Consider the following 216,778-nt stretch of genomic DNA (forward strand, 5'->3'; position numbering starts at 1 on the left):
ACTCTTATGCTGCCAATATCAATCGATTTTCCCAAATCTTAGAATTCTTTCCTTTGTAAAAAAAAAGAAGAAGAAAAAGAAAGAAAGAAAGAAAGAAAGAAAGAAAGAAAGAAAGAAAGAAAGAAAGAAAAGAAAGAAAAGAAAAGAAAGAAAAAAGAAAAGAAAAGAAAGAAAAAGAAAAGAAAAAAGAAAAGAAAAGAAAAGAAAAGAAAGAAAAGAAATACACTTTCCTTTAGGTCAGAACCAGCAAAGTTTGTTTTTAATGAAATGAAATCTTGAAAGTCACTCTGCCTTCATTTTTCTACCCCTTTCCAACCAGCTACTTTTTCCATTGACGTTGACGTGTACATGGAATTCTGCTCCCTCGGAAATTATATTTCTCTTGCTGGTTCTGAAGCGTAAAAGGTGTCTGGTGAGCTGGCAGGAGGTAGTGAGGTTTTAACAACTTTTGACTTTTCCTCAAATTCATCCAAGACTCAAACCAAATCGGTAACAGTCGATTCCCTGCTATTTATGATAAAGATCCATTAAAGCAAACGTAGAGAGTTTTCAATTCTGCTAAAACACCCAAGTGGTAGGCCAGGAATAACAGTTTGTGACTGATTCCCTTTCAACCCTCAGAAACACACAGAAACCCAGTATAATCCACTGGCCACTGGGCAGACACCTAATATGGAAACTTTTGTGGGTTGAATGGTAACTCCCAAAATATATGTCCAATTGTTCACCCCAGAACCTTTCAAAGTGATCTTATTTGGAAAAAAAAAAAGATTATTTGTGTATTGATTTATTTTTTTACAAATGGAAAGAAGTGAAGAATCTGAGATGAGGTCATCGTGGATCAGGGTGGCCTTAGATCCAGTGAGGTCCTTGTAAGAGACAGAAGAGAAGATGCACACACAGAGGCCCTAAATCCAAGAGTTGCTTGTAAGACGCAGAAGAGGAGATGCACACGCAGAGGAGAAGCCACGTGAAGAGATGCAGGCAGAGATGAGAGGAATGTGGCCACCAACCCAGGGACACCTAGAGCCCCAGAAGCTGGAGGAGGCAGGAAGGACCCTCCCCTGAAGCTTCTGCCGTGGATATAAGTTTTTAGCAACACCCATTTCCTTGGTGTTTTTGTGCAAGAATCACGCCTGGACTAAAGAAGACAGGGCACCTGTTTGGAAATGTGGCTGTGAGTGTCCGGCCTCTCAAAGGTGTGTGGGCGTCCAACTGAGTCTTGGTTTCCTGGCATTAGAAGATCGTTCCTCATAGCTGTTTCCATCTCTGCCGCATCCTGTCTGTCTTGCCATCTCTGGCTGCAGGGAAAGCCATGGAATCGCACACAGCCAGGAATGGAGATGAAACATCGCTTTCCACCTGCCAGAGATGCGTCTGTACGCAATTAAAGAGCCAGGCTACACAGAACGTCTTCCTTTTACCAGAAAGAAGGAAACAGACCCATAAGTAAAGGTGGATTCAGAGGTAGTCAGTACTACTTGTTCAATATAAGAGCTTTTCCCAAGAGTGCATTGAGCATGTGAACTTAAAGATTCAAACCACTGCCATCATGACCAGGGAAAGACTGGCCTTCGATCCGGGGCCAAGTATGACTTTGAGATGATTTCGTTAACACCAGCAGACTCTTTCTTTTGTTCCTGCTCTTGGTGGGCAACATGGGCAAGCCGTTCTGCAAATCCAAGTTTGGGAGGGACCCCCACGTGTTCTCTCCTGGGCTCACATACAAAGCAGACGAGTCTATGCCACGTAGGATGGGAACACGTCTCTCTCTTTCTTTGCTCTTGGCTGTATGAGGGGTCCAGAGAGATGTGGCCCAAACCCATGTTTTTTTTTCTTGGTTCTTGGTTCTACAAGATGAGCGGAGAAACATGCCCAAACCCAACGGCCCTTGGATATGATGAAGAAACAGCTCCTTTGTCTCTCCTTATACTTTTATTCTTCCCCATAAAGACAACACATGGATAGACCCAAACATTGAGTAGCCATAAGACCCCATGTACCGGGGGATTCCTGGGTGGCTCAGTGGTTCAGCGCCTGCCTTTGGCCTAGGGCATGATCCTGGGGTCCCGGGATCGAGCCCCGTGTTGGGCTCCCGGCATGGAGCCTGCTTCTCCCTCTGCCTGTGTGTCTGCCTCTCTCTCTCTCTATCATGAATAAATAAATAAAATCTCAAAAAAAAAGTGTACTGAACATCTTCAAAATGTAGCTTTGGGGTTGTTCAAATGACTAACGTGCAGGTTGGAGGTATAAAAATCGACACGACTTTCAGGACCGCATCAGTTTCTGGTAGACTTCTATTCAATTTCTGGTCAAGTGTGGATGCCTACTTTCAAGGATGAGTCTGGTTGGGAGACGGTAAAGTGGGCGGCAAAGGAAAGAGGTGGTGAACATCAACGTGGAGAAAGAACCCAAGTGAGTGGTTATGCGTAGCTGAAAAGTGAAGTCCAGGCATGTGACCGGGTCATGGCTTTCACCTGCAAGGCACTAAAAGGTCACCTTAGTGTTGACCTTAGTGTTGCTCCTCTCCATAGACATTAAAGGCTGCAATGAGAGGAACATGAATTATATTAGAAGCACACAACATCCTATGGAGGCACATGGGTGATCTCTTCCATCAAAAGAGATGAGGGAGCTCTTCCCAACCTACATTTCCATCAAGCTGCCTCAAGGCACGAAACCAGCTACAGACACCATCCTCCAGAGCCCAGTCAGCCATGCATTACAGGAACCAACAGCAGTCCCCGACTTCATTTTTGGAAACGAAATATGGTCCGAATTACACAAACTATCAGTCTGAAATGCATTCTGTGTAAACCCCCAAGTCCTAGGACCAATTCCTTCTTTATTCCTCCATTAGAACATAAGATGAAGACAAGGATGATGTCCGCATCCGTAACAGAACTCATACCTGGATTGTCCGCTCATGACGTGCTTGCCAGATGAAATAGAAAGCATTAAAAATTCTGCTTCAAAGCAGATTTTAACTCAAGAGGTAAAATAACTATGTTGAAAGCAATATGGGTGGCTCTTGATTTTCCTCGGTTACACGTCATCCCCTTGTAGGTAATAATTCATCAGCACAGACAACATGACATTGAACTCTTCTGTTCTTAAAAGGAGTGTCTGTTGGCATTCTTGGAGCATCAGATAAGAAGCAAAGAGCAAAATTTGTTGGTACCATGCTCTTGGGGGGCAGGAACTCATTCAAAGCAGCAGGAAATACATGATTTATGTGATAAGGAAATCATCAGCTTAGATGGAGCTGGTGTCCTCTAAGTGCCTCTTTCTCATTCCTGCACCAATGGTGCCTCTCATCCAGTCCTCACCATTTCCCACCTCTTTAGTATTCCCACCTGGACATTTGGCATCCCCATCTCAAACTCAGGGTTTTCCACCTGTGGATTCCTCACTGTAGCCGCCATCTTTGCAAATGGTGGCAGCATCCCCCCAGTGGCTTAAACAAAGCAGCAGGAAGTCATCTGCAATAAGCATCCTTTCTCTCCTTTGCATCCCTTCCCCACAACCAACTAGCAGCAAGTCCAGTTCCTTCTACCGGTGGATGCATGTTGGAAGTCCAGGTGTTCTTTGCCATTTCTAATGCTGTTCTTGTGAACATTGTAAGCCACACAGCTGGATGCCACCATCTCCTCTCCTTTCCCTGTATCCTTTGTATTACTTCCTACCAGTCATTGCTCGACCCCTATAGCAGCTGGAGTGATGGCCAAAAAAGACACACCGTCCTTAACACCCACCGATACCTTTCCTGACCATTAGGTACATCTTATAAGCTCCTGTGCAAGACCCCAACCACCCTTCCCCATTTCACACAGGCCAGCAGGGAGCTGCGAGAAGCCACTCAGTGTTGGTCATAAAGCTTAGTTTTATGCCTTTCCTCCAGCCCTGGATCCTTGCAGTGTCAGCTCCTTCTCACCCTTCAGTGTCAGCCTAAAGATAGCTCTTATCTTAACCATCAGGAGCCTAGGTACAGGTTTATGCGCATCCAGTCCCACCTAAAATTTCAGAGATGCTTCTGATAAGGACTGAAGGTCTTCCAAGAATGCCAGCACCTGTCCTGGAAGAGACTCATGGGGGAATCACCTGCAAGCAGGGCCAGCTTCCTGATGTGAACCCTGGAGTGTCACACAGAAGCTTCTCTTCCAAGCGACGGCCACACCTGGCTAAATGCTCTGCTGTCCTCATCCCCACATCCTTAAGGATTTCGAAAGAAAGAGCCCAGGGTTTTCATTCTGCACTGTAGCCCCTCAAATTACACAGCCCATCCTGACCACGGAAGAGGAGGACCCCAGACTGAACTTGGTCTGTGGTTATTGCTCAGACGGAGAACACACAACGGTGGGATTAGAAGCACAAAGCCTGTCTTTGCAAATATGTGAATTGTGCACATTCCTTACAATTACGTTTTTCGAACGGTTCATCAAGCAGAGACCTCAGTTTGGCTTTAGGGGTGACAGGGCATCTGCATCACTGATTAAAATCCTGCTGAAAAGTAACAGGGATTTCTTTAGAGTGAAGGAAGGATACAAGTGAGGGAGGTATGAGGGGATGTTTGCATTTTCCTAGTGGAAGTTTTGCTTGCCTTTTATCTCAACGTAATAGAAAATTGAATAGAACATCCCTGGGGAGGCAGCAACAAGCTTTCTGAGTCAGAAACCCATATTTTCCATCCCGATGCCCATCCTACAAAATGCCACCGGAAAACATCCATTGTTCCATTGCCACCATCCAGAGGTGGCTGGACAACTGCCCTTCACCCCAAATCCTCCTCCCCAAGGAATCCAGACAACCTACGCCCATTGCCCTTCTTGAATACTTGGGCTGTTTCTGGAAAACCCACTGTGCTCTGGACGTTCACTCTGGCCAGAGGCTGGGTTTCAATACCAGAGGTCACGTAACACTAGCCCTTGCGGGTCTTTCCCATCTATCAATCCATCCAAGTTGGGATCTCCTTATGAAACCCACTGGCATCTAGAGTCACATTTCATGAGAGATTTGGATTTTAAAATGTCATTCCAGGTAGATGCACTCCTTAGACACGTTACATCCAGGTAGGAAGAGTAGCTGCTAAGGGCAACAAAACACTCTGAAACTACTTGTGTTGCATATCCCACCTGGAGTTACCATAGTTTCCCCAACCCCTTGAACAAGACGGTCTCAAGACAGGAGAAACGGTGGGTCTTTGCTCCACGTTTGCCTGGATTCTTCTAGGTGTCCGATTAATGCTTCACCATAGTCATGATGGATGAGCAAAACACATCACAAATACTACGTGTAATCAATATATTATTGGTTAGAAAAATCCAGATGGTAAATTATGCACGTTGGGTATTTTCTCTCTGTGTCTCTTTAGTTTTTGCTCTCTGCTATTCCTACCAGAAAATATAGGTCATATTCCACTCCCCACCCTGCGCCAATCCCATCAATTGGAGGGATGTGTGTGACATAATTACCCCATAAGACACAGAAAGCAAATGGGGGCAAATTTCTTGATCCAGTTGGAGCAGATTCATTGAAAAGGGTGTGAGTCCCTTGCAAATTTGTTTTTCAGGAATGGAGTTTAAACTTATGCTACCTTTACAAAAGAGAGAGAGAGAAAATGGATGGATGAAAGAAAGAAAGAAAGAAAGAAAGAAAGAAAGAAAGAAAGAAAGGAAGAAAGAAAGAAAGAATATACATTTAGAAAGTTGTTTCTTAGGGATTTGGAGTCAGGGATGCACACAGCTATATTCGTGTGCCCTCTAGTGGTAAAATGAATCTAGTGATTAAAACAATAAAAGATTATTAGCTATCGAGGATGGTGGAAAAGAAAAAAAATAATATATAAAATTTTATTTAGGAGTGTCTGGATGGTTCAGTTGGTTGAGCGTCTGCTTTCAGCTCAGGTCATGTTCTCGGGGTCCTGGGATCGAGCCCCATGTTGGGTTCCCCGTTCAATGGGGAGCCTTCCTCTCCCTCTGCTACTCCCCCTGCTTCTGCTCTCTTGGTCTCTCCCTCTGTCAACTAAATACATAGAATTTTTTTTTTAATTTAGACCATTTTAGGTTCACAGCAATATTGAAAAGAAGGTATGGTCTCCACAAACCAACTTGGAAAAAAGACACTTTTAAGTCCCTAAAAAAATCTAGAATTTTGTTTTATTTTATTTTTTTAAAGATTTATTTATTTATTTATTTATTTGAGAGAGGGAGAGGAAGAGAATCTCTAGTAGACTCCCTGCTGAGCAGGGGGCCCAACCTGGGGATTGATCTCAGGACCCCAGGATCATGACCTCAGCCAAAACCAAGAATCAGATGCTGAATTGACAAAGTCACCCAAGCATCCCTGTAGAGAGAATTTTATGATTGATAACTCCATTTTGGGACAATGGTTAATCCATGGCCCTTTGGACTAATGGCCAAGGCGTGTGCCATTTTGATCTATGACATACCTCACGTTTTAAATATTTTATTTATTTATTTGAGAGAGAGCTCAAGCATGAGCAGCAGGAAGGGCAGAAGGAGAGAGAGAAGCAGGCTCCCCATTAAGCAGGGAACCCAACACGGGACTCGATCCCAGGATCCTGAGATCCTGACCTGAGCCAAAGGCAGATGCTTAACCAACTGAGCCACCCAGGTGCCCCAGACATGGCTTATATTTTAACTTAAAAGTTTAAAGGTATCTTCAAAACAGCTCACAGAAAAGCAAATATTGATCTAGCACTGTGCATGGGGCCATGTGCTAAGTCTTTTATAGGAATTATCTCCATGAATCTTCACAAAAGTCCTGTGGTGTAGGTACAGTCGTTATTGGCATTCTGCAAATGGAACCACTCAGCAGGAAGTGGCCCAAGGACACGTGGCTGGGGAGGAGCACAGTTGGCTCTACAGATACCACTGGGTAGAATGGAAAGTGTGTCCTTTGCTGTACACGGCTTCCTTCCTCCTACAGCCTTCAGTTCACAATGTATGACTTGGAACATAGAAGGGACGGAGCTGGGATGAGAGAGGACTTCTGAATCAGGGGTTACCAACCTGTGGTGTAGAGTGGACCATCCTTGGTCGGTCCCCTTAATCATTGCACACGCTGTCTCCTTCCCCCACAAAATAAGGGGATTTAGTGAGAAGGTCTTGGAAGATCTCTCTCAGGCTGCTTTCAGCTCAGGTCATGTTCTCGGGGTCCTGGGATCAAGCCCTGCGTTGGGTTCCCCGTTCAATGGGGAGCCTTCCTCTCCCTCTGCTACTCCCCCTGCTTCTGCTCTCTTGGTCTCTCCCTCTGTCAACTAAATATATAGAATTTTTTTTTTAATTTAGACCATTTTAGGTTCACAGCAATATTGAAAAGAAGGTATGGTCTCCACAAACCAACTTGGAAAAAAGACACTTTTAAGTCCCTAAAAAAATCTAGAATTTTGTTTTATTTTATTTTTTTTAAGATTTATTTATTTATTTATTTATTTATTTATTTGAGAGAGGGAGAGGAAGAGAATCTCTAGTCAGACTCAGATCATCTTCTGTGACATCCTAAATTCAAAATGAAACTTCTCACAAGATGTCTCATAAAATAAGGATGTGCTGGGAACTGTAGGAAAAGGAGTAGTGGAGACATGAAACAGCCTTTGTCAATAATCCCTTTATGGACACATAAGGTCCGACATGATTGCCCAGGATCACTTAGAAAAATGAAAACTTTGTTCAATATCCGGTATGAATATGGTTATTTGTGTTTGATAATTATATGTGGGGACTTGGACTTAGCACGGCCAGGAATCTAGTATTAGTCCAACAACACAAGCCATGTTCTCCTGAGCAAGTTACACAACAATTTCCAAGACCCTTATACTTTATTGTATACATAGGAGTGTAGTGGATTGAATGGTCTTCCCCAAAAAACATATGTTGGCATCCTAAACCCTGGTACCTGTGCATGTTTCCTATTCAGAAATAGGATCTTTGCAGATGTTGGGATGATGTCCTACAAATCCAACGATGGGTGTCCTTCTAAGGAGATTGAAATTTGGAGGTGGGCCCACAGAGAGGGAAGAAGGTCACAAGAAGATGGACAGAGGGACTGGAGTGGTTGGTGTGTCTACAAGCCAACAGACACCAAGCATAGCCAGCCACCAGCTGGGACACACCCATGCAGTGCAGGTTTCTACCCAGAGCTTCAGAGGGATGCTTTGATTTTGGACTCCCGGCTTCCAGCACTGAGAGAGAATGAATCTCTGTGTTTGAAGCCACCACGCTGGCGGCGACCTGTTAGGGCAGCCCTCCCAAACTCATGTAAGGAGTCGTACCCAAATCACGGCGGTCCAGTACGAAGAAGAGCCTCCATCAAAGTTCTGGCACAACCTCAGGGCAAAATCAACACAGGGGTCCCTCCCAAGTTTTTGATGGACTACTCTCAACTCGGTTTCATCTGTGGATGAGAATCAATCCTTTCTGTCGGCTTAACGGCTACTTTAGGCTACTTCCTTTCACTGCGTCATGATTTAATCCATTATTATTTTGTCAACTATTCAGTTACCCAGATGGCAATTATTCAATTCACGTTCAATCGTAATTTCAATTATGATGCTTTAATAGTGGCTATTTTTCCGTTCCCCATCAGCCAGTTAGATGCACACAGGACCTTATAGGGAGAGTTTGCTTTGGAGAGCAACAGAGACAATGGCACAAATGGATGCCATCGCGTGTTTTCTAGCACCGAAAGACAGGTTTAGATACACACCTATCACCAAAAGCAGAGAAGAAGTTAACGATAGCGTCACAACCAATGGGCATTTAGTCATCCTGCAATGGTAGATGAACCCACTGGCTCTCCAGTTCCTTCCCGAAATTTTGCAGGTGCCATATTGGCCAACATTGACTGCTCAATCTCAATCATTGCTTCCCCTTATGCCCGCACAGTGGAGGTGCCTCCCTCCGTGTCACACAGGCAAAATGGGAACACTCCACAGCAGGGCTTCAGCCACGGGCTGTCATAATTCAATTCGGACAACTGCTGCTGGACGGGAAGGATGCTTTTCCTGTGTTCCTTCACGGCGTTGGCCACTGTCTGGATCACGACATCGTACAAGGGCTCTGTGTCCTGTGTCAGAGGTGTGGACTCAGAGGGATCCCTGGTGAGGTCAAAGAGCAGAGGAGGGTCGTGGTAGGTGACCAGTTTGCCGGAACATCGGCAAAAGAGGGTCTCAAAGCAGGCGTGAGCTCCTGGCGGCTGGAACACAGGTGTCACGTAGTGAACCTTCCACACTGCATCACCTGGACAAGAAGAGCCACGTCAGAGACAGCCAACCCACATGCCAACCGACCTTGTGTTCTTCCACCGTCTCAAGCATGTGTCCTGGTCTTTCTCTTGGCCCACAGGTTAATGCTAAATATCATTCAGTCCTTACAATTCAGTACTAAGAAATCAGAATCCCCTAGTAGAACTTTCTGTACGCTTGGAAGCAGCCGTTCATTATGCTTCTCAAAATAGATCATTTCTTCAAGATATCCCCCCCTGTCTAAAGAGTGTGGCTCTTGGAAAGTTTTCCAAGACGGTATTTTCAGTGGTCACCCCAGAATCCAAGGACTGGTCTGGAGGTGGGGGAGGGGGAGAAAGGAACAAAGTTTTGAGAACGGACTTGAGTGACATCAATCTTGGCATCCGCAAGGAGCAGGGGCTGGTGTACTCACTGTCCTTGGGGTGCCAGCGCACGGCGTGAAGGAACGCGCCACAGTAGTGGTAAAGGAACTCATGCTCTGACCGCTGGACTTCACCCTGAAGTAGGGGCATGAGGTTCCGGCCGTCAATCACCCTGCAGACACACACAAAGGACATCAGGCAAAGGAAGTTGGCCAAGTGGCTGTTGGGAGGATGGTCAGTGCATTCCATGACATTTCCCGGGCCCGGAGAGCACCATGCTGACTTTTCTGGAAATCTGTGCACAGTGTCATGGACGCTATATTGTTATGGGAAATCCAGAAAAAAAAAAAACCTCAGCTTTTACAGTGAAAAATCAAGAAAGAGGGACACGTGGGTGGCTCAGCAGTAGAGCATCTTCCCTTTGACTCAGGGCATGATCCTGGAGTCCTGGGATCGAGTCCCACATCAGGCTCCCTGCATGGAGTCTGCTTCTCCCTCTGCCTGTGTCTCTGCCTCTCTCTCCATTGCCTCTCATGGATAAATGAAGTCTTTAAAAAAAAAAAGAAAAAGAAAAATCAAGACAGAGGAGTGTGTCAATGCATGTCCATCTAAAGAGCACTGCAGCTCTCAAAAGCTCAGTTTTCTGGAAGACTTTACAAACCAAAATTTCATCCGCAATTGCCTTGCTCCCCTGAAAGGGGGTCTTACAGAACTTCTAAGGGGTGCCCGGTGGCTCAGTCGGTTAAGCGTCCGACTCTCAATTTCAGCTTAGGTCATGATCTCAGGGCTGTGAGATCGAGCTCCACATCGGGGTCAATCTCTGCTTGAGATTCTCTCTCCTTCTTCCTCTGCCCTCCCCTGACTGGTGCACACCCTCTCTAAATAAATAAATAACATATTTTTAAAAAAGAACCTTGGGATGCCTGGGTGGCTCAGCGGGTTGAGCATCTGCCTTTGGCTCAGGACATGATCCCAGATTCCTGGGATCGAGTCCCACATCGGGTTCCTTGCATGAAGCCTGCTTCTCCTCCCTCTGCCTGTGTCTCTGCCCCTCTCTCTGTGTGTCTCTCATGAATAAATAAATAAAATCTTTAAAACAAACAAACAAACAAAATAAAATAAAATAAAAAAAGAACCTCTAAAAAATCTTATGCTTTCTCAGTTGTATTAGAAAATAGACCTTCTATCATATCAGAAAAAATCAAACCGACATTGTAATAAAAAATACAGTAAGTGTCACATGATCCTAAAAATGATGGTAAAAGAAATGGCACTGTGTTTATTCTCAGATACAATGCTTGCCTGTGTTGGTAATCCCTTAGAAAGCTGGTGGAACTAAGTTAGGCAAGGTCACTGGTATAGAATTTTTTTTGGTTAGAATTTTATTTCTAAAAAAAAAAAAAGAATTTTATTTCTATATTTCAGCAATGAACAATTGGGAGTTCCATTTTTTAAAAGACCATTTACTACAGCATCATAAGACATGGGATATGGAGAGATATCTTTAAAAAAAAAAAAGATTTTATTTATTTGAGAGAGAGAGTACCAGTGCAGGCAGGGCCAGAGGGAGAAGCTTAGTCGCTGAGCAATGAGCCCAACTCGATACTGGGACTGCAAGATCATGACCTGAGCCAAAGGCAGGCGCTTAACTGACTGAGCCACCCAGGCTGGGCACCTAGGATATCTTTTTTTTTTTTTTAATACCAAAATTTTGTGAGCTGCAACTACAAAACACGTGATAACAGAACTCAAAGGAGAGATAAACAATGTTCATAGATTGAAAGACTCAAAATTGTTCAGATCTTGATTTTTAACAAACCAATCTATAGATTTAATGCAATCTCGACCAAGATCCCAGAACGGTCTTGTAGAAAGTGAGAAACGTTTTTTTTTTTTCTATAGTAGACAACATCGTTAGTCACGAGGGAAACACAAATTTCCACCACCATGAGATTCGACTACACAGTTATTATAATGGTTACCATGGAAAAGAATGACCATACCAAATACGGTGGGAATGCCAAATGGGGCAGCCATTTTGAAAGTCAATAGGACAAGTTTCTCATAAACATATATCAACCCATATTGATAATAGACCAGATTCCCCACTCTTTGGGCATTTACCGGAGAGAAATACAACATTGATGTCTACACAAAGACCTCTATGCAAATATGCAATGCAACGTTCATCGTAAGAGCCGAGTTTGCTTTTAGAATCTCACAGAGTCCTTCACCTCGGTTTTCCATTAAAGACTAAAAAAGTGCCGGTAGTAATGATAGGGCATTTTTAGAGCTAATTCTGAAAAAAAAAAAAAAAAAAAAAAAAAAAAAAAAAAAAAAAACCAGATTGATTATATGAAGGAAAACCTTAGTCAGAGCTCAGAGGACATTATTTCTTGAGACTGTAATTCTGCACGACCTTTTATGAGTCTAATACACAGACTATAGCAACATCCCAAAGTCCATAGACTCTACTGAGATCAAGGAAAGCTACTTTTATGACTATGATTGGCTTGGTTGAAAAAAACTACATTTCTGCTAACATAACTATTTTTAAAAAATGGATCATCAGCCAAAATTGATAAATATACTTCTTAGCATAGGGGACTTGTGTTTTGTTATTATTTCATATAAATTCTCAATAAATCCTATTATTGGCTAAAACAAAGGTTAAAAAAAAAGAGGAGATCTTTCTTTGCTGCTGTTTCTAATTTGCTTTGGGCTCCATTCTATTTTGCTTCAGAAAGACTTCAGAAAGGTCCATTGCATGAAGAAGGAAACATTAGAATCAGTCTTTGGGCTTACAAGGGGCAAGTGGCGTTGGGTTGGAGCCACTGCAATAAACTATCAGAAAGTCACCCGCAAGCCTGCCTTGGTTGGTTGTTCCCAGGGACTGGGACTGTGCCATATGAAGGCTGTCCTCCTGCCGGAATTCAAAATAGTCACAACAGAATTACAAGTAGCCCTGGAATGCCTTACTTTCCTGTCAGCCTTCCCGACCTTGCACAGTCCAGTCCAAGGAATCGTTATTCTCTTACATGGATGAGCATTTTACCAGCCACATCCTCATCCCCAAACCTTCCTGTGTCCACTTTTCTCCCCAGTGAAAGCCATAGAGTATCTAGAATGTGCCACGTAGTCATATAGGACCAATAATGCTCAATACACAAAGCTATACTTCCTGTTAATCTAGAGTTTTGTGGCTTTTGTCCCAAATGCTCTGAGAACAAAGATGATGTGAACAGGGGTTATGATTATCACCTGTCCTGAGGGACCGAGCTTCCTGATACAGCTGCTAGCGTGGGGAAAATATCCATTAAACTGGTAGGTTCCTCAATCACTTTCCCAGCTGGCAATCTTCCCGACCAGCGGATGAGTCCCGGAACACGGATTCCACCTTCCCAGCCGGCCATGCCTTTCCCACCTACGAGGTGAGGCAACAGAGGGCCAGTTAGAATCATCGCGGTGGCAAGACTGCTTAAAAAAACAAAAACAAAAACAAAAACGTACAGTAGCATCAATACAGACAACATGTTCAGGGTCAACCCCATACAGAGTCCTGATGGGGTCAGCAGTACACGTCCATGGAATTACTATTTCTTGGGCTGCTGATGGGTGTTTAACCGAATAACTCATTGTATTTGAGATGGCGCATGTGCACTGGCTACACTGTCTGCCCCCAGTGCTGTTATCCTGCATATACAGCTGCTTCATCCCCCAACCACATTCACACCATTTGCTCCAAAGTTCTCCGTCAGCCTTTAAAATGAAAGCCGTGCCCTAGAACGTTTTCTGCTCCCTTTCTCTCTCTTTTGGAGATTTACTATCTTCTAATGTATCATAGAATTGACCTACTCTTCTGTTTTTCTTGCTGTGCCTCCCTCCACTAAAATGTAAGTTCCACGAAGGCAGTGATTCTTTAGTTTTGTTCACTGCTGAGTCCAGCGCCCTGAAAATAAACTTAATGGAATCGTGTGGTTCTACACGAACTGATGACCGCAAACCAGGCCATTACAGAGCATGAACCCAGGAGGCAACCATGACCTCAGGACAACAGGCATAGGCCAGGGTCCCCTTGAGTGAAGCAGGAGGAATGGCCATCCTACAGGCTTAATGGAGACTTATTACTTCATTAGATTGCTCCAACTGGAGTGTCAATCACACCAGATGGAGATTCTTTTTTTTTTTTTTTTTGGAATGTCCTCATAGGTAAAAATAGAGTTTCAATAATAACGCTTTCCTTTATGGCACATACTTGCTCTCCTAAGCATGCACTTTACTTGTGCCAGCCCTAAGAGAGCAGACACCCACACTCTGCCTCCAGAATGAGGCAAAGATGATCCCATTCATACAAAAATCATTATTCCCTGCTGAATCCATACTATCATTCATGCAAATACAGGCTCAGTTGTTTCGCATTCAGTGGGAAAGCACAAATACTATATTTTCCTCTGGAAGGAAACTTTGAAATCTCTTTCGGTAGATATGACAACATGCACTGAACACTTTCCAGATGATTTTCTTATCTGGAAACACGTCAAGATACACGTCATGGGTCGGGCCAATGCGGTGGCTAACGGGACATGTTTTCATGGACTAAATGTTGCACCAGGATACGGGGCTGGTATCTGTGCATTCAATTATGAAACCAAAGACAGGGTTGCTACTTTGTGTGCTAAGTCATATCTTGACAAGAGAGCACCAACACTTCCTTAGTCACCAAGGAGCCTCTGGTTTTTGACGTCTTGGCTCTGGCTACCACATCAGATCATCTACCAACAGCCTTGTACATATGTAATCAATGACTTGGTACATATCCAATTCATTGGCAGAGTACCATAAAGGCATGTGGTTTCATTAATGCTTTATCATCTCATGGGGTTGCCAGGGAGGCTAGCCTCTCATAATGTTGGCAGATTTATGCCCATTTCATTGGGTATCAGCCCCTCGCTTTATTTCACCCAGACTCAAGTCAAATGCACTTTTTCACCTTTTCCTGCGTTAATCTGTTCATTTCATGGATTCCCATTATCGTGAGCCCAGGAGAGCTGACTTACAACCAGACCCCACCCACGAGTGGATCCCCACTCCTCACCTCTGTATATTCCGTTCCACCCGCCACGCTGGGAGTGGCCCACCCGTGACTCCAAATGCCCTCCGTGGTCTGATGTAAAGTAGACAAGCGTGCGGTTCTTCAGATGAAAATTGTCGATAGCATCAAGAATTTTGCCTGAAATAGTAAAAAAAAAAAAAAAAAAAGGAGGGGGGGACACATGTAACGAAAGTCATTATGAGCTTTGGGCTATGACGCTAGTCCAACTTGCAGCACGTTTGTACGGGAGTCACTGCAGGACTGTTTCTCATCGACGATGCACCTGCTGACGGTGGGTGGTGTGTGAGCTCAAGAAGAGCGACGTTTTCCGAATTCCTCAAGAGCATCTTGTGTTGGACAGATGATTATGTTAAACTAGGAGTGGAAATGGATTTATCCTTTACTATTTTACTATTATCCCTTGTTACATCATTATTGCATAATAATATTTATTTTTATTATTTTATGATGCAGACACCAACATTCACACTTTTAACTTATAAGTTATGTTTAGCTCTTGTTGGTTTTTCTTTGGGGGCTTCGCTGTTTCTGTTCTTGGTTTATACAGACTCCTGTATTAAGGTATGAAAACATGTCACATCGTTGGCAATAGTTCCTCCTTTGGCAAGGAGCGTGCCTCGTCTTTTGCAATCACATTTGTCCCATGGCGTTAGGACCCACCCTAAGACCTCACCATAACTCGATTTCATCGGCAAAGGCTCTATTTCCAAATACCGACACATTCAGAGATTCCAGAAGTTAGTACATGGACCTTTCTTTTGGAGGATACAAAGCCACGCCCAACACTGACTTTACCCAATATATTCCATCCTTGCCACTCTGACTTGGTTTCCCTCCTTGTATCTTCTCACTGGACCATCTCCATGGTCATCTATTTCTGCTTCCCTGATCTAACATCAAAACTTCTGCGTGTAGTTCAGTGTCGTAAGTTTTATTTTTGATAGCACTTTCTTTGCAACCATAAAAGTGTGTCTGGATCCTTTCTCTTAACTGGCCTCCCATCAGACATCCTTGGGCAATTTAGTTTCTTATCACTTTCTTTCCCCATGTGTACTTCATCATCATCCTACTAAGGAGCACTCCCCAAGTGAGAGTAATTAATATTTTCATTAGAATCACCTTAAGCCTCGATATTAATTTTGGAATCATGAGTATTTCATGAGTCACCATTCTCATCCAGAACCTGGTATATTTCCACTTACTAAGGTTTTCTCTTATGAGTTACTTGGATTCAACAAGATCCTTACTTTTTGAACATATTTCTATATATTGGTTGTTGATATTGGACCTGCTACGAATGATACCTATCACCTACTGTATCTTAAAATGGGTTATTTTTAATATAGAGGAAAAGTCTTTTGGTGCATATTTCTAACAGAGAAATATTTTAACATGGACATGTATGTACATAGATATTAGAGTATACACAAGTATAATTATATTATGCTTATTCTAAACTAGGGGTATACTTAATAATTATCACAATAACTTATATATTATCTCAATGCCTATATTATTATTTATATTATTACTATACTATGTATTAAGATAGTATACTAGCAACAATATCATATGCTGATATATGCACATGTTATATAGAACATGATATACTATTACTAAAGACATATGTATACATTATAGTATATTATTATAGTTTACATTATATATTATATATGTGAAGTATATATTTAGGTTGATGCTGGCAAGCATGTAAGTATTGTCATGGTTAGTACCTGATTAATAATTTTTTAAAAGATTTTATTTATTTATTCATGAGAGACACACAGAGAGAGAGAGGCAGAGACACAGGCAGAGGGAGCAGCAGGCTCCATGCAGGGAGCCCGACGTGGGACTCGATCCCAGGACTCCAGGATCAAGCCCTGGGCTGAAGGCGGCGCTAAACTGCTGAGCCATCCGGGCTGTCCTAATTAATAACTGTTTTAAAAATCTCTCAAAACATTGAAAAGAGAGCCAGTTAAAAGCATTGATCAATATCATGCTTAAAGGTACAATATAAAAACTATTTCATTAGTATAAGTTATAAAAGAAGACTTTTTCTGTCATTATTATTATTATTACTCATTTTTAAGATTTATTTGATTAATGAAATTAACAGAAAACCTAAATACATGTGTACTTAGAATAAGACCTAAGAATAAGACCTGAATAAGACCTGAAGTTGATACTGTTAATGGACATAATTGTCAAAAAAAAAAAAAATGGACATAATTGTCTATCTTGAGAAACCTAGAAAGTGTAATAAAACTATTATTATATGTATATACTATGTAATGTGCCTTATTAATTATAATACTGTATATAATCTATAATTACATAACACAATATATGAAAATATACTAATAGTTATATATTGATAATATATTAATAATATAATACATTACCAATAATGTAACTATATTATATATTATACATAATATAATTATAACATGCAATATGTACACAAATATTTGTTTTATTAGACTACAGTTTTCAGCATAGATAATCATATATTTTATTGTTACGAAGTTAGTTTCAGATGTTTCTATTCTTAGTATTTCAAGAGATTTAAAAAAATAATTACATAGTGGTCATGGAAATGCATAACACCTTTATATAAAAATGAATTTATGTTATAAATGTAATATGTTTCTTTCTAGCAGCAACTGAAAAAGATCATATAAAAATGTATAGATATGAATGTATTTATACAGTCATTGGATTTGTATCATACAAATTTACATTATATATTTATTATATGGTATATATATTATATATTATCATGTTTATTATATTATATATTATAGATATTATATAAGACAAATATACACAAATATTATAGATACTGTATAGTACAAATATATATGTACACTTTTCAGTTGCTGCTAGACAGGTGCTAATAATTTCCATGGGTACTACCTAATATTTTTTTAAAGATTTTATTTATTTATTCATAAAAGACAGAGAAAGAGAGAGGCAGAGACACAGGCAGAGGGAGAAGCAGGCTCCATGCAGGGAGCCCGATGTGGGACTCGATCCCGGGACTCCAGGATCACGCCCTGGGCTGAAGGTGGTGCTAAACGGCTGAGCCACCCAGGCTTCCCATTACCTAATTATTTTTTAAACTTCTCTCAAAGTTACTTGACATTTGTAAAGAATAGAACTATGTTGGAAACCCTAGAGATTTCTGTGATGCTGGAAATAGATGTATCATATTTAACATTTTATATATGCATTTCACACACGTGTCTTGGTATTTGCGTGTACAGGTAACTCTCAGACAGTTTGGCAGTCTCCTGGGCTCCTGCAGCCCTGTCCGGGGAGCCGCCGAGTGCACCTGCACAACCTCGCACACAAACAGCCCAGAATCCAAATCCTAGACATCATCACTTTTGTGCAAACAGGTCCAGCCAAGCCTCTCCTCCTGCTGCCATGGCTTATCTGTCTGCCTCACCTTGGACACTCACCCTCTCCTCCCAATCTGGAGGAACCTGCTCTGAGCTACTGAATTCACCAAGACTCCTGTTGGACGCATGACTAATTAGGCCCCAGAGGATTTCCCCTGGGTCAGGTAGGGAATGTCATTTGCATTGGAAGCCTCCATCTGGGTTTGAGGAAGCAGGAAGCCAGGTGGAGGGTGGGTAGGTGGGAGTTTCCGAAGCTTTCCCAACACCTGTGAAATGACAGCCTGTAGGAGTCTGAGGGGTTATGGAATGCTTCAGAAGAACCTAGCCATGTTTCCTCATTTCTGTCCATCTCTGTCAGACCCTCCACCAGCACCACTGAGCTAGCGAATAGGAGTGAGTGGGTTCTGATTCTGGCTCCTCGGGGCATGACCTATAACCTGGAGCCAGCCCACAATATCTCATGCTTTTGTTTCCTCATCTTCCAAGGGGAATAACAAGGATGAGTATGATCCCCATCTCCTAGAATGTTTATGGGGATCAATCCAGAACACACCGGAGCAGTGCATGTCATATGAGTCAAGCCGTTTATTCGATCAATAGATCCCCCTGTTTAACCATTAAGAGTGCACTTTAACAAATGTATTAGTATGATATCCCAACCAGGACCCAATAAGTGATTTTTATTCTTAGTATTTCTGAAATCACATGTCGAAACAGATGATTATTTGTCCTGAAAGCTCAGCTCTGCCTGGACAGACAAACATACCCAACGCATGGGTCCCAATGGCTTATGAATTTCAGGCACATTCTTTGAAAATGTGGCTTTCAAATACCCGGCATGTCTGCAAAGCTTCAGCGCACCCATGGGGAGGTGTGTCATCACCTGAGGACCACGGAAAAAAATCCCATGGGGATCAAACCCCAGCTGGAATACCTTATTTGCTGCATTAATGCCACATCATTTGTTATATTAACTTAGTTTGCTAACTTTGTCTTGATTTAAAATTTTAAAGCAAATAGGATTCTTTTGTGGTCTTTGTCTGTTTTTAGTGATGACATCCTGACTTGGAGTTCTTTACATACTTCACACACCCAGACACACACACACGTGCTTACATAAACATAGACATATGTGCCTATGTTTAGTCAAATAGTATTTATATTTTAAATAATTTTTAGGAACACCTGGATGGCTCAGGTGGTAAAGCATCTGCCGTCGGCTTAGGTCATGGTCCCGGGATCCTGGGATGGAGCCCCACATCAGGCTCCCTGCTCAGTAGGGGTATCTGCTTCTCCTTCCCCCGGCTCTTCTTTTCTCTCTCCCTCAGTCTCAAAGAAATAACTAAAATCCTTTTTAAAATTTTTAAAAAATAATTTTTAAATGTTTTCTATATTTTTAAGACTGTGAATTGACAATATTGTTTGGCTTCCCTTTGCTCAGGCTTGAATTCTCTCTTTCTAAAAAGATCCTATTTATTTGTTCAAGAGACAGAGTGAGGGAGCAGAGGGAGGAGCAGAGGGAGAGGGAGAAGCAGACTCTTGTGCTGAGCACAGAGCTCAAGACAGGGTTCAATCCCAGGATCCAGAGATCACGACCAGAGCTGAAACCAAGAGTCAGGTGCTCAACCGACTGAATCAGCCAGGTGCCTCGGTCAGTCTTATTTCTCTGATTACTAAAATCTATTTCATGCCAACGTCCCACATTTGGAGGTTGTTATAACCAAAAGCCTGCCAACACACGAGGCCAGCCCCATGAGCTTTTCAGCCATCCTGTCGCAAAACTGGAACCTGATTTGCTCAGTAATATACGTACCATAGAAACACTGAGAGCTCCATGGAGAGGGCAAGCATTGAGTGTACTTTTGTGCTGACTTTGCTTAGGACTTCCACTTGCGACATCGTTGGGGCAGCCCTGGGGGCCGTGTCTGGGTGTCCTGAACTATCAAAACATAGAGTTCCCATCTCTGTAGGTCCTGCCACTTACCCACCATGGAGTCCATCTCCTGCACGTTGTCCCCGTATAAGCCATGCTTGCTGGTGCCAATGAACTCGGTTGTCGTGGGGAGAGGCACATGTACATGCAGAAAGGTAAAAACAAGGAGGAAAGGTCCTTCACGGTTCCTGGAGGGACATCAATCACTTAGCATATTGAGTTTGCAAAGTGTGGGGAAGTAGATCACATCATTTTTTTGTCACACCCTGTGTCCGTCTGTCCCCAATGCACCCCAAGAGAGCAGATGCACACATGAGGCAGAAACCATCCAGGATCCCCTAGCATTTGGACTGCTCCCCAAGGACACATGTGGGACAGCTAGATTCCTGAGTAGCCCCACCTGGCACGACGGAGTCATAAGCCCATCCAGCTCTTTGGCACACCTTCCCATGGCTAATAAAGTCTCTCAGGCCACAGTAACACCTGACAGACCCAAAGGGATGGTGGCTCGGGAGTGGTTTCTTAGATATGCCAACTCTTTCACAACCCCCAAGCAAGCATGGACAGAAACATCTTGGCAACATGTCTCCACACCTTCAGATATCCTGTGAGGACATAGGAAATGAGGTTGGCCCACTTTGAGCTGTGATGATCCACAGGGAATGTAGGTCAGCAGCTAACCAGAGCAGCACACGGCACAAATGACTGTCTTTGGGAAATTTCTACTCTGAGGACATATCATGGTGTAAAGAACGATGGAAAAAATGAAAAAAGAAAGTTGCGCTGTGGAGAGCTGGGTTGAATGGCATCTTTCCACAACTGATGTCCACCAGAAAGCTCAGAAAATTTCTGCTGTGTTAAGCCTCTCGGTTTTTGGCACTTTTTAATGGCATCACTATGAAGCTGACGCACATCGTACTGAGGATTGAGATGATACCTATGTTGCTTTATGTAGCAAAAGGTAATCTGCAGATGGGATTAGGTTCAGGATCTTGAGATGGGGAGATAAGTCCAAATTCTCTGAATCACAAAGGTCCTTGAAAGCGGGACCCCAATATGGTCAAAATCGGACAAAAATAGTGTGGATAAGTGATAACCGAAGTAGAGATGCAACCAATCAGCTATACGCCAAGGAAATAATGCAGCTTCTCCAATCTGGGATGAGAAACAGACTTCCCCTGAACCTCCAGAATGGGCTAGTCCTGCCAATGCCTCGATTTTAACCGTGTAATGTGAGATTCAGATTCTTGACCTCCAGTACCATAAAGTAATACATTTGTGTTGCTTTAAGCCACTCTCATTTGCAGAAACCTGTTCCAGCAACCATAGGAGACTCACACACTCAGAATCCAGATAAAAGCAATTTATAGCATCTGTGAACCTACGCCACATGCTCATGGCCACATTATTAATCAGTGGAGTGAGCTTCTGAATCCTCATAGTCCCCATTTCTTTTCAGTATGGTACCACTGTGGATCACAAAGAGCTTCTGAAAGTCAATGCAAGTTTTGGTGATGGAAGTACATTTTTCACACCCCAGTATTTGTTCATGATGTACTAATGTAAACAGTAAGCAACGCCCTGTGCGGGTGTCTTCAGACTTAAAGGGGCTCACAGAATGGAATAGAATCTCTCATCTTGAGCTCTTGGTGTAACAAATGCCACCTCACAACATGCTAATGTGTCCCTTTGCAAAACATCTGTGCTTCTGTGCATATGGAAAGTAGCAGGGAATAAAGAGCTTGCCGTGAATGAAACCAGCCATTCCATTGCATCTACAATGCAAAGATGGTTTAATCTCTCACAGACTCTAAATTTGTATTGTGCCCACCTTGGCTATAAGGTAAGGACCAAGCTAGATACAAGTTGCCCAAGAGCCTTTACACCACCAAACAGTGCTATGTGCCAAACACACCAGCTTACAGATCCCTACCCCAGGATGATCTCAGCCTCAATGATGACACCTCCAAAGACCTTATTCCCAAGATCACCTGCTGAGTTTCTAGGTATACATGAATTCTGGAGGGATGCCATTTAAACCAGATCATCATGATACAACTTTTTTAAAATTCATTTTCCCCTTTCTTGACATTGTGATATTTATCAGAGCACAAATTTTTCAGAGTGGCATTTGCATTATGTGCTGCCCTCATTAGCTGAGGGCCTATCTTCCTTGTGCTTGAGCTTCATGCAGTAATGCCTGGCCACTTCTTCATTTCATCCTTGTTCACCTTTGAAGATTCAGTCAACATATCTTCTCAAGTATGGCTTTCCTGATATCTTGGAAAATCCCTACAGTTTGGACTGATACCACCCTGGATTTATGCCCACTAGCTTATTTCTTATCATGGGCTTGTACATATGTGATCATCAATGATATCAACTTGTCCCTGACATTCAGACCCCAGGATAGCGATCGATAAAGATAAAGCTTCAGTCAATGTTGCAATGGCCAATAGAAAATGTGTTCACATTCTCTCTCTCTTTTTTTTTTAAGATTCATAAAGTGAAGGCCCATAAATGTGGCTCCTTTGGAAAGTTTCCAGCGACTTTGTTCTGCATGCATTGGGCTTTATAATGATCACCACTGACCTCAGCTGAATAATACCCTTTACATATCTCATGCTCAATGATAAGCCCTCTGATTTTAACTTCTCAAAGAGATTTTTTGCCTAACAGGAAAACAGCACAGTGACCAACTTACTCTGCTATCTAGTTTCCTGGTAAATGCATTTCCCACTGTGCATTAACATGCAGACAATATAATTATTAATTATTAATATTATTAACCATAAATTAATAAGCCAGATTTCTAAGTGTGAGTCTACCTGCTTTGGTCTGACCAAATATGAATTTCAAGGCCAATGGAGAAATTGTGATTTTAATAACAAAAGCTCAAACGAGATGGCCCCCCTTAGGTACTACCTAAAGAGTCCAACTGGCGTCCAAAATATACAGTATTGTATTGTCTAGTCCTAACTAGTAATATTCCATTTCTTTTCTCAGTATTGTGCAAAGCATGACCTCTTATTTTTAAAAAATACTAGTTCTGTTAACTCTGTCTTAAACCCCTTAAAATACATGGACTTCTAAAATTATCTTTACCTTTCCATAAATGAAATCGCCTCCTTCACCATGATGGAGCCAGCTCGCTCTGCCTTCATGGGTTGTTCGGTGATATCGTGCTCCCGCATGAGAAGGCAATCCCAGTACAGAGGAGATTTGTAACTGGAGAACCAAAAGTAGCCCAGCAGAAAAATAAAAAGAATCATACAGAAGATGAGGGACCAGGGAAGAGAGACCAAGCGACTCAGTTTCCCCAGGGCGAAAGTGAGCGCAGCAACAGCGACCAGCTGCACACAAAGCCATATTTTGCTCCTGATGGCTAATTCTGTGTCACGAGAGGGGTCTGGCCAGCAGGGGTCAATCAGAGTGAATGGCATGCCATAGTAGTAATCAAACCCATAATGATACGGATGATGGCACTGGTCATATCGGGACTGGCAGTTTAAGCCTTGATGCCATTTGCCTGAAATTACAAACAGACATATTAAGCATAGTATGCTCACACACCATGAAGAACACATGAGCACTCTTCATTCAAAACAGACGACTCGTGCACAAAAATGGAGCAGCAAATAGTTCTCTTTTGCTTAAAAATGTGATTTCAGGACCTGATTCACTTTTTGCTCTCTTTTGCTTCACAGAAATTTGTGTTAAGAACTCATGGTGAGTGACAAGATAGGATGAAAAATAAAGGGAGGGAAATACAGTTGTGAGTTTGTAGCAAGGATGTGAACTGGGCAGTTTCTCCTCAACAGAAAGAAAAAAAGTCATAGGCACAAAGATGAATACATGACAGGGACAGGATAGATTATAGCTGGTGGATAAACTGGTTAGTAGGTAGGTAGATAATCGATAGATAATGAGATAGATATGATATAAGATTGATGGGCAATAGGGAAGATGGATAGATAGATGATGATAGATGATAGATAGATGATAGATAGATAGATAGATAGATAGATAGATAGATAGATAGATAGATAGAAGATGGATGGATAGATGTAAATTATACCTACAAAGATAGATAAATCTTAGAGATAAGATAAAAGACACATGATGAATAGATAATGAATGGGTGGAGATGATAGATGATAGATGATAGATAGATGATAGATGATAGATAGATAGATAGATAGATAGATAGATAGATAGATAGATATGATGGAAGATAGATGGGGCATGTGTACACATATGCATAGGTGGATAGATTGATAGATGAGGATGGATAGATGGGTACACTGATAACATATGGATATAGATAGATAATAGATAGATAGATAGATAGATAGATAGATAGATAGATAGATATAGATGAATGATGGAGGATGGATCAAGCATGGATAATGGATGGTTGGATAGCTCACTGGATGGAAACCCCAGGTCTACCACTAAAGTTCACTGAACTTTATTTGATAAAACTTGCCAAGCTTTGAATGGTAACAAAAAGATCCATGGGCATCCTATTGGGATGTGGACTCGAAGAGAGTATGGGCAGGTATAGCCACTAAAATGTTAATAGTTCTCTGCATGGAGTAAGGGCCACATGGAAGATGGACATACTCACATCTCTGAACACCTGAGAGGGTAAGCAGATGAGAGGCAAGGCTAGAGTCGAGGTTTTTCTGTCCTGACCTCCATTAAGACTGTCTTCTCTTATCAATGTCAAATTGGTTACAAAAATTGATTAAAAATAGCATGTTATTTTCATGCCAGTTGAAACCCAGGCTCTCAAATAGGGACAGTAGGTTTAGCTTCAAATTAGTCATCATCGGTTGAAGTCTATCATCTTTGGCAGTGAGAAAAAAGACATCCGTACAACATCGATGGTTCCATTTTAATGATAATGGGGTGAGCAAGAGAACTTATACTGAGAAAATATACACGCACAGACAGGCTGACAAATTTGATCGTATTGTGCAACATTTGCATCAAAACATCTCCTGTGTCTCTCATCCTTGGGAAGAAGCAATTACCTTATCTTTGAAGTTAGGGGGGATGGGTTATTCTCAGACATCCCTTCTGCCTGTAAGTTATCAATGATTCTGTCAATATGCAATGCAATTAACTAGAGATCATGATTCTTACCATCCCACTGCAGTGCAATTAGGAGACTAACTGGGGATTCAATCATTGCCAAAAGAGAGCAGCATTATCGTCTCCTCTACATTGACTCTCTCAAGCTGTAGGAGTGGTGCAAGGGGGAGCTAACCCAGGGGGACAGACTGGAAGGAGCCAGTGGAAACTTTCTGGGACAACCTAAATGCCCCTTATCTTGATTTGGGTGACAGATACAGGGTGTACATGTTTTTTAAAACATGTATATTTTTTCTATTTGGGTGATGGGTGTAGGATGTAGACATTTCTATGGAGTCAAAAGTTGACACTTCATAAGAAATGCATAAGGCTGTTTGTGTGTTCTTGACAGGGCTCATCACAGTTCTTAAATCATACATGGTGAATGAGATGAAGGATTTCAGAGCCTGCAGAGAATAATATAGAAAGACCACCAGAGTATAGTGTGGTCTGTGCAAAGACGAAGAACACAGGGTGATAGAGAAATATGTAGGATGGCCACCTGGAAAGGCCTGGGGGTGAGGTGGGAAGGAGTTTTCTTTTGTCTGAATTATGTCTGAAAAGGACAAACAGGTGCCTTTGGAAGGAATGTGTGTGTGTGTGTGTGTGTGTGTGTGTGTGTGTGTGTGTTGGATGGGGGGAGGTTCATTATGATAGAAGGTCCCAGATGAGCAAAACACAGCAATGAAAGAAAGTTCTGGAGGACATGGGGGACACAGTGACTTGAGAAAGACATTAATATGACATATTAAGCAGATTAATGTTGAAAGGTAAGGATAAAGGTCAGAGGTGGCCAATGAAATGGCAGATGTAGAACCTACATCACACAGAGGGTCTTCTCTGCCATAGCCAAGATGCATGATGCTTCTGAAATAAAGGGTTTCCAAGAAAACCATGTCAAGAATAGAACACAGGGGTCCCTGGATGGCGCAGTTGGCTGTCAGATTTGGTTTGGGTTCAGGTCATGATCTCAGGGTGGTGAGATGGAGCCCCGCATTGGGCTTCGTGCTCAGTGCAGAGTCTGCTTCAGATTCTCTCTCCCTTTTCCTCCGCCCCTCCCACTCATGCTCTCACTCTCTCTCTCTCTCTCTCAAATAAATCAATCTGTAAAAAAGAATAGAACAACACATATTATTTCTTTATAGTAAATACGTCACGCCTGTGGCTGCTTCTTACCTATCAGTGCCGTGCTATACCCTTGCTTCTTCAGTAAGGCTGCAAACGTCGTCTCATTATGAGGGAGTCCCGCGGGGGCTCCAAGTGTGATGATGACACGATCCACTGCGTTAGAAACCATTCCTGAGTGGGATGAAAAAACAAAACCAAAAAACAACAGATCACACACACACAGTGAGTAGGTGCCTGTCAGCTAAGGAGGAAGTGAGTCACGGATGGTTCAGGAGCTGACATTGGGGTATCTGAGAAGACCTGACGCATAGTTTTTGAATCTCTGCATTCCTTCCCCAAAATAGAGCAATAAGCGAAGAAAACTGCTCACCCATGGACATCACTAATGACAAAACTAGGTGACAGGTACATGGGGACAGGTCAACCATAAGCCCAAGACCTACATTTTACAGGAGAGGAAGGCAAACCAGTTTCTAAAGGACCCAGTAACCAAAGAACCAACCAGAATAGCCAACAGGTGTTCCCTGGAGAGGACTGGAAACAGAGGGACATTTCCCAGCCCCACTGCTAGAGTTCCAAGGGCGCTGGGTGTATTGAAAATGTTGCAGCGATCCAGCTTGAGGAACTCCCTAAACCAACCCATCCTGGCTTCCTTCCAAAATGGCAGCCCAACCCTGAAGCAATATCTGGGAGCAGACGGAAAATTGAATAAGACAAAACAAAGTACGTGAAAAGGAAGAGAAATTCCAGATAAAATCAGGAGAGACAAGTCAGGTGGAGACTTCCCGAGAGGGACCTCCCTCCATATACAAGGAGCTGAGAGAAAGGTCTTCCAAGTTAGATTTGCTGACCATGCCCTCTACAGGAAACCATCTTCTTCTGAATAGTTTTACATAACGTGTGCAGCGCGGAGCAAAAGAAAAGAGTCAAATCGCCTATAAGTTTACCGTAAGAAAAGAAAAAAGGATAAAGAACTTATCGGTTATTGGACCCAGCTCACCTTAGCACCAGCTAAGCAAGATATCGTCAAACTCATGGGATCCGCAAGGTTATGTGACACCCTTGGGAGCTGGACAAGGGGCATTTCTGTCTTGACGGAGAATGGGACACAGATCCTGACCTGTGAATTCTATGCTCTGCTTCCTCTTAACTACAGAATCTGTGCCCGTAAAACATGACCAGTCTCATCACCTTTGAAAATATAACCATACGGCCCAGCCATTCCACCCCTTGGTGTGTATCCAAAGGAATTAAAAATACGTGTTGAGTCAAAAACATGTATGCGCAGGTACAGAGCAGAATAATTCACAGGAGCCTAAAGCCAGAAACAACCCAATGGCTGGTCAATTGAGGGATGGAGAAACAAAAGGGCTAAAATGTGCGATAAACGATTGAGACCTTCTGGTAAGTCCGCCTCATGACACCCGATTAGTGGAGACACGTCCAGTCAATTAGTTCCTTCCAAGACAGCTTCTCATTCTTGCCCTGGGATGGCAAGTCCTGCCTAAGCCAGCTCGCAGGATGCACAGGGTGAGTGGACATAGCCACGCACGGCGGGCTCGAGTCAAGTGGAGGAACCGTGGTTTCCACGCGGGCGTCGATAGCTGTGTATGCAACCGTGTGTGTACGCGTGTGCGTGTTTGAACTATTTTGGAGCAAACTTTTCAAAATGGACTAGCTACGTATCATTTCATTGAATCCTAGTGTCTCTACAGAGACTTCCCCGTCTACACACCTGATCGGATGGGGTATCTCCCCGTGAGGAAGGCAGCCCGGCTTGGGGTGCACATGGAGGCTGCGGCGATGTGATGGTTTAGCTGCACCCCTTCCCTGGCTAGGCGGTCGATGTTAGGCGTCCTGGATTGAGAGACAGAAAGGGAATTGCAGAGAGGATGGGGGGAGACACAGACAGAGGCGGAAACCAACATCTCCGTTTACGATGATTCCCCAAGCTCAGAACGGGAGAAAAAAGTAACTGCACACGGCGCCCTATTTCCTTTTTCTCCCCACATCGTGGAAAAAATACGGCTGAGGCTTTAGGCAGTCGTTGTCTATTGCAGGGTTGATATAACTTGGTTCTGCAATATGGTGTCTACTGAGTATACGGCCCTGCCTTCTAAAATATATATATAAATACGCGTCTGTGGACTGATTAATTAAGGCTAATGACTTACAGATCTTGGTTATGCCTAGCTACTTACGGACACGAGGACGCGTTCAATGCACGTGTTCTACAGACTCACGTCCCTGCTCTAGATAAAAGTTGCAACTGCTGCCTTGTCATTCCCTATAAAGATCCCTGCAGGTTGGAGACCATCAGAGAGACTTCCACAGAAGAGAAATAGTCACTGGCTGGATGCAAATAAATTGTAATGAGCTTCCTTAATGAGAGATATGATAGAACAAAGTGGAATTTTGTCCTGCCAAGACATGCTCCCAAGCTGTGATGTTTTCAAGACTTCCATAAATGGCTTCTGTTGAGCCTACCACAAAGCTCAGGCTTGGTTTCATGGATGTTCTTTTCTTCTTTCAGAGTGCCCATTCTTAAAATAGAAGGCTATCACCTTAAAAGGGTTCCAAAATTAGGAAGCATAAAGTGACCAAGTTCCATCGCGTAAAAAGTATGCATAAAAATCATCGCTCCTCAGGGGCGCCTGGGTGGCTCAGCGTTTTGAGTGAGTGGCTCTTGAGTTCAGCTCAGGTCATGATCTTGGGGTCATGGGATCAAGCCCCGAGTTGGGTTCCATGATCAAAGGGGAGTCTGCTTGAGATTCTCTCTCTGTCCTTCCCCCATTCTCTCTCTCCCAATAAATTCATGCATCTTTGAAAAAAATCATCAGTCATCATAATATTGCATATCCCAGAGGGCTCACCATGTGGCAGGTAACTATTCTAAAGGCTTTGCACATACGAACGCACACCTGTATACCCCCCACCTGTGTGCTCAGCCAACAAGAAGGATAAGCAAGGCACACAGAAGTAACTTGCTCAAGATTTCACCGCCAGTAAGTGCAGACTCAAGATTCAAATCCAAACTGTCCTCATTTTATATTCTTTTCTTCTTTTATTTTTTTTAAGATTGTATTTATTTATTCATGAGAGACACAGAGAGAGAGAGAGAGAATGAGGCAGAGACACAGGCAGAGGGAGAAGCAGGCTCCCCGCGGAGAGCCCGATGCGAAACTCAATCCTAGGACCCCAGAATCACTCCCTGAGCCCAAGATAGATGCTCAACTGCTGAGCCACCCAGGCGTCCCTTATTTTCTTCTTTTAAAGACAAATTCCAACCCATGGATTTGGTTTTCCACATGATGTAGCCATAAAACTTTATCAAGCCCCCAAGCCCAGACAACAGATGAAATAGCGCAACTGAACTCGAAGCCATACCTGATTGTGTCATTGCCGAAGCAGCCCAAGTCACCGATCCCAAGGTCATCCACCATCATCAGGACTATATTAGGCTTATCATCATGTACCTCTTGGGACTGGCATGGGTTTAAGAGTACACACATCCAAGACAGAGCAACGAAGAGGCTCCTGAAAAGCAAGCACAGATGTTGCACAGATGATTTAAGGAGCTACGTCCCATTGCACTGTCCCCTTCTCATGAAAGCAACAGGACTCATGAGAGACCAGGCACATCTCCCTTGAGGAACAAGTGAGCCTCTCGGATTTCTCTCCCTGAGCATTGGCTGCTGCTGTGGAATGGGGCCCATGATGCTCAAAGGGAGCCTCTCCTGGGTCTCCAGCTCACATACACCAAACGCTCTTCCAGAAGGTGAAATCTGAAATTGTTTGCTTAGAGACAAAGCGTTTCTTAGGCCAGAGGCAATAAGACTCCTGAGGTCACGTCCTTGGGAGATGGGGCCAGCTGACTTTCCTTCACGGCAAACAGAATTCAAACGCGGGTGGGCATAGAGCTTTGCCAAAGGGACATTTGGTTGAAGGGAATGAAAACAGCCAGAAAAAAAAAAAAAAACAAGGAAAAAGTAATCCCAGGGTAAAGGGGAATGGAGAATGTTGGCGAAGAACTAAATTCTGAAAAAGGAGCAGCCCGGACTCTGAAGACCAGTCTAATCTCCTTCACAATGCTGTTCAATCCCAGTAAAAGTCCCATTTTCTCAAAGAAATATATGATTCCCTTCCCACTGGATCCCTCTTTGATTATTAGGTAACGAATATTGGACACTTGAACTATTAGTTGCATCTCCATCTTGTCTTTATCCATATTTCAAAACCCACCTCAAATATTTCCTCTGGGGGGGGACAGTAGTGGTCGCTGACCCTCCTCTGTGCTCCCAGAACCCTTCGTAAATGCTCAGAAGCAATGCTGACCGCGTGAGTTGCAACATTTTGCTTTTACCCAAACCTATTCCCCAAGACTGGGACCTGTGTGCCCAGGACTTTTCCCGTTGTCAGATCATAATAATAGTCAACATGCGTGTTTTCATCTACCCAACGTGGGTTGAATTGCTTTTCTCACGTCCTGGTCTTACAAAATTTCATTTATTGTTATTTTTATCGTTGAAGTGTAGTGAGAGCACGGTGTCACGTTCATTTCTGGTGCACAGCGCCGTGATTTGATAGTTGGACTAGTCTATATGTTATGCTATGCTCACCACACCCAGAGCCCTGCAACACCTGTCACCATGCAATGCTAGTAAAACATCTGCAGTATCTTAAAATAATACGACTGTGTTGGAAATCCGCAGTTCACATGTATCAGTTGCCAAAATATCTCCTATTTCATTATGGACTTACCGACGTCAGAATATCACTGTACGTGTTTACACCCAACCATATCTAGGAAACATAACATCGAATGCCAGTTATCTGTAAAGCTGAATTCACGGGTGTTCCCAGATTGTCTGTTATAGTCAATGCATTTGCAAAATAGCTCATGACTTCCCTCACCTGAGCTTCATCACAAGGCGCTGAGTGCCTTCTTATTTTCCTTGGCCAGAGATAAAAACGTGCTGAAAAACACAAACATGTGTTATCTTCGTGTTAATTACATTAGTCTCCATTGTGAAATCCTCAGAAGATCACAAAGCCGTATTTCCACTTCCAACGTTTAAAACTGGTTTTTGCAAAATCTGTCAGGACACGAACCTTCCACCATCAAGGACTCCGCTGCTCTCGCTTTGCTTTCAAGGAGCTCGGGTTGTACCGGGTCTGGGGTCCACCTGCTTCTTTGTGTCTCTTGAGTTAACAGACTCAGTCCCCAAACCTACCCTAATATAAGTCTGCATGACAGCATAGTCTTGAGGAGCTGCTGAACCTGACAGCTTCTACTCAGAACGTCTACATGGGATGAATTTAGGTCACCTTAAAAGGCGTAGTTGCTTAAATGTATCTACTGCTTTGGTTTTGCGTTAGCGCAAATCCACACCACTCTGTGGTGATTTTAGGATAGCTCATCGTCGTATCCCATGAGGGGGGACAAGGATGGGCACAGTGTATTACAGTGAAATTCATTTCCACGAAAGACAACAAGCATTCATCTTCCACCTGCAAGCTGTTACTCATATTTATAATTAAAATAATATTGGGAACATAATACGAACCACCTCCTTCATCAGTCTGTCTTACCCAAAGCAAGATGCCACAGACCACAAGAGAAGAAGCTACTGGCTAAGATATGGAAACGAAGGAAGGAGAGAGAAGGAGAGAAGCTTATTCAAACAAACATTGGTTTGTAATCAACCTCTCAATGCCTAAGCTGATCCACTGGGTTCTAGAAAATAGTCAGCCGGGACGCCTGGGTACCTCAGCAGTTGAGCATCTCCCTTTGGCTCAGGGTGTGATCCTGGGGTCTGGGATCAAGTCCCACATTGGGCTCTCCGTAGGGAGCCTGCTTCTCCCTCTGCCTGTGTCTCTGCCTCTCTCTCTCTCTCTGTGTCTGTCATGATTAAATAAACGTTTTACAAAAAGAAAAGAAAAAGAAAGGAAATAGTTAGCCAAGGAGTCTTCCGAAATCCCAAGTCTGCCCATGACAACAGAAACTAATCAAGAAGCAAGAAGAATCAAGAAGCTCCATCCTAATAAGGATGCCTCAACTCACCTGTCAAGTGATATGGTCTACCTGATGTCCAGGAGAAAAGAAGGGAGTCTTGAGCTCTTGCTCCTCCTCAACAGCCACCTGGACTCGTTAGCCAAGTGTCACCCTGCTGGTACCACCTCCCTCTGCAACGAGGAGGCTGGTCCACCCTCTGCCCACCCAGATGCTTCACATTTGTGAGACACAAGTGAGGCATCCTGATTTGCCTCCCTGATTTGCATCTCCTTGTACAAGCCCAGGGTGTGTGGCGGTGGGGGGGGGAATCCTAGTCAGCAAAAGCCTTGCAACCTTCCCTGCAGTAACTGAGACTTTTTATCTGTGACTACCACCAAAATGATTCATCAAGCCCAAGAAGGCTGGCTCTCCTACAGCCAGCCTACAGGGGAATGATCGCTTGATCCTGTTCACTGGATTCTGATGACTTCAGGAACTCCAGCGTTGCCTCGGGGCAACCTGTGTACCCAACTAGAGGAAGGAAAATACAATCTCTCCCCAACTCCCAGCATTATTTCTCCATTCTGTTCAGGAAGATGAACTATGAGGAATAATTTGGGGGCTCATGGACATACTATTTCTCAACACAATGCCCCAAGTGGATTACCATCAAGCAGCAAGTGAAGCATAGCGAGACAGAGACAATCTCCCATATGATGAAAGGATCTGGGCGTAGAAGAACCAAGGCATTGTTATCCTACACATGAAGAAAAGCTCATGAACACCCAGTTAAACAAACCAGAGCAGTTTGGGGATTAGCTGAACAGATTCTCATTAAAAAGCCCTCTTCCTCCAGAACATAGTTCTCTATATTTGTCTCTTTCTCTCTCTCTCCCTCTTTTTTTTTTTTTTTTTTTTGAGGGGGGAGATAGGATGTCTCATTGCAGGTGCCACTATCTGGTTCTACCATAGAAACCAGATCCTGGACCATCGGACCCAATATACAGATTATCCCCAGGCCATCTTTGTTGCCCGGGGAACTCTGCATGGGAATGGTATAAAAACACCAAAAAAAGCATGCATTAAGACGTTCTGAACCCATTCTGTGGAATGAGCACCACAAAGGGTATACCAAGTTTTCATCCTGAACAATAAAAAAAAGGCATAAAAGTGTTTCCAGATACAGATTCCCATGGCAGCTCCATAATCAGCGAGTTTAAAGTCTCATCGAGGGGTCCCTGGGTGGCGCAGCTGTTTAGCGCCTGCCTTTGGCCCAGGGCACGATCCTGGAGACCCGGGATCGAATCCCACGTCGGGCTTCCGGTGCATGGAGCCTGCTTCTCCCTCCTCCTGTGTCTCTGCCTCTTTCTCTCTCTCTATGTCTATCATGAATAAATAAATAAATCTTTAAAAAAAAAAATAAAGTCTCGTCGGTATGTTCATTCAACGGCCCTTCTCCTTCCACGTTCTGGGGGCTGTTATTATGCATCCCGTTTTTCTTTGTGTTGTGGGGTGAGATTCTCAGGGAGTTGCACGGGGCCCTTAGCTATCGTAGCATAAAAGGTTTTCCACACATGCACACTTGCACTCCGCGTCAGTAATTTGTTTTGATAGGATTTGCACATCTTGATATGTTCGGCACTTGCTGGCTGCCCCTTTATGTTAATAAATGCGACTAAGTGGCCATTACCTGTCCCGTTTCAAGTGTTGATTAATGCTACTTAATCAGCCATCCTTATATAATGCGATGCCACTATTATAAGCAACCATCTTAAAAGTCCAGAAACAAAATCATTAGAAGACAAGATGCAAGACGTCGGCCAGACTGGGCTCATGTTTCTTGAGTTGTATTCATCAGATACGATCCTATTAATGACGATGATTTGAAATCAACCCCATCCCTAGATTGAGTGCTTTATGGGAATGAGTTGGAAAACCCTGATTTTACCTAAATAGGTATGATTTGACACCTGGCTAGTCTCCTTGAAAGAAATGCATGAATCTTAAGAGGTAAACCTTAACAGATGCTTGAACAGGACTTTGAGGACGTGCAAACATTTGTGATCATGTTTTGGGCATGGTGTCCCTGGTCACCGTCTTCCAAGAAAAATTGATAAGATGCCTGCTTTGTCGAGGTTTGCAGGTTTCTGAGAGTGTAGACTCTGCCAGTGGAACAGGGCGTTGCCTCCAACAGGAGGTGGAGTTAGATCGTAAACACGCGCCTGTTTACCACGGATGGTGGAGAACTTCGTTAAGCTCCTTAGACTCTCTTAGTTCACGTTCCTAAAGGATGGAATCATGGTTGCACTATGAACCCCGCTCAAGGACCGTCCGTGGCTGCAGCCACTGATAATTTGAGGTGCCCCCTGGAAAGGGAGTCATCATCCTCATCCTTCACAATGATGAGATGCTGAGGATTGGATAGACCATACCAAGTGACACGGAATCAGATTCTTTCTGACGTAAAAACGTTGCCTGCCAATAATCCAGTGTCGGGGAGGCAGCAACACATAACTCATTTTTGCAATGAGTAACACACTGAGAATATCCTTTATGGAAAAGTGGCCAAGGGCGCTTGAGTGCCTCAGTCCATTAAGCATCTGCCCTGGGCTCAGGTCACGACCTCAGAGTCCTGGGATGGAGCCTGGCGCCGGGCTTCCTGCTCAGCCGGGCGTCTGCTTCTCCCTCCGTTCCTCCACCCACCTCGCGTTCTATCGCTTACCCTCTCTCAAATAAAGGAGATTTTTTAAAAAAGAAAATGAGCAGAGTCCCGCCCGACGTTGGAGAACTAACTCTTCCGCCTCCAAGCAAAATCGCATTCGTTCATTGCGACGCCGGGGAAGCGTTCGGTATCTGCGGTAGACATCACAGCCATAAGGCTGAGGCAGAATGGCTTGTTGCTCAACACACAGTCTTCAATTCCAGGACAGGAAGAAATGTGGAAATAACCAAGTGGAATAAAAGGCCACAGAGGAACAGCTGCACGCGTGCATCCTCGGTCGAAACAAGGGCGCAGATGAGAAGGTGGGAAAAAATTCTACTCGCGGGGCTCACAGGGGGATCTTGGCAAAGAGAACTCTTGGACTTGTCAAGTCCTGCCAAGGTGCATTTAGGGCAGGTCAAGAAGGTGAGGGTTTGCCGAGCGAAATCCACATAACACGGGAGCAAATAAATCTTGAGATGCTGGGAACTTTGACTTCACCACCTGGAATGGATTGTAGTTGACAGCAGCGGAGAGCTATTCAATGATTTATGACGGATTGTTGAAGTTGCAATGAGTTTGAGGAAAAGGAAAGCATCGATGGCAAAGAAAATGTGATGATTGGATGTCATGGCTCCCTCAAGGCTATAGGGTAGGACACCATGCGCATGTGTCATGGTCCTGGACAAGTGTGTGATTCCTCCTCAAAGGCACAAGATGCCTCCGGGACAGGCTGAACCACGCGGGGCTGAGTCCTGGTCCCAAACACGGGAGCTGGGGCCAGGACGTCTGTGATCCCCAGATACTGCCCCGCCTCCTGTTGCCGTACCCCCGCTCCAGCTTCCTGACACACCTGTCTTACAAGAGCACACGGAGGTGTGTCTCCTGCAGCCATCACGCTCCAGGTCAGCCCCTTCCACGCAGGCTCTACAGGGCCACCAAAGAGATGGCTCCCTAGCCCACGAGCTGAATCCCACTCTCGCGGGGCTGTCAGATGGAGCAGATAAATGCCCTCCGGCTCACTCTGAATTTCAGTGACACGAGCCACGTTCGTTTTAGGGCAAGCATGTTCCCACGTACTACACGGGGGCCTCACACAGGGGACAAGCCCTTGTTGCTTCTCAGAATCCAAGTCTAACTGGGCTGTTTGCTGTCGAGCCTGGCCTCCCCCCAGCCCGCGAGCTGCGGCCCTGCACACAGAACAGTTTGCAGGATTGACGACGCTGGTTAATGTAACCCCTAACCTCACCAGGAGCAAATACACAGTCAGCAGAGGCATCCTCCTCCAAATCAAGGCAGGGATGCAGCATCCACCTCTGTCTCCACTAATACTAAACTCTAGCATCGGAAGCTCTGCCAGTGAACATAAGAATCACAACAAAGAAAGGATGGGGTCATGCTATTATTTAAAAAAAGAAATCTTCAGCCCGGAAAACCAACAGTCCATGAAAATCGGATAAAACTAATCAACCAAAAGCCTGTAGATCCCTAAATCTACACCAAAGTGATGAGGCGCAGAGTCATAGCCAAGTACATGGCGTGAAGCAGAGGAGGGATGGTCCCCAGTTCCGAGGGACGAGGATGGACAAAGTGGGGGCGCAGAGCTGCCTGGGATGTTGGATCATCACAGCAAAAAGGAAACAAAAAGCACCTTGGGTGCCATAAAACATGGATGCCACAGTCATGGGTTGGGATGGTGAGTTCCGCCTTAGCCCGTGTGCCACTCGCCGATGGGACCTGTCTACGTCTACAGGGAGGAGGATGCGAGGCAGGCGGCGGGGGGGTGGGGGGACCACATGCTCAGGTGACATCCAAGCCACTCTGGGGAACAGCCCAGGGTCCCCGCTCTCCAGGAACCCAACCTGTCAGCACCTCCTTCAGGATGGACCCAATTTACTCCAACACACCCAGGCAATTAGGGTTTCAGCATGTGGTTTAGGGGTGGGAGACCCCACTCAACCCACAACACGCCCTCAAACCTGACCTGTTGCCCACTCCCCAGACATAGACACAGGCTGTTCACTTACCTCCTCTCCGACGCTGTACGGGAGGCCATCCCTCCTTGACCACCCCTCCTGGATCCCTGCCTGCAAACCCCATCCCTGGGAGCTTCTCCTGATGACCGCTTGTGCCCCATTCGGATGTCAGCTGCATGAGGCTAAGGACAGGCTTTGCCGCCCCCCATCTGCATTCCCAGCCCACAGTAGACCTCCCTAAACAAACCCAGGCTCCCAGCTTGGAACTTCAAGACGGAACCACGAAGCCAGGTCCCAATCTATGACCTCTCGCCGCGACTCAGCTGACTCCCCTTTTGTACTTAAAAGAAAACCAACGAAGACCCTAAAATGTTGCAGTTCATTTGAGCAAAAGGGTCTGTCTACAGCGGGCACCTGCACACCTCACATCGTCCTGAGCACGGTAGGGACAGGAGCTCGGGAAAGGGTTTTATAGGACGCTCACAGCTGGACGGCTGTTTGTGCTTGGTCCTTCCCCAAATTTCATTTCCTTGGGGACGAGTGCATTTGCTGGTTTTGGTTTGCTGTGTTCGTTATCGATGTATCAGGGCCACCTCATTCCAGCGCGCTTCTTGTTTAATTTATTACAGGATAACACGATCTTGTGGCCTCTTGACACGTCTGCTGTGGTCACACATTTTGACGTCACGATGAGGACCTCCATCCACCTCTGTGTGGGTCACCTGGAGCAAGTGCAGCCATGTCTCAGCCAGTGGCCTCGTTTTACCCGTTGCCCACTGCATTCTCCTTTCTGCGTCTTCCTTATGTATTTTCAGGTGACAGGTGTCAAGTACCCCGACATACCCTTGTTGGGAGACGTTTCAAATACAACCAAATGACCTTCATGCAGGTACATAAAGCCTAAAGAGCAAATGACGGACACTTAATAAATTATCAACGTGCCATGGATTGACGTCCAAGGGTGATCCCACCAGAACAGCATCCCTCGGAGTCTGTGCAAGCATTCCTTCAGCTTCGGATCTACTCCTGTTGAGAAATACTGAGCTAGAGACCGAAGGTGGAAAGTCTTTGCAGGGAATAAAATGGGATGATCGGTTGGAGACGTGATGTACGCAGAGCACCTGTGGGCTCCAGAACAGGAAAGACGGGCAGGCCCCGGGATAGGTAGCCGCGAGAGTGCTCTTCCTTGTGCCCGCAGCTGGGAAGGTCACAGTTCTCACAGCCGGGGTGTGAGCGTCAACATGCCTAAGGTTTAGGACAGCTGGGGTCATCACAGAAGGCAGCTGTACCGTCTTCACATCTAACGTCACGCACCCAAATCCGTGATTAAGTGCTAGTATCGAGTATTCAGGAGCACTGAACGTTCATTCTGTTGCGCAACCAGCAACGCAATAGGTTTCCATGCTGACAGGTCAAAAGCTCTCCTCAAATGAGAGGTCCGTGCGAAGTGCACCACCCAGGGCGACTCAGAGAAGCCGCCGCAGCCTCTCCCAGGATGGAGCTCAGGACACTGAGCTACTCATGATGAGTGTCGGGATGCCACACGCTGCTGGCTGGCCATGGTGCCTGGGAAAGCAGCTTCCTCCAGCTGCCTCACCCCTGGGCGAGCACTTGAGGGCTCCAGGCAGGCACCTACTCAGCGGGGCAGCCGGCTTCCGGCCTTTCTTGCTCCACAAGTCCCCTTTGCGTTTCCTTCTGGTGTCCTTTCAACCGAGGAGCACTTTCATCTCATCAGGTGTCAACAAACAGTTCGCAATTAGGACAGTGAAGTGATGCTAGCGCCATGAGCTTCGGAGACGGGGACTCCGGAAAATGTCCTGGGAGCCGCTCTTAGGCTTAACACAAAGAACGATCGTTCGAAATTATATTTAGGATATTTAGGATATATTTAGGTGAGAAAGAAAAGCAGGGTTACGGGAAACAAAGACGTTGTCACTCGGGAGCTATGTTCCCTCACTTTGCACTTTTCCGGCAACGAACTATTTTGGTTTTACTTCTTAGAAGGTATTTCCACAGTAGGGTGTAAGTTGGAGCTGTTTTCTTTGAATGGCTGGATTGTAAACCTCTATAAGCCTGTGTCGACAATGGAGGAAAACTGTGCTGGAGTCTTAAGTGGAGCATTTAGGGCTCTATTTTAAGAATATACACATTATGTATAACACCTATGTTGTGTTTATTATATATAATATATAAAAAATATGATAATAAATATATAGTAACATTTATTATGTATATAATACAAGATAGCATAGATATGTTATATTATAATAGGTAATATAGTATAATAATATACTATTAATATATATTTAGTAACATTATACTAATATATAATAAATATATGTAATATATGTAATATGTAATAAATTATATTTATTGTGTATATATTGTATATATTGTAGTAAGATGTAAAATATATGATAGTAATATATGAAAAATGTATATATTATAGTAATATGCAATCAACATATATTATAGTGATACATAATAAATATACATTATTGTAATACATAATAAATATATGAGTAATATATAATATATATTGTGGTAATATAATTATATATTGTATGTACTATTATATAATATATAGTACATATACATATAATATATATTACATATTATAGTACATATATAGTACCATATACACTCAGTATATATATACTATATACATATTATAGTACATATAATATGTATTATAATAATATATAATAAATATATATCATAGTAATTAGATTTATATTTGAATAGTACATAATAAACACATATAGTAATATATTATAGTAATATAGAGTATATATTATAGTAACATACATAACAGTATATTACAGCAATATATAATAAATATATATTTATTGTCTATATTATAGTAACATACATAATAGTATATTATAGCAATATATAATAAATTATATTACAGCAATATATAATAAATATATATTACAGTAATACACAACAAATATATTTAGTAATCTATATGATATATATTATAGTGATAGATCATAAATACATACATATTAAAATATGTTTTTAAATTTTTTTTTTTTTAATTTTTATTTATTTATGATAGTCACAGAGAGAGAGAGAGAGGCAGAGACACAGGCAGAGGGAGAAGCAGGCTCCATGCACCGGGAGCCCGATGTGGGATTCGATCCCGGGTCTCCAGGATCGCGCCCTGGGCCAAAGGCAGGCGCCAAACCGCTGCGCCACCCAGGGATCCCCTAAAATATGTTTTTAATGATCAGTAGGCAAAGTCAGCCAGCAGAGCAGGACTAAGAAGGAGGTGATGGAAAGGAAGTCGTCCCCAACGGATCCAATGTGGGTGAAGACGTCGCGTTGCTGAAGACTAGAGTGAGCACCTACATACCTCTAGACGTAGAAGCTGCCGGAGACGGTGGGTAATTTTGACAGGTGGGCCTCCGTCTCCAGTCAGGAGAAGCTCGGTGTGCGGCAGCAAGCATGGTGGACGGGAAGGCTTGGCTTTCCCACAACACCGGCAGTGAGACATCTCCCAAAGAACTTTCCAGGAGAGTAGTAAGTGGTTATGACCTAATCAGTCCCAACAGAATGTTAAGGGTGATGACACAACACAGGGCGTCTTGGGATCTTGGATAGAGACAGAAAGGAACTGGTAAGCAGGCCACCTTTTCCCAGCAGAAATACACATGGTGATGATGAGACTCTGGGAAGTTGAGACCCACTGGGTGGCAGTGCCCACGTCCTGCCTAGGAGAAGTCACAGGGACCGAGGACAGCTTTGGGGACGGCCACACGAAGCCACATCTGTGTCACATCCATGGGCCTCAAGACAGGCCATCAGCTCTCTCTCCACTAGGAAGTAAGTCTCCGTCCCTAGACAGGCTCCTCTCTACCAGCATCTGCTTCCATGTCTGCAAAACACGTGCAGCGTTGTAGCCATGTCACTGGTGGGTGACATGGGTGGGTGAGAGATGGAACAGGATGTGCGGCACAGCACGCGCTACATTTTAGGTTTTTAATTTAATTCATGTATTTTATTTAATTAATTTATTTACCTTATTTTATTTATTTTACATTACTTACATTATTAATGAATGCATTTTATTAATCTTGTTATTTTATTTACTCAATTTAATTCGTTTTATTTTATTAATTTATTTTATTTTATTTAGGTTACTTACGTTATTTAATTAATTTACTATATTTAATTAATTTAATTTTATCTTTTATTTACTTGTTATGTATTTAATTTACTTAATTTCATTTATTTTACTTTTTTATTTATTTACCTTATGTTAATTAATTAATTTATTTTTATTTTTATTTTTTAAATAATAAATTTATTTTTTATTCTGTCCAATTTGCCAATATACAGAATAACAGCCAGTGCTCATCCCGTCAAGTGCCCCCCTCAGCGCCCATCACCCATTCACCCCCACCCCTGCCCTCCTCCCCTTCCACCACTCCTAGCTCGTTTCCCAGAGTTAGGAGTCTTTATTTAGGTTACTTACATTATTTAATTAATTTACTATATTTAATTAATTTAATTTTATCTATTTTTTACTTGTTATGTATTTAATTGACTTAATTTCATTTATTCTTTATTTCATTTATTTACCCTATGTTAATTAATTAATTAATTTTTAAAATTTAATTCATTGATTTGAGAAATCTTGACATCCTGGGATTGAGTCTCTGTTCAGCCCCAAGTCAGGCTCCTTGCTCAGCAGGGAATCTGCTTCGCACTCTTCTCCTGCCCCTCCCCCTACTCTTCCTCTCTCTCTTTCTCAGTAAATAAATAAAACTTTAAAAAATTCTTTGCTTAAATTAATCAATCAATTTAATTTTATCGAAGGACAATTAAGACATAGCTTTATATTTCAAATATCTTTATCTATCTCTTGAAGAATTCCATCTTCCTGGCAGAAAAATCCAGTGGTTGTTTCATCTTTTTCTTGGCCTTCATAGATTTTAGGAGCCTTAGGGCCTCTGAGTGGCTCAGTTAAGCATCTACCTTGGGCTCAAGTCATGACCTTAGGGTCCTGGGATTGAGTCCCACCCACATCAGGCTCCCTGCTCAGCAGGGGGTCTGCTTCTCCCTCTCCCTCTGCCTGCCACTCACTCCCCCTGCTTGTGCTCTCTTTCTCTCTGTCAAATACATAAATAAAATCTTTTTAAGGAATGAATTTATGGGCAGGGAGTGTGAAGATCCTGAGGGCTGGGCTCTTAGCTTCACCACTTACAGCTGGGTGATTGGGGAAATTTAGCTATATAGACAACAAGGATGGTAACCACTCCTACCTCACAGGGTTCCTCTAATTCAAGAATAAAGGGAAATATGCTTATAAAGCCCTCAAGACCAGCACCTCGTGTCTGGAAATATGCTTATAAAGCCCTCAAGACCAGCACCTCGTGTCTATATATGGTATATATATATATGTGTATATATATGTCTGTGTGTGTGTCCCATATATATACATAAATGTTTATACATATTTAGACCATATACATTGGTAACATTTATATATGAGATATATACACCACATATATACTCCATACATATATACATGCCATATACATTATATACACACAGCACACACACACATATATATACATACACCATATATGTGCTCCACATATATACACACCATATACAGATACCATATATATACCCCATATATATGTACACACCATATATATTATATACACACAACATATACATATATATACACCATATATATATACACACCACATATAGATACCATAAATATACTCCAGACATATGCATACACTGTATATATTATACACACAGCACGTATACACGCCATATACATATATAAACACACTCACCATATATATATATACCATATATTTATTTTCTATATACATATATACACATACCATATATATAAGCACACACCATATATACAGAGTACATGTCTATATATGGTAACTATATGTAAACACTGTATACACCTGCCATATATATAGTATCTATAAGTCCATATTAAAATACATATTTATATATTATGTGTATGTATATACATTGTACATATTACAAATACATGAACCTCATTTCAGGTCTTAAACGCTTATTCCCTGAAATCTCTGGCGTCGGCCAAATCCCTTATTCCATAGCTCATCTCCCAAACATTCTGATTTACCTGTTGCTAAGATATCTGCTTTCAATTATATATAAATATATATATAAGGAAATGGCTCTTTTTTGGTGGAGGATAAGTCAGCTTCAGAGAGCTTCCTTTAACTTGCCTGAGTACAGATCTCCAGTACTGCAAATTCCGGTCCGTGAGGCAAGTGCACACGTCCCTTAGCCATAAGCAGGACAGGAAGAAACAGGCAAACATTCGTCTCTACAGATTGAAAGGCCACCACCTGCGCCCCCCCCCCATGAGAACACCCCATTGTAAAACAGGGAATCAAATAGCAGCCAGCAGATGAACCACCAAGGAGCTGTTTATTCATGCATTCTTTGAAATAACTATTGGCACTAACTTGTAGATTTGTAAATGAGAGGTCCAAATTAACATATTATTCAAGGATATTCACTGGTTACTGGGAAAAAGCCCCATAGCCTGGAGCCCCAGCTGGTTATTAAGCTTACCACTGCAACTAATGGCCACAGATCCATTGTCTCCTATTTTTTTTTAAGATTTTACTTATTTATTCACGAGAGAGAGAGGGAGACAGAGACACAGGCAGAGGGAGAAGCAGGCTCCATGCAGGAAGCCTGACGTGAGACTCAATCCCGGGTCTCCAGGATCACACCCTGGGCCATACACAGGCGCTAAACCGCTGAGCCACCCAGGCATCCCCATTGTCTCCTATTTTTAGAGGTCAAAATTCTCCAGTAGCTACCATTTGGCCAAAACCAAGCTCTGAAAAGGGCTGTGCTCCCTCTGGCCAATCTAGGGGAAGCTCCTGCCTTTGAGAAAAATAAATAAAATAAAATAAAATAAAATAAAATAAAATAAAATAAAATAAAAGAATAGAATAGAATAGAATAGAATAGAATAGAATAGAATAGAATAATAAAATAAAACAAAATAAAATAAAATAAAATAAAATAAAATAAAAAGATAAAAATATGTACCTAACGGACTCCAAGTCAAAACCAAAACTGAAAATCATACATGATGTGTTCATCTCAGTCAGTGACTTCTTCAAAAAAGGCAATGCATAGGCATTAAGGAGTGCACACGATGAGATGAGCACGAAGAATAAATAAAGAGAAACTGGCGCTGGTGTGGGCCTCGGGTAAGGAAAGGCTCCTTCGGGAAAGGGCGCTGTGCAAATTTGTACTTCCTGGTTTTCTTTTGCCGACAGGCCAGTGGGCTGTACATCATCAAAATGCCAAACTCTTCTTTTCTGACCCAGAATCAGGGTCAGACTGACTTCTGATTCTCACCTTACCATCTTTTAGCTGCTGGAATGTTTAAATGTGAGATAGGATCATATTTTATTATTTAACTAGTGGTATGTTTAAAACATCACGCAATTTTTAAAATTAAAATAGCTTATAAAAAAATAAATAAAATAAAATAAAATAGCTTATAAAAAATACTGTCAAAATGTAATTTTTTTTAAAGAGAGAGAGAGCATTCTCATGCAAACCAGGGTGAGGGTAGGGCCAGAGGGAGAGAGAGAAACCCAAGCAGACCCCATGCCCAGCTTGGAGCCCAACCCAGGACTCGATCTCCACAACCTGAGTTGAAAGCAAGAATCAGATGCTCGACTAAGTGCAAGCAACCCCAAAATGTAGCTTTAAAGCAGAAAAAGAGTAAATGTATAAAAGACCCCTTTAAACCTATGGAATGCTATAATTTTACATATGTAAAATACATTTATATATATTTATATATAAAATATATAAAGTGAATTTTTAATTTTATATATAAATTCACATACATTTATTTAAATTTTTTTTTTATGATAGAGAGAGAGAGAGAGAGGCAGAGACACAGGCAGAGGGAGAAGCAGGCTCCATGCACCGGGAGCCCGACATGGGATTCGATCCCTGGTCTCCAGGATCGCGCACTGGGCCAAAGGCAGGCGCTAAACCGCTGCGCCACCCAGGGATCCCCATTTATTTAAAATATATGAATTTAATGTTTATACTTGTATAGATTTACACATATTTACATACAGAATATGCAAAAATATATAATATTGTTTTATTTTATATGCATTAATTATTTATTGTATTTTTTTATTCTCTATATACTCAAATTGAATCTCATAACTCGGACCTCAAAACACATGGACGTTTGAGGAGTCTAAGAATTGAGTTCACATGTTTCTTCTTTTTCTTTTTTCTTTTTTTTTTTTTTACATGTTTATTTTTCTATGAATTAAATGTCCAAAACATGACATGTTGCCTTTGGGGGCAACATGCATTTTCATGACAAGAGCATGTCATTTAAGTCATCGCTTAATTTTAAACAAGTATGAAGCGACCTGTGCTATTATTTATATGATTTTAGTGTCAGTAAACAAGTACGAACTGACCTACGGCATTATTTATATCACTATTAGTATAAAAAAAAGTCATGTCAACACGTATCGAGGCTTATAATCCTTTCGTCTTTCTTTTCTTTTTAGGAACTGAGTGCAAGCTATCCCCACTGTGTGATTTCAGACACGGATGCATCTTTTCAAGGAACTTAGTTTCAGTTGGGAAGCGCCAAGGATGTCAAAGCCGGGGGAGCCTCTGGGTTTACATGCACCGGCGGGTGAGGTGGCAGCCAGAGTCAGAACGTAGGACAGCCAGTTTCTACTGGAACTAGCAGGCCACCAGGGTCACCTCCGTGGCAGGTGGAATGGATCCGGGAGGCCAGGCAGGACATGGACATTCTGCACGTCCTTGCCGGCAAAAACACGAACTTGGAAACTGAGCCAAACCACAAATCCTCCAGGGATTCAGCCCACACCCCTGCAACCTGCTACAGGAAGATACTTTGCTTTAGTGAAAACCTTAGTAAGCAGTCAGGTTCAGCCAAGGTTCGTTTTCTGCCACCACCACCAGTTCCTTATAAAACAGCACACACAAGCATTCTCTGTCATCTCTAAAAACCCCTGACTTTTGTTCCCTGGGGAGGAGAACCGCGTTTGCAGCCAATATCTCTGTCCCAGCATGGCAATTCTGAGACCCCAAATAAACACTAGGGTCATTCCAATGTTGAAAATCTATTATTGGGACACCTGGGTGGCTCCGTGGTTGAGCGTCTGCCTTCGGCTCAGGTCATGATCCCTGGGTTCTGGGATCAAGTTCTGCATCGGGTTCCCTGCATGGAGCCTGCTTCTCCCTCTACCTGTCTCTCTCTCTCTCTCTCTCTCTCTCTCTCTCTCTCTGTGTCTCATGAATAAATAAAATCTTAAAAAAGGAAAGAAGTAAAAGAAAATCTATTCTTATAAAAGAATGTTAAAAGAGAAGACGGTCACTTCTATAGACAGTGTAAAGACATCTGGGAAATGTCCATTCATATTTTTGAATCCTCTTAGTGAAAGAGAAATGCTGTATTACTCCCTTGGTACAGTAGCACACACACCTAGACACACACATGCACGCACACGAACTGACACTCTGTCGAAGCAAATGTGTGGCTTATAGCGTGATTCTACATCTTCCCCTCAAGGTCACAGAATAACACACAGGAGCTCAGTCATGAGGGAGTAAGATTGTGAACGTCAAACTTACCATCTTTTTTTTTTTTTTTTAATTTTATTTATTTATTTGTGATAGTCACAGAGAGAGAGAGGCAGAGACACAGGCAGAGGGAGAAGCAGGCTCCATGCACCGGGAGCCCGACGTGGGATTCGATCCCGGGTCTCCAGGATCGCGCCCTGGGCCAAAGGCAGGCGCCAAACCGCTGCGCCACCCAGGGATCCCAAACTTACCATCTTTTATGTAATCAAATAAAACATAGAAAGTGTAATGAAAAAATAGCTCCATGTGGTTATGCTTTCTTGAGAATACATGTTGTAAAATCTAAACATGGATCAAGTATGTCTTTTCTATTTTTATTTATTTTTTTAAGATTTTATTTTTTTTATTCATGAGACACACAGAGAGAGGCAGAGATACAGGCAGAGGGAGAAAGAGGCTCCTCGCAGGAGCCCAATTGGGATGGAGGCTCAATCCCAGACCCGGGATCATGCCCTGAGCCGAAGGCAGACGCTCAACCGCTAAGCCACCCAGGCATCCTCGGATCAAGTATTTCTGATGAAAACTTAGTGTCTGCATTGACATGGCTGTAGGCAACAAATACTCATCAGATTGTGAAGACAACGTGTTAAAAAGAATGTAAAATAGCTCGTTGATTACTTCCTACACCAATTATGTGTTGACACGGTAAGATTTTGAATATATTGAGTAAAGCAAAACACACTATAAAAATGAAAAAAATATCCAATAAACAACATGGCTCCAGATAACTATGGCAACAAATGTAAAATACATAAGAATGATACAAATCTGCATTAAAGAAACGAATGGACAAAAACCTATAATTCGACAAAGGTTTTTTTTTTTTTTTTAAGTTTTAAGAAAAGAAAAATACACACCTTTCCTTTAATGGGAAAATTTAGTACTCTAGAGATACAACTCCTCCCTACGTGACTCGTGTTTTTAAAGGAATCCTTTCAAAAACTCAAATTGTTTTTGTAACTGGACAAATTGACCTTGAATGCCACCTAGAAAAACAAACAAAGCACAAAATACTTCTGCAAAAGAAATTATACCACCCGTTGACCCGACAGTCAACTGTCTTATAAAACTACAGCGAGGTAATGAATTCAGGGTTTAAGAAAGAAAGCGGAATGAGTATGTAAGGTGTGTACGTTACTTCACGCCAGCTGTGCGATTAGAGAAACACACCCACGATCTATCTATACTTGGGGCGAATGCCACGAGCTAGAAACCGCAGAGTTCTACACACAGGGGTGCTGGATAAAAGCCATCCTTTCCCTCGGTGATTTGATGGGGGTGACTAAGGCCATCCATGGACCTTTTTTTTTTTTTAATAATAAATTTATTTTTTATTGGTGTTCACTTTGCCAACATACAGAATAACACCCAGTGCTCATCCCATCCATGGACCTTGAGACCAACAAGTGGATTAATCCAAATGTCTACATACACAGAGTATCCGTTCAATGCCCCCCTCCTGAGCGCAAGGCAGGACCCTCCACGAGCAGCCGACTCAGGTGGGTCCTAGAGTCTCGTACTGAGCGATGAGATCAGTATTGTTTCACGTTGTCCACATGGTAGTTGAATTAATTTGTTGTTGGCAGCAAATATGTCTGCACTGCTGCCGTAATAATATGTAATACATTGGTAATAATCATTATGTAATAATATGTATCTACTAGGTACATCACATGCCTGTTCCAAAAATTTGGCACAGCCTTGCAAACATGGCTTTCCATACGTCTACAATCTCTCTGATATGCAGCAAAGCACAACTACTTTGCAACAGGATATTACAATACCATGCATGCACATACTTTTGTAAAAAAAAAAAGGTTTTTTTTTAAGATTTTATTTATTTATTCATGAGAGATACAAAGAGAGAGAGAGAGGCAGAGACACAGGCAGAGGGAGAAGCAGGCTCCATGCAGGGAACCCAACATGGGACTTGATCCTGGACCTCCAGGATCACGCCCTGGGCCGAAGGCAGCGTTAAACCGCTGGGCCACCTGGGGTGCCCAAAAAAAAAGGTATTTTTTAATAGATGTAATAGAATTTAAGATTTAGTAGATTTGATGAGATCTATTCTCATAGATTTCATCCTTTTAAAGGATTTAATGGTGTTATTTCCGGGTGCTAAGAATATAGACGCTTGTTCTATTGGTTTTAGCGTTCTTTTTTCACATTTCCAATATTAGAAATTCAATCTGATTTTAAGACACAGGACAAACAAAGTCTGTCCAGAAACGAACCTTGGCGTGTCTTATTCCTTCTGAGCCAATTATTCTCTGACCTTATGTTGGTTTTCCTGGTTACCTTTATCTTTTCTGGAGCCAGAACAGATGGTCAACCAGAAGGCTGGATCCGACAGCCGACGGCTCCCATGTCAACAGACAAACTTGTCTCTGGATTCTTGACTTACAAGAGACCCTCCCCACTCCATAAATATAAAAACCAAACAAACAAAAACACCCCTTATCGTCATCCTGCCATGGACGTTAAGAGCCTTTGCAGGTGCGAAAAGGAGACACAGAGCTTGCAATGTTTCTGAGAGGTGGTGCTCAGGGCCCTTCATGGTTAAAAAAAAACCAAAAACATGGTGGGGTTTTAAAGAAAGTGTCCACTTATTTCATCTTGTAGTCTGATAGAAAGGCTAGTGTCCCCGTTTCTCCGATGCTCAAAGCATGGGAAGCATGTCCCAAGTGCCAGAAAAAGTGAAGACGCTTCTCTGGCACTTTGCTTTACACATTGTGCTTCTCATTCAAACCACAATTATTCTGCGATTCTCAATCAGGCACCCCGGTAATACTTCAGGAAATGTCCTAAAGAAACCATCCGCTCCAAGGATAATCAGCTCGGTAGGATCGTTCCCATATCCTATTGCAGTTTTGGTGAGTTTGGGGTTGTTTTCAGTGAAACGGAAGCAGGCGATCTTGACTCCTGTGAGAGCTGAACTGGGAACATTTTTGGTGACAGCTCAGTGCCTACCTTCTTGGGTCACTTTATACCTTGGTCGGAGATGGCAGCCCCTAGTTTGGAACAGGTGCCATCAGCAAGCATCTCATCCCCATGGGACCTCCTCACTCTGGCCCCCCACCGGCTGGCTTTACTCCGACGGGACTGCAGGGAAACCATGGCACGCTCACGGGGCTACAGCCTATGCCCCTGCACCCCGACCTCCAGGGCGACCCGGCCTCTCTCCCAGCTGCCCAACATGGTTCTGTCCAGCTCTTCGGGAGTCTGCTGCCTGCCTGTCCCGCTGGCTTCCCTCCCTCCCTGTTCCAATCTGCAGAACCCTCAGTCTTGCTCCTTTAGACCTTTTAGATCCGAAGATACCTGCCCTGCAGCTCTGAAGGGCCATTATATGATCTACGCCTCCTGCAACCCTATCCGTTTCTTCTTCTTATTTTTATGTTTCCTTAAAAGATTTTTTAAAAAAAATGAAAATGAGGAAGAAAAGGGATACTGTATACCATCACCTCTGGCATCAGATAATATTCACACACAGATACAGGAATTAGCTGAATTAAAATCCAGCTCCGTGTCGTTCATGGATATGCTTCTTTTTTTAAAAAAAAGATTTTATTTATTTATTAGAGAGAGAGAGCACGAGCAGTGGGAGCAGAAGAGGGAGAGGGGGAAGCAGAGCTCCAATGAGCAGGGAGCCAGGGTAGGGCTCGATCCCAGGACTCTTACATCATGACCTGAGCTGAAGCAGATGCTTTATTGACTGAGCCCCCCAGGCGCCCCCATGGATATGCTTCTAGCAAAATATCAGCTTTCGTTCATGCTCATTCTAGAAATAGGCAATGTGTGGATCTGCATTCCGATGCTTACAGCCCATTAACCGTTGTACTAATCACCCCATTAGGCGGAAACGGTTTTTAACGTCTATAATCACAGGAAGCAGAAACAATGAGATTTTTAAGAATTTTTTAATTAAATGATTTAAAATTAATTGAGACTTAAAGCTGGACATCATTTGTAACTATTCTGTACAGGAGAGGAGCAGGATAGAGTGACCACGGGAAGCACGTCAAGGTAAGAAGAGCTGGGAAAGCAATGCCGCGGAGGTGCTGAACTGGTAAAAACGGAACAGAATTTCACAGAGAAGAGGCTATTGAAACTTTCTGAGTAGTCAAGAGAAGCATTTCCATGTTCGTATCTTTTTTTCTTTTTTAAGCAACCGAGAGGTTAGCTCTCCCACGATCAACTGATCGGGTGCAGTTGAAACTATTTAAAACACAAGAGTAACCATGTTATCCTGAAACCTCAGCATCTACAAGGTGGTAAGGAGGCCACGAAGGCTCCCACAGAAACACAGCCAAGAAAAGACGAGGAAAACACGCACACTGCCTCGCCCCCTGACCCCCTTCAGGCAGCAGTGTGCTCCAGCAGCACATCCGTGTCAGCCCGGCTAATGACCTAAATGCTCTAAAATGCATTTTCCCCGTGGGAAAGCGACAGTCATTATACGTGCCTCATGGGAGTTGTCAGGTTGTCAGGTGTGTTACACAAAAAACTAAAAACACATTTATCCACACTGTAGGAGTGGAGCCCTCCCGGTGGGCGGCTTCCCTCCTGGTTTGGGGAACGCCTGTCCCCTTTGTTCCGAGCAACCAGAAACCTAGAAGAGCCCTCCAAGCTCTCCTTGACAGCTCTAAGTTTCTTCTTACCCCTTGAGGATTATTATTATTATTATTATTTTTGCTTGAGGATTATTTTGATGTCACTGCCCTCTGCAAGTTTTTTTAATAGAAAATGCGTAGATAAATATATAAGAACAGAACGTTGTCCTGGCAAAAGGCTCCTTTTATGTAATTTTGTCATTGAAATATACATAGAGGAAGAAGTACAGATTGCACGTGTGCCGCTTGATACGTTGCCAGCAAGTGAGCGTGAGAGCCACCAGCTTCCAGAGCATCTCACTTACCAAGGATATTGGATCGGTTTTCCCCTTTTCCTTCTTGTATTTTTAGGATTTTGAGTTTTGCAATCCTCGTTTGTTACATGGTCAAGGATGAGTGTCAAAACCTCACTTATTATTATCAAGACTGAATCAAATGCATTTTCAAGATGCATCAGTTTTATTTTTGGATAGCAATGTTTACAAACAGCCAGGTCTGCCACCGTGTGAGCTTGCAATGAAAAATGGATAGGTCAATGCGGAAATATTTTAGAACTTTATCAACTAATAATTAACATACGTTAAAAAACATGTGTGTTAAGTGTCGAGACCAACGACGTTTGACAAAGAAAAAAAGTTTCCTAAATGTTATACTGATGCAATCACCGTGAAAACCTCTCTGCCTACACCAGATCCACGTCCTGGACAACCAAAGCTTTGGTTTCTCCTAATCAAGATTCTATTGTCCTTTTCTAAAGGTTCATATAAATAGAATAATACTATAATACTTTATGTGCTCTTTAGGTGCCTTATTTCTCAATTTCAAGATGGTGGATTTGAAATTCCTCTATGGCTGTTGTATACGTTGTAGTCTCTTCTTGTTCGCTGTTGAGTAGTACTTCATCCTGTGCAACCTGTTTATGTGTTATTCTATCAACGAAAGATAGACTTTGTGTTATTCTGTCAACGGATGGGAACTAATCAATGGCTATTAGAAATGCAATGTTTATAGGAAAGCCCAAGAACCAAAGTTTAGGAGAAAGAAAAAATCTGATAAAAATATGGCAAAGACTCAGTTCCCTAATAAGACAAACAAACCAGTGGTTGATGGTTTGGAAACCAACATGTCCTAGAAACATCCTTGTACGGGGATGTTCATGACCATGTGTCTCATTCCTCTTGGGTCAATACCCTTGGAAGGCATAACTTCATAAGTATATTTTCACTAGTATCTTTCCACGATGCCATCCACTCAGTACATCCACAGGGACCTCATGGTGGATTATTTCACACAGTGATAGGTTAGACATTGACTCTTCACATTCTGTCCCGATACTCTTGAGCTTTTAGGGAGGCGTTAAACTGAAGAGAGATTGTGCAGGAAGCCAGAACACAACTAACATTTGCCTCAAAGGAGCTGAAACAAAGCAGGAGATGGCCATTGGCAGGTGGTGTGAACCCTATGAACGCAACGAGTCTCACAAACTCTGTACAGCCTTCCGAATGGAGAAAACAGTCTTCTTTTCTACAAGGCGCAAGTTCATGAGTATAAATTCAGTATCCGTTTTATACAAGTGAATCTTCCAGTCAAACACCCTCCCATCTGAAAAAATTAAAACCACCCAAAAATATATGCGATATCTGGACACAAGCTTCTTCATATCTAAGTGGAGAAACTATAAACCCAGTAAGGCATGTCATATGACCAGTACTGTGACTTGCAAATTGTAGGTTTTATAGGACATAATAAGAGGGCACAATTTTGCAATTATTTGATGAGGTGATATGGTTTTGATCTGTCACTCACTCATCAGCCAAAAGTTTTTTTCTTTAACTTTTTTTTTAAAAGATTTTATTTGTTTATCCATGAGAGACAGAGAGAGAGGCAGAGACATAGGCTCCCCACAGGGAGCTTGATGTAGGACTCAATCCTGGGACTCCGGGATCATGCCCTGAGTCGAAGGCAGACACTCAGCCACTGAGCCACCCAGGTGTTCCTCTTTACCTTTTTTTAAGCTCTGTGACCATTAATAGTTTCCACGTCCCCCCTCTTACCTATCCTTTCAGTCCTATATCCTACTTTCCTTAAGAGGGATGCAAATCTGGGATTCCTTTCCAGGAGCCCTCCAAGGATGCCAGGAGTAGCAAGGACATCCAATTTTGGACCAATTTTATTCAGGGCCATACCTATAATTGACAACATGCCATCTAGCAATGAGGGTCATTATAAAACGTGCACACAGCTCTTGGACTTACGTTCCACCTTGAAGAATGCAAGGTTATTTTCATTCAAGTTATTGTGAGTTGGTTGGAGACCACAAATCACTGAAGAAAATGTTAACTTCCTCATCAAGAATAGGGTCTAAGTCCCAACAGCATGAGCACAGCATCCAGTGATGCTGGGGTCAGTGTGTGTGTAATTCTGTTCTTATCCTGCACCATGATCTGTCTCCATCTGGCTGGCTAAAAATGTTGCCCCGAATGCCAGCCCCTGTTGCAAAAATGTCTACTGCTCTTGAGTATAACAAACAAAAGCAGTGAGGAATCCAGTGACTTCAAAACTTTAGGGCATGTGGTTTACAATAAGCACAAAGCTATGTTGCTCTTTAGATTCCAGACAGGTCTCATTTTCACGGATGTGACCATGACACGCATGCATTATATACATTTTAGGCATGTGTGGTGGTATTTACAAGATAGTTCAGATGTTTAGCCCTTCATTCATCTTAGTTTTAGTCTTGAAACTTCCTTTATTTATTTTTTTCTACTGTGGTAACAATACTTCACATAGATTTTACCCTCTTAAATTTTTAAGTGCATAATATAATATTGTTAACTGTAGACACGGTGTTTTAGAGCTTATTCATCTTGCATAACTGAATTAAAATTTTTTTAAATTCTGTTTATTCATGGGACGCCTGGGTGGCTCAGCAGTTGAGCATCTATCTGCCTTCGGCTCAGAATGCAATCCTGGGATCCCAGGATCAGGTCCCACATTGGGCTCCCTGCATTATTTATTTAATAATAAAATAAAAGATTTTATTATTATTTATGTACTAATGAGAGACACAGAGAGAGAGATAGACAGAGACACAGGCAGAGAGAGAAGCAGGCTCCCTGTGGGAGCCTGATGCAGGACTCGATTCCAGGACTCCAGGATCACAACCTGAGCCAAAAGCAGATGCTCAACCACTGAGCCACCCAGGTGCTCAGTGAACAACTCTCTGTGACCCTTCTCCTGTAGCCTCTGACAACCACAAGTCTACTCCATATTTCTACAAGTTTAATGATTTTTGACGCCTCATGGGAATGGAATCTTGCAGGATTTGAATCTACAGTGTATTTATGTACCTAATATGTGCCTGGCCCCACAAAATCACCATGAGGGTTACAGAAGAAAAAGATATCACTCTAATTACTGAGTACATTGAGATAAATCCCTGATAAACATATGTATTTTTCCTAAAACACAGTAATAATTAAAAGTAATCCTGTGAGACCAATGAGTAAATTTCCATACTTAATGAATGGGAAATTCTTGTGGTCACTATATGGGTGATAATAGTTGTGTGGGGTTTACATCATAAATAAATTCATGATGTCTATCATTAACCTTTAATGAGGAGGGATGACTATCTACATTTCCCAGATGAGATATTACAGGGTTATCAAGAGGTGACACTCCTTAGAGATGGCATGAGTTTGGCCGTGGGGCTTAGTCTACTTAGTAAAGTTGGCTGACTTATCTCTCTTAAGCAAGAAATAAGCCTGTTGCTCCACTTGAACAAAGATCCTTAGAAGTTAGAACATACATACTCCTATCAGTTCACAGACACTTAATTCCCATAACTCATCCATGAAACTGAATCACAAAAAATGTAATAGTGTCACTGAGGATGGTTGAACTGAATTATTGCAATGTCTGATCCCCAAAACCATTCACTAATAATAATTCCTCTGATTTCTATTTCAAGAATGGATGAGCAAGCTCCTGACAGACCTGTCTCCCCAGAGATCACAGCTGTAATCTCTACACAAAATACAAAAATGAAGTGGTGAAAGCTCTGGAGAGTGGAGCAAAAAAGGCAGATTCTGGAGAAGAGTCAACATTTGGAAGAAGGGACCATCAAAAGGTGAATTTGTCTGGTTTTTAAGGCTCTTAATCTGAGAGTAGCCTACAGATGATGCAAGGGGCAGCTAAAGCTCACATAGGATTCGAGGGTAGAGTCCAAAACACCAAAAATACATGTAAAGGAAGGTGAACATCGCAGAAAGAAAAGAAAGAGCCCGAGCGAGACATTTGTAAACACTGCATGTAAGCTCTGCCCAGATCTATGTCTGGAGCGAGAACTGCACAAATGCGGGGCAAACACAAAATGACCAGTTAAAGATAAAAGATCAGAACAGGAATCTGAGCTGTTATCTAGTAGCCAGAGCCTGCTTCCTTTCTTTCTTTTTAAAAGGATTTTATTTATTTATTCACAAGAGACACAGAGAGAGAGGCAGAGACATAGGCAGAGGGAGAAGCAGGGAGCCCGATCTGGGACTCAATCCCAGGACCCCGGGATCATGCCCTGAGCCAAAGGCAGACACTCAACCACTGAGCCATCCAGGCACCCCTAACCAGAGCTTTCAATTTGAGTCCAACCAAGTTAATTCCCTGATCAAACAAAAACATCAACAGTCTTTTGATGAATATCACAGAAACCAGAATCCCCATGCATAATGGTCAAAACGTCCAGGATAGAGTCCAAAATTATGCAGTGTACGTAGAGTCAGGATAATATGACCCACTCTCAAGAATAAAACAAACAAACAAAATAGCAACAGGGACCAACCCAAAGATGACCTAGACAAGGACTTTAAATCAACTGTTATCTTTATACTCAATGAGATGAAGAAAAATATGTTCATCACAAAAACAAGATGGTAAAATCTCAGCAAAGACATAGTAACAATCAAATATGAATTAAATGTAAATTTTGGAATCAAAATGTAGAACTCAAATAAAAATTTGCTGTAAATGCCTAAAAACTAGAGCACAAAGGGGAAGAGTCAATACATACATATGTATGTGTATATAACAAATCAGTAACTGGTATAAAGAAAAAGAAAAAAGAAAAAAAAGAAAACAGATCAGCAGAAATTATCCAATTTTCAGATCAGGATGAAAAAAATTTAAATGAAGCTATAAAACAATATCAAAAAGTCTAAAGTCCAGTCACAGAGGAGAAGGGAGAGAGAATAGAACAGTAACATTATTTGAATAAATACAAAATTTCCAAACTTTTCTGAAATACATAAATTTACGGATTCAGTAGGCTCAGGAAAACCCAAGTAGGATAAGTATGAAGAAAACCATATCTAGGCACATTGTCCACAAAATGCAAATGTTTATCTTTAGTCTGAAAGGTAATGATGACTGATGAAAACACAAATCCCAGATACAAAGAACATGAGAAAAAGTCAATGCTGAGCTAAACATAAAAGACTATTTTTTTCTCTCCATTTCTTTAAAATGTACACCTTGTTGAAAGCAAAATAATCACACAATCTGGCAGCTACATAACACGTGTAGTTGCAATCCATGTAACAACTAGAGCATAAAGAATGATGGAGTACTGACAAATATGTAGAGTAGCAAAGCTTCCCATTTTATGGGAACTGATAGGATATTAACTCTAATTAGACCATAGTAAGCTAAACATATATATTATATTTTCTAGATCCAGCACTAGCAAAGAGGAATAGCAAAAAGATAAAAGATAAAATTATATTCTAAAAGAAAAAAATAACCAAAGAACCCAAAGAAGCCAGAAACGCAATACGGTTGGTGCAAACAGAGTTGGAAGACCCATATCCAACCATATCAATAATTACACTAAATGTTAATGGAAAAAAACATTGCAATTAATACCCGAGGTGATCAGAATAGATAAAAAAGCAAGACCCAATGATATGAGGTCCAGAGAAGAAGCACTTTATTATTTTTTTAATTAATCTATTTTTTATTTGAGAGTAGTTGACACACAATGAGAAGGACTTTATTTTTTTTTTAAGATTTTATTTATTTATTCATGATAGTCACAGAGAGAGAGAGAGAGAGAGGCAGAGACACAGGCAGAGGGAGAAGCAGGCTCCATGCACCGGGAGCCCGACGTGGGATTCGATCCCGGGCCTCCAGGATCGCGCCCTGGGCCAAAGGCAGGCGCCAAACCGCTGCGCCACCCAGGGATCCCGAGAAGGACTTTAAATACAAAGCCACACATCTGTTCAAGGGATGAGGAAAGGCACACCATTTAAATACTAAGCAATTTTCAATTTAATTAAATTATTTTTTTTAGATTTTATTTATTTATTCATGAGAGACCCAGAGAGAGGCAGAGACACAGGCAGAGAGAGGAGCAGGCTCCATGCAGGGAGCCAAATGTGGGACTTGATCCCGGGACCCCGGGGTCACTCCCTGAGCCAAAGGCAGACGCCCAACCACTGAGCCACTCAGGTGTCCCAATTTAATTAAATTTTAACACTATGGCTATGATCATTTCAGCTTAACTGGACTTCCAGATAAAGAGCATTACCAGATACAAAGAGATAAATTGCATAATGATTAAAGACTTGATTCATCAGGAAAATAATTGTTTAAAAAGCTTCTAATACCAGAGAGCTTCACAATACAGGAAAGGAGATGAAACAGAGGGATAAAAATTCTAAAGTAATAACTGTCTATGTTTTTAAATTTTTTACCATCATTATAACATAAGCAGTACCTGGGTTGACAATTTTCTCTTAGTAGTTTAAGGAGATTATTCCCTTGTCTTATGGCTTCCCTTGGAGCCATTAGCAAACCCACTTTTCTCTTAATACTTTTTATTTCATAGGAAATCTGATGTTTCCCTGTGATCGATTTAAAGATATTTTGTTGGTCTTGCACCCGGCTGTTTTCCCAAGATTGCTCAAGGTATAGATTTATTTTTTTTTACTTTTATTTTTTAAATTTATTTTTGTTTATACTGCTTAGAATTGTTTCCTAAGTGTGCTTCCTGAATGCCTTTCTTCAAGTAAAAGCTTTTTTCATCCATTTTTATTTTAAATATTATTTTATTTTAAATATTGCCTCTTCTCTATGCTTCCTACTGTGAACTTAACAGGAAATGATGAATTACAATGGACAACAATGACAACATTCGTAACAATGACATTGACTGAGTGCTTCCTGGATATAGGGGGTTTTCAGCATGTAGTGCTCACAGCTACTCTACGCAAGAGACATTGGTTTCCTCCATTTTACACACGAAAATACCAAGACACAACAAGTCCTTCCCATTCAAAGGTCAGCAAAACAGGACAAAGACGTGTCGGCAGGCCTTTTTTAAGACAGGAAGAGGAGGAAAGAAGAAAAGACAGGAAATGAAGGAGTAGAAATGAGAGTGGCATCACCTCCAGTAATATGTACACCGTCTGCTTCAGGATGAAACAAAATACTTAATCATTACTGATCACAAAGATAAGACGTCTCGGTTTAGGATCCGCAAGGAGAAGTTTCTATCAGAACTATGTAAACACAATGCCTTCGACCTATTGCTTCGAATCACCTTCTAAGAACCACAGATCCATAAGAATCTGCAGAAGGTCACCTTGGCCTGTCTTTTTGCTTGAACAATGACTCGATTATCTAAAAACATGGCACAACTCTAGGTACACTGGTGTCCAGATCCACTTTCACTTCATTGAGCTCCTGGACATGACTTGAAGAAAGAACTGAAATCTGAGGGTGGAGGGAAGAATTATTTATCCCCCGTGGACTGAACGAACCAGTGGCCCCTTTCCGCTCACCAAGCAGTGGATAGGATGTCATCTTCTTTATCACACCCACAAAAGGGGAAAGTCCCACAGCAGGGCTGCAGCCATGGTTTCCAAAGGGTGTTGAACACTGAGAACTGCTGTGGGACAGGTGTGAGTGTCCTGCGATGCTCTTTTATGGCCGCCTCGATTTTCTTGACCACTGAGTCAAATAATGCTTCGTTGTCAGGGTTTAGGGGTCGGGTCTCAGAAGGGTCTCTTGAGACGTCAAAGAGCAGCGGAGGGTCGTGGTAGGTGACATCTCCAGAACACGGACATATTCCGCTTCCATAGCAGGCGCCAGCTCCATCGGGGGAGAATTTGGGAGTCACGTAATGGGCCTTCCACACGGTTGCACCTAGAAAACAAAGCTCGATTACAGTGCCATATTTCGTATCATTTTAGGACTCTTTCCATTGAAAATACATTTCTTAAATGCTTTTGCCAACAACTGATAATCTAGTGCACAGAATTACATGGCAACTGTAGCGTTTCCTCAACCATAGGCACAACTCCCAATTTTGCTGCAAATTTCAAGACTTTTCTTTTGACTTTATCATGAGGGCATTCGGAGATAATAGCTACCACTTGGATGGCTGCTATAATCCTTGAAATTCTGACTCCAATCACTATTTCAACCTGACGTGGCATAGGCAAAATGGAAAATTTTCTTTTTTTCTTTTCTTTTTTTTTTAATGGAAAATTTTCTAAGACTAAATACCTCTTTCCAGTCTGAAATGGACAAAGCTCCTTTGGCAAAGTCCATCATTCCTCATTCTTTTCTACCTCCTTCTGGCCCTCTTTCTCTCTTTTTTCCTTCCTTGTTTCCTTTTTTTCTTCCCATATAAATGGTTAGTGGTTCTCTTCCCAGAGATCAATTTTAACTGGAAAACATTGTAAGTGTTCTCCAGCCTGTGGTCAATGAGGCTTTTTCAGAAGGCTGTGGGTGGGGTTTTGCAGAAACACTAGGCTTTTCTAATAAAATTAGGCTAAATCACATGACTCGGTCCTTCACACCCTTTGCTCTTCCCTCTCCTTCCTGCATGGGGTGCAGAGGTGATGGTTGGAGAAACAGCAGCCACTTTGCAACCACAGCATTAGAAGGAGCATGAGAATGAAAACCAGCGTGCCAGAGAGGGCCGAGTGGAGATAGTAGAGAAAGAACCCAGATCCCGGTCATGGCGTTGAGCACTGTCCCAGCTCAGTGTTTCCAACTTCTGAAAACCTTATTATGAAAATATAAGTAGAATTCTATTTGTTTAACCCTCGGTAGTTAAATCTGGGAAGATTTGGTTGTTGAGGGGAGCTATTTTCTTGTTCCTTACCATTGAACATCCCCCTAACTGATACAGAATCTAGAAGGAAGAGGTTTTTGTGGGTTTGTTCTTGTTTTATGTGGGACATTCATCCACAGAGACCTGAAGAATGGATCACATCACAAGTGATGCATCACATGGGAGAAAATCCATATCTTTTCTGAAAATTAAGTTATCTCCCATCAAACAAGAATTCTGGAACTTTATCCAAATGTCTGTGATAGAGCTTTCTCTACAGATGTAAGGAAATGAGTATTTCCTGTTAATTTATATTCATTTGTATGAATCCTATAGCACGAAGGTGAGGCAGAGATGATTAATTGGAAGGAGACAGTAACTGCTGTGCAGGTTACATGCAGACTTTACTCCTTCCTGCTAATTATCCCAGTGTCCTTAGTTGTGGAATCTCTCTCTGTCTCTCTGTCTTTGTCTCTCTCTCTCTCTCTCTCTCTCTGATGTATTCATGCACACGAGCTTGCACACACCTCTAGAAGCTACCATAGAGCAATGGCTGCGTAACTAACTTCCCTAAGGAGAAAGAACTATTGTGGCTGGATGCTGTTTGTCCATGGCACAACTTCTCCCAGGAGGAAAAGCAAACAGGGCTGTGTCTCTATCATGTTCCCACAGAACTGCCATCTTCATACTCACAGTCCTTCTGATGCCACCTGGCTGTATGAAGGTAGACCCCACAGTAGTGGAAGAGGAACTCATGGTCCGAGTGGGACACTCTGCCTTCCAGCAGGGGCATTAGGTTCCGGCCATCGATGACTCTGGGGAGAGAGGAAGAGATGCAGAAAGTGGTGAGAGAGGCATGGTTTGGTCACACATATTATGACAGCAGGAAGGGGGGAGTTAGTTAAGCAGACAAGGAGGAGGAAGAGAGGGAGGTGGAGGGAAGGAGAGAAAAGGAAGAGGACTTTAAAAAACAGTACACCTCTTCACTCATTTTATAACAAAGAGAATACAAAAAAAAAACAGAAAAAGAGGTAAAACTCATAATTTTTAAGATAGTAGAAGAGGTGAGCGGCTAGAGATGTTATTCCACTACCTTGTAGGATGCTATGAATGAGCATCATGGATTAGAAAATTGAGCTCTCGACATATATTGGATTCAAAAAAACCCCACTGCAGATGAACAGATACTAGTCCTCACACATGGAATTAAACCATTAGAGCACAGGATGTATTTATGCATCTTGGGAGCCCATAGAGAAATAAAGCATAATTCATCACACATACATTGATATATAATTACTTTTGGGAAGACTTTATTAATTTATTCATGAAAGACACAGAGAGCGAGACAGAGACACAGGCGGAAGGAGAAGCAGACTCCCCACCGAGCAGGAGCCTGATGCGAGACTCGGCAGGACCCCGGGATCACGTCCTGACACTCAGCCACTGAGCCACCCAGGTGCCCTGACCCATATTTACTTTTATTCAGTAATTTACCTAATAAATATTTGCTTAATCGTCTGGGTGCTTTGTGGGAATATACAACTGAAAGGCTCAATCCCAAGCCTGTGTCTGAGGACATGAGGACAACCAAGCCTGTGTCTGCGTAACTATGACAAAGTAGAATATTTTCCAATAGGGAAACAGAGAAGTTCTCCCACCATCCACTAGGTAGAGAAAGATGTTGTCTGCCTATCTTAGCAGAATATTGAAAAATGAAGTAATCACCACGTAGACCCATAGAACATTCACTGATGCGTCCAAGTGCACGTCAGCTATATCCCCCTAGGTTAGGAGCCAGCGCGGTGTCCATACCTGTCCTGGGGCAACATCCCTCCGCCTATGTAAGACAGTGTCGGGTAAATGTCCATTAGGCTCGTGGGTTCGTTAATCACTTTCCCAGCCTGCAGGACTGTCGGCCACCGGAATATTCCTGGGACACGAATGCCGCCTTCCCATCCGCCCATCCCTTGCCCACCTGAAACCAAAGATGAAAGCCAAATATGAATTCGAGTCAACTGCATTTGTCCACTTAGTCGGAAATCACATGTAGATGGAGTTTTTCCTGTCACTTCCAAATTCATGCCAGTGTGCTATATTCTCACACATACACACACACACACACACAAACACATGCAGAGATACAGACAACCTGAGATATATTTCTTGCTTTCACAAAGTTGGAATGCAACTTCTGAACATCTGGCCCTCAATCGACAAACCCAGGTATGATAGATAAAAGCAAGTGTTGTCCTAATACAGAGCATTTTTTTGTGCCGAGTGCCAACGCAGTTCCACTATTACGAGATAAGAACATTCTGGCAAATCTTCAGTCTTTATTGGAATCACGCGGGGCTCTAAAAGATGGATACGTAAATGAAGCTCCAAGAAAGACCAGAGAAACAGGTTCTACCTAGGTCATGCTGAATCTTGAGAGACGATAAGGAATTTGGTTTTTATTCAGTGATCCCCCCCATATGGATGGAGACGGAGGGGTCATAGTCACATGAATGGGGTGCAGAGAACGATAAACTGTTCAAGATTGCATCTCAGACTATGGTCATTCCGGGTGTTCCTGAGCACAAAATAGAAGAAGCCCATGCTTTAGGACCTATCCTGAGGTCAAGACATTCATGCAGAATAGAGATACGGTCCTAAGCCAAGTGACATGGTCAAGATCATATAGTGTCTTTATGGGAAAACAATCAGATTCTCTGGGTGGGGTAAGAGGAAACTCTTCCAAAGTAGAACAAACATGAAATGCTCATGCAATGCCCTTCACATGCCATCACTCTGGTAGCATGAATTACAAAGAAAAGAAAAAGACAAGGTCTCTCTGTGAAAGTGGAGAGACGCTAAATGGTAAAACATTAAGGGACAAAGACACCGGTCTAGCCAGCGTCCAAAGCCATCCCAGCTCATGAGCACCATTCTTTCTGGAAAGCTTAACAAGCTGCCTGCACTGAATTTGTGTTTGTTTTGTATGCCAATGAGCAACGGACAAAAAAGCAAACATAAACCCACCTTGACACTTCCACGGTCATGTTTAATGGCCAGCGACTGTGGTAGGCACCTACAACAAAACCAATCATCTACCCAGACACGGTGTCTGTCCTCCTGGTGAGCTGGAGGCCAGCTCCAAAGTTAAAAACTGCTCATGGGGATCCCTGGGTGGCGCAGGGGTTTGGCGCCTGCCTTTGGCCCAGGGCGCGATCCTGGAGACCCGGGATCGAATCCCACATCGGGCTCCCGGTGCATGGAGCCTGCTTCTCCCTCTGCCTGTGTCTCTGCCTCTCTCTCTCTCTCTCTGTGACTATCATAAATAAATAAAAATTAAAAAAAACTGCTCATGACAATTTTGCCATGTGTCTTTGAGAGACATATGAAGGAGCTTTTTAGAGTGATGGTTTTATGCACAAACAACCCCCCACCACACACACACACACACACGCACACACACACAAGCAATATCACTATTAATATAATCACAGCTTATTTGATGGTATATATAGAGTGACTTAATTTTATCACACACCGTTTCTACTAGGCTTGGCACCAACTTAGTCCATGCTACCTGACATGACCCACCAGAAAAGGTGAATACATTTAGGAGTTCACTTGCTGTCAGTCACTACATATAACGTATCTATCATGTCTATCTTTCTACTACTTATCTATCTAGTTATCATCTATCTGTCATTGATCCATCTATCAATCATCTACCTATCATGTATTATCTATGTATGGATCAATCAATATATCTATCATCCATTTACCAATTATCTGCCTGTCTATCTTGTCTTTCCACCCGTCCATCCAGCCATCCAGCCATCCATTTAGCCATCCATCCATCCATTGATTTATCACCTACCTATCTTCTATCTATATATGATTTCTATCTATCTATCTATCTATGTATCTATGGATTGATCAATCTATCATCTCTCTACCTATCCAGCTACCTATCTATCATGTCTTTGCAACTATTCATCCATTCATCTATCTATCTATCTATCTATCTATCTATCTATCTATCTATCTATCATTGATCTATTCTATCCACCAATCCATCCTTCCATCCATCCATTCATCCATCCATCCATCCATCCATCCATCCATCCATCATCTATCTACCTATCCAGCTACCTATCATGTCTTTGCAATCATCCATCCATTCTATCTATCTATCTATCTATCTATCTATCTATCTATCTATCTATCTATCTATCCTCGATCTATTCTATCCATCCATCCATCCATCTATTCATCCATCCATCATCTATCTACCAATCTATCCTAAATTGTTCCATAAAGTACAAGGAACTACTAAAGTTCTGATTTTTGTAATGATGACAATTTTGACACCCTTTTGTTTTTGTTTTTGTTTGATTGGGATTGGGGATAGAAGGAGGGATGTAGCAAGCACCAAATTCATTTTTAAAATATTTGTTTTCATCCGTTTTTCTGATCCATAAGGGCAGACTCACTGGAGCTACTGAATATTCCAGCATGGAGTGCATCCAAGAAAGTCAGAAGAGTCCACTTGCAATGAGGAGGAAGGCACCCACTCCAAGTGAATACCTCCTTTCCTGATGATCATTTCACAGTGTTTGAAGCACAGTGGTAACATAAATTGGTTTTATTCCATGAAAAACCTGAATTTGATTATTCAAGTGAGTATTATTTTAGAGCAAGTGGCTCTCAACTAGAGAGAACTTTGGCCCTGGGGGGATACTGGGGAATGTCTTGAGACAGTTTTGGTTGTCACTATTATGTTGGGGAGGGGAGTAGGAGGTGCTCCTGGCAACTGGAAGGTGAAGATCAGAGACTCTGCTCAACACCCTACAGTTCCCAGAGTGCCCCACATCAGAGAGCCATCCACCCCCAAATGCCCAGAGTACAAGGGCTGAGAGACCTGCCATAGGTGGTCATTGAGACCTTACACATTGACACTCAAGAAGCTTTCATTACATCAGGCATTTTCGTCTTACATTCTCAGAAATTGCCCCAGAACTTGCAACTTTTCCCATCTAGTTTCATAAGAGAATATAACTCCCACAATAATCTGCAAACCGAGTTTGTGAATGAATGTGCACGCACACAAAACGGAGTAGACAGCACTGAAGTATTATTATTATTATTATTATTATTATTATTATAACTAAACCACATGGGTACTGTGCACATCACCTTTGTAGATGCCGTTGGAGCCACCCAGCTGGACCTCGCCTTCTTGCACCTCCAGGCGACCCCCGTTGTCTGAGGTAAAGTACACCAGTGTGTGATTGGTCAGGCGCTCCTGGTCCAGGGTCTCCAGGATCCTACCTGCAGGTGGAAACAAGAGACTCTCACCTTTCACCAGGGACCACAGTTTTCACAGTGTTTTTATTATTAGGCGTTTGTTAGCACAACAGAATAATTAAGGGTTATTTTATTGTATAGGCTATCATAACATATGGTAAATCGCTATTACACACTCTAATACACATGTAGCATATATAAGTAGACTATACAGTAGACATATAAATATATACTACATGCCATAGAATATACTAGATAGTATACAATATAAAATTGAGCTTTATATATTTGTAATTATTTATTATATATTTTATATTTTGTAATATCTTATATATGTATATAAAAGAATATATTCAATATAAATTCATAATAAATAGTAAACATACAAATAATTTATAGCTAATAATATAACAATAAATATTATTATATTTCAAAATATAAAAATGTTCCTATGTTCTAGATGATATTAAATTGTAGTACATAATATATGATAAATTGTTCCTGTATGTTTTAGATGATATTAAATTGTAATAGATAATATATGATAAATATATTATTTGTGTGTAAATATATAAAATATAATTTACATATTATAATCCTGTGTACTTTTTATACTATGAGTATTATATACTAATATGTAATATATGATATGCAAATATGCAATATATGATATGTAGGTATAGTGAAATATTTATAAGCATAATTGATAATATGTTAAAATATTATATTAAATATATAATATATAGTATATAATCTATTATATAGTATAATCTATTAAAATATTGTATAATGTTTAATTATTATATATTATATCATAGCATTATATAATATTTACTTATTTTATAATACTAATGGATATTTTATCGTGTAATGTGTAATTTTATTATATGACATTTGATCCATCATTTCAGTATGTAATAAATGATTTTCTTGGGGATCCCTGGGTGGCTCAGCAGTTTAGCGCCTGCCTCTGGCCCAGGGCACGATCCTGGAGTCCGGGGATCGAGACCCACTTCGGGCTTCCAGCGTGGAGCCTGCTTCTCCCTCCTCCTGTGTCTCTGCCTCTCTCTCTCTCTGTCTATCATGAATAAATAAATAAATCTTTTTTAAAAAATAGTGAATAAATAAAATAAATAAAAATGGGAACATCCCATCTTTAAAATAAATAAATAAATAATAAATAAATAAATTATTTTCTTCTCTAATATTTAAGTGCTCGCTTTGGCAGCACATACATTATGTAATGTTTTTAAAATATAATATGTAATATACATAAAATAAGACAATATATGATACACACAAGAAACATTATATATAATATGTAAGAAAATATATTTTACAACTCATGTAATAATATACACATATTAGATACACCCACTACATATACACATACACTATATTAGAAAGTCTGAACTAGTATGTAGTATACAGTATCGTCATCACTCAAAATACAAGTAACCATTAAATACTAGGTCTGGCCGTTAAAAGAAACTTACGAACGCTAATAAGACAGGAGACGGTTTGAAACCAGACACGTCCAGGAGTAAATTAGCAGAGCCCTAGCCTTGCTGCAGAGAGCATGGGCCCCACCCTGCAAAGGATGAACTGTCCCCTCACCTCTCTCATCTGACCGGCCGGCTAGTCTTGTTGCTTAGCTCGTAGCTAAGCATCGGACCATAATTAGTACATCCGCTAGACTCAGCAGGCATTGCACTGCCGTGTAGACACTCTCTTTAGGGGACAAAAGGTTTTCGAAAAAAAACTAGTAGAAAGCTGATGTCGCCACATCCCAAACTATGCTGATTTAATTTCTGATTCCAGCTGGACGTTCGCCCTGGGTTTCTCGTGTCGCACTGTGGTCCTACCGTCCAGCATGACACCCCCCACCCGCCACAACCTTGTCCCATTCAGACATGCAAAGACAACGTGACCAGCTTCAAAGAAAAGTGATTTAAGCATAAACTCATTATCCTTGCTTCCTTGTCTAAAAGTGATTTGCTTTGTAAGGTACGTTGACCATTTTTTAGGAATGTTGCAGCTAAAAAAAAAAAAAAAAGGAATGTTGCAGCTAGAAATTAAAATATTTTATAAAAAATAATAATAAAATAAAATATCTTACAACCCAGATTTTGTAAAATAAACAAAATTATGGCTTCTTGGTAAGAAAATAATTACATGTAAATTATCAGTTCTTATCAGAGCTGGCTATCATATTTAGCACCATGGTGATTTATGCTATTTATACTAAGTAAATAAAATACATGCGAATCATTTTATTTTTTGGAAATCCGTATCTGTAACCTTCTGTGCACTTGATGCATAAAACCTATAGGAGTGTGTGTGCATATGTATGTGCGTTTTGCAGAAGAATAATCATAAAACTTCTTACACAAAAATGCAAGGAAAGGAGACAAAAATAAAAAGCCGCTAAAATATATATTTTTTAAATATGAGTTCCCTTGAACAGAGAATTTAAAATATTGCTGAATGCTTGGGGCATTTGGAAGATTCACTCTGTGTGTCATTCTGAGTCTAGCATTGGGACAGCTTCTTCTTGAGAAAGTTATTAGGAAATGGTCTTAAGCTTTATCATCATATCGCCAAGTAGAAAAAAAAACATGCACACAAAAGACACCTGTCTGATTTTCAACCTGCCTCTGGTTTTGATAAGATTGTCATCAGCCACGAAGTGGGGAAAAGCATCGTATTTGGAAGATGTCGTGCAGAGAAATACCTACTTTTCATTTCTCTCATGTGAACAGTATCAGCCCAGGAATGCAATTAATAGTATTACTAAACGCAATTAGTAGTAGTCACCGCACATCCCCATCATGTATTTACATAGACAACAGAATAAAAACATAATTAGCAAAAATAAATAAATAAAAATTTAAAAAAATAAAAAATAAAAATAAAAGCGTCATTAGCTGTTCATGGCAAACTCTACATATAAACATGAGCAGAAAGTCCTTTTGCATAAAAGTGTTCTTGGCCTCGAGATAGAAATGCAGCAAAATGCCTTGTTTCCAAAGCAGATTGTCCTGGGGGAGGATAAACGTCAAGGTAAGAAATCATAATCTTTTACAGTTACACTGACGTTATAATGTTAGAGCTGTTTTTACTGCAGCAGGTGTCACTAGGTTTCAATGTTTGTGTGTATCTGCCAGTAAAATTTTTTAAAAAGTATTTATTATGCATATAAAGACATATAAACAGTGCATGTACACATATATGAATATTAATATTTAACTTGCATGGATATATCTAAAATATCAATTTAAATTAATTCCTTGCTTCATTGACTTCATATTAATAGAGATTAAATGCATGTTTATATGTATTCAGTATATCCAAAAGTAACATTTTGATCTTTAAGAAACTTAAAAAAATGTAAAATTCTGTGAATATTACTTTAGGTGGTTCTGCACAGAACACTTTTCAGAGGCCACTAGTAGAACGAAACAAACAAACAAAAAAAAAAGTCCCGTGTTTCAAAAGTAAAATACTATTTTGAGCCGAAGAAATCCTACATCACGTCCAGATGAGGAAAGAGGCTATTTGGAAAACACGATTGGTTGTTTATTGATATGCACGTTTATTTATGACCCTTTGTGTTAATCTCCGTATTGACGCTTTATGACTTCTAAACGCAGGGCTTCGGTTTTGGTAAATTCTGTCCTGCTTTTCTAAGCATTTCTCGTAACAGTGAGCTCATGAGAATGAGGCATTTGCACTTACATGCATCCAAACGATGGGGAGGGGCCGTATCCTTCACGAGGCACCTTCATCGATTTTGAACAACGGGTCTCGACCTTAAGGACGGGGGAGCCCGTAATACGGGGAAACCCGTATTTCTAAGTGTGGCTGGTCTCGCTGCACAGTTGTTCATGGGAACAACTACTCAGCAACCGGCCGACCCACCCGAGGGGCTGTCCGTTGTTTGAGGGAACCGGTGCGGATTCGCTTTCTCACGCCTCACACAGTTAAGATGATTTCCCTCGATACTTACCCACCATCCAATCCATTTCTTCGACGTTATCCCCGTAGAGACCGTACTTGCTGTGCCCCACAAACTTGTCTTTGGTGATCAGCGGAGTGTGGACGTGCAGGAAAGACACAAAGAGCAGGAAGGGGCCTCGTTTGTACCTAAGTCGGAGGGGGCGGGACACAAGAAGTGAGTTATCATCGCAAACCGAGGTGTTTTCTCCACTCAGATATGATTCTATATCAGTTGAAAGATCCCGAAATGGTTGATAGTGGTTGTCTATGTCCTTACGTCACCCTTACCACTCACAACGAGTAGCAACTAATGCAGTATCAGAAGGACGTGAGTGGAAAGGCCATGAGTGGGAACAAAGAATATCAGAACGTTCGCAGCAGCGACAAAGCAGTGAGTGCAATCTGTCTTCATTCCTTCCTCCTCCTCTTCCTTCTCAGTACTGCCTGAAACATAAAAGCGATGGCTGGAGCTTTGGCATGAACTTTGGACCATGAGGCTGCTTGCACAGAATCCCGGGAAGCAACATAGAAAGAGCTAAGGTGCTAATACGCCTTATTTGTTGTGTGTCATGCATTTTAATGTCATATGGAGCCATTTAAGATTTCTCCTTCACACCTTTACAACCGGGTGTGATAAAGGGGGAAGGGCATAGAGCCTGGGTGTGTTCTGTCAAAGAGGGCGCATGGGAGTGGCAAGCAGAGCTGAGTGACCGCATTCTGACCGCTGTGTTACATGCAGCAAAGAATCAAAGCATAAGAGTGGATGAAATTCCACTGTCGGACTCATTAATTCAACAAAATTATCATTTTCCTCTTCCATCTACTCCCCAATAACACAGACAGAGCCGATGAATGAGCATCCACATCTACAACTCAATCTGCTTCTAGTTGGTAACCTAGAAGGGAGCTGGCGTGCAGAAGACAGGAGACCTTCACCTTCTACTGAACGCATAAAAGTTCAAATTACGTATTTACGCCTAGAATCACTCCCTCATCATTCACGGTTAGAGAAGTATTTTCGGGCAGCTTCTAAGACAAACCAAAATCAAGATCGATCCCTAAGATTGATTCAGTTCAGATCCCAATCCACACTGAAGTGATATAGATCAAAGTCATAGGCATTCCAGTTTTTATAAAAAAAAAGAGTGAACAAAATGTATTTCTTTTTTTTTTAAAGAAGATTGTTTGAAAAGATTTTATTTATTTATTCGAGAGAGAGACACACACACGCAGAGGGAGAAACAGGCTCCCTGTGGGACTCGATCCCAGGACCCAGGGGTCATGACTGGAGCCAAAGTTCAACCACTGAGCCACCCAGAGGTCCCAAAATGTATTTCTTTACCATTTTAGTGTTTTGCAGGAAATTTCATGTTCAATTTTATTGTAAGGGGAGATTCTAGTATATGGCAAATATCACACACACACACGTGCACACACAAGGAGGCCCATACGCCCAAGACGAACCCGACTTCTCCGAAACACAAGCAAAACTCCCGTGCAAGGAATCGGGCTGGAAATGACCCCATACCTGTCGATAAAGGCAAGGGCCTCCTTCAGCATGAGTGAAGCCACTCTTTCCTCCCGCATTGGCTGCTGGATGATTTCATGGTTTCTCATAAGAATGCAGTTCCAACGCCGAGTAAACCCATAACTGGAGTACCAGGAAATGAAAAACAGAAAGGCGAGGAGAGCGAAGGTGAGGATGACCTTCCACGGAACCACGAACCAGCGGGCGTACTTGGGGATGAGGAGCAGCAGGGGGACGAGACTGAGCACGGCCGTGGAGATCCAAAGTTTGATCCGGAGCCAGCGGTGGAGCTCCGGTGTCCTGGAGGCCTGGCAATCGCTTAGGAGGCCAAAGGGCAGCCCGTAGAAATAGTCGAACCCATGGTTGAGGGGGTGGTAGCAGTGATCATTCCGAGAGGCACAGCTCAAACCCTGGTGCCATTTGCCTGCGGGAGAAACAAAATGGCACCAGGGGAGCAGATACATCCACCAGTTTCCGGAACGTGGGCTTCGCTTAGAAAAGTTAAATATGACTTGCACTCGCTCGCCATGAGGGTGTCGCCTTGGTACTCCAACCACCTCCCTGGGAGATGCTAAGAAGGTCCCCATATTTGTCACCAACACCGCTTTCCCTACACCCCGCATCTGTTATCCAGCAGTGCCTTCGGACTCTTTTATTCCATCCCACTGAAAAGGAACCAAAATTCTACCAATGGAGCGGCTCCAAGGGTCCGAAGTAACGGCAAAAGAGTAGCCATAAGCAAAAGGCTTCAGGTGATGCTCACTATTCGTTTTATTGAGCTCTTACTAATCCACTTCCACACACTATTGGACTTAATCCACTCCAGGCCCTCCCTCGATTGCCAAAGAGAAATTCACCCTGTAGATGGATTAATAACCCTGAGGTCATGTTAACTAATAATGGCAGAGCTGAATTTCAACCTGGTTTTGGCCGTGCTCTGGACTATTCCAGAGACACAGTGTATGAGGTCTCCGTCCACACCGTGCTGCTTGCAGTTCAATAGGGACAAACACCATAGTGGTCACGTGGGGGGGGCGGGTACAAAGTCATTCTTTTGTTAATTTATTCCTTTAAGGGAGGACATCTCAAAACATTTAAGAGTCTGACATTCCACGTGGAGAATCCTAAAAACCATGCACATAGTAAACAGGTGGCATTTCTGAAAGTTATTTGCTCACAGCACCTCACTCATTGGATTGGAATTCCACAGAACGAATGTGGTGGGATGCTGTCAAAATGTCATGCCTCCCCCAAAAAGGGCGTAAGATATCAGGTGACCCGCCTAAGTAGACTACAGCTGGCCGTCACACATCACAGGTCTGAACTCTGTGGGTTTACTTACACGGGGATTATTTTTGATAAATGCAGTACAGTCCTGTGAATGTATCTTTCTCCCCCGGGGATTTCGTTGGATCAGTGTCTTTTCTCCAGCTCACTTTGTTGTAAGAACATGGCATATAACCCGTAGGATTTACAAATATGCGTCAATCAGTTGTTTATGTTATTGGCAAGGCTCCTGGTCAACAGCAGGCTGTTGGCGGTTGATTTGGGGGGGACTCAGAATCTGTACGTGGATTTTCCACTGTGCAGGGTGGGCGGGGGGTGGGTGTCAGCGTCCATAGTTCCCTCATTAGTCAAGGGTCTAATGTAGTAATCGCCTCATCTTGATCATTATTCATGCTTTTGATTCTCCAGCTCAAGAGGAGCTGTTTAAAAACACATTTCCAGGCAGCCTGGGTGGCTCAGCGTTTGAGCACCTGCCTTCAGCCCAGGGTGTGATCCTGGAGACCCGGGATCGAGTCCCACATCGGGCTCCCTGCATGGAGCCTGCTTCTCCCTCTGCCTGTGTCTCTGCCTCTCTCTCTCTCAGTCTCTCTCCCCTTCTCTCTCTGGCTTTCTCATGAATAAATAAACGAAATCTTTAAAAAATAAAAAAAATAAAAAATAAAAACACACTCCCAGGGCACCTGGGTGGCTCCATCAATTAAGCATCTGACTCTTGGTTTTGGCTCGGGCCATGATCTGAGCGTTGTACGATCAAGCCCTGCATGGGGCTCTACCGTCAATATGGCATCTACTTGAGATTCTCTCTCCCTCTGCTCCCTACACACACTCACACACTCTCTCTCTAAATTAAGTCAGTCAATCGTTAAAACCATAAAATTTTAAAAATTAAAAAAATCAAAACGCATTCACGTCTCTGCTAGTAATGATGTCATCAAAGTATGTATTCCTCTCCCCTCCTCCGCCCCGAACCCCCTACAGAATATTCCATTTTGGTTATAACAATGGATGAGCACATTTGCGATTCGTTCCCACGATTCTTCCAACACCCTGCTCTAGGTACCAAAGGTCCTGAACAATCGTGCATTAAATCCTTTCTGCTCACATCTCCTCTCAACAAGTAGTCAGCTGGCGTGAGTCCAGCTGATGTCCCCAGGGAAGGCAGAGCCCCAGTGAGACGGGATGTGCACGACCCCGCTTCCCAGTCAGAGTTCAGCGGGCCATACCTATGAGGCCCGTGCGGTAGCCGTAGTGCTGCAGCAGCTTGGCAAAGGTCGTTTCATTGGTGGGCAGACCGCCCGAGCCTCCAAGCCAGGTGAGCCCGCGGTTCAGGTTGTAGGGAGACGCCATTCCTAAGGTCACAGAAGGGGGCACCAAATGAGTATCGTAGTCCCTCATTCATGACACTCATGACTAACTCTAGGAATCTTCTTCCTCTCCTCGAAGTGTGTGCTAGTGCACCTCCACCACTCTGTTCTTTCCTGACCTTTCCCTTGCTTTTTCGTCTCTACTGAGCTCGTCCTCCCATTTGTCAAATGCAGGTATCCTGTTGGGATCAGGATCACCAGCTCCATACACGATATCTGGTCACACTAGAATTTCATAATAATAACAAATGATTTTTTTTTAGTGCAGGCATGCCCCAAACGCTGCACAGGGCATACTTGTACTAAAGACCTATTCATTGATTATTCAAAATTCAAATGTAATTGTGCATGTTACTCTGGACCGTATCCTTGGACCTCAGTTCTGAGCCTTGATCCCATCTTTCTACATGGTGAGAAACCCACGTCTCCTCCAGACCCTCTGAAGTTGAGGTCCTATCTAGACGTCTCTATACTTAGGAACCCTGATCTCAACGTGAGCAACACAGAGTCAGTCGATGGTCATCGTACTTCAATCCTGCCTCAACAAAGGACACCAGAATCCCCTCCCCAGCCACTCAATGCACAAATGCCTTTGGAATCCTCCGTCTCACTCAGTCTTGCCTCTTCCGTCCAATCCCATGTCAAGTCCTGATAACTCTACCCTGGTAAACGATTCAGATATTTATCTCTGATGCCATAGCTTTGGGGTAGAGCTTAAGTTGGGTTGTGCTGTGATGTCCACCAGCTCCTCTTGAGCTGGAGAATCAAAAGCATGAATAATGATCAAGATGAGGTGATCTCCATCCACCATCTCAGGTACCTTCTGAAGCACTTTCCAACCCATGTCCCTCCTCTGGTCAAACCTCATTACCATCTGTCCATCTAAATCTAAATCTGGGGTATAGCTTACACAGTATTTGATAACAACTGATTCGAGATGGTTTGAGACAGTTTGAGACGACTGATTATTGATGTGGCTGCCTTATTCTCCTAGTGCACTCACGTGGGACTGCATTATCTGTGCATGCCACTACCTCTACTAGCACATCCTCACTTCTCACTCCTCACATTTCAAGGAACATCATCCAGGAGGATTCTCCTGGGATGCTTCATGGGCTCCTATGGGTTTCCAATGCTCATTGAACGACCACTGGGATAGTTGCACTTTGAAGTGCATATATCCTACTTAAATTACAACTACCAAGAATAAACCTATAATGAAAGGTATTACACCAACATACATAATCAATTTTAAAAAAACCCAGAATATGTTAAAATAGCAGTGATCCAATCTGCCTCTTGCTTTTCCTTTCTCAACAGAAACAGGTACATTAAAAAGGGTGCCTTTTGCCAAATCCTAAAAGATGGAAGCCTACCTGTCATTGTCAAGAAAAGTGGTTACATCTTTTAATTAATTATAAATATATGTACAGATGTTAGTGTGTGTATGAAAATTGGATGAAGGGGCAGCCCGGGTGGCTCAGCGGTTTAGCGCCGCCTTCAGCCCAGGGTGTGATCCTGGAGTCCCAGGATCGAGTCCCATGTCGGACTCTCTGCATGGAGCCTGCTTCTCCCTCTGCCTGTGTCTCTGCCTCTCTCTCTGGGTGTCTCTCATGAATAAAGAAATAAAATCTTTTTTTAAAAAAAAAAGAAAATCTGATGAAGCAGAACTTCGATCCCATCTTTCTATATGGTGAGAAACCCATGTCTCCTCCAGGCCCTCCTCTCAAGTGGAGGTCCTATCGAGACACCTCTATACTTAGGTAGAAATGTGGAAATTTAGGGATCGGGAATATCGGTAACTTCTTCATCATAAAAGGTTTGATATGTTGTAGCTGAGTATAAATATTGATATTTGTAATGTTGATTCTACAACATTATGTTGTGTGTGTGTGTGAGAGAGAGAGAAAATGTATGACTCATTCTTTTCCACGTCCTCCCCAAGAGCTCCTTCTGGTTCCAATCACATCCCCAGGCACTGCACAGATCCACTTTTCTTGTAACTATTACATGCTCTCTGCTAGCTTGAGGACAAGAGGAACACTTTGAAGGCTCTGACTACACGTACCTGCAAATCCTAGAAGCAGCTGGGAAATTGCTCACCAGAGCCTGAAACCCTTTGCTGTATGCACACAGGTGAGCAGGCTTAGTGGCACCTGGCAAGAGACCCACCTATTTAATCTGTGCAGGTAGAGCAATACCATCCCCATTTGTATTTAGATCCTTAATACTGTAAGCGACCTTTGGAGAGTCTTTATGAAGAGTAGCAAGAAATAAATAAGAAGAAAGCACGACATATAGACAACATTGGCCTTGCATTGCCCTGACTCACCTGATCTGATGGGGTACCTCCCTGTCAGGAAGGCAGCTCGACTCGGGGTGCATACAGAGGCAGCTGCCAGGTGCTGGGTGAGCCTCACGCCTTCGCTTGCCAGGCGGTCGATATTGGGTGTGCTATAGACAGAAGGAGGGTTCATCACGTGGGTTTCTAATTCTCAACAAAATAAAGAAGATTCAAAGCCATCCCGTTTTTTGAGTCCAATGACTCTGTTTTCTGTAAACCTAAAATACATGCTTTTAAAGCTTCAACCCTCACGGTTTAAATGCATCATCCACGGTCACAAGGAAATGGAAAGCACATTTTAAAACAATATATCTTCAGGCAAAACAATTGCAGACTAATACAGGTCCGCGGGTATAATTAAACTATAACCAGTGTGAGCTCATAGGCATTTCAATGCAAACGTTAGTCCATTTGTTCATATTATATTCCCCGAAATGAAGGGGTGACTTGGATTACATAAAATTGTACCATATTTCTTGTAGTAAAATGTATCCTTTTTTAAAAATAAAGGAATGGTAGCATTTTGGAGTTTCACTTACTGCCCACTTTGCTCATCTGGTATTTTACGATCTCCAAAGATTTTTGGGGGCATCTATAGGATATAGGCTCACACAGGTGCTTTTAGCAAATCCCATAAGCTAAGGTATCCACAATCTTAATAACACACAAATGACAACCCCACAGCAATGTGAGGGGGGGAGAGAGCCCCATATTCCCAAACACTCTCAGCATCTGCATAGGGGAGAGTCCATCTGTGCAGACCGGTATTTTGTGCAAGTAGAGTCAGCATCTGGCTGAGAGTGACAGTACTAGATTCCCAGGCAACGTCTCCTGCCTTACCCGTTACTTCCTTGCAGGAGTTTAAATGGGAAACAGATGTGCTCATGCAGACCTTAAACGCCTTTAAGAAGACCAGCTCCTTTCAAAGTACAAAAATTTGCTTAAAATATAGGACTAGTGCGTGAGACACATTCCAAGGAGAACCGGTGGTATTTAAATTCACGCTAGGAGGCACCGTGTATTTGCACACGAATAAGATTTGTTTGGTGCTGAGGAGCAAGGATCATGGTCACCAAAAGCTTCAGAAATAAATCAGGGAAGATCCTGAAAAATCTCTAAGGGGTCGTTCATCTGGGCCGTGGAATGTTACTTCCTTACAGACAGGACGGAATGACACTTGCTACCGCGTTGTTGAAAACATGATGCTCCGTGAAAGAAACCAGACACAAAAGGGCACGTGATGTGTGTCACGGGCTGAACGGTGGTCTCCCCAAATTCGTAAGTAGGAGCCCTAACCCTCAGGACCTCAGAATGGGAGTGTTTCTGGAGCATGGGGAGGTGGGGTCTTTTTTTTCTTTTCTTTTCTTTTCTTTTTTGGAGGTGGGGTCTTTAAAGAGGAGATTAAGTTAAAGTCAGTGGTGGGTCAGTGGTGGGTCCCAACAGGAGCAGGGTGTTCTTAGAAGAGGAGATGAGGACACACACAGACGGATGACCGTGTGAGGGCATAGGAAGAAGACGGGTCTACACACCGAAGACAGAGCCTCAGAAGGAACCAGAGGACCCGAGGCACCCCCTCCACAGCGGGGTGGCTTCTTTACCTCACTGTGTTATTACCGTAGCAGCACAGATCCCCTACCCCCAGGTCGTCCGCCATCAGCAGCACAATGTTGGGCCTGGAGTTTCTGGTCATGAAGCCTGCGCTCAGGTCCCCCAACCAATAGCACAGCCACAGCGACAGCCGGCAGGTCCTGAAAGCATGTGGGGACGTGACAAACACAACACACGCCGTCAATCCGTGTTTGAAAGCCTGAAGTCATGCTATTCCTTACCAATTCCCACTACACAGTGCACCTGACCTGCCTTATTCAGAAACCAGAATTTTTTTTAAAGTTTTGTTTTATGTTAACATCGTATAACATACACGTTAATTTTCTATGCCTTGTGATATTCAAATTCTTATAACTTTTCAAACTGTTTCATGATACGAGATTCCTAAAAGAAGACCTAATAGTGGTGAAACTTCCTTGGAAGTCCTAATAATTTGATTTAATTAATGTTAATTTTCTATGCCTTGTGATATTTAAATTCTTATAACTTTTCTTTTTTTTCTTTTCTTTTTCTTTTTTTTCTTATAACTTTTCAAACTGTTTCATGATATGAGATTCCTAAAAGAAGACCTAATAGTGGTGAAACTTCCTTGGAAGTCCTAATAATTTGATTTAATTTATGTTAATTTTCTATGCCTTGTGATATTTAAATTCTTATAACTTTTTTTTTCTTTTTTTCTTTTTTTTCTTTTTCTTTTTTTTCTTATAACTTTTCAAACTGTTTCATGATATGAGATTCCTAAAAGAAGACCTAATAGTGGTGAAACTTCCTTGGAAGTCCTAATAATTTGATTTATGTGAATAAAAATGTAAGCAAAATAGAAAATAGGAGGCTAATTGCCTGCTAGTCCAGCTTCTTTCTTTTTTTCTTTTTTTTTTTTTTTTGGACATTCAGTTGTACTTTTTAATACATTAAAATGCATATTTAAAATAACATTGGGAATTCTTTTAACATCTGAAAAAGGAAAATTAACATATTTATATAGTCTACTAAGTGTTAGGCTGTACACTCACGCAATCCTTACTGCTAATGGCTATCATATGCTCAAAAACGCACAATAGCCTTTGATCAAAATTGCTCCAAGTTGAGGACCATTGTCTTATGCAGGAAATGGGTTCCCCAACCCCAAATTCCATCTGATCCATTATAAGTTGTTAGCTCTACCTCAGAAAATGCATCTTAAACCCATTTGCATCCATCCATCATGGCAGGCCAAGTAACTCACGGTGTCTCTCACTTGGGTTTCTCAAAACTCTCCTAAGTGGCCTGACTGGTCCCATTTTGGTCACTTGGGCACCCTCCAAAATGTAGCCAAGGTGGACAACCCTATCAATGTACCAATCTGGTTGCAATGCTCCCTAACCAAGTCCAGTGGCTTCCCATTCCCCCATGATTGGCGAGACTCACAAAATGGCACTCTTGGCTCTTTCATCATGCTTTCCTCTCATTACACAACCGCCAGCTTAGGCTCATCCATGGGCGTCCTTACAATCCCTTCAATGATCCGTGATTTTGGCCTTTGTGCAGCCCTCACCTTTGCAACATCCTGCCTTTTGCCCTATAAATTCGCACACACGCTGGCATTCTTAAGGTAAGTATTGCCTCCTCAAAACAGCCACCCTGTGGGATGCCCCCAGCACACCCCTCATTATCCTTAGGAGGTGTCACACAGATTAGGTAGGCCAAACATCAGCGGGGGTGAGGAACCCGGGGACAGAGAACCCTTCTGTCTGGCATACAGAGAAAAAGGAAGGTTTAGGAAGTCGCCTACTTACCAGTTATAGAACAGCTGCTTCATGTTTGCGTATTTGGCTCCCCTAGGGAAGAAAAGAAAAACCCGAAGTACTGCACAGCCAACATGTCTCTCATAGCCAGGAACTCGATCCAAAGTATTAGAGAACGTGTTAATGTGGTCATCCTCTCAATTCTTCACAGCTAATTGCAAACAAGTCATGTTCCTCCAGAGTCAATCTGACCAAGAACATACACGACCCAGTCCATTCTGGAGAGATATCACGGCTGATTCCCAACACATTACGTGGATCTGACAACAAAAACTCTTTATTGCAAAGTCAGTGAAATAAATAAGCCATCCACGACTACGCATGCATTCCATAACTATTTGTATCAGGCACCCGGTACGTACGTACTCTGCTGCAAAGAACATTTTTCTGCCCAAGGTGGATAAATAAAAAACCCAGTGATGAACACCATGGACCTATGGTCTTGTTGCCCAAACTCATTGAGCACAATGAGTTTAGCAGCATGTTTAGGAGCTGTAATTATGATCCTTTTATAAGAGTCCAAAGAGTGGTAGAGTCTTGTGTTCCCCCCACCCCACCCCCACGGAAGACCCTCAAACAGCTCCAAGTAGGTGATGCTTTGTAAGCTGAGGAGCCATCCCACAAGACAAGTTCTATGTAATAATGATTAATGACACCACCACAGAGTTTATTGGGCTTTCTCATTCCCAAGGCATCTCTACACACGTTCCCATTGGATCCTCAAAATATCTCACCCAGCTTGCCTCGAAGGCTTAATGACACCTCTTTTGTTTTATGGGAGAGGGAGCTGGGGTCATAGGGTTCAGAACACTTTCACAAAGGACGGTAAATTGGAGATGTGGCATTCGGGAGGTCTCTGTAATCAGGTATGTGTGTCCCATACCCAGGGCTACCTCACCATCTTAGACCTCCGGTAAGGCTCTCAAATGGGGCATTGCCAGAGGCCAACTCTCGAGGGGGCATTTGATGAAACCTACACTCCCACTGTGTCTGCCCCACGAACCCCGGAGCAATACTTGTGCATTCGACTTGGTTCCATGGTGACCTTTGAACATCTCCTTGAAGGCAGCTGGAAAATAAAACCAATTTGGAAAGCCACATTCATATGTGATGCCAGCCTCATGCATTTCTACACCTCCAGGAGCCCAGGTACGCCTCAGCAGTTTGCCCACCTTTTCTAAAATCCTATGTTAAATTTTGGGAGTAGGGAAAGGAAGTGGAGAATGGGATCATGCAGAATGGGGTAGAGATAGAGGAGCTACCTGGGTGGACATGGTCTTCTTGATACCCCTTAAAATCCAGATCTGATATGTATAATTCTTTGAGACTCTAGGAGCTCTTACACCAGGAAGTTAACTTTTATTTCCATTTATTTTGCAAATAGCTTTTTATTCCTTGCCAGTTAGGAAGAACTTTGCACAGGTGACCAAGACCATCCACTGTGACTCTTACCAATCTTGGGTTGGAGAGATACATTCTTATGAAATGACACGGCTACAATTGGTAAATTTTTAAAAAGCACCATTCTTGCTTTTTTTCACCCAACACTGAGGAAATGCTTGATGTCTCCGGGGAGCATGTACCGGAAATGCATTCTGGGAATTACTGGAAATATACAGGAATGCCATGTAATGGGTTAGGCAGTGGGGTTGGAGAGGGGGAACATAAGATTATGGTTTTTCAGGCCTTTGAGGAGATGTTCAAAGTTACGGACCTAATCAAGAAGCACCACTCGAAAAACTACCCTATAAGATCACGTTGTCAATAACTTGCATCTAAGAAAAAGTAGGAAACACATTAGCCAACACGAGAATTACATCCTCAAATGGGTGAAAATGCACGTGCACATATGCGTGGACTGTGTTGAGAGTAAGAGTCAAAACAAACCAAAACCAAACCAAACCAGTGCCCTTGGATGGTGGTGTGGCCCTTCTAAAATATTGGGGGGGGGAAATGCAACTATGTGAGGTGATTCATGTGCTCTCTAACCTATTTTTGGTAATCACTCTGCAATATATACAGACAGCAAATCATCACATCATACACCTTAAACTTACACCATGCTCTATGTCGATTCCATCTCAATAAAGCTGGAGAAAAGTCTTTAAAATTCCAGATTTTCATGTTTTCGGCTTTAGAGGTTAACTCCCAATGACTAAGAAATAGCAAAACATATCAGTCATAGACAGCTTAGTGAGTGAGAGGTTATCAGCTGCTTACATGGAAGAACCTGTGGGTAGGGCTTTATATGGAAATAAGGTCTTTCCAAATGTGATTAAGTGAAGGATCTGGAGTTGACACCGTTGTGGATGAGGGTGGCCCTAAATCCAATGACAGGTGTCCTCATAAGAGACAGAGAGGAGATAGAGACACAGAAGAGAAGTCATGTGAGGACAGAAGCAGAGATGGGGGGGGGGGGTCATGGCTACCAGCCCAGGGACTCCTGGAGCTCCTGAAGCTGGAAAAGGCAGGAAGGACCCTCTCCTAGAGCATCAGGAGGGAGCACAGCCCTGCCTCACCTGGATCTCAGATTTCTGGTCTCCAGAACTGCAGTAAGATATATCTCTGTTGATGTAAGCCTTTGGTTTGTGGTCATTTATTACAGCAACACCAAGAAACAAATATAAGTAACTGGGGCGGGGGGCAATTTCTGCACACCAGGAGACACCATCCACAAAGCAAAAATGCCATGTTTGGAGAAGGAGAATATATCTGCAATATTTTCTATAAATAGTTTGAAAGAGGGAATAAAAATATAATAGAAAAACTAGACATCTGGTGTCTACCGGCCACTCATGGAAGACACACACGTGGCCAATAAGCTCATGACTATATGCTTAGTCTCTTCAGCAACTAGAAAAAGTAAATTTTAAGGATCATCAGGTTGCATATCTATCAAAACCCCAGTAATTTCTTCAAGTTTGATAGCATGCACTTCCAAGCAAGATTCCATGAAGGTTACCTGCACACTGTCAGTGGAAGCTTTTGTTGCCACTAAATATTAATTTTTTAAAAAAATCGTAAGCCATGACACCATGGCTTCTCACCCCGGAGAAACTCTCAGCCAACAAGCAAAAGGCGGGAGAAAGGGTGTTCATTGCATCATCACTTTTAAACAGAATCAGGCTGAAGCCAACTGAAATCATGTTGACGAAGAATAGCTGGATAAATGGGAATTTATTCATAGTGCAGAAGTCTATGCTATCTCCTTGAAAAGAAGGAGGATGCCCTCATTGACCTTTTGGGTTTCTTTGATGGTAAAGCTGTATAATCCTGTGAGGCATTCCTCAAGCACGGCGGCAATCAAAACAGTAATTACTTTCATGGGACCTTTCATCCAAGGACATAGTGATGCTACCTGGATGTTATGTCCTTAAGCTTTGGAGGAAGGACGGTAATGATAGGATTACTCCCACTCTTCTGTGGATACAGGGGGCCCCAGGGGTGAGGGTATAGCTTTAGGGCCAACTAGTAAAGTCAAATGCACCCTCTCCACTAATTAAAACATTCTCTCTATTAATATTCACTAATAAAAATCTTCTAGCCACTGAACCTAGTCTCAGAACTACCTGTATGTTCTTCCAAAAAAACGGAAGCTCCTTCTTTCCCCTACACGCCTGGAAAATCATGCAATTATATAACCAAAGCCACAGCCGACTTTCAGTGCTGGTGGCCTGATGTCCGGTGGAGGCCCACCTTGTTACTACGGCGGGCGGCAGTAGTACGTGTGTAGGAGAGCGAGTCAGAGACATAGTTGCAACCCAGGGGGAGCCGGGCAAAACTCAGCAGGTCATACTCAAAGTGGAGCAAACAACTGATGATAATTTTCACTTGAGCATCTCCTTCCTTCCTTCCTTTGCCACATGCTCAGGACCAACGTCTACAGCGAGGCCGGTCAATGCAGCTAAAGCAGAGGAGATGCTCAAAGACGTAAATTCCCACCCGTGTCCCTAAAAAGAGCTTGAGAGGCAGACAAGGGAAACGGGTCAGACGTACCAGATGGCCGTCTCTCCATCTCAGCACTGAGGGCATCTGGAGCTGGATGGTTCTCTGGGGTGGGGCATCCTGTGCACTGTGGGGTGATGAGCAGCATCCTTGGTCTCCACCCACCACATGCCAGGAGCACCCCCTCCCCAGATATGACAACCACAATTATTCCCACATATTGCCCAGTGCCCCTGGGGCATGAAATCACCATCTCCGTGGTGAGCTCCATTGAACCAGACTGTTCAGAAATCACCCTTGGATGATTTCAAATGCTGTTCATTCATGAAGCAAGATTCTGGTTTCTCATCCAGAGCTGTTGATTTAGAGTAGACCGGCTGTGATTCTATTCCCCCGCCCCCTCATTTAAATATATTAAATATAATTGAATAATATATTAAATATTTTTAATGTTAAATAATTGAAAGTAGCAATTTTCTCATTGCTTTATTTTACTAATTCCTGCTGGAGAGCGTTTAATAGGTTGAACGGCATTTTGTGGTTCCTCAGTTAAACAAGACACTTCTGAAAAGATTCACATAAAGCCCCAAACTTCCTCTAAATTGACTGATATTCAATGACTCTTGCAACATCATTATTATAAAGTGAAAAAGAGAATACTCAACAGCATGAAACGTCTTAAATACATCTGCCATTAAAAGCCGACTCTCTTCCCCACCCCCAACAATTCCTATAAAGCCACATTTTCTGCCTGATGAGATTAACCCACCCCTCCATTATTTGCTTTCCACTAAGAAAAGGTCCAATAGTCAAACATTAAATGACAACCACCGTGAAGTAAATTCAGAGACCAGACCAGAAGCCAGGTTTCTGAATAGGCAAAACTGTTACGCTATGTGTGAACCTACGATTTTCAATATTTTGCTGTTCATTCATTCACTGCAATGGTACGAGCTGCATTGTCCCATTCAAGGATTATAACAGCATCTACAAAGAAGAAAAGGAAGGAAGGAAAGAACAAAAGAAGGACGGAAAGAAGAAAGGAAGGAAGGAAGGAAGGAAGGAAGGAAGGAAGGAAGGAAGGAAGGAAGGAAACAAATTTTAAAGTTTGCAAGCTTACTTATAGAGACTTTTATCATTTTACTACCGAGCAAAGGTCACTCGCCTCCACGACCTTTGATTAGCCCACTTACTTGTCTTCCTGGGAATAACAAAAACACTCTTGAACACATAGCATGCACTCCAGAAAATAGAATTTTACACACCGAGTGCCCACTAACAGGTGGATGGATAAGTCCCCAATCCAAGGGAATCCCCCCAGCAACCACAAGCCGTGCGCTATTGATAATACAGGCGACAACCATGAGGATCTCCACATGAGTATGCCGAGTGAAAGAAGCCACACGAAAGAGTATCTAATACCTTCTGCTCCCATTTATCTAAAATCTTAGGAAAAGCAAAAGAGAGAGAGAATGATGATTTGATACAACTAATCCTCAACCCTTCACTCTCCACCTTGCTGACCATTAAAAATTTAAGCAGGCCAAGCTGGAATTACATGAACTTCACATATTATCTATTGAATCATATGAGCTTAACATATTTTACTTACTGGAAACAAGTTGTTTCTCCAGCTCCTACATTTGTGGGTACTGATCCTGTGTGTCCAGGCTCCTGCCACAGTTCCAAGTGACTGCACTCATTATTATAATTAAACGTTTATTAAGTACCGAGGTTGGGCACTACTCAAGTCTGTCAATTATCTTTATATGTAGGCATAACCTACCACGGCAGCCCCGATACATAGTTATTTAGCAAAAGGATCTTTCATCTCAGCTTTCAAGGGCCACCAAACATACATATATAATTAAGGGGACTTAATTAAGTCAAATATGTTTTCCGCCGGGATAATTCTTTTAAAATCTCCACCAACGACTGCAGGTAGGTTTTTCAAAAGAGCAAAGAGAGAGTAGATGTACAAGGGGAGTTTCAGCATCTTAAAATCTTTTGCAAACTCTCAAGAGTAGCTTCCGTCTCACCATCTAAATGTGTCTTATCAGCATTGCATCTTTAAGCCTCAACGCACACCTCTCCGGAAGGTGAGCATCATTAGCTGCACGTATAGGTGGATATAGCATCGCACTGACACAGCCTGGATGCAAGATTCAGTTACACACTCCTAGAAAAATAGGTGATCGAAGAAATGCTTAGAAGATAGATGATAGATAGATAGATACATGGATGGATGTATGGATGAAAAGGTGGATAGATATAGATGGCAGATAAGACAGGTGGATGAATGGATTGATGGATAGATAGATGATTATTGGATGCATGCGTGATACATAGATGATGGATAAATCAGTGGATAGATGATGGATTGTTGATAGATAGATAGTAGATATTCTCGATAGTTGGATGGATCAATAGATGATAGATGATGGATGGATGGTTAGATGATGAATGGACAGATGGATGGATGGATAGATGATAGGTGATGGATGAATAGGTAGATGATGGATGGATAGATGATGGACAGATGGATAGATGATGGATGGATGGATAGATAGTAGATATTCTCGATAGTTGGATGGACCAATAGATGATAGATATGATGGATGGATAAATAGATGATGGATGGATAGATGGATGGATGGACAAATAGATGATAGGTGGTTGGATAGATAGAAGAATGGCTTCTATCACAACACATTTTCTCATTTAATCACCCTTTATTGCGGTCCTATCATGTGTCTGAAATGGGGATATGTGTGCAACGACATGGAGACACGTGTGTTGAGGTGAGAAATACCACGAAAAAGGCAGGCATGTCATCGGCCAAGCACACAGCTTCAGCCAGAGCTCCATCATTTCTGGAGATAGAAGCAAGGAGCCAGCCTTGCAAGGAGGTCACACCTCAAGGATACTCTAATCCTGGAATCCTGGAAGCCGTCATCCTATTATGCAATCTCTGCAAACAGACCTGCTCCCCAGGGAGCCTGGTTTGCTTCTAAGGCCAATCTACCATCTCCCTGTGATGTCTGGGCTGCTGCTGGAGACTCCACGGCCACCCGCCGGGACGCACAAAAGCAAATACAGTAGAAGCTGGATGGGGAGGGGGTGTGGTGCGAATTAGAGCCCATCCTGGCAGGAAGTGATGCCAGCCACATAGACACAGCGTTACATGTCATCTTAGAGCCACAAATGACTCAAAACCAAAACGCACAATGATCCCATTTCAGGGCAGCAGAAAAACAGGTGTCTCAAGAGGTGCTACGTGTGGGGTACGTACAGTGAAAAGTCTCCAAGGGCTTGTTCCTGGGATTTCTCAGCTACCAAGAGGATCCAGAGGCTCCCGGTCGCTGTAAGTCTGGGCCCAGAGCCTCAGTGTACCCGTTAGTGCCTTACCCCCCAGCATCATTCACCGGCCTCACCACAAGCACCAGCTGCTCCTTCGGAAAGGCGCTCACCTCCTTTTTGCTATGATTTGTTCAATTCATGACGGATTCTTGAAGCCGCAAAGTCATAAGATGGTTATGGGCCACGCGTGAGCCTCACATCAGGCCTCCCCCGAGCTCACAGAGAGCAAAAATGCACGAGGGGGGCTACAAGTTCGGGCGTTTGCATGTGATTCCCCCTCGGGAAGTGTGCAGAGAGCTCTCATCCAGAGAAGCCTTTGAAAGGGATCACGTATGCCTGGAATCTGCATCCTGCCCCCCACCGGAGGAAGGAAGACAGGTGGCTGCCAGTGAATAGAAAACACACAAATAGGAATGGGCTTTGGGCGTGGAAGGAGCTCACGGGCACGGTGGAAGGGTTAGGGAGGTGCAAACCTGCCGGCGGTGATGATGCTCGGTGCTGTGAGCACAGCTGTCCTCGGCTCTTTTCCTCTTCTTTTGGTAATCTGGTCATTTCTGAGGCAGATGCGGGGGCTGGGGCAGGGGCAGGGGCAGGGGCAGGGGGAGGGGGAGCCACAAAATGCCAGGCCTGCTCTAGAGGCATTCGTCAAGGCCGGGGCTTCCCCTGTCTGGAAGGGAGCGCAGCAGGCGAGCTCCCCCGGGGGTTAACACAGTCCGGAGGGGGAATGAATGAGTCACTGTGCTCAGCCCGAGGGGCCGCCCCGCTGCGGTAAGGCTCCTGCGGAAGAACAGCGGGTCCCCGGTGCGACCCGGCCACTGTGCCCTGCAGGGCGGGGGCGGGACGGGGCGGGTGGGCGGGGGGGGGGGGGGGGGCGCCGCTCCCTGCGCAACCGAACTTGCTTCCCGCCAGCTCCTTGCCTGCGCTCTGAGGCCCGAGTCCGCTGCGCACATGCGTGCAGCGGCCCGCAGGCCCCGGACTCGCAGCCTCCGCTCCCCGCGGGGCCGGCGCCCACCCCCCACCCCCAGCGCCCCAGCGCCCCAGCGCCCAGCGCCCGCCCCCGCCTCGCTCCCGGAGCGCAGCCCCTCAGGTAAGACGCCCTCCCCGCGGGGCCCGAGCGCCGGGATGCTGCGCAGCTGTCCGGAGCAGCACCCACACCCGCCCTGCAGGGCACCCCCCCAGCCGCCCCAACCTGCAGGGTACCCTCCCACCGCCCCCCACCCTGCAGAGCACCCTTCCCCCGTCCCCCCCACCCCACCCCGCAGGGCACCCCCCCAGACCTCCCCGCCCTGCAGGGCACCCTCCACCCCCACCGTCCCCATTACCCCCCCCCCGACCTAGAAGGCACCCCCCCCCGCACTGCAGGGCACCCCCCCAGCCGCCCCAACCTGCAGGGTTACCTCACCACCGCCCCCCCACCCTGCAGAACACCCTTCCCCCATCCGCACCACCCCACCCTGCAGGGCACCCTTCCCCCATCCCTCCCACCCCACCCTGCAGGGCACCCTTCCCCCGCCCCCTCTTGCCCGCAGGGCGCCCTCCCCCCCCCGCCTCCCCCCAGGGCACCCCCCCAGCCGCCCCAACCTGCAGGGTACCCTCCCCACCGCCCCCCACCCTGCAGAGCACCCTTCCCCCGTCCCCACCACCCCACCCTGCAGGGCACCCTTCCCCCGCCCCCTCTTGCCCTACAGGGCGCCCTCCCCCCTGCCCCCCCCACCCTGCAGGGCACCCCCTAGCACTCCCCACGCTGGGGCACCGCCCCGCCCCCCGTCGCTCTGCAGGACACCCCCCCCAGCCGCCCCCAACCCGCAGGGCACCCTCACCCCGTCCCCCCACCCTGCACGGCCCCCCCACCCCGCCCCCCCACCCTGCACGGCACCCCCAACACTCCCCACCCTACAGGGTACCCTCCCCACCCCCCCCACCCTACAGGGTACCCTCCCCACCCCCCCCACCCTGCAGAGCACCCTTCCCGCGTCCCCCCACCCGACCCTGCAGGACACCCTCCCCCGCCGCCCCCCCCCCAGGGCACCCTCCCCCCTGCCCCCCCCCCACTGCAGGGCACCCTACCCCCGCCCCGCACGGGACTCTCCCCTAGCCCCCCTCCGCTCTGCAGGGCACCCTCCCTCCCCACCTCGCCCTGTAGGGCACCCTCCCCCGTCTTCCCCACCCTGCAGGGTACCCTACCCCTGTGCCCCCTCGCCCTGCAGGGCACCCTCCCCCGCCCCCCTGCCCTATGGGCACCCCCCACCCCCCCTGCAAGGCACCCGCTCCCCCCACCCTGCTAGGGACCCTCCCCCCGTCCCCCCCCTCCACCCTACAGGGCACCCTCCCCCTGTCCCCCCCTCCGCCCTATAGGGCACCCTCCCCCTGCACCCCCGGCCCCCCCAACTCCCCTGCAAGGCACCCGCTCACCCCGCCCTGCTGGGGACCCTCCCCCATCCCCCTCCTCCATCCCCCTCCTCCGCCCTACAGGGCCCCCTCCCCCCTACAGGGCACCCTCCCCCTGCCCCCCCCTCGCCCCGCCCCCCCATCCTCGGAGGCAGTCTCTGGCAATCCTCTAGAAGGGATTTTGCAGAAACATCAGTGGGAGATCTCAGTGGTTGCCCGGGGTTGGTGCAGGGAGGGATGAATAGGTGCAGCACAGGGGATTTTAGGGCAGTGAAACCACTCTGTAGGATGCTGCAATGGTGGATCCATGTCATTATACGTTTGTCCAAACCCACAGAATGGACACCACCAACAGTGAGCCCCGATGTAAACTGAACGTCTTGGATGATAGGAACAGCACATAGGTATAATCACAAGACACCATACATCCTCCAGAAGGGAAAACAACAACAAAAAAAGTCCATGGAGCTGGGTGGCTCACACCTCACTAAAATCCTTCCTGGAAATGAATAAAGCAAATCAACAGCCATGGTTTGGTGCTAGACTTTGCCCGGTGATGGAACCCGTCAGCCTTTATCGCATCTGAAAACTTCCCTACCACCCTACGTGCGGTGTCCACGTACAGCCCACAAATGAACTTATTCCGTGGGGTCTTTCTCTACACATGCTTGGCCCTGTCCTCTCCGCGCATTACGGGCATCTGGTTGACCACAGGCTCATTACCCTGCCCTTCTGCTGAGGTGAAACAAGTGTGCAACGGTGTGAGAAATCACCTGAGATGGCCAAGGAGCTTGGGAAAAACCCCTACCACCTTGTGGCCAAGGACTGATGTTCACAGAACATGAAGGGCACGGAAAGGTCAGGCTGGATTGGAAGGACGAGGAGCCCATCTGGCCCTCCTCGGGGTGGGGGGTGGCACTCATAGGAGGGCTGGGTGCCCTCTGGGCTCAGAAGCCCCCCAACTATGGAAGCCAAGATCTCTTCAAATAACTCATGAGTAGGACTTCAGGTCACTGCAAAGGCCATGCCAGGTCAAGGTCCCTGACCCACAGAACCCCAACTTGGCTTTCCCTTCATGTCTGAGCCAGGAGCTGGGGAATTCGACGAAGAATTCATATTTAATGGGGACAGAGTTTCACTCTGGATGGATGAGAAATTTCTGGACGTGGGTGGTGGCGATGGTTGTACAACTGTGTGAATATGCTCAAGGCCCCTGAGCTCCGTGCTTAACGATGGCTAAGACGGTACATTTCGTTCTATGCATGTATGACAATTTTTTTTAAAAGATGGATATTGGAGATTATTTCAAGTCAATAATCTTATCACTTAATTTTGCATTTTCTCTCCTTTCTACATTCGATATCAAAGTTCACAAATCTGCGGTTCACGGGGGCAAACATCACCTGATTTGCAAATAATGTTGCAGCGGAAGCCAGCAACCCCAGTCACGTGTGTATTGTCCATGACAGCTGCCGTGTTACAGCCACAGAATGGACCATCGGGGCAGGAAAGCCCCAAATATTTTTAATTTTTTTTTTAATTTTTATTTACTTATGATAGAGAGAGAGAGAGAGAGAGGCAGAGACACAGGCAGAGGGAGAAGCAGGCTCCATGCACCGGGATCCTGATGTGGGATTCGATCCCGGGTCTCCAGGATCGTGCCCTGGGCCAAAGGCAGGCGCCAAACCGCTGCACCACCCAGGGATCCCCCCCAAATATTTTAAATGCTTACCACCTGGCCCTCAATAGACACGCGTCCTATATTCTTTACGCAGCATTCAGCATCTTAAGTCTCTCCGATAAGGAAGATCATTCTTTTCATGAGTTTTCAGTCATTGTTTTAAGGTTTTATTGAGAGCATCAGAGAGAAAGTCGCCCTTTTGCTCCGTACTTACTATTTTACATATGGAATTGGTGCAAATCTGCTGCCTTTGTTATAATACACCTCTTTATTTCCTACAGGGAATAAAAGGCAGAAGACAATATGCTGCATCTGGAGCATTCCTGGTAAGACGGGATTACGGGTGATCGTTAATCTTCTGTTTCTGCTTCTACATTTCTGTACGTCCCTTTGCCAGGATGCGTCGACACAGTAGGCTTGCTCACCTAGCGCTGATTGTGCATCGGGGGGACTGGTCCTGGGACTCAGGATTCATATCAGTGACTCACACTCCCCGCATCCGGGAGCTTCTGAAGGAATCTTTTCATGTTTTCCATGGAGCCCATATGGCCAATCTTCTTCAGAGACTCAGATCCCATCTGTATTTCATGGCACTGGGGATTGGAACACTCTTGTCCTGCTCTGTGTGGACGTGGCCAAAGTGGCTCCACGGACGCCACAGTTATGGGAGTGATGAAGGTGAAACAGCCACCAGCCTTTGTGGCAATTCTTCCTTCTGATATGCCAGCACGAGGGAGTCTCTACCCTGGGCTGGAACCTCCATCACCCCAACAGACCCACTTCCCATCAGGTATCAGTGAGCGAAAAAGGTCGGTCACATTCGTGCTGGACTATACGGAGACTTTGAATGGACTCAGAATCACCAGGTGGAGGGCACCTGGGTGTCTCAGTGGTTTGAGCATATGCCTTTGGCTCAGGACGTTACTCACGGTCCTGGGATCGAGTCCCGCAGGGAGCCTGCTTCTCCCTCTCCTATATCTCTGCCTCTCTCTGTGTGTCTGTCATGAATAAATAAATAAAATCTTTAATAATTTTTTTTAAAAAAAGAATCACCAGATGGTATCGGTAAACCCTTGCCCTGACTTTTCCCCTCTGCCTTACTCTGGTCAGTAGGTCCACTCCCACAAAGTGCCAAAGATAACCCAGTTCAGCACCGTTCACTTATTTAAGGAAAAATAAACAAGAGGCAAAGGGGAAGGAGCTATAGACGTTCCTTGGACCTGATCCATGCATAATAAGAAACCAAATTAGGGCTTTTTCTTAATCATGGGTATGATGATCTAACAACAGGGCTTCAAAAAAAATTTACAGTGGAAATAAAACCATCAAGAGCATGAATTGTCTTCAGCTAAAAAAAAAATTAAATGCCTAAGAATGGACTCAAACTCTTCTGCAGTGGGATGCTAATATCAAAGTCCCCTAAAATGGTGACACCCCTAAAAAAATCCCATTTACAGAAGTCACGTAAATGAAATGGGAAGCAGGGTGAGGCGTTCATCGGCACCTTGTCTTTCAGGAGCTGGCTGGCTGTGATGGTCGGTGTGCTTCTGGGTGCGAGGCCCTCGGCTTGCAGGGATTTATCCGGTTCGCGTCCAAACATCCTTCTTCTGATGGCGGACGATTTTGGCATCGGCGATATCGGCTGCTATGGCAACAACAGCATCAGGCAAGGATCCGAGAATCGCTCATCGGGCATCCCGACGAAGGCACCAGTGACAATGGATCTCGCTCTTCATACGTGCGATCCAGACTTCGACAGGGTTCTGTGCATGTTTCCTTGATCACCCTCTCACCCTTCCTTCTTCCCACCCCAGCACTAACCCCAGCTCGAATTCATCCTGCCTGTGACTCATCACTTCACTTTGAGACATGGTTTCCATCAGCACGGCCTGTGATAGACAGTGTTTGAAAAAACATTTGTGTTGCATCTGAGGCAAAGGCCCGAGCTTATACATGACTTCAGCGCTTCCTGCTGAAAAGCTCTGCTTCAGACAGCCGAATCCATGTCACCACCACGACATGCTTATCTGTCAGTGCTGGTCCATCTCTCTGAGAATGAGCTCACTGCATCGCCTTAGTCACATTCCCATTACCCTCGAGGGCCCGGCTCAGGCCACAGCACGAAGCTACATCTGAATCCCACCCTCCCGTACCAACTACCATATGTTGGTGCCAGGAGGTCAAATTTCCCAATCAAAACTGTGAATCCCACGTGAAAGGGCCCTGCAGACTCTCAATTCTGAGTTTCCCCTAATGCCCATCTCAGTACGAGTTGCAAAAACTTAGCAAACAATATCAAATTGAGTTTCTGTTTCTTTGATGGTTTGGATGACATTTGAAGATCTTGCCTTTTGGTCATTCCCAAGAACACCTTGATGTGTTACATGATGATGGCCTGGTTTTCTATTGACTATGTAGGTGTGCCTGTGGAAAAGCCTGTTGAGTTTGTTTGTTAAGGAATAAAACTGTTCCTGTTTCCCTCTGCAGGACTCCAAATATTGACCGCCTCGCAGAGGACGGGGTGATGCTCACCCAGCACATCGCGGCTGCTTCAGTGTGCACCCCAAGCAGGGCTGCCTTCCTAACGGGCAGATACCCTCTGAGATCAGGTTTGTCCTCCCTCATGTCCAACCATGGTTCTGGAGAAGAAAAAGCTCCCGGTGGGATCCCTGGGTGGCGCAGCGGTTTGGCGCCTGCCTTTGGCCCAGGGCGCGATCCTGGAGACCCGGGATCGAATCCCACGTCGGGCTCCTGGTGCATGGAGCCTGCTTCTCCCTCTGCCTGTGTCTCTGCCTCTCTCTCTCTCTCTGTGACTATCATAAATTAAAAAAAAAAAAAAAAAAAAAAGCTCCCGGTATTAGAGGAATTAAAGGGTGGGGGAGATTATTCTCCCTGTGGGTAGACAATAATCTAATCCCTCCATGTTTTTACCATCAGATTAGGTCAGTAAGAGCCATAGAGCCCCACAGATAGTGAGGTCACACAGGCAGGGGGATTGAGCAGGAAGTAGACGAAAAGTTCAAAAAGTCTGTGTGATGTCCTTAGAGTGCTTCTGCTCTTTGACCCTAAAGATAAGAAACCTCCACATCAAGGGCTATCTCCTTTGGTTAAAGCCAACTGATTGCAATTGTTAACCATATCTTGAAAGACCTTCACAGAAACTCCTCAACTAGTGGACTTGTGTTTGAAAAACTAAACTAGAGACCAATTGGCTGTGGGACACATCAAACGGACTCTAGACCCTCACATGTGTGGGTCCCTGGCACCCTGTCATGCCCCAGGGAAGAAGGAGTCCCACCCAACGTAAGCAGAAACACGCCGGCTGTCTTTGTTATGGCCAAGAACCATGTATGTCTCACTAGTCTTCCCCTGAACCAGACGCATGCTCAAAGGTTTAGAAAAATCTCAGAAAGAATTCTCCAACTTCCTAAATAATGATTGATGAGGTAGATTCACTCTTGGAACCAGGTAGATCTCTAGCAAGACGGAGCTGCATTTATCAAAATGATCTAGGAGGCACAGAGCATCTTCCGAATCGGTGGTTTTCCACTGCATATTGCAGAACTTTAGAAAAATGCTTAATTTACCTTTTTTTAAACACTGGAGTAGATGCCCTGGATATATCAGAGTCCGTGTGATTTTTATCCGCGGCGTCCTACTTTGTTAGCACATACGAATTGTCTGCGGTATCCTGCAACCGTTCCAAATCTGCACTTCCACCCCCAAACCAACTAAAACCACAGTCTCTAGTGGGGAGCGGAAGCAGATGGATGGCTCAGTTGCCTAAGCATCCAACTCGTGGTTTTGGCTCAGGTCATGATTTCAGGGTCATGAGCCTCAGCCCCACATTAGGCTCCACATTCAGCCTGGAGTCTGCTTGAGATTCTCTTCCTCTCCCTGCTCACTCCCTCTGTCTCTTTCCCTAAAATAAATAAATAAATAAATACATAAATAAATAAATAAATAAATAAAATATTAAAATAAATAAAATAAAATATAAAATAAAACTTTATGGATTGACAACCAGGTTTCAGAATATTTTGGAGCTTCCCAAATGATTCCAAAGTACAGGTGAGTTTGAGAATCCCTGCATTATATAAAGACTTTGGTGAAATGATAAAACCATTTTTAAGTCTTTTTCCTTTTTTTACTTAAGTCTCTTTGTGTTTATAACCTTCACGTAAAAGGACACTAAGCCTTCTTGCTAAGTTTTCAACTAATTTTTCACCACAGGGGATCCCTGGGTGGTGCAGTGGTTTAGCGCCTGCCTTTGGCCCAGGGCACGATCCTGGAGACCCGGGATCGAATCCCACATCGGGTTCCCGGTGCATGGAGCCTGCTTCTCCCTCTGCCTATGTCTCTGCCTCTCTCTCTTTCTCTCTCTGTGTGACTATCATAAATAAATAAAAATTAAAAAAAATTTTTTCACCACATATTTTAAGTGAAAAATTAATAATAGTGATAAAATCTGTCAATTAATAATAATGATAGAATCTGTCAATGTGCGATGGTAACGTTTCTTTGAAAATGGTTCCCCAAAGGTATGGTTTCCAGTAATGGTTATCGTGTTCTTCAATGGACCGGAGTATCTGGAGGGCTTCCGACCAATGAGACAACTTTTGCAAAAATATTAAAAGACAGAGGATACGCCACTGGACTAATAGGTATGTACATTTTTAGTATTAAGCACCTTTCTTTTCTATGGAGAGTATATTCAACCAAAAAGGTTGGAAAGGCAGTGGTTTTGAGGCAGTGGGATTGTCCTCCAGACAGAAAGCTCCATGAATGCAGGGATGACCTCACTACAAAGAGTGCTTAGTGTTGGGGGCAGCCCGGGTGGCTCAGCGGTTTAGCGCCTGCCTTCGGCCCAGGGAGTGATCCTGGAGACCCGGGATTGAGTCCTGGTCGGGCTCCCTGCATGGAGCCTGCTTCTCCCTCTGCCTCTCTCTCTCTTTCTCTGTGTCTATCATGAATAAATAAATTAAATCTTTAAAAAAAAAAAAAAAAGAGTGCTTACTGCAAAGTAGTTGCTCAAGAAATATCAGCTTAATGAAACACCTGGCATTTCTTGGTATTTGTTGATGCACCTTGATTTTTTTAAAAAAAGGAAATTTTTTTCCTAAAGTCACCAAATTACCATCAACTTCCATAATGCTGTTTTCCCTGAATTCTGCACAAAAATGCGACTGCAAGGCTTAATTACTTCCCTCTCTGCTTCCATAAATAGCATACTTATGTTTCTAGATGTCAACAAACCATGTCATATATAGAATGAAGTACGATGAAGGATAATCGTTTCTTGATAGGGGCCCAAGCTGTCACTACCATTATCATGTTATAGTAATAATTTTTTATTAACAGTGCCATCTATTGATCATGAAGAGCAACACTAGCTGATACACTGAATATCAAATGCAATAGGCTTATTATCATTTTTCAAGAGAGAAATCTATTTTTGTGGAACGTTCCTTGGAAAATTGGAAAATTGCATGAGGCTTTCTGGATGAGAGATGCCATTTGGGGTGGTGGGAAGGCACATAGGTCTCTATCAACACTCTAGGAGTGACCATAGAGAAGCATGTGCCATTGATTGTACTTGAAACCTGTGCCATGTAGAACCTATGGCCTACCATGACTCTGACCACCATTACAGTGGTTTAACAAATACAGGGAAAGAAAGATAATTCCAAAGTTGGGAAATCTTTTACACCCACTGATTATAGCAGATTGAGTTTTCTAGAGCAATCAGACCGCTCCGTGCCTTCCTTATTGCTCAGTCACAGACCTTTGCAAATTCAGGTACAGTAGACTGAATCATGGTCACCAAAGATATCGTGTCCTACTTTCTGGAAGCTAAAAAAAAAAAATATTAACTTATATGGAAAAGGGGTCTTTGCTAATGGGACTAATTCAAGGATCCTGAGATGTGGAGATTATCCTGGATTACCCAGGTGGACCTTATATGTGAGGGCAAGGGTCCTGTTAAGAGCGATGTAGAGGGATATTTGACACGGAGGAGGAGAAGTTCGTGTCGCCACAGAGGCAGAGATGGGAGGGATATGACCGCAAGTCAAGGAATGCATGAGTCCCCAGAAGCTAGAAGAGGCAGGAAGGATCCTTCCCAGGAACCTACAGGGGGAACATGGCCCTGTCACAGCTTGATTCTGGACTCGTGGCCTTAGAACTGGGTGAGCATGAATTGCTATTATTTTAAGCAACCGCGTTTTTGGAAATTTGTTTCAGCAGCTCAGGAAACCATGTATCGTGTAACGTCGCCACGCAGGGTCCTCATTCCCCTGTAACAGTGAAGCCAGGTTGTGATGGAACTCTACCCGTGCACCTCAACTTCCCTGCCCTATTCCTGAACCCAGCAGAGCACCTGGAATGCAGCAAGCACACAATACCTACCAGCCAGCGATCAACTAGTTGTCATGCGGGTGTACTTTTTGCCTTTCAGGAAAATGGCATCTGGGCCTCAACTGTGAATCTTCCAATGATCACTGCCACCACCCACTCAACCATGGATTCGACCATTTCTACGGAATGCCCTTTTCCATGATGGGAGATTGCATCCACTGGGAGCTGTCAGAGAAGCGTGCTGGCATGGAGCACAAACTCAATGTCTGCTTCCAAATCATGGCCTTCGCTGCCCTCACGCTCACTGCTGGGAAACTCACCCACCTGACGTCAGGCTCGTGGACTCCGGTCGTCTGGTCAACCATAGCTGCCACCTTGCTCTTCGTGACCTCATATTCTATAGGTGTCCTGATTGTTCACGCAGACTGCTTTCTGATGAGAAACCACACCATCACTGAGCAGCCCATGCACTTTCAAAGGACGACATCTCTTATTCTCAAAGAGGTCTCCTCCTTTGTCCAAAGGTGAGCATCAAAGAGTCAGCTCCATCCTAGCGCTCTGGTCCATGCTCAAAATGCATTTGAAAAAATCTTTTGAGTTCCTTTCTGTAATGGAGATATGAATGGGGAAATCGCCCTGGCCCAGAAAGATATTTTTGGTAAATTGGGCCAGAGATGTTGTTCAGTTGAGTCCAGCTTGATCGCGCCCATTGAAACAAGTGACAGGTCAGTTGAAACTTGCTGCTGGCCCCTCCTACTTGGAGCCAGTCCTCTTATGTAAGCACTGACTGATCACCTCAGGCCATATTTAACTAACAAAACAAACTGAATCACTGAAGATTTACAACAAATTCTAAATATTTTTAAAGCTCTATCATCAGAACTGTTGCTAACTTGACCCTAAATGTAAATTTGAATCACAAAGGGACTCAGTATGTCAGAGCCAAGAGGGGCCTGGTAAAAAGCTACACCAGGGTCAGTTCCATGCTCCCCAAGTGTGTCCCAGTAAAGTGGGGGACACCGTGGAAACCCAATTCACCTGGTGGTGATGAGGTTGCGATCATGTTCCAGAACGTTCTTCTCATGGAATTGCCTAACATGGGTCAGAAATGATGCTGATAATTACAGTTGACCCTTGAGCAACATGGGGTCCCTGGGGTATCAAAAGCTGACACCATGTGTTGTTGAAAATCACATATACCTTTGACTCCCCCAAAACTTAACTGTTAATAGCCTATTGTTGACTGGAAGTCTTACTGAGAACATAAGTAGTCGGTCAACCCATAGGTTGTATGAGTTCTTACAATAAAGTGAGCTAGAGAAAAGAAAATGTTATTAAGGAAATCATAAGGAAAATACATTTATAGTACTGTACTGTATTTATATCTTTAAAAAAAACCCACATATAAGTGGATCTGCAACACAATGAACCTGTGTTGTTCAAGGGTCAACCGTAGCTTGCAAACGGCAGCAGGTGAGCCTGAGGTGCCCCAAGTAAGTCTAAGACGTTCGCTTTTGTTTCTGTACTTTAATGACACACAGTGGGTCATAGAGATCAGATGGAGAGAGGGACAGGTGAGGCATCGCCTCGGTGGGGGGACGGTCAAACGGAAATCAATAACCTAATAATCATCATTTTAAAAGTGTGTTTTTCAACAATCATGTCAGAGCCTAAACTTTGTTGCTTGAGAGCAATTAAACAGAAAACCATATACGCAATGTCATTTTGTTCTACACGCTAATGTTCGGGACGGGAACATATCCCGAAATAATTGAATGGAATAATTGTCAGATCAGACAGTTGCCTGGCCTTCTTCTGTCTTACCTTCGCTTGCCAGAAGTATGTAGGGTTATAAGTTGATAAATTCAGGGAAAGAATGCACAATATCAGTGCAAATTTTGCAACAGGCTTTATAGAAGGGTCAAGTCATCCCATTAAAGAGTAGCAGATACACTCGTTTGGACGTGATCATCTCCGTCTGTATTTTGCATCCCCGGGACCCGAATCTCTGCTTTATGTAAAAGTGGCTCCAGTCGCTGTTATTTATTTTCAGAAACAAGCACAGACCTTTCCTCCTCTTTGTCTCCTTTCTACACGTGCACACCCCTCTGATCACTACCGAGAAGTTCCGCGGGAAGAGCGCGCACGGGCTGTACGGGGATAACACGGAAGAGATGGACTGGATGGTGGGTAAGTGCCTTTTCCCCGGTGAAAACGGAACTGGTGCTCCTCCCGGAACAGCAGGAGGAAAGGACATGCGGGATGAGATGACATTAATCCAGGCGACAGCTGGGAGAGGCAGTGTGAGTAGTGCCATCTCCTCAAACGTGAAGGGTGTACGCGATTATAGCCTTTTCCTCACTGTGTTTGCTTTGTTTCTGCTCATCACTGTCTTAGGTGGGGTGATTTTCGATTCTCTCCCAAGAGAACATAGATTAAAATCCCCATGGGTAGGATGGTCTTGCTCTGTTTTCCTCCTGCATCCCCTGGGCTTGGAATCGTATCTGGCACGACAGACAGCACACATTTCTTCAATGGTACATGGATATGGACACAGCCATTTTTCTGAGTCTCACCCAAGGACTTGGGTGCCCCTGAGTTGATGTAGTGGCAGACAGAGAGGGCCAGGAGCTACAGCAGCATGGGAATCAGAGATTTCAGGAGAAAACATACTTTTAAAAATCTGTTGAAAACGTCACCTTGGAGGAAAATGCATTATTTGAGTGAATTGTTGGGGGAAATGCTGGACGTTGGGAGACACGTAGGCAAAGAGCAATGTCACATCACATCCCTAGTGGGGCTTCAGGACAAACTCACTCAGTACTGCACTATGGTCCTGGTGTGGAAGAGATTAAGAATCGCTGGAAAATACAGGCTGTTTTACGTGATACCAAATATTAAGCGTTTAAAACACAATTCACCATGACGCAAGTTGAGGGAAACACTTTTTCTGTGAATATAGGTGAGGATGTAGGTAATAGAACACGTACTGGATGATAAAGTCTGAAATTCTCCAGTACAGAGTTAAAAAAACAAAACAAACAAACAAAAAAAAACCTTAAGTCCCTCAAGATAAGGAACTCTGAAGCCGTATTTCAAGAATCTTCTCTATGGCTTCTGTGCCTCTGTGTTCCAGTTTCAAACTCAAGCCACAGTATGATCATTTTTTAAATGAAAACCGTTGTCCTGGTGCAGGTAGGTGAAGGAGAAGGGATTTTTAGGACAGAGAATCTATTTTGTCTGATACTATAATGCTGGATGCATAGCATTATGCATTGGTCAAAACCCTTAAAATGTACAACACCAAGAGTGAACTACCACAGAAACTAGACTTTGGTTAATAGTAATGTGTCACTATTGGCTCACTGATGACACGAAGACTCGGCTTACCCGTAAAACCCAAAGCTGTTCTAAAAAGATTATAATAAATAAATAAATAAATAAATAAATAAATAAATAATAAAAATATTATTAATTTAAGGAGGGGGATTTAGTAGAACCGCAAATTCACAAATCTGTGTCCAGAACAAAGCACCTGAAAACAAAGAAATGGCTGAACCGTGGATGAGACCAAGAAAGAGCAAAAATAATGACACGGTTAATTTAAAGTTAAGTGAATGGACAATTAATTGTCTTAATTGCGCTCAGTCGAACCAATAAAATGCAGGATCATCAGACCGTATCAAAAAGCAAGACCGGAACCCCAAAGACATGCTGTTTAGATCTAACGGCACAGATTAGGTGACAGGAAAAGCTATCCAAAAACAGGATCTATTTGAGACCATACTCAACTTTCACGGTGTCCGGTCCTCATGACGGGGCAGATTAAAAGCCTGGCCCATTGTTAGAAATAAAATAATATGATTCTTCTCGTCCAGTTAAAAAAAAAAAAATCTCATGGACATGGCAAATTGCATCAACCATAAGCTTTCCCTTTGAGGTGACTATAAGACACCTGGAGCCAGAGGTGTAAACTATTCTTCATCAATGGACACATGTCGCCAATGCCATTGTCAGCCTTCTTCCTAGAGCCCCTCCATCTCCTTCTTTTTTTTTTCTCCCCCTTTCCTTTTTTTTAAATTGAAGTATGATTGACTCTATAATCTTCTTCTACCTCCTTTTTAAGACTTTGCTATGTTGTCCTATGTAGTGTATGCCCTACAGCTTGCCTTAAACTTTTTGGAAACAGGATGGGGTGTATCTAAGGGCATATATGAATCTTGGGTCAGCATGATTCTACTGCTGCTCACCCCCATTAGATGTTAACGCTAAAGCCTCCTTCTCACGGAAAGATCCAGAATGCTGAAGCACACGCTGAATACTTTGGTTTCAGACCCTCTTCCATTTTGACCGGCTCAAATGCATGTATCCTCTGCAGGGCAGATCCTTGATACTTTGGATATGGAAGGGTTGACCAACAGCACGCTTGTTTATTTTACGTCGGATCACGGGGGATCTTTAGAGGCCCAACTCGGAAAGGAGCAATATGGCGGCTGGAATGGAATCTACAAAGGTAGAGAGATGACCAGATCCTTGTGTATGGTCTTTATCCCCATCCTACAGTTCCCAACCCTTCCCATGGAATGGGGCCACCCACCTCAAGAGAATCACCAGCGACTTTGCTTTGCAATTCAGGGTGGAAATGACAATTTGTCATGGTCAAATCAGTTGTGTGTGTGTGTGTGTGTGTTTTTCCTTTTGCACAATGCCATGGGTTTTGGTATATTCACGGAATTGTGCAACCGTCCCCACCGCTGAATTGCAGAACATGGTCACCTACTCAAAAAGAGACTCAGTACCCATTTGCAATCATTCCCCGGTTCCTCCTTCGCCCAGCCCCGGGCAAGCACCAACTTATTTCAGTCTCAGTGTGTTTCCCCATCGTAACCATGTCATGTAAATGGAGCCATGCAGTATATGCGGTCCTTGGCTACCGGCTTCCTTCACCGTTTTCCAGGTTCATCCACATTTTTACAAGTGTCACTGCTTCATTCCTTTTCATGGTTGAATAACCTTCCGTTGTATGGATGCACCACATTTTGATTATCCCTCCATCAAGTGATGGACTCAGGAATTAGGCAATGCATCCAAGCAGAGTGGGTACCACGGCAGCCACATCATATTCAAACTGGAATCCTATCAACTACAGACACATCATCCTTGGATGTACCCTCCCCCCCGCCCAAAGATCGTAAAACACGCTGCCAAAAAAAACATGGGACAATCACATTCTTTTCTGTTCATGTTTACACACAGGTGGCAAAGGGATGGGGGGCTGGGAAGGTGGAATCCGCGTCCCAGGGATCTTCCGGTGGCCTGGGGTGCTGCAGGCCGGCCGCGTCATCCACGAGCCCACCAGCCTGATGGATGTTTTCCCCACCGTGGTCCAGCTGGGGGGCGGTGAGGTGCCCCAGGACAGGTACAGTCAGCCCAGGGAACCCTAGCAACTCAATTTTGCACAGAAACATGTCTGTGAAATGTCATTGTCCTTCTTGTATTGCATGACACATCCATGAAATGAGTATCTGGGACAACACTCTAGGCTCCCTGTTATTAGCGACAGGGGTCAGCTGTCTGCTTCATTTTATACGTACGAATCCACTTCTCCTCTCCCGATTCTTAAGTGGAGGCATTTTATTATGGCGGTCATTGAAAAAGGTAACAGTTCATCACAGGAAGCTCCTTTTCACGTAGTGTGGTAGAGATTTTGCATAGATTCCAATTTTCCTTTGTCTTAAAAATTACAGAAAATTTAGGGTGGGGGAGTAGAAAATAAAATTATGTCATAATTGATAATTATGTATACAATCATATAATTATTACGCAATCACATGATAAACGATCCTCATACAATTACAAATTTACGATATATATCATGTATCTAGATCTACATCTAGATCTATCTAGATATGCAGATTTAGATATATCTTTTAGATAGATTTTCCATAGTTTATATGTATTTATGTAAATATATATAGAGATTTAGAGGTCCTTGTGCCTCTAAATAAATATTTAATAATTAATATTTAATTAATAAATAAAGAATTTAATGCCTTCGTGGTATTTTCTTTCAACCATCCCCTTATAGTTGGACACTAGCCTTGCCGTAAAAAAACAAACAACAACAACAAAAATAACCACTATCTTGTCATGTTACTGCCTGTCATAATTACTTCCTTAGTAAGAATCCTTTAGAACGTAAATTCCTGAGTCAAAGGATATGGCCATTTATAGGTAAATCTCTTGATATGTTTTGTCAAATCGTTCCTTGGGGATCACCACCAGCCATAAGGGAGATGTCTATTTTAAAACATAATAGAACTAAAATAAATATAAATTCCTGTATAGGTTCCTCATATGTGTGTATACAAACATACATATATGTGTGTATTGTAATTTTCACTGTTTTATCACTAGAGAGGTTGACTGTTTCACCTTAACATTCTGTTTTTTCTTGCACTGAATATCATATGTTTTTTTAATATTTTTCCCCTAATTGGATGCTAATTTTTATTTTAATTTATTTTAAAGATTTTATTTATTTATTCATGAGAGACACAGAGAGAGAGAGAGACAGAGACACAGGCAGAGGGAGAAGCAGGCTCCATGCAGTGAGCCCGACTCGGGACTCGATTCTGGGTCTCCAGGATCACACCCTGGGCTGAAGGCAGGCGCTGAACCGCTGGGCCACCCAGGGCTGCCCGGATGCTTATTTTTAAATTAAGTTATAATGTATCATTTGCTTTAAAAATACAAATTTACGTGACATGTATATTGCGAATGTGTTGTTGCACTAGAAGGTAAAATAAATACAGCCATATAGTGTGTGCATATATATGTGCTTGTGCGTATATGAATACATATATTTGAAGGTGTAATTATATATATGTATACACATGTATGCACGCACATCCATGTTCTTGATAGATTCTTTTATTTCATTTTTCATGATAAATTAGAGTTACTTAGTAACTCTAAGTAAAGTCGACTTGGGGTTCTGAATTCTCTACCTTGATAAAGAACATGGGTCAAATTACAGAGAAAGATCCCTTTTTAGATTAGAGTTTTTAGATTAGATTTTTAAGATTAGATTAGATTTTTTAGATCTAAAGATCCCTTTAGATTTTAGACTTTTACATCTGTAAAAATCTATCCTCAGTATTGATGATTTACTTTTGATCCTGAAAACTGACCAGGTCACTGGGACAGAAAATGCTCAGGGCCATCCCTGCAAATCACAAGTGGTGGATTTGGGCTTTCTCCTAAGAAGGGTGGAGAAAAGTGCAAGTGGGATCCCAAGAAACCTCCACCCATCCTGAATGGGACTGGAGCTGGATCTTGGAAACTGAAGAAGACGAGGAAGTTGGAAAGGGGGGGGAAGACAAGGCAGGCAGGCGTTGGGGAGGGGCTTCGGAGGCAGACAAGGAAATGGTACCCGGTGTTGATGAAGAACGCACCATATCCCTTAATGGCTTAGAGCCCAATAGAGTGTAAGACCAAAAAGGCATTTCACCGAATCCTCAGCTTTTTCTTGCATTCATAATAAGGTTGGGCAGGTGACAACAAGCCGAGCATGTCGGATCCTCGGGGCTCTTTTAGCCAAAGCTGAGGTCTGTAGACGAGTCATGGGAGTGGTTGTTTCAATGCTTCCCCAAGCTCGCTAAGGCTCGCGCGTGCCTTGTGTGCGCACTTGCAGCATCCGTGAGTCTCCGTGCTCCTGTCTAGGGTGACTGATGGCCGGGACCTGCTGCCCTTGCTGCTGGGGACAGCGCAACACTCTGACCACGAGTTCCTGCTGCACTACTGCGAGAATTTCCTGCACGCAGCCCGCTGGCGCCAACGGGACGGTGAGTGCTCTGGGTGACTGAGTCGCATCTTGGCCTCTGCTCCCGTGGCTCTGCTTCACACCAGCCCTTTTCTCTGTTTCTTGGCACTGATCTTTCCTGACATCAGCAACATCCTTGCTAACGCAAGCCGCCAATCACCTTAGCACCCCATTACCGGCGCTTATGGGATTTTCATATGGCTTTCCTGCGAACGAGTGCTCCAGTCGGCCTCTCCCGCTTCGAAGCCTCTGCCCTTAACAACGCTGGTTTCCACCCGTCTCAACCGCCTCAACTCAATGACTCCATTACCTCCTTGTTGTAATAATCATAACTTTGTGATATAAGCAGCAACGTCCGTGCGGAATAATCTTTGTACTTAGAAATTCCCTGGGCTGTTTTGGCCCAACTGGGCTTTTAAAATAACTGTAAAATCATTTTTTTTTTAATTTACAGCTAGATTATTTAAAATCCTATGGAAATATGAATTAATTGGCTTTGCATCCCATGTGTAAATTCTACTCAGGGAGAAGACTGGTTATCTTCATATCAGATTTTCCCAACTGAAACATGTTATGTCCCTCCACTTATTCTTCTTATTTCAAAAGTATTCATTTCATCAAGCACAGTTTCTCCTGTCCCAAGTAATCTCATTGTATTTCATTTGCCTCCACGTTTATATGGATCTGTTCTCCATCTTCAGCTAACTGGCATATCCAGAGGTTTTCTGTTTTTAGGCGTCATTTTTCTTTCGAAAATCCAGTTCTTAACATCTGCTCAAAAACTGTTATTTTTAAATTTTATACGCAGCTGATTTCCACCGCTACCTTTGCCTTCTGATAACAGAGTTTCACCTAATTGAGTGACTTTTCTTCATTTCTAGTTCCCTATTATTTTGCCACGTGCTGATATTTTCTCCTCTCTTTTGGATTTGCCCTACGATTGATTGGATGTGTGACTTTGTGATTGCGTAGGTTTTATGATTCTTTTCTTCCTCTGGTGTTTGGGAAGAGCCGTATTCTCCTTGTGATTTATCTCTTACCTTTCCATTCCTCAAAACCATCCTCTTAGAAGCCTCCAGCGGTGTGAATCAAGAGCGAAGGCATACCTCTTGGGATTTCCCTTATTTAAGAGACATCTTTTTTTTCTTTTTCTTTGAATGTCCCTCCTTTTCATCCATTCTTTTCGATATCATTGTAATCTGGTATGACTTTTATTGCTACATTTTTGGTTCTTCAAAATCACTTATTACACATCTCCTTCCCTTTTTGAGGGTTTTCTAAAAACCGTCATTCCATTGTACAGCCCAGTCTACAACCATGCATGCCTAGCAGCACAGATAACCGGGTCCAGTGTTCAAATCTGTTCTTTTACACTGTGGCTACCCCATCACTGACCCGTCATCTCTGTTATTGGGCGAATATTTCTATATTTTTTTAACGGTAATAGAGTGTATTCCCACGGCCCAAGCCTCTTCAATGGTACCCCTAAGTGGCCTCCAGAGGTCTCCTGTTCATCCTACATGCATGATCCACTTAACCCCCTGCTGAAAATCATCCCAAGACCACCCATTGCACACACATCAGGATAAATTCGTCCTTGTACTATGAGCGAGGCCCTCCCCATCTCAGAACACTCATAGGGCGACTGGATCTCCATGTGACTGGCTCATTCTTGATGGTCAAATGCAAAATTACCTTCCCAGCAAGGCTTTCTTGACCCAAACGAGTCCCCCTACACCCATGCACCCCACACACTCACACCTACCTCCACCATCACCTCCTGCCACCTGGACCAGTTGCATTTTTTCCCCAGGCATTTTGCACTTCACCGTTTCCTTATTGTGTATGTTTACCACTATCTGGTCTGAGACTTTATCTCTCTTCTCTTTGTTCTTAACACATTTGCTGGATTATGGAAGTAGTGAGTGACCTTTATTGAGCAGGTGACAGAAGGTATTCCATTTCACCCCGGAGACAATGGTAGATGACAAAGGCTATGCCCATGACTCAGGTGAGCAAACTGGGAGTTGCTAGGTCACCCTAAGTGCTCAGAGGTGGACAGAGGACAGAGACGTTAATCACAGGGTGCAGGTCTGTAAACACCAAAGCACAGGGGCACCAGCCCCAGGAAGCAGGACTTGGGCAGGGCGTAAGAAGGAGGGGGCATGCCCTCCTGCTTGCACACACTTGCTAGGGAGGGGCCTAGGGCCGTGCTTCCTGGCCTCCTTCTCCTGATCCCAGGAGCAGCTGTGACCCATATCTGTCCCTGCTTCCTGGTCTTTCTGCCCCTGGAGGAGGCAGGGCCACTAGAGTCCTCTCTACCCTCCAGTGACACACATGGCTTCCCCAGACTCACTGGTGCCATTTTAAGCCTCTGAGCATCCTGCCTGGGACAACCTATGACAGGAGGAGCTCACTCCTTTGCCAACAGCTTTCCCGAGTTGTGATTCCGTCTTAGCTCGGGACAGACTGGTGGCTTCCAGACAACAGACATCTGCTGGGTGGTAGATGGCCACCTTCTTGCTATGTCCCCACATGGTGGAGAGACACAAGGGAAGCAAAACTCTGTCCTGACTCTTGTCAGAGCTCATCCCATTCCTGAGGGCTCTGTCCTCCTGACCTGTTAACTTCCCAACGACCACCTCCTGGTTCCATCCTGTTGGGGGTCAGGGCTGCGATATATGAATTTTGGAGGCACGCAAATTCGGTGTGTAACATTCACATACTGTAAGAGTCAGTCTTTTAAAATGTACAGCTTGGGAGCATTTAGCACATTCAACATGTTGTGCAGACATCATCTGTGCCTAGTTCCAGAACATCCCATTCCTCCAGAGACCCGGTCCCCTTTAGCTCTCACTCCCCATTCTCCCACCCAGGCACTGGTATCCACCCTTTTACTTTCTGGGTCTATGGATTTGCCTGTTGTGGATGCCTCATACAACTGGGATCGCACACTCTGTGGCCTCGTGTGTCTGGCTTCTCTCACCGTTTTTGAGGTTTATGTCAGAGCTCCATTTATCTTTATGGCAGAATGCCATCCCCTTGCAGGGCTGGGCCACATTGGCTTATCTGCTTATCCATTCCTTGCTTCAAGGACACATGGGCCTGTCTCCAGCAACACATTCTATGTCTCCACGTGAGCCCCCTGACATCCTTGTCCTTCCCTCAGGAGGAAGACTGTGGAAGGTGCACTACATGACCCCACTGTTCCACCCAGAGGGAGCCGGTGCCTGCTACGGGAGAGGGGTCTGTCCCTGCTCTGGGGACCAGGTAGCCCATCACGACCCGCCTTTGCTCTTCGACCTGTCCAGAGACCCTTCTGAAGCCCACGCCCTCACTCCGGACACGGAGCCCTCATTCTATCACGTGATGGACACAGTGGCTCGGGCCGTGGAGGAGCATCGCCGGACCCTCATCCCAGTTCCGCTGCAGCTGGATACGCTGGGCAACATCTGGAGGCCCTGGCTGCAGCCGTGCTGTGGCCAGTTCCCCCTCTGCTGGTGTGACCGGGAAGGCGACCCACGATAACTGCCCGGCGGGATAGCCGGGTCACCCCCAACCCCTGCCCTTCGTTGCCGGTGGAAATTAAACACCCCTGTGAAGTTAAGTCGTGCATTTCCATGAGTGGAACAGTTGTGCCCTTCAAAACGCAGAGGTATAAGGAAGAGGCAGGGGCGTGCGCTCATCGCGGCAACACGAGCCAGGAGGGGTCGTTCAGGCCCGGCAACAAGGGAGTGGGGAGCAAAGCCCGTCCTGCTATGGGCATTTCCACCAGCGGACCCCAGCCCCATCTGTTTGGTGGGACCCCACCAAGAGTGCACAGTCCCAGTGGAAGCTATTCCTGTGTCATACGGAGTAGGGGTTCGCGTGCGCAGAGACGTCCTTGGCTGTGGGGCCTGGGGGAAGATCCCCATCCTGTTGGAGGCCCGTCCTGGGCGCGTCCAGTGCGACGAGCCGGGTCCTCATGCAGTGACCTCCCAGACAGAGCAGGACACCGAGTACCCAGGACGGCCCCCCAATTCTGGGCTTCCCTAAGTCACCAGGGCATGTGTTCACCAAGAATCACTTGAAGAGGCCCCGTTTGAAGTGACTTTTTCCTCCTCGACGCTGAAAATAATAAACCGACACTCTGAGTTGGCCCCCGGGTCTCCCCTTCTTTTTTTTAAATATTTATTTATTTGTTTATTTATTTATGATAGAGAGAGAGAGAGAGGCAGAGACACAGGAGGAGGGAGAAGCAGGCTCCATGCAGGGAGCCCAACGCGGGACCCAATCCCAGGACCCCAGGATCCCGCCCTGGGCCAAACCGCTGAGTCACCCAGGGATCTCCTGGGGTCTCCCCTTCTCAGGGTGGGTTGTTACACTGGGTCCCAGGTAGCCTGTGTGCCGAGGCCACCACCCCAGAGAACCAGCAGGGTGGCAGCTTAGGCCTCGCCCTCATCCTTTCCAAGCTCTGGAGGCTGGAAGCCTGGACCAAGGTGCGGGCAGCAGGGTGGGTTCCTGCCCAGAGGCCTCGCAGGAGTCGGGAGCTCACTAAGTCTGCCCATTCCAAGGCGCACAGGTCTTTTCTCCAAACACATCCTTCGCAGAGTTTTCAAGAAACAGCCTCCAGGGCACTTAGGGCAGCCCCCGCCCCGGCCCCTCCAACACACACACACTTTGGGAAAGCTGAATTCCCAAGCATTGTGTCCCCAACGCGCAGATGGGAGTTGGGCAGGGAAACGGAGAAGTCTGGGCGGGTCATGGGGGGCAGGTCATGGGGGGCAGGGCGGGGATGCGGGCACCAGGAAGGTCCCCGAGGGAGAGTCCCCGGGGAGGGTCCGACCCACGGCCCCAGGGCACGCGCGCTGCAGCGCTTGCTGCAAGGAAGGGGCTCGTCGGCCGAGATTCCCCTCGGGCGCCTGCACCCTAGTGTCCCGGGGGTGCGCCAGGGCCCCGCGGAAACAGGTCTGCAGGATCGGTTCCCGGAAGCCCCGGGGCGGCAGGAGGTGCGGCGGCGTGGGCGGGACGGGCGCCGAGGGCCAAGGTCCTGCGCGTCCCGTGCGCTCGCGGCCATGGCTCCCGGGGCTCCCGGGGCTCCCGGGGGACGCAGCGCGCCCGCTGCCAGGTGCGCGGGGCCCGGGGAAGGGGGCGGGGTGCACACGCGGGAGCGCGGCCCCCGGGGCGGCAGGGCGGGCGGGGCGAGCCCCGGGAGTCGCCAAATCGCGGGGAGAGTCCGTGTCGCAGTCGCAGGGACGCGGGGCTGGAGAGCTGGCGCTGGAGGGTCGGGGGCACAGAGAGGGCACCCTCGGGCAGAGCGCGGCCGGGTCCCCACCGCCCCCACGCGCTCCCTTGGCCCCCAGTGTCCCCTCACCCCACGACCCTGCACGGCCCGGTCCCCACCGCCTGGGCCACGCTCCCTTGGCCCCAGTGTCCCTCCCTCCACGACCTTGCCCCCCCTGGCGAGGCCGGGTCCCCACCGCCCCCACGCGCTCCCTTGGCCCCCAGTGTCCCCTCCGTCCACGACCATGTCCCCCCACTGTTTGTCGGGTCTCCACCGCCCGGACACGCTCCCTTGGCCCCCAGTGTCCCCTCCCTCCATGACCCTGTCTCCCCACTCTCTGTCCCCCACCCCCGGAGAGGCCGGGTCCCCACCCTCCTCCACCGCCCGGACACGCTCCCTTGGCCCCAGTGTCCCCTCCCTCCACGACCTTGCCCCCCCGGGCGAGGCTGGGTCCCCACCGCCCCCACGCGCTCCCTTGGCCCCCAATGTCCCCCCCCACTCTCTGCCCCCCACTCTCCGAGGCAGGTAGCTCCCCCCGCCGGTTCCCTCTGCACCCCCACCCCGCTCCCTCCCTCCCTCCCTCCGTGCGCGCCCCCGCCGGGTTCCGCTCCCCGCCCCCGCCCCTCCCCGACTCGGCGGCACGTCCGGTCCCACCCCCAGGTCCCCGCCCCGCCGCGCGCCGCTTCCTTCCTCCTCGCGGCTCGCTCCCGCCCCGGCCCCGCCCGACCCCTGCCCTGGCGCGGCGCTGGCCTCGCACCGCCACCCTGGGGCCCGCGCAGCCCCCGCGACCCCCGGGCGGAGCGCAGCCGTGCCCCGTGCCCCGTGCCCCGTGCCCCCGCCCGCCGGCGCCCCCCACCCTCCCCGACGCGCCGGGCCCCCCTCCCGGCTTGCGGCCGCCCCCGAACGCTGCGCCCACGGCCTGTCCCGCCGCGGCCACCCCAGACCCCGGGCCCCAGTCTCCGGGCGCAACGGGGGGACCCCGCCGGGGACCGCGGGCACGCTCGAGCCGCCAGCTTGGAGCCAGGAACGGGGACCAGGGCGCCCCGGGCCCCCCCACATTCCTCCTTAGAAAGTGCGTGTCCGCCCTTGCGGCGACCTCTGGGCCGGCCTGCGTCCCGGGGGTCGCCCCGGGAGGGACGGGGACGCCTGGGCAGCCGGGAGGCAGGACGGCGCGACCCGGGGAGGCGACCCTACCCTTTAGCGAGGGCACCTCCCAGAAGGAGCGGGGTTACCAAGGGCTTCCTTCTGCGCAAGACACTTCACTGGGGCACACGGGCCCTGCGGGGAGTCCTGCGGGGGTCCTGGGGAGGGTCCTGCGGGGGGTCCTGCGGGGGTCCTGGGGAGAGTCCTAAGGTGGGTCCTGTGGGGGGTCCTGCGGTGGTCCTGGGGAGGGTCCTAAGGTGGGTCCTGTGGGGGGTCCTCCGGGGGTCCTGGGGAGGGTCCTCTGGGGGGTCCTGCGGTGGTCCTGGGGAGGGTCCTGTGGGGGGTCCTGCGGTGGTCCTGGGGAGGGTCCTGTGGGGGGTCCTTCGGTGGGTCCTGCAGTGGGTCTGGCCGGGGGGATCCTGGGGAGAGTCCTGTGGGGAGATCCTGCGGAGAGTTCCTTCGGTGGGTCCTACAGTGGGCCCGGCGGGGGGGTCCTGCAGGGGTCCTGATGTGAGCTACTGCGGGGAGTCTTGCGGGGAATCCTGTGGAGGGTCCTGCGTTGGATCCTGCAGACGGTCCTGCTGGGGTCCTCCCGGGGGGGGGGGGGTGTCAGTATGGGAGCAATCAGAGCAAAAGGAGGCAGAACGCACAGGAGACGGCTCCCTCAGTAAATCCGAACCCAGCACCCAGCGGGCACCACCTGCCTTCCCAGCAAGCTGCCTCGAAAGGCCGACTTAACATTGCAAGTAAACCCGAGACCTTACTTTTGGCCGCTGGCTTGTCTCTGCAGGCACTCCTGGTGGCCTCTCCTCCTTCTGTGTTTGCTCCCGGGGACATGCCAGTTAAAAGCAGCAAATGCGTTCAAACCCAATATTCTACTGATAATGGCAGATGATCTTGGCATTGGGGATCTTGGTTGCTATGGGAACAGCACCCTCAGGTACAGTATGCTGGTGGTCCTGGGTGTGCCCTAGCATAGGGGGGTACACGGCGCTGAATGATGCGCTTAAAATCTGCAAGTAGTGGGAAACTCCTTAGTGCCTCAGAGTGAAGGCCGAAGAAGTGATTTTTTGACAGGGAAGCAGGGTGCCAAACTGAAATTTTCAGAGAGGGCACTCCGGTGGGTGGTGTATTTGATTCATTCGGAGGGCTGCCCTAACACAGGGCCCCACATGGAGTAACTGTAGACAAGAGGAATTTATTCTGTCTCAGTCCTGGAAACCAGATGTCTGAGATCGAGGCCCAGTAGGGGAGACACGCTCCCCCAAGAGGCTCCAGGGAGGGTCTCTCCCATCTCTGCCGGTGGCTGGGGCCCCAGGCGCCCCCGGGCTGGTGACCAAGTCCCTCCAGTCTCGGCCTCCATCTCCTCACGGGGCTCCTCCTCTGCATCTGTGTCTCCTCGTCTGTCTTTTATGAGGACCCCTGTCATTGCCTGTAGGGCTCATCCTCATCCCGGAGGAGCTCATCACTAAATCCTTACCTAATTACACCTGTAAAGACCCCATTTCCAATTAAGGCCCCCCCCACCCTAGTGGATTAGGCCGGGCGGATCTGCTCTGGGGGCTGCTATTCACCCACCGTGGGCGGGCGCTGATTGCATATTCACAGTATGCAGGCTCCTAGGCCATCCCTGCAGGCAAACAAGTGGCCGGTGATGTTTGCAGGCTGATGCAGCAAGAGGAGAAAAGGTAGGAAAGCACCTCATTCCATTTCTTTTAGGAAGACCACCACCCCAACGTCACACAACCTGCCTTGGAATAGCTGCCCACCTTGGGACTGGCCTGCAGAGGCCCACCCCACCCCCCTTTGGTCACAGCCCCTCTAACATCAGCAGAAATCTGGCCTGTGTGTCCAGGGACCTTCCTTCCCCACGCTGACCCTGCCCACTTACATCTGCCAGAACAGATCCCTCACCCAGTGGAAGTGGACAGTTCACTGGCTTCTGGCATTTTCAGAGATGTGCATCCATCACCACGATGCATTTTAGAATATTTTCACACCCCCAAAGAACGCCTTGCACTCTCTGAGCCATCATGCCCTGTTATGGACTGAAGGGTGTCCCCAGAATTCATATATGATGAATTCCTAACCCCTCAGGACCTTCTGTGGGCTGCTGGTTTGGGTTCAGCAAACATAAGCCATTAATTAAGAAATCAAGAAACTGGGGCTGCATTCCCATTACCACCCCTAGGGGGGCAGCACCCATGATTTTTATGTCTAGTGTTTCTCCTTCCAGCTAAAATACTGGCAGTGCAAGGACGGTCTTTGGGGACATCCTAAAGCCAGCAAAGATGTTCTCTTAATTTAACTCATTGGCTCGTTGATGAAGACATTGGGCCAATCAGCGACAGGAGTTGCAGCATGCCACTTAGGGATGTGGGGCCGTGCCCCTCACGATGCACCTGTAAGAAACGTGGCCATTCTACCCAAACCTATTACACTTCGCTGGTCTTCAAAATGTTGTCTACACTGCACGTCCACCCACCCCAACACGGGCAGGCCACACCCCCCTTTAAAAATCCTGCCAAAGTAAGCTATCAAGGCTGACAGGTGAAGACTTAACGTGTGTAAGGACCACCTGCCTGAGGGAAACTGTCTTTGGCTCCACGTCCCATAAGCCATCTTTCCCTTCGTCCTTCAGTGATTTGCTATGAAATCATTCTGACTTCTGTAGCACATCACATAAGCCGCTCTTCACTAGTAAATCCGTCCCCTCGAATTATTTCCAGCAACCACAGTATTCGCTGTGCGTGCCTAAATACCCTGTAAGACGGTTGTGCTCGAAATCAGAGCTCACACATCCTCGTTGTCAATCCCTCCGGTCGCTCGTGTAGGCCACACCAGCTCTGTTTCGTATCTTGCCTCGTAAGAAAGGGGCCTCGAGAGCACATGAGGTGTGTAATGCACATGTAGCTGCGGAGGGTCAGAGGAATAGAAGTTCAGGACAAAAAAGGGAGCCCGGGAACTGGCTCTGTGGCCCTCTCAACCTGCTTCTGAATAGCTGTGCCATCAGTCACATGTCCAGCCTCAGTTTCCCTTCTTGATGTAAGGCCATTGGATGATCTCCATGTTTCTTTCTGGGCCCATAATGCAAAACACGGAAGTGACCCCTAATGCTCTAACAGCAAATCCACACCAGGCATGTGTTAACGATATAGCCAAGTCTGTAAATAACGTGGAAACTGCCCGTTTTATTACCATCATAGGAAGAAAAGATATCTCTTCTCCCGGGAAAGTCGCATTTATGCCCTACCCCTCCATTCCTTTGCTGAGAGTCACTGGGCTATTCCTCAGCATATTAATATCATTCTCAGAACTCTTTCTGGGTTTTTTTCCCTCTGTTTTTTTTTTTTTAATATCTGATCCCACATGCCAGAGAGTTATTTTAAACAAAAAGAATACATAAAAAATGAAAGGCAGTTGAGTGTAGTATTTCAGGATTATATTTGCCCATCAACTTCGTTAGGGAAACAGGGAGATGACATACATTGACTGAGAAGCAGAGAATTTAAAATCACTAGCAGCATCTTTCCTGTTTTAAGGTGTGTTTTAACAAGTAGAGGAATGAGATTCTGCAGGAAAGATTTCAATGCTGAGGTTGAAACCTGTGATGTTTTTCATTCTGTTCCACAGCGTAGATAATCATGAAGACATCTGTAAGAGATAAATACTTGGTAGAAGAGAGATAGATACTAGACAGATAAATGATTGACGGATGGTGAAATGAACTGATGGATGAATGGGTGAAGGATGGATGGATGGAAGTATTGATGGATTTCCATCAATATGGATGGATGATTGGATGGATGGGTGAAGACATGGATGGGTAGAACGTTGGATGGATGGATGAGGGTGGGTGGAAAGATTGATGGGTGGAAGGTTGGATGAGTGGACAAATGATGGATGAATGGAAAGATGGGTGGGTGAATGGATAGATGGATAGAAAGATGGATGGTTGGTTTAATGGATGGATGAAGGATGGATGGATGGATGCATTGGTGGTTGAAGGATGGATGGAAAGATGGATGGATGGAAGGTTGGATGGATGGAAGGTTGGATGAATGGACAAATGATGGATGAATGGAAAGATGGGTGGGTGAATGGATACATGGGTAGAAAGATGGATGATTGGTTTAATGGATGGATGAAGGATGCATGGATGCATTGGTGGATGAAGGATGGATGGAAAGATCGATGGATGGAAGGAAAGATGGATGGGTGGATTATGGATGGAAAGACTGATGAGTGAAAGGATGAATGAATGGAAAGATGAGTGGACGGATGGGTGAATGGATGGACGGATGGATAGATACATGATACATAGATCGGTAGGTAATAGATGGACGACCATTGGATATCAAACTAGAGATAGAACTTTTGTAAACTGAGACATAGGTCAGAACTAACATAATTATACTTCGCTGCTAGAATCCTATAAGCCCTTGCAATTCATATTCAGAGCTTAGTAAAAAAAAAAAAGTAAATTTTAATAGTTGGGTTATTGAAAACACCCAACATGAATACCGAAATGGGTGATTTTTAATAACAGCATTTATATTTCAGTTGCTCACAATTTTAAAAAGAGTCAAAGGGGACAAAAGCAGCCAGAGCAATCTTAACTGACAGCTGTTCTTTGAAAACAGAGGTGTGGCCAGGCCCCCGCAGCTGCCCAGGGGAGCAGGTGTCGAGTACCAGCATCAGCTGTGGCTTCTGGGCCGGCGAGGGGCCAGGAAGCCACAGCCGAGGGACTACGGAGAACAGCTTGCACACAACAGGGCGAGGGGCGCTGTGTCTTTAGGAACGGAGTCGTCAGGAAAGAAGCTGCAGGGGTCACAGAGTGGGTGGGTGGGTGGAACCCCCACAGGCAGCTACCTGTAAAACCCTAAGGAAATACTGGTGTGCTCCGCGCCCTGCTTCTCGGTGCAGGGGTCCTGGTCAGCACGTCCCCCGCCTGACAGGGATGTTTGTGTGTGGTTTGCTCAGGACACCCAATATCGACTGGCTTGCAGAGGAAGGCGTGAGGCTCACCCAGCACCTGGCGGCCGCCCCCCTCTGCACCCCCAGCAGATCTTCCTTCCTCACAGGGAGGCACTCCTTCAGATCAGGTCAGTGTGGTGGGGACGACCGAGACGGGGGCACGTCTGCGTCCACTCGTGTCTTGTCCGTGGTATTATTAGCGATGCTTGAGATGCAGGGAAAATGGTGCAGCTACCATCTGCGGTGCCATCACCCTGAAATTATGTAAAAAGAATACTGTGTTTTAGGTAAGTCACGCGATGATTGGGTTGATTGGGAATTCAGAGGCCGAAGCTGTCCAACGGTAGCTGGTTTGGGTTGACATCACTCTTATTAATTTAAATATTTTAGTTTAGAGGAATATTTCCTTATATGGCCAAGGGGACTTCGAAGAGGCGATTAAGTGGAGGGTCTTGAGATGGGAACATTATTCTAGATTATCCAGGTGGCCCCGTGTCCTCACAAAGGTCCTTATGAGAGAGAAGCAGGAGTCAGAGGACAAGGAGGACGTTGGTGTGGTGCAGTTCAGGTATGGCTTGTCATTGTCTGCTGAAGCTGAATGCACGCACGTGCCGTGACCCAGCAATGCCTAAGTACGTGCCCACCATGTACACATGTGCATGTTCTGCAGAAGATGGAATGGGAATGTTCACAGCACCACAGTCTGTAAGGTGCTGACATAGATATAGTTCATCAGTGGAAGACTGCGTTAATAAACTGGCGTATCCACGTATTGGAATATTGTTGTATTCTCTGAGCAGCCAAACGGAGTACCACAGATGGGGCAGCCTAAACAGACATGAATCTTCTCACCATCTTGGAGGCTGGGAGGCTGGGATCCAGGTGTGGGCAGGACTGGCTCCCTGTGAGGCCTCTCTCCTGGGCATGTAGACGCCGTGTTCTCCCCGTGTCCTCACGTGGTGGCCCCTCTGTGCATGTCTGCGTCCTCACCTCCTCTTCTTATAAGGACCCTGGTCCTATAGGATCAGAGCCCACCCCAGTGAGCTCATTTATACCTCTTTAAAGTATCTTCAAATACAGTTGCATTCTGAGGTGCTGGGGGTCAGGTCTCTATGCACAAGATGCTAGTAGCAGCCACTCTCCCCACCAACTTGTGACAACCAAAAATGCCTCCAGGCATTGCCAAGGATTCCCTGCGGGGCAGAATTACCTTTGGTTGGGAGCCACTGCCACAGACAGATCATGGAGAGACAATAGAGATAGGTAGGTAGGCAGATAGATAAATAGATAATAGATTGATAGGTGATATTAATAGATTGATAGCTGGGGAGATACATAGATAAATTATAGATACATGGATGGATGGATGGATGGATGGATGGATGGATAATAGATGCATTGATAGATTAATATAGATGGATAGATGGATAGAAAGATGAATGGATGTGTGGGTAGATGGATAGATGGAGGGATGAATATCGCTTCTCGGCCTTTTGGCTAAGATCAAGTGTAGTGGAGGGATGAATAGATTAGATAGATAGAAAGATAGATAGATAGATAGAGGAATCAATGGATGGATAGGTAGGTGGATGGATGGATAAATGGATGGATGGATGGATGGATAGATAGGTAGATAGATAATAGATAGATAGATAGATAGATAGATAGATAGATAATAGATAGGTAGGTAGATAGATAATAGAATTGATGGATGGATGGATACATATATATAGAATTGATGGATGGATAGATAGATATATAGATAATAGAATCAATGGATGGATGGATGGATAAATAGATAATAGAATCGATGGATGGATGGATAGATAGATAATAGAATTGATGGATGGATAGATAATAGAATCGATGGATGGATAGATAGATAGATAGATAGATAGATAGATAGATAATAGAATCGATGGATGGATGGATTGATGGATGGATGGATGGATGGATAGATCATAGAATCAATGGATGGATAGATAGATAGATAGATAGATAGATAGATAGATAGATAGATATAGAATCAATGGATAGATAGATAGATTAGATAGATAATAGAATCGATAGATGGATAGATAGGTAGATGGATGGATCGATCGATCATCGATAGATGAGAGGATGGATAGTTGGATGATGAAGAGAGAGAGAAAGATAAAGACACAATCTCTCCTGCTAAGACAGGGTTTCTCAACCTCAGCAGTGCTGACATCTGGGCTGGATGATTCTCTGTGGTGTGGACATCCTGGGCACGCTAGGGTGTCCCCACCCACCACATGCCAGTAGCATCCCTCCCTCAACTGCGATCACCCAAACCAATCCCGAGCAGAGTGAAGAGTCCACTGGCGTGGGCCAGGCCCCTCCCCAGGTGAGAACCCGTGCTGTAGCCGTGGGAGAGTGAGTGCGTGCTCTCTGCTCTGCTCCACAGGCATGGAAGCCCATGATGGGTACCGCGCCCTCCAGTGGAACGGGGCATCGGGCGGACTCCCGGAGAACGAAACCACATTTGCGAGAATCCTGCAGCAGCAAGGTTATGCAACCGGCCTCATAGGTACTCCTATTGTTCAGGGAGCAGGACGGTCAACCATCAAAAGAACTTGTTTCCCTGCAGGGCCAAAAAGTCACGCGTCCGAACCCAAATCAGGGGCTGGCCCCATGTGACCTCTCTTGGACCAGTCATACTGTTGGATCGTCTGTCATTCTGTAGGGAATGATGGGAATCCTCTGGAGAGCCGGTTCTCAGACATCATTAGTTCAAGGGCCAACCCTGTAAGACCACCTGTCTGAGAAGGGCACTCTGACACCTGCTAGGTTACTTCTTTGCAGATGGGCACTCCCCCGTCATGGGCCAGACGCTTGACCCTTTTCATTCCTTGCTCAGCCTGTGTGCTTAGAAGTCGTATCCCGTCTTACAGGAATCAGAGGCTGGATGACGACGGCGTCTTCCCTGACCCCCCGGTCAAGGGAGGGCTGGGTCAGATCCGTGTGCAAGGGGGTCCCATTCGAGTCTTCATCAGCTTTTCCACACTCAGAGTCCCCGTTGAGTTTAGAGGGGACCGTGACACCCCCACTTTGTCAGGACGAGGGAGGGGTAATCACCCTTCCCCCCTTTTAAAATTTCCTACTACTTTAGAAATAGAGATTATGTAGATTTACTACCCACAGTTCCAGAGGCTGAGGAGTCCAAGATCCCGGGGCTGACAGATTCCGTGTCTGGTGAGGACCCTCATCCTGCTTCACAGATGACCGTCTTCTCTCCATGTGTCACTCGTGAGAAGAAGGAGTGACCGTCTCTCTGGGGCGCTAATTCCATTCGTGGAGGCTCCAGCCTTAGGACTTGATCTCCTCCTCCCCCAAGGTCCTGCCTCCAAATACCATCAGCCTCAGGGTCAGGTCTCAACGTAGGAATTTTGGGGAAACATAGATACTCAAGACACAGCTTATCGCTTCTTCAGGGACATTTTCAAGGACTTTGTACGCATCTACTCTACTGCCTGTATTTCTCTTTTCAATCTTAAGACGTAGAGCAAAGCTTCTTAGTTACTAGAACTTTCCATTACCAGCTCACTGCCATTGGGTCAATGTCCTTCACCCCCACAACCACCCATGTATCTTCTACTCCATGGGTGGAATTGTTTTTAACACTAGATAAGTAGATTTATTTAGTGTTTACTGGAACTACGGACCAGGGTATCGGTTCCTTCTGTGAATCTTTATTCTTCTGGTCCACACACCTCATCTACATTTAGACAAGGCTGTTCTTCACGTCCCAAATGGTAGAAAGCAGACGAGAAGGAGACTCTCCTCTATACTTTTCTTCTCCACCCGTTTCAACCCATTCCGGCATTTTCGTTTCCTTAAATGTAAGCGGGGGTACAAAGGGATGTCCTTGGGCTTGGAACTAGAACCAATGCTCTGTAATGGGAGGGAAGAACAGGGTGGAGACCTGGTTTAACCTCTGCACTTGGAAATTATGGCAAATAGTATGTTGAACCCTTTTCTGTCCTATTTTGTAGCTAGATTTAAGCTGGCTGAGTGTCTGGAGCACATAAAATAGGAAGAACCCAATTCTTGTATATCCTGCTAGAATTAGACATATGGGTCTCCTCATGTTCCATCTCAGTGATTTTATAAAAGTTACTGCCTTTGGAAAAAAGTCTATTACAAGCATTTGTTGCTCACTAGTTAGTGGAGTGAGCCAGTCCTTCTATTCTGTTGTAAGATTATTCTAGAGCCAACCCCTTTATTGAGTGGTTGTCTTTTAAGTAAGAAATATCAGTAAATGATATTTTCTGAGTTATTTAATAGCAGGATAGTCTAAGCTTGCAAACTTATAATTCCTAACAGTCCAGAAAATCTTAAACTTTCAATCTCTTGATAACGATCATGACTCCATACGTTCGTTTAGTAGTGCCATGCGCTTTATATCAAACAAATTCATTTTATTCCTTTCTATTTTGAATTTCTATTATGTCCCTTTTTTTAATGATTTTATTTATTTATTCATGAGAGACCCAGAGAGAGAGGCAGAGACACAGACAGAGGGAGACGCAGGCTTCCTGCAGGGAGCCCGACGCGGGACTCGATCCCGGGACCCCGGGGTCACGACCTGAGCCAAAGGCAGATGCTCAACTGCTGAGCCACCCAGGAGTCCCTATTATGTTCCTTTCCTATTTCAGATTTTGCTGTTTGCATAGCATCCTTTTGATTGGAGCACGGCAGTTACTGAGAAGGTGATCGGTAGCACGCAGAATTCCTTCAAGAGTACTTTCAATGTGTGTTCTTTACCCCTCTGCTCTTATTTTCAGGAAAATGGCACCAGGGTGTAAACTGTGAATCCCGAACCGACCACTGCCACCACCCATTGAACCATGGATTTGACTATTTTTATGGCATGCCTTTCACGCTGGTGAATGACTGTCACCCAGACAGGCCCCCGGAAGTAGATGCCACCACCAGAGCAAAGCTGTGGCTTTCCACCCAGATGGCGGCCCTGGCGGTACTGACCATTGCTGTTGGCAAGGTTTGCGGGTTAATCTCCGTGTCCTGGAAGGTAGTTCTGGGTGCGGCCAGCCTCGTCTTCCTCTTCTTTGTCTCCTGGTACGCCAGCTTTGGGTTCGTGCGCCGTTGGAACTGTATCTTGATGAGAAACCATGACGTCACAGAGCAGCCCATGGATTTGGAAAGAACGACGAGTCACATGCTACGGGAGGCCGTTTCGTATATCGAAAGGTAATAAAACCCTCCCATTTTTAAAGAGGAGGTGAGTTCTCAGAGCACCTGAGTGGGTCTCTTTGCCATCTTTGGGATTTCTTAAACCAGCCCCAATGGTGAGATGGGTTTCAAGGACTCAGATGGATCAAATAGTGTTGAAACAGGTGCCATTGTATCTGAAGGATGTTTTTCTTCTTTCAGAAATAAGCACCAACCATTTCTTCTCTTCTTGTCCTTGCTGCATGTACACATTCCCCTGGTAACCACAAAACAGTTTCTCGGGAAAAGCCAGCACGGCTTATATGGCGACAACGTGGAAGAGATGGATTGGCTTGTAGGTAAGTCAAGGTGCGGCCGTCCCTCATTCACCCTTGGCCTCACCACACAACTTTGGTAACAGATGGGTCTCCCGACTATGAACTGGGTTGCAATAAAGAATAAGAAAAGGCAAGGATAGGGGGAGACTTCCCCATATCATTCACATGCTCCTTCAGCACTTCCGGTTCCTCAATCTATTCCTGCACCAAATCATCCTTCCACAGAATGCATTATTTAAAGCTGTCATGTGACATTACAGAAAGGGAACCAAGAACACTGTTGTTCAGGGCAACGGACCAACATTGCTGGTCCCCCCAATGACCTTGAGAAAGCCTGGAGAGATCCAGTGAGTGACCTTGTAGATTCTGTTTGCTTTCACAAAGAAGTATAGTTGATACACAAGGTTACCACATTTCAAGTGTATATAGATTCTTAAAAGAACGTAGACATCTAAATTCTTGCAGGACCTGATGACTTGTCCTGGGAGAAGCATGATGATTATAGTCGACCAGTAAAGAGGCAAACAACCTCAAAACATGAGGGTGGGTTACATAATGCTTTAAAAACATGCATTTCCACTGTGCACCTGCCCACGTGGTTTGAAATCTCTACTTTCAGTGCTTTAGATGTGCATTTGGTCTCCGTAGAGAAAGCAAGGGCTGGGCTTATAGATGGCTCTGCTCTCCTGAGCCTTGGCCCGCATGTGCCAACACCACTAATTGATGCTCACGGCTCTGGCTTCCTCCTATCTCAATAGGGGTCTCCCATGAAATCCTTTCTCAGCACGTTCCCACCCCCATGCACTCTTTACAGACACACATATTCATCCCAGCAGTGCATGTTCAGAGCACGCCATCCCTGGCATACTGCCTCTAGGCGTTTATTCTGTTTTCCATATTTGTGATACCTTTGTAAACAAGATTCTGAATCTTGTGGTATCAGAAAAATCAAGATAGGGGCTCACACTTTGTGATCACATTCATAATGATGGTGTCTTGGCGACTGCCGAGTCCCCTTATGAGACTTTCTAGCAAGAAAGGACAAATTGGGGTTGCATTCGCTGATGCTATTTCACTGGCTCTGTCGTGAAATGTTCCAATTCTCTCAAAGGTGAAGTCCTTAATGCCATTGAAGAAAACGGTTTGAAAAACACGACATTCACCTATTTTACCTCTGATCATGGAGGACATTTGGAGGCAAGAGACGAACGTGGCCAGCTGGGGGGATGGAATGGAATATTCAGAGGTGAGACCAATGGATATCAGGGGTTAAAAGGCAGATAAAGGACCCACCAAATGACTCCCAGAAATACAGGTTGGAAAACAACCAGAAGGGGGAAAAGTGTGCATTTTCAAAGGTGGATTTCTTGAGCAGCTGCCATACACCAAATTCTATCCAGATGTTAAGAGAGAGAAAATAAGACATACGCCCTTCCCTTCAAGGGTTTACATTGTAGTGGAAGAGAGAGATATACAAATAAATAAGATAAAATTAAAATAAATGCCACCCTAAATCAAAGGTAAGGCAGTAACCATAAGCTTAGTTACATATGTCCCTGTATTCCACTATGTCATGTGAGATTTGGGGCATTATACCTTTGTTTTTCCATTTTTAAAAATATTTTATTCATTTATTTGAGAGAGAGATAGAGATAGAGATAGCATGAGCAGGGGGCGAGAGGGAGAAGCAGGCTCTCTGCTGAGCTGGGAGCCTGACAGAGGGGTTGGTCCCAGGACCCCGAGATCATGACCTGAGCCCAAGGTAGATGCCTAGCCAGCTGAGCCACCCAGGCGCCCCTATATTGCCATTAAAAAAAATCTGATACAGTCACTCTGCATGATTCGTGGATTCCATATTTACGAATTCACCTACTTGCTAAAATTTATCTGTAACCCCAAAATCAGTACTTGCAATGTCTTTGCGCTCATGTGAACAGCAGTGAAAACATTCATTGCCCGACACACACGTTCTCAGCTAAGGTCAGATGAGGCGACCCTGTTGCCTACATTTCATCTCTCAGACTATACACACGTGTCCTTTTTGTGGTGTCTTTAGTGGCCATGTTTTTGTGATTTTGTTTGGGTTTTGTTGATGACTCTGCTGCTTCAAGTGGCTCCAACTGTACTGCCAAAGGGCTGTGCTCTGTTCCCAAGGGCAAGAAGCTTGCCATGGGCCGTATGGAGAAAATAAGTACGTTAGATTAGCTTCATCCAGACTCGAGTTCCCGCACTGTTGGCCGTGAGGTCAATGCAAACGAATTGCAGTATCTACCCAAGAAGGGGTCTTTAACCAAAACATATGAAAATAGACCAATTGGCTGTTGCAAATACAGGGACCAGAGTCTCCCTGGTACTGAGCCCTGGATTAAATCTGGAAGTCGGGGTTCAGTATTTGCTAACTGGGTGTTTGTGGCGACTTTGTAGAACATCACTCTGGGGAGTAATGAGGGTCGACTGTGTATGTTCCTACAACTTGGAAGTGGATGTTTTCTCCCGTCTTCCGTGTACATCCTGAAGCTGTAATAGGTTCATGATTCTCATCATTTCCAGTAGTATATTCTACAAACCCCCGACACCTTGATTTCCGACTGTGAGACCCAGAGCAGAGTAGCCGCAAAGCCACATCCGACTCCCAACGTACAGAACCGAGACCTAATACACAGGAGTGAAGCTGCTGGTTTACAGTAACTTATTATGCAACAGCAGCAGCGCAAAATGAAAGCAGGCGAGGCGAGTGCAGTTATTACAGTTTCCAAACTGCAACAAAGCTGCATTTATTTAGCAAGACTCCGAACACATGTACCCTTCTTGTTTACAAGTCTCCTTTTGTAACATAGGATGGCTTTAACTCCCATACCCAGAGTTCCTAGGGAGTATAAGCATGTTGTCTAATGCTCAGTACCTATACGCCTTTCCCCAAGAGCCAATCTGGGCCCAAACCCATTGCCAGGGGTCCCAGAAATGAAAAATAACCAGGAAAAGCAGTAAAGGAACAGGTGGGTGGTATGGCAAGCAGGTGGGAGAGGAAGAGAAGCAGGGGAAGAGATCCCAGACCCAATTTCTAGTCCTTCCAGAAAGAAAAAGGATAGAGGAAGGATCATGCACACTGTGAAATCCAAATGCATTACACCTCTGAAGCCACGCATCGCACGCCCCGTGTGTTCCAATGGTCATAAAGACTCATCGAATGTCAAGAGGAGAGCATATGGACTCCACCTGCCAGTGGGGGTATGGCGAGGTTCTGGAATTATTGCAGCAAATATTTTGGGAGGTGCAGGTTGCTAAAGTGTGCATTTGTGAGCAGGGGTGCCCAGGTCCATAGACAGAGACAGACAGGTGTATCCAGGTGTGTGTGTGTGGATGGGACCATCTCCTGGAGAATTCTAATGGCACTTACTTACTTACAGGTGGCAAAGGGATGGGGGGCTGGGAAGGCGGCATCCGCGTCCCGGGGATCTTCCGGTGGCCTGGGGTGCTGCCGGCTGGCCGAGTGATCCACGAGCCCACCAGCCTGATGGATGTCTTCCCCACCGTGGTCCAGCTGGGGGGCGGCGAGGTGCCCCAGGACAGGTACACATGCAGTGAGACCCCTTCATGCCCCAATTCCTGACAGCTATCCTTTACTATTTCACATGTAATGAGAAAACCTACCACGAGATTAAAGTTCTCACATCCTCGCATGGAGGGGACAGCCTAATGCAAAATAATCACACTCGGCAAAGAGTGATGATATAAAATATTGGGTCCTTCTCGTTTTGCTGTTTTGGTAAAATTTTATAACTCCGCACAGCAATGAGGGGATTGAAAGCATTAGATGTCGATCCGTTGAAACTCATCTCCCTATGATTTCCTGAAATGGACTTTTGCCCATATTTTAGTGAGGCTCTCACAGCATGCTTTAAAAAATGATTTATTACCTCAATATTAGCACATGACCAAAGTCTCTTGCTAACACAAGATAAAAACAAAGCAGTAAATATTTTGGTCATGATTGGATTTTACTCCATTTAGAGGGGCAAATAAATACTCCCGTATGAGAGAGATGGAACCAGTGCAGGTACATGTCTGTGCTTATAAAATAAGACATTTATCTTAAGGGATTGGCTCATGCAATTGTGGAGGCTGGCAAACTGAAATCCTTACGTCAGGCCATCAGGCTGCAAACTCAGGTAGGATTGCTGTGTTGCAATCTTGAGGCAAAATCCCATCTTCCCTGGAAAACCCGTCTTTGCTCTTGGTGGCTGTCAACGGATTTGGTGAGGCCCACCCTCATTATGAATGGGCTCTGTTTTGCACAGAGCCCACTGACTGTGGATGTCAACCATTTCTGAAAAAACAAGTGCCCTCACAGCAACCCTTAGACTGGCGTTTTACCAAATCACTGAAGACTGTAACCCAGCCACGTAGACACAGAAAACAGAACTGTCATCATTAGGGTATAATTAAAATAAAGGTGCTTTACAACCGTAAGGAAAAACACTATGTTTGCACATTAAATTCAGATCAAGGATTTTTTTTAAATATCAGTTGTTGTAAGGAAGACTCTCCAGGTCATGTGGCCATCACTGGCTGTCTTCATCGCTTCCTGCAGACGGATGGCATCTTTTGGAATCTGTTATGTCTTAAAATGTTGCCTGTAGTGCTGTGTAACAAATGACCCCACAACTTAGTGACTTTGTGTCTAAAAACAATGACATGCATCTTGCTCAGCAGCTTGCAATCTGCATAGTATCAGAGAGACAGCTCATCTGTGCTGTTGTTGCTCTTAGTTGGGGGGCCCTTACAAGGTTAGAGTTTCATTTCCAGGTGCAACACAGACTGAATGGTCTTGGTCTGATCCCTTCCTATGTCTGTTCATGGAATCAGGGTGATTGATGGCCGTAGCCTGGTGCCCTTGCTTCGAGGGGCTGCTGAGCACTCAGCACATGAGTTCCTGTTTCATTACTGTGGAAAGTATCTCCACGCGGCACGCTGGCACGAGAAGGACAGTAAGTACATACCTTCCCCCCGGTGCAAGGGGTGGCTTGCATGAGTCAGGGTTCCCCCAAGAAACAGAACCCACCGTGTGTGGGATGGATGGATAGATGGAGGGAAGGGAGGGATGAGGGGTGGATGGATGGATGGATAGATAGAGATGCATTGAGGAAAAATGGAGAGATGGATGAATGGGTTGGACAGATGAATGAACAGAGAGAGACAGATGGACAGATGGATAGATGGGTGGGTGGATGGATGGATAGATGGATGGATGGGTGGAGACATACATGGGTGGACAGGTAGATGGATGTATGGATGCATGAATAGATGCATGGTCAGATAGAGATGGATAGACGGATAGATGGATGGGTAGATAGATGGATGGGCAGGTGTATGGACAGATGGACAAATGGATAGATGGATGGGTGGATGGATGGATGAGTGGAGAGATGGATGGATGAGTGGAGAGATGGGTGGATGGATAGATAAATGGATGGGTGGATGATGGATGGATGGATGGATGGATGGATGGGCTGTTTCAGAGATGAGTGGATGGATGCATGGATGGACAAATGAACAGATGGACAGACAGATGAATGGACAGATGCATGCTTGGGTGGATGGTAGATGGTGGACTGGTAATAGGATAAATTAACATGTAATGAGATAGATGACAAGTAGATAATAGATGGATGAATGACAGAGATAGAAGATAAGGAGATGTAGACAAATGGATGGATAGAAACACACACAGAGGTTTGAAAGACATGTCTCATGTGGCTGTAGGGCCTGGCAAGTCTGAAATGTTCAGGGCCAGCCCTCAGTCTGGCCGGCGTGGATGCTGCCACCTGGATTCTAAAGCCTAGAAACTCAGGCATGATTTCTAGATCGTACTCCGCAGTCATTCTTTCCTCTTTAGGGACCTTCAGTCTCCTTTGTCTCACACGTTCAATTGATTGGGTGAGACCCATCAGTATGGAGGGCAGCCTACCAATATAAATGTTCATCTCATTGGGTGCCCTGACCACGTCTCCATTTGCCTTTAGGTGGAAGACTCTGGAAGGTCCACTACATGACGCCACGATTCCACCCCAAGGGCGCAGGGGCCTGCTACGGCCGGGGTGTGTGCCCCTGCTCGGGGGACGGTGTGACCCAGCACAGCCCGCCCCTGCTCTTTGAGCTCTCCAGGGACCCTTCTGAGGCACGGCCCCTGTCCCCTGACTCTGAACCTCTGTACAACATGGTAGTAGCACAGGTGGGTGAGGCTGTGGAGCAGCACAGAAAGACCCTGAGCCCTGTGCCCACCCAGTTTTCCCTGAGCAACATCATCTGGAAGCCGTGGCTGCAGCCTTGCTGTGGGACCTTCCCCTTCTGCGCGTGTGGGCAGGATGAAGATCACAGTGAGACATGACCTCACACTTGGCAGGATGCCCGTCATCAGACAGACAGACGGGGTGAAACGAGTTGGCGGGAGTGTGGCAAACAGTGGAACCCTCATGCCCTGTGGGTGGGTATGCGAACTGGAGCAGCCACTCTGGAGGCTCCTCAAAAAATTCAAAATAGAGCTTCCTATGACCCAGTGATTCCACTGCTGGGTATTTACCCCAAAGGAAATGGTAATAGGATCTCAAACAAATCTGCACCCCCATGTGCACAGCAGCATGATTCATGGCAGCCAAGACCTGGAAGGAACCCAACTTCTCATCGATGGATGGATGGATGGATGGATCAATGGATGGATGGATGGATGGATCGATGGATGGATGGATAAAGAACAGGTGGTCCATCCACACGATGCAACATGACTCAGCCACGAGAAGGAAGGAGATCCTGCCATTTATGGATGACGTGGGGTGGACCTCAAGGACATTGTGCAAAGTGCAATAAGTCAGACACACCTAGGGAAAAAAAAGCATGAGCTCACCGATACATGCAATCTTAAAAATAAAAAGAAATTCGAACTTGTAGAAAGAGAGGATACAATAGTGATGGCTGCTAGGAGTTTGGGGGGAGATGGCTAGAGGATGCTCAGAGGACACGAACTTTCAGTTATGAGAGGATCACATCCTGGAGATGCCTGGGCCAGCACGGCGGTGGGGGGGAGGGGCTAGTTTCTGATCCTGTATCCTGTCCTTGAAATCTGCTGAGAGACTAGCCGTGCGGTGTCGTCGCCGTGCACACCCTACGTGATCATTAGCGAAGGTGATGGGTGTGTTAATTCACTTCACCGGGGTGGTCATTTCACGCGGTGTACGGGTATCGCATCATCGTGCTGTACACCATAAATACATACAGTTTTGCCAGTTCTGCCCCCGTGAATCTGCGAAATAAATATTGAATGTTTAAATTAAATACTTAAAAGGGAGAAGCACATCTCGCCCACAAACCAGGACGATGGAAGGGGACACACACCATAAGGTCTAGCTTGGGTTTCCCTGTCTTGAGTACCGTGTCCTGGGCACAGAGTGGGCAGTGGACACCCAGTAATGCCCCCAGTCCTGCTCCTCTCCTAAAGCTCGGGAGTGATCATGATGCCAGGATCCAATTTTTGTACACATTGATTTTAAAGCATCCATCCTTGGGGTTTCGCTGTGTCTGCGGACAGCCTTACACAAGGGGAGGCTGATGTTTCCGAGCCTCGTCTTTCTGGCTAACAGAGAAACCAGCTCCGTGTCTGGTGTTGAGGATTGGATGATCTCCTAAGCGGCTGATGTAACCGCACACATTACATTCACTGCCCCTCTGTCCTCATCTTACGAGTTAGAAATTACTTTGGGGCTGCTAGTAACAGACATCGGGAATAAATGCCATAAGCGAGAGAAGGATGTGTGCTCTCGGAGGGGAGCAACCGCGGGCTGGCAGCCTCATTGCAAATGCACGCTCTACTCTCCTCTGCCTCATGGTCTCAGGATGGCTGCAGCAGCTCCAGCCATGACGTGGACATTCCGGGCTGCAGGAAGAAGGGCATTCCTCCCAGTCGAGTCAGCCCCGGCGAAGGGGATTTTGCAGAAGTCCTAACCCCGGACCCCTGCCTCCATCCATAGATAGAACTGGGAATTGAGAGATGCACTCTTGCAAGTGGGCACATATCAGCCCCGGTGTTAGAATCAGGGTTCGTCTCAGCCTGAAGGTGAAACAGCCTTTTTTTTTTTTTTTTGACTTGACTTGACTTGACCAAGGTCTTTGATACATCATTTCATTGCTAAATTAAGTGACTTCTTAAGCATATTTAGCCCTTGCTGTTCATTTATAAACGTCAGGAATTTCTGCAAGAAATCTCCAGGGATTTTTTTTTTCCGTCCTTTATGACTTTATCTTCTTGTGAGTCAGTCTTTTCCAGTGAAATGTCTTTCTGCTCACAGAACACTATCAGTATCCAGCTCTACATCACTGTGTTTCTTTTTTTAATGCAAAACTGACTGGGTGATGGGCACCGAGGGGGACACTTGACGGGATGAGCACTGGGTGTTATGCTGTATGTTGGCAAATCAAACTCCAATGAAAAAATATACACACAAAAAAATGCAAAACCGAGGCAGAAGATGGGATGCCCAGCAGGGGGTGGGGGCGTGGAGGGGATGGGGGAAACCCCCCCCCCCCCCGCCACCACAAGGCACAGGGAGCTGTGTGCAGACCCTCTGGGGTAAGCGGGATTCACAGCAGGGCTCGGGCACTCAGAGCTCATTCACAACCTGACCGGACAAGCCCCAGCTCAGTCTCCAGGGCTCTGGACTCACAGTGAAACATTGGCAAGGAGCCTCACCGGTTAGACCGGCTGTGGCTTAACTAAGGGGCAGGACAGACCCCTCCCCTCCGCTGTCCGCTCTGAGCCAGCTTGAGAGGAGTTTCCTCCCACACAGCAAATGGGGAGCTTTGCACGTGGTGTCGGATGTTGCTGAATCCCCACGGCTGCCTGCCTTCCCCTCCCACACCCTTGTACCCAGCTCTGCCTGAGTGTGAGCACACCCAGAGGGGTCCCGGGGGTGCACTCCAACATCCAAACTGGGGAAAATTTGCAGATGTGCTCAGCTTTGGGTGGCCCCAAAGATCAGCTGGTTAAACATCCAGTGGGGTGCTCACCAGCACGTGCAAAAAACCCCACATATTTGGACACTCTACCTCTCACAGTGTCCCCAAGAGTGAATGCCAAACCCACCAGGGACCTAAACATTATGAGAAGAATCTGCAAAACATTCAAAAAAAAAAAAAAAAAACTCAGGACAAAATCTTTATTTTTGGGGGATTGGGAAAAGATTTTTGTTTTTAAGGATACCCAAAGCCTGATCTACTATTCAAAACTTGATAAATGAGAGTTTATCAAAAGTCAAAGCTTGAGTGCTTCAAAGAGCACCGTGAAGAAAAGGAGAAGATAAGCTCGGGACCGTGGAGAAAAATATTTCCAAATGAATACAAATCCATAATAAGGAGACAAACCATCCGGTAAATGAGCAAAGACATGCAGTCGTTTTACTAAAGATACGAATGACTAATAAGCATGTAAAATGATAATTGGTCTGTGTTTCCTAATTCAGGAGTGGTGGCCCCAAAGAACCCCTGTTCTGCTTCAACTTGTCTCCAGTCCAACGCCAAAACCCATCAGCACTCGGGCTGCTCGCGTGCATTCAGGTAGCACTCAATGGTTTCAGCAGGATACGACCAACTGAGGACACTATACTTTGTTCCTCTATATCTACGCACTGTCACCCACCCTACAACGTCAGTATATCTACAAGTGCTTCTCCCACATGCCATTGCCTCCTGCCCCCAAATAATAATTGAAAAATATTACTAGGAAAATGCAATGTAAAAAAAAAAAACCCACACAACCCTCTTTTAATGCACCAAAATATTAGTTATAGTACAGGTCAAATCTCTTGCGGATTCAACTTCTACAACCGTGTAGTCCTGACTTTACGTAGAATAGATTCTGGCGTTGGCATTATTCAAAGAACAACACCATATTACACCTCTTACAAATATGTTATTTAGAAACCTCAGAATGAACTATTCATTTATTGAATATGTCATGATATGACATATGAACATGTCACAATGTCTGCCATACAGAGAACTCAATAACTATGGGATGGATGGGTGGATGGATGGATGGATTGATGGATGGGTGGATGGATGGATGGATATATGAGTGGATGGTTGGATGGATAGGTGAGTGACTGGATGGAAGGATGGGTGGAGGGATAGATGGATGGATGGATGGATGGATGGATGGATGGATGGATGGATGGAAGGTTAGGTGGATGGACTGATGGGTAGATGGATGAAAGGATGAGTGGATAGGTGGATGGAAGGATGGATGCAAGGATGGGTGGAAGGATGGATGCAAGGATGGGTGGGTGGATGGATGGATGGATTGATGACTGGAGGATGGAAGGATGCATGAATGTGTGGATGGGTGAGTGGATGGATGGATATATGAATGGATGGGTGGCTGGCTGAATAGGAATATGATGGCTGGATGAAAGGATAATGGATGGATGAAAGGATAGATGGATAGGTGTATGGATGGATATACCAGTAGATGGATGGATGAAAAGAGGTATGATGGGTGGATAAATGGATGATGGATGGATGAAAAGAGGTATAATGGGTGGATAAATGGATGATGGATGGATGAAAGGATGGATGAATGACTGGATACATGGATGGGTGGTTGGATGGATGGATAGACTGAGTGAATGAATGAATGAATGAATGAATTCACAACACTGAAAAACAGTGTTAGGAAATGGGCAGCTTCCCTAGAGAGAGACCTTAGGGAATTTCACAAACTGAGAAGTAAATAGCTCTACACATTTTACTGCAATTAGGAATTCTGGAAAAAAAAATGTTGGTGACTTAAATTTAGTGTAGGACAAAGACACCCACATCCCTTCCCTCTGTTACATATAATATATCATTCTGATGGCTCAGGACGCACGCAAACACACACCAGAAGGGACACCATGTCGCTGTTTTAAAATTTTAATTGAAGTGCATTAACATCCATTCACATCAGAAGATAGAGACCAGAATGCAGAACAGAAGTCCGTGTTGAACGGACACCTTAAAGCAAGGAACTTGTGTCCAGAAACAGGAGTTCTCTTCCCCACAGAAGCTGAACCAGATTCAAATATCCATCATCTGGACTCTTTCCTCCTTCTCAGTATGTCAGACCCAGGCTTCTGATTTCCATAACCCAACACCACAGCACACAGCACCCACGGTCTTTCCCCAGAATAAATATAGTGTCATTCTAATGGCTGATGACCGTCCCAGCTCAATCCCTATAAGGCTATATCCATATGGCTATCTTCACTTAGCTCTGGAAGCATCCTAGGTGTGATGCCAACCAAGACTGCAGACCATTAGCCACCCAGACGTAAAGGAAACAACCCCTGCATAACTCACATCTTGCGGAAGCTCACATCACAACTCATGTCATGCACTCCCCCAGATTCCCCTACCCAAGGGCTCACCTGCTCGACATGATGTAAAATGTGGCCAAACACACCCACCCAGCTATAGCAGGGCCAACACCACTTGGTCCAAACCTATCTGTACGAAACCTTTTGATGTTCCACACCATGTGCATGATAATGCATTCTAACTTCAAAAAAAAAAAAAAAAAACCCACACACATTTCCCTCTCTTTAGGACAGTGATGCCTGTTTCTAATTATGATTGTGGTGGCCATGAGCAGTGACCCTGTGAGCTGTTCCAACACACTGCATGAATTCACAAAATTGGGGTACTTCGGAAGATGAGGATTTCTCCTACAGCATCCAGTCTCATAAAAGTGAGATGCAAACAGGTGCATTGAAATGGTCTGGAGAACACAGTGACTTGACTCACTACTTGGGACTGAGGTAGTGATATCCAGCATAGAGCAGTGAAGTGCACGGGACGGCAAACGGATCTGCCTCTAAACCAAGAGCCTCCCCAGATCCTGTTAGTGTGAACGAGGTGTCATTAGAACCAGCTGGAGTAAACCCTTGGTTCTCCCAAACCAAGACGACGCTCTATGTCCCAAGCCAGCTAGAGTCTCCCTTCCACGTTACCTCCAGCGTTTCCCCAGTTGGGCATCTGTTAATGGCACCTGGCAGTCCCACTGGGTTTTGCAGAAGAGAAATAGCAGCTGTAGTGTCTCCATGAGAATTACCCTCGTCTGAACGTCTCCCTAGTCCTCAAGGAAAAGACTTTCCATCGTTGAGGCTTCCTGAGGTCCTGAATACATACACTGGTGTCATTAGCTCAGGGACAGAAGAGAATCTGCAGGGACGTCTAACCCTACATAGGATAGGTCATGGTAGCACCTGCCCAAGGCAGCATCCCAGAGCTCTTTGGAGCAGGACCAGAGAGCACAAAGAAGGGTCTACCAGAAGTTTATTCCTGCTCCCACTTGCTGAAAAGAACTGGCAGCTCAGGGAAGCCAAGAAGGCATGGGTAGCTTGGATCGGCAGGGCGGGAGCGGGGAGGTAGGGGGCTTTAAGCTGAGTTTTTGGCGGTCTACATAATTTTTGTGAGGCACTCAAGTTGGTCAGCCACAAATAGAGGCACATAGTTGAACACCTGTTCCCTCTGAAGGGCGTGGAGGAGATGTCCGCGTTCACGGGATCATGCAACAGAACACTGTCTAACCACACACGGCGTAACAGGACCGCTCGGGTTACTGCAGAAACCGGTCCAACTTCTCCTGGATGCGCGCGAATGCATCCTTCCCCATGTAATCGATGCGTCCCTCCTCCCACTTCCTCCTTTCTTCCTCGGGACTCAGCTCCTTGACCTTCTCTTCAATGGAAATCTCGAAAACCGACACGGCCAGGTCAACCTAGGGACGACAGACAGACAGGAGACAGTTTTTGAGGCCATCGCTGGGGTGACATAACGTCCGCTTTAGCCACTGGTTCTACAAATGAAGCTCAGTTCTTCTGAACAAAATACGTGCTGAGCTGAATATCACACTCTTTGAAGACGATGCTTTTCCTGGCCACGTTTTGTGAAGTCTTACAAAATACCATTCTACATGTGTTCACTTTTGCGTTACAAGTGTTTTAATTTCTGGCCACTAAACTGATTTACGCACACACTCGCACCTATTTAATGCTTCCACGCACCCGAAACCTCAATGTCTTGCATCACCGCATATAATGAAACTACGTGAAATCAAGAGAATGGTTGCCATATATGAATAAAGCCCATAGTAGTTTGGACCACCCGGCAAAGCCATTTCAGCAATGACCCCAGTGGTTTTCTGCTTGCAGATGGTGCGGTTTTTATCTTCCTAAAGCCAAAATATGAGAGAATATATAAACACACACATGTGCAAACACACTCACCTTTTCTTTGGCACCCAATGAGCCAACAAAAGTAGTAAATACGTTTGTTCTAAAAATTTCTTACCAAGGATTAGGAAAAGACGTCTAGAAATATGCACGTGGTGATAACATACACACCCACAGATGCTACAGGGGACACCCAGGTACTCCCCAGACGCCGTGTGCATTGGTGGGATAATACCAGATGGTTCAATTTGATTTTCGATGCCACTGGGCATATGGTACGTACTCTCTACTCTAACTTTTTGCAGGTGTCTTTGAAGAGTTTGTATGGATAACTTTCCGTGTCCTACCCTTGTTTCCATACGTCATGTTCAAACATAGCCATCCTATTGGTCAAGGAAATAATAGCAATAGTTAAATTTTTTTTTTCTTTTCCAGCATACCTTAGCCCTTCTCTCCTCTAAGAGCACTTGGATTCAGGCTCAGTGCATGTCTGGGAAGTTAAACTTTCTAGAATGAACAGGACGCATAGCACACATGCTACAGTACTGCTCAACACAAAACAGTGTGGTGATCGCATCATCCATGATACCAAGAAGAGGTACATATCTAGGAAAACCACAAACTCCCTTGATTTTATGACACACGGTATTATACAAAACAGTGAGGGTCGTCCACAGGACAGTGGAGACACACATAGGAGGAGAAAGTGAACACGCCCCAGTTAAGCAGACAAGTAGTGGAGCGCCTGTTTCCTGGGTGCTCACAACACCCCCTCATTGGGATGCATCAGGTGCATGCAGGTGCATCGCCCCAGAAGGTGCGAGTGTTCCTGGTGCCATCCGCTGGGAACAGCCAGGCTAAAGCCCTGGTGGTAGGGGTGGCGCTGATCCTTATGAGCAAGGCACTGTCATGGATTCTTCTAAATCACTCCTGGGTCTAATCCCCACCCCCATCTCCCACTTTCTCAGGTGGGCACCCCTGTCTCCACTTCATGGATCAGAGAAGGTAATGAACTCACCAACGGTCCCAAACCCACCACACCACACGGCTGGGCTGTCACATGAGGTCTGCTCAGCAGCACCCCCATACCGTGTTACCCCCTAACTGCTATTTATCTGAATCAGAGAGCCTCAGAGCCATAGTGCAGGAGCTGAATATGCTCATGTTCCACATGCCGGACAGCACAGGTTGAGAAGAAACCCTGTCACTGACACTTCTGGAAATAAGTTCGAAATACTGCATTTGGCATTTAACACACTGACAAAGAGCGTACATGTTTTCTCCAGCAGTAAATTCTAGTAGAGGCATTGTACAAACTAAAATATGTATTACATAATAGGCCATATTGTGACTATTGCTATAAACTAAATATTTGTGCTCCCCCAAAATTCATGCCAATCCTCAATAGGATGGTATGAGGAGGGGGGCCTTTGAGAGGTGGTCTGGTCATGATGGTGGAACCCCCATGAATGGAATCAGTGTCCTTATAAAAGGGACCCCTGGGAGCTTCCTCATCCCTTGCTCTGCATGAAGACGCAGCAAGAAGATGGAGGTCTATGAACTAGGAAGCGCGTCTCACCTTGACCTTGGACTTCCAGCCCTCAGAATTGTGAGAAATAAATGTACCATGTGCATAAGCCCCCCTGTCTATAGTATGCTGCTATAGCCTCTCAAATGGACACATGTTCAATATTAACTTTCATTGGAGACCCAATACCCGACTCTGGAGTCATATTAACTTTACTTAAAAACCAAAAGGTGTCATTCAATCACTGTTAGAAAAAGAAAATTGTTTTGCAATTGCTTTGATTAAACATATCCACAGAAAGAAGAACATTTAAGACAAGAACACAGAAGAGGAAGGAAAGGCACCACTAGCGCCATTTTAGCTCAAAACATTCATCCCCAGATTTTTCTCGCTTTCATCCTCTTCATTTGAGACAATGGCTTGCTGGGTGATTGTACCCATGCTCGCCGTACAGAACAGCAAAGCCCTGAATGTCAATTCAGTTTTGCAGAACAGTGTGCAAAGAGAGAAAGGCCACAGTGATTAAGGATGGGAAATAAAGTGACCAAGCACCCCACGCAAATGCCAGGAAGGAGGAAGACAAATCAGAAGTACCAAGAGATGCAGGCAGAGTCTTATTTCAAACCAAATCAAGCTGGAAATTGAGGTAGCAGTTGCCGCACGAGTGCTGCCGGCCCCAGAGATGGTGGATAGCTAGCGTCCACCAGGAATGCCAGACAAGACAGTTAGGGTACCACCTCCAAAGCATCCTGAGGACTGGGGTCCCCGGTGACATCCACAGGGGGCTCCTGGCTTGGTTCCAAAATTTCCAGAGATGGGTCACCTTCTGCTTTATCCGTGGGCTGCTAGAAACATAACCATTGCATTGTTAGTCTGCAGATGGCCTCGGGCAACTAGTCTTAACCACAAGGACAGAGAACTCTTTGCCAGGGGAAAATATGATCAAATGAATCTCGTGCCAAATGGCCCCTTCTGCAAAGACTTGAAAAGGCAGGCCTGTCCGCTCCCACCATCCACCCCCGACACCCACTATTTCCCACACAAGATGAGATGCTGGAAGTTTCTATGGGATGCACCAAAGGTAATTTTTCACACAGGGATTCAATTACAGTTCAGCCCTGAACGACGTGGCATTAGGGTCATTGACTGACACACAGTCGAAAATCCACATATATAAAAAAAAAAAAAAAAAAGAGAAAATCCACATATAACGATTGACGCCCCGGAAACATAACTACCAATAGCCCACTGTTGATCGAAAGCCTTACCAGTAACATGAAAAGTCGATCAACATGTATTTTGCACGTTCTACATATTATAGAGTGTATTCTTATAATAAAACGAGATGGAGAAAATAAAATGTGATTAAGACAATCACAAGATGTGAAAATACATTTATATAGTGCTATCATGCATTTTTTGGGAAGAAATCCATGTGTATAAGTGCACTCGTGCAAGTCAACCCTGTGTTGTTGAAGGGTTGACTATAGCTTATACCAAGTGCCCATGAAAGTATCTTACTAAGCTCGTGTCTCAATGAGCATAGCAGACTCTGAGTTCTGTCTTCTGATGATGCATGGTAACAGAAGCTCAGATTCATGAGGGCACATTTAGCAAAAACAAGGGTATGACCCATAATCCCTTAATACTGATATTAAAGATGGATCCAAAATCCTACCAAAAAAACTTTTTAAAAGGGGGAATATGTGTTATGGTGATGTTACACCTTTGTCATTTCTAATGCTTCCTAAAGGGAAATGGACTGACCAAATGACCAACAGAAGTCTGAACAGACACTTGGGTCCTTTATGGACTAATCGCAACACGTATTCGAGGTTGGGAAAACCATTCGGCAAGATCACAGGATGAAGAATAAAAGCATGGGGCATCTTCTCTGCTGTTCGACGGACACAGACACACCAAGAAAACAACACTAGGAGACACAGATGTGCAGGAGGAGTATAAATGAGGTGTACCGAGGTGCTCTGGGTCCCTGAGGAGTCTGCACATTGGGGGGAGGGTGGTGACAATGGGTCACACCTCACTCCAGCGGATGTCTCAAGTTCAGGCCACCCTATCGTCTGTCATAAAGAGAGAAAGAAAAGTACATTAGAATAACCCTCCTGCAAATATCTGAAAACACGCAAATATCTAGGTTGTTGGATTCCATGATACAAAGGCAGCACGACAAGGATCAGGTGTGGGGCAGACACGGCCAGGGTCACCAACTCCTGCAGCTGCTCCACTGTGTTGGGTTCACACTGTGTTGGGCTCCCGTCTTCTTTGTACGTAAGTGGAGACGCACGGCGACTTCTCACCCATGCCACTGAGATGCACTGTGACTCACCTCCACTGAGGTGGGATATGCTTTTCTCACTCTCGCTCTTCACATGTCACATGAGGAACAAGATCCCTCCAACCTATTTCAACTGAGGTTCCACAAGAAACAACCCCCCACAGAGAGCAACTCGAGCGATTATTTTCTCCATGCTTCCAAGGATGGTCCATAGCTACGGTCATTCCATGTGCACAGGAGAAAATACAGGGCACTGTGTGCAATGGCTGGCTTCAGCGGGGAGGGCTAATTCTGTCTCAGGGAGCCACAGTGGACATGGAATGTCCTAGAAGAAGCTGGAGCAGAACAACAGGAAGATTTTGGATCCCACGATGACTGCATGGAGCCCAGCATGCCTCTGCCACCAAAGCTGACTGGGACACAGACATAGATTTTTACCTATTTGGGGCTGTTAATACCCCGCGCCTAATCAATTCATGGTCAGGAAGCAAGTTTGTGCCCACAGGCTGGGGTCTGTAAATGATCCAAAGGCTTCCACAAGATTAACCTAATCACGTCTGCCAGAGGCTAGAGAACGCTGACACATTGCCCCAATTCTCCCTGCAAACACACGCAGAAGTCATGTGGGCAGGCTGGGCTGCGCCCGTAATATCAATATCATAAGTGCATCCGGCATCTTATTTCCCCTTTAGGCAAGCAAGAGGCTGTAGACAAGAGTTTAAGCAGACATTTCAGAGGTGCTATGAGGCCGAGGAACTCATAAATGATGAGGTGTTCAGGAGGGACCCGCTGTACACCGCAGGCTTTCATGAGGGACTCCACTAAAAAGAGGGGCAGAAATAGAGCGCTCTTACAAACACAGAAGCCCAATTTCACACCAGCTCAACCTCCCACGGGGTGTGGGCAAATCACCTCTATGAAAATTTCCTTCCTGGGGGGCGGGGGGGAAGCAATGCCCACTGGATGTTGATGATTCAAAACTCCCAATGATCCCTGCAGTTTCTCCATAAGCAATGTGTCGTGTGGTATCAATAATCACCTAGCACAGAGCAAGACAAGACCACATGAATGAAGAGCAAGAGGAAAAACAAAATCAAACCACAAGAACCACAAGATCCACACGAAATCCCAGATATAGGATTTATCAGACGTGGACTGTAATCAAGTGTAAGAGATACTTTAAATGAAATAAAGGGACAAGTTGGAGAATTTCAATGAAATATGGAAGCTGTGCTATTAACATTTTATGTTAATTGGGGTTAAAAATAGCTGAAATGGACTGTTGAGACCATGGGTTTCACAACTGATGAAACGCAATGAAAGAGAAGATCGATCAATTGGAAAATAGGCCAGTGGAATGAAGCATGGAAGGAGAAATGGGAGGAAAGATGTAGAGAAGGGAGTCATAGATGCGGCAAACATGGTAACAAGTCCTAATGAGATGTCATCAGAGTCCTAAAAGGAAAGAAGAGTGGGGAGAGGGAGGGGGAGACAGAGACATACAGAGACACAGAATGCGCAGAAGGAATACAGGCTCAAGCTACAGCCTGCAAGTAGGACAAATAGGGAAAATAATAAAGCCAGAGCTGTTGATTATAAAACAGATAATTAAAGCCCAGGAGAAAAATCTTCAGGGCAGCCAGAGAGAAGAGATAAATCGCCCTCAAGTGCCTAAACACGAATCTAGGAGATGAATCTGCAGAGCGATGATGGGCGTCAGGAGATGCAGGAACAACATCGTCAAAGTGCCTCGTAAGAGGAACTGACAAGTGAGCATTGTGCATCCCGGAAAACCTGGCCGCAAAATGAAGGTTAAGTAAAGGAATTTTCAGATATACAAGTGGAGAGAATTTTTCAGCATGAAGCCTGAATTAAAATGAATAATAATAAAATAATAATAATAAATAAAATAATAAAATGGATAATAACGGAAGTTCTTTGAGGGGAGAAGACAGCTGTTATTGATAGAAAGAAACACGGAATGAAAATAAGATGACATAGGTAAGTGGACTTGGACGGCAGGAAGTGGTTACAGAATTAAAACAGACAACAACAGCACAAAATGCCGGGGGGAAGAGAACAATCTGAAACCCTTCTGGGTTCTTCTACCTCCCAGAAGTCTCTAAGTCGTAAATACATTACGTGACATCAAAGTCAGGAATGACAATTGGAAAATCTCCAAGTAACCACTTAAAAAACGATCAAAATAATGCCACAGTGACATGGAAGGAGAGGCTAAAATGAAATAACTAAAAATACATTCGTGTATCCAAAGAAAGATTAAAAAGAGAGAAAAATATCTTTCAAATCGGTAATAAAATAAATAAATAAACCAACCATAGGAGAGATTTAAACATAAATATCCCAGTAATTGTATCAAATGTCAACAATCTACCCCAGTTAAAAGGCAAAAAAAAAAAAGGAAATGGATAAAAAGAAAACAGAACCCCATTCCGAATTTTTTAGATAGTTCCAGCCTCGACGTTAAGAACACGGAAAGATTGACAGGAAAAAGGCAGAGCGAAACATACCACGTAAGTACTAAGCAAAACGAAGCTTTAAGGCAATAAACTTTGGTAGAAATTATTTCATAACAAGACGAAGATGTGCCAAGACCATATAGTAACTTCACGCGTCTTGCTTCGTTAACAGCTTTACTGAAGTACCGTTTCCATACTATAAATTGGGACTAACCTGTACAAATGGGCAAATTTTGACACAGTCAAGAGAGCAAATACGTGTCATCGCCAAAAGTTTTCCGCAGTAATCTCTCCCTCCTTCCTCCACCATCCCCAGGGGCCCTCTCTCATCTTTTATCTGACACTGTAGATTATTTCACCTCTTCTAGTATTTTAGAGAAATGGAACCACTTGGTACATATCCTTTTTTTTTTTTTTTTTTTTTTTTTTTTTGGTCCGGCTTCTTTGACTCGGTATGATTACGTTTTGCACATCGGTTGCCTGTCTCCGGAGTGCATTCCCTTTCATTGCCGAGTAGCATTCCAGTGTATGGACGGGCCGCAATGTGTTCACACTTTGACGTGTTGATGGACACACACTTGAGTCGTCTCCGGTTCTGAGCTATTACACATCAAATCTGCTGTCTTCGTATGAACGTATGCTTTCATTTATCTTGAGTAAATACCGTAGGAGTGGAATGGACAGGTGACACGGTCGATGTATGATTGACATCTTAGCAAACTACGGGACTGTTTTTTCCTTGCAGGTGATGTAATGAGGTATGCAGAATAACCAAAAGGATCCAGGCAAAAATCGTAGGTTTTACAATAACACTATTTATAATGGCCTCAAAAACTAGGAATAAGTCCAGTAAAATGTATGCAAGATCTTTACTAGGAAAATGACCATATTGAAGGAAATTAAAGAAGATCTGTGGGTGGCTCAGTAGTCAAGCATCTGCCTTCTGCTCGGGTCGTGATCTCGGGGTCCTGGGATCGAGTTCCGCGTTGGGCTCCCTCCAGAGAGCCTGCTTCTCCCTCTGCCTGTGTCTCTGCCTTTCTCTCTGTGTCTCTCATAAATAAATAAAATCCTTTAAAAAATCTAAAAATAGGAAGTCCATAGAGCAGAAGACTCAAACTTTGGTGATATTAGTTCTTCTAAAACCCATCTATGGAATCAATGCAATCCTACCCAAAATTCCAGATGATTTCTTTTTTTTTTTTTTGTATTCCAAGAAACTGTGAAGCTGATCCTAATATTCATATGGAAATTTAAAGGAAATTTTCAAGAGGCAAGGAAAGAAGAAAAAAGTTGAAGTACTTGCAGGACCGGTAATGAGACTTTTAAGGCCACGGTAACCAGGGCAGTAATTATCGGTGCAAGAAAGGGAGAAATAAAGCAAAAAACTCGCGTCTGGAAATAGATTCATCCACATATGGGCACTAAACTGACGGCAAAGGAAACATGACTAAGCAGGCGGGGAGCAATGGTGTGGTCCATAACCCGTGCCGTGAATTAATGACAGACACCCAAGTCACACTAGTGAATGTTGACCCCAAACGCATTCGTTACCTAATATCCATCCCAAGTAGATGATGCGCTTCTGTGTAAAAAGTGGAAACAATAAAAATTCTGTAAGACAACGAAGATGATTATCTTCATGACCCTAGTTTACGGACAGATACCCTAAAGAATAAACAAGACATACTACTCCTAAAGGAAATACTAAAACGTGGCTAAACTATAAACTTCTCTTCGTAGAAAGATGCCGTTTAGGGACTGAAAAGGCAACAGAGTAGGAAAAAAATATTAATACGTACTCTACTACCGAAAAAGAACTTGTATCTCGAATATACACGTCGTCCAGATGCTAACTTAAAGAAAAAAAGGAAACTCTGGAGAAAAATGTTCAAAGTATTTGAACAAGCATTTCCAAAAGAGTCAAAGCTTGATAAGCACCTAAGAACTGGCTCGAGTTAACTGAACATCATCTCAACCGTGCAAATTAAAACCACAAGGATGAGCGCTGGGTGTTGGCAAATTGAACACCAATAAAAAAATAAATGTATAAAAAATGCAATAAAAAATAAAACCACAAGGAGATGCCCCACGTGCTCACCGGCACCTTGGAAGGTTGCGGAATGAAGATGTGGCGTCATCCAGAGCTCCCAAACCCCGCTAGGGCTGCAGCCGCTTGCAAAATCCTGGGCGGAATCTACTAACACGTGATGCCCTTTGATGTAACGACCGCACCGTTGTTAGGTATAACGTCTCCAAAAACGCTTAGCAAGGGCAACAACATGCATGAATAGGCTTGCTGGTAGCAGGGTGATACCCGTGTTACCCAAAACGGCAGCGCGCCCATCAATGCCGGAATTAATCGATTCTTCGGGTCTTGCTACGATTTGATAATACGCAGCCCATGAGAATAAATGAACTACCGACCCACTCAGCAGGACGAATCGATCTCGTACAGATGTCAACTGAAAGAGACCAGACCCAAAAGTACATACTGTGGGGCCCCCCCTTAGAAGGCGCTCGAAAGCACCCGCAAGGAAGTGGTGTGGGTCAAGGTCGGGAGAGCATTTCCTAGTGGCTGCGAGGGTGCGAGAGGTCCCTTGGGGTGAGTTTCTGGACCTGGATTGCGGCGATTTAGGACGCTTTTCACTCTGAAAATGCATCAACCTGTATACTTATCATGTGTGGCCGTTTTGTTTTGTTTTGTTTTTGTTTTTGTTTTTGTTTTTGTTTTTCCTTTTTTTTTTACATGTGTGTTATCCCTCCACGAAAGCTTTTACGAAAACAAAATGGGATGTTCTACGAAGTCACAATAAAAACAACCAATAACTCTAAAAAAACAAAGGGCATTCCTCACTTTCCATTTAAGTACATTTCCCCACCCAAGACACTGGAGGACAAAACACTTGGCTGTGAAGACAGTACATGGCGAATACATTAACTCATACGGGAAGAAAATGAGACATTTAGCTTTATTTTGGAAAACCGAGACCTTGTCAATACTGTTGCCATCATTATATATAGAAAGGCTGCTATCTTCAATAAGGATCCCAATTTCAGGACCCAGCTCTTGTACACTTTCAGGAATTTATGAAAATGATCTTCTATTTTTTATTTATTTACTTATTTACTTGTTTACTTATTTATTTATTTATTTATTTATTTATTTATTTATTTTATTTTTTTGAATTTATTTTTAGACAGGGTTCCAGCTCCGCAAACTAAAGACCCGGGGTCAATGATTCAATACATGGCCGGTAGGTGGCAGTGATGATGCATAATTAATTCCCAAATAAGGAACCATACCCCAGATACCGTGGAAGCTTCCCTTCCTTTTTAATTCTTGTTTCAAATTTTTATTTAAATTCTACTGAGGGCAGCCCGGGTGGCTCAGCAGTTTAAAGCCTGCCTTTGGCCCAGGGCGTGACCCTGGAGACCCGGGATCGAGTCCCACGTCGGGCTCCCCGGTGCATGGAGCCTGCTTCTCCCTCTGCCTGTGTCTCTCTGCCTCTCTCTCTCTGTCTTGAATAAATAAATAAAATCTTAAAAAAAATAAATTCTAGTGAGTTAACATACAGCGTGATTCTAGTGAGTTAATATAGTATAATATCGGCTTCAGGAGTAGAATTTAGTGATGCATCCCTTTTATTTATTTATTTATTTATTTATTTTTTCAGCCCTTCCTTTTAATTTTTTTATTATTTTTTTAAATAAATTTATTTTTTATCGGTGTTCAATTTGTCAACATACAGAATAACACCCAGTGTTCATCCCGTCAAGTGCCTCCCTCGGTGGCGGGCACTGAGGTGGGCATCCCTTCCTTTTAAAAGCGTGAGGATTTCATCGCTTCTGGAGACACGTGCTCATCAGCAATCAGGCAGGCCACCCAGATTTCTTCAACCGTCAATCACTGCAACGCAGAATTCACAGACGGCAGGATGGAAGGGTGGGTTAGAGCAGGAGAGAAGAGTGAAGCAGACACCCCGAAACACCACGTTAGTACGGATCAAAGTCACACCTCCAGGTGGACTGTTCTGTATTCCTTCCCCCGGCCGCTTCCTCTCGCCATCTGTAGACACGGGTCATTGACCGCAGCGACCCACCGTCTGGAGAGGTTCTCCAAGCCCGGGGCGTGGGGGTACGTACGGAGGTGAGCGGGAGCAGGGACGGCAGCCAAGACTAGAGTTGGGAGTCCCACAATTACTTGTGAGGACTAGTGAACTGTCCTGAACGGGCCACACTCAACCCACCTGGGGAGTCGCCTCCTGTCTACCGATCCCTTGGGCCTCGGGCTCAGACTCCACGGAGCCCAGGAAGATGGCAGCCCCAGGCCCCATCTATAGACCCCACGGCCCGCAGGGTCACACGTTCAATGACGTTCAGTGACGTTCCTCCTTCCACACAGGGACTTGTTCTGAACCCACTTTTCTCCAATCTTGGGCTCTCTCCCACCATCTTCCTTCCCCCAGTCCTGCCCCTTGAGGATGGGGTAGGGTTCGCGGCCAGAGCAAACTTGCCCAAATGGCACCACAATCTTTCACCACGGATGGACCCGGCTGTCCCTGCGTCTGCTCCATTTGTTTGCGTTGACGTGAAATCACAACTCAAAGACTATTACGGCGTGAAGCTGCCCAGACGAGGTAATTTACTCCACATTATAATAAAGCGTAGAGTCCCTCCCACAGACACGTTTCCTAAAATTTAAACGCTGGCTGTTCCCAATCTATGACAGTTCCACCAACCCTGGGTGAAGCACACAGAAAAATACAACAGCCCTTGAACCTACCACCCCCGAGAGCCATCTCCGGCTACAAATTCCTAATAATCTCGGTGAGGAATTAAGGGAATAAAACCGGCTTTCAACATGAGGATTCAAATTCAGAAATCTTTAAACACTGGACATTATTCCAACGTACTCACTCAGCGATCGGGGAGGGAGAAAGAACGGCCTCGTTTGGTGTTATCCCTTCTGCAAATAAGACCCGGTATTAGTTTTCTTCTCCGAGGAGGAGCACTCAGCAGACCCAGACTCAGGAGAAACGAGCACACGGGTCAGCACGGATCTGCAAGTCATAGTCTCATCGAGGGGCTGGCGAAAGCTCTCCGGCTGCAGAACTGCGTGGCCTGGCAGCTGGGCTCCAGGGAGATGCAGGCGACACCTCTTGAACTTGAATGTTTGGGGACCCCACAATATCAGGATGAGACCCGACACCTGTTCTCAGGGTATTAGCTTCTTGTGGCCGCTGGGACAAATGCTCACTCTTGCTTCCCCTTTGGGGTGGCCCCAAACGATGCAGACTGACCATCTTGCGGTTCTGGAGCTCAGAACTCCGACACGGGTGTCCCTGGGCTGAAGCCAAGATGTGGGCCCAGTGGAGTTCCTTCTGGCGGCTCCCCCAGATGCTCCATCTCCTGGCCTCTTCCTGCGTCCTGAGGGCCCTCCAACCCTGCTGTGGCCACGCGCCCCTGACGCCAGCAGCACGCAGCTCTTCCCGTCTCTATGTGGCCTCTTCCATCACCTCACGTTCTATCAGCAAATCTCCCTCTGCCTCCCCCGTCTGAGGACCCTGGTGACGACACAGGCCCACCCGGAAAACCTAGAGTCATCCTCTCGAGGTCTTCAACCTAACCACAGCTGCCTAGACCCCGTTTCCAGATAAGGTAGCGGTTTCAGGTTCCCAGGATTGGGACGCACACCTGTGAGAGCACTACGCCACATACGCCATGTGAAACGGTGCGACGATCCACACGAACGCAGGAGCCCCTCGAAGCCGGAGCACCCCGCAGACGGGGCCACGCCCTCTCCCTCCCCGGGAGCCCCAGGAGCTCCGGGAGCAGGCTCGGAGCTCTGTCTCCTCCGGGAGCCAGCGTCTGACTCTCCCGGCACACCTGTGTGGAGGGCGGGTACTTACGTCTTCCGCATGGCATCCCTTGGGTGAGGGTGGGGTGTCATCCGAGACCACGGTCTGCTCCACAGGGCCCTGAGCAGGCCAAGGCTGGCTGGACCCCACTGCTGATATTGCACCCAACTCCTCGACAGCAGCCTGCACAAAGAGGGATGCATCCGGTAAGTCCTCCTTACATCTTTTTAACTCTCTGGCTGCCCTGGGGACCCCAGGACCCGTCCCGTCCTCTATGAGGCCAGCGCTCCCCAACCGTATCAATCATCTGCACTCAATAAACATAAGCTCACCCAAGGAATGCACACAGACTTATGAAACCAGGCCCTGAGAACCTATCAACAACCTATAAATCTTCTAGGGCCAGGGTCTGACACTGTGGAAACAAAAGCAAGCACTGCCGTGCCGCAGGACCGACACAGAGACCCCCAGGGCCGTAGGGCTCGTGGCCATGGGACAACTCACAAAGGTAAGTTCTAATAAAACAGGTGACAGGTGGTCCTCCAGGAAGTTGCCACCATTCTGGCAAGAACCACCACATGGGTCACGTCTCCTAGACTTATTCCTCAGAACCACCTGACTTCCACATCTTTTCTTCCTCCCCGTAAACTGTGACACCTTGCAAACCACCTGGCAGGAAATAAGTGGCAACACAAACACAAATAAACTCCTATTCCCTCGTGTGACATGATCAGAGAAACTCAGTCCTTCCAAAGAGAAGCAGCCCCTAGTTCCACCAAACAAAAACTGTGGCAGAGGTTATTTTCAATTTGTATGGATTCTTTTCAATCAGGCCGCTTGGTACTAACACACGCGCTGGTAAATAACGATCAGGTAATAACCTTTCCTGGGACCGAATTTCAAGAAGCCTTCTGCGCGGCAGGTGTATCCGTACTAAACTGGCTGCACAAACGGGACTATTGAGTGCATGAAGGGTTACCATTACATTTTTTTAAAAATCAAATTGGTCTCAATCAACGGTTTCAAAAATCCTCTTGAGCAACGTCCTCCAAAAGCCACTTGCATTGATGATGTAAATTGGCAAGTATCTCCTAGAACAACATGGTAATCAATCACCCGCAGCCACTTAGCTGCAAGTGGCTCTTTCCCTGATGAAGGCGGCCAACTGAAATAATCTATTTATGCACGAACCCTCTAGATCACACCAACATTTTGGCTCATTAAACATTCATGATTTAGAGCCAGAAAAAAAAAAAACCAAACCAGGGTGTCTGTATCTTCGGCGTCCTCTATGAAATACGGCATGTTCAAACAGAAGGGAGCGTTCCGAGTAAGTACACCGGGTATCGATCGCGCAGAGCCTATGCCCGTCCTCAACTCTTGCTTTTAGAGGGTGTCGCTGGCTTACGGTGTGTCCCGGAGATGCGTGATCTTCTTCATCCCGGAAGCTTTCGTAAAGGGGCAGGATGCTGTGCTGGTAGATTTTCCACCAGAGGTTAAGGAAGGATGTCTGGTGCTGGTTGGCCAACCCGGAGCCCTCCTCCAAAACCGAGCCAGTCTGGGGGTTGTACTTGTAGTTCCAGGGCTTCGTGGGCCCCAAAAAGTGGACGACCTTCACACTCGAGCCAAATCTGAGGAAGAAACACAAAACGATCTACTTTGCACGTGGAAGTGATCACATGCATGCAGGAGGCACCCCACAACCACCACACACATCAAAGAAAGCAGTACATGGACACTTGTCTCAACGCTACTAGGTGGACCGGGTGGTAATTTTCCTTAATTTTTTTTTTAAACAATGAACATTTGGAGTATTTTGTTTTCTATCTACCAAGAAACTTCACTATAACCTATTGGGAATCCTCAAACCCATTTGAGGGAATCCTCAAACCAGAAGACTAAATCAAGAGTCTTATAAAGATAAACATTATCGTAGATAGCCCAAAACATCATCTTAAAACCACAAGGACCCTCCCAAAAATCGCTTTTACGGTAGACAACACTAGCTACAAACAAGAAAACTGGGTTCTCTTACAAGATTGTGAATTTTCTCCTCTCAACGTTTTTAAACATTTTTTCCCCATAATCATCTTCCCATGAAATTTGCACTGTATATCCGCATTCTGTATGTACATCTCTGCTTTATACATCAGAAAAAATAGGATGTTTTCACTCCCCAAGGACCCATTTCTGCTCCTTGGAGGCAATATGTTCGCTGTTAAAAATACATGCTTCTAGAATTATTCTTTCCCTAGATTCTGCTCAAACTTTCCACTTTTGTTTATAACAGCATCACCGACAGCAGCGAATCTCAAATGTTTTGGTCCTAACACTTCTTGACATTCTTTTTTTTTTTTTTAATTTTTTTTTTCTTCTTGACATTCTTAAAACACACCGAGGACCGAGAGTTGAGCTTTGTTCACGTGGATCCTATCTGTATGCATTTACCGTCACGGACAACAAAGCCGAGAAATCTGAAGACAGATTTAACCAATTTGTTAGAAATCAATCCACTCACGAGATGTTGACGCTCATTTCATACTTTTTCGTGAAAAATAATTGTATTTTCGAAAAGCAATTCTCAAAGGAATGATGCTGACCATCCCAAGAGGAGACAGGTGCTTTCTCTTATCTGCATCTGCATTTAGTGCGTGGTTCTATTTTTTTTTTTTAATTTTTAGTGTGTTATTTTACCACGTCATGGAATTCCTATAAAATCCCCCTGTATACTTACAAAAAACGAAAAATGATAAGAGAAGAAAAAAATAACATCTTAGAATAACTTTTTTAAGTCATCTAGACTCTGCAGACATTTGAAAGAATTGTGGAGAACCCGTCGGGGGTTCCTTAGGCCATACTTTGGGAACCACAACCATTAAGCCTCACCGCCTTGACTACCTATAATTTAAAGCAAGAGGCAACGAGAGGGATGATCTAATTTGTTTTTGTCCCACATGCCAAAGGCTGATAAGGATTCTAGAGACAGGGTTGCTGGAAGGCACCAGGCATGGAAGGATCTAGAAAGTGGAGAACTTACCGCTTGAAAGCGGGGCTGTAGGTGTACGCCGTGTTACTGCTCAAGTTATAGATGAACGGTAAGTGCTTGTGGATGTCTGCTGTCGACCAGCTACTGAAGAAGCTATTCAATAAGCCTTGATCTGCCCCTAAATGGTGAACGTACACCCAAGGAGGTTAATCACGCGTGGTCCAGCCCTTCCACGTGTTTGAAGGGCTTAAAATACACAGTCGCACGTGCGGTCCCATTGTACTTCTTTTCTCTAAGCCCATTACAATATGATCGTTTGTCTCAAAAAGAATGGATCACCCATATCACTAATTTTAACAGTGCGTATTCTCTCCAAAATTCTCCACTCGTAACCCATACCTTTGATAATTATACCCTCACATTGTCTCCAAAATTCTCCATTCCTCCCGTAATGAATTTTATCTTGTAGCCACACTCTTTCCCCAACCGTGTTTGCCTGGTGGGCAACTCCTCGCCCTTACGCAGAGACGATTCTTGGTCGGTGTACGGTTTTCTTTTTGTGACAACAATTCTAGCATTTTCCGCATCTACTAACGCGCAATCAAACCAAATATCGGCTTCTCGTGGCTCGCTTGACTTTATGCTACCTCAGGGGCTGGTCAAAGGAGGCTGGCATCCGTTTTTGTTAATAAGGTTTTACAGGAACGCAGCCATGCTCATTGAAGCCTTGTCGGTGGCTGCTTTCGCTCTACAACTACAGAACCCTATCTGCCCCAGAGATCGGATGGCTTGTGATGCTGAAAAAAAACTCTATTACCGGGTCTTTAGAGAAAGGTTCGCCTACTTATTTCTGTATGGTCAGGTTTGGGGAATCGTTCTTCTTACTCACTGAGGATATTTTCCTCAATGGGTTTGTCGCGTACTTAGTTACTGACTTCACTTATCCCTCCCACCCCGACCGTCCTCATGCTCCCACCCCCTGTTTAACTGATTAGTGCCACTCCCATATCCAGGGGGAGTGAGGATGAGGCAGGGGTATGGGCGCTGGAAACGGCCCCCTCCCCTCCCACCGACCTCCAGCATCCCGTCGCTCACCATCAAAGCTGCCGTGGTCGGTGGCGTGCTGCAGCAAGAGGCCATGCGTCTCGAGAGACGGTTGGAAGACAAACACCCCGCTATTGAAGCAATCCGGCCATCCGGGGTCGGGGGCTGCAGAAAACTCTGTCCTATCAAACAGCTCGTCGATGTTGGATAGCACCTGGCCGAGCAGAGCATGGGGAACCCGTAGCGTCACGTCTCTTACCTCCGGGATGCAGGTGACAAATGCAGCAGGAACCCGAGGGTGGCCAACGTGTAGTGATTGGAAACCTGTGCCCATTTTTTGAGCTGACGCTTTCTCTAAGGCTTGCTTTAGGAGGAGGAGAGACCCTAAGATTGCCCTCCGGTTTATTTCGAGTGATGGAACTAACACCATCTCTGAAACTATTTTCTCAAGGTTCTTAAAATCCTCTAGCGAGCTCGCCTGGCTGTGTATCCTCTTTAACCTAGCAAACGTGACCAACAAACCTCTGAAAATGCACACGTGAAGAGGCCTGCAAGTCGGTATGATGTAATCTGTTGCCTTCTAGAACTTGACTGACGCCAGACCCCCTCCAACACCCGCCGCCTTGCTAAATTGTGCTCCGTTTGGAACAAAGAAAACGTGCCTCCAACTGCGTTACTGGCCTCACTTTCCTCTGAACCTCTCCATCTTCCTAGAGACCCGCTTTGACACAACCAAGACAATCTAGAACGGATGCCAACACCCCAGCGTCATTTCCCATTTCAACTTTCCAATGGCCGTTTTTCAGAGTCGTCGTCATTGGTTCCTACACCGTAGGCCACTACCCCAAATGACGCACGGAGGACGCCACAGCCTAAGAAGCCAGGTGCACCAGTCCAATCAGAACTATGTAACTCAATATGCAACCAAGGCAAAATATTTTTTCTAATTATTCTATTTTGTGTAGATGACATCACGTGATTATTAACCCCTCCTAGGAAAGGAGCCTCAGGGGCAGGGTTACAGCAGTGCTAGTGCTATGTCATATCTAATTTTGGCCAATGCTGGTGATACAGATGCATGTTACCTGGTGGGAATCCACCTGTAGGAATCAGCAGCCCCCTTAAAAAGGGGAAGGCAATGTCCTTGAAGGGTTCCTCACCAAGTGGAGTATCAGGTCCTCATTATCCCTCTGTACTCACCAAAGTATCTGCATCCAGGAAGACACACTTGCTGTAATGGGTGAGAGTCCAACAGTGAAGCTTGGTGAGGGTGACCCCAAGCTCAGGCCTCTTCAGAAAGGCCAGGTGGATGTAGTCTGCACTGTCTATCAGGTTTACCTCGATTACTTCATCAAACACCTTGGAGAGGATAACCCTGGAAAAGACATAGCACCAAGTACTAGGAGACCAAGGGAACATTCAACACACAGGACGTGCTGTCCCCTTTGCTTCATACAAACGTGAAGCATGCATCCAAGATCCCATCAAACTCAGCGCAATCTTCCCATGGAGCTTTGCATCCGTTCTGCTCATCCTTAAATCTTATGCAAACTTGAAGATCTTGACCCCTATACCTAACTGTGTTAGGTAGGCTGATTCCAGTCATCCCGCAGAAAGGTATTTCTCTTTCAAAAATGCACGGGCCTTGGGATGAATGCTGAGCCAGGAGAAACTGACAGATGTCCACTACGATCTCCATCAGCTTTTATTTTATGTATTCAAAACCTACATTGTTAGTAGCATACAAGTTCAGGACTCAAATTTTGAAAGACTGTACCTTTTCTCAAAATGAAATTTTCCTGTGTTCCATTATATATATATTTTTTTCTTCAATTCTACTCTATCATAGGCTGGAATATCTTGTGATGACAAAAAAAAAAATTGAGGAAAAGCAGAAAAAAGATGCAGGCACATCAAAAGGATACAGGGTGACGATCAGGATTTGAACAAGGAAACAAATAGGAAACCCAAAGTATAAAATGAATATTCAAGGAATATTTTTTTAAGATTTTATTTATTCATTCATGAGAGAGACAAAGAGAGAGGCAGAGACACAGGCAGAGGGAGAAGCAGGCTCCATGCAGGGAGCCCGACGTGGGACTCGATCCCAGACCCCATCCCTGACCCCGGGATCTCGCCCTGAGCTGAAGGCAGATGCTCAACCACTGAACCACCCAGGCGTCCCCATACATATGTAATAGTAATCTAATCTAAAACTAACCTAACATCCATACTAATACTTATTAATTGAATAAGTAAGTAAATGGGGAAGAAGGAACAGCAATTCCTTACAGAAGGATTCCAAACTCTAAACACATTAGGAATGAGGGAAATAGAAAATCATCACTGGGTTGACGGGATGAGCACTGAATGTTACACAAATTGAACTTAAATAAAATATTTCTTAAAATCACCCTTTGGCTAACACCACAGTAATAACTATAGCCGACACTGTTCACTGGTGGATGCTAAAATCAAGGGTAAAGGTTTTAAGAAGAAACAGCACGTTTTCATAGGATGAAAGCAACTCCCCCAAGATAACTATCAGTTACAAAAATCATAACCGCACAGATAGTACCTCATCCATGTTTTCAAGGTTAATATCACCAGGGACAAGACACAGCAACATCACATACTCCTCAAAAGGATGCCCCAGGGGATCCCTGGGTGGCGTAGCGGTTTGGCGCCTGCCTTTGGCCCAGGGCGCAATCCTGGAGACCCGGGATCAAGTCCCACATCGGGCTCCCGGCATGGAGCCTGCTTCTCCCTCTGCATGTGTCTCTGCCTCTCTCTCTCTCTCTCTCTCTCTCTCTCACTCTCTCTCTGTGACTATAATAAATGAAAAAAAAAAAAAAGGATACCCTGAAAAAGGTACACCACTCCTGTGGACTTTTTTTTTTTTTTTTTTGCCAAAAATTTATAACCTCGGTCTGCTAACGAGAAAATATGGGACCAACACAAGCCGAAAGAATTCCATGAAACAAATGACTAGTACCGTTCGAAAATGTCCAGATCACGACACGTAAGGAAAGAAGGAGGAAATGTTACATAGATGGTGGATGGGAAGCCACAGGGCAGACATGCTAACTAACGCGATGTGGGGCCCTGCATGGGAACCGAGTCATATAATCACATCGAACACATCTTTTACTTTCAACATTTTGTGTGGTGGTCGAAGGTGCCTCCTGCACACGTCCAGGGAAGGGCTGGCCTTTTCCGCTTATTTTGCTACGACAAACATCTCTCTCTCCCTTACAAGGGTTTTAATGCCTTTACCTTTAGTATGATCATTGATCTACTCAAATGGAATCCTACAGTTTTTTTTTCCTTATTTTTTTAAACAGTTATCATACTTTCTCTGTCTTCATAATTCTTTTTCACCTTCCATTGCATGGATTAGAATTTTTTTTTCTTTTCTTTTCTTTTTTTTTTTTTTTTTTTTTTTTTTGCTTCCATTCAACACATTTGCCACTAATGCTTGGGAAGTTGTACACGTCCTTTCTAGTGTTCTGGTGGTTTCCACCCTCAAGCTGGCAGCACACGAATCTAAACTTATATTTTTGATCGAATATAAAGACAGCCTGTGTATCTTCACCCCTCTGCTGCCACTGATCACCTCGGTGTGGAGTGCAAATCCCAGATCATTTCCACAATTATGCCTCAATCCTTTTACAATTAACTCTGAGTTTCACTCACTTACTCGCTTAGAGCTGCATCTTTGTTACAGGATCTTCCTTGGATTCACATTTCACTTTGCTGGACTACATCCTCAAGTCATTTTGTTTGTTTGTTTGTTTGTTTGTTTTATTTTTATTTATTTTATTTATTTATTTATGATAGTCACAGAGAGAGAGAGAGAGAGAGAGAGAGGCAGAGACACAGGCAGAGGGAGAAGCAGGCTCCATGCACCGGGAGCCCGATGTGGGATTCGATCCTCGGTCTCCAGGATCGCGCCCTGGGCCAAAGGCAGGTGCTAAACCGCTGCGCCACCCAGGGATCCCCCTCAAGTCATTTTGTTCCCGAACATCTTTGAGGGGTAACATTTTCAAGCTCTTACGGATTTGGAACATCTTTAATTTGCTTTCGAATTGTACTAATTTGGCTGAACACAGAGATCTCATTCCAAAACTACTTTGTGCGCTGCCCGCCCCCCTCCCGAACCACCTTGCCCCGGAAGGGTGGTGGGGAAACGGGTGAAATAGGTGACAGGGATCAAGAGGTACAAGCTTGTCGTTAAAAAAGTGAATAAGTCACAGAGATGACGAGTACAGCACAGGGAACATAGTCAATCATACTGTCAGAATTCTGTACGGTGACCGTACTTGGTGTGGTGAACGTTTTGTAGCACACAGAATATTGAATCACCGCGTCGAACACTCGAAACTACCGTGATACTGCCCATCAACTATAACTTTCCTAGACACACACATGAAATTATTTTGCTCCAGAAAATTTGAGACATCGGCCGGCTCGACTCGACTGATGCTGAAGTGCTTTTAGCACCTTTCTCGGGTTTTGGGGCTCCGGAATGCCACCCCTCGGTATCAACGCCTGCCTTCACTCATTCCGCTCGACGCTCACGGGGCATTCTCACAGCCGAAACAGGAGGGGAGTTATTTCCCACAGTCCGTTCTCTCTTTTGCTCTTTTTTGAAACTTCATTGTTAGGCAGGTGTTGGGGCTTCCGGGGCCTGTCCGCTGTAGCCCGGACTGGCTTGTAGGCTTGTGCCTTACGTTTTTCTGTGCTTTTTCATCGAACGGTATTGAAAGTACCTACATCTCTGAGAAAGTACTATTTCATCTCCAAGTTTTCCCCTTATTTTTAACCCGATTATTTATGGAATTTATGGCATCCTTAGGGTTGTATCAAGATCCGGGAGCGGGGGTGTGGCGGGCCAAACAAATCCCACTCCGTGCTGCTACAAATAGACTGTGACGTTGGGCCTTAAATCCCTTTGTTCAACGCTGCCTGTCTTCTCAAAATAAGCGCCTGGACTTGGAATTCAGTTTCAAGACCACAATCTGTTTGTAGCTCTGAGCATATGCTCCTGGCTTTGTTTCTTTGCAGGAGAGATTACCCCACTCTGCACTTGGACCACACAGCCCACAGCCCGGAAGAGCACAGTGGTGGTCGGCATCCACACCCACAGCCTTGCTCACTTACGGTCACCTGTCACTGTTTGTCACTGGACCACAGGGCACTGTTCCTCAGCCTTCCCAACGGTTGCAAAGCCTATAATGGGTCCTAGAAAACCGAACTGGTTCTGCAACACTGAACCTTCTCAGGATTCCTCGATGTTACAGTTCATCGTGAGTGGACCAGAAGATTGAAGAAAGTGAGTGCGGACAGCTTTTACTGACCCTGATGAGACAGGAACGGAGGAGGGAATCATGTGCTCTTCTGGGATCCTTTTGGTTTTATCAGGACAGTTCTACCAAAAATATATATATATATATGACTGCCCCCAATCACCAGGGGGACTGATGGGACAACAGGCAACCAAGAAAGACCTCGTGTTTCCCGTCTTGGTCCCAAGCGAGACACATAAGGATGTGTGTCCACCTCAGGGTCAGCTTTCCCGGCTCTGTGTCTGCTGGAACCTCTGGTCTGACTCTGAAGGTCAAGGCTCTAGACGCAGGTGGATGTCACTGCGGCTCAATGTGTTTCTCTCTGGGGCCCGAAGAGCTCATCTTTGGCAAGAGGAAATGCATTTTATGCATCAATTAAGTTAAAATGCTTCTTGAGGGGATGGGTTATAGCCAAGTTGCCTCTGGTCTGATGATGTCACTTGATGTCAAAGGCAAAGGTCTGTCCCCTAAAATACCAACATTAACAAACACCACTGCCAACCTAGCTGGTTGTAAAGATCCCCCAAAGACGTACCGTCCGGCATGGTTACGTCCATCCGTCCATTTGTGAGGCCTGATTGTAAGAATTATTTGAATAGTGTGTAGACAACAAGCCTCTTCTCCATTGTGCACTTTGTAAATATGTTCCTTAGTTTATTCGTTTGATTTTTTACTCTTTTTACTTTTACACATGGTAATTTCTGGCCTATCACGGTCCTGATGTCCACCTTTGCTTTAATTTAAGATGGTTTTCTCCACTTTCAGATGAATGAAACATCCATCCATGTCAGTGCCTGGAGACAGTCTTTCCTATCACAACGGCAAGGAGGGCTGTAGGTGGTGATCCTACTGGCATATGGTGGGTAGAGACCAGGAACACTGGTCAATGCCCTACAGTGCCCAGGATGCCCCACATGTCAATAGTGTCCAGGCTGAGACACCTTCATCTACTGACTTCTAAGATTTCTCTTTGCCTTAAAAATGTCTAGGACACCTGGACCCCGATGTTTATAGCAACAATGTCCACAATAGCCCAACTGTGGAAGGAGCCTCGGTGTCCATGGAAAGATGAATGGATAAAGAAGATGTGGTTTATGTATACAATGGGATATTCCTCAGCCATTAGAAACAACAAATACCCACCATTTGCTTCGACGCGGATGGAACTGGAGGGTATTATGCTGAGTGAAGTAAGTCAGTCGGAGAAGGACAAACATTATATGGTCTCATTCATTTGGGGAATATAAAAAATAGTGAAAGGGAATAAAGGGGAAAGGAGAAAAAAAAATTAAGTGGGACATATCAGAAAGGGAGACAACATGAGAGACTCGTAACTCTGGGAAACGAACAAGGGGTGGTTGAAAGGAAGGTGGGTGTGGAGTTGGGGGTGACTGGGTGACGGGCACTGAGGGGGGCACTTGATGGGATGAGCACTGGGTGTTATGCTATATGTTGGCAAATTAAACTCCAATAAAAAATAAATAATAAAAAATAAAAATAAATTAAAAAACAGATTATTATAAAACCTAAAAAAAAAAGAAATGTCCCGTCTATACTCATAATTTACCTGAATTTATCTTGGTACATTAGCTCTACATTAAAAGGACCATATCGTTGCCTTTCTCTGATATGTGGACGAATTACACTGCGCTCATGAGCTGTCTTCCTTCGGGCACCATTCATTTCTCTACGACACATATGGAGCGGTCTGGTTGGTGGTGTGTATTTGGTGGCTCTTTTTTTTTTTTTTTTTTTTTTTTTTTTTTTTGGTCTATAAGTAAAACACAACCAAACCTGTAAATCACGTTTGGGTATCAAGATTAGGGCAGCTTCTTTAAATAAATGAACACACTCATTTTTCTCCGAAGCTCTGAGATAGCTCCTATCACATGGAAATTCATCCATAGTGGCCCATGTAACAGAACGTCCTTTATAAACCACCGGGGCTCAGAACCCTCTACCAGATAAGCCTTTGATACGATTCTCTATTTCCCGCCCTGGGCTACTCGCTAGCAGTGTATCCTATGCCTTCTAGTCTCAGCGTGGGGTCATGCGAGTTTCCCTAGAAGGATCAAGCATTTTGTCAACGTTACCGGCAAAGTGCTCTGTGTCCCATTTGCTTTTAAAATTCAAATTGCATGCAAATAACTACTTTTTCATTTTAGTTTTGGGTATTTATGTTTTCTGTAGTCTTAATTTACTTTCTAAATAATCCAGAAGTTAGATTTGTTTCCTGTTCCCAGTTTTCAGTTTTTAATGAATCTCTCCCTTCTTGCCTTACGGATTTTTTGTTTGTTTTATTAAAAAAATTTTTTTTCCTATCAGAAAGGGAAACAACATGAGAGACTCCTAACTCTGGGAAACAGAGCTGGGGGGCTGGAAGGGGAGGTGGGTGGGGGATGGGGGTGACTGGGTGACGGGCACTGAGGGGGGCACTTGATGGGATGAGCACTGGGTGTTATGCTATATGTTGGCAAATTGAACACCAATAAAAAATAAATTTATATAAAAAATAAAATAAAATAAATAAATAAAAATATTTTTTTCCAACTGGATAATTTCTTTGCCGATTTCAATTTTTGTATTGTCTGCCTAATGTATTTTTTATTTGTTTGTTTTAATTTAAAAGCTTTTCGAACTGGATAATTTCTTCACTGCTTTTTTGTATTGTTTGCCTTTCATATTTTTTTGTTTGTTTTAATTTAAAAATTATTTGAACTCGGTATTTGATTTCTTCGCTGATTTTAGTGTTTCTCTCTGGAGTGATTCCAGCTTTCCCCTTTGGTTTGTATAGGTAGCATTCATATTGCTCATAATTTTTAAGCACCATAGAATTCAAGCTTTGATTTGTCAAGCCATGAAGTGTTTAGGAGAGAATTTCTGATTTAAAATGTCCGAGGGTAATGCAGTTTTTAAATTTGTTTTGCTCTTAATGCCTACGTTTATTACATTATAGTCAGAGATCATAACATTCAATTCCTGCTCCAACCGACACATTAAATGCTTCCTTGTACCATGAGTATAAAATCAGTTTTTCTAAGTGGTCCATACTGATGAGAACAAAGATCACTGTTTACATAATGCATAGCATTTAAGAGATACCTCATGCATTATTCATTACACCAATTTACTCACGTGTCTGCCTTTTGATTTAAACTTAGGAAAACTATATAAAAAAGACTCTCCCTCTACCATTTTTTTGCATTTGCCTGTGTATCAAATAGGTTTTGGTTTTTTTTGTTTTACATGCTGTATATGGTGATCATTGGTGCATAAGGGATCTTGAGCACATATCCTATTCCTATTGAGCACACATTCATTGGTGCATAAGGGATCTTGAGCACATATCCTATTCCTTGAAATAGGAATTCTCCAGTTTATTATCAGAGTGTCTCTCGCCTGGATCCTTACACTCGGGAAACCATACGATCATTTCTGCCTTTCCTTTCTCCTACATGTGAGATGCAGTGACTCTGTCCATCGTTTCCTAAACAAATATGTCAGGTAGGGGAGGTGGGCGAATGGATGGGTTAAGCAGGTGATGGGGATGAAGATGAGCACTGGGCGACGTAAGCAAGTGTTGAATCACGACGCTGTATGCCTGAAAGTACTATTACCCTGTATGTCAACTAACTGGAATTTAAATAAAAACTTAAAAAAAATAAAAATAAAAAATATATTAGTAAGTCAGGAAATGACAGATGTTGGTGAGGATGCAGAGAAAGGGGAACCCTCTTAGGCTCTTGGTGGGAATGCAAACTGGTGCAGCCGCTCCGGAGAACAGGATGGGGGGGTTCCTCAAAAAGTTAAAAATAGAAATACTCTAGGACCCAGCAATTGTGCTACTGGGTATTTATCCAAAGGATACAAACATAGTGATTTGAATGGGGACCTGGACCCCAATGTTCACAGCATCCATGTCCACACTAGCCAAAATGTTGAAAGAGCCCTAATGTCCATCAACAGACGATAGATAAAGAAGATCTGGTGTAAAAACTAAAACTAAAACTAAAAATAAAAATAAAAATAAAAAAAGAAGATGTGATGTATAGACAATGAAATAGTACTCAGCCATTAGAAAGAATGAAATCCAGAAATTTGCAAAGACGTGGACGGAACTGGAGAGTGTTGTGCTGAGTGAAATAATCAATCAGAGAAAGACAATTATATGATCTCACTCATGTGGAATTTAAGAAACAAAACAGAGGGGCATGGGGAAGAGAGGGAAAGAAAACAAGATGCAATCAGAGAGGGAGACAAACCATAAGAGACTCTTAATCATTGGAAACAAACTGAGGGTGGGTGGAGGGGAGACGGGTGGGGAGCTGGGGTAACTGGGTGATGGGCATGAAGGAGGCACGTGATGTGATGAGCACTGTGTGTTATGTGCAACTGATGAGTCACTGACCTCTACCTCTGAAACTAATAATACATTCTATATCAATTAATTGAATTTAAATACATTTTTAAAAATAAAAAAATTCATAAATCAGATAACCCGGGTCCCTTTTCACTGTGCCCAGTTTCATAAATATACTTACAACAGTGATTCACCCTCCGTACTAGGCTTTTCCTCGCCTCGTTGTCCTGCCAGAAAGAACTTTCTCGTTAAGTTCTGTGTTTTGATGTAACGTTCGGCCGGCAGACGCCAATTTTTTTTTCAGTAGCAAAGCCCCTGAGCACCTACATGCTTCACAATCACTTCCAACCATGGTGCCAATGACCGATAAACTTGGCCACGTGGGTTCTTGGGTGTATCCAGAAACCTCTATCACTGCAGCAGTAATGAGTAAGTCCTCGATATGTAGATATCTACAGGTGGGGTCTTCATTTGCTTCCCTCACGCCTTGGCGGATAACCATTTTCTCTGATATTTCTTCACCTTGGGAAGTTTTCTTCAAGTATATCGTTGTTGACGGAGTTGATTTCACTTGCTCTCAGCTCTGCAGCAGGGCCAGGTCTCCTTTAAAGCTTCCTACTCTACTAACTTCTGCTCACACGCTGGGAAGTCTTTGACGTCTTCCACAACAAGGAGTCTACACAAGTCTGCAGGGCCGACTGCACGTAACAGGGTCTCTAAGAAGTTGAACTATATTTTTTTACTAACTTTTCTTGACTGCAAACATTTCCTCAGCTCACAGCCACACTACTTTCAGTTCACTCTGGGTTCTCCTCCTCCCCTCACACTACCTAGTCCTGATCACAGCTGGCCTCTCAGATCTCAGCCCCGAGAGCTAACCCGACATCACTCCTGCAAACTACGAGCCTCCCCGTGTCCTTAGGTGCTGGTCAGCCAGAGCTTGACTCTCGCCTGCCAAACCCTGGCTCCAAGAAGGCCTCCTCTGACCTCCCACGAGGAGGAAAGGCCACGACCCCTCCAGGCTCTCTCTGCCCATGAGCGCCATGGCCCTGTCCACCATGCGCACAGGCGAGGACAAACTGGAAGACCCTCATGCCCACGCTGCTATCACAACCTCTCCTACCAATGCTTGCATTTCCTTGTGGCAAACTGCACACCTTCCAAAGTGCAGGCCTCTGGACCAGCCTCCAGAAGCTGCAAATTCATGAATTCTCCATGCACAAGGTTTCACCATGGTGACATCACTCACCTGGGAGCATGTGGAAGGAACAAACGGTCTCCCCAGTAACTCACGCCATTCATGATATTGTGGGGACACCACCATGTGTGTCTACAGATGGGAACGTCCCCACACTCAGGCTGGAATGCACAACCCGCTCAACAGAACCAGGATGCCGAGGTGCTCAGGTGTCTGCATTTGCGAGCACGCACACGTGAACCTGCAGGCATCCTTATCCAACTAAGTCTGGAATCATCGTTGACCTCCCATCTCAAGCACTGCATGGCAATGTCAAGTCAAGTGCACGCAGCTCCCGGACACTGGGAACCACCTGACTTCAGATCAGTCCACGGGAGCCCGGCCATTTGCATGAGACATGTCATGGCCCCATCATGGTAGGAACCTGCCCTTGCATCCCTGTCCCTGCCTCCGAAGCTTCCTTCTACAGACACCGTGTCAACTGAGTGGCACCAACAACACACAAGCCCAGAGAAAAGGTGAGATTCACACGAATGAGGCTGTGTCCGAAGCTCACGGCAATGCCGCTACCATGCACACAGCTCTCAAGTGTCCCATGTGTTCCAGACCTCAGGAGCTGGGAATCGGCTTGGTCGGCTGGACAGCTGTGCTCTTTGATGCTCATCTATCACCGACCACATGCACGGCCGCGTCCTGCATCCCGCATCCCACCTGCTGGTTACGTTTCTACGCGTGGGCGAGCCACCTGTATCCAGCCTCTGTGCTCTAGAGCAATCCAGAGAAGCCCAGAGCTGTGCTTTGCTCCTAGACACACAGTCATCACCACAGCAGAACAGCCACGCACAAGGCACAGCCCCCCCCCCCCCCCCCGCCCCGGACGTACCTCCACTCATCTTCCCTGGGAAGCGGCCAACAAGGGGACAGACTAGAAACCTGTTCTGGGCCATGCAGGATGCTGCAGGAGCACATGTGACCTGCTATGACTTCCAACGTGCGATCTCTCCCTTCCTCTACGAGACCTGCTTGCTTTGATAAGAGCTTGAGCGCACAAGCGTGTCGGCGACGCTCCAGAGTCACGACACTTCCCGTGACGTCGGCGAGCGTGGGGGTCTTCCCGACTTACCTGAGCAGGTTGGACACCTGTGGGGTGATGAGCACCACCAGCCTCCTGGTCGCCCTCTGGTTCCTCAGGGACTGGCCCAGGACCAGCGCGCCCTGGCAGTAGATGTCGTTGGTGGCCAGCGTCACGAACGCCTGGTCAGACACTGTGGATGTGGACAAAGACACCAGAGTCACAGCCCCGGGGGGTTTCAGCAGGTGGCGGGCTTGGCGGTCACCGCTCTCTGTCTGAACCAAGTAGCTGTTTCATATCTTATAAACATTCACTAGGAACATTTCATCTACATCCTTTCTTTTGTTGTTTTGTTTTTTTCTTTTTTGTTTTTAAGTAATCTTTCTGCCCAACATGGGGCTCGAACTCATGACCCCAAGATCAAGAGTCACACAGTGCATGACTGAGCCACCTAGGCACCCCCTGCATCTTTTCCTTTTAAAACACACACACAGAGCACTTTCTAACCCAATACATGAGGCAAAGCCAAGCAGAATATGGTTAAAATGTCCTGATACTGCAAATATATTGCCTGGATGGATACCCAAGACTCTTTACTTTGCTCTACATTCAAGTCTGAAAAACTCACCCCAAATATCTGAATCTGAGACACAAACACATCAAAACGTGTGGGCAACCGCCCGACTAGCTGAGCCAGGATGCAGATGTCCACTCAACTCAAAACAAAAACAAAAACAACCAAAAAACAAAACAAAAAAAAAACCCAACTATAAAAACAAAAAACAAAACAAAAAAACCCCAACTATGACCAGTTTCACAGTGTCCCGCTAGGAGGGGAAGAAATGCTCATGGCAGATTCAATTGACGGTGATTTCCAGTCTAAGTGCGTCCTCGTGGTGGTGGCGTTTACGGGGACTTCCAAACAACTCTAATTCCTGCTCCCCCAAGAGCGTGTTGCCAGGAGAGACACAACAGTTGAAAGAAATCCTGCGCAGACTCCCGTGCTGTCTGCAGAAATTAAAATGCGCAGCACGCAGCAGCTTGGGGCCAGAACACACAGACCTCACTTCTCAAAGACCAGAGCGTCCTCCCCTCCCCGGGCCAGTGGCTCCCACTGCAGGGTCCTAGAAGGGCTCCTGTTCACGCTAAATATAACGTGGCAGACGCAGGCTTCTGAGGCCTGTTTCCCCCGAGGGCCGCCTCCTTGACCTTTACATTCCATGGGGGTAAATTCCAAAATGTGCCTGTTACAACACGCTCCTGTCTGCACGTTCTTCTGCTGCTGCTGCTGACTTGCTGGATTAAGAGGGGTCTGCACACTCCCGCTGTCTCCACTGTGACTTGTGGGTTATACTCAGAAAGTAGACTTCAAAACTCAACTTTGCAGCCCCCCAAAGTATCTGTCTATCCATCCATGCATCCATCCATCCATCATATCTATCGTCCATCCTTCCATCATATCTATCATCCATCCATCCATCCAATCATATCTATGCATCCTCTATGTATCCATCACTTCTACTATCCATCCATCCATCCATAACCATCTAGATCTATCGTCTCTCCATCCATTCATCCTTCCAATCGGCAATCTATCATCCACATATCCATCCATCATATCTATCTATCCATCCATAATCATGTAGATCTAGCATCTATTCATCCATCCATCAATCATACCTACCGTCTATGCAACCATCCATCCATATCTATCTCTCCATGCATCCATAGTCATCTTGATTGATCTATCATCTGTCATCTTTCAATCCATCATCCATCCACTACATCTATCCTTCTTACCCTCTATCCATCCACTCTATCTACCTTGTGTGTATCTATCATGTATCTACCAATATCTAAGAAACGCCTAGGGGCAGCAGACACCCCTGTCTGTGGACATTTCTGAGACATGGGAACAAAGACTGGATTCCTCCAAGAGAGTTCAAGGTGATGAGAGATTCCCATATCCAAAATGGACCACCCTGCAATGGGATAGCCATCCAGACAAGAGGAAGGTGCAGTTGCATTTGCCCGAGGGAATGTACAGGGTGGAACATAATACAAACAGCAAAGTCATCAAAATTGGCAACTGCATACACTGGTTTCGCAGCATTTTTGTAAGGACGTAGATGTAACTGCTGTAATCAGCGGGTATTGTGAGCTGAAATACGTTCCTCCTGCCAAACTCGTAGGAAGTTCTCTCTCTGGGCCTCAGGATGCAGATATATTTGGAGGTGGGGTCTTTAAAGATGGGGATTAAGGTAAAACGAGGTCACTGGGGTGAGCCATGATCCAGTAAGACCGGAGTCCTTACAGGAAGAGGGGAGGAGGACATAGACAGGCACAGAGGGACAACCAAGTAAGGACACAGGGAGAACATGGTGTCTACACACGCAAGAGAGAGGCCTCAGGAGGAACCAGCCTCGGTCCCTCTTGGACCTCGGACTCCCCACCTCCAGGATGGGGAGAAATAAGTGTATGTCCTTTAAGGCACCCCATCTGTGGGTTACGGCAACCCTAGAACCCTAATAAATTGGAGCATTAAACTCAGGAAGCAGAGCCAGGAATGCCACCCACCCTGGGGAAAAGAAGCTCAGCAATCACCTGGTGACCCTTTCAGGTTTAAGTTTATATGCATCTGCCCTTTTCAGGCTGAGATACTACCTTTTTCCACTAAGCTGCATTTGCATCATCGTCACTGGCTGCATATTTCCTATTTAAACAATTTAAACGGGATCCTCCTCAAAGAGAAAAAGCAAATTCGCAAAGCAGCTTGGTTGGCCTTTCCAAAAAAAAAAAAAACAGAAAATAAATAAATTTCTCTCTAAATGGAAGGTAAAACAAAGACATGAAAAAGACCCAACCAGATTATTCCTACTCATTTATCCTCTCAATGATCACTAAGGAAACTGTTCTCCAAGTCGCGAGGCCTGTTTGGAGTCCGCACGGGTGATAAGCGCGGGCCGCCTTCCCCGGAGAGCCATCGAGCCAGACGCCAGAACAGTTGGATTTCCAGCCGTCTCACGTTTCAGACCTACTTCGTTTGGACACATCAGCTGCTTCCACGTGACACACGGTCGCACGTGAGGCAGGGGGAAGGGGAGAGCTTCCATGGTCCGTGGAGGGAAGCATGTCACCTGGGAGGGCTCTGGGGACCCCAAATGATACACTGAGGACAGGTCACTTCTCCAGAAGCTTCCTGATTCGCGGGATGGACAAAGACACGGCTGGGTCTCTGGGGACTATGTCACCCAGCTCCTAGGCTCTGCCCCCGCTCGGGATGGAGGGATTCGTGGTCATATCAACAGGATGACAGCTCGGCACCCCCGGACAGCAGAGGCCCTCTCTCCAGCGACCCCGACACGCAAACTCACGCTCTTGCGGTGCAAGATCCCCCATGGGTAAGAGCACCATCAGAGGCCCAAAGACAGGCCAGTGGTTTTTAAGGCAAAAAAGAATGAAAATTCATTAACGGGCCTTCAGATGCCACACGGCCTTGCTTTTAAGAAGCCACCAATGACCAATGACCGAGATTCGAATTGATAGCAATGTCCAAGGACACCGCATTCAGAGTCCGCTGCAGCCCCACAAGGCACCAGGGTGGGGACTTTCGTCACCGCCACGGAGCGGGGAAACAGCACGTGTGGCTGTATCCAACCACGGGCTTAAGAGAGAAAAAAAAAATGAACTATTGAAAAAAATCAACTTTGGCCCAAAGAACATGGTGCCTGAGGGTTTCGTATCGAGCCAGGGAGAAACGTTCCTTTCAATCCATTTCGATTCCTTGCCGGTCCTCCGCTCGATCCATCTTCTATCCTCACCCCGCAACACGCACACCCCGAAATAACACCGCCAGCCTCCTGGTCTGCCCCTCCTCTTTTACTCAAAGGTGGCTTTTGTTCCCCGAAACGTGTCGAATGCCCTCTTGGGGTCTTCGAGCACGTTCCAGGGCTGATGGAGATGTGTCCCAACGCTGAATGCTGCCACTGTATGGGCCCGCGCGGCTCCGGGGGCAGCCGGCTTCAGGCGGAGAGCGGCGAAGCCCCCTGGGACACAGACTCGGCGGAGCTTCTCCTCCCAGCACGGTCCCCGCGCCAACCCGCCAACCGCAGGAAACCGCGCCTCTGCCCCGGCCTCAACCCTGTTCCCTTCTGAAGCAGACGGGACGAAAGCGGTGATTTTACCCAAACGCTCCTCTGAACAAAAAGTAGTCTGGGTTTTTGTTTTTGTTTTTCTTGGGGGGGGGGGGGTTGTTTGTTCTTTGTTTTTTGTTTTTTTTAATGGGCTCGTGGTTGGTCAGGTCTGGTCTGGTGCAAGACCGGGGCGTCTCCGGGATAAAAGCAGGACGGGCATGGTTCTCTCAGGTTAGGGCCACAGGCCCCTTATCTAATTTCTGGCCCTCTGAACTGCCCACATGTGATGTCCAGAAAACCAAAGGGCAGGTGCAAAGGACTCCTGTGACCCTCAGGGGCGACGCCTTGCCTTAGGCCCCAGCCACGTGGCCACCCCAAGTCTGCTGCCCTGCTGGGGGTTTCTCCCCAAACTTTCCTGCAACAGCCAAGTATGCTTGTGGTCTGAGCTTGGGAAACCCCAAAGGCACTCTGTTCCTAAAGTTTTGGGGGCGTGAGCTTCCTATCTGTGTAGGAACTGGGCCCCCTGCAATTGGATGGCCAGAAAACCAGTGCATGGCTCTTCGGGGTGCGCCTTACAGAAGGAACATTGAGGACTCTCAGGGCCCTCCGACCAGGCTCTGCACGGACCCCCTCCCTGCTGCGGAGAGCCACCCCATCTCCATCTGTCCCCCGCAGCGCGGGTCTCTGCACACGCAGGGGTACACAGGGGAGGCGAGGGGCTTGGGGTGACCGGGCCCTCAAAGCGGGGTTCTCCCCAAAGCAGATCCATGTCCGTCCGAGGTGGGAGAAGGGGCGGGGACGCTGGACGCGAAGCGCTGGGGTACTCACCCGGCATGGCGTGGGCGCAGCGGGGCGGCGTGCGCCTGTGCTCTCCGGGGCGCTGAGCAGGGCCTAGCAGCGGCGTCTCCCGGGGCCCGCGCCGACCTCCAGGCCTGCAGGCGACAGCTCGGCATTCCAGACACCCACCGCGGCAGCCCTGCGCCCCCCACCCGCGCGCGGCACCGGGGCGCCGCTGAACCCAAGCCACCTGTGCGCCCCTGGCGCCCTGCAGCTCCTCCTCCGCCCTCCGGCCCGGCCCCCTGCACCCCCTTCCTCGCCCCGGAGTCACCTGCGCCCCCCGCGCGCCCCGCCTGGACTCCGCGATCTGGGGCCCCGGCCCGCCGGGTGTCAGAAGCGTCCCCGCCGCGCTGGGGACCTCCTCCCGGCTCCAAGGCGTCTCGTGCTCCCGCCCGGCGCCCCTCGGCACCCAACCCCCACCCCACCCCCGGCCGCCCACGAGTCACCTGCGCCCCCCGCGCGCCCCGCCTGGACTCGGCGATCTGGGGCCCGGGGACCTCCTCCCGGCTCCAAGGTGTCCTGCGCTCCCGCCGGGCGCCCCTCGGCACCCACGCTCCCGTCCCACCCCCCGCGCACCCCGCCTGGACTCGGCGATCTGGGGCCCGGGGACCTCCTCCCGGCTCCTCCTCCTCCCTCCTCCGCTCCCGCCCGGAGCCCCCCGCCCGCGAGTCACCTGCGGCCCGGCTGCGCCCCGCCCCTCTTCCGCGGGCTCCTGGCCGCCCGGCCCCCGCCCGGCCCGCGCCCCCCTCCCGGCCCGCGCCCCCCTCCCGTCCTCTCCTGGGAGGTCCCCCCCCCCGCGCACTCCCGCAGCCCCCACCCTGCTCGCGCCCCCCGCGCCCCGGGCGCGCCCCATTGGCCTCCACGCCCCCGCACCCCCCGCGCGCTCCCGGAGCCCCCGCCCTGCCCGCGCCCCCGGCGCGCCCCAGAGGCCTCCACGCCCCCGCAGCCCCCGCCCTGCCCGCGCCCCGCACCTCGCTGGCGCCGCCGCACCCCCGGGGCGCTCGGGCAGTCCCCGCGCCAGGGTCCCCAGGGTCCTCCCGGCCCCCCGCAGCCCCTGACCCCCGCACCTCCTGCGCGCTCCTGCGGCCTCCGGCCCGGCCCGCCCTGGGAGGCCCAGAGGCCCGCGCCCCGCGATTGGCCGCTCGCCGGAAGCCCGGCCCCACCCCCGCCCGGCGCCCGGGGCCCGGGTCCCCAGCAGCCCCCGCCCGCCGCCCCGACCCGGCCGCGGAGGGACAGGGCCGCCTTCCCTTCCGGCGCCGCCCCCTCCCTCCCCGCGGAATCCGGGAGCCCCGGGTCGGTAGCTCCGGACGTTTAACCTTTACCCAGCGCGCGCCACGGCCGATGTTTGCAGAGGCGCGGAGGCCGGGCCCGAGGCCAGGGGCCGCCCTGCAAACGCCGCGCTGGAACCTACGGCGGGGACGGCGGGCGGCCGGGAAGGGGAGGCAAGTGGCCGATGCACACTTGGCGCCTCGGCGCTTGAATCCGTGCGCGCGTGGGCGGACGCCGCCGAGTGTGTGTGCGTGGGGTGCACGCGCGTGCGCGTGCAGGAGTGCGACTGTGCGGGCAGCGCGAAGTGTGGGCGCCGGGGTGCGGCCGTGCGCCCCCCACTCGGATGCGCCAGCGCCTGGCCGCAGGAATGAATGAATGAATGAATGCACGAATGAATGCATGCATGCACGAATGCATGCATGAATGAATGAATGCATGCATGCATGCAGCCGTGTATCCGTGCAGGACTGCAGGGGGGAGGGTATGCGTGCGTGCCCGAGACGTGAGTGGGTGGCGGAAGGACTAACTGGATGCACGCGTGCATGGGTGAAGGAGCCCATCTAGGAATGAATGAATGACTGGGTTCAGCGCATGAATGAATGAGCTCCCGTGCGCACGCTTGGAGGAGTGCGGGAGCGCCCAGCTCCGTGAATGAGTGACACTGCGCGGCAGTGAATGAATGAACCCAAGCACGAAGGGGGTAATGGGTGCGTGCAGGGAACGAGTCCACGGCTGCACGCAGGAATGAATGAAGGACTTGAACACATGAACTAGTGACGGAATGTGTGTGTTCATGAATGAATGCGTCCTGGGGTGACGGAGGAGGAGAGAGGGGGGCGTCACGCCCCCTCTAACCCAGCCGCCTGCCCTGCAGGCTCACCTGTGTCGTGTCCACACCATCAGTGTGCATACCGACGTAGTTTAAAAACACGAATGATGTCTTGGTATTCTGATGAAACCTGCCTGTCCCAACAGCCCCCCCAAAGACTTCGGGGTGTCAGGGAACCCCCTCCTAGCGTTCCACATCCCACACTTTGGGCACCGACACAATTTATGCTCCAGAAACAAGAGAAAAGGGCCAAGAGGACATGGCCCCCCCTAAACCCCACTAAGAATCAGCGTTGTAGGGCGGGGATGTCATCCATAGCCCATCAGACCGGGACATTGCCAAGCCATATTATTATTATCCCAGTATCATTATTACTATTGTCCCAGCATCTCGGCTTCCCCAGAGCAGGACTCTGCTGCATGTCATCTGGTTCCCCATTGTGCCAACTTACCCATTCACGACCCCACGGGGAACGGGGTGAAAAGCCATCGAGGCTCACTGGCTTCGGAAAAGAAGGGGCTTGGGCATCACAAGGATGGAGACAGAAGGGAAGGGCGCCAGGTTCTAGATGCACCTGTCCAGAGACCCAGCACCTGGATCAGTAACCGTCACTCTTACGGGACAGACGTTGGCGGCGTTTTTCACCCCGCGTCACAGGCCCAGAGCTGCGAAGGCATTGCAACCAGGTGCAGGCGCTTGGGCAGCGCCATCTGGAAAACACGAGCGTGGCACCTGCCTCATCACACTGATGGCTTCCCCTCTAACGGTCTCCAGAATGCACACCTGCCTGGAACAGGAGACACATTCTCATGAAGCTGGACACGTGCGGGAAGGGTCAGGTCCCACATGAGTCCTGCTCAGCCCCCGACAGCCCCCTCACTTCCAGGGGAAGGCACAGGTTCCCCGGCCTCTCTGCTGGTCTTGCTGTTGGCCCCGATATTTGCCACGTGTACACGCACACCCGTGCTGTGGGCTCATTCCATTTGGCCTCATTCTGGCCTCAAGTGAGCAAACTGTGAGGTCCTGTGTGCAAGCGCCCTCCTACGAGGATTGGGGCCTGGGACAGAACTGCAACAATAAGAGATCCATTTGTAAAGTCCCAGACAGCTGCTGCCTCCTTGATGTCCTACATGGGGCAGTGGGGTTCCCACATTGTCCCCTTTACATGGGTTAGAATTTACCCTCCAGCAGGATTTCCACTGGGTGCTAGTGATGTGTGCAGTGGGTCACTCTCTGAGGTGGGATGTCCTGTGCGCTTTAGGGTGTGGAGCAGTGTCTGTGGTGTCTACCCATCACGTGTCAGGAGCGTTCTCTTCCCTCCCTCAATTGTGACAACCAGAAATGACTCCACACATTGCCAGTGGCCTCCTAAGGGGCAGGATCATGCCTGGGGTGCTAACCACTAGGATGGATGGATGGATGGATGGATGGATGGATGGACAGACTTATAGTTAGATAGACATGATGATGGATGGATGGTTGGAGTATAGATAGATATGATGGATGGATGGATGGATGGATGGATGGATGGATGGCTGGGTGGATGGACATGATGGTGGATGGATGGATGGATGGATGGATGGATGGATGGATGGATGGACAGACTTATAGTTAGATAGACATGATGATGGATGGATGGTTGGAGTATAGATAGATATGATGGATGGATGGATGGATGGATGGGTGGATTGTTGATGGATGGATGGATGGACATGATGGTGGATGGATGGATGGATGGATAATTGGATGGTTGGGTGGTCGGTTGGTGGCTGGCTGGCTGGCTGCATAGATAGACATGATGGATGGATGGATAGTCTCTTGTGCTAAAGCAGGTTTTGTTGGCATCACCAGGACTGACATCTGGGGCTGGACCATCCTTGGCTATGGGATGTTCTATGCACTGTAGGATCCTCAGTGTGCACCCCCTAGGTGCCAGGAGCACCCTCACCCCCGGTTGTAACAACTGAAAATGTCTCCAAACATTGCCCCATGGCCTCTGGGGGCAAAGTTACCCCATCGTTGAGAAACTCTGTCCTGTAGCAAGAGAGCCTTCTGGGAGGAGGCCAGCTTGGGGCTGAGTCACCCGGATAACCCTCTGCCAGGGCCTGAGGAAAGAAAGGGGGTGCTCTCCCTTCCCCGGTCACCCCCACGGCATCTTGGACGTATGTCTCAGGGGTCTCTGTGTGGAACAAGTAAGACAGAGGCGGTGACTGCCGTGGGGGGTGTGCGGGTGTGCGTGCTCCACAGCGTCTCGGGTGGCTGGTCAGCCGCGCCGAGGGTGGCCTCCTGCCTCCCCAGCCTCCCGCTGGGCCGGCACATCTGTCTCCAAGTGGAGCTTAGGCCCCTGGCTCCTATCCGCACGCACGGCACGGGCGTCTGGGTGAATTACCAGGAGCCAAAGTCAGGTCACGGCAGCTCCGTGCTGGGGTCTCGGTCCTCAAGGGGCTCCAGTGCCTGTGGGGTGGGGCGTCCTGCGCTCCGCAGGGTGCAGGGTGCTTCCCTGGTCTCCACCTCGGGATGCCAGCAGCCTCCAAAACACAGACAGGAGCTGAGGACGCGCGGGGTGGGGGCGGGGGACGCCCTCTCCTAGAGAGGGTGGGAGGGTTAGGGGTCAGGGAGGGCTCCCACCGCCCCTAAAGCAACCATTCCGCATCCCACTGCCCCATAGGCTCTAGGGAAGGGGGTGTTGGAATGCCCGTGTCCGCGGGGCTCTCGGGGAACCGGAAAGAAACAGCGACAGGTGCAGACGGTGGGGGTGAAAGGAGTAAGCATCACTTCCCGTCCATGCTCCACCCCGGCCTCCAAGCCCTGGGTCAGCCCATTAGCAGCCCCCCGCCCCGGGGAAGTAAATGTGGGAATGCTCATCCTGCAGCTGCCCCAGGGGACCCCCCGGGATCAGCAAAGCGATTGTGGGGGCTGGTGGCTGCCTCGGGCAGGATGCACGTTCCAGCCGCAAGCTCTGCTCTGTGCACACGGAACTGCCTTGTGTCCCCACCTCTGCCCCAGACGCCCGCCTGCCCCCTGGGACCCTCACCATTCCGAACTGGTGCACAGAAACCGGTGCGAAAGGCACCCACCCCACCCCACCCCACCCACCCCCCGCTGCCCAGAGCGTGGGTGGCCGTCGGGGTCCTGCACGCCTTAGGCTCCAGAAAGGCGCGCACCGGGGACACCCAGCGACCTCCAGCGTGGGCGCCTCCGGCGGAAGGTGGGCTCCCCGGTGCCTTCCTGTGACGAGGCGTGTGCTGGCTGCAGAAGCGGGCCGTGCCTTCTCCCCGAAGGAGCCGTGGGGACAAGAAAAGGCGACCTCGCTTCATGCACCAGAAACCGCGTTAGTGGACCAGTACACGACCTCCAGGGCTGGGAGAGCTTTCAACCCCAGAAACAGCAAAAAAGACACCAACCAGTCTGGTTGCGCAACATGCATGTTTGTTCTGTGGCGGTGGCCCTAGGAATCAACGTGAAAGTCGAGCAAGAGGATATTTGCAGTAATATTGCCGATGTCTACACAGGCTAGCGCGATCGCAACTATATATCCATATGCTACCAGTTTGCAAAGACGCACATGGGGGAGGAAGAAAGAGCTACAGTTGCAAAGCCACTTGATACAAAAAATGAATAAAAACTAAGCAAAGCGTTTATAGCACAGGCTGCTGGGTTATCCTCCACCTCTACTTTGCCCCCACTGGGCATCATAAATGGAAAAAGGTCTGCGTGAAGCTTCAGATAAACTGTGCCCGGGGACGCCTGGCTGGCCCAGTCCGGAGAGCGTGCGACTCTTGATCTCGGGGTTGTGAGTTCGAATCCCACGTTGGGTGTGGAGGTTTCCTTAACACTAACTAGATAAATAAGATAACCCCGCGAGGTGTCGGCCTTGTCGCGATATGATAACTGGGGTGGACGGAGCTGGGATTCTCCTCCTCCAGGATTCACGCACACATCCCTGTCTGATCAACTTGGGTTAGGGGTGGTGTGGCCTGTGGTGTGTCAGTCAGGAAGGAGAAGGTGCCTGGCAGCTTCTGGAAGGAAATCTCTAGCCTTAAAAAAAGAAAGCGATAAGAGATGTTTGGAATTAGGGCTCCGCATCTTAGTGGGTGAGGCTGTGATGGCTGCAGCTACAGCAGCCACATTTGGCCATGAGGCACCCTGCTCATAGGGCCTTGCAAAAAAACCAGGCCGCAAAATCTCTCTTTTGCTGGCCACTGGAGGAAATTTTTGAACCCTCAAATCACTCCACCCCAGAGGCTCAAGCCTCAGTAGGTCTTCTTAGGCGATACTTTATGGTTTTATCCATTTTGAGATGGGCTTTCCATGACTTCAACGTCCTGACTGATACAACACAGCAGAAGTTCTCAGAAGCTCTGGTCACAAGACTCCTTCACACTCTTAAAAACAATCGAGGAACCCCAAGAGATTGCTCTACGTGTGTTATCAACATCCGTATTTTCTTGGGCAGCCTGGGTGGCCCAGTGGTTTAGCGCCGCCTTCAGCCCAGGGTGTGATCCTGGAGCCCCAGGATCGAGTCCCACGTCGGGCTCCCTGCGTGGAGCCTGCTTCTCCCTCTGCCTGTGTCTCTGCCTCTCTCCCTCTCTCCGTGTCTCTCATGAATAAATAAAATCTTTTTTAAAAATCTGTATTTTCTGTATTAGAAATAGTAACCAAAATATTTTGTTTATATTAGTCATATTAATTTTAATATATATTTATTTGCATGTATATATTTATAATATATTAAGTACTATATATTTATAACACATATGTAATCATATATCTAAAAAATACACCTTTTCCCCTTTACCCAAACCCATTAGAATCACAAGACAACACAGCACCATCATCCGCTAACCTGCCTTACGTCCATTTGAAACTCGGCACCGCAAATTTTATCCTCAGCCCCAAGGTCTCGTCTGCACGGAGAATATAAGCCAGAGCAGGGAATCGGCGGCTCTGGGCCACACAACCTCCCGTGCGCCCACAACGAAGTGTGAACTCATCCACGAGTCCGCCACAGCACAGTGTACAGCACAACCGTCTCAGGAGCCTGGGGACAGTCGCCTCTTGCGGCTGCAGAAGCAATTATCACCTGCACCCAAATGCCTCCCTCAGCTGTAGAATCTCTCACCTCCAGGTCCGCACTGTGCTCACAGCGGGGAAGCTGAGCGGATGGAGAAGGTGCCAGGTGTGCACGGCGCTCTTGGCCGCTGTGTTTCGGGCGTGTCCCGAGGCAGAGAGAGAACCCACCCCCGGCAGGTGTTCTGCACACGCGGGTGCACGTCACGGGCAGCCACGCACCTGTGTTCGAGGACCGTCCCCGTCACAATTCCTGAAGAAAAGTCCTCCAGCGTGTCGGGAAGGGAAACTTCTTCTTCCACCCCTTCAAGGACTTCCGGCTGGTTTAGGAATTAAACTGACATGAGTCAGGTTAGCCAGCGAAAAACCACGCACAAAGGTGTATCACGTGTGCACGGAGGCCCAACATGGATATTTGAGACCCAAAGAAATGGCCAGGGCAGACAGTTTTACACATTTTTAGACAAAGAGACAATATATTTGTGAAGAAGGGACAGGATGAAAACAAAACAAAATAGGTGTTTGGGAGCTGTCATCATGAGTAAGGAATTCTGAGCAGAAATTGGGCTGAGGCAGATTAGAAAAAAATGAGATTTATTTTCACAGCTTTCTCAGCTTTACGGCCTCAGTTTCTGGTGCTAAGGGTGTCTTTTTATTTCTTAATAAAGGGAAGGCACTTTTCATACGGGAGAGCTGTTTCCTGCTTGCAGGGGAACAGAGGAGGGTCTCGGTGTCCTTGCCCTGGCTGTGTATCGAGTAGCTTCTATTTAAATGACATGTTTTGTTTCTTAAATTCCACATATGTGTGAAATCATATGGTATTCGTCTATCTCTGGCTGCCTTATTCTACTTGGCGTGATATCCTCTAGACCCATCCACGTCTTTGCCAATGGCAAGATCTCACTGTTTTGTATGACTGAATAATATTCCATTTTGGGTGTATGTATATATATACAATATATATGATATATTACAATGTATAGTTTTGTGTATATATGTATGCACATAGTGGGATATAATATATATACAGTGTTTCTTATAATATAAAATATATTACAATGTTTATGATGTTTATTATATAAAATATATGTTGATTATATATTTTATTATATAAAATGTGTTTTATATAATGTTTATTATATAAAATATATTACAATGTGCATATATAATGTATATATACACAATGAAATATAATATGCACATATATATACTATACATACCGTATAAAATACATTACCATGTGTATATATCATATACAATAGGATATAATATACATGTATACACAATGGAATACAATAAATATATACACATATACACTATATATATCATAGAAAATATATTACCATGTATATATGTATTATATATGTAAACTCACAATGGAATATAATAGATATATACATATATACTGTATGTAATATAAAATATATTAAAATGTATATATATTGTATATATGAGAATGCATATAGATGAATATAGTATATACATATATAGCATATATTATATAAAATATATTACAATGTGTATATATATTGTATATATGTATACATACAATGGAATATAATATATATACACATATATACTATATACCATATAAAATCTATCACCATAAACATGATATATACGTATACATACAATGGAATATAATATATATACACATACATACTATATATTATATAAAATCTATCACCATATGCATGATATATACATATACATACAATGGGATATAATATCCTTGTACATATATGTCATATATATATCACATCTTCTTTATCCATGAACAAAGCAAAAAGAGACAAACACAAGAACACTCTTAAATGCGTAGAGTACACTGATGGCTGCCTTCGGGCGGGGGATGGGTGGAACAGGTGACGGGGATGAAGGTGTGTGCTTGTCCTAACGAGCACTGGCTGTTGTCGAGAATTTTTGAATCACCATATTGTACACCCGAAACCGACACAGCACTGCGTGCTGACTATATTGGAATCTAAAAAAATTCAAAACCGCAAAATAATATGCCAAAGTGGTGCTTTTTGGGGTGGCCTGCCCTTGGCCCCTGTGAAAGGACCTAAGAAGCGTGGAAAGCCATCCACTGGGAATGGATCATGCTGGGGGCGGGGGGATGCCCAAGAATCCCACTGAAGAGATTCAGCGATTTTCAAAGAACCGTCTACACTTGGGCCAAGGTGAAGGCTACAGGGTAGGGAAGCATTATGTGCCTCGAGGGTGTACCCTGAACCCCAGAGACTCGGGAAACATGGTTTTTAGCACAGAAAGCAGGTCCCCCATGACAAGTCCACTCCAGATCTGCATCCCACATCAGGATGGTGAATCTCTGGAAAGCCAAATTCTTCACTCCTGTCCTTGCAAACTTCACAGGATGAACAGGGCAGGGGTGGGGGGGCTCAGAGTCCAGCCGACTGCTCTTCCTAAAAGTCTCCAAAACTAGGATTCCATCAGCAGCTCATGAGCAAAGTGAACTGAGTAATTTTATGTTTTTGAAACAATGCTAAAGCCACCGATGTTCGCAGGCTAGTCATTCCCTTCAAATGATGTGTTTGGCTGTTTCTGACCGTCTCACTGGGCTCAGTACAAACACGCATTCGAGACCCGCGTGAAACTAGATGAACACGCGCCAGAATGTTGAGGGGTGCACGGCAAGAATTAGCTTGGGAGCCCAGCATCCCAGGGGGTGAAGATAGAATTTGGATCCCGAAGAAGCGTCCAAACACGCAGAGCCCCGTCTGTGCAGGTTTGAGGCTACACGGTGTCATCACCGCTTTAAAATGCCGGATAAGAACGAGTCTGACCGGGTCTGAACTCCATCCTGCGGATCACATTCCGGCAGGACATTTGCCAGCGAGCCAGACGAAAGATCTGTAAGCGTTAAGGACGACCGACCCTCTCACGGCCCAGCCAGGACAGACGGCGCGGGCTGAACTCCCCGCCTGCAGGGGTACCTGAGGCTGCTTTTCGAAGAAGCCCAACGAGGCTAAGAAAAACGTGAGTAAAACTCATCAGGAAACATTTGCTTCAGGTGGAGGTCACGCTGCTACCGACAATGGGTCCTTGGAATTGGGGACAAATGCATAAGACTGGAGAGAGCTCTGGTGATGATGAATCACAAGGAAGAAATTCGAAGAAGATGAATAATGCTCAAATTCTCTGGAACCCTTGGGCAGCCCCAGGGGCTCAGTGGTTTAGCGCCGCCTTTGGCCCAGGGTGTGACCCTGGGGACCCGGAATCGAGTCCCACGTCGGGCTCCCTGCATGGAGCCTGCTTCTGCCTCTGCCTGGGTCTCTGCCTCCCTCTCTCTGTATGTCTCTCATGAATAAATAAATAACATTTTTTTAAATTTTTTAAAATTTTTTTGTTAATGAGAGACACACACAGAGAGAGAGAGAGAGAGAGAGAGAGAGGCAGAGACACAGGCAGAGGGAGAAGCAGGCTCCATGCCGGGAGCCCAACGAGGGACTCGATCTGTGCCCTGGGCCAAAGGCAGGCGCCAAACCGCTGAGCCGCCCAGGGATCCCCCATAAATAAAATGTTTTGAAAAAAAATTATCTGGAAGCTAAAGCAACCCAGTCTACACTGAATTATGCAATTCAAGATAAAATAATGGTGCACAGACAGCTCCCGTTATGAAGTCTCCAAAACGGACAATCCTCTTGGTAGTCAGGGGGAAAAAAATGCAAATTTTAAGTCTGATTCCGCATCAAACATGGAATGCACACACATTCCACGCACATCGAAAGGTCAGCCACAAAAAAAAAAAAGAAAGAAAGAAAGGTCAGCCACCCCTGCACCACATCAATATGTATATAAAATTATATATAATGTATAAAGTGTTTATACACATGCATATTCTATGTATTTATTTTATACGGTATTTATACAGAAATACGTTGTGTGTATATATATGCACACACCTATATACACATGTGATATATTGTATCCATGCAATTCTATACATATAATGGATTTCCACAGAATATCACATTTATAGTGGATTTCCTACACAAAGAAACAGGAGAATCTTCCCAGAGTCGCCGCAAACGTCATCCGTGCATGGCGACACCTGCATGCAAAAATGCTTGTGGAGAAACAAGGTCTTCACGCTGACGGGTGCAAGTTTGGGGGAATTAATAGGGTCTTGCAGCTCTGGGGACAGAGGTGGCCTCCCATTGGCCAGAGCTGTCACATGACCATCATGCCTGCAAAGGATGCTGGGAACTGTAGTTCAGCTGGGAAGCCTTGCACCTGGCTCTATGGATTCAGAAAACCTGCATTCTCGAACCCTCCCGGTTTTTAGTTCGTGTCTGCAGTTTGGATTTCATGGTCTCAACGTCTCCGCTGACTCTAAGAAATACCCCATATATTGCAACGATCCTAATTCTATTTAGATTAAGAAAAAAAATTATTTGTGGGGTTTTTTCCCCCCATATCACCTGCAGCCCTCGCTACCTACCAGGCACGACTGGAAATGCTTGTCACACGTCAAGCCATGCAACCTCTGTCCATTTGGGGGAAGCAGAGCCCATGATTATATGGATTCCTCATACTAAAGGAGTAACTAAACCCCGAGAGGTCGTGCAACTGGCTTCAGGTTGCAGAGCTGGAAACGCGCAGCTGGAAATGCAGATGCCAAGTTGTGAGCTGAGCCTCCGCGCCCGGAGATGAATCCTGACCCTCCTCACCACCTTGTCCCTAGGGAAGCTCAGTGGGTTCCCCATCCTGTCTTCTAAATTAGGAACACACCTACCCAGCATATGGTGGCGTCCATATGAGTCCCTTCCAGCTGCGTTAACAGAATCCCACAAACGCAGTGGCTTCACCAACACACATTTATTCTGTTTCTCTGGGCATTCTGCAGGCCGGAGACCTGGGGTCCAGGAGGGGCCGGACCACGTTCCCTCTGAAGATTGCAGGGGAGGGTCTGCCTCAGTTCACCCCCCGTAGAACCCCAGCTTCTGCTATGCCCTTGGCTGGTGGGGACTTCACCGTGAGCTACGTGCACATGCTCCCCGTGTGCGCCTCTGTGGCCACACTTCCCCTCTTGGCCGGAACTCCAACAAGTGAGCTTGTGTATTTGTGCGTGTGCGTGTGTGCATGTGTGTGCATGTGATTTCTTTTTCCCTCTCTACAATGAGCTCGACCATCCCCTACCCCCTGCAACGCCAAAGTGCCGCCTATCGCCATTTGGACTTGGTTTCGGGAGGGGAGTACGATTATTTTTTGCAAGTGTTTGTTAGGAAAATGGAAATGAGACTCTGGCTCCCGTGGTGGTCGCCGTCCTCTGGACCCACGTAAAATTAGATTCCAGGCTTCACTCCACACCAGCGTGAAGGTAATCTTCCAGACGTGGACCACCAGGCACGCTCGAGCTCCCGGGAGGAGCAGGTGAGCGTTGCTTTTTACACACTCTGGTCAAACTCATTCTTTCCTTCCTTAACAGGCATGCAGAGTCCAGTATATTCTGATTTTTCTCTGATTTCTGGCAGGGAGGCAGGCCCTACTGGGGGGCCCTGGTGATTCCTTCAGGAGATAAGCTCCCTGCCTGAAACTAATGTAACACTGTGTCATCTATACTTCAGCCATCAGTCAATCAACCAATCAATCATCAATCGATCACATGTTTCTGCGTATAATCCCTGCCCTCCCCTTCCCCAAAACACATGCCTGTATGTGCTCATCATTCAAATATTCTTATACTAAGAAGGTTGAACACTTAGCAGTTTCCTCTTGTCACCTGGGTGGTGTCCATCCCCTAACTGTGTGACTGCTTTATGTTACGTGTTCATCATCCATTTCATTCCAAATGGCACCAATGAGAACATGTCTTCCTAGGGAAGGTGACAGGTGCCCATCTGGTCCCCAAACAACTGCCGGGACCCTCGGCATGGAGCTGAGGCCACAAACACTCAACGGACACGCAACCCCATGCAGGACGGCCTGTGTTCAACGCCCACCAAGCTGCGTAGCCTCCTCACTGGTAGACCTATCCGGTGCTGCTTCCCGGTCGCCAGTGGGAAGGACAGAAAACAAGAACTCGGCAACCAAACCAACGTGGGGTATTCTTTTTCCCTTGACATTTATTGGCTGTGACGAAGATGTATTTATGAGAGTTACAGGGAAACAAACAAATAAGCCAACCAGAAGGATGTGTGTGTTTCGTAATGCATGTAGGTGTGTATGTGAACGTGTGGGAGTGTGTGTCCGCACGCGCGTCCACACACGTGCACGTGCACACATTCACACCCACTTCTAACCACAGTTGAAAGGAGCTCACACCGGAACACACATGCACAAAGTGTGCACCGGCCATGCATCTCTTGTGACAGTCAAGAGGCACCGTGGGACCTTCCTCTCCCCGTGGGAACCACTGCCGCCGTCTTAAAACCACTCACTTGAGGCCTGAGTCCCCGGATGAGCAACCCTACGTCGACACTATGAGCTGTGAGTTCCTTTTTCTCCTTGCGAAGCTCTATTACGGGGCATTCTGCTTTGGGCACCTGCTCTTTGGAGCCGGAGCTCCCAATCCATCATGCTGAGTGCAAAATATGCGTATTTAGGACTTTCCTGGGTTCTCTCGGTGAGTTCCAGACGTCAATGATTGTCTCTATCCCGATATTTCGGGCAAAGTCCAAAACCTCTACAAGCATTTACCTAAGTGGGATGAAATTATACAGATAAACCCAAACGACCCTTTCTCCTTTCCCCTAAAATATTCCTAAAATAGAAGCAAATGGGTAGTATATGCATTTTAGATGCTTGAGCATTTAAAGTTTCCTACTACTAAGGTTACAAAAAAAAAAGGTATAAACTTAGAAAAGGTTTTCTATATTTAAAGTATCAACTAAGGATGGCGGTGCCCACAGCACAATGACCTACAGCACGTGGAGCGAAAACTAACAGAATGAAGAGGCGCGGATCGCAGTCGTCGTCCCCGATGGGTCCAGAAATACCGAAATTATATGGTTTCACGGGAAAAGATACAGCATCCTCAGGCCGCTCCCCACCCCCCACCTCCCGCCCCGGCCCCCAGGATGGCTTGGACAGGAGCGGGAATGTGCGCACAATCCCGAAACGCGGACTCCGTGTGTGTGCAATGGACACGGGATGGTGCACGGGTCCACGCGGGCCCTGGGTGGCGGGAATCCTGCATTCCACATCAGCCCGACCCACGGGTGCGAGCTCTCTGGGTCAGGCCCCCCTCCCATCACCCCTGTAGAGCTTGCTGGGAACCCCGCGAACCCCTATCCCCTGGGCCACCCCTTCCCCGCCATGCGCCCTGCAGGCGATGTGCACCAAGAGGTAGTGTCAGGGACCCAGGACACCGTGCAGATGTGTGCGGCGTGGCCACGGGAGCCCCGGACAGACGCAGCCGTCATCGTGGCACGGCCCGACGCGCGCTCAGGTGTCCCGGTGCACCAGGGACGCTCTGCGCGGAGTCTCGGCTGCACCCACAGGAGATTCTCTAGGGCGACAGGTGACCTCAACCACCAAAGGGACTGTCACAGCAGCGGCCAACGCAGTCCCCGTCCACGCCGAGCTTCTCCCGAGGCGGCCCGAAGCCCTCAGACGTGCGCTGGTTCTGGAAACGGAACAGGACCAACCCGATGTCACGGGCAACACAAAAAAACCGAAATAACGCTCTCTGGATGGACGTTCAACCAAGATTCTCCTTTCTCACGCTTTCCCTTGTATTGTTGTTTTTTTCCCCAGGGCTTGGAACATCGGTCCTGAATTCACCGACTCTACTTTTGTGCTCACCAGGTAATATCTGCACCAACCGCTTCTATGGTTGCGGTTCCGTTGACCTCCCTGAGGTGGGAGTTTTTAATAGTCCGCTGTCAGGGACACAGGCCGGTCACCCGTAAGGGGCCCCGGCCCCACAGGCATGTGCGCGCGACGTGGGGCAGCTTCTCGGCGGGGCTGCCCCCTGAAGGACAGCTAGCGCCGGGGCCTGGGTGGCTCAGTTGTTTAAGCGGCTGCCTCCAGCTCAGGTCATGGTCTCCAGGCCCTGAAATGGAGCCCCTCATGGGGGGGGGGGTTCCTGCTCAGTGGGGAGTCTGTCCCTCCCCCTGCTGGTGCACAGTCTCTCTGATAAATGAAATCTTGAAAAAGAAGAAAGAATAACTAACTGGAGACCCCGATGGCATGTTTATCTAGTCTCCAGAAATGGGGAGGGCACGACCCCACATTTAAAAAGAAACAAAGCAAATATAAATAAATAAATAAATAAATAAATAAATAAATAAATAAATAAAAAGAAACAAAGCAAAAATCATCTCCACCTGCTGCAGAAAAAGAGTCATGGAAGGTGAGGCATTGGGGGCAAAATTCAGGTGGACAACCCTCCCCTAAAAGTGCAAGATTCAAGTCTACACTCGTGGGTTCTGAAATGCCTGCGTGGCCCTGATGAAGGAGGAATCCTAATGCATGCTCCGTGGATCTGCCACGACCATGCAAGCCACCAGCCATGCCAGGGGTTTTGCAGAGACTCGGTTTCCCCCCAATGCCAGGGGTTTTGCAAAGACTCGGTTTCCCCCCAGTGCAAGGGGTTTTGCAGAGATTCGGTTTGCCTCCAATGCGAGGGGTTTTTCAAAGACTCGGTTTCCCCCCAACCCCAGGGGTTTTTCAAAGACTCGGTTTCCCCCCATTGCAAGGGGTTTTTCAAAGACTTGGTTTCCCCCCCAGTGCAAGGGGTTTTGCAAAGACTCAGTTTCCCCCCATTGCAAGGGGTTTTTCAAAGACTCGGTTTCCCCCCAGTGCAAGGGGTTTTGCAGAGACTCGGCTCCCCCCCAAGCCACCAGCCATGCCAGGGGTTTTTCAGAGACTCAGTTTCCCCCCAGCCGCCAGCCATGCCAGGTGTTTTGCAGAGACTCAGTTTCCCCCCAATGCAAGGGCTGTTGCAGAGACTCGGTTTCCCCCTAAGCTTTCCAGAGGCAGGATGTGGTGTAGACCTGAACTCACGGGTGCCCGGATTTGGTCAGTAACGCCCATCTGCCAGCAGAGGGAGGCCCTGGGCAGGTTTTGGGATTTTTAACACCCTCACCTGCAACAGGTTTCCTGCAGGTTTCCTTAGGGACACAGGATGGGTGTGAGTGATGCACCCAGCAAACCCCAGATGGAGTCAGACGTGGGTGCTTGCTGTGAGGACCACCCCTCAACGCACCCTCACCTCCTTTGTGCAATAGAGCCCCCCGCCCATGCAGTCTCTGGACTCTCCCTGCATTCAGGTCCCCAGGGCCCCAACACCTCTGCACCCCACAGATGGCCAACCGGGCAGGAGTCTTCAAACCCAGGAGCCTGCACCTCCCCCAAAGAAAGCCCAAACCAGAAAGCCACAGCGCCCTGTCCCCGCGCCCCCATTTCCGAGGGGTCTGTGCATAGCCTACGAATTGAACAGTAAGGCTTACAACTTGGGGCCTCTATATTTTTCTCTTTGGAGAGGAACAGAAAATCGCACGCTCCACCCAGACATGTTCCGGGTCCCCTATGACGAATCGAAATGGTGTCGGCCCCGCTGGGGGCTTGCTTAGCAGGTGTCCCTGTAAGTGAGTTCTTGGCAGCTAAACCAAAAAGCTGCTTAAAAATGCAAATACAGGGAATCCCTGGGTGGCGCAGCGGTTTGGCGCCTGCCTTTGGCCCAGGGCGCGATCCTGGAGACCCGGGATCGATTCCCACGTCGGGCTCCCGGTGCATGGGGCCTGCTTCTCTCTGCCTGTGTCTCTGCCTCTCTTTCTCTCTCTGTGACTATCATAAATAAAAATTTATTTAAAAAAATGCAAATACAGGGATCTCTGGGGGGCTCAGAGCTTTGGCACCGGCCTTCGGCCCAGCGCCTGATCCTGGGGACCCGGGATTGACTCCCATGTCGGGCTCCCTGCATGGAGCCTGCTTCTCCCTCTGCTTCTTTCTCTGTCTCTCATGAATAAATGAATAAATATTTTTTTAAAAAAATGCAAATACAAGGAGGAGCACCTGTGTGTGGTTCTCTCACATTCCCGTGTATCGAAAGTCCCAGCAAAAAAAAAAAAAAAAAAAACACTTCCCAAGGCAAAGTGGGTCTCTGGGGCGTACCCAGAAATAAGCCAGCCCAGTGACGGGCACCCCAGAGTATTTTCAGAGACCCTGAGACTTGCCGTTTGGCGTGAAACAGTTTCTCCTCCTGTTGCGCTGGCAGTAACCGGCCGCCGCGCCCACCAGCGTCACCACCAGCACCGACACGATGGGAGACACGATCTTCGCTACCGTGTTGCCTGCGGGGGAAGGCAACAGGGTGTCAGAAAGCGCGTGGCCCGCCACAGAGCCGGTCATCCTAAACCGTGAACAATCTCACCTCCACGCCCCTCCCGACCTGCAACCCCAGGGGAAAAAAGAGTAAAAAAAAAAAAAAAAAAAAAAAATCAGAACAAGGAGCCAGAGGAAGGGATTCTGTTTCTACCCGGTGTGGGGAGTATTAAGCCCGTCTTACCCGTTCAGGACACTCAAGGACGAAAAGTGCAAATAAGAGGCACTTGATTGGTGTCTCAGGTATTTGTGGAATTGGATGCATTTGTACCTTTTTCCAAGGGGCAATGTGTTCTTGAGCAAAAAATACGTTTTCAACCCAAATGTAGCCTGCTAGGCCCGCCCTCCAAGCTCTGGACGCGCGCACGCAGCCCTGCTTGACGCCTTGCAGGCAAAGCTTTGGTTTTCCCTTGTGCGACAAAAATCCGCATTTCCCAGAAAGGGGAAGGCCTCGCTTCCGTGGACGGGAACCACCCGCGTCTGGTACCAGGCTGGGTCCAGCCCATGGCAGGGGCACGGATCTCCTTCTCGGCTCCCCGTTGGTGCGCGTCAAGGGAAGGGGAGCCATCGGTGTCCCCGGGACAGGCCCACGCGCCCCACCAGACCCTCAGAGCCATGAGGGGTCCTGCGGCCCAAGATCCACAGTCCTCCCTCCCTCTGTGCGCCCCCGGGAAGCTGAGCACGCCAGGGAGGCACACGGCTGTGCTCAGCAGCTTCCTGCCAAACCTAAGAAGAGCCGCTGCTCCAGGAAAGACCGTGAGTTGTGACAGTGCGTCACGCCCACGCCGGCCCGCCCACGGCGCTGTGCAAGAGCGTGTTTTTATTAAAGATGGGGTGCGGCGCCCACGCACTACCTTGGGGGTTGCCGTAAGTCGAGTGTCCATCTCCGCCTGCAAGGAGAGAGGCACACGGTCATGGGTGTATGGAGCAAGCGTCCCCCGCCAGGCGCTGCGGACATGCTGGGCAGCTCGCGGCCCCGCGGACGGGCGTCTCTGTTTGCAGGGCGCTTACCTGGCCCTGGGACGCACACTCGGCCGAGGCGGGCTGCACACTCAGCCCCGGGACAGGGGTGGCGACGAGGGCAAGGGGGCAAGGGACAGGGCAATGCAGCTTTCATCACATGGGGTCAAGGGATATACACATGCACATGTATGTGTGCAACATGCACGAACACACCCTCGTGCACACCTACCTACACACGTGTGCATCGTACCTCTACATGTGTTCATGCCTCCACATGTGTGCATGAGCACACACGCACACCTCCACACGTGTTCATACCTATACATGTGTTCATACCTCTACATGTGTATAAGAGCACACACAGTAGTGTCCATGCACATGTGCATGAAAATACCGATATGCACATGTGCACACATAGATCCATTCATCCACATGTGTGCACGAGCACACACTCATGGACACCTCCACATGTGTGCATACCTCTACACGTGTGCACACCTCCAAATGTGTGCATGAGCACACACTCATGCACACCTCCACATGTGTTCATACATCTACAGTGTTCATATCTCTACTCTGGTGCATGAGCACAACTCGCATGTGCACACATGGACAGATGCATTCGTGCACACCTCCATACATATGCCTACCTCCACACACACAGAGCGCATGCTAATACACATGCAGGCATGCGTACAAGCCACACACACATATACATGCACACATCCGTCTGCACACACACATACACAGTGCACACACGGATACATACAGGCTTGCATGTGCAAATCCACGTGCGTGCACACACATGTGCACACAGGCACACATGTGAAACATGCCCATGTGCATTAGCACATTTACATGTGTGTGCAGCCAGATGCACACGCATGCACACACGCGCCCAGGCGTACACATGCACACATACACCCCTAACTGTGCTCGAATGCATGCACACATGCATGCATACTGGCACACACTCTCACACATGCACAGGTGAACACTAACGCGCACACACATGCATGTACACACACACGTTATCAACTGTAAGCAGGGCTTACTTCCTTGCAAGAAAGTAGGGCTTCACTGCGTGCAAAGCAACGTTGCCGACCGGTGAGGATGCAAATTAGGCCCAGCTGGTGAGTTAGTTTCCACGCAGGGGGGACAAAAGGACAAGCTTCCCGCCAGCCCCAGACAGGGTGTTAGTGCCCCCCGAGGACAGCTGCTCCCCACACGGCTCGCCATAAAGAACTCCTTTACCATAGGTATTCCCGTAAGTCTTGGGTCTAGGGCGCCCGCCTCCTGCAGGACAGAAAGATACGTGAAACGGAAGAGAATGCTCCAGAAGCGTCGGTGGCAGCGCTCAGAAAGCCAGCACACCTGAAGCGAGAGGCGGCCAGAGGCTGCAGACGCCTGCAGGCCACCGGGCCGGTCCAAGGGCAGGGGCACGGTCACCCGGCGTGGCCCCTGAGCACAAGGCGACTCAGGCAGAGGGCAGCCTGCAGGATACACAGCGGCCCTGACGGCCTCGGCAGCGCATGGGACGGGGCCCACGGAAGGCTCCCCCCGCCCCTGGGGAGCGGGCTTTGCCTTGGCCCTGGGGCCCGCCACTGCCAGCCCACCCTGGCACAGCCTAGACTCATCCTGGCCCGGGAAACAAAGATTCGGGGCACCTTCTTCCTGGACCCGGAGGCCAACCTCTCAGCAAAGACATGAGAAGACCAACGAAATGCTTGATGCCGATTTTGTTAGCTTGGGAGCGGAAGAGTTTTTGTGGGTGCTCGCGAAACCCCGGTGGGCGACATGATGAGCCGCGTCTTCCAAGTGGATGGTGGGGGTGGTGGGGGTTAGGGATGAGTGAGCCCGGCGCCTCCCCGGAATTCACATGTTGAAGGCCGAGCCTCCCAGGACCTCGGAGCCGGACGCCGCTTGCAGGTGGGGGGTCTTTAAAGATTCCAAGGTTGAGAATGGAGGTAAAATGAGGTCACTACGATGAGGTCATCACCTCTTAGGACTGGTGCCCCTTGTGCACGAGGAAGGGACGCGCCACTCGCATTTTGCCACCCCCAGGGAGCCGCGGGTGACGCGGTCACCGGCTGCATGCACCGGATCCTCGGGGCTCGTGTGAGCAGCTCGGTGCCACAGGACAGCGGTCCAGACACAGAATCCCTGAGCATCCATCCCGCGGGCTGGACCTCGGCTCCCGCCGCACTCCTCGGCGCATTTTGCAGACGCTTTGCCCCGAGGGTGAGTGATCATCCTGACGGGTGTGCTCTCTGCACTCGGGGGAGACAGGTCCCCAAGAAATGGTGGCGTGTGATCAGCATCCTCATTTCCGGGGTGCAGGAGGCGATGTAGGCATCCTTAGGGTTCCCAGGGAACACTGCGGGGTGAGGCATTTCTCTCCCGCTTACAAATCCGGCAAAGATGGAAATGAAAGCTCTGGAAAAGATGCTCACGGAGGGAGAATCGTCAGAGGTGTGTGCAGAGTAAACACACCCCCGATCAGGACACCTCCCTGGCCTGGGGGATGTGAGGGCGTCATCTGACCCCACAACACTCCGAGTGGCTGCTTGTAAAAATATCCCAAAAAACTTGTCCTGTAATTTCTATGGAAGGACCATGATGGAGCATCACGTCGGCACATTCACTTTCAACCAGGCAGCTCTTCATCGGGCTCACCTGGGACCTTTGACACGTCCCGGGTCCCATACAGGCTTGTGCATCTTGTAGGGACAGCGTTATGGGGACGGGACCATCTATAGGGTGGTGGACGTCTGTCTGCCCCCTAAAGCAGAGTGCAGGAGCACCATGCTTCTCCTTTACTTTGTACAAACAGGTGTGAAATAATGATTTACGCTTCACAGGTTAGGAAGATTCATGGGAAGGACCACGTGTCTAAAAGGACCACACGCCTTGCAAAAGCACTGTCGAAATATTAGTTTCGACCAAAAAGACAGTCACTCAATTCACTAAGGATGCTCCAATCCCTTAAAAGATGGCAAACAAAAGGAAAATAATGCCTGGAAATCCATGTATAAATTGATTGATGGGCGAACGGGAGCCAAAGAGGCAAAAGTGCAGTCATAAGATTAATAATAAGCCCTGGGGACCCTAATGAACAATCCTATATCCTGTGTTTAAAAGTTTCTAAGGAAAAAAAAAGTTTCTAAGGGAATACATTCTTCAAGGTTGTCATTTCACGATAAAAAAAATAAAATTTGTGGAGCGCCTGGGTTGTTCAGTGGGTTGAGCATCTGCTGTTGGCTCAGGTCATGATCCCAGGGTCCTGGAATCGAGTCCTGGGTGGGCTCTGTGCTCAGCAGAGAATATACTTCAGTCTCCCCTCCCTCTGCTCACGCTCTCTCTTTCTGTCAAATCAATAAATAAAATAAAACAATGAAGAAAATAAAATTTGAAACTACGTGCGCCAAAGGATGCAAAAAAAGAATTTGTAACTGTGTGCACCAAAGGATGCAAAAAATAGGATTTGCAACTATGGTGTGCCAATGGATGCAAAAAAAGAAAAAGAATTTGTAACTATGTGTGCCAATGGATGCAAAAAATAGGATTTGCAACTATGGTGCACCAATTGATGCAAAAAAAAAAAAGAATTTGTAACTATGTGCGCCAATGGATGCAAAAAATAGGATTTGCAACTACGGTGCGCCAATGGATGCAAAAAAAATAGAATTTGTAACTATGTGCGTCAATGGATGCAAAAAAAAAATAGAATTTGTAACTCTGTGTGGCTGATGGACATTCCCTAGACTTAGATCTGTGATCAGTTACCGAATCATGTTGCACACGTAGAACGAATACAATCTTGTGTGTCAATTGTATCTCTGTGGGAAAAAAAATCGGTATCATTTCGTTTCCACAGCGATGACGTCGTGTTCTCAATCTTCCCTTACGGGAGCAGAGAGGGTCTGAGGGACTCAAGGTCTGCTGGTTCGATGGCGAGAAAGCCCCGGCCAGACAACGACTGCACGCGTCACTCCTGCGGACATTTGGACATTTCTGTTCGTTCTTGGCAGAGTCGGGCACCCCGAGTGCTTTCTGTTGGCGGGAGGTCGGCCGCCTGACAAAGGCCCCCCGGTTCCTTGGCCGATGTCCACATGCTCAGTGCTGGTACCTGCCGCTCCATTTCCCGCTACCTGGACACAGGTGTGCGGGCAGTGGCCAGGCACCTGGACGGAGGGCCACCGCCAAGCCACACAGCTGCGCAGAGAGGGCTGCGAGCCCCAGCCGCCAGCAGAGAGAGCGCCAATGCCCAGCGCCCAGAGAGAGGCCGTGCCCGGGCCCCACGCGGGAGTCCCCGCGTACTGCCTGCCCACCCGCCGCCCTCCGGCCCGGGATGCTGGCCATACCGTGAGTGCCGCCGTAGCCGTCGTTGCCGGGGTAGTAGCCGCCACCGCCTCCTGCGGGAGAGAAGGCACAGGTCGGGGATGCACAGGCTTCCATCGTGGGTGATGGCCCTAAAGCCGTGTCCAGGACTCACCCCAAAGGGAGCCCCACACAGTGCCAAGAGCAAGGGCCACCAGGGCACATCCAGGGCTGCCCGGCTGAGGTCACGGCGTGCTGGGAGGAAAAGAGATCCCCCGGGGAAAGCTCGGGGCCTTCCCAGAGCTCACAGGTACCCTGGCGGCTCCTATTAGTGCAGGTGCATCCTCCTCCTGCAGAGAGATGTGAGCCGGACCGGACACCCCAACCCGGAAGCACGTTTATGAGCCGGGAAAACCGGGAAGGCGAACCCCAGCATGAACGTTCTTGATGAAAAGCCCGGCATTGGTACTGACGTTCGAGCATTCTAGCGAGAACCTTAGAGACAACGCTCTTTGTTCACGGCGCGAAACTCCGCAGGAAAGAGCAGCGTGTGCACCCAGCCTGTCCACATGACCGAGGTGCCATCTGGCACGCGGTCGGGGACGAGTCCTCACCTCTCTGGAAGGACATCCCACAAGCAAGCACGGGAGAAGCCTCGCCTACTGCACACAAAGCCTCATGCCTTACAGCCTGGAGCCCAGGGCTGTGCACGGGTGTGCCCCGTAGGGCCCGTGCCCTTCCTGACCTATGAGAAATTCTGTGCAGGTGTTCACGTGCCAGGGGTGGAGAGAGCGTCACATGAAAGGTTTATATACACCTGGATGTGTGTGTGTGTAAAGATACATCTATACACCCATAGGTATATGTGCACATATCCACAAAAAAGGTATATGTGTATATATATAAAATGAATATATAATAAATATATATACTGAGTGTATATAATGAATATATATAATAAATGACTATAATAAATATATTATACAGAATAAATATGTAATAAATATATAGAATTAATATAAATATGCAATGAATATATATCGAATATATAATAAAGATATAATGAACATATAATGAATATATAATATATAATGAATATATAATGAATATGTAATATATAATTAATATATAATAAAATATAATGAATATATAATATATGATAAAAACATAATGAATATATAATATATGATAAAATATGATGAATATATAATATAATAAATATATAATAAAAGTGGAATATATAATAAAGATATAATGAATAGATAATGAATATATAATATATAATGAATATATATAATGAATATGTAATATATAATTAATATATAATAAAATATAATGATTATATAATATATGATAAAAACATAGTGAATATATAATATGATAAAAATATGATGAATATATAATATATAATGAATATATAATAAAAGTTGAATATATAATAAAGATATAATGAATATATAATGAATATATGATATATGATAAAAATATAATGAATATATAATATAATGAATATATAATAAAATATAATGAATATATAATATATGAAAAAATATAATGAATATATAATATATGATAAAATATAATGAATATATAATATATGATAAAATATAATAAAAGTTAAATATATAAAAGATATAATGAACATATAATTAATAAATAATATATAATGAATATGTAATATATAATGAATATATAATAAAAATATAATGAATATATAATATATGATAAAATATATAATATATAATAAATATGTAATAAAAGTACATATATAAATATACATATATGAAAGTGTAGTATACATATAAAACTAAATCTCCATAAAAATGCATATAGACATAAATATATAGATATACATATAAAAATGTATATAGTTAAACTATATACATACATATTTAAAACTATATATGTACATATATAAATGTATATATACACACATATAAAGATATATGTATACATACATATACGAAGGTATACACAGGCATTATTACAGAAGTATATGTATATAAACGTGCAAATATAAGTATATATACATATTCAGAGGTGTGTATGTATATAAAATATATAAACAAAGATATATATAAACACACATATACAGGTGTATATATGCACTACATATAAACACTTATGTATACATAAAGGTACGTAATACCTATATCAAGATATATATATAGACACACACAAATGAATATCTATACCTGCATATTTATCAAAGTGTATATGCAAATAGACACACATAGAAATAAGTGCATACGTATATAAAGATATATAGAGACATTTGTATATAAAGGTGTTTACGTGAACATATAAAGGGATCTATACATGAACATAAAGATATATAAATATATGTATAAAGGGATATATATGTAAATATAAAAAATATATCAATATGAACATACATCTATAAGGGATATATGTCCAAGTAAAGACATGCAGACACTATGTAGATAAAAGTGCTCATATAAGTGTATATAAAGGTACACGTACATAAGTAAAGATGTCGTGAGACATGAATATATAAAGGTGTCTCTAGGCACATATATAAAGGGACGCATGCGTAAGTGTGTAAATAAGTACATATACAAAGGGCCTATACCTAAGTGAAGATGTACACGTGTACATTAAGGTGTTTATGTGAATATCTGTAAAGGGGCATCTACGTGCATATAACAATAGAGAGATACGTGCATATACATAAGGGATATGCACCTAAGTAACGATACACAGACACGTGTGTATATGACCGTGCTCATACAGACGCACACGAAGGTGTACATACATACAGATGGAGACCTGTGCAAATGCAGGTGTTGATGTGAATATGAATAAAAGGATGCACACGTGACTCTAGAGACGGGAATATGTACACACTCTGTGAGGACGACAGGCCTAAGTGAAGACGCGTGGACGTGCGCGTGTGTAAAGGAGGGCTCGCACACGCACCCCCGCAGCAGTGGGGAGCCGTACCTGTAAAGTCCTGCACACGTGGCGCTGTGCACAGGATGCTATGGACAGGAGCGCACGCAGAAAGGCACCTGCACAGGTGTGTGCAGAGCACCTGAAGGTAAGTGCGCGTGCAAGTACACACACAGACACGCTCACACACGTGTCCACATGTAAGTGCACTCTGCCCCGTGGCTGGTTGCGCCCACGATGCAACCTTCCCAAGCGCACAGGTGCGCACAAGCCCACCGACGCCACGCTAGAGGCAGATGCCCTGCACACCCCACCTTCCCTTCTCACCTCCGCACTCAGGTGAGAGAGACCGTGCACGTACCTGCGGGCGGCTTGGGCCTGGGCGGGTAGCGGCCGTCATGCGGGTCGGTGTTGCCAAAGTACCCTGTGGGGTGGAGCAGAGACCGTCCCTGAGGCCTGTGCGGCGCGCTCTGTAGCCCCCGGACCCTTTCCAGCTCGCCAGGGCGCCGGGACCTAAGCGCACGTGCTCCTGACGCCGCTCATTCGAGGGCAGGACGGGTCTCCGGGTTTGGGCACACGGGCGTTCTTATGCAGACGGATGCTCCGGGGTCCTAAGAGCTACGCGCGCACGTTTGGGGCCACGCCAGGCCTCGTGGAGAGGAAGCACGTGGCGGCGTCTCCCAGAGGGTGAGTCTCGGGGCGCTGGAGCGCTTGTAACATAGCTCATGGGTTTTGGGTAAAGGGGGGTGTCTGGAAACATCTATGAGCCGTGACCCCCCATTAACATCTTGGAGGACACCGCATGCCACGGGTAGGGATTTGGGGAGGACACCGCATCTCGGGCACAGGGATTCCGGGAGGACACTGCATCCCATGGGCAGGGATTCGGGGAGGACACCGCATCCCACGGGCACGGATTTGGGGAGGACACCGCATCCCAGGTGCAGGGATTTGGGGAGGACACCGCATCGCAGGAGCAAGAATTTGAGGAGGACACTGCATCCCAGGCGCAGGGATTTGAGGAGGACTCCACATGCCAGGTGCAGGGATTTGGGGAGGACTCCGCATCCCAGGGGCAAGAATTTGAGGAGGACTCCGCATCCCAGGTACAGGGATTTGGGGAGGACTCCGCATCCCAGGGGCAAGAATTTGAGGAGGACACCGCATCGCAGGGGCAAGAATTTGAGGAGGACACCGCATCCCAGGTGCAGGGATTTGAGGAGGACACCGCATCCCGGGCGCAGGGATTTGGGGAGGACACCGCATCCCAGGCGCAGGGATTTGAGGAGGACTCCGCATCCCAGGTGCAGGGATTTGGGGAGGACTCCGCATCCCAGGGGCAAGAATTTGAGGAGGACTCCGCATCCCAGGTGCAGGGATTTGGGGAGGACTCCGCATCGCAGGGGCAAGAATTTGAGGAGGACACCGCATCCCAGGCGCAGGGATTTGGGGAGGACTCCGCATCCCAGGCGCAGGGATTTGGGGAGGACTCCGCATCCCAGGCGCAGGGATTTGGGGAGGACACCGCATCCCAAAGGGCAGGGATTCGGGGAGGGCGCAGGGGCTGTTTGGCGCATCCCAGCAAACCGGTTGAGGACGTGCTCCCTGACGGGGGGACTCAGGGGTAGGTCCTCCAATCCCCCCCCCCCGACGTTGCACTGGACCGCTTGTCAAAGAGCCTCCGGCTATCCGAGAATCTTCGGCATTTCCCCAACGCTCACGCTGCGTCCACACGCGCTTACCTCCTCCGCCGTCAGAAATGCCGGGCTGCGGGCGCGGGGGCGGGGGCGGCCTGGGCCTCGGGTAGATCCCTGGGGGGAAACAGCAAGGCCGTTTTAAGGAGGTCACGGAGTGTCTCGGCCACGGGCCAGCCACGGAATTCAGGGCGCAGCGCACAGGCTTCCACCAACGCTTCCCAAAGCCCGTGGCTCAGGCCAGCCCCCGCCACCCTACCTGGTCAGCTTCTAGGGCTTTGGCGCTGTTGGATTGCAAAGGGCTCTACTGACCTCATCCGTCCAGATCAGCTCTTACTTATTATTATTATTATTATTATTATTATTATTATTAATCTATGGGAACAGCATCATGCAGGTTTTTGACGCCAAGGAGACACGCAGAGTAGGTGACCTGCAATCACGCACAGCGTGCACAGGGGAGGCTTTTAGGAACGGGACATGATTTGGAAAGCTGCAAACAAGCGAGAAAGGAGCTCGCTCGCAGCCTAATTAAAAAATCCATCACAGGCAGAAAATAAATAAATAATAAATAAATAAATAAAAATCCACCAGGAGCGCATCACCTGCGGCGCTCGGAGCAAGTGGAAATAAAATGAGTGATGTCCGTTCCCCGCGGTGGGTACTGCTGCTCAGGATGGTGACTCGGTGTCCTGCATACCTGGCCGTTCCTAGCTCGGTGAACCCACCCGACACCCCATGAAGACAAGGCAGGCTCCGCGTGCAAGGAGGCCGAGGGCTGGGGACACCTACCTCCACCGTGGTCCGGCATCCCGGGCTGGGGCTGGGGCTGGTACGGGGGTCTCGGCTTTGGGTACAGGTCTGCGGGGAACACGACACAGCGTTCTTAGGGGACCAAGTGCCTTCTGCGACCACCACCCTATAAAGAGAGCATGTCCACACCCCCACTACACAGTTCCTGTTTTAGTCCCATTCGCTGCCCAGGCGGGCACAGGTGGCCGTGGACTCGCGGCCCATCCCGGGGCCTGTAGATGGACCATCCACAGAAAAGCACAGGTGTGCACTTCACCTGCACGCGCACACTCGCACACTCTCTCCTGGAAGCTAGCTTTCAGGCCACAGGGCGCAGAGGCCCCGGGAGGCAGGCAGGTGCCCGCTGAACTAGAAGACCAGCTTGCGACTAAAAACCATAATCCTAATTTTTTTTTCGATGATTCTAATTTTTTAAAAAGGCGGAGATTTCGCCAGGCGCCTCCGTTTAAATCGATGCCGATGCTTTGTCACTGAGCATGCTCTGGTGTGTCTCTCTTCTATCTTAACAACATTGTTCATATTTGTGCATTACTAGTTTATTATTTCTTGATATGTCTTACAGGACACATTATATACAACTAAATATTAGATTTTATTATATATAATGCAAATATTTTATATACAATTTATATTAACTTATGTAAATGCAACAAATGCTATATGTAATATATATTATCTCTGTGCTATGTATGTACTATATATCATTACATGCTACGGAATATAAATATATGTGTACCATTCAGCCATCCACCCATCCACCCATCCATCCATCGATCCATGCATCGATCCATCCACCCATCTATCCACCCACCCATCCACCCATCCATCCACCCATCCACCCATCCATCCATCCATCCATCGATCCATCCATCCATCCACACATCCACCCATCCATCCATCCATCCATCCACCGATCCATCCACCGATCCATCCACCCATCCATCCACCCATCCATCCACCCATCCACCCATCCATCCATCGATCCATCCATCCATCCACCCATCCATCCATCCATCGATCCATCTATCCACCCATCCATCCAACCATCCACCCATCCACCCATCCATCCACCCATCCACCCATCCATCCACATCCACCCATCCATCCACCCATCCATCCACCCACCCATCCACCCATCCATCCACCCATCCACCCATCCATCCATCGATCCATGCATCGATCCATCCACCCATCTATCCACCCACCCATCCACCCATCCATCCACCCATCCACCCATCCATCCATCCATCCATCGATCCATCCATCCATCCACCCATCCACCCATCCATCCATCCATCCATCCATCCATCCACCCATCTATCCACCCATCCATCCATCCATCCATCCATCCACCCATCCACCCATCCATCCATCCATCCATCCATCCATCCATCCATCCATCCACCCATCCATCCATCGATCCATCTATCTACCCATCCATCCACCCATCCACCCATCCATCCACCCATCCATCCACCCATCCATCCATCCATCCACCCATCTATCCATCCATCCATCCATCCACCCATCCACCCATCCATCCACCCATCCACCCATCCATCCACCCATCCATCCATCCATCCACCCATCTATCCATCCATCCATCCATCCATCCATCCATCCATCCATCTATCCACTCATCCATCGATCCATCCATCCATCGATCCATTCATCTATCCACCCATCCATCCATCGACCCATCCATCCATCCATCCACCCATCCACCCACCCATCCATCGATCCATCCATCCATCCATCCATCCATCCATCCATCCATCTATCCACTCATCCATCCATCGATCCATTCATCTATCCACCCATCCATCCATCGACCCATCCATCCATCCATCCATCCATCCATCCATCCATCCATCTATCCATCCATCTACCTATCTAGCCAGCCAGCATGTGCCCTCCCCATTCATCCAGGCACTCACGCATGCATCCATTCCATCTCTCCGTTGATGGACATTAGGACTGTCATCACCTTTTTGCTGTTGTGAATCCTGCTGCTGTACACGTGAATCTCCACGTTTGCTGGACTCCCTGTTTTCCAGTGTTTCTGCTATATACCTGGGAGTGGTATTGCTGGATCATACAGAAAAACTTTTTGGGGTTTTCTGTTTGTTTGTTTTTGTTTTGCTTTGCTATTTGATTTGCTGCCAGAGGGTTCTCCACAGTGGCTACACCAGTGCCCATTCCTATGAACAAATGTACCGGGGCTCTGATTTCTCCACACCCAGACCGACTCTTGTTATTCTGTATATTTTGGTTCTAGCCATCCTGCTAGGGACGCGCTAATGTCTCTCCGTGACTAGGTTTTGCATTTTCCCGGTGAGTAGGGTTTGCCGTGAACATCTGCAGCCCCTTTGCACACTCAACGCCCCTGTGAACAGCCTCGCACACGCTTTGAGCAGCACCAGCTCCAGGGCGCTCGCTCCCTTCTCGCCAGCTGCCTCATCACTCACCTGAGCTTGGCTTCTTGGTGGGTTCTGTGAAACAACAAAGAGAAAACGAATTCAATAAATCATTGACAACGTGTCCAAAAGTCACAGAAGGAACCATCAACACTCTAATACAAGGTGTAGATTCCAAGTCCCCTATTTCGTGTTTTGAACACACATCCCATTGCGTAGGTAGGGGGGAAAACGGGACACGGTTACGATCTATAGCTACCAGTCTTCCCCAGGAGCTGGGCAAAGTTACGGGGCGGGGGGAGGAATTTAGCCAGAGGTTCAGCTCGGCTCATTAGCACGTAAGTTAGAGCCCAGCCTTTCTGGAGGCGATGGAGAGAGACTCTGCACACCTGCAGAGAGGCTAACTTAGCCAAGACCATGCACAACAGGTGGGAGCCCACCTGGTACTATGCAGGCCAGGAAAGCGGCCCTGTTTCTGGTGAGCAGAGGTAGGAGAGGTGGACACGAGCTTAGGGACCTACTTCCTGCCTCCTCAACGATGCTTATGTGCTTATCCATTCAACAAACGTGTGTGAGCGTCCACGGGTGCAGCCTGAGCGTGGACGTGGCCCGAGACCCCGCTGGCGAGGGAGGCGCCCCAGACCCCAAAGCAACCCCGGAGCTTCTGCAGAAGCAAAGCCCCCGGGAAACACGGCCACTTACCAGGGTCATCCAGAGCGTCGGCCAAGTCAAAGTCACGTTGACCTGTGGAGGGGACAGTGGGTAAGTCGCTGGGACGTGAAGCGTCAGGGGTGCTGGCTCCTGGCTGCTCCCTCTTTGCCCCGTGTCCCCGCTCAGCCAGACAGGAGCCTTGGTGCAAAGCTCAACCCCCCGCGAGAGCTCAGCGCAGGGTCAGAGGGTCCTGCTGTCCCCCTGTTTGCTGGACGTGTGCCGTTTGCAGACACTGCTGGGTGCTGGGCATGTGCCAATGAACCCCGCAAGCCCTCCGTGCCCAGCTCTTTCAGGGGGACAGGCGCGTGAGCACCCCTCAAGGCAGGGGCGGGATGCCTCAAGGACCACAATGCATGCCACCGGCAAGGGCACGTCCTGTGCAAGCACATATGGAGGCCTTCCTGGAGGAGGAGGTGAATGACCGATGCACTGTTTTGAGAACAAAACACCCAAAGGAGAGAAAGTAACATGTTTAATGGGGCTGAACGGCAGACAAGAGCAGTCAGGCGGACGCACACGAAAACCCACAAAATCCACACACAGGGCCTTGCAGCCCTTCTGCAGAGGCGGCCCCCGAGAAGGCGGCTGTATACCTGCTGCTCCGGCTGCTGCGAAGCCCCAAGTCGACGAGGCTCAGAAACGAGGCTCAGAACCGGCTGTTTCCCCGTGTTTCACCCCAACCCCAAAGCTCCTATTTCACCGCGACCCCAAAGCTCCCCAAGAGCTGAGCCCCAGGCAGCGGGTTATTACTTTTGCTTTGCAAACAGGGCCCTGCGACAAAGCCTTCCCTGGGCCCCGGGGGGCGGGGCGGGCTCCCCCGGGGGTGGTGGTTCCCCTGCTCTGCAATCTCAGGCCTCCCTGCTGCAGCCGCTTGCACCACCTGGTGCTTTCTTTACCCGCACTCCCTGACCTGCTCCCTCTGGAAGAGTTAACCTGGTGACCCACGAGCAAGTGCATTTTGTCTGAAACAAAACAAAACATTAAAAAAAATAATAAGAACCAGAAAATGTTTAGGATGAGCTGAGAGCGGCCCCGGCCGCCCCAAGTTTGTCTGCAGCCCATGGACACTCCTTCCTGCAGGCCTTTCCACCTTCGGCCGCATCCAGCGTCATCGAGGGAACATCAGAAGACGTTTCCATCATTTTTTTCTTTTTAAACCGCTTCCTTGAGGGGCGCCTGGGGGTGGCTCAGAGGTTGAGCATCTGCCTTGGGCTCAGGGCGTGACCCCAGGGTCCCGGGATCGAGTCTCATGTGGGGCTCCCTGCGTGGAGCCTGCTTCTCCCTCTGCCTGATTCTCTGCCTCTCTCTCTGGGTGTCTCATGAATAAATAAATAAAATCTTATTTTTAAAAAAGAAATAATAAAGCAGCTTCCTTGGGCTAGCATCTGGCCATTTGAAGCGCTCCCGAGCGCCAGCAACCACCAGCTCCATCCATTTCCAGAATGTTCGTTCGGCTGCGTGCCCTCTGCCCTTCCCCTGATGGAATCAATCCCACTGAGTGGGTCGGGGAGGGAGGGTCGCCCACGGGGCACCAGGTGCAGGTGCCAGACCAGGAGCTGGTTTCTGGGGGACTTGGGGGGCGGGGGGCGCACAGGGCCAGGTGGCCATGGGAGGGGGGTCTGCTGGCCCCCTGTGCGCTCCGCTGTGCAAGCACCCCTCTCCAGGGGGAGGCCCTGCAGGTTGACTAATAACCATCGCCCTGCTGTGCTGGGGGTGCCTTGCCCCCGAAGCTCCAGACACCCCCCAGCCCCCCCGAAAGCACACCCGCACCCACTAAACTGCTCCAACCAGCTCCGACCACGCCCGGCGTCCCAGATCAGCCAACGCCTCTGCATGTTATCTGCGCGGGACAGCCGGCCGTGACACCCATGCCTTCACGTGCCTGTCCCCGCGTCGCCACCCCCCACGCTCCACGCCCCCTCCTTTCTCAGCAGCACCGGGTGAAGCCCTGGGACACAGGGATGAGGGCCGGTGACCAGGCAGCCAGAGCTGCACCCTAGGTCTTGCCCTGCGGGCCGGACTCAGGTGTGCAGGGCATTGTCCCCAGGGGCCTCCTGCATCAGCTGGCGACACAGCGTCAGGCACTTGTGTGCAGCACACTCCGGTCCTCCAGGCCCGGAGGGACCCAGCGGGCATGCCCTGTGCTCTCCCGAGGGGCTGCAGCCACCCCCCCAGCCCCGCGGCAGGGGTCACCATGCATTTCGGGTCCTAGCTGGGCCGGGAGGTGTCGCAGGCTCCCGATGTTGCTCCGGGGGCTCAGCCTGCTCACCAGGCCTTCGCTCCCGTGGCCACGATTTTCCGATTTTCCACCGTGGAGCCCAGGAGGTGGGGCCGCATGTCCCAAGATGTGTTTGTGATCGGCTCTCCGCTTAGCGAGCTCGGGGACGTTTAATCAAAGCCACATGTCTCGGATTTGTGACCCCAGGAGGAAGCAGCATCCTGTGTGCCGGGGTCGTGAGGCTGGCGATCCCGCTGACATCCCGGGGTCGGGGGGCTTACGGTGCAGTTCGTGCTGCTGGGGAGGCTGAGGTCACCATTATGCACAACAGTCCCCTGCTCCCCATTCCCCATTTTGTGTGTGTGTGTGTGTGTTTTTTTTTAGAAAAAGCTATTCTGGGGTCTTTGAGTAGCATTTGCAGGAACTTTGTCGTCTCCAAGTACCAGACCGGGAACACCAGCCCAGTTTGACCCCTGATCGGACCCTCCCGTCTGATCCCCACTGCACGTGTGACTCCGGGGTCTCTCAGCTTCTACACACACCCTTGAGCTGACACGACAAACGGCAACATGCAGACCGCAGGACTGTTGTTGGAATAATAAGGACACCGCGCGGACGCCGTGGCTTCGCAGCAGCGCGTCCCCACCACTTGCCCGCCTGGCCGCGGCCGCCACGCACAGCACACAAGCGCCCGCCCGAGCATCCCCTGCAAGCGCTGAAGGACCGCCCGCTCGGATCTAAGGGAGAGAATGGGCCCCAGGCAAGCCGTGAGCAAAAGGCCGAAAAAACACCAGCAAGCACAGCATGAGTATCACGCGACGCCGTGGACTTTAAAGAGGGTGGACCGCGTCCGCAGGGTGGCCCGTCACCCACACGGGAGTGCAGACGGGCTCTGAGAGGCTGTGATTCGAGCCCACATCCCTGTATCCGTGTCCCCCGCAGGAAATAAAAGAAATGCTTTTCCAGGCATTTATTTATTTATTCATATTTCTTCATATAAGGTTTTCTTTCTTTATTCAAGGCCCAGGCGGGTGTGGGTGCACGGCCGCGGGAACAGCTCAGCGCATGTGCATGAGTCTCTGGGGCGCTCACGAGGTTTCCGTGTGCACCGGGAGCAAGGGTTACGCAAGACGGCCGGGTTGTGAGTCAGGGCACTTCAGTGCACGAACGAGCGGGGATGCCATGAGGGACACTGCCCAGGGGCGGCCCGGCGGCTGCTCCGTGGAGCCGAGCAGGTGACCCCGCGGCTCAGGCCGCCCCTGGAGCCCCACCCCGTCCGGCGTGCCCTGCAGCTGAGCACAGCTGAGCCTCTCCGTGCAAGGCCAACCAGCTGTCCCCGTTCCCAGCGTCCCCAGGTGCCCTTTGGACGAAAGCCCGTGGGAGGGACATTCTGGTGGGATGGAGCGGAGGCGCTCACCCCACCCCAGGGCTCGGCGGAAGGGAAAGATTTTGTGCATGGAGAGCTGCGTGCACACCAGGGCTGTTCCTCAACCTCTGACCTTCTGCCTGTGTGGCTCTCAGACCCTCGCGGGAGTGTGATTCAGCCGTCATCTGCTCCCGTGCAGATTCCGGATCGGATCGGCAAGTCTGGGCGAGGCCGAGGCTGCATTGCTCAGCAGCTCCCAGGGGGTGTTGCGGTTGCTGCTGGCCTGGGGACCCCACTTTGCAAGTCCACCATCCAAATAGGAAAGACATGCTTCCTCCCTGCTCTGTCCAGTGGGCCGAACCCCCCAGGACCCACTGAAGAAGATAAGAGCCGAAGAAGAGCCTCAGGCTGCTTCTTCTCAGAAGTAGGAGGGCAGGCCGCTGTGCACCGGCCATGGGGGCCCCCGGGCATGCAGCGTGCAAATATTCCAAGTCGATGCCACTGGGGCCACCTTGGGAGCAGCCCTGTCAGTAAGTCCAGGAAACTCCAAGGGATGGTCATGGGTCTTGAGCACACACAGCTCTGTTCACTTGCAGAAGGAAACCCACCCCCTTTTGGTGACTTGTATGCACATATGGGACCCTGCTGTTTCCCCAGACACCCCTGAACACGATGCATCTGGCCTCATATCCACCCCGAGCGTGAAAAACTAGAGAGGCCCATTGATGTCATCTAGGGTGGGGGCTCTAGATGCTCCCCACGTGCTTCTGAAGTCCTCTGGGTAAGAGGCAGGGGCTCCCCGAATTACCGACAGAGAAGGTCCCCCTGGGAAGGTAGGAAAGCACCCAAGATGGGGCCCCAGAACCAGGCACTGGGACCGGGGACTCTGCATCTGGACCCCATCCCCCAGCATTCCTGACTCCCGCCACCCAGCAAAGTTTCCCATCTACCTCCCCAGAGGATCGGCACTCTGTCCAGGTCATATTTCACGGCGATGCACCAGGATAAAAACAAAACACCATCGGAAGAAAACGTTTTGAAAACTCTTGAGAACGGTTTGCCCCAGGGTCGCCCGGGAAAGCCGTCTGCACGCTCACGGCACGAGAGGACAACGCTTTGCACGCAATGCACCCTGTTCTCTCTCTTTTTTAAAGATTTATTATTAATTAATTAATTAATTAATTTATGAGAGACACAGAAAGAGGGAGAGGCAGAGACACAGGAGGAGGGAGAAGCAGGCTCCATGCCCGGAGCCCGACGTGGGACTCGATCCCGGGACTCCAGGATCACGCCCTGGGCCAAAGGCAGGCGATCAACCGCTGAACCACCCAGGGATCCCCTGTCCCCCTCTGTTCTCAAGAACGTGGCCGTTTCTACAGCAGCTGCGCTCACCACCGAGGCGCCCCCTTCAAGGGCGCAGCTCAAGGTCACAGGGAAAGTAGGGACGCAACATGATTAAACAGCCCTGGATCCACCCCAGTCCTGCAACAGAAACAAACACAGCGATATTTCTGCGAACACAGCTGTGGGAGCCCGGGTGCTGAGAACGGGCAGAAAGACCATGGAACCCTCTGGAAATCCAGCAGCGTGGGTATCTCGGGCAGTAGAAGTGGATATATGAAAACATTCTGGATGGTTCATATTTTGTGTGGACGTGGCCGGGCAATGGTGCCTGGATGTTTGGTCAAACACTAGTGTAGATGTCACCGCGCAGGTGTTATCATCTGTGGTCACGTGCCAGGAAATCACATCCGCCTCCGTAATGTGGGTGGGCCTTCTCTCATCTGCTGAAGGCCTTAAATGGAGTGAGGTATCCCGGAGAAGAAGGGACTCAGACTCAACACGGCAGGGTTGCATCCTAGCTGAGCTTGTAGCCTGCCCTGGAGGTTTCGGACCTGCCAACTACACAGTCCTGTGGGACAGTTCCTTAAAATATATCTGATTCTGTAGATTGATGATGATGATAATGATGAGAGAGAGAGAGAGAGGGAGATGAGTTGTTGGTTGTATGGATGTATGGATGAGTGAGTGAATGCATAGATGCATGATGGATGACTAGATGAATGGATGGATGGATGGGAGGATAGATGGGTGGGTGAATGGATAAATGATGGATGGATGGGTGGTGCATGGATAGATATGATAGGTGAGTGGATGGATGGATGGAAAAACGATGGGTGGATGGGTGAGTGCATGGATAGATATGATGGATGGATAAATGGATGGATGGATGGATGGATGGATGGATGGATGGATGGATGGATGAAAAAATGATGGATGGATGGGTGAGTGCATGGATAGATATGATAGGTGAGTGGATGGATGGATGGATGGATGGATGGATGGATGGATGGGTGGGTGGATGGATGATGGATAGGTGAAAGGATGGATGGATACATAGATGATAGATGGATAGATGGATGGATAGACGGATGGATGGGAGGATAGATGGGTGGGTGGATAGATAAATGATGGATGGATGGGTGGTGCATGGATAGATATGATGGATGGATAAATGGATGGATGGATGGATGGATGGATAGATAGATATGATAGATGCATGGATGGATGGATAGATGGGTGGGCAGATAGACGAATGGATGGATGGATGGGAGGATAGATGGGTGGGTGGATGGATAAATGATGGATGGATGGTGGTGCATGGATAGATATCACAGATGAGTAGATGGATGGATAGATGGGTGGACAGATAGATGGTAGATTGACAGACAGACAGATGTATGTACGTAGAGGTGGACAGATATTAGATAGGCAATATTTAGGTAGGTAGGTAGGTCAGACAGACACACAGAGGCAGACAGCTAACATCAGATTTCCCAGCCTGAGGACTAGCAACATTTGGGGCTGGATCACTGTGTGATGTGTGCAGCAGACACCGGGCGGCACCCATTGAGGACACCAGCCCCCCTACTCACAGTTGTGACAACCACACATGACTCCAGATACTGCCAAGGGTCCCCTGGCAGCAAAGCCACCCCTAGTTGACAATGGCGGTCTGTCACATGTCTCCGGAGGGGATGTCACTTCCGGCCTGGCCGTGCAGGCTGATGATGCCTCACTGAACGGGAAACCCCAAAACAGCTGCCTCCTGGTGCCACATATCCATGAGTCTCCACCCAGGGGTCAACCAGATGGCCCAGTGCTCAGTCATCATCCCTTCCAGGGAGCCCTGACGCTGCGCGGCGTGACTCTGGGTGCTTCTGAACCTGCAGATGCCGAGTCCCACCCACATGCCCAATGAGCATCTCAAGGGGCAGGGCCTGCGTGGTGCCTTTAATCCAGCTCCTCCCAGATGACTCTGCAGCAAGGATTGGGAAGCGCCGCCCTACATAGCTGGGCAGATCCAGCCCTGCCGATGGGCCTGGTGACAAAACAGGCTCCAGTGACCCAACTGGCTTTGGCCTTCACACTCCTACATTGGCTACATCCAACGTAGTCAGAGGCGTGAGGAAAGAGGCAAAAACCAAGAGACACTCTTGGTTGTCTTTAGAGTGTGGCCTGTCCTGGTGGCCTTGGGCAGGTGTCCCATCCTCCACATATCACCATCTCAGAAGCAAAACCAAAACGCCCTGCACAGCTCCATGCAGCAGGCGACACGAATAAATGCCACAATCCGTGGAAAATAGGAGAAAAAGATGCATGGGAACACGGGAACGTGGGTTACGGAAAGCAACAGCATGTCTATAAGGTAACGTCGCTCTGGCGGAACGATGGAGAGATATCTTAGATACGTGGAAATATTTCCTTTTTTTCCTGACAGACCGAACCCACAAGCTGGCCTCGGCAAGTTTCTCTTCCGCTTCGGCTTCCTCATTGGGACCGCAGGCAGAGGACGGAACCCTGCCGGGCCTCAGTTTACGCATCTGTAAGGCGGCGGCACACGTGGCAGCGACATCGGGCTGCTTGGCGAGCAGCGGCGTGCGTGGTGTGCCGGACGTGTCAGCGTCGCGCCACGCTCAAGGGCTCTCTGCTAACCGATCCCGCAGGTGCCCGAGGACCCGTGTGACCCCTGAGGGCGTTTCCCTCCCTTCTCCCTGCACCGTGCAGGTGCACTTGTCCCAAGCGGGGACCTTCCACCTCCCGTTGACCCCACGAGGTCACGACAATAGACTCTGGGATGCGCTTTCCGCGGGAGGCGCTGGGTTTGCAGCTGCGCTAAACGCGAGCTGTCCTGTGTGGCCCCTGCGCCCGCACACCTGGCCTGGCATCACCCCGCCTGCGGAGGCTCCCACGTGCCCTTCGGCACGTGCACACGCAGGTGAGACTCCCAGGTGACCCTGCCCGCAGCGGTGGTGTCTCGCTGCGCCTCCCGCGACAGCACATCGGGGACAGAGACAACCAACGCCTCGTCCCTGAACGTGTGTCGGTCGAGATAAATGGGAGGCGCCCCGGCTAACCGACACCCCCCACACACCCCGTGCCACCTGCCGCCCACCCTTCCATGCGTGCAATGGGGTCTTCAAATGCCCGGAGTGGAGAGGGGGGTCTCGATCCCGCACCCATGGGTGTGTTCTGGTTCCTACACACCCCAGCCTCGCCCCCGACACACCGAAGCCCCGCATCCGGAGGCAGCCCGTGTGCCCCCCCCCCCCCGCCCTCGCCGCCGCCCTGGGTGTAAACAACTCACATGTTTCCATTTGTGGCCAGGGGCGGGCCGTTCACCCGAAAGCTGCACAATCGGGCAGAGGCTCTCCCCTCTGCCCCGACCCCGAAGCCCAACCAGCCCCGAGGGCGCCGCCCGCACACCAGCCAGCTGTGCTCCCGCTCTGTGTCTCTCGGCCGGGCGGTGACAGCTAATACCGCCCCTCAGGGGAATTGAAAACACCCATCGCCCCCTCCCCGCGGAGATCAAGCCCCCAGAAAGACAGGCCGGGTTTGCAAAGCAGAACAAAACAGCAGAGCCGGGGGCTTGCCTCCAGGCGCTGCCGGCCTGCACCGGGTGGGTCCAGGTCCGTCCCCCGGGGCCGGCAGGACTCCTGTCCCCTGTGCCTTCCCAGAAGCCACATGCCCATCCCTGCCATTCCCGTCTGGCAACTCACAGTCGTGTATTCGGGGGAAGCTGCGCTGGAAGGAGTTTTGCAAAGCGGCCAGAGCGCCAGCCCAGCACCCACGGGGCTCCCCCTGGGGCCTGAGCGTCTCTCACCTTGTGTGCGCATCAGAAAGCCCAGCATCGTGACGCACAGGAGGCCCCACCGGCTCCCCATGGTTGGCGGCGGCAGGAAGGAGCCTCGGTGGAGGCCGCAGCCCAGAGGCTGGTGAGATCCGGCCTCCCGGACCCCACCCTCGATGTGTTGACTTCCTGTCTCCCGGCTTGGAAGGAAGGGAGGAGATGTTTCAAGCGGAAAGTATGAACCAAGCTGCAGTCCCTTTGCCAGAGGCTCGTGAGCCCCGAGCTCAGATGCCAAACCCCACGCCCTGGAGCCCGAGAGGCAAGTGCTTGCACGCCGCAGGCCGACCCGGAGCGGCGCCCGACGGCCAGCCCTCGGCCCGGCAGGGAAACTGGCATCGTCACCTGGTGCCAGTGGGCCTCCCTCCGCTTCGGGAAGCGGGCGCACCTGCTTGGCAGCTCTGCTCCCTGCAGGCGTGGGAGGCGCCACAAGATCAAAGGTGCCAACCCTGAGCCCGGGAAGGACACTCCCTACCTCTGGACTTCCAGATGCCCGGCTTTCTGCCTCCCGCCTCCAGAGCGTGGGACTTGACACAAGTTCCCACGTTCACTCAACAAACGTGGTCTGGGTCTGAGCCAGGCCCACGCTGGGGGCCCCCGGGAATGCGGTGATGGAGAGTGATTCCTTGTTCACCAAGAGGAGGGGACGTGGAAACTTAAACCAGATGGTGGCAGTGTGACATTATGTAACATACAGATGAGACCTTGGGCGGCCCCCGCAGGCTCCGAACTCAGCTGGGCGTTGCAAGGGCTTCTGGAGAGGCTGGTAGCCTCCAAATGATTTTGAAAGCGGAGTAGGAAGGACACAAAACGGGGAGGGACACAGTGTGGGCTTGAGGCCGCTCAGGAGGAAGCAGGAAACCCAGGGCCACTGTGCGGGGGGGACAGCTGTAGGGGCGCTGTGCACGTCAACTGTTACAGACTGAAGGTTTGGGGCGGGTGCAAATTCATAGATTGCAGCCTTGTCTTTCCACCAGGTGGTGATGGAGGTGGGCCCTGTGGGAGTGATTACATTGACATCAGGTCATGAGGGTGGGGTCCCCATGATGGGATTCCAGTCTTTATAAGAAGACAAAGACGCAGAAGAGCTCTATGACGTGAGGACACGAGGAGAACACGGTGTCTACACCCCAAGGAGAGGCCTCAGGGTGAACCAGTCTTGGTCCTAGTGAGGTCCCACACTCCCAGCCTCACCCTGCCTGGATCTCAGGTCATGAGGGTGGGGTCCCCACGATGGGATTTGAGTCTTTATAAGAAGACGAAGACGCAGTAGAGCTCTATGACGTGAGGACACGAGGAGAACACGGTGTCTACACCCCAAGGAGAGGCCTCAGGGTGAACCAGTCTTGGTCCTAGCGAGGTCCCACACTCCCAGCCTCACCCTGCCTGAATCTCAGGTCATGAGGGTGGGGTCCCCACGATGGGATTCGAGTCTTTATAAGAAGACAAAGACGCAGTAGAGCTCTATCATGTGAGGACATGAGGAGAACACGGTGTCTACACCCCAAGGAGAGGCCTCAGGGTGAACCAGTCTTGGTCCTAGTGAGGTCCCACACTCCCAGCCTCACCCTGCCTGGATCTCAGGTCATGACGGTGGGGTCCCCACGATGGGATTCGAGTCTTTATAAGAAGATGAAGACTCAGTAGAGCTCTATCATGTGAGGACACGAGGAGAACTCGGAGTCTACACCCCAAGGAGAGGCCTCCTGGTGAACCAGTCTTGGTCCTAGCGAGGTCCCACACTCCCAGCCTCAGCCCTACCTAGGTGTCACACTCCCAGCCTCTTTCCCACCTGGATCTCAGGCACCCAGCCTCCAGGATAGTGAGAGCTAAGCCTGTATTGTGTAAGCCGTCCCGTCCTTGGCATGTTGTCATACCAGCCCCAACACACGGACGTGCCAACTAGGACAAATGCTCTCCAGGTGAGGAGTAATCATTATTTGCCTCGTTCCTCAGTGACACAGGGCGTGACTCAGCTCCTGTCCACGTGACAGCACCTGATAGATCACTCGCGATACCCTGTACATCCCGGACGTAATATACTTTCCCTGCCAAAGCCTGACTTGTCCGAGTGGGGATGGCAGGATGGCATTTGGATGCCAACGGTGCTGCGCAGTCGACACTGGGACCCATTTGCCGCTTCGTGGGCCACCACAGCAGAGAATGCATCTGCCCTGATATTTATGGGCTTTGTCCGACTCGGCATTTACGGCTACTCCGTATTCCTAATCAAAATACGCCATAGCCAATGTCTCCAGCCGCCCGAGGTCCATTGTCTTTTGTGTCTCGTTTTGTCCTGGAGCAAAGGAAGCTAATGACCGTGTGGAACGGAAGGTCAGGACCTCTTGAAAATGATTTTATGGCTGTTCAATCCCCCCTCCCCGAAACAAAAATCAGGACCATGGACTGAATTGGGCCTTCAAGAGCGAGGGCAAATTCCACGGAGGGAAAGGGAAGGGAGAAGGTTCTGGGTGAGCAAAGCGGAGGGGGTGCAGCTCTGTGCTCTCGTGTCTGGGCTTTGATAATAAGGTCTGTGCGGGGTCCCCGGAGGGTTAAGCCGATGACCGGCCGGGTCTTGACTTTGCTGGCCCTGAATGCTGTATAAAGATTGTGGGTCTTCTGCAGGCAGGGCGGACAACACCCCACTCATAACCAGGGCATGATGGAGACGCGGTCCTCACGTGAAGGGAAGCCCACTAGTCACCAGGAGATGAGTTACAGATGGGGCTAAATTTTTTTTTAAGATTTTATTTATTTATTCATGATAGATATACACAGAGAGAGAGGCAGAGACACAGGCAGAGGGAGAAGCGGGTTCCCTGCAGGGATCCCGATGTGGGACTCGACCCCGGGACCCTGAGATCATGCCCTGAGCCAAAGGCAGATGCTCAACCGCTGAGCCACCCGGGTGCCTCCACGTGAGGCTAAATTTAACGGAAGGATATCACAAAGGCTGTTGCTGCCACGCTGGGGGAGGCGACGTGGGCAGAAGTCGGGGGGGGGCGGTTCAAGCATCGTTTAGAGAGAGAACCAGCGGAAACACGGTGGTCACATTCCATCACAAGGGGACCTTCAAAATACTCTTCTACGGATCTGGAGAAATTTCAGTCACTAGCGTACGGCAGAGCGAGGATTCACACCCAGGCAGCCTGGGGGAGCTTGGGTGGCTCAGATCGTGATCTCAGGGTTGCGGGATCGAGCTCTGCGCTGGGCTCCGTGCTCAGCAGGAAGTCCGCTTGAGATTCTCTTCCTCTCTCTGCCTCATCCTCTGCTCTTTCTCTGTCTGAAATAAATAAATCTTTAAAAAATGTAAATGTAGGGAGGCTGAGTCCAAGACTTGTGCATCCTTAACCCGTCCCGCTGGTGGCTAGCCCCAAGCATGTGCTCAAACATCGCCCGTGAAGGTAAACTGAGGGGAAAATTGGATGAAGGCGGCTGGTGAAGGGAATGGAAGTGACTGTGGAGTGGGTCGAGTTGACCCCAGAATGAGAGGACGAAGTCAAGCGTGATCGGCAGCGCTTGGCTTCAGGAGTGAACTGTTCTCCCCCAGTGGCTTGACTTTCCGGTGAATAACGGACGCATCTGTTTCCCGGTTTCCTGAGTATTTTTCACATCTGGACGACTCAAGTCTCTCACCCGGCAACTATTTAGCAATGACCTGCTTGATGAGAAGCATGGTGAGGTGACATGTGCCACTGAGCTAACCTCACGTGGCGCCTTCAGGAGATACTCAAGTAGGCGTTTTGGGATGGCTTGTGTCTCTCTTCAGAGGGATACGTTATAGTCCTAACTGCCAGGAGCTCAAAATGGGACCTTATTTGGAAACAGGGTTATTGCAAGTGTAAGTAGTTGACATGGTCCACGTGGGCCCAGAGACGGAAGACGAGACATATCAAGTCTCTGGAACCTGAGAACTTCACCTTGTTTGGAAATAGGGTCTTTACACATGGGAGTAAGTGAAGGGTCTGAGATGATCGCATCCTGGATGAGGTGGCCCTACATCCGACGACAGGGGTCCTTCGAAGAGACAGAAGAGGAGACGCAGGCGCAAAGGAGGAGCCGTGTGAGGATGGAGGTGGAGACGGGAGGGACGCGGCCACCAGCCCGGGGACGCCTGGGGCCCCAGACGCTGGAAGAGGCAGGAGGGACCCCCCGCCCCCGGAGCCTCCGGAAGGAGCGTGTCCCTGCCTGGCCTGGATCTCACCAACCCCATGTGGGTCTCAGATGTCTGGTCTCCACACCGGGGAGAGGATACATTCCTGTGGTTGAAGCCACCTGACTCGTCATTCTTTGTCACAGCAGCAACAGGACATTCCTACAACTTGCATTTTTTGAAACAAAAGGGGGGGGGGGAGGTAGTAGGCATCAACATTTTTCTTGTAGCACAGAAATCCACCCTTGAACCCCGACGTGCTAGCCGTTGGTGGACCCCACCACTGCCACGATATCAATGCCACATCCTGTTAATCAGCACAATCATTCCATGCATCTCGTTTGTGTTGCTCTGTGTGACTTTTTTTTCCCTGCGCCTCTTTTGTTGGGTTTTTGGTGTTTTGTTTTGTTTTTTCCGTTCCATCAAAGAAGATTTGGACTCGGACAAAATGTAATAGTCCTGAAAAAGGGTTGGAGCCGAACGGAATGCGTCTCCCAAGCCCACATCAGCCCTCCCTGACACGGTGACCTGCGCAAAAAAGGCAGGCGATTCACCGCAAGAGCATTGTCAGGACACAGAGCCCGGCTTTTCCGGCGGCCGCTCCGAGGTGGAGAAGGCATCCAAGAGGACGGCAGGGCTGCCACGCCAGACGACTGCGGCAGCCTGCGGCCGGCATCACCGCCCAGAAGCACTCAGGTGCCGGGAACGCGGTCCGAGATGTCACTTGCAGTGAATTAACCACTCTGCCCCCCCCCCCCGCCCCCACCGCCCGCCGTCCAGGACCTGCGGTGCTATCCAGGACGGGAACCCAGGCCCAGAGCTTTCAAGCTCCATCCGACTTTGCAAAAATTTGCCCTTTCGTTCCTCTTTCCCCACAAAAGGCAAACAACAACAACAACAAAAAAAAAAAAAAAAAAAAAAAGGAAAAAAAAAAAAACCCAATAAACACATCAGTGAAGTCGGAGGCACTCCAAGGAAGCACCAAGTTCTTTCCAGCTTCTGTTTGGAATCCATCTGGAGAAGAAATACAACAGGGTGGCAAATCCAGTGATTTATTTCCCCCCTATTTTCTCAGTTTATTACGTGTTCTCCCGCAGGCTCTGTGATTAAGCCGCCGTTGCACAGACACCCGTTGACCGACCCTTGCTGGCTGCCTACCTCCACGTGGCGCAGAAGAATACAAAGTCACCGTTTCCGGGAGGCTTCGAACCTGCCTGATAAGTGGAGTTAGTGCACAAGTGCATTTTATTTATTATAAAATAAAATAATAAAATAAAATAAAATAAAATAAAATAAAGTAAAATAAAATATAAAATAAAATAAAATAAATAAAAATAAAATAAAATAAATAAAATAAAATATAAAATAAAATAAAATAAATAAAAATAAAATAAAATAAAATAAAAAATAAAATAAAATAAATAAAAATAAAATAAAATAAAATAAAATATAAAATAAAGTAAAATAAAATAAAAAATAAAATAAAATAAATAAAAATAAAATAAAATAAAATATAAAATAAAATAAAATAAAGTAAAATAAAATAAAATAATAAAATAATAAAATAAAAACTAAATCTTGGTTGTGAAAGCTGTGTCTAAACCATCTTATCCCTCCCCCCCCAAAAAAAACTAGATTTAGGTAAAACAGACATAAAAGGGGAAACGAATCCTGATGTTTTTTTGCAAGTTTTGTTTCTTTGCACTTAGAATATGTGTGCATGTTTCTTGAGCTCCTGGTGCTCTGGTCTGCTTCTGCGCAGAGCATCATTGTAGAGCGACTTTACCGATGCAGGTAAGGTGTGGGTGCACACAGCAGTGTGCACGCTTGTGTGTGTGACGCTTTTTATGTATTTTTTAAAAGACTTTAATCTATTTATTCATGAGAGACACACAGAAAGAGGCAGAGACACGGGCAGAGGGAGAAGCAGGCTCCCTGCAGGGAGCCTGACGTGGGACTCGATCCCGGGACCCCGGGACCCCGGGATCATGCCCTAAGCGAAAGGCAGACGCTCCACCACTGAGTCCCCCAAGCTGCCCCAATACTGCATGATTCAGAAGGCCATGGGCACATAGACACAGAGGTGGGACAAGCCAAGGGACGCTCAGGACCGCCAACAGCCCCCAGAAGCTGGGACACAGACATGGAGCAGACAGTCCCCTGGAGCCCCAAAGAGGAATCAGTGCCGTCCACACCTTCGTCTCAGACTTTGGTGTCTGGATCGGAGCAAGAACACGGTTCTGTGGTGGAAGCTTCCCCATCTGTGGTCCTCAGTCACGGCCACCTCAGGAAACCAGAACACGACGGTTTCGTATGTGGTGACAAAAATATCTTGGAACCAGACAGATGCAGTCGGAGGCACAATGTTGGGAACGTGCTACATACAGGGCAGGCATGAGGGTTTTGTTTATGCTCTTGGCCCTTGGTGCCAGATGATGACCTAGAATGACCCCATCCCAGCATGATGAGGGTGGGGAGCTTGGACGTGGATGAAGGGATGTGGACAGCTTCCCTCAACCCCATACAGATGGATATAAGGACAAAAATTTGCAGAATATAAAATGCCTGTTTCAATCACCCCAGGCTAACGATAAAAATGCAAAGAGCTGCAGGTGTCGTGGGAAGTGGACGCAGCCAGCAGGGTGCAGGGAGGTGAGGAGCCCAGGGCCGCGTAGGGGGCCCACGACCTCCAGAGTGGGACCTCTGACGACGTGCCTCCTAGCAAGTGTTGTCTCTCTGGAAAATAGAAGTAGGAATGATCCGTGTCTACACGTGAGCTCAGAGGCTGGAATATTTACAATATTCAATAAGAAATGATGGAAAAGCATGGAGATTAGTGTTGGAATCAAGGTACGTCTGCGTGGAAGGCGGATGAACCCGACGAAAGCCAGCGACATGGATCAGAAATTAAAAGCGCAGAAATGGGGAAGCGTATCCTCCAACCCTCATTTGAGAACCGAAACTGGAGACACAACAATAGTACAAAGTCATAAGGATGTAGTGAATGTTGAACAATTAGAAGGAAATTCTTTGTTCAAATCAATGCAGTGGCATTTGAAATCTCAGGAAACATGGATGATTTTTCCAATGAAGAAGTGGAAATAAAATTAAAAAAAAATTTTTTTTAATTTTTGTAAGACAGAAGCCAATTACCCCCCCTACACACACACACACCCTCTTGCCTAACAAAGCTGCCCTCAGACAATAAACATACAGACGCTCCGACAAATGTATAATGTCAGGGATTCCTTGGTGGCAACAACCTGCACACAGCTCACATCGCCTGGCTAAATACATCATGACCCAGGTTGAAACCCTCTAACCGTAAAAAAATAAAATAAAAATAAAATAAAAAAATAGAAAGAAACCAAACCCTCTAACCATGTTACTGTGTCCCATTAGCCCTTACATACATTTTCTAATCCTGATTTCAAAACCGTGACACTATGCCTTCTTCATATAGAAGCCTGAAAATGATTAAACAAAGCCATTTTTGTCAAGATACCTAATGACCAAATGAGCCACCTAATTCCAATTTGATTTCTCAGAAGATGCTTTCTTTTCATGTCAATGTGAACTCAAAGCGGTTCTACAAAGATGGGCATCCACCCTCCATTAAAAAAAAAAAATCAGTGCCATTGATGTATCGCTTAAATGTAGATTTATTTACAAAGGAGTCATGATTTCATATACCTTAAAAAAAAATACCCATGGTCTCTGTATTCTCGTCTTTAAGGAGACATTTACGCTGATGGTATGACTGCAATGCTTACAAAAATGTCAATGTTGTTCACAGAGTTACAGAGTTTATGCATTTTTAAATTACAAAGCAAGTTTGCATGTGGAATCTGACCTTAAAGGCTCATTTGAGAAGAACGTGGATACTTCTGTGCTGTGTTTGTCACCTAGGTTTCGTGCTAGCTAAGCAACAGGGCCCAAGCGTATTAGATAATCCAGCCCTCAGCCCTTGACAACTGGTCGACCCCAACTCTTGAGAGGTTTGTGTTATGTCCTCCAGAATCCAGTGTCCTGTCCAACTC

At 46.9% G+C, this 216,778-nt stretch overlaps 6 protein-coding genes and 2 long non-coding RNA genes across 29 annotated transcripts; 4 read left to right on the forward strand and 4 right to left on the reverse strand.

Annotated features, from left to right (window-relative positions):
* Positions 1–8,555: 8,555 nt before the first annotated feature.
* Positions 8,556–40,530, reverse strand: LOC140627479 (arylsulfatase F-like). 8 transcript variants are annotated; one of them, XM_072815845.1, is made up of 12 exons: positions 40,378–40,530; positions 38,932–39,089; positions 31,259–31,320; positions 29,732–29,881; positions 28,080–28,201; positions 26,393–26,515; positions 23,183–23,606; positions 20,129–20,265; positions 14,723–14,857; positions 12,889–13,051; positions 9,678–9,799; positions 8,556–9,260 (listed from the first exon to the last, which is right to left on the reverse strand). In XM_072815845.1, exons 3-12 carry the CDS (start codon positions 31,267–31,269, stop codon positions 8,893–8,895), a joined length of 1,755 nt encoding a protein of 584 aa, XP_072671946.1. In that variant the 5' UTR covers positions 31,270–31,320; positions 38,932–39,089; positions 40,378–40,530; the 3' UTR covers positions 8,556–8,892. The 8 variants fall into 8 exon arrangements, with proteins under 8 accessions (XP_072671946.1, XP_072671944.1, XP_072671945.1 ...); XM_072815843.1 differs by having other exon boundaries at positions 37,501–39,089; XM_072815844.1 differs by having other exon boundaries at positions 37,439–39,089.
* Positions 40,531–40,589: 59 nt separating this feature from the next.
* LOC140627277 (uncharacterized) lies at positions 40,590–46,182 on the forward strand. Its single transcript, XR_012026103.1, has 2 exons — positions 40,590–40,847; positions 45,608–46,182. It is a non-coding gene; the product is annotated as an uncharacterized lncRNA (long non-coding RNA).
* Positions 46,183–48,076: 1,894 nt separating this feature from the next.
* On the forward strand, positions 48,077–65,459 carry LOC140628226 (uncharacterized). 2 transcript variants are annotated; one of them, XR_012026563.1, is made up of 4 exons: positions 48,077–48,211; positions 55,296–55,454; positions 58,203–58,282; positions 64,914–65,459. It is a non-coding gene; the product is annotated as an uncharacterized lncRNA (long non-coding RNA). The 2 variants fall into 2 exon arrangements; XR_012026562.1 differs by lacking the exon at positions 64,914–65,459 and adding an exon at positions 58,473–60,516.
* LOC140628224 (arylsulfatase H) lies at positions 57,406–87,725 on the reverse strand. 2 transcript variants are annotated; one of them, XM_072817363.1, is made up of 11 exons: positions 87,431–87,725; positions 79,644–79,685; positions 77,859–78,008; positions 76,249–76,370; positions 73,776–73,901; positions 71,266–71,689; positions 69,748–69,884; positions 65,628–65,762; positions 62,253–62,415; positions 61,131–61,252; positions 57,406–59,521 (listed from the first exon to the last, which is right to left on the reverse strand). In XM_072817363.1, exons 2-11 carry the CDS (start codon positions 79,664–79,666, stop codon positions 59,154–59,156), a joined length of 1,770 nt encoding a protein of 589 aa, XP_072673464.1. In that variant the 5' UTR covers positions 79,667–79,685; positions 87,431–87,725; the 3' UTR covers positions 57,406–59,153. The 2 variants fall into 2 exon arrangements, with proteins under 2 accessions (XP_072673464.1, XP_072673465.1); XM_072817364.1 differs by having other exon boundaries at positions 87,068–87,499.
* LOC140628225 (arylsulfatase L-like) lies at positions 86,942–108,815 on the forward strand. 7 transcript variants are annotated; one of them, XM_072817370.1, is made up of 11 exons: positions 86,942–86,961; positions 91,308–91,352; positions 92,543–92,692; positions 93,514–93,635; positions 95,568–95,690; positions 97,484–97,907; positions 99,437–99,573; positions 101,762–101,896; positions 102,640–102,802; positions 105,109–105,230; positions 108,378–108,815. In XM_072817370.1, exons 2-11 carry the CDS (start codon positions 91,330–91,332, stop codon positions 108,734–108,736), a joined length of 1,758 nt encoding a protein of 585 aa, XP_072673471.1. In that variant the 5' UTR covers positions 86,942–86,961; positions 91,308–91,329; the 3' UTR covers positions 108,737–108,815. The 7 variants fall into 7 exon arrangements, with proteins under 7 accessions (XP_072673471.1, XP_072673467.1, XP_072673472.1 ...); XM_072817366.1 differs by lacking the exon at positions 86,942–86,961 and adding an exon at positions 87,376–87,496; XM_072817371.1 differs by lacking the exon at positions 86,942–86,961 and adding an exon at positions 87,707–87,725.
* A 1,373-nt stretch (positions 108,816–110,188) lies between these two features.
* Positions 110,189–129,451, forward strand: LOC140628223 (arylsulfatase D-like). 3 transcript variants are annotated; one of them, XM_072817360.1, is made up of 10 exons: positions 110,189–110,315; positions 112,405–112,554; positions 116,598–116,719; positions 119,020–119,142; positions 121,400–121,823; positions 122,007–122,143; positions 123,234–123,368; positions 125,530–125,692; positions 126,989–127,110; positions 128,146–129,451. In XM_072817360.1, the coding sequence occupies exons 1-10, from the start codon at positions 110,263–110,265 to the stop codon at positions 128,508–128,510; spliced, it is 1,794 nt and encodes a 597-aa protein (XP_072673461.1). In that variant the 5' UTR covers positions 110,189–110,262; the 3' UTR covers positions 128,511–129,451. The 3 variants fall into 3 exon arrangements, with proteins under 3 accessions (XP_072673461.1, XP_072673462.1, XP_072673463.1); XM_072817361.1 differs by lacking the exon at positions 110,189–110,315 and adding an exon at positions 111,410–111,543; XM_072817362.1 differs by lacking the exons at positions 110,189–110,315; positions 116,598–116,719 and having other exon boundaries at positions 112,415–112,554.
* Positions 129,452–133,065: 3,614 nt separating this feature from the next.
* LOC140627220 (glycogenin-2-like) lies at positions 133,066–169,671 on the reverse strand. Of its 4 annotated transcripts, none has more exons than XM_072815267.1 (11): positions 169,589–169,671; positions 168,513–168,616; positions 163,603–163,744; positions 152,774–152,948; positions 151,625–151,787; positions 150,581–150,707; positions 148,952–149,174; positions 147,595–147,726; positions 138,886–138,990; positions 137,647–137,751; positions 133,066–134,927 (listed from the first exon to the last, which is right to left on the reverse strand). In XM_072815267.1, exons 2-11 carry the CDS (start codon positions 168,517–168,519, stop codon positions 134,766–134,768), a joined length of 1,341 nt encoding a protein of 446 aa, XP_072671368.1. In that variant the 5' UTR covers positions 168,520–168,616; positions 169,589–169,671; the 3' UTR covers positions 133,066–134,765. The 4 variants fall into 4 exon arrangements, with proteins under 4 accessions (XP_072671368.1, XP_072671365.1, XP_072671366.1 ...); XM_072815264.1 differs by having other exon boundaries at positions 137,647–137,754; XM_072815265.1 differs by lacking the exon at positions 169,589–169,671 and adding an exon at positions 168,968–168,990 and having other exon boundaries at positions 137,647–137,754.
* A 12,089-nt stretch (positions 169,672–181,760) lies between these two features.
* On the reverse strand, positions 181,761–208,728 carry LOC140628695 (glycoprotein Xg-like). 2 transcript variants are annotated; one of them, XM_072818124.1, is made up of 11 exons: positions 208,562–208,654; positions 199,805–199,846; positions 199,154–199,177; positions 196,665–196,733; positions 195,921–195,989; positions 194,540–194,602; positions 191,310–191,360; positions 188,200–188,241; positions 186,837–186,872; positions 185,835–185,951; positions 181,761–183,280 (listed from the first exon to the last, which is right to left on the reverse strand). In XM_072818124.1, exons 1-11 carry the CDS (start codon positions 208,620–208,622, stop codon positions 183,264–183,266), a joined length of 591 nt encoding a protein of 196 aa, XP_072674225.1. In that variant the 5' UTR covers positions 208,623–208,654; the 3' UTR covers positions 181,761–183,263. The 2 variants fall into 2 exon arrangements, with proteins under 2 accessions (XP_072674225.1, XP_072674226.1); XM_072818125.1 differs by lacking the exon at positions 188,200–188,241 and having other exon boundaries at positions 208,562–208,728.
* Positions 208,729–216,778: the final 8,050 nt, after the last annotated feature.

This window comes from Canis lupus, chromosome X, assembly GCF_048164855.1.
Source record: "Canis lupus baileyi chromosome X, mCanLup2.hap1, whole genome shotgun sequence".
Lineage (NCBI taxonomy): Eukaryota > Metazoa > Chordata > Mammalia > Carnivora > Canidae > Canis > Canis lupus.

Bases quoted from the DNA above. Each gene is read 5' to 3' on its own strand.
- LOC140627479 (XM_072815846.1), bottom strand. The intron at 26,516-28,079 runs GTGTGTAGACGG...CATCCCACTCAG, and splicing joins GAGATACCCCATCCGATCAG to GAATGGTTTCTAACGCAGTG. The intron at 9,261-9,677 runs GTGAGTACACCA...CTTCTTGTCCAG, and splicing joins GCGCTGGCACCCCAAGGACA to GTGATGCAGTGTGGAAGGTT.
- LOC140628224 (XM_072817363.1), bottom strand. From the start codon at position 79,666: ATGAAGCAGCTGTTCTATAACTG. The intron at 76,371-77,858 runs GTAAAGAAGCCA...TTCTGTCTATAG, and splicing joins TACGGTAATAACACAGTGAG to CACACCCAATATCGACCGCC. The intron at 62,416-65,627 runs GTGATGTGCACA...CTTTGGTTTCAG, and splicing joins CTCCAACGGCATCTACAAAG to GTGGGCAAGGGATGGGCGGA.
- LOC140628225 (XM_072817370.1), top strand. From the start codon at position 91,330: ATGCTGCATCTGGAGCATTCCTG. The intron at 101,897-102,639 runs GTAGAGAGATGA...GTTTACACACAG, and splicing joins CTGGAATGGAATCTACAAAG to GTGGCAAAGGGATGGGGGGC. The intron at 105,231-108,377 runs GTGAGTGCTCTG...TCCTTCCCTCAG, and splicing joins CCGCTGGCGCCAACGGGACG to GAGGAAGACTGTGGAAGGTG.
- LOC140628223 (XM_072817360.1), top strand. From the start codon at position 110,263: ATGGCTCCCGGGGCTCCCGGGGCTCCCGGGGGACGCAGCGCGCCCGCT. The intron at 122,144-123,233 runs GTAAGTCAAGGT...ATTCTCTCAAAG, and splicing joins AGAGATGGATTGGCTTGTAG to GTGAAGTCCTTAATGCCATT. The intron at 123,369-125,529 runs GTGAGACCAATG...ACTTACTTACAG, and splicing joins ATGGAATGGAATATTCAGAG to GTGGCAAAGGGATGGGGGGC.
- LOC140627220 (XM_072815264.1), bottom strand. The intron at 150,708-151,624 runs GTGAGCGACGGG...TTCACCATTTAG, and splicing joins CGACCACGGCAGCTTTGATG to GGGCAGATCAAGGCTTATTG. The intron at 134,928-137,646 runs GTGGTACCCTAA...TGTCGTCCCTAG, and splicing joins GTCCTCAGGATGCTTTGGAG to GTTGACCTGGCCGTGTCGGT.
- LOC140628695 (XM_072818124.1), bottom strand. From the start codon at position 208,622: ATGGGGAGCCGGTGGGGCCTCCTGTGCGTCACGATGCTGGGCTTTCTG. The intron at 194,603-195,920 runs GTAAGCGCGTGT...TCCACCCCACAG, and splicing joins CATTTCTGACGGCGGAGGAG to GGTACTTTGGCAACACCGAC. The intron at 191,361-194,539 runs GTACGTGCACGG...TCTCTCCCGCAG, and splicing joins CAGGCCCAAGCCGCCCGCAG to GAGGCGGTGGCGGCTACTAC.